The sequence below is a fragment of the Vulpes vulpes genome, chromosome 5 (genome assembly GCF_048418805.1).
Source record: "Vulpes vulpes isolate BD-2025 chromosome 5, VulVul3, whole genome shotgun sequence".
NCBI lineage: Eukaryota > Metazoa > Chordata > Mammalia > Carnivora > Canidae > Vulpes > Vulpes vulpes.
The window spans coordinates 64,220,794-64,485,287 of record NC_132784.1 but is presented as its reverse complement, the minus strand read 5'-3'; the positions used below and the strand labels follow the sequence as shown (position 1 = coordinate 64,485,287).

At 49.1% G+C, this 264,494-nt stretch overlaps 19 protein-coding genes, 2 long non-coding RNA genes and 1 pseudogene across 50 annotated transcripts; 11 read left to right on the top strand and 11 right to left on the bottom strand.

Annotated features, from left to right (window-relative positions):
- Window positions 1-5,490: 5,490 nt before the first annotated feature.
- Window positions 5,491-7,515, bottom strand: SPDYC (speedy/RINGO cell cycle regulator family member C). The gene is made up of 6 exons (XM_026003954.2): window positions 7,359-7,515; window positions 7,032-7,090; window positions 6,481-6,566; window positions 6,208-6,379; window positions 5,783-6,125; window positions 5,491-5,590 (listed from the first exon to the last, which is right to left on the bottom strand). Exons 1-6 carry the CDS (start codon window positions 7,498-7,500, stop codon window positions 5,556-5,558), a joined length of 837 nt encoding a protein of 278 aa, XP_025859739.2. The 5' UTR covers window positions 7,501-7,515; the 3' UTR covers window positions 5,491-5,555.
- An 18,044-nt stretch (window positions 7,516-25,559) lies between these two features.
- Window positions 25,560-29,068, bottom strand: LOC112924277 (uncharacterized). The gene is made up of 2 exons (XR_012001636.1): window positions 28,926-29,068; window positions 25,560-26,495 (listed from the first exon to the last, which is right to left on the bottom strand). It is a non-coding gene; the product is annotated as an uncharacterized lncRNA (long non-coding RNA).
- Window positions 29,069-34,388: 5,320 nt separating this feature from the next.
- Window positions 34,389-53,967, top strand: SYVN1 (synoviolin 1). 10 transcript variants are annotated; one of them, XM_072758395.1, is made up of 17 exons: window positions 34,389-34,701; window positions 46,748-46,973; window positions 47,801-47,949; window positions 48,181-48,273; window positions 48,357-48,509; window positions 48,651-48,699; window positions 49,135-49,238; window positions 49,862-49,988; window positions 50,078-50,177; window positions 50,266-50,331; window positions 50,427-50,543; window positions 50,638-50,801; window positions 51,086-51,214; window positions 51,298-51,453; window positions 51,531-51,717; window positions 52,506-52,657; window positions 52,741-53,967. In XM_072758395.1, the coding sequence occupies exons 2-17, from the start codon at window positions 46,826-46,828 to the stop codon at window positions 52,845-52,847; spliced, it is 2,001 nt and encodes a 666-aa protein (XP_072614496.1). In that variant the 5' UTR covers window positions 34,389-34,701; window positions 46,748-46,825; the 3' UTR covers window positions 52,848-53,967. The 10 variants fall into 10 exon arrangements, with proteins under 10 accessions (XP_072614496.1, XP_072614499.1, XP_072614497.1 ...); XM_072758398.1 differs by having other exon boundaries at window positions 34,397-34,701; window positions 51,301-51,453; XM_072758396.1 differs by lacking the exon at window positions 34,389-34,701 and adding an exon at window positions 45,936-46,119.
- MRPL49 (mitochondrial ribosomal protein L49) lies at window positions 53,880-58,156 on the bottom strand. Its single transcript, XM_026004466.2, has 4 exons — window positions 57,998-58,156; window positions 56,635-56,785; window positions 55,302-55,426; window positions 53,880-55,174 (listed from the first exon to the last, which is right to left on the bottom strand). Exons 1-4 carry the CDS (start codon window positions 58,073-58,075, stop codon window positions 55,028-55,030), a joined length of 501 nt encoding a protein of 166 aa, XP_025860251.1. The 5' UTR covers window positions 58,076-58,156; the 3' UTR covers window positions 53,880-55,027.
- Window positions 58,157-58,164: 8 nt separating this feature from the next.
- On the top strand, window positions 58,165-59,818 carry FAU (FAU ubiquitin like and ribosomal protein S30 fusion). Its single transcript, XM_026004468.2, has 5 exons — window positions 58,165-58,335; window positions 58,594-58,676; window positions 58,795-58,939; window positions 59,366-59,421; window positions 59,640-59,818. Exons 2-5 carry the CDS (start codon window positions 58,602-58,604, stop codon window positions 59,763-59,765), a joined length of 402 nt encoding a protein of 133 aa, XP_025860253.1. The 5' UTR covers window positions 58,165-58,335; window positions 58,594-58,601; the 3' UTR covers window positions 59,766-59,818.
- Window positions 59,819-62,273: 2,455 nt separating this feature from the next.
- Window positions 62,274-64,719, top strand: ZNHIT2 (zinc finger HIT-type containing 2). The gene has a single exon (XM_026004473.2). The coding sequence runs from the start codon at window positions 63,477-63,479 to the stop codon at window positions 64,668-64,670; it is 1,194 nt and encodes a 397-aa protein (XP_025860258.1). The 5' UTR covers window positions 62,274-63,476; the 3' UTR covers window positions 64,671-64,719.
- Window positions 64,720-64,863: 144 nt separating this feature from the next.
- TM7SF2 (transmembrane 7 superfamily member 2) lies at window positions 64,864-69,359 on the bottom strand. Of its 2 annotated transcripts, XM_026004471.2 has the most exons (10): window positions 69,062-69,359; window positions 68,480-68,676; window positions 68,319-68,373; window positions 67,765-67,959; window positions 67,582-67,685; window positions 66,268-66,387; window positions 66,012-66,180; window positions 65,699-65,779; window positions 65,492-65,614; window positions 64,864-65,218 (listed from the first exon to the last, which is right to left on the bottom strand). In XM_026004471.2, the coding sequence occupies exons 1-10, from the start codon at window positions 69,111-69,113 to the stop codon at window positions 65,058-65,060; spliced, it is 1,257 nt and encodes a 418-aa protein (XP_025860256.1). In that variant the 5' UTR covers window positions 69,114-69,359; the 3' UTR covers window positions 64,864-65,057. The 2 variants fall into 2 exon arrangements, with proteins under 2 accessions (XP_025860256.1, XP_025860257.1); XM_026004472.2 differs by lacking the exon at window positions 67,765-67,959 and having other exon boundaries at window positions 69,062-69,275.
- A 46-nt stretch (window positions 69,360-69,405) lies between these two features.
- VPS51 (VPS51 subunit of GARP complex) lies at window positions 69,406-91,868 on the bottom strand. Of its 6 annotated transcripts, XM_072758389.1 has the most exons (12): window positions 91,524-91,760; window positions 91,146-91,399; window positions 90,532-90,661; window positions 76,275-76,355; window positions 73,460-73,606; window positions 73,160-73,379; window positions 72,312-73,029; window positions 71,747-71,962; window positions 71,329-71,547; window positions 70,784-70,905; window positions 70,599-70,686; window positions 69,406-69,797 (listed from the first exon to the last, which is right to left on the bottom strand). In XM_072758389.1, exons 5-12 carry the CDS (start codon window positions 73,590-73,592, stop codon window positions 69,537-69,539), a joined length of 1,977 nt encoding a protein of 658 aa, XP_072614490.1. In that variant the 5' UTR covers window positions 73,593-73,606; window positions 76,275-76,355; window positions 90,532-90,661; window positions 91,146-91,399; window positions 91,524-91,760; the 3' UTR covers window positions 69,406-69,536. The 6 variants fall into 6 exon arrangements, with proteins under 6 accessions (XP_072614490.1, XP_025860254.1, XP_025860255.1 ...); XM_026004469.2 differs by lacking the exon at window positions 76,275-76,355 and having other exon boundaries at window positions 91,524-91,868; XM_026004470.2 differs by lacking the exon at window positions 91,524-91,760 and having other exon boundaries at window positions 91,146-91,460.
- Window positions 91,616-96,109, top strand: TMEM262 (transmembrane protein 262). Of its 2 annotated transcripts, XM_026004477.2 has the most exons (3): window positions 95,350-95,610; window positions 95,717-95,816; window positions 95,926-96,109. In XM_026004477.2, the coding sequence occupies exons 1-3, from the start codon at window positions 95,437-95,439 to the stop codon at window positions 96,000-96,002; spliced, it is 351 nt and encodes a 116-aa protein (XP_025860262.1). In that variant the 5' UTR covers window positions 95,350-95,436; the 3' UTR covers window positions 96,003-96,109. The 2 variants fall into 2 exon arrangements, 1 of the variants encoding a protein (XP_025860262.1); XR_003235848.2 differs by lacking the exons at window positions 95,350-95,610; window positions 95,717-95,816 and adding an exon at window positions 91,616-91,753 and having other exon boundaries at window positions 95,926-96,054.
- On the bottom strand, window positions 96,049-100,096 carry ZFPL1 (zinc finger protein like 1). Of its 2 annotated transcripts, none has more exons than XM_026004476.2 (8): window positions 99,907-100,096; window positions 99,451-99,560; window positions 99,058-99,169; window positions 97,786-97,979; window positions 97,604-97,676; window positions 97,386-97,532; window positions 97,013-97,136; window positions 96,049-96,500 (listed from the first exon to the last, which is right to left on the bottom strand). In XM_026004476.2, the coding sequence occupies exons 2-8, from the start codon at window positions 99,550-99,552 to the stop codon at window positions 96,314-96,316; spliced, it is 939 nt and encodes a 312-aa protein (XP_025860261.1). In that variant the 5' UTR covers window positions 99,553-99,560; window positions 99,907-100,096; the 3' UTR covers window positions 96,049-96,313. The 2 variants fall into 2 exon arrangements, with proteins under 2 accessions (XP_025860261.1, XP_025860259.1); XM_026004474.2 differs by having other exon boundaries at window positions 99,923-100,090.
- On the top strand, window positions 100,042-107,001 carry CDCA5 (cell division cycle associated 5). Its single transcript, XM_026004478.2, has 6 exons — window positions 100,042-100,319; window positions 100,531-100,625; window positions 100,705-100,770; window positions 100,850-100,885; window positions 104,672-105,103; window positions 105,268-107,001. Exons 1-6 carry the CDS (start codon window positions 100,274-100,276, stop codon window positions 105,346-105,348), a joined length of 756 nt encoding a protein of 251 aa, XP_025860263.1. The 5' UTR covers window positions 100,042-100,273; the 3' UTR covers window positions 105,349-107,001.
- A 13,944-nt stretch (window positions 107,002-120,945) lies between these two features.
- On the top strand, window positions 120,946-133,594 carry NAALADL1 (N-acetylated alpha-linked acidic dipeptidase like 1). The gene is made up of 18 exons (XM_026004479.2): window positions 120,946-121,139; window positions 121,231-121,403; window positions 121,485-121,606; window positions 121,937-122,059; window positions 123,920-124,203; window positions 124,289-124,393; window positions 126,017-126,102; window positions 126,244-126,363; window positions 130,690-130,775; window positions 130,858-130,921; window positions 131,004-131,071; window positions 131,317-131,408; window positions 131,495-131,585; window positions 132,118-132,199; window positions 132,283-132,456; window positions 132,532-132,619; window positions 132,730-132,822; window positions 133,395-133,594. The coding sequence occupies exons 1-18, from the start codon at window positions 120,946-120,948 to the stop codon at window positions 133,579-133,581; spliced, it is 2,232 nt and encodes a 743-aa protein (XP_025860264.1). The 3' UTR covers window positions 133,582-133,594.
- Window positions 133,595-133,813: 219 nt separating this feature from the next.
- Window positions 133,814-136,426, bottom strand: SAC3D1 (SAC3 domain containing 1). The gene is made up of 2 exons (XM_026004480.2): window positions 135,688-136,426; window positions 133,814-134,421 (listed from the first exon to the last, which is right to left on the bottom strand). Exons 1-2 carry the CDS (start codon window positions 136,259-136,261, stop codon window positions 133,919-133,921), a joined length of 1,077 nt encoding a protein of 358 aa, XP_025860265.1. The 5' UTR covers window positions 136,262-136,426; the 3' UTR covers window positions 133,814-133,918.
- A 799-nt stretch (window positions 136,427-137,225) lies between these two features.
- Window positions 137,226-146,996, bottom strand: SNX15 (sorting nexin 15). Of its 4 annotated transcripts, none has more exons than XM_026004483.2 (8): window positions 146,698-146,996; window positions 142,636-142,671; window positions 142,268-142,388; window positions 140,851-140,966; window positions 140,603-140,750; window positions 140,141-140,284; window positions 137,782-138,039; window positions 137,226-137,487 (listed from the first exon to the last, which is right to left on the bottom strand). In XM_026004483.2, exons 1-8 carry the CDS (start codon window positions 146,794-146,796, stop codon window positions 137,381-137,383), a joined length of 1,029 nt encoding a protein of 342 aa, XP_025860268.1. In that variant the 5' UTR covers window positions 146,797-146,996; the 3' UTR covers window positions 137,226-137,380. The 4 variants fall into 4 exon arrangements, with proteins under 4 accessions (XP_025860268.1, XP_072614483.1, XP_072614482.1 ...); XM_072758382.1 differs by lacking the exon at window positions 140,851-140,966 and adding an exon at window positions 144,002-144,024 and having other exon boundaries at window positions 146,698-146,915; XM_072758381.1 differs by lacking the exon at window positions 142,636-142,671 and having other exon boundaries at window positions 146,698-146,925.
- Window positions 146,997-151,055: 4,059 nt separating this feature from the next.
- On the bottom strand, window positions 151,056-157,605 carry ARL2 (ARF like GTPase 2). Of its 3 annotated transcripts, none has more exons than XM_026004488.2 (5): window positions 157,201-157,605; window positions 154,245-154,355; window positions 153,916-154,149; window positions 152,425-152,505; window positions 151,056-151,558 (listed from the first exon to the last, which is right to left on the bottom strand). In XM_026004488.2, exons 1-5 carry the CDS (start codon window positions 157,263-157,265, stop codon window positions 151,279-151,281), a joined length of 771 nt encoding a protein of 256 aa, XP_025860273.1. In that variant the 5' UTR covers window positions 157,266-157,605; the 3' UTR covers window positions 151,056-151,278. The 3 variants fall into 3 exon arrangements, with proteins under 3 accessions (XP_025860273.1, XP_072614486.1, XP_025860275.1); XM_072758385.1 differs by having other exon boundaries at window positions 153,932-154,149; XM_026004490.2 differs by having other exon boundaries at window positions 153,987-154,149.
- On the top strand, window positions 157,098-177,833 carry BATF2 (basic leucine zipper ATF-like transcription factor 2). Of its 4 annotated transcripts, none has more exons than XM_072758383.1 (4): window positions 157,098-158,521; window positions 171,272-171,552; window positions 172,821-172,922; window positions 176,198-177,833. In XM_072758383.1, exons 2-4 carry the CDS (start codon window positions 171,514-171,516, stop codon window positions 176,873-176,875), a joined length of 819 nt encoding a protein of 272 aa, XP_072614484.1. In that variant the 5' UTR covers window positions 157,098-158,521; window positions 171,272-171,513; the 3' UTR covers window positions 176,876-177,833. The 4 variants fall into 4 exon arrangements, with proteins under 4 accessions (XP_072614484.1, XP_025860279.1, XP_025860278.1 ...); XM_026004494.2 differs by lacking the exon at window positions 157,098-158,521 and adding an exon at window positions 164,721-164,843 and having other exon boundaries at window positions 176,201-177,833; XM_026004493.2 differs by lacking the exon at window positions 157,098-158,521 and adding an exon at window positions 164,721-164,843.
- Window positions 177,834-185,654: 7,821 nt separating this feature from the next.
- On the bottom strand, window positions 185,655-186,103 carry LOC112923980 (nucleoside diphosphate kinase A pseudogene; annotated as a pseudogene).
- Window positions 186,104-193,023: 6,920 nt separating this feature from the next.
- MAJIN (membrane anchored junction protein) lies at window positions 193,024-226,750 on the top strand. Of its 3 annotated transcripts, XM_072758377.1 has the most exons (12): window positions 193,024-193,107; window positions 196,642-196,814; window positions 202,130-202,247; window positions 211,724-211,769; window positions 214,419-214,494; window positions 214,665-214,790; window positions 215,625-215,656; window positions 215,975-216,060; window positions 217,238-217,301; window positions 221,039-221,111; window positions 222,050-222,167; window positions 222,767-223,108. In XM_072758377.1, exons 2-12 carry the CDS (start codon window positions 196,658-196,660, stop codon window positions 222,810-222,812), a joined length of 942 nt encoding a protein of 313 aa, XP_072614478.1. In that variant the 5' UTR covers window positions 193,024-193,107; window positions 196,642-196,657; the 3' UTR covers window positions 222,813-223,108. The 3 variants fall into 3 exon arrangements, with proteins under 3 accessions (XP_072614478.1, XP_072614480.1, XP_072614479.1); XM_072758379.1 differs by lacking the exons at window positions 221,039-221,111; window positions 222,767-223,108 and adding an exon at window positions 226,433-226,750; XM_072758378.1 differs by lacking the exon at window positions 221,039-221,111.
- Window positions 225,202-226,750, top strand: GPHA2 (glycoprotein hormone subunit alpha 2). Its single transcript, XM_072758380.1, has 4 exons — window positions 225,202-225,326; window positions 225,852-225,974; window positions 226,137-226,321; window positions 226,433-226,750. The coding sequence occupies exons 1-4, from the start codon at window positions 225,224-225,226 to the stop codon at window positions 226,532-226,534; spliced, it is 513 nt and encodes a 170-aa protein (XP_072614481.1). The 5' UTR covers window positions 225,202-225,223; the 3' UTR covers window positions 226,535-226,750.
- Window positions 226,747-239,542, bottom strand: PPP2R5B (protein phosphatase 2 regulatory subunit B'beta). 2 transcript variants are annotated; one of them, XM_026004496.2, is made up of 15 exons: window positions 239,313-239,542; window positions 234,771-238,437; window positions 233,843-234,299; window positions 232,896-233,092; window positions 232,200-232,301; window positions 231,969-232,061; window positions 231,709-231,839; window positions 230,593-230,652; window positions 230,384-230,492; window positions 229,785-229,838; window positions 229,662-229,712; window positions 229,422-229,541; window positions 228,441-228,568; window positions 228,118-228,219; window positions 226,747-227,536 (listed from the first exon to the last, which is right to left on the bottom strand). In XM_026004496.2, the coding sequence occupies exons 3-15, from the start codon at window positions 234,039-234,041 to the stop codon at window positions 227,389-227,391; spliced, it is 1,494 nt and encodes a 497-aa protein (XP_025860281.1). In that variant the 5' UTR covers window positions 234,042-234,299; window positions 234,771-238,437; window positions 239,313-239,542; the 3' UTR covers window positions 226,747-227,388. The 2 variants fall into 2 exon arrangements, with proteins under 2 accessions (XP_025860281.1, XP_072614477.1); XM_072758376.1 differs by lacking the exons at window positions 233,843-234,299; window positions 239,313-239,542 and having other exon boundaries at window positions 234,771-235,140.
- ATG2A (autophagy related 2A) lies at window positions 239,486-259,797 on the top strand. The gene is made up of 41 exons (XM_026004505.2): window positions 239,486-239,981; window positions 242,128-242,290; window positions 242,405-242,557; window positions 242,713-242,815; window positions 243,218-243,353; window positions 243,492-243,590; window positions 243,866-243,962; window positions 244,051-244,215; window positions 244,322-244,462; window positions 244,984-245,221; window positions 245,305-245,449; window positions 245,546-245,638; window positions 246,069-246,227; window positions 246,332-246,575; window positions 247,160-247,256; window positions 247,382-247,541; window positions 248,189-248,331; window positions 248,437-248,576; window positions 248,758-248,918; window positions 249,621-249,771; window positions 249,866-250,065; window positions 250,169-250,249; window positions 250,459-250,565; window positions 250,647-250,739; window positions 251,744-251,814; window positions 252,028-252,104; window positions 252,609-252,779; window positions 252,924-253,050; window positions 253,137-253,348; window positions 253,892-254,100; window positions 254,362-254,497; window positions 255,798-256,004; window positions 256,202-256,303; window positions 256,388-256,472; window positions 256,562-256,694; window positions 256,780-256,852; window positions 257,060-257,142; window positions 257,398-257,519; window positions 257,669-257,823; window positions 258,893-259,045; window positions 259,125-259,797. Exons 1-41 carry the CDS (start codon window positions 239,811-239,813, stop codon window positions 259,359-259,361), a joined length of 5,793 nt encoding a protein of 1,930 aa, XP_025860290.1. The 5' UTR covers window positions 239,486-239,810; the 3' UTR covers window positions 259,362-259,797.
- Window positions 259,798-261,046: 1,249 nt separating this feature from the next.
- On the top strand, window positions 261,047-263,972 carry LOC140598893 (uncharacterized). Of its 2 annotated transcripts, none has more exons than XR_012001438.1 (3): window positions 261,047-261,088; window positions 261,413-262,077; window positions 263,730-263,972. It is a non-coding gene; the product is annotated as an uncharacterized lncRNA (long non-coding RNA). The 2 variants fall into 2 exon arrangements; XR_012001439.1 differs by having other exon boundaries at window positions 263,292-263,972.
- The last annotated feature ends 522 nt before the right edge of the window (window positions 263,973-264,494 follow it).

The window sequence follows — 264,494 nt, the reverse complement described above, 5'->3', positions numbered from 1 at the left end:
CCCTTGTAATCACCAGTTGCTTTTAGCAATGTCATCTCCAGTCCTTTTGGGGGACAGACCCAAGGGACCAGTTTTAGGGGGCAGGGCCGACGTGGCACTGACCACCTGCCACTGTATCTCAGGTATATGATTTTGACCTCCTTGGGGGTCAAACTTAGGCAGCATGATGAAGGTGGCTGGTGCCAGATGAAGCCAGATTCAGGACTAGCAGAGAAGTTGCACTGGGGCCTCCTCAGAGCAGAGACCTGAAAGCTATTCATAGCAATTTTAGTTGTAGCAACCCAAACTGGAACCAATCAAATGTTCACGCACACATTATGAATGGATAAACAAATGGTGGTATACATATACAATAGAATACTACCTAGTAGTAAAAAGGAACAATAGATGAATATCAGAATAATTATAACAAATGTAAGAAGCCAAACAAGAGTATGTACTATATAATTCCACTTACATGAAAAGTCTGGAAAAAAAGATGCCAATTTAGTGATAGAAAGCAGATCATTGGTTACCTGGGGGTGGGGCGGGGAGCTGGCAAATGGTAAAGGGTGGGAGGGAAGGATCACCAAGGAGCTTAAGGAAACTTTTTGGGGTGATGGATATGTACATTTTCTTGATTATGGTAATGGTTTCATGGGTATATACATGTCAAAACAAAATGTACACTTTAAGTATATTTGGTTTATTGTATGTCAACTGGACCTCAATAAAGCTGTTAAAAACAGGGACACCTGGGTGGCTCAGTGGTTGAGGGTCTGCCTTTGGCTCAGGGGATGGTCCTGGGGTTCCGGGATCAAGTCCCACATCGGGCTCCCTGTGTGGGAGCCTGCTTCTCCCTCTGCCTGTGTCTCTGCCATTCTCTCTCTGTCTCTCATGAATGAATAAAATCTTAAAAAAAAAAAATTAAATAAAGCTATTAAAAACACGCAGAGAAAAAAAAAAAAACACCCAGAGGACTTCGAGTGCCTGGCTGGCTCAGTCAGTGGAGCATGTGACTCCTGATCTTGGGGTTGTAAGTTCAAGCCCCATATGGAGTGTAGAGATTACTTAAAAAATAAAAATCTTTTTTAAAAATCAGCCTAAAAAAACACCACCACCACCAATAGGACTTAATTACTGGTTAGATATGGCTCTTGGAACACAGGAGGGTGTCAAAAACAACTCTAAACCTTGATCTGGCTTGACCACCTGAGTGGATTAATGAAGCAGAAGGGACTCAGCAAGCTGGTGGGGGATAGTGGAAGACCTTTGGGAACACTTTCTCCAAGCCCAAGGAGGGAACAGTTCTCAGAACAGAGGTATAAATTTGGGAGTCACTGGCCATTGGTACCACCTGAAAGAAGCAGAAGTCAGGGACAGACACTATTCTGGATGCCAACATACTTCTTAAAGATGTCCATTCTCCTTAAAGCAATCTATAGATACAGCACAGTAATATTTTAACTGATTGGAGGGGTGGCTAGAAAAGCTGTTTTAAGGTTCATGTGGCAAATTAAACAAGCAAGAATACCCAGAAAACTTCTGAAAACAAAGAGAAGTCATTGGAGACTAAAAGACTCCAGATATTAAAACACAATAAATCCATAAAAACACAATAAATCCAAAATAATTCGATGTAATAATTAAGGAGGGGTACTGATGCATGTAAGATCATTGGAAGTTAGAAAAATCTAGAAGTAGGTGGTGCCTAAGTAGCTCAGTCAGGGAAGTGTCCAACTCTTGATCTCAGCTCAGGTCTTGATCTCAGGGTTGTGAGTTCAAGTCCCACATTGGGCTCCACACTGGGAGTGGAGCCTATTTAAAAAAAAGAAAAAAAGAAAAATCTAGAAGTAGATCCAAATGCACAGAGGGATTTAATATATAACAAAAGTAGTATTTCAAATCTGTTGAGAAAGAGCTTTTATTTTTTTTTAAAGGTTTTATTTATTTATGAGAGACACAAAGAGAGAGGGAAAAGTAGCGGGAGAAGCAGTCTCCATGCAGGGAGCCTGTCATGGGACTCGATCCCAGGACTCCAGGATCAGGCCCTGGGCTGGAGGTGGCACTAAACCACTGAGCCACCCAGGCTGCCCTGGAAAGAGCTTTTAAATAAAAGGCATTAGGACAATGGGAAGGAATTTTGCACATGATAAATTCCAGATGAACTCAAAATTTGAATGTAAAAAATGAAAATAAAAATGTAGCCAAAGCTAAGGAAGATTTAGTCATCTCAGTGTGGAAAGTTCTTTTTAACAATGACACAAAACCCAGAAGCCACAAAAAAAGCTTATTTTGCTGCATTAAAAAGTCTGCACAGAGAAGTAAGTCATAAGCTGAAGAAAATACTTATAATTGACATCTCGAAGGGCTTTTTTTCCTGCAAACCCTTATATGCCAATCAGAAACCAAAAATGAGAGAAATGGGCAAGGAATAGGGTTGTTCACAGAAAAGAAAACAAACAGTTCTCTTAAAAATATGAACTTGAATTCACTCAAAAGAAGAAGAAATGCAAATTAGAACTTCACTAAGAGATCATTTTCCACTTAGCAGTTTGGCAAAGATAAAAAATCTGGTATGTCACTGATTGGTGAATGTTCTGGAAAACAGTCTTCAGGGCATCCCCGGTGGTGCAGCGGTTTAGTGCCACCTGCAGCCCAGGGTGTGATCCTGGAGACCCAGGATCGAGTCCCACATCCGGCTCCTTGCATGGAGCCTGCTTCTCCCTCTGCCTGTATCTCTGCCTCTCTCTCAATCTGTGTCTCTCATGAATAAATAAATAAAATTAAAAAAAAGAAAGAAAGAAAGAAAACAGTCTTCACATATGCTGGAGGAGGGGCCAGTATGATCTTGGCCTCTGTAGAGGGACATTTGGCAAAAATTGTAGAAATGCCTATTTTGATGTGGCCTTGGGGCAATTCTTCTAGGAATTCATACTACAGATATCTTTTCACATTTGAATAATGATGTCTTTACAAAGTCTTAGTGACTCTCTGTAGTACTGTTAGGAAGAGCAGAACTCTGGAAGCAATTAAAATGCCAACAGATAAGAAACAAGTTACATTTTGGTACATCCATGAAGAGGAATACCATACAATTGTCAAAAGAAATGTATGGATAAGAAACCATCTTTAGCTCTGGGGTGCCCACAACCCCCTCCTCGGGTTGATAATTTGGTAGAAGACTCACAGAACTCAGGAATGTGCTTTACTTATGAGCTTTATTTTAAAGGATACAACTTGGGGCGCCTGGGTGGCTCAGCATTTGAGTGTCTGCCTTCCTCTTAGGGTGTGTGATCCCAGTCTGGAGATTGAGTCTCCTATCGGGCTCCCTGCATGGAGCCTGCTTCTCCTTCTGTCTGTGTCTCTGCCTCTCTCTCTCTCACTTTCTCTCTGTCTCTCATGAATAAATAAATAAAACCTTTTTAAAAATAATAAAATAAAGGATACAATCCTGGGCCACCTGGATGGCTCATTCAGTTGAGCATCTGCTTTTGGCTCAGGTCATGATCTCAGCATCTTGGAATCAAGCGCTGTGCTGGGCTCCCTGCTCAGTGGAAAGTCTACTCCTCCCTCCCCGCTGCTCTCTCTTTCCCTCTCAAATAAATATATACAATCTTAAAAAAATAATAATAAAGGATACAACTCTGAAACACCCAAAGAGAAGAAATGCATAAGACAAGGCATTGCAGGGAAGGGTGCAGAGCTCCAGTGCCCTCTCTAGGTGGGCCACCCTCCCAGCACATCTGTGTCCAGAAATACTCCAATCTCCAGGCCTCCTCTCCTCCCCAGAGGTGGTGGGGAAGCTGAAAGTCCCCACTCTTGACTGATCTTCCTAGTGACCAGACACCAACCACTCTGAAGCTAAGTAGGGGACCCACCCTGAGTCACCTCATTAGCATAAAGTCAGGTGTGGCTTGAAGGGGCTCATTGTGAATAACAAAATTCACCTCTATGACTCAGAAGGGTTTTAGTAACTCTGTGCCGGGAACCAGGGACAAAGACCAAACACACATTTTTTTTTTTATCATATCACATTTGGTTATGTATGCTTATATTCTTTCTCTGGAAGGACATAAACTATTAGTTTTATTGCTTCCAGGAAAGGTAGCCAGGGGTAGGAGGTGACTCTTGGTTCAAAACTTAAAATGTACACGTGAACATATCCCCTATTTGAAGAACAAATTAAAAATACTTTGTAGCCCTTGTCTTGGCTTCTAATGTCTGCTATCTCCCAGCTTTTTTACTTCCATGCTTCTTGGGAGCCACTCATAGAGCATGCAGGGGAATGGTGCCCAGATTCCCCTCTCTGACCCATGTGGACTTCACCAGCTTAAACTCCAGCCACTCCCCAAACACACCCTTCCCTCCAGACCATCCCTAGGCAGCCATTTCCTCTACCAGGAACACGCAGGCCTCACATCTGAGCTCTGTTCTTGAGATTGTTCTTTTCTTTTTTCTTTTTTTTTTAAGATTCTATTTATTTATTCATGAGAGAGAGAGAGAGGCAAAGACACAGGCAGAGGGAAAAGCAGGCTCCATGCAGGGAGCCTGATGTGGGACTTGATCCCGGGTCTCTAGGATCATGCCCTGGGCTGAAGGCAGGGCTAAACCCCTGACTCACCCAGGCTGCCCAAGACTGTGGTAAACACTTCTAGGATTAATGCATTCGAATCTCACAACACCCAATTTAAGTATAACATCCATTTTGTGGATGACGCTATGGCGATTAAGTAATATGACAAGGTCACATAGGAACCTAGAAGTTAGATAGAAGCTGTCTGGCATCAGAGACCAAGTCTTAATCTATTCTTCTGGAATAATCTTCTAGAATAGCCTACCTCATGACTTCTGCCCCTCCATGGGCAAACTTGACATTGGTCAAGGCCCAGCTCTAATGCCACCTCCTCTGGAAAGCCTTCTCTGCTCCCTCATTGACAAATTTCCTCTTGGGGACAGGGGACAGGTATTATAATAATTGCATTATATTTGATTGCAGCCCAGCGCAGGGACCAGGTCTTATTCCTAAGCAGACCTGGCCCTTGCAGGTATGTCTAGGCTAACTATAGGGGGCTTCACCATTTAAGCTTTTTTTGTCCTAGAGGTTCCAGGGCCTCTTGTAAGGGCTGCATATACTTTTTCTCATTCAACTTCATCCACACTGTGTAGATTCAATCATTTATGGGTGACATTATAGAGGGGAAACATATAGAGGCCCAGTGAAATAGCAGCTCAGGATGACCTGTCATCAATGGAAAGCGGAATCATTATTACAGAGCCCATGCTCACGAGTCTCAATCACTGGTACCTAAACCTGGCAGGATTCCCTCTCCAATTTCATCCCTACCCCGACCCTGGGTCAAGGAGCCAGGCCAGGGCCTAAGCACAGTCGGTGTCCTATAGACACGAGTTTATTAGAGGGGCCAGGGTCAGAGTGGGTACAGTTGGGAAGAGGTGACAGGGGACCTGGGCAGCACTGCCAGCCTGAAGCCAATAAGACAGAAGGCCAGGGGGCCACAGCCAGTGGGGCTTAGGTCAGCAGGCAAGCAGGTGGGCTGCTCTTCACCCTGCACATGTCAGTGCCCAGGGCATGGTGGAGGCTTCGGGAGGACTAGGGAGAAAGGACAAAGAGAGGCTCAGAGAGGACACTTAGCAAAAGCAAACAGGTAGGAATTGGCAAAGCTGGGACAGGTGCCCAGGCCTGCTGGACCCCAGGCCCTATGCCCCTCCTTCCCACTCTGTCAAGCCCCACACCCACCTCCCAGGCTCCTAAGCCCACCCCCAGCTGCTGTCCCCAACTCACTATAGAGAGTGTAGGTGCCTGGCTCTAGTTGCAGTTGGGGAGGCAGGATGATGAGGAAGCCCCTCCCCAAGGGGTCTCCAGCCACCGAAAGACAAGCTTGCGGGTCAGGGCAGTGTCGCTCAGGGTTTGGGGAAGGACACTTGAACAAGACAGGCAAGGGGTGGGGCTGGTGGCTGCAGTGGCTGTGGGAAGAGGGCAAACTACAGAGGGAACAGGCAGGTGGTGAGAGGCCGGGGCCCCCGGGGAGGGCAACTCGGGGTTTTGTGCAGCCCCTCTGAGCCCCACCGTGGTGGGGACGCCGCTCTCGAGTCCAGGCCCAGTGGGACGGCTCCTTGGCCATGACCTGGCATGAGTAGAGTGCACAGTAAGTGGGGGTGGGAAGTCCAACCTTGTTTCCCCAACCCGGGTTGATGGTAGGGCCTCACCTCCTCACAGCACTGGCGGCTCACCATGGCCCGGAAGCCCATCCGGGCCCACAGCTTATCCCTTTGATGTAGGAAGTCTGCTACCCGACAACGCCAATCTTTTCCCAGGGCCCACAGGAAAATCACACATTTAGGGTCCTCAAGATCCTCCTCCATGTCATTTGCAAGAAACCTAGTCATGGAGACAGCAGGCAGAGAGCAGAGGCCATAAGCACCTGCACTGCCCCATCCTACAACTCCTTATGAATGTCCCCACCACCCAGGGCCACTCACAGGGCCAAGAACAAGTTGCTATGGGTGTACTCGCTGAGCTTCAGGTTGGCACGCCGAAAGTAGACCAGCACCATGGCCAAGAGATACTGCAGACACAGAAACGGGGAGAGGTTACAGTGAGGCCTGCAGGAGAAGGGACTGTGCCAGGCCCATTTACACCCAAGGAAGCCGCGGTGTGGGTCAGAAAACCCAGGGGAAGTGGTCAGGTAAAAACAGACTTAAAAGAGAGATGCTCAGGACTTCTGGGTGGCTCAGTGGTTGAGCATCTGCCTTTGGCTCAGGTCGTGATCCCAGGGTCCTGGGATTAAATCCTGCATCAGGCTCCCCATAGGAAGCCTGCTTCTCCTTCTGCCTATGTCTCTGCCTCTCTCATTGACTCTCATGAATAAATATATAAAATCTTAAAAAAAAAAAAAAAAAAAAAAAAGAAAAAAGAAAAAGAAATGCTCCCAGTACCAGACCAGGAGGCCCAGTGAAATAGCAGCATTCAAGCTCCACTAATTCAGACCGCCCCAGGTGACTCCCAGCCTCTGTTCCCAGTGTCACCTCACCTTATCCGAAATCTGGAAACAGGGATCTCTGGAGAGGAATTCCTGGAGGAAACTGTGCTCTGGGGTAGAGAAGAGGAATGGTGGACTGGGGTTACCACCAGCCCCCATGAGACAAGAGTGGCATCAGAGTTCCAAAGCTCAAACCTCCACTGAACCCACATTCTGACAGGACCCCTCCCCTCCCCTCGCCAAACTGGGGTCACCTGAGAAGGGAAGGGACAGAGATTGCTGATGCTTGCATGGGGGGTGAAAGTCCCCCCCACCTTCACTTCAGTTTCACACTTGGTCTTCACAGATGCTTCCACGCCAGTTCCTGAGTGAACTCACCCAGAAGGTTGAGAAAAGCCTGGAGCTCCTGGTGCCGGCGTGGATGAACAGATCCACTACCCCCACCTTGATGGCTCCAGCCCCCCAGCTTCACCTGGGTGGCAACCACTGGGAAAGTGGCAAAGTCTTGAGTGTCACTCATCTCCTAGGGGATGGGGACAGGTGGGGTGGGGCAGGATGGCCTGTAGAGAAAGTAGCCTCAGGATTAGCACCTACCCCCTCGCTCCCCACAAATCAAGGGGGTTTTTGAGGCTGGCTTGACAAAAGACCTCCAGGAAGTGGTGAGATGAGCGTGGAGACTTGGGAGGGTGGGAGGGCAGTGCTCGGAGCGGACTAGAAACGGGCATACCCGTGGGGTGAGGAGGCCAGAGAAGCAGCAGAATTCCTGGAGGCTGCAGCTCCCCCCACCCCATCCTGGGGCCCCAGGCCAAGCTGGAGAGTAAGCATAGCAGCAACAGCCACCACTGAGGGCTTCCTAAGTGCCTGGAGCTGTGCTCAATTCTTTGAGGGCATTATCTCACTTCATCCGGGTAGGTGGGTATAGGCCAATACTCATTTTGCAAACCCCGAAGCTGAAGCGTGTCAGTCTCACGGCCACTTAAATGTTGGGCCTGCCTGACCCCCAAGAGCCAGAGTTTAATTGCTCCTCTTGCCCCCCAACTCCCAAATACCCCCTCACCCCACACCCAAGCGGCATACTTGGAAGGACCACCAACCCTTCTTCATGGAGAGGAAGCTGAGGCCCAGAGTGGGGATGTTATTAGACAAATGCCTGATTTAGAGTAAGGTTAGGTGGGGCCACCTTACCCTTTGCAAGCTACGGGAAGAGATGCCAACTACGGGGCTCAGAAGTTGCTGCTCAGCATCCTGCGGCCAACCTGGGGGCCTCCACCTACGCTCCCACAGGCGCCCACCCTCCTCCAAAGCGTCTTACCTGAGCTAGGGGACCACCTACAGCTCAACTCCGCCGCGCTGGAGGGACTGCACTTATATAGCCATGGCGCTGCCCCGCCCCCTTGTCCTTCACCAATCAGCGCCCTTTCCGGGAAGGGGGTGGGGCTTTGCGCCCTCCGCTCACCTCTACCTGGAGTGAACTCCACGTTCACCTCCCAGCCCACTCCCCCAGGTAAGAGCTTCTCCAAAGCTGCATCATCTACAAGAGGGATAAAGCAGGCTGGAGGGACCCCAGGGCCTGAATGATGACACCGCCCGGGCCCCTCCCCACTTCCTCATAAAGGTGGAGCCAAGGTTGCGGGCCGGAAACGAGCCCTGGGCCCGATTCACCGGATTCACGGGATTCACCACCAGTGCCTTGGTGGGGCAGGGTCATTGGCAGTGTCTGTGTTTAAGATCCAATACCCACCATTTGCTTCAACGTGGATGGAACTGGAGGGTATTATGCTGAGTGAAGTCAGTCAATCGGAGAAGGACAAACAGTGTATGTTCTCATTCATTTGGGGGATATAAATAATAGTGAAAGGGAATATAAAGGAAGGGAAAAGAAATGTTGGGAAATATCAGGAAGGGAGACAGAACATAAAGACTCCTAACTCGGGGAAACGAACTAGGGGTGGTGGAAGGGGAGGAGGGCGGGTGTTGGAGGGGAATGGGTGACGGGCACTGAGGTGGACACTTGACGGGATGAGCACTGGGTGTTTTTCTGTATGTTGGTAAATTGAACACCAATAAGAATTAATTAAAAAAAAGAAAAAAAGATCCAGGAACCTCAAAACCTAGGAGCCGGAGAGGAGAGTGTCTTGGCATGAGAAATCCCAGAGTCTGCATCCCCCTCCCAAGATCCTTTAGGGGTAGGGGGAGCCCAGTCAGGGGCTCCAAGGTGGGAGAGGGGGAGGTCTTTCCCAAAGACCACCAAGCCCCTTTCACTGCACCCCCCCACACACACACACACCCAACTCCCACCCTCAGCCCCAGCAGACCTTTCCGTCTTCACTGGCTCATTTACTCTCTCTACAATCCTATGGGACAGTCAGCACCTGCATTACTTTCCATATTTGACAGGTGACACTCTTCCCTCCTTTTTTTTTTTTTTTATCGTGGCAAAATACACATAATGTACAATTTACTACCTTAGCCATTTTTAAGTTGATTATTTTTAAGTACATTCATATTGTTGTGCAACCATCGCTACCGTTCATCTCTGAAACTCTTCATCTTGCAAAACTTGGTGTCTAGGGGCACCTGGGTGTCTCAGTGGTTGAGCATCTGCCTTTGGCTCAGGTTGTGATCCCGGAGTCCTAGAATCGAGTCTGGCATCTGGCTCCCTGTGGGGAGTCTGCTTCTCCCTCTGCCTATGTCTCTGCCTCTCAGGAATAAATAAATAAAATATTAAAAAAAAAACACCCTGGGTGTCTATAGCTATTAAACAGTCACTACCCGTTTCCCCTCTTCTGGTGCAAAGCAACCAGCATTCTGCTTTCTGTGTCTGTGAATTCAGCTACTCTCGGGACCTCCTACATGTGGAATCACACAGTAGTTGTCTTTTTTGTAATGGGCTTATTTCATTTAGTATGTCTTCAAGGTTTTTTTGTTTTAAAGATTTTATCTATTTATTCATGAGAGACACAGAGAGAGGCACAGAGACACAGGCAGAGGGAGAAGCAGGCTCTATACAGGGAGCCCAATGCAGGACTTGATCCCAGGACTCGATTCAGGGACTCCAGGGTCATGCCCTGGGTCGAAGGCTGGTGCTAAACCACTGAGCCACCCAGGGATCCCCATGTCTTCAAGGTTTATTCATCCCTAACATATGGCAGGATTTCCTTCCCTTTTTAAGGCCAAATAATATTCCATTCTGTGTAGAGACCACAGTTTGCTTATCCATTCATCCACTGATGAATCCATTGATGGACACCTAGGCTGTTTCCATATCTCGGCTATGGTGAATGAGGCAGCTATAAACAGGTATACAAATATCTCGAGATCTTGCTTTCACTTCTTTCAATTTCTTTTCTATACACCGAGAAGGGGAATTGCTGGGTCAGGGGGTAATTCTATGTTTAATTTTTTGGGGAAACACCAAAATGTTTTCTACAGTGATGGCCCCATTACATGGTCCTGTAAACAGTGGGGGAGGGTTCTAACTTCTTCACATTATTGTCAACACTTGTGATTTTCTGTTTTGTTGATAGTAGCCATCCTAATGAGTGTGCAGTAATGACGGGTGACTTTTATTTTTTTTATTTTTTTAAAGATTTATTTATTTATGATAGACATAGAGAGAGAGAGAGAGAGGCAGAGACACAGGAGGGAGAAGCAGGCTCTATGCCAAGAGCCCGACGTGGGACTCGATCCCGGGACTCTAGGATTGCGCCCTGGGCCAAAGGCAGGCGCCAAACCACTGAGCCACCCAGGGATCCCCTACGGGTGACTTTTAAAATACATTTTTGATAGAAATGGAGACCAGAAAGAAGTTGAATCACTTATGCTCCAAGTCCCACCACTGGTGAGACAGAAGTGGGCTCAAGTCACATGACCAACACATCTGCCCCACCCTCCCCACCCCCAGTAGGTAGGTTTTGTGGTTCTCATTGCCATTTTTCAGAGGGGACACTGAGGCTCAGGACCTCAACCTGCTGACACTTGAATGAAAGAAGAAGGAAATGTGGCTGAGCCAGGTGGGTGGTGAGCACGGGGCCAGGTTTGGAGACCAGGTCTGGGGAACCTCAGATGCAGACTCCTCCCTGTGGCTCAATTCATCTTCACTGGTTGGACACCCAGCAGCCGTGTCTGCTCCCAGTGTCAGGGCTTTGACTCTGGCTACCAGTGTAAATTTTCATTCCCTGGGACTGCCCCTCCTGCACTGTGTCCCCGCCACCCCCCCCATCCCTGTTGGTTTCTGAGTCCCTTAATCTCTTGATCTCTCTCTATTTCTCAATCTCCCCACATTTCTGGGTATCTGGGTATTTCTCAGAGTTTCTTGGTGTTTCTGGATCTTTCCAGGTCTCCAAGCCTCTAGACATATATCAAATCTCTTATATCTCTAGTCTTTTGACATCTCTGGGTCTGTGGGTCTTTTTGGTGCTCTAGGTCTTTTTGGCTCTCTCAGGCTGTCTTTTCCTCTCTGGATCTCTCTCAGTCTCCGGGTCTCCCTGAATCTTTGTATCTCCCTCAGTCTCTGGGTCTCTATATGAATCTCTGAATCTCTTGGTCACTCTGGGCCTCTGGACGTCTCTCTATTTCTTGGTGCCTTAGAATCTCTAGGTTTCTGAGTCTCTATGAATGTCTGAATCTCGTCGTTTCTTAGTCTCTCGGTTTCTCTGGGTTTCATGCTCTCTTTGGGGCACCTCTCATGCTCCCTGAGGCTGCTGAGCCTTTCCCTGACTACTAGGTCTTCATCAGGCCACCCTGCTTGTATATGTGTATGTGTGGGGAGGAGGGGTATATGTGTTTCCTTTTGTGTTTTTCTTGGCCTCCCCCAGAAAGGAAAGTGTGACCCCCATGGTCTCCACAGCAAACCCTCAAAACGTGTCACTAAAGAGCCTGTAATTGAATCAGCTCACATGTTCATGACTCCCCTACAAAGTGGATAGTTAGTAGCTTCATTTTACCAATGAGAACTACAACTAAACCACCAAGTTTGGGTGGTCTCTGAGAGGTTAAGTGATTCACAATCAGCCACGCAGCTAGTGAGTGAAGCGCCACATTTCAGCCTGGCTGTCTGGCCCAGGCCCCACATTGAAGCGTAAGACAGGGAGCCTGGCTATCTGCTCTACTGCTGTTTCTGGACAGATCCTGACACACAGAAGGTATTCAGAACAAATGAATGAATGAATCCTGCAGACCAACTGTGTTGTGGACCTTTCCCCCTCAGTAAGTGAGTACAAAAAAATCTGTTGGGGGCTTCAGGCCCATTCCATCCATGCCAGCCTCGGGCTGCTACACTATATTTAAGAGAATTTTTTCATTTTTTATTTTGAAAGAATTTAGACTCTCACTGATGTCGCTTTAAAAAGTATGAAGCCTGGGTGTCTCAGTCGGTTTGCATCCAACTCTTCATTCCAACCTGGGTCATGATCTCAGAGTCATGAGACTGAGCCCCGCATGGGGCTCCACACTCAGCATGGAGACTGCTTAGGATTCTCTCTCTGCCCTCTGTCTCTCCCCAACCCCTGGTGCCTCTCTGAAAAAAAAGGAAGTATGGAAAGTTTTTGTGTCCCTTTCGCCCAGCTTCCCCCAATGGTAACATCTTACATAATCAGAGAACAGTTAGAACCAGGAAATTGACATTGGTACAACATCACTATGATTTCATCAGTTTTCACAAGCACTTTTTTTTTTTTTTTGGTGTCTAGTTCTATAATGTCATTATACACGTGGATTGGCATATCTACCATTTCAAGCAGGATATACAACTATTCCATCACCCAAAGCAACTCCCTCATGACTCCTTTAGAATCACACCCTCCTTCCCACCCCACCCCCCGCCTCTGGCAACCATTCATCTATGCTCCGTCTCTATAATTTATCACATTAAGAACATTACATAATTGGAATTGTACTGTATGTTACCTTCTGAGGCTGGCTTTTTCACCCAACATAATGCCCTTGAGACCCATCCAGGTTGTTGCATGTATCAATGGTTCTTTCCTTTTTATCACCACGTATTTTTATTACCATGTAGTATTCCACGGTATGGAATAGGTTGTCTCCAATATGAGCTATTTCTAACAAAGCTACTACGAACATTTGTATACAGGTTTTTACATGGACATAATTTTTTTCTCTAGGATAAACACCTAGGAGGAATCAGATGGTAAATGTATAAGAGACTGCAAAACTGTTTTTCAGAGTGGCTATTTTTCAGAGACAATTTTAGTATTGTCAGTATTCTTTATTTTAGTCCTGTGGTTTATTTTCTTTTTTTTCACCCCTGCCTAGCTATTTCTACCTATAACTGAATATAGACCTTCTCTACCATTTTTTAAAATTATTCTGACATCATCTACACATAAACTTTTGATAATTGGATTTCTTTTTTTTTATGGTGAAAAAAATTGTATTTAGATTTATAGCCGACTAAACTCCGTTTAGATGATCCTAATTTTGTTGGCAACATCCAAAGGAGCCAGTCGAACATATGCTTTCTCCTCTCCATCAGGCCTGATTAAGGTGTTGACCTTGGCCACATCAATGCCATAGAGCTTCTTCACAGCCTGTTTGATCTGGTGCTTATTGGCCTTGACATCCACAATGAACACAAGTGTGTTGTTGTCTTCTATTTTCTTCATGGCTGACTCAGTAGTCAGGGGGACCTTGATGATGGCATAGTGATCAAGCTTGTTTCTCCTGGGGGCGCTCTTTCGAGGATATTTGGGCTGCCTCTGGAGATGCAGGGTCTTGGGTTGTTGGAATGTAGGTGATGTATGGATCTTTTTTGTGTGTGACTGTTCACGTCTTTTAGCACTGCTTTCTTAGCTTTCAAAGCCTTTGCTTTGGCTTCAGCTTTGGGAGGGGCAGGGGCTTCCTTCTTCGCCTTCGGCGGCACCATCTTTGTGAAAGGGATTCGATAATTGGATTTCTAAGCAACAAATTTTAATTAAACAATCTTTACTGGAATTCTTTGTGTAATGTGTTATATACTTCTGTGTCTAACTATATTTATTTTTTTGGTTTCCTTAGTCGTGTGGTTTTAATTTGCATTTCCCTAATGGCTAACAATATTGAACATGTCTTTACATGCTCATTTTCAGTTGTGGAGTGTATTATTGCCCCCCCCCCCACTCCTGCAAAAGATATGTTAGTCACCCCTCCCTCCACCATTTCCTGTGAATGTGAGGTTATTTGGAAATAGGGTCTCTGCAGATGTAATCAAGTAAAGATGAGGTCATACTTGATTAGGGTAAATCCTAGTCCAATATGACTGTTGTCCTTAGAAGGAAAGAGACACAGAGACAGACACATAGAGGAGAATACCCAGTGAAGACAAACATGCAGTGCCCCTGGGTGGCTCACTCAGTTAAACATCTGACTCCTGGCTTTAGTTCAGGTCATGATCTCAGGGTTGTGAGTTTGAGCCCCATGTCGTGCTTTCCACTCAGTGGGGAGTCTGCTGGGGATTCTCTCTCTCCCTCCCCCCTGCATCTCTGCATCGTGCGCATGCTCACATGCATGCACTCTTTCTTAAATAAATAAATAAATAAATAAATAAATAAATAAATAAATAAATAAATAAAAAGACACCCAGAGGGAAGATAGCTGTGTAACATCAGAGGCGGAGATTGGAGTGTTGTAGCTGCAAGCCAAGGAACATCAGGGATTGCCTGCACCCTTCAAAGAGGCAGAATGGCCGTGCTAACACCTTGATTTTGGACTCCCAGCCTCCAGCACCGAGAGAGAAAGAGGCTTTCTCTTTGAAGCCCTCCAGTTCGTGGTACTTTGTTACTTGGCAGCCCTAGGACATGCATACGTTTTGCATCCTTGGGTCTTCTCTGGAGAAAAGTCTGTTGCTTCTTTGTTAATTAGATCATTAGTTTTCTTACTGTTAGGTTTAGAGAGTTCTTTACATAGTCTAGATACAAGCTTTTGTCAGATATATGATTGGTAAATATTTTCTCCCAAGCTATAGCTCATCTTTTCACTCTCTTAACATTGTCTTTCACAGAGCAAGTCTTCCATTTGGATGATGTTCAATCATTGGTTTTTGTTAATAGATTGGGGGATTTCAAAGGTCAGGATTCTCCCATTCAAGGGCTTCAAGATGCCCCAGAGAGAGACAAAAGCCAGAGAGGAGAGAGGCAGCCAAAGGCTGACCGCTCTAGAAGAAGCCAGAAGCTGGCAGCTAAAAGCTGCCCTGGTTGGCTGTGTAGGAGGCAGCACATTATCTGCCCCCCACCCCCAATATGTTCCTTCCTCCGTTACCCCATCTACTTACCAGTAGTTGCTCTAAATTAACATAGCAATGACAGAAAAGTAGGAATCATTGTTTTTAAGTAAATTTGTTATTGCAGCGCAGCAGCCACATAGAGAAGTACAGAGAACAGAAATGAGTAATGTGATGAATTTTCAGAACACACCTGTGTGGTCAGGGGCCCCACGTGCCCTGCCCAGTCTCTAATCCACCCCCCCACCTCCCCCTACAGGCTAATCACTATTCTGGATTCTATCCTCATAGGTTAGTTTTGCCTGTTTTTAACTTTATGTAAATAGGAAGCACAGAGTAGGTTTGCTTTGGGATAAGATTCATCATCCTCCTTCTTCATTCCCCTTGCTGGACCCTGTTCTCTTGGGGAAGAATTTGGAAGTATTTTTACTTTCTTTCACACCCCCAATATCTTGGGGACTCTAACTTAAAAATCTCTCCCTAGTTCATGCTCCCCTCTCCCCCCCTGCCTCCCTGGCCATCCCTCCTGCCTGACTCCACCAGTGGTCTGCTGAATGGTCTCTGCCTTTCTGTGCTCTTGGCCCTCTCTAGAGCTGCTCCTTTTGGGGCACCTGGGTGGCTCAGTTTAGCTCAGGTTATGATCCTGGTGTCCTAGATCGAGTCCCACATCAGGCTCCCCACAGGGAGCCTGCTTCTCCCTCTGCCTGTGTCTCTGCCTCTCTACGGTCTCTTATGAACAAATAAATAAAATCTTTTAAAAAATAAAATAAAAATAGTTCTTTTAATAAAATACAAACTTTCCCTTAACTGTGGTACCTTTGTGATCACTGTCTGCAATCCTCTCCCTTCCTTGTTACTGCCCACTAGGTCAATACCTTCAGATCGGGAACCTTGTCTGTCCCCAGATTTCCAGCCGTAACTCAGAGCCTACTGTGTAAGCACTCTGCTCACATTTACTGGATTAATGGATGGTTCACCAGGCCCTACACCATCTGGTCTTGCTCCAATCTCCAGCCACACCCCTGGCCCTGCCCTTGGGCCATTCTCCAGCCAGACCAGCTTCTTTCTGTTCTTCTGTCAACTATGTCCTCCACTCCTTGCCCCAGGGCCTTTATACATGCTAGTCCCTCCCAAAAAGACAGGTGTCTTTCCTCTGGGACAACTCTACTCCCTACCCCATTTTATACTTTCCTGGGTGGCTTGCTTCAGTTAATGGAATCTGAGCATAAATGCTTTATATGCCACATCTAAGCAGAAGATGTAAGAGCCCCAAGGAGGGCTCTTGCTCTTTCTTTTCCATCTGCACTGGGTGCCCTCCCTACCCTGGAGTCTGGAATAAAGGAGACAGGAAACAGATCCAGAGCCAACCTGTAAATGGCAAATAATGTGAGCAAGAGATAAACTTTTGTTTTTGAAAGCCACTGAGATTTTGGAGTTGCTTATTATTGTATTGGATCTCTATTTGCTGCTGTGACAAGTTGCCACAAATGTAGTGGCTTCAAACAATACAAATCTATTATCTAAAAAAAAAATTAAAAAAAAAAAACAAATCTATTATCTTACAGTTCTGGAGGTCAGAAGTCACTCTGCTAAAGTCAAGGTGACAGTAAGGTTGCATCCCGTGTGGAAGCAGCCTGCATTCCTTGATTTATGGCCTCCCCCTTCTATCTTCACAGATAACAGCACAGTGTATTTAAATCTCTAACTCTGACCCCACTTCTACTTGTAAGGACCCTTATGATTACATTGGGCCCACCTGGATGATCCAGAGTAATCTCTCCATCTCAAGATCCTAGACTTAATCATATCTGCAAAGTACCTTTTGCCATGTGAAGTTCACAGTCTCCAGGAATTGGGATGTGAACATCTTTGAGAAGTCATTATTCTGCCCACTACATTTATCACAGCATAATTTATGCTATGCTAACAAATCTACTATTTATAAAACCATATATTAGCACTGCATGCTATTTATAAAAGATACACATAAAACAGAAGGATATAGGGGTGCCTGGGTGCCTTAGTCAGTTGGGCTGCCGACTCTTGATTTCTTTTTGGTTCAGGTCATGATCTCAGGGCCGTGAAATCAAGCCCCTCTGTCCCTTCCCCCATTGGTCCTGCGCTGTCTCTCTCTCTCTCAATCTCAAAAAAAAGGGGGGGGATATAAAAAATTTGGAAGTACAAGGATAGAGAAAAAATAAGGCAAATGCTAAAAGAAAGCTGAAATAGCTATATTAGTATCAGAAAAAAAAATCCATGTTAAAAGCATTACTAGACAGGGTCTTACGTAATGATTTCTAAAATATATAGCAATTTAAAATGTATTTATTATTAAAAATAAAGTCCATGGGGTGCCTGGGGCTCAGTTGGTGAAGCATCTACCTTGGGCTCAGGTCATGGTCCTGGGGTCCTGGGATCAAGCCCCGTGTCAGGCTCTGCTCAGTGGGGAGACTGCTTCTTCCTCTCCCTCTACCCCTCCTCTCACTGGCTCATTCTCTCTGTCTCAAATAAATAAATAAAAATATTTAGAAAAAAAATTTTTTTAAAGATTTTATTTATTTTTTTTACGATTTTATTTATTTATGAGAGAGAGAGAGAGAGAGAGGCAGAGACACAGGCAGAGGGAGAAGCAGGCTCCATGCAGGGAGCCCGATGTGGGATTCGATTCCAGGTCTCCAGGATCCCAGGCTGAAGGTGGCGCTAAACCGCTGAGCCACCGGGCTGCCCTTGAAAAAATCTTTGAAAAAAAAAAGCCCATAAGCAATAAAGATATGTAAATATATACATATACATAGGTAGGTAGAACCACAAGGAAAAATAAATAGCAATAAAGCAATAAAAATATGTCAATGGATATTACATATATGGATAGAACCACAAGGAAAAACAGACAAATCACAGTTGTAGATCTGATGGCACATGCAGGAAAAAAATTGCCAAAGGTATAAAAGACGTGAAGAATGTGGTTAATGAATTTGATCTAGTGGATAAATACAGAGCATTGGACCTAAATGCAGAAAAACGTGCACAGAACATTTTCCAATAAATGGATTAAATTCTCGACCATAATGCAACTCAACTAATTTCAGAATATTAAAATAATTGTATTTTTTTACCGCAATGCAATTAAGTTAAACATCACCAACAAATAGATAAATAGAAAGGGGGAGGGAGTATGTATTTGGAAACTAAGAAATATTTGATGAAATTTCTGGGCTAAGGGAAAAGAAAACACAACACAAGTTAGAAAATAAATAGATTTGTGTTGTTTTAGATTGCAAGTCATGGTCAAAATATCATCTATCCAAATTAGAGAACAAGTAATAATTCTGAGACAGAAATTTATGACCTCGAATGCAAATATTAGAAACTAAGAAAGGGTAAAACCTAATGAGGGGTGCCTGGGTGGATCAGTTGGTTAAGCAACCGTATCTACTTATTTATTTGAGAGAGAGAGCAAGCATGTGAAGGGAGAGGCAGAGGGAGAGGGAGAATCTCAAGCCCAGTCCGTGCTGCCCTGGAGTCCATCCCCCACCCATTCCGGCCTCCAACCCAGGACCCTGAAGATCAAGACCTGAGCCGAAATCAAAGGTGAGCTGCGTAACCAACTGAGCCACCCAGGTGCCCCAATAAATAAGCCTTAAAAAAATTTTTTTTAAAGCTAATGAACAAAACCCTGAGTTAGAAAGTTACAAAACAAGAGCCAGGAGTCTCTCCGTTAGCTGAGGACCAGAGCAGCTGCCTGGGACCCCATTTCTCAATGTTTCCTCTCAAAACAAATCAGAATAAGAAGAGTGGGACTGACACTGCTGAAACCACAGCCTCAATGTAACTTAAAAGTAGAGTGTCCAATCTTCAAAATAACTAAATAAAAACAAAGCACACCAAATCACAGTGTGGATCTCACCCCGCCCACTAGCAGGCTTTGTGCCCAGAAAAACAGGAGGGGGAGGGGGCTGGCAGCTGGGCTCAAAGTGGATTTAGAACCTCCGTGGGAAAGACTGTCCTTCCATAACCTGAAAATACTAGGAGAATGTCTGAGGAGTTCAGAGCTTGCACCACAGGCAAGGTAAGTTCCTTGTGAGTGGGATATGAGGCATCAGTCTTTAGAATGCATAGGTTCTGGGGTGCCTGGCTAGCTCAGTCCGTGGAACATGTGACTCTTGATCCTCAGGTCATGAATTCAAGCCCCTTCTTGAGCACAGAGCTTACTTAAATAAAATAAAATATAAAATAAAATGCATAGGTTCTGGAAGAAGAAAAAAGGCCAAAATTAGCAAGAGGTGTCCTTGAGCAATTGAGTAGTGGAGGGGGCAAAAAACAGAAGGAGAAAATTTAGGATCTTACAATACAAAAGAGAAAGAAACAAACTGGAAGCCTCCAACCCTTCCCCCACCAAACAAACAAATGAAAATCCACTAAACTGTGGACTTTGCTCTATTGGTATAAATGTGCTATTGAACTAGAAATCTTGTAAAACACCCAATACCACAAAAATGAAAAAAGATTATTAGCAGATCTGTATGGAGCTATTATTATTAAAACCAAATTATTGGTTTTAATAAACCAAACCAAATTATTGGTTTTAATAAACCAAACCAATTATTATTATTAAAACCAAAAGGTTGGGGGGCTCCTGCCTGACTCAGTTGGTAGATCATGCAACTATATATCTCAGGGTCATGAATTCAAGTCCCACGTTTTGCGTGGAGCCTACTAACTACAAAAATACATACATACATACATATCCGCCCTACCAAAAATCAGAAAATAAAACACATCAACTGAAGAAGTCTCCTACTGAAAAAACAACCATGAATCCAAAGAAAAGTATCATTAAAATGAAAGAATGGAAAGAAATGAATATAATTCCCAGCTCAAAACTAGAGAAAGAGACACAGGGTAAACCCAAAGAAAGCACAAATGGGGGCAGCCTGGGTGGCTCTAAGGTTTAGCGCCGCCTTCAGCCCAGGGCCTGATCCTGGAAACCTGGGATCCAGCCCCACATCAGGCTCCCCGTGGGGAGCCTGCTTCTCCCTCTGCCTGTGTCTCTGCCTCTCTCTCTCTGTGTCTCTCATAAATAAATAAAATCTTAAAAAAAAAAAAAACACAAATGGGAAAACAATTTTAAAAAATGAATAGACTAGAGAATAAAAATTAGACTTGGATTTTCGGAAAAATTAACAAACAAAAAGTATCAGCTCACTTATTTAAGAAAAGGGGGAGATAAAACAAGTATAACAAATAAGAAATGACAAGAGGAAAACCATAGACCAAGAAATATTTTTAAATCTTAAGGTTGATTTCCAAAATGTCAGAGTGAGGAGCTCAGTAGACTTCCCAGTGAAACAACCATTTCACTGGGAAAAAAATATTTTTGAAAACCCAACTATTTAATGTCTGGAAATTACCCTACAGGCATATCCAGCGAATGTAGAATTCATTCAAGGAAATCTTAGTAAGAACAGTGAGAGCTTGTAGCATTTGAGCCACAGCCCCTCCTTTCTCTTCCCACCTCGTCCCCCTTCTTTTTTTTTTTTTTTTAAGATTTATTTATTTATTTATTTATTTATTTATTTATTTATTTATTTATGATAGATAGAGGCAGAGACACAGGCAGAGGGAGAAGCAGGCTCCATGCCGGGAGCCCAACGCGGGACTCGATTCCGGGACTCCAGGATCGCACCCTGGGCCAAAGGCAGGCGCCAAACCGCTGAGCCATCCAGGGATCTCCCTCGTCCCCCTTCTGTCTTCTGGAAGCTTCACTCCAGGCTGTGCAGCCAAGAAAACAAGGGCCTCCTTCTCTCACTCTATTCCCCATTTCCCGGTATAGAGCTAACTAACGTCTCACTCCAGGAGGGGCAAGCCATTAATGTTTGTCATCCCCCTGTCAAGGAAGCTCTCTCTATTCCAGGAAGGTGCAGCAAAAAAAGAAACGGGCATCTTTTCCCCACACACAACCCGCACTTGTAGGGAAGAAGCTCTAGGCCGGGCATGACAGGCCTAAATTACTGGAACCCCATGACTCATACCCCAGCTCTCTCCCAGGACAGATATTCCATGCCAGGAGGGAAAATCAAGAAGACCACGGGCTACCATCCCCCACGCCCCCACCAGGTTATAGGGCAGAGACGTCACTCAATGATAATGGGCTGCTTTCCCCCTAGTTCCCACAGGGTGAGGCAGAAGTTCTGCCCAGGTGGAAAGACAGGCCATAAGGACGAAGAGCTCCATAGTTCTGCCTGGAGAAACTGATTTTATTTGGGACAATGCCAGCCTGTGGCTTGTCTTCTCATTCCCAGTTCCTAGGTTATAAAAACTGAGGTTTCAGGGATCCCTGGGTGGCGCAGCGGTTTGGCGCCTGCCTTTGGCCCAGGGCGCGGTCCTGGAGACTCGGGATCGAATCCCACGTCAGGCTCCCGGTGCATGGAGCCTGCTTCTCCCTCTGCCTATGTCTCTGCCTCTCTCTCTCTCACTGTGTGCCTATCATAAATAAATAAAAAAAAAAATATTAAAAAAAAAACAAAAAAAAAAAACTGAGGTTTCCATCTTGGGCCTTCCTCACCTTCCCTCTCTTGGATCAGTTATTCTGAGGAAAACCATGCAATGAGCAGTCCCACAGAGAGGCCATGCGGCAAGGAACTGAGGTCTCCAGCCAGGGAGGAGCTGAGGCCTGCCCACAACCATGTGAGTGAGCTTAGAAGGTGACTCTTTGGGCCTCGGCCTCTGTGGAGTCTTGAGTTGACTGCAGCCTTGCCTACAGCTAGATTAGCTCATGAGAGACAGCGAGCCAGAGTCCTCAACTAGGTTGCTCCCAGATTCCTGTTGCCCAAAAAAGCTAGAATATGGGAGATAACAAGCTAGACAGAGGACCAGTCCTAGCAGACATTAAAACAAGTATAAAGCTTCTGTAATTAACACAGCATGGTAGTGTTACAAGAATAGACAAACCAGCAGAATAGAAGAGAAAACCTAACCCGAGTACAGTGGAAACTTGGTATAGGGCAGGAGGCATCTCAACTCCACTAGGGAATAGGTGGCCTTTATAATATATGGTGTGGGACAACCCAGTAACCATTCGGATCAAGAAAAAAAAATAGGCCTATACACTTCAGGTGGACAAGAATCTAAATGTAAAATATAAAACCATAGAAGCACTGGAGGAAAATTTGAGTGAATTCCTCATTAACCTATGTAGAAAAGGTCTTTCCAACTCTGATTCAAAAATCCTGAGACGGGGCATCTGGCTGGCTCAGTGGTTGAGCATCTGCCTTCAGCTCAGGTCATGGTCCTGGGGTCCTGGGATCGAGTCCTGCATCGGGCTCCCCACAGGAATCCTGTTTCTCCCTCTGCCCATGTCTCTGCCTCTCTCTCTCTCTCTGCATCTCTCATGAATAAATTTTTTAAAAATTCCAGAGATAATAAAAGAGAAGATTAATAAATTTGACTACCTCACATGAAGAAAAGATTTTTTTTTTGCATGGCACAAACACCATAAACAAGCTGTGACAGTCATTTTAGGACCCTGAAAGGACAGGTGAGGAGACAAAAATCAACACACTGAAAATGTCTGAGAAGAAAGATAAGAAAATGCTAGACCTCTGATGACATCATCGAATCACTTAATTACTAGAAGAATTCACCACCTACTCAAACTTCTTGTTATATGAAATAATAAATGTCCTTTATTTTAAAGCCTTTAGAAGATGAACCATTTACTTGTTGAAATTATCACATGTTAATACTTGATCCTCATAAAAAATTCCAGCAATAGAAACATTGTGTAAAATAGAAAACAAAAGCTCCCCATAGCTTCTAAACTAAGACAACTGACAAATTAGAAAAATTTTCAACCTGTATCCTTAATATAGAAAGAACTATTACAATTGAGAGACAAAAGGCCAAAACATAGATTTTTAAAAATGGGGAAAAGATCTGAACAGAAAATTCATAGAATAAAAGACATAAAAATCTTTTTCAAACATACGAAAAAATGTTTAAACTTACTTAAATAAATCAACACCAAAACACCTATCAGATTGGCAAAAGTAAACAATGCAATGACATATTTTGTTGGTGAGGCTGTGGTGAAACAGACCTCATGTTGCCAATTGAAACAGGAACTGGTATAAACTTTTTTTTTTTTAAGATTTTATTTATTTATTCATGAGAGACACGGAGACACAGGCAGAGGGAGAAGCAGGCTCCATGCAGGGAGCCCGATGTGAGACTTCATCCCCAGACTCTGGGATCACGCCCTGGGCCAAAGGCAGAGGCTCAATCGTTGCGCCACCCAGGCATCCCAGTATAAACTTTCTGTAGGAAAATTTGTCAATATCTAACAAAGCTACATATGTACTTACTTTGTGACCCAGCAATGCCACTTCTAGGAATTTCCCCCGATGATACACCTCCAATGATATGAAAATATATACTCACAAGATTATTTATTGAAGCATTGTTTGTCATTGCAAATAACTGAAACAAGCTCTACATACTGCATCATACATGGGAGATGGATGAAGGGATTTAGTACATCCAGACAATAGAGTACTATGCAGCTGTTAAAGAGGAAAAGAAGGGGGCGCCTGGGTGGCTCAGTTGGTTGAGTAACCAATTCTTGATTTCAGCTCAGGTCATGATCTCAGGCTCATGAGATAGAATCCCGCATTGGGCTCTGCTCCCAACATGCAGTCTGAGATTCTCTCTTTCCCTCTTCCCCTATCCCGCCTCTCCCCACTTGCTCTCTCTCTCTCTCTCTCTCCCCCTCAAATAAATAAGTAAATTAAAAAAAAAAAAAGGAGGAAAATCTCTATGAACTACAAGGGAGTAATCTCCAGCAGCATATAGGATGCTATCGTTTATGTAAGAAGGAAGAGACTGTAAGAAAATATACCTGTATCTATTCATTGTGCAAAAAGAAACACAAGAAGGATAAACCAGAACTAATAACATTTATTATCTTTATGGAGTAGGTGGGAATAGGTGAGAAAGAACCCAAGAATGGAACTGGCCTAGAAGGGGTTAGGGAAGAGTGACACTTCTCTGCGTATAGTTTTTTGTGTAATGCTGACTCTTAGGCTCATATTAATGTTTTACCTACCCACCAAACAATAAATAAATAAATAAAAGTCAACTGGAATATGTGGGGGGTACCCCAAAAAGAAAATAAGCAGTGAGACGTGAACTTCACTGCATTAAAAATGAGTAACATAACCACACTAAAGGGAGTAGGGAAGATAAAAACTCACCTAAGTCACTTTGGATGCCAGTATTTTGACTACATACTTTAAGGTAAAAGACAGGTACTGAACAACACAGGTATTGCACTCAAATTACAGTATTTGTTTTTCAGAGGGTTATCGGTTAGAAATTCTGAAACTATCTGAGTATATAATTGTAGTAAGCATGTAAGTAATACACGATGGATTATGAGAACCAGATTTCTCACTGTTGAAATAAAGAGTTACAGATAAGGAAAAGGATAGTGTTGGATTGGAATCAAAAGCATTAGTATGGGATCCCTGGGTGGCGCAGCGGTTTGGCGCCTGCCTTTGGCCCAGGGCGCGATCCTGGAGACCCGGGATCGAATCCCACGTCAGGCTCCCGGTGCATGGAGCCTGCTTCTCCCTCTGCCTGTGTCTCTGCCTCTCTCTCTGTGACTATCATAAAAAAAAAAAAAAAAAAAGCATTAGTATAAACTTATCATCTGCCTATATGTTAAACACATATATGACGTGACACATATAACACATGCACACATGTGTTACACACAGAGGGATAGATCCTACTGTACACCTTGAGAGGGCCTAGAGACAATGACATCCCAGCAACAATGAACACAGCCAATACCCAGATCTTGGTTCTTAAATTCCATGCTCCAATAAAAGTAATCACGGCTCTTCAGAGAAATGGTTCATTTCCAGGCTAGCGCAGAGATGGAACAAGATGAGTCTAGAACATCATGCAGTGACAGAAAGTAATGGAGTGCTCAAAAAATGATGGGGGGCATTTCAGAAAAACAAGAGTCAACATGAAGGAGCTTCCAAGGGCCAAATCTGGGACAATTTGAGTAATTCAATGAATAATGATAGTGTATTAGTCAGAGTTCTCCAAAGAAATAGAACCAATAAGCACCTGGGTGGTTCAGTTGGTTTAGCGTATGCCTTCGGCTCAGGTAATGATTCCAAGATCCTGGGACTAAGCCTCACCTTGGGCTTCCTGCTCAGCAGGGAGTCCACTTCTCCCTCTGCCCCTCCACCCACTGGTGCTCTCTCTCTCTTAAACAAACAAACAAACAAACAAACGAATAAATAAATAAAACCTTTAAAAAAAAAGTAAGAAACAGAACCACCAGGATATCTATGTGAAGAGATTTATTAACAAGAATTGGCTTATGCAATTATGGAGACCATAAAGTCCCACAGTCTGCCATGTGCATGCTGGAGATCCAGGAGAGCCATGGTATAATTCCATCAGAGTCTGAAAACCTGAGAACCAGAAGCACTAAGAGCAGAAGATTGATGTCCACCTCAAGCAATCAGGCAGGAAGGGGCAAATTCTTCCCCCTCCCCTACAACTTTTTGTTCTCTTCAGACCCCCAATGGATTGGATGATGCCCACTCACATTTGGGACTACTAACCACTTCAAAGTCCACTGATTGATGAAATGTCCATTTCATCCAGGAACACCCCCACAGATACACCCCAAAATATCACTTAACCAAATATCAGCATTCCTTGATCTAGTCAAGTTGACACAAAAAAATTACACAACAGATACTAATAATTTCCTATAAATAAAATAAATGTTCATGAGTCTATTCTAATATAAATAAATAAATGGGAGAGAAGAGACATCTCTTCCTTACTGTAGGATTCTAATAAGTAAATATAGAACGAATGATAGAAATAGAAAATCATCATTAAGCAAATTGCATAGTAATAATTGTTGCAGGCATGACTCATTGATAGATGTTAAAATTAATAAGTAAGAGGAGCCTGGCTGACTCAGTCAGTAGAGCATGTGACTCTTGATCTTGGGGTTGTGAGTTTGAGCCATGTTGGGTATAGATATTACTTTAAAAAAGGGCCCCCCGGTGGCTTGGCGGTTTAGTGCCGCCTTTGGCCCAGGGCCTGATCCTGGAGACCCGGGATCGAGTCCCATGTCGGGCTCCAGTCCCACGTCGGGCTCCAGTCCCACGTCGGGCTCCCTGCATGGAGCCTGCTTCTCCTTCCGCCTGTGTCTCTGCCTCTCTCTCTCTCTCTGTGTCTCTCACGAATAAGTAAATAAAATCCTAAAAAAAAAAAAGACGTTACTTAAAAAAATAAAATCTTTAAAAAGAAAAATAAAAAAAAAAAAAAAGAAAAATCATATCTAAAAAAATTAGTAAGTAGGGGCAGCCCCGGTGGCGCAGCGGTTTAGTGCCGCCTGCAGCCTGGGGCGTGATCCTGGAGACCCTGGATCGAGTCCCACGTCAGGCTCTCTGCATGGAGCCTGCTTCTCCCTCTGCCTGTGTCTCTGCCTCTCATTCTCTCTCTGTGTCTCTATGAATAAAAAAAATTAAAAAATAAAATCTTTAAAAAAAATAAAAATAAAAAATAAAAAGATTAGTAAGTAAAAGTATGATGAGAAACAAGATATTTGCATAAATTCAAAGTCTCTCTTCATGAATGTTTACTAATTACAAAGAGAAAACGCATAACCTCACAGTGGAGAAACCTAGAACACACTACCTTACCCAAGTGATCGAAGTTTACATGACCATTTATTTATTTTTAAGATTTTTGTTTTACTTATCCATAAGAGAGAGGCAGAGACATAGGCAGAGGGAGAGGCAGGCTCCTTACAGAGAGCCTGATGCAGGATTCGATCCCTGGACCGGGATCACACCCTGAGCCAAAGACAGACACCCAACCACTAAGCCACCCAGGTGTCCCAACATGACCATTTATAAGACATACCAACATCATGTACCATCTAATATGAAGCACTTAGAAGAGCACTTCACTTCTGTAGTATTCTTACCCAAAGAATAGCCTCAAAGTAATCATTACAAAACATCAAAATATCCAAACTGAGGGATATCCTAGAAAATAACTGGCTAGTTACAACTCTAAAAAAAATGTCAGGTTCATGGAAGAAAAATTAATCTGAGAAATTGTCCCAGATTGGAGAAGACCAAGGAGACATGACAAGTATGGTAGCCAGCCTCCAAAATGGCCTCTGAGTGATGCTGCTATCACGGAAGAGGACTGACCCATGGGTATCAATAGGATATTGTGGAAATGACACAGGGTGATTTCTGGAGCTAGGTCAGAAGGACTTTGCAACGTCAGCCTTACTTTCTTTGGGTGAAGCCAGCTGACGTGTCATTAGGCCATTCAAGCAACACCATCGAGAGACCCACAAGGCAACGAACTGAAGCCTCCAGTATTTATGGGAATAGGCTATCTTGAAAACAGATCCTCAGTCCTAGTCAAGACATTATATAACCACAGTCCTGGCTGACATCCTGAGTGAAAAGTCAGCAGAGACCCTGAGCAAGAACTACCCACCTGGGACACCTGGGTGGCTCAGTGGTTGAACATTTGCCTTTGACTCAGGATGGAGGCCTGCATCTGGCTTCCCACAGGGAGCCTGTTTATCCCTCTGCCTCTGTCTCTGCCTCCCTCTCTCTGTTTCTCATGAATAAATAAATACAATCTTCAAAAAAACAAAAAACAAAAAACTACCCACCTAAAAGCAGCTCCCAAATTCCTGACCTATAGAAACTATGAAACAATAAGTGTTTGTTGTTTTAAGCTACTAACTTTTTTTTTTTTTAATTTTTACTTATTTATTTATGATAGTCACAGAGAGAGAGAGAGAGAGAGGCAGAGACACAGGCAGAGGGAGAAGCAGGCTCCATGCACTGGGAGCCCGATGTGGGATTCGATCCTGGGTCTCCAGGATCGTGCCCTGGGCCAAAGGCAGGCGCCAAACCACTGCGCCACCCAGGGATCCCTTAAGCTACTAACTTTTAGCATAATTGTTACATAACAATAAATAAGGGATTCCTGGGTGGCTCAGCAGTTTAGCGCCTGCCTTTGGCCCCGCATGATACTGGAGTCCCGTGTTGGGCTCCCGGCATGGAGCCTGCTTCTCCCTCCTCCTGTGTCTCTGCTTCTCTCTCTCTCTCTCATGAATAAATAAATAAATCTTTAAAAATAAATAAATAAATAACAGTGATATGCAATTTGGAAACATACATGTAAAAACCCTAAGCAAATTATTAGTAATAATAATTACTGAATCTAGAAGTATGTCGAAAAGGGGCACCTGGGTGGCTCACCAGTTGAGATTTTGACTCAGGTCGTGATCCCGGGGGTCCTGGGATCAAGCCCTGCATTGGGCTCCCCACAGGGACCCTGTTTCTCCCTCTGCCTATGTCTCTGCCTCTCTCTCTGTGTCTCTCATGAATAAATAAATAAAATATTTTTTAAAGTTATACAGAAAAGATAACACACTGTGCCTAAATTGTATTTATTCTTAAAAGGCCAGGTTAGGGCCACCTGGGAGGCTCAGTTGGTTAAGCATCTGACTCTTGATCTCAGCTCAGTTCTTGATCTCAAGGTCTCTTGAGTTCAGGCCCTGTGTTAAGCTCCGAGCTGCTCACGGGGCCTACTTAAAATCAATCACTCAATCAGCCAGGTTAGAGATGAGAAATTTAATGAATGCAACTTACCCCTTTAGTAGATTAGAGGAGAAAATTTGCACCATCTCAATGAATGCATAAAGTGCATCTTGCTGGGCCCAGTGAAGTATACCCCATAGGGCCCACTGCATCAGTAGGGGATGTGTGGCCAAGAGCAACAGGAGAGTCAATGTCTGGGCAGAAAGTTTGATCCAAATGTTAAATAGGATCTAGATATTCGGAGGTTTATTGGGCATGCAGTCTGTTTTATACTGAAAAAGCAAACCCTTTCAATTCTTAACTGGAACATTTTGGTAAGTGTATTTATAATAAAATAGTCACTCATGTTTATGAGAGGAATGAAAGCAAGGTAATGAGTTTTAAAATATTATAAATTAGGGTTGTGGGGGTCAGGGAGATGTGTTGGGAGGAAGAAATGGGGGAAACGGCAATGTTGCTAATGTTCTGTTTTTCAAGCTAGGTGTCTAATTTATTATTTCACTCCATTGCTTGTGTATATTTGACATCAATTATTTTGTACATATCCAACAGTTCATAATTTTAAAAGGTGAACTCATCAGGCTGCCTCTAAACCTGCGGTCTCCCATTATTCCCCATAGAGAATAATTCTATCTTTCATACAGAAGCCTGGGGCTACTTAGCTCTTCCCCCACATTCACTCAAATACTGCATCCTGGCCCCCTCTATCCCTTCAGGATGTCTGTCCACCCTGTACAAACCAGAGCAGGCTGTTTCTATCTCTGAGTGCTGCATCAGCTTGCTGACCACTCTTCCTGCTCCAGCTGGAGCCCCTCCCTCCTCCCTCTATGGTGGCCATGACGATATTTCCCAGTGCCAATCTGCTCTTCCATCTCCAGCTTAAACTCTGCAGCATCTTCCCACTGACTCTGGTATAAAGCTGGCTGTTTACAAGGCCGGATGTGCTCAGTCTCCACTCACCTCTACAGACTCATGTTCAGCCATTCTCAGCCTCACTCCTCGAGCTCATTACTCAGGGAGTCTCATTGTTTCCTAAAATACACCTGCACTTTCAGGCCAGGGGAGTCTTCCTACTGATGCTGTTTCTTTTTCCTGTCCTCCCGCCCTATGCTCTAATCATCTTCTGGTTCCATCCTAAATGGAACCCTCATCCCATTTTTCATTTTTTTTTTTTTTATTATTCATTACCAAGCATGACCTTTGAAAACCTCCCTAACAATCTCTCTCACTTTCTTTATCTGTGACTTCCAGCCCAATGCAGATCTCCAGGGAGCTCCAAGGGCTCCAGGGGATGGCCAAGTCGCAAGATAGAGGGAGCCCGGGTTCTTGCATAACTGGGTGGGAGCCTGTCCTCTGATTGCTCCTCACAATCAAAGATACCTGCTATATTAGTTATCTGTTGCTGTATAAAAATTACCCCAGAACTTTGGTTTAAATAAAAAAACAACTTACCACTTCACTGTTCCATGGGTTAGGAAATTTAGGAGCAACAGAGCTAGGAAGGACTCACCATTTCTCATGAGGTTTGCAGTTAAGATGTCAACCAGAGCTGCCATATCTGAAGGCTCGGTAGGGGCCAGAGGCTTTCAGGTCCCCCTCCCTGGGGACTCATTCACATGGCTGTGGGCTACAGGGCCTCCACCCGATACCATGTGGTCCTGTCCAGAGGGCTGCTCCAGAGTCTTCCTGCCATGGCATCTGGCTGCCCCCAGAGTCAGAGAGCCAGCAGGAAGCTAAAGTGCTGTTTGTGACCAAGTCTCACAAGTCACACCATTGCTTTTGTTTTAATCTGCTCTTTAGACACAAATTACTGAGACCAGTTTACACTCACAGAGAGGAGAACTAGGGGCACCTCTTGAAAAGAGGAGTATTGGGGCACCTGGGTGGCTGAGTGGTTGAGTGTCTGGCTTTGGCTCAGTTCATGATCCCTGGGTCTTGACCTGAGCCAGCCTCTGCCTGTGTCTCTGCCTCTCTGTGTCTCTCATGAATAAATAAAATCTTAAAAAAAAAAAAAGTATCAAGAGCACATGGATGCATCCTAGGAGCAGCCCACCCTGGCTGAACCCATTCATTCGCCTGTGTATTTCTGGCACCTGAGGGCTGCCTCACAGTGAACTTGGGCCGTGGGGTCCCTGGGCTCCCACCTTCTGGAATTCTCCTGTGTTTCTGTACTCAGATCCCTCTTTCTTTCTTTCTTTCTTTCTTTCTTTCTTTCTTTCTTTCTTTCTTTCAAGATTTTATTTATTTATTCATGAGAGAGGCAGAAACACAGGCAGAGGGAGAAGCAGGCTCCATGCAGGGAGCCCAACGTGGGACTCGACCCTGGGTCTCCAGGATCAGGCCCTGGGCTGAAGGCAGTGCTAAACCGCTGAGCCACTGGGCTGCCCCCAACTCCCCTTTCTGATGGGCGTGACATCTCATTGCTCCTCCCACTTCCCACACTCACTCCCTTGTCCCGGTCCTGTATCTACCTGAGCCCGCATCTGTGCATACCTCCCACAGAGAGAGGACTGTCCTCCCTTCACTCTGGGTCCTTCTCACCTGCTCCACCTCCCTTCCCTTCTTGATTTCCCAAAGTCAACACTTCTCTGTGTGTTCCCTTGTTTATTTGTTGTCTATTGACTGGAAGCTCCGGGAACAGGGAATTTTTTTTTTTAAGGATTTTTTTTTTTAATTTAAAAGATTTTATTTTTTATTTATCCCTGAGAGACACAGAGAGAAGCAGAGACATAGACAGAAGGAGAAGCAGGCTCCTCACAGGGAGCCCAATGTGGGACTCGATCCCCGGACCGGTATCACGGCCTGAGCCAAAGCAGACGCTAATCTGCTGAGCTACCCAGACATCCTAAGATGTTATCATTATTGGAAAGAGAGACAGCACAAGCTAGGGGAGCTGCAGGCAGAGGGAGAGGAAGAAGCAGGCTCCCTGCTGAGCAGGAAGCCCGGCCCAGGGCTCCATCCCAGGACCCTGAGATCATGACCTGTGCTGAAGTTAGACACTTCACTGACTGAGCCACCCAGCTGCCCCGGGACAGGGATTTTTATGTTTTGCTCACTAATGCATTCTTTACACTTAGCATAAGGGCTGGCTCATGGTGGGCATGCAGTAAATACTTGCTGGATAAAGAAATGACTGAATCAGGGGCACCTGGGGGGCTCAGTCAGTGAAGCATATGCCTTTGGCTCAGGTCATGATCCTGGGGTCTTAGGATCAAGCCCCACATCGGGCTCCCTGCTCAGTGGGGAGCCTGCTTCTGCGAGAACGTCTCTTGCTTGTGCTCTCTCTCTCTCAAAGAAATAGTGTTTTTAAAAAAATAACAATCAGTGGCAGGGGGGAAACTCCATCCATTCTAATGGGAAAGAGGCAGGAGGAAAAGTGTGCGTCTCGGGATCCCTGGGTGGCGCAGCGGTTTGGCGCCTGCCTTTGCCCCGGGGCGCGATCCTGGAGACCCGGGATCGAATCCCACATCGGGCTCCCGGTGCATGGAGCCTGCTTCTCCCTCTGCCTGTGTCTCTGCCTCTCTCTCTCTCTCTCTCTCTGTGACTATCGTAAGTAAGTAAATAAATAAATTAAAAAAAAAAAAAAAAAGTGTGCGTCCCACATTTCCTGCACCAAGCAAGAAGGCTCATGAGACCACAAAGTATCATTTTGGTCTCTACTGAGTCCCCACCACACAGCCCTGTGCCTGGCACATAACAGGCCCTATAAGCTAATGTGTTGATTGGCGAAGTGCTGATTATCCAAGCCAGTAACTTACTGCCCCCAACAGCTTTCTTTGTAATACACTTGGGTAACAGGTGCTGTCCCTGGACCCGTCCTCAGCCCACCCCTGTATTCTGTGTCCCTTTCATAGATGTCCTCAGGTTCCATGTTCAGAGTTATGACCTGGCCTCACTCCTGGCCACCTGCTCCTTGCAGCAGTCAGAGACTTGGGTTCCCTGTCCCTGCTTTGTCCCTCCAAAGACACACAGGTTGTCTAGCTCAGTGGTGATTCTTCCCTGGCTTTGCCCAGAGACTATGGGGAATGGCTGAGGCCCAGATACTCCTGGAGTTGAGAGTGGAACTCACCACAGGTCCTGGGGAGTTGGTGCACAAGAAGTGCTAGGGAATGTTGGGGAACCAGTGTCCTAGCTTGGCCACTCTCCAGCAGGGTGACTCCAGCTAAGTTCCCTAGCCTCTCTGAGCTTCAACTTTCTCATCAGTAAAATGGCAACTTGGGGCACCTGACTAGCTCAGTCAGTAGAGCATGCAACTCTTGAACTTTGGGTCATGGGTTCAAGCCCCACGTTGGGCTTAGAGCTTACTTTAGAAAAACTGGCAATTTGTCACAGGAATTGAGAAGATGGATGTGTTACAAAGTAAAGAGGGTGAGAGTGGGGCTGTGGGGCTATCCTGCCTGGGTTTCAGTCCTGAGTTTGTCTTTCCCTATTAGTTGTGCAAACCTCAGGCAAGTTATCTAATCTTTCTATACCTTAGTTTCCCCATTTATGAAAGAAGCATGATAATAGTACCTGGCTTATGGGATTGTTCTGATCCAGTCATACAATCAGAACTCAACACACACGGGCTGTGTGATCATCCTTACAGCTTACAACACACACATAGGAGTTATTATTATTATTCCGAACTTTGCCCTGACAGAGGTCACAGACACAGGAACAACTGCCTTACAGCATCAGATGAGACTGTGTTCACATCGGCTCAATGCCACCATCAACAAGGGAGGGAGAGATTCGTTTAGGTTTACAGCTGATGCCTGAGAGTGTCTTTGGATGTGCACTAAGCATTTTCCGGGCAAACAGGAGGAGGAAAGTGTCTTACACAAAGGAAAAGCAAAAGAGAAGAAAGTTATGCTGAAGAGATGAGCAGAGTTTGAGGGAGGAGGACAAGTGAAGTTTGGCCACAACACAAAGTGCATGAGGGATGGTGGGGAGGCAGCAGGTCACGTAAGGATCCAAATGCCCAGTGAGAGCAGTGAGTGGATGTGGGTGTAGCCATCTGGCTCACCTGGCATCTGTCCCAGCCTCCTCCCAGCTTCCTTCTTGGACTGCAGAGTTTGTATTGGGGGGGAAAAAAAAAAAAACATGTTCCAGCTGTTCAATTGCAATCATGTGAGACTTAACTCTGGAACTGAGTGAAATGAAGGGCCACCCCTGACCCCCAGGCATTCCTTCTGCTGGTGTGACTCCAGCACGCATGGTGTGGCTTTGGAACCACTGCACTGGGGAAGCTTCCAGGTCCCTGGATGGCAGTTATCACCTCACCAGGACAGCTGTCTTTGCACTGCCTGTGATATGTCACCTTCAGTGGCTCTGACTGAAACCTTGCCCAGGAAATGATTTAGAACAATTCCGAAAGAAACTGTCCCTTCAATCCTCCACGAAGCTGCTGTCTTGTGTCCCTGATTCTGCCAGAAACTACCACTCCAGGGCTGTCAGGCCTGAGTCAATGCCATTATCTACCCATCTATTCATCATCCAAATGTTTATTTATTCACTTTTTCAATATTCACTGAACTCTTGTTTTGTACCAGGCCCTGGAGCTGGGAACCATGAGATAAACCAGACATTATGCCCACTGTTTGAGTTATCTATTGCTATGAAACAAACCACCCTAAAATGTAAAGTTTTACAACAATAGCCACCATTTATTTCTTTACAACTTTGCAACTGGGGCAAGGGCTCAAGTGGAGAGCTCTTTTCTCCTCCATACGGCATCATCTGGAGCAGCTGGTTGTTTTACCAGCAAAAGCTAAAGATGGGTTTATTCGGGAACTGCTGAGAATTACAACCTGGAAGCTACAAGGAAGTTCCAGCAAAACCACAGGTAAGTAACTCCCTGAACAAAGAGAGGACCACTCTTTAATAAAGGAAAGGGGGACTTGGGAGTTATAAATTAAAAATCTATTGGAGTAAACTGGGAACTTGAAGTAGAGTGGCTTATAAATTAAAAATCTGGGGATAGTGGCTCAGTTTAGTGCCTGCCTTTGGCTCAGGGCGTGATCCTGGAGTCCCGGGATTGAGTCCCACATCGGGCTCCCTGCATGGAGTCTGCTTCTCCCTCTGCCTGTGTCTCTGCCTCTGTGTGTGTGTGTCTCTCATGAGTAAATAAATAAATTAAAAAAAATAAAAATAAAAATAAAAATAATAAAAATCTATTGGAGTAAACTGGGAGCTTGAAGTATAGTGGCTTCTCAATGGCTGAACTGTGACTGTCTGTCTTTGACTGACTGTTGCTGGGGCAAGAAGAAATTTTCCTTCCTCCCACTGGGATAGCACAGAAGTATCTACTTGCAGGGTCCCACTCTTCCCTTTGGGTCTGCGGTAGACCCCTAGTGCTGGGCTTGAGAGCTCCCCCTGCTGGCCTCCTAGCTCCATCCTAAATGAGATTTCCTTTTATTGATTTTCACACCAGCATGAGCTTTGTCTAGAGAAGAAACAGAATGTAAAAAGTGTGTGTCAGATAAATGATGGGACAAATTCCTGGTGTGTGCCCCTGGAGCCAATACCCAGCTGAATTAGGAGTGGGCATGGCTGCTCAAGGAGTGCCAAGAATGTCTCCATTTCAATGTGTGCCCCATGTAACAAAGCTTATGTCCACAGAACTGGGACAGGTAACGAGCAGGAGTGACCTTGGCTGCTGGGAACTGGAAAGCACTGGCCCCATCTAAGCAGCTCTAATCAGAAAGTTGGACTCAGTGGGGCCACACAGCCAAGTTTCCTGGAGAAGCCAGGCATCCTTACCTCTTATGTGAAATCATACATTTTAAGCAATGACAATTAATTGATAAAAATTATCAGTGCTGTGCAGGTCTAACAAAACTCAATCATCTAGCTGGATGTGCCTATGGGCAGACAGCTGAGGTCTCTGATCTGAAGACTATTTGTCCTCCAGAATACCAACGGTGCCCTCCTCCATGAAGCCTCAGGCTTACTCTGCCACGCAGCTCCCAACAACCCAGAATTACTGCTGTCTTTATTTTTTTATCCTTACTTTTCTGTTTATGAAAGGAATCCTCTTTCTTGGTGAAAAATTCAAACCTTACAGAAATTTCTAATATAACCTATGAACACGGACTAGTCCTACCTCTACCTTTCCACCTGAGAGCCAACAGTAATAGTTGGTGAATATTCCTTCAGACATTCTAAGAATCTTTTTTCCAGCTCACAAAATTGAAATCTTACTGAATAACCACTTTATAAACTTTTTTTATAATAACATAGGATGAACAACTTTTCATGGCAGTGGCATTGATCTAAATTCAATCTTCTTGGGATGCCTGGGTGGCTCAACGGTTGAGCATCTGCCTTTGCTCAGGGCATGATCCCAGTTTAGGGATCGAGTCCCACATCAGGATCCCTGTGAGGAGCCTGCTTCTCCTTCTGCCTATGTCTTTGTCTCTCTCTGTGTCTCCCATGAATAAATAAATAAAATCTTTTAAAAAATAAATAAAAATAAATAAATTCATCTTTCTCAATGCCTGTGTTTAGGAGACACAGTGGTCAAGGTGAATGATTGTGAAATCAGATAGACCCAAGTTCAAAGCCTATGTCTAAATAACTGATCAAATGGCTCAACCTCTCTGAGACTTCATTTCCTCATCTATAAAATGAGAGAAAAAATGGTGTCTACCTTGCAAGGATTAAGTGAAAACATGAATGTAGGGTCTTGCACATATTATGCATTTGATGAACTTTAGCTACTACTATAACATTCTGCTGCATGGTTATATAAATTTCACCATTTGCCTATTGATGGTCATGTAGGTTGTTTCTAAATTTTCTCTATTACAAATTGTGCTTCAGTGAATTCTTTGTCAAGATGGATTCCGAGATTGAAATTGCTGGGTCATGGGTATCTGCATTTTTTCTGACTTACTGAAATTCTCAAAATCATTTTATAAACGATCACACAAGTAATAGATGAATACATTCCCTTTCATATGGTTTTAAGCTGCTCATAGGTATGCAGGGTAAAACACAGCCATCTCTCTTCACAACACTCCTCTCTCCATCCCACCTCCTCTTCTTTTTCCTAGAGATGTCCCCTTTATTTTTTTTAAGTAGGCTAACATGAGGCTTGAACTCACAACCCTGAGATCAAAACCTGAGCCGAGATCAGACACTTAACCAACTGAGTAACTCAGGTGCCACTAGTAATACATAGTATGTATATAAATACACACAGCTTTTTTCTTTGCATCAATGAAATCATACTTCTAACATTATTCTGTAAATTACTTTTTTAACCTAATAAAATATCTTAGAAATTTCTCTACATTGTAGACTTACCTCATGCTTATTATTTAAGGAAATATTCCAGAACACAAAAAGAGAAAACTATAGGGTGCCTGGCTGACTCAGTGGAGCATGAGAGTCTTGATCTTAGGGTTGTGGGTTCGAGCCCCATATTGGGTGTAGAGATTGCTTTAAAATAAAGTCTTTTGAAAAAATCTAAATGTCTTATACATCATATACTATATATATATATATATATATATACACACACATATATATATATATGTGTGTGTGTGGTGTGTTTATATCACTTTAAAAAAACACTTGGTATTGGGGCACCCTGATGGCTCAGTCGGTGAAGCATGGAACTCTTGATCTTGGGGTTGTGAGTTTGAGCCCTTCATTGGGTGTGAAGATCGCCTTAAAATAAAATCTTAAAAAAAAAAAAAGTAGACACACCTATGTACCCTCCACCAGTTTAGGAAAGGAAGCATTTATTTTTGTTTTTGTTTTGTTTTTTTAAGATTTTATTTATTTAGAGAGAGTGGGAGAGAGGGGTAGAGAGAGCAGGAGAGAAAGAATCTCAAGCAGACTCCTTGCTGAGCTGGGAGCCCAATGCTGGGTTTGATCCCATGACCCTGAGATCATGACCTGAGCCAAAACCAGAGTAGAATGCTCAAAGGACTGAGCCAGGTTCCCCACATTTTTATAAAGTTTTATTTATTTAAGTAGTTTCTACATTCAGCATGAGGCTCAAACTCACAACCCCGAGATCAAGAGTTGCATGCTCTTCCAACTGAGCCAGCCAAGCACCCCCACATATAGCTACATTTGAAAATAAACTCTGTTCCATGAAAAACTGTTTTTTTTTTTTTCTGATTGAAATGTTAGGTCAATTTGGAGGAGAACTGACATTTCCTGCCAGAAATACATGAAGGTACCAATACCTCTACATCCTTGCTAACATTTGCTATTGTTGGTCTTTTTGTGTACGTCTTTTTTTATTATAACCATCCTAGTGGATGTGAAGTGATCTCAGTGTGGTTTGGATTTGCATTATTTTCATGGGACTATTGGCCATTTAAAGAAATTTCTGTTCAAACCCTTTGCTATTTTTGAATTGGGTTGTCTTTTTATTTCTGAGTTGTAAGAGTTCTTTTTATATTCTAGATACAAGTCTTTTTATCAAATATATGATTTGCAAATGTTTTCTCTTCTTCTGTGAGTTGTCTCTTCAATTTTTGGATGATGTCTTTTGAAACACAAAAGTTTTAAATTTTAACGATGTCTGATTTTTTAAAAGTATTTATTTATTTATTCATTCATTCATTCATTCATTCGAGACACACAGAGAGAGAGGCAGAGACACAGGCAGGGGGAGAAGCAGGCTCCTCACAGGGAGCCCAATGCGGGACTCAGTCCCCCAACCAGGGATCACGCCCTGAGCCCAAGGCAGACACTCAACTGCTGAGCCACCCAGGCATCCCAATGATGTCTGATTTATCTAGTTTTTCTGACATTACTGTGCTTTTGGTGTCATAGCCAAGAAATCATCATCTAACCGAAGGTCATGAAAATTTATGACTGGTTTATTTCTAAGATTTTCATAGTTTTAGGTCTTACATTTAGGTCTTTGATCCACTTTGAACTAATTTTTTGTGTATGGTGTGAGGTGGGGTTCCTAGCACCATTTGTTGACAAGACTATTTTCCCCCCACTGCATTATGTTGGCACTCTTGATGATAATCAATTGACTATAGGATGCCTGGGTGGCTCAGTGGTTGAGCATCTGCCTTGGGCTCAGGGTGTGATCCCGGTTGGGGGACTGAGTCCTGCATCGGGCTCCCTGTGAGGAGCCTGCTTCTCTGTGCTAATGTCTCTGCCTCTCTGTTTCTCATAAATAAATAAATAAAATCTTAAAAAAAAAAAAAAAAAAAGGAAATAACCAATTGACCATAAATGTGCTTATTTCTGGACTTTTTTTTTTTTTTTTAAGATTTTTATTTATTGGGCAGCCCAGGTGGCTTAGCGGTTTAGCGCCGCCTTCAGCCCAGGGCCCAATCCTGGAGAGCCAGGATCAAGTCCCACGTTGGGCTCCCTGCATGGAGCCTGCTTCTCCCTCTGCCTGTGTCTCTGCCTCTCTCTGTGTGTCTCTCATGAATAAATAAAATCTTTTAAAAATAATTTTAAAAAATAAATATAAAATCAGGAAGTATGAGTACTCCAACTTTCTTCTACCTTTTCAAGAATGTTTTCTCTCTTTTGGGTTTCATGCATTTCCACATGAATTTGAAGGTAATCACCTCGTCAATTTTTGCAATGAAGGCAGCAGGGATTTTGACAGGGATTGTTGAATTTTTAGATCAATTTTGGGGACTATGCCACCTAACAATATTAAGTCCTATAATCCATAGATATGAGATATTTTCCCATTAATTTAGATGTTTAATTTCTATCAACAATGTTTTATAATATTCAGTGTACCAGTCTTATACTTCTTTTGTTTAATATATTCATAAGCATTTTATTCTTTTCATTGCATTGTAAATGGAATTTTCTTGATCTTATTTGTGGGTTGTTCATTGCTAGTGAATAAAAATACAATTGAGTTGTTTTTTTTTTTAACTTTATTTATTTATGATAGGCACACAGTGAGAGAGAGAGAGAAGCAGAGGCAGAGGGAGAGGGAGAAGCAGGCTCCATGCACCGGGAGCCCGATGCGGGATTCGATCCCGGGTCTCCAGGATCACGCCCCGGGCCAAAGGCAGGTGCCAAACCGCTGCGCCACCCAGGGATCCCTACAATTGAGTTTTGAATACTGATCTTCTATCCTGCAACCTTGCTGAACTCATTTACTAACTCTAGTATTTTTTGATGGATTCCTTAGGATTTTCTGTAGAAGATCCTACCATTTGCAAACAGAGATACTTTGATTTCTTCCTTTCTAACTAGATGTCTTTTATTTCTTTTCTTACTTAATTACCCTCGCTAAAACTTTCAGTATAATACTGATTAGAAGTGATAAGGGTGGACATTCTTTTCTTGAATCTGATCTTAGAGGGAAAGCATTCAGTCTTGTACTGTTATGTAAAATGTTAGCTGTGCTAACACATGGCTGCGTGATAAATACCATTTATCAGGTCCAGGAAGTTTCAGTAGATTCCTACTTTGGGTTATTTTTTTAAAGATTTTATTTATTTGAGAGAGAGAAAGAGAGAGCACAAGCAGGGGGAGGGGCAGAGGGAGAGAGAGAAGCAGACTCTCCACTGAGTTTGGTGCTCGACAGCAGGCTCCACTCTAGGACCCTGAGATCATGACCTGAGCTGAAATCAGACACTTAACTGACTGAGCCACCCAGGTGCCCCTAGTTTTGGTTATTTTATTTTTTAAATACTAACCTCCTTTTCCATCTAAGGAAACTGAGATTTATTTTTTATTTTTTTTATTTATTTATGACAGTCACACAGAGAGAGAGAGAGAGGCAGAGACACAGGCAGAGGGAGAAGCAGGCTCGATGCACCGGGAGCCCGACGTGGGATTCGATCCCAGGTCTCCAGGATAGCGCCCTGGGCCGAAGGCAGGCACTAAACCACTGCGCCACCCAGGGATCACAGTTTTGGTTATTTTAAAAATTATTTTTATTTATTTTTATTAAGTTTTAACTTTCAATTACAATATAGTTAACTTACGGTGTTCTGTTTCATGTGTACAATATAGTGATTCAACAATACATTACTCATGCTTATCATGATAAGTGTACTCTAAATCCCCTTCATCTATTTCACCCATCCCCCTGCTCACCTCCCCTCTGGTAACCCTGTTCTCTATAGTTAAAAATCTGTTTGTCTCCTTTTTTTCCCCCTTTGTTCGTTTGTTTTGCTTCTTGAATTCCAAATATGAGTGCAATCATGTGGTATTTGTCTTTCTCTGACTTATTTCACTTAGCATTATACTCTCTAGCTCCATCCATGTTGTTGCAAATGGCAATATTTCATTCTTTTTATGGCTAATACTCCATTGTGTATATATACCACATCTTCTTTATCCATTCATCTATCAAGGGACATTTGGGCTGCTTCCATGATTTGGCTATTGTAAATATGCTGCAGTAAACATAGGGACACATGTGTCCTTTTGAATCAATGTTTTCATATTCTTTGGATAAATACCCAGTAGTGTGATTACTGGATCATAGGGTAGTTCTATTTCTTTTTTGAAGATTTTATTTATTTGACAGAGGGAGAGAGAGAGAGAGCAAGCGAGCACAAGCCCGGGGAGCCACAGGCAGAGGAAAAGGGAAAAGCTCAGCGGGGAGCCCAATGTGGGGCTCAATCCCAAGACCCTGGGATCATGACCTGAGCCAAAGTCAGATGTTTAACTGACCGAGCCACTCAGGTGCCCCTATTTTTTTATGGACCTCCATACTGTTTTCCACAGTGGCTGCAGTTCGCATTCCCGCCAGTAGTGCATTGTGGGTTCCTTTTTTCTACATCCTGGCCAACACTTGCTGTTTCTTATGTTTTGTTTTGTTTTTTTATTTTAGCCATTCTGACAGGTGTGATGTGATATCTCATGATGGTGATTTTGAATTGCATTTCTCTGATGATGAGTGATGATAGCTCCCTGTGCTCTCTTCTAGGATTTTAACGGTTTCAGGATTCACATTTAGGTCTTTAATCCATTTCAAGTTTTTGTGTGTGTGTGTGTGGTGTAAGAAAGTGGTCCAGTTTTCCCAAAACCATTTATTGAAGAGACTTTTTCAATTGTATACTCTTGTCTCTTGTCAAAAATTAATTGATCATATAACTAATTGATCATATAAAGGATGTTCACTCTCACCACTGGGTTTGTTTCCAGACTTTCTATCCTGTTCTATTGATCGATGTGTCTGGTTTTAAAATAAGATTTTATTTATTTGAGAGCACCAGCGGGGGGAGGGGCAGAGGGAAAGGGAGAAGCAGACTTCCCACTAAGCAGGGAGCCTGATGTGGGGCTCAATCTCCGAATCCTGGGATCATGACCTAAGCCGAAGGTAGGCACTTTAACCAACTAAGCCACCCAGGTGCCTCTCATGTGTGTATTTTTGTGCCAGTACCATACTATTTTGATTACTACAGCTTTGTAGTATAACTTAAAACCTGGACTTGTGATACCTCCAGCTTTGGTTTTTTTTTTTTTTTTTCTTTTTCAAGATTATTTTGGATATTTGGGGTGTTTTGTCATTCCATACAAATTTTAGGATTGTTTGTTCTAATTCTGTGATAGGAATTACATTATGTTTGTAGATTGCTTTGGGTAGTATGGACATTTTAACAATATATATTCTTTACAACCCCTGAGCATGAAATATCTTTCCATTTGAATCATTTTCAATGTCTTTTTTAAAAGATTTATTTATTTATTTATTTATTTATTTATTTATTTATTCATGAGAGAGACAGAGAGAGAGAGAGAGAGAGAGAGAGAGATAGGTAAGGGAGAAGCAGGCTCCCTGCAGAGAGCCTGATGTGGGACTCCATCCCAGATCCCAGGATCAGGCCCTGAGCTGAAGGCAGATGCTCAACTGCTGAGCCACCCAGGCATCCCTAAATCATCTTCAATGTCTTTCATCAATGTCTCATAGTTTTCAGAGTACATGTCTTTCACTTCTTTACTTAAGTTTATTCCTATGTATTTTATTATTTTTGGCACAATTGTAAATAAGATTGCTTTCCTAATTTCTCTTTGTGCTTAATTTCTCATTATTGGTGTATAGGAATGCAGTGGGTTTCTGTACATTGATTTTATATGCTTTGACCTTAGTAAATTCATTTATCAGAGACTTCCTCCTAAGATGAGGAACAAGACAAGGATGTCCACTCTCACCACTTTTATTCAACATAGTTCTGGAAGTCCTGGCCACAGCAATCAGATAAGAAAAGGGAATAAAAGGCATCCAAATTGGTAAAGAATAAATAAAACTTTCACTATTTGAAGATGACATTATGGGGATCCCTGGGTGGCTCAGTGGTTTAGCGCCTGCCTTTGGCCCAGGGCATGATCCTGGAGTCCCAGGATCGAGTCCCGCATTGGGCTCCCTGCATGGAGCCTGCTTCTCCCTCTGCCTGTGTCTCTGTCTCTGTCTCTCTCTCTGTGTGTCTCTCATGAATAAATAAAACCTTTAAAAAAAAAAGATGACATTATACTATATATAGAAAACCCTATAGTTATTTTTAATCATGCAAGTGTTTGATATTCTTTTAAATCTGCCTTTCTTTTTTTATTTTTAAGATTTTATTTATTTATTCATGAGAGAGAGAGAGAGAGAGAGAAGCAGAGACACAGGCAGAGGGAGAAGCAGGCTCCATGCAGGGAGCTGGGAGTAGGATTCGATCCTGGGACTCCAGGATCACGCCCTGGGCATAAAGGCAGGCACTAAACTGCTAAGCCACCCAGGGATCCCCTAAATCTGCCTTTCTAATGGATTAGATGTTATTGCAATAGATGGATCTAACCATTCTCTTCCTAATGGACATGTGGGGATTTTTTTTCTTTCCTATCATATCTTCTTCCCATTTTACATGTTATTGTATAGAGTATTTTAATTTTTTTATCCTCACTTATTAAAAATCTAATTTGTGGGGCATCTGGGTGGCGCCATCAGTTAAGTGTCTGACTCTTGGTTTCAGCTGAGGTCATGATCTCAGGGTCAGGTGATCAAGCCTCATGATAGGCTCTGCACTGCATATAGAATCCGCTTGAGTCTCTCTCTCCCTCTCCTGTCCACTCCCCGCCAAAATCTAATTTGTGATGAATTTATTTAGTTTTGAAAGAAATATGATTTGGTAAAGATACGTTTTTACCTTTTTTTGTATGTATAATACATCTGGGGTCCCCACATACAGAGCATATGCCTGATTGTAGGGAGCAGAGGCAAGGTGTGAGCTGAGGTGTCAGAGGATCTTTCTGGCCACTGTGGGGACAATAAGCAGACAGTAGAGGATAGGAAAAGAGACCAGTTGGGTGGCTGTTAAACTGGCCCACGCAGGGGCACCTGCATGACTCAGTTAAGCATCTGCCTTTGGCTCAGGTCACGACATGGAGTCCTGGGATTGAGACCCGTGCCAGGCATCCTGATCAAGAGAGTCTGCTCCTCCCTATCTCTGTGCCCCCTCCCTCCTGCTTGTGCACTCACGTGCATGCTGTCACACACACTCTCTCTCAAATAAATAAAATATTTAAAATAAAATGGCCCAAGCATGAAATGATGATGATGGAATGAAGATGGAAAAGAAAGAATGAATTCTGGAGATACTTTGGATATAGAATCAACAGGACTTCATCTCTTGTGTAATATATTGTAAGAGCCTCCTAACTGGTTTCCCTGCACCCCAGACTACTACATTCAGTAACATAGGTGCTAGGGTGACCCTTTTAGACCTAAGTAGAGCATGTTCACCTCTACTCAGCATCCTCCAGTGCCTCCTCATATCACTCAGAGTAAAAGCTAAAGCCCTTGTAATGGCTAAGGCCATCTGGTTTTACCACCTCCTCCTCCTTACCCTTTTGCTATTTCCACTCCAGCCACACTCACCACCTCCCAACAAACCAGGACAGGTCGACTCTTACCTATCTCCAGCTCTTTACCCAGACATCCCTTTGACTCACGCCCCTACCTCCTTCTAATCTTTGTTCAGCTTCTCACTGATACTACAACCTGCTTCAAGCACCCAACCAACACTCCTGATCCTTTTTTGTTCTGCCCTTTTTGCCTATAGCACTTATTACCTACTTATTATCTGCCAACATAGTAGATAATTCACTTACATTATGTATGTTGTTTATCACCCATCACATCCACTAGGATAAAACTTCACAGAGATTGTTATTTGTTCACTGACATCCTAATTTCCTAGAACAGGCTCCATCTGACACATATTTGTAGACAACTGGATAAATGATTTAATTAACAGTTTTATGTGGGGACAGATGGAGGGAGAGGGTGAACAAGATGCCCAGGTTTCTGAAGCTAGGGTAGGGCTGGAGGACTAGGAACACTGAAATATTTTCCAAACAGGAGATATTCCAGCTGAAGACCTCTTGGGGGGCAGCCCGGTGGCTTAGCGGTTTGGCGCTGCCTGCAGCCCAGGGTGTGATCCTGGAGACCCGGGATCGAGTCCCATGTCAGGCTCCCTGTGTGGAACCTGCTTCTCCCTCTGCCTGTGTCTCTGCCTCTCTCTGTGTGTCTCTATGAATAAATAAATAAATAAAATCTTTAAAAAAAAATGAAGACCTCTTGGGTTAGGGGTGTGGAACCCACGGGAGCAAAGAAAGAAAAGGAGAGGCCTGTGGGATTACAGAAGCCCAGGGAGGAGACTTATTAGAAGAGGAGAGAGGTCAGGTCAGGCAAGAACTGAAGCTGACGACTGGATGGAGTCACTAGAAAGTAATACCTGGCCCGGGGGAGCCAACTCTGTGACAGGTTACAAGCTAAATTGGTCAGGCCAATTCAGGAGGAAGTGAAGGTGGCTGAAGCCAACAGGACGAGAATTTAGAGTCGCACAGACCATATGCCAATCCTAAAACAGGTCCTGTTAAATCTCTGAACCTCAGCTGTCCCAGGTACGAAATAAGCAGAGCACCTCCTCGCCCATAAACCTTGATGCTTGATTGCCAAATGAGATGCAAGATGCAATTTGGCATATTGTCTTCATTCTGTCAATGCGCAGACTGGCTTGGCTGCGACTGCGACATCAACTGAAATACTGGGCAGCCAAGGCCAGTGGGAGCTTGATTGCCAAATGAGATGCAAGATGCAATTTGGCATATTGTCTTCATTCTGTCAATGCGCAGACTGGCTTGGCTGCGACTGCGACATCAACTGAAATACTGGGCAGCCCAAGGCCAGTGGGAGCTGCGCTTACCGCGGGGGACTGGACAACACGAAGAGAGCAGAGCTGTAGGCCCAGGGAAGCTGAAGTCAATCCCTTTGCACAGAACACTATCCCAAGATTAGCCGGAATTAAAGGTCTGCCTTCCTAGTCTACACACACCAGCCTGCCCTCCCTCTCGTGGCGCAGCAAACGCTCGGGCGCAGGCACACATCACCCGCCCACGGCCTGCGGGCCCCCTCCCTCCTTCCCTCTCTCTCCGCCAGCTGTCCGCCCACCGGGCTTGGGCCTAGACCTAGGCAACGCCGCCTTTCGTCCCTAGCAACCACTCACCTGCTTCTCCCTTTCCGTTGGCCGGCAAATTTCCTTTTTTTATTGGTCCGCGTAACTCTATTCGGCCAATTAGTAGCAGCCACGGGGACCCAACACACTCCCACACAATTTGGGGGTGATCGTGGAGGAGCAAATTTTTCTTTTCCGAATTTATTTGTTAATTCGTTGTGAAATCTTCTGGAATGAGACTCTAAAACATCTAATTTCTGTTAAGCCTGTGGCGTCTGGCCCTTGCACGCGCCCCCCTCCAAGTGGTACGGTCCGCACCGGTCCCACCTTCCTCCCCGCGGGGGAGCCGGAGTCCTTCGCTAGGTTGAGTCGCCTCGGAGACCGAGACGATACCATCCGGGACGAATACACGGGGGGACCCCAGCTACCTCCCTCGCTGCCCTATTCCACTCTGACCACCTCTCGCATCTCCTGCTCCGGCAGTGGGCACGACGTCTGGATACGGTGGTGGGACTACTGCTCCCGGCGCCACGGAGGGTGCGTGGTGCGGCCGAAGGAAGGATGCACTTGGTACGGTCCACACGGCGCCCCGCCGGAAGTGAGGTGTCTCGCCCCCGAAGTTCCGGCTCGCAGGGGGTGGGGAGTGTCGTTAACCGAAGTCGCCTCCGCAGTCTCGGGGATCGAGCTGGCTCGCTGCGGTGGGCTCCTGGTGAGTCGGCCGGGGTCGGGGTCGGGCCCGGGTAGTGGTTGGAGTCGGGACCTGGGTCCTCCCCTTGAGGGCTCCGGGGTCGGCGCGCCCCCTCAGCCCGGCTTGTCAGTTGTCCGTCGACCTCGGGTGCCCGCGCGGCTGCTCTCCAGAGGCTGGGCCCCGCCTGCGACAGTCGCAGCTCCCGGTCATCACAGGTGCGGGGACGACCCGGGTCCCTCTCCTTGCCGCCGCTGCATCGCGGCGATCGTCCGTTTCTCCGCTGCCCCCGAGTGGACCCTGCCCCGGGGGTTGGGGGACGCCAGGGTTCCAGACTGACGTACCCGCCCGCTCCCGCGGGGCGCGTGTCGCAGCTGCCCACCCTGGCCGAGCTGTCATCGTCGCTGTCGCCTGCCCGGCTGCGCCCCCCAGCGCCTAGCTTCTCCTAGTCCAGGCGGCACGTTCCTGCTTCCGGAGGTTTTTGCGTGTGCATCCTCCGCATCACCTTTTAAGAGGCTGTGGTAGCGGTTCCCCTTCCTCCAGCACGGTTGCCTCTCCTCGTACCTCCCTAGAGGCGGCGGCATGGAAAGCCCTAGATTTGAAACAAGACTGATCCGGGCTCCAGGCTTTGCGTCATTGCGATCGCTTAACCCCTTTGAGTCTCCATTTTCTTATTTGTAAAATGGGGGAGCGTATGCTATTCTTGACGTCTTGCTATTCTTGATTATGAGGGTGAGGTGAGGCGAGTCTTTTTTTCCCCCTCCTGTTTAATGACACTGCGTTTCGGGCGCTGTGCTCGGTCTGCACGGTGGACGCATCACCCGGGTTATTCCTTCCCTCTCCCCAAGCAGGTCTCCAGGCCGGGGCGATGTTCCGCACTGCAGTGATGATGGCGGCCAGCCTGGCTCTGACCGGGGCCGTAGTGGCTCATGCCTACTACCTCAAGCACCAGTTCTACCCCACTGTGGTGTACTTGACCAAGTCCAGCCCCAGCATGGCAGTGAGTACAGACAGGGCTCAGGGTGGGAGGAACTCCCCGGGAGGGGAGGAGGCGTTTGCTTGAGGCAGGGGCGGAGCTAGAGGTCAGGTAAGCAGACTAGAAGTGAAGAAGCTGCTAGCTGTCGTATTTTGAACTAATTGTGATGGGGACATAGGGAGGTTCCCGGGTGATGAACCCCAGACATAGCAGAGCAGAAAGTGACCTCAAACCATAGTCTCTTCTCACTCCTAGGTCCTCTACATCCAGGCCTTTGTACTTGTCTTTCTCTTGGGCAAAGTGATGGGCAAGGTGTTCTTTGGACAGCTGAGGGCAGCAGAGATGGAGGTAAGATGTTCATGACTCCAAAAGTGAGGGGCTGGGCAAGCAGAATGTCTTGTGTTCCTCATCATTCCTTGTTCACTCCCCAGCACCTTCTGGAACGTTCCTGGTATGCTGTCACTGAGACTTGTCTGGCCTTCACTGTCTTTCGGGACGACTTCAGCCCCCGCTTCGTTGCACTCTTCACTCTCCTTCTCTTCCTCAAGTGTTTCCACTGGCTGGCTGAGGACCGTGTGGACTTTGTGAGTTGGGTCAGAGGGTTCTCTGAAGCAGATGGGAGCCAAGGAGTGGCTTGGTGGGTAGGCTTGTGCAGTGAAGGCTGGGTTGGGGATGTGGGGTCAGCCCCAGCCTTCCTGATGGGCCCCCTTTCTGCTCTGCCTCAGATGGAACGCAGCCCCAATATCTCCTGGCTCTTTCACTGCCGCATTGTCTGTGAGTGAGATCCATGGGAGGGGATGGAGGGAGCTGGAGGGAGAAGAGACACCGTGGAGGATTGGAACACGGAACATGGGAAGTCACTAACCGTGGACCTGTACACTAGAGCATAGGCATCCCCCTCAACCCACAGCTGTACAGGAAAGATAAATTGGGAAGTTAATTTGCATCATCTCTGCCCGGTTCCACTCCAGGGCTTCTCAACTGCCCAGCCCCTTAGCTCTTGGCCTCCTCACCTGGAGCTTGGGCCGCTCTGATACCCTCCTAGGCAAAATTGGGAGTTCCCAGGGGGCTGGGTTCAATGGAGTGTGCCACCTGACTAGATGGCTAGGGCCACGATGGGCTGGAGGGTAGCAGGGAGGGCTCTTAAACCAGGAAGTGGCTGTCAGACCCTAGGCTGACCCGACCAACCCATTTGGGGGGTCCCCACAGCCCTCATGTTCCTCCTGGGCATCCTGGACTTCCTCTTCGTCAGCCATGCCTATCACAGCATCCTGACCCGTGGGGCCTCTGTGCAGCTGGTGTTTGGCTTTGAGGTAAAACTGGCTTGGGAGGTTGGGAGGGCAAGTCTGAGGTGGCAGTGAACATGCCTTGAATAACACGATAAACCCTTCCTGAGCACCTGTTCTGGGGTCAGGCCTGTGCAGGCCACCAGGGAGCAGCGATCAGCCAGTCTCGGCTCCTGCCTTCTACATGCTCACACCTGGGAGAGTGGGGGGAGCACAGAAAGAGGCATGTGTGGAGGAGGAGCCCTGACCTGGCACTCAGGGAAAACGTCCTCAAAGTTGACACCAGAGGAGCTGGCTATTGATGGATGAAGGAATTAGCTGACAGATAGCCAGGGAGGTGTGTTGGGTGATAACAGCTCACATTTGTTGAGTGCTAGCTGTATGCTAGACCCTGTGCTGAGCACTTGACTTGTATCTTTTCATTGGCAAAACAGTGTCATTACAAAGGGACAGTTAATTCTGTCACTTAACACGCCGACAGGGTTGGAGGGGTCTGGTGAGTTGCCAGAAGTTGCAGGAGCTCGTGAGTGGAGGAGCTAGGAGGACGCCATTGTGTCTGAGCCCATGCTGGTATCACTGCACTGGCAGAGGGTGACTGCAGCAAGGGGGTACTGTGTCTTACGGCCCCCCACCCCCTCGTCCTCCTCTAGTATGCGATCCTGATGACTATGGTGCTCACCATCTTCATCAAGTATGTCCTGCACTCCGTGGACCTCCAGAGTGAGAACCCCTGGGATAACAAGGCTGTGTACATGCTCTACACAGAGCTGTTTACAGGTGAGAAGAGCCCAGGCCTCCCCTGACCTGGATCGACATCCCCAGCCTTGCCTCCCAGGCCCTGTGACTGCACCTCCCCTTGCCCCCAGGCTTCATCAAGGTTTTGCTGTATATGGCTTTCATGACCATCATGATCAAGGTGCACACCTTCCCTCTCTTTGCTATCCGGCCTATGTACCTGGCCATGAGGTAAGCCCAGCTCAGCCCAGCCCAGCCTGCCTGACCCATACCTAATCCTCCCCCCATCACCCAACTTTCACTGAAACTGTCCTTTCAGACAGTTCAAGAAGGCTGTGACAGATGCCATCATGTCTCGCCGAGCTATCCGCAACATGAACACACTGTAAGTGGGCCGCTCTAGTGGTTCTTCCAAGCTCTGCCCCAGGTTCTCCCATCTCTGCCTCTGGTCTTGACATATCCTTGGACCATCCTAATTAGGTATCCAGATGCCACCCCAGAGGAACTCCAGGCAATGGACAATGTCTGCATCATCTGCCGAGAAGAGATGGTGACTGGTGCCAAGAGACTGCCCTGCAACCACATTTTCCACACCAGGTAGGAGGGGGCCTGGGGAGCCTGACACCAAGGAATACGGTGTGGAAGGCAGGCCCCCAGGGACCGCTGACCATTGCCTGGTCTTGACCTCCAGCTGCCTGCGTTCCTGGTTCCAACGGCAGCAGACCTGCCCTACCTGCCGTATGGACGTCCTTCGGGCATCACTGCCAACCCAATCACCACCGCCTCCTGAACCTGCGGATCAGGGGCCACCACCGGCTGCTCACCCCGCACCACTCCTGCCCCAGCCCCCCAATTGTGAGTGGCCCCCTCATTTGGCCATTCAACACACTCCGTTGAGTACTTGCCCTGAGCTGGGTATGGGAAATGCTGACGTGAATCAGACTCCCTGTTCTTCAGCTCAGTCTAGGTGGGGGAGAGGGTCATAGAGAGGAACATCAGTGGCTTGTAATCACGTGCTGAGCTCAGAGAGGCCTGTGAGAGCAGGGATAGAGTTCCTAAAGTTCCTAACAGCCAGCCCCTTGCATATATTTGCATCTATCTCACTTTGGACCTCTTCTCACTGCCCCGTTCTCTCGCAGTCCCACAGGGCCTCCTGCCTCCCTTTCCTCCAGGCATGTTCCCGCTGTGGCCCCCCATGGGCCCCTTCCCACCTGTCCCACCTCCCCCCAGCTCAGGAGAGCCTGTGGCCCCACCATCTACCAGTGCAGGTGAGTCCTTTGGGTACTGAGACAGCCAAGGGGTGGGAGGAATGGAAGCAGAGGTCTCTTAACTTCCTATTCTTACTCTTCAGCAGCCCTTTCTCGGCCCAATGGAGCAGCCACAACCACAGCTGCTTCTGCTGCCTCTGCCTCGGCCCCTGGCTCTGCCCCCACCCCTGAGGCTGGCCCCACCCCAGGCTTCCCCTTCCCTCCACCCTGGATGGGCATGCCGCTGCCTCCACCCTTTGGTGAGCTGAGCCACTCTCAGGGTTAATCTGGAGGGTACGGGGTGTTAGGCCCAGGCTGAGCCTCTGCCTCTCTCCAGCCTTCCCCCCAATGCCCGTGCCCCCTGCGGGCTTTGCTGGGCTGACCCCCGAGGAGCTGCGGGCTCTGGAAGGCCATGAGCGGCAGCACCTGGAGGCTCGGCTGCAGAGCCTGCGCAACATCCACACACTGCTGGACGCCGCCATGCTGCAGATCAATCAGTACCTCACTGTGCTCGCCTCCTTGGGGTATGTCTGTTCCAGGTACGGGGGGCGGGAGGGAGGGGGGCGACGGCAGTGTAGAGCTGCCAACAGAAGGCCCCTGGCCAGGGTTCTTGGTCTTTTTCTTTTCTGCCACTCCGTGTCACCTATGGATTCAGGCCAACCTATCTGTAGACAGACTAGGATCCCCAGGTTCTTGAGGCCTCTGTCACAGGACTGATGTTCATTAGAGAGCTAATTTTGAGTTTTGCTCCTTTATATTTTTCTAAAGTCAAATTACTCCTAATTCTCAGTGCTTTAGTTCATCACGTGTACGCTTCTCACATACGGTGACCCTGTGCCTGGGAACAAATGCCCCTGATCTGAAACAGTATATAAAAAAGTTGCCCAGAGCCAGCCTGGCCAAAGTTCAAATCGTGGTCCCACCACTCACTTGTTTGGTGACCACTATCACCTTATTTGAATAGATGGGTTCTAAGTCCTATGCACAGGTCACATGCACAGAGTGCCTGGCACACAGCAGTGACAGCACAGCCTGGGAGGGGAGCTTGAGTCTGAGATTTGAGTGTGTACAGAGCCCGGCACCCCATCAGAAATGGCAGTTTAATAGTGAACAAGGCCTGCAAGTGGTCTACGGTCCATCTGTAGTATGGAATCACGAGAACTCACACATATCGTTGTGTCTGCTGCTAAGTCAGGCTGCAGAGGTACATCAGTGCTGACTCTACCCTACAATGCTCACAAGGGACCAAAAAGTATGCCCAGTTGTGCCTGGATATCAAGGCCTCACCTGCCTCTACCTCTTCTCTTCCTAGTCCACCCCGGCTGGCCACCTCAGTCAGCCCCACTGAGGAGCCTGCCCCTGTGGTTGTCACTGCTGCCTCCCCCACCAGCAGCCCCAGCTCGGAGGCCACCACACCATCCCCAGGAGCTTCCTCACCAACCCCTGAGCCTGAAAAGCCTCCAGGTAGCCTGAGTCAGCCTCGGAAGCGGGGGGTAGGGAGTGGGGAAGGAACTTCTGTAGGTTCTACTTCTGAACTCTGTCACCAGCTCCTGAGTCAATGGGCACAGAGGAGCTGCCCGAGGATGGGGAGCCTGATGCAGCAGAGCTCCGCCGCCGCCGCCTGCAAAAGTTGGAGTCCCCTATTGCCCACTGACACTACCCCGGTCCCACCCCTGCCTCCACTCTCCTGAGCAGCCCTTGCTGTAACATGTCCTGCCACCAAGTGCCCACTCCCTCTATCTGCACCAGGGAGTAAGAACCCCAAGCTCTGAGACAAAGGAGGCAGCATCCCCTAGGCCAAATGGAAAGAAGCCTGAGGCCCCAGTTGACTCCAGCCCTTCCAGTCCCGGGCAGCCATGGGGACCTCGGGTTAGTCCCAGCCTTTCTCTCCCACCCTTCAGCCTGTCCTGCTGGGGCCGTGAAGGCAGAGAGGCATAGTCTCTGAGAAGCCCCCTACACCCTCACTCCTCTCTGGGAGAAGGGGTTGCTCCTCCAAGCCTCACTTTTGTGTGTGCGTGTGTGTGTGAAGTCGCTTCAGTGCTAAAACAGTATTAGCTCCCCAATCCCATGTGTGAACTTAAAGGAGCTGGAGGCAGACCAGGAACTTGCTCCCTGGGCCACCCACCAAGACTGGTACTGATGTCCCTTTTGACTCTAAACTCCCTATGAGCCCTTTGTGATGGTGGCTGTGTCACTTCCGCCCTGTGGTGTTTCCGTGTCTTACAACTGCACAGCTCAGGGAAAGGAGTACTGGGGGTGGAGGAGCAGGTGGGCAGCCTTGAGGCACCCTGCCCTTGCCCCAGGTCCCTCTCTCCCTGCAGTTTATAAAGTGAGACTGTTCCTAGTCTCACCCAGCAACCACTGCCCGGCCTCACTCCAGGCTGAGGGCTCATGTCTGCTCCTGAACCACTGCAAGCCTGAGAATCTGTGGAAGGTCACTTCTCAACTTACAGAACTTTTGAGTTTTGAAGAATTGGAATTACTTCCTTGCTGTTGTTTTTTGGCTTAAATTTTTGTCTTTGAACTTGAAATCTTGACCCTAAGAAAGAGGAGCAGGAGTGTCAGGCTCCTGGTCTTTCCAGTTTAGAAAAGGCACTGGGCCAGGTAGGGACCACAGGAGCCGAGGCCTGCCTGCCCCTGTCTTTTTTTATCCTCGGTTCTGTGTTACAAGAGTTGCTGGAGACAGTTTCAGATGATTATTTAATTTGTAAATATTGTACAAATTTTAATAGCTTAAATTGTATATACAGCCTAATAAAGACTCGCATTAACAACTGGTGGAGCTGGTGTCATGGGATCAGTGTGCCAGGCTGCTTTTTCTTGCTCAGGCTGCAGACTTGAGAATCCTCAGGAACGTGGATTTAGACAAGCCATTAAACAATTGTGAAGATGTCCCCATTTTCCATATGAAGAAACTGAGCCCCAGGACATAGAACAAGTAGGGGAGCCATGCTTTGAACCTTGTTCCTAACTAGTTTGAGGGTGGGCACTCAGGCCTCTGACCTTTGTAACTCCCAAGGATGAGGCAAGTGTGAAGGATCATTGGCTGGGGTGGGATGGGATGGCAGGGGCAAAAGGCCAGCATCTTTCTTCCTGCAAAGCCCCTGTCCAGCCTTGATAAGAGGCCAGCAAGCTGGAAAGGCAGGCTGGGAGCTCCCAGGCACCCCCTTGTGGACACAACAGCTAAAGCTAATCACAGCTTCCAGGAGCTAGAAATACTGTCAGGCCCAAATCCTGCCTAGAATGGCAGAGGTGACTGGGCCTTCTACTCCACGGGTAAAAAGAATGAGCCCAGGGGCTGCCATGGGCGTTCTATGTCTGTACCAGCATTGCACTTGGAACTGAAGATCCCTGGGACCCAGGCCTGAGTCCTCTGTGTTCTCCATAGCCTCTACCAAACCAGGTCTGGCCTGGAGCCTCAGGAATGTCTGCAGCAGTGAGGGTCTGAGGGACAAAGAAGGAATGTGCTCAGTGGGTTTACCCTGTGATACCCTCCCCTAAACAGGGTTGGGCTATTACTTCCACTAGAGGGGCAGTCGTCAACCTCCAGAATTTGAACAGCAGAACCCAATGAGCTCTGATGAAGGCAGGGTCACCAATGTCACACAGCCCTCTCCCACTGCTGGCACCTGTGAAGAGGGTCCCATTACCCCTTAATATGAGCAAGGCCTGCTCTGAAGCCCTTTAGCCTAACTTCCTCTGCCCTGCCCAAGCTCTTAGGCCTGGCATTTATACCTCCTGACCTAATTGCTCCAACAGCCATCCCCCTCCTTCCATGACCCCCTAAACTCTAGTCTGTGGGGGATGCTATTATTCAGGCTGCTCAGCTGAGCCTCAGAAGCCCTTCTCCAGGAGCCAGGCTTTGAGCTGCTGGTCAAAGTAGCCTTTGACCCGTAAGGTACCTGTCACCTCATTGATCTGGGTGACAGGTGTCTTCCCCAGCAGTAGACTCAGAAAATCTTCCACATCCTTCTGCAGGGCCTGGAGAGGGAGAGTGGAGGAAGGGGAGATGACAAATCAAACCTGGTCAGTTCATCCCCTCTAGTAGACTCCCATTCCTTCAGCCCTGAAAAGGTCAGAATCAGACCTGACCCATGCCCTCACTTACCCAGATGTCTCCCTCCACCTTTCGGATCACAGTCATCTGGCGGTTGCCATGTGTGATGTCCTTGTAGACAGGGATGTTGTGCATTCGAGAGCGCCGCACAAAGTAGGGCAGGTTGGGTGGGGGGTCTGTTATATGGAAGAATGACAAGTCAAATCTTCCCAGGCCCACCTTAGCCAACACCCTTCCCCTCAGTCTACAGAGAATCAGCGCACCCAATGGTAAAGCCACCTCTAGATCTCATGAAGACCTGCTCTTTCGGGGAATCCCTGGGTGGCTCAGCGGTTTAGCACCTGCCCTTGGCCCAGGGTGTGATCCTGGAGATCCAGGATTGAGTCTCACGTCGGGCTCCCTGCATGGAGCCTGCTTCTCCCTCTGCCTGTCTCTGCCTCTCTCTCCCTATGTCTATCATGAATTAAAAAAAAAAAAAAGGGGGATCCCTGGGTGGCGCAGCGGTTTGGCGCCTGCCTTTGGCCCAGGGCGCGATCCTGGAGACCGGGGATCGAATCCCACGTCGGGCTCCCGGTGCATGGAGCCTGCTTCTCCCTCTGCCTGTGTCTCTGCCTCTCTCTCTATCTCTCTGTGACTATCATAAATAAATAAAAATTAAAAAAAAAAAAAAAAAAAGACCTACTCTTTCCCTAAATTTAGAGCCAGGACCAGCTGGTTCACCCCGGTAACCTCACAGGCCCAGTGCCAGATGTGACAGCAGAAGGTGCTCAAGAAAAAATGAAGTTAGGGCCATGCCTCCGTGGATCTTTAGGTCCTTCATCTGGGACCAATCCTTGTACTTCTCCCCTGGGTCATGGAGGCTAATACCAATCTCCAGCACAAAGAAATGGGGATTTACAGCACTGAACACCTACTACCACATACAGGGCTCTGTGCTAAGTGCTTTATGTACTGTGCAGATTATCTCCATTTTGCTGAAACTGAGGTTGGGAGAAGCTAAATGACTAACTCATGATCACACTGACAATGAACAGCAGAGCCAAATTCGAACCCAGAATTGCCCAACTCCCAAGCTCTGTTCCCAATTATGCTATAAGGCCTACTGGGGTAGGGTTGGGGTCCAACCTCTTAGGTGTTCTCTCTATGCTTCACTTTTCCTGAATGGGAAGACCTCATCCTGACAGTGTGAATGGACCAGTACTAGTGAAACAGGGCTGCATTCCCAGGCCCGCCCTTGAACATGAGACAGATGCTAAGCCCTTAGAGACCTCAACACAAATCCTGAACCCACTGTGGAATCCCAGAGCCTCAGCTGGTGAGGTAGACCACTAGGGAGGGGGAGGTTTTCCTGTAAACTTCACGCCATCACCATTGCCCAGCTCACCTCTGGGTGGCTGCCAACCACTAGGAGTGGGATAATGTTCATGCTTCGGGGGCTCTGGGATGCTGGTAGGGGGTAACAGGCGTTCCACAAACTGGTATTCATCCACAGACTCCACAAAGCTGGGGTAATCAGGAGGCCCCTGGGTCTGGCTCTGAGGCCAAAAACAAGAATAAGCAACCATTGCTCCCATCAGCCCATCCACCACACACCCACCCCACACAGAAGAGGGAGAACTTTAGTAAAAAAAAGAAACACCACAGGGATCCCTGGGTGGCGCAGCGGTTTGGCGCCTGCCTTTGGCTCAGGGCTCGATCCTGGAGACCCGGGATCGAATCCCATATCAGGCTCCCGGTGCATGGAGCCTGCTTCTCCCTCCGCCTGTGTCTCTGCCTCTCTCTCTCTCTCTCTGTGACTATCATAAATAAAAAAAAAAAAAAAAAGAAACACCACAGGTGCAAAGAATGGCATAAATAAAAGCCTGGGCGTAGGAAAGCATCAGACTTAAGTTTGCATCAGACTTAAGGGGGGTAGGAAAGCATCAGACTTAAGTTTGCATCAGACTTAAGTACAGGCGAGACTGGAAAAGTTCAAGCACTCGGAAGAGCCCTCCTCTCTTGGGATTTCTCTGGGACTCAAAAGCCAAAGTCAATTTACTGTAAGTCTGACCATATACTATTTTTCAGTATCTTAAAGTCTCCTCTAAACATCCTACACAAATATTATTGTTCTGGATTGGGCACTTCAGCAACCGTGGTAACTTCAGCAAGTCACAATCATCCGATGTGACCCTCGCTTTTCTGAAACATTTTGGCCTCGTATAAACACCACTAAGCACTGGACTACAAGTATTAAGGGTACTGTTTTGACTTGATTTTTACAATGAATACAAGTTAGGTATTTTATTACTCCCTTTTTCCATCTAAAATAAAATAAGACATTAATAATCTACGTAGGGTAACTCTCCGCAATCCGTCCTCCCATCCTCCAGCCTGAAGATCCTTCTTGGACATTTCTCCCAAAAGATACCCTGGAGTCCTGACAGGCCCCGGAGTTACGAGAAGAGGGAAGCGGGATGAAGTAGCCTGTACATCATGAACTCTAGGTTCCCATTAGTGTCGCCAATGATCTGGGGTCGACCCCTACCTAACCTGTGGAACAGTACCCCTTTTAAAAAATTAGCAGGAGTTAATGCTGCCCCTCCCAGTTCTGACTAACCTACGTTGTCCACCAATCAGGTTCTACGCCCCACACACCGAAACGCGCTGCAGGCTTTGCCTCTATCTTGTATCAGAGCTCCAGAGTTACAGGAATAACAAGACTGAAAGCAGCCCTCTTCCTCCACCTCCCGGCTGAGCGTTCTCACCAGCCGCCGTAGCCTGCAGCCCGGCGGGACGCCGGTTCTCCACCCTCTCAGCGTAGCCCGGAACACGGCAGCGGCCATCTTGAACTACTCCCGTACACTGGCCGCCTGCGCGCGCAACCAGCTACGTCCCGCCCCTTCCTGGGCGCCCCGCCTGGGACCGAAAGAGCGCCTGCGCAAGGCGTGAAGAGGCGGAGCTAAGCCTGCACAAAAACCTAAGGCCCTAGCGGTCGCTCCGCAGTGACGTAGCACGCAGCAGACGGTGAGGACGTACGCGCCCTTGCCCCTTCCTCTTTCTCGACTCCATCTTCGCGGTAGCTGTTGCGGTGTCCGCGGTTCAGGTAATATTTCGGCTATTGGTGGATTTGTAGGGTTTAATAACAGGTCGGCCGCGAGGTCAGAGAGCGCGGTGAAAATAGAGAGGATCTGCTTTGAGAGTCAGCTTCCGGTCCTCAGCCGACCTCACTGGGAGGCCCGGCCTTATCCACGTGAGATCCCGCGACCACCTACATCCCAGCGCGATCGGTCCCTGCTTGCCACCTTCCCCCAACTCCTTCTCTGCCAGAGCATTCGTCTCTTACAACCCTTTCCTTCTTCAGTCGCCGACATGCAGCTCTTTGTCCGCGCCCAGGAGCTACACACCCTCGAGGTGACCGGCCAGGAGACGGTCGCCCAAATCAAGGTAAGGCTGCGTGGTGCTTCCTGGGCATCGTCCTCTGAGGGGACGATGAAGAACCCTTCCTGAGTTCTTCAGTCTCGTCCCCCGCGGGATCGCCGATGAGTCCTATTTTTCCCCGTAGGCTCATGTAGCCTCGCTGGAAGGCATCGCCCCGGAAGATCAAGTCCTGCTCCTGGCAGGCTCGCCTCTAGAGGATGAGGCTACCCTAGGTCAGTGTGGAGTGGAGGCTCTGACCACCCTGGAGGTAGCCGGCCGCATGCTTGGAGGTGAGTTGGGGAGCATAGTCCTTTGAAATGTTTGTAAGCCCATAATGGGTGTGGAGTGTGGAGTTCAGTATCCTGAACTCAGGGTGGTTCTTCCCGTTTAGCTCCCTCATTGAGAGGTCCTTGGGAGACTGAGCCAGAATGTAGTTTTATTTCAGTTACTTACCCTGTTTTCTCACAAAAATCAAGTCAGACTAGATTCCTGGAAGTGTTTTTCACTTGTGTTTAAAGTCAGGGGCTTGAAGATCCTGAAATGAAACCATGGAATGTACCATAGAAAACACTCTCAGTCAGAGGTTATATCTCTACAACTTTGTTCTCATTCCTTGTTGGTCTGGTTTCTTTAAAGACTTGAGTTGAGAAAGAAAGGATTCTGCTGGGCGGGTCCTTCTTGCTCTCCTAACTGTCTTTTGACTGTTCCCACCCCAGGTAAAGTCCATGGTTCCCTGGCCCGTGCTGGGAAAGTAAGAGGGCAGACTCCCAAGGTAGGTGAAAGTATTAGTGGGGTGTTTAGACTTTGGGTTTTGTTGTTGTTGTTGTGTTTTGTTTATTTGTGAGGGTTTTTTATGCGTTTTGTTATAAATCAAAGCTAAGCCAAGCAAGACCTCTGGTCTTTCCTCTGTCTGCCTTCTCCCTCTAGAATTAAGACTGAGGGAATGCATAAAAGGTCAGCCAAGGTTTGATCATCCCTCCCTTTTCCCAGGTGGCCAAACAGGAGAAAAAGAAGAAGAAGACAGGCCGAGCCAAGCGACGAATGCAGTACAACCGACGCTTTGTCAATGTTGTGCCCACCTTTGGCAAGAAGAAGGGCCCCAATGCCAACTCTTAAGTCCATTGTAATCCTGGCTCTCCCCAATAAAGCCACTTGGTTCAGTCATCTCATTGTTTGATCTTCACACGCAGAGCCTCAGCACAGATACACGGTTTCTAGGGCTGGTGTGTTCATTAGAACATTGAGGCCTGAGTCTTAATTTCTTGCCACTGTCAAGTTGGAAGATGCAGGGGCCCTTGGCTAGGATGGAGAAGAAATGATAAACTCTAAGAAAAGGCTTACCATGAAAATTGGTAATCCAAAGATAGCAACTTAAAGATTTATTTACTTGAGGGAGGGGCAGAGGAAGAAAATCTATAAGCAGACCCCCATCTGAGCATGGGGTTGGACACAGCTCCATCTCAAGATCTGAGCTGAAACCCAGAGTAAGATGTTTAAACAACTGAGCTGCCCAGGCGCCCTGTTCTTGTTCTTTAAACAGACAATAACAATTCTCAGGAGGATTATGAAGACATCAGTAGAGGAGTTTGAGTAAAAAGACCTCTATCAGGGAAGGCTAATCTGACCTTTCCTGAACTTGAGACCAGCTATGACTTTAATGGAGTCCAGGGCAGGGGTCTAGTCTGTACCTATTTGGGAAAGTGTGGGCCAACCCTATTGGGTAGAGGCCAGTGCCAGCCCTAAAAGAGTTCACCTAGGGCAGAACAAAAGAGAGAGGGATCCCTGGGTGGCGCAGCAGTTTAGCGCCTGCCTTTGGCCCAGGGCGCGATCCTGGAGATCCGGGATCGAATCCCACGTCGGGCTCCCGGTGCGTGGAGCCTGCTTCTCCCTCTGCCTGTGTCTCTGCCTCTCTCTCACTGTGTGCCTATCATAAATAAATAAGAATTTTTAAAAAATCATTTTAAAAAAATTAAAAACATCATTTCAAAAAGAAAAGAGAGATACACAGGTTGAATACTCTGGAGGGGGATCCCTGGGTGGTGGCATCAGAGGAGAGACTTTCTGCCAGGAGGCAGTGGGGATGGCCTGTAGTTAAGGGAGAGGGGTGGAGTTAGGGGAATGTGTGGAACTTTTAGTAGCTATCCTTTGTAAGCAGCTCATTGGTCAGCTAGGGCTATGGTGATGTGGATTGCTGATGGGCCTATTTTGGCCTGGTGGTCACTATGGGCCCTTCTACCTTATCCGGGCTTCCATTGCTCAAGCCTGTTGCCTAAAAGTAGTCTCTAGAACACTGCCTGATTACGTTGGCACTGTGGTAAGTTTGTACCTCCACCTGGCTAGCTAGCTTCCTTAACCTAATCACAGCTTAGGATGGTGGGTTGGTTGCTTGAGTGTTCTGGGAATGGAATTCTCTGGGACTCCTGTGAGGTTCCCCTAGTAACATGGGTCTCCTCTCATTTTGCTAAATTTTTTATGTTGCTGATTCTTGAAATACAGTATAACATAAGTAAAGACCTTAGATCCGGGCTTGGACTGCCTTGAATTTGAATCCTTCCTTCTGATTTTCTGACCTTAAACGACTTAACTTGATTTCTGCCATCACAGCTTGAGAGTTGCTGTGAAGAATAAAAGATATGAAGGGCTTAGATTCAGAATCCTCCAGCTAGCAAATGTGCAAACATATAGCCTATTTTTATCTCTAGTAATCTTTTTAGAAAGAGACTTGGGGGATCCCTGGGTGGCGCAGCGGGTTTGGCGCCTGCCTTTGGCCCAGGGCGCGATCCTGGAGACCCGGGATCGAATCCCACGTTGGGCTCCCGGTGCATGGAGCCTGCTTCTCCCTCTGCCTGTGTCTCTGCCTTTCTCTCTCTCTCTCTCTCACTGTGTGCCTATCATAAATAAATAAAAATTAAAAAAAAAAAAAAACTATTTAGAAAGAGACTTGGTGGGCAGCCCCGGTGGCCCAGCAGTTTAGCGCTGCCTTCAGCCTGGGGTTTGATCCTGGAGACCCGGGATCAAGTCCCACATCGGGTTCCCTGCATGGAGCCTGCTTCTCCCTCTGCCTGTCTCTCTGCCTCTCTATGTTGTGAATAAAAAAAATAAATAAAAAAGGATTGAAATATTAATGGTGGTACAATGAAAGGAACAGTGGAGTTGGACAGACATCCTAGGGAAGGCCTCTGAATCTGGGGGGTATGAGGCCTGAAATCTATCAGATAATGGAAGAGGTCCAGCCCAGGGGACTGTGTGCAGAGCTGTGTGGTTTCATGAGACATGGACAGGAGTTCAGGTCTGAGTCCAAGTGCAATGAAGAGTTAACAAGTACAGGGAAGGGTTTAAGCCAGGGCCTGATGTGATCTGACTGGTGATCCAATTTGTGGCTGATTTTTCTGAACAGCTGGCAAGAAAGGGAGCCAGTTAAGGGACTAGTAGCTGAGACTAGTAATGGGGATGTAGAAAATGAAGGGACTTGAAGGTCATCGAATCCATCCAGATCTTGATAAATAGATGATCCATGTAGAAATAACAACAAGGTATTATGAAGGTCGAACTTACTGGGATGGGACTGTTGTGCCCAAGATTGTGAATCCGAGAAAACCACCAAGGAGCTGACATGGATGCAAGTACATAAAGGTTTATTAACAAGCTTGAGCTTGGGTCCAAGTATACCCGACACAGTGAAGCAGGGACTTGGACCCTGAGGTGGGTTACAGCTGGGTTTCTATGGGCTGGTCTGGGGGTAAGGTGGGGTTTTTCAGTAAGGGTGGGAGTGTGAGAATCTCCAGTAAAGAGGTCTCACAAGCTCTTGCTTCCTTATTCTGATAAGGGCATGCTTTGTCGTTTTTTTCTGTAGCTGGGGTAAAGTAGAGTTCAGTACCTGGTCACAGTGGCCTGAGATGGCTGCCAAAGGTACAATGGCTGTACTTGTGCCAATGTTAAACTTGAATGGCCCTAATTTTCTCGGGCTCCACAGGACTAGATGTGAGGGACTAAAGAACCAGAGCTCACTTCCCCGGGTGCCATGGATCAAGGCCTCAAACGAAGTTCTATCGGGGGGGATCCCATCTCTGCTCCTCGTGTTTTGGCACATAGTATGGATTCGGTACTAAAAGTCTGATGAACCGGGGCACGTCCCACGTCGGGCTCCCTGCATGGAGCCTGCTTCTCCCCCGCCCCCCCGTATCTGTCTCTCATAAATAAATAAATAAACAAACAAATAAATAAATAACATCTTTAAAAAAAATAAAGGTCGGATGAACCATAGATTTGGGGTGGAAACCAAACAGGAGCTCAGTTATCTGTTCTTTCCTCTCAAGAGGGGAAACACCTCCAAAAACAGTGTCTCGGCCAAGTAGTCCATGTTCACCCTATTTCTACATCTCCCTTTATTTGTCTATGTCCCGTAGGTTCTCAGCTCTCGGCTGCCCCTCAGCTCAGGAACACACCTCCTTCCCCAGGGGCCTTGCGCAGTTAGTGGCCCGAGTAGGTGCTTCCCGATCGACTTCCACAGGGCGTTTTACAGTGCTAAAAAAGAAGCCACTGGGGGGCGAGCGGGCACCGGCGGGGCACCGGCTGCGCACTAGCCAGCCCTCTCACCGCGCAGGGCGGATCCTGTGCGTCCCGACCCACGCCGGCGCCTGCTCGAGCGCTACTCGATAGAGGGGTGGGGCTTGGCTACCGAGCATGGGCGGAAGTTGCCGAGAGTCCTCGGGGGCTTTGACCACGCTCCGTCGGCCTTGGCAGGAGGCGGAAGTAACCGATTAGCGCCGGAAGTTGCCCCGCGCGGCCAGTGAGTGTTCTCGTAAGTGGCGCGGGGCGCCAGTTGCCATGGAGCCGGCCGGGCCCTGCGGTTTTTGCCCGGCCGGGGAGGCCAAGCCCGCGCGCTACACCTGCCCTCGCTGTAATGTGCCCTACTGCTCCCTGCGCTGCTACCGGGCGCATGGCACCTGCGCCGAAGACTTCTACCGGGACCAGGTGCTGGGAGAGCTTCGCGGCCGCAGCGCCTCGCCCAGCCGTCTGGCCAGCGCCCTACGCCGGCTGCGTCAGCAACGCGAGACCGAGGACGACCCCGAGGACGCAGGCCTCAGGCCTGGCCCGGCGCCAGGCGGGCCCTCCAGACTCTGGGAGCTACTGGCCCCGGCAGAGAAGGTGGCCTTCGAGCGGCTGCTGAATCGTGGCGAGGCCGGGCGGCTGCTGCCCCCATGGAGGCCGTGGTGGTGGGGCCGTGGGGCTGGGCCGCGGCTTCTGGAGGAGGTGGATGATGCTGCGGACCGTGACCCTGCGGAGCTGGAGCCCACCCCCGCGAGGACGCCCCCGGAACCCGTGAAGGAGGCCGCCGCTGAGCCGTTTCTCGAAGACCTTCCCGAGGCCTGCGCGCCCACCGTGCCCACCCGGATCCCCGCGCTGGCCAGTCTGAGCCGCGGCCGGGCCTCGCCACTCGTGCGCTTCCAGCTGCCCAATGTGCTGTTCGCCTATGCGCACACTCTCGTCTTGTATCACGGCGGCGACGAAGCACTGCTCTCTGACTTCTGTGCCACACTGCTCGGCGTTTCCGGAGCCCTGGGTGCGCAGCAGGTCTTCGCCTCTGCTGAGGAAGCCCTGCAGGCCGCAGCCCAGGTGCTGGAAGCAGGCGAGCATCCGCCCGGGCCCCTGGGCACACGGGGTGCCATGCGCGAAGCCGCCCGCATCCTGATGGGTGAAAGCCCCGCCAACCGGAAAGGCTACACGCTGGCAGCCCTGGGGCACCTGGCACAGACCCTGAGCCAGGCCCGGAAGCAAGCTGTGGCTACGGAAGAGCGAGATCGCCTCTATCGGGCGCGGAAGAAGTGCCAGTTCCTGTTGGCCTGGAGCAATGAAAATGAGGTGGCCCTCACATCCCTGGCTCTAGATTGTGCAAGGGCCCATCGAGCCCATGCTGTGGCGGCGGAGGAGGTGGTAGCCCTCACCGAGGAGTTGGAGCAGCTTTGGGGAGGACCCCTGCCACCTGCTCCAAGAATTCTCATTGAGGAGCTCCCTGGCTGAACTGGGATCTCTTTGTCATTAATAAAGCTGCGACTGGTCTTCCCTGTCAGCAGTGCCTGTTTCTGAGGAACAGCTCTTGCCCACCCCACCCCCAGACTCTTGGGCCCATAGACCGCTTCAGCTTTTCCTGGATCAGAGCTTACCTAGAAAGTTTTAAACACCCTGGCCCCAGAAAGGGAGGGAAGTGGTACCATGGTTTCTAGATGTTTATCCAAGGAGAAAGAACAGCCCCTCCACTCCATTTTTGGGCACTGGCTTCATTTCTCCTTGCTCCAGAGCACCTCTCTCGGGCTGTTCATCCCTGCTTGTTGGAGCTTGGAGCAGGGTAGGAGTCCAGGCTCCTGGTGCTGAGTGCACATGCCCCAGTCTGGGGTGAGTGGAGCTGCTTCAGTAGATGTAGGGCAGGATTCGGTAAGGCACACGCCGACAGTATTCATGCCAGGCCAGGCCATACTTCTGCAGGCACTGCTGCTCATCCCGGGCCTCACGGTGTACCAGTAGTGCCGTGAAGTAGAGGAGGTAGAAGTAGGGTAGCAGGTGAGACACTCCTGTGGGGAAGTAGAGGCTGTGATCGCTCAGCAGCCCCTCCAGTTCACAAAGACTTCCACATCTAATGGCTCATAGGACATTGGGGCTGTGGTGAAAGGTCCAGGTCTGCAGCAAGGGGCTGGCACAGCTACGCAGTCCATTCCCAGCCTCCTGACTGCTCCCTCTACTAGGGTACATCCCTGTTCTCCATTCCACACCCAGACTGAGCATCCTGTGATCACCACCTCTGTCCCTCACGTGGTCCCTGTTCTGTGCCCACCCATGCCACTCACCACAAGGCAAGGACCAGGCCAGAGCCATGATGAGGTCTCCAAGGTAGTTGGGATGGCGGACCATACCCCACCACCCAGACACCAGCAGCTGTCGCCCGGTGGCTGTGGGGATGGTCTCAAGGTCTGAGGAAAGACAGGTAATGGGATGAGGGAACCTGTAGGAAGCCCTGCTGCACCACCTCGTAGCACCCTAGAAACCCAGCTCACCAGCCACTCTGGGGTCAGAAGGATTCTTTCGGAAGGTGTTCTTCTGGGAATTAGCTCCTCGGAAGATGTAGTAACCAACAGCTAAGGGAAAGCGTGAACAAGTGGTCAGGGTTAAGGTTTTTAGCCTACTACCTGACTGACCATCCACCCACAGCCCAGATCCAGTTGGCCTGGAGAACGAGGACTCAGTCTTCCCCCCCACACACACACACACCTCCCCCCCTTCTTAAGGAAATGCCTGAGGCTTAGTACCTACTGGGTACTGAATAAACAACATGAATGAATGAGGGGTAGGAGCCCCTTCATGACTGACCATTGATGAGGCAGATGACTGAGGCCACGGGCAACCCCAGGGGCTGTGGGTGGTGCAGCAGGAATTGGGCCTGCAGGCTGTAAGTGAAGGGTACCCAGGCTAGGTCCCCAAAGGCCAGCATGAAGCCAAACCCATCATGTGTGATGTCCATGGTGGTGAGAACAGCTTCCTGCAGGGATGAGACCCAGAAACACTAGCTTAGTCCCCATGAGGTCCTCAAACACCCTCCCTGCCTCTTCACCCCATCCAGCCTCACCTCATGCCAGAGAGCATCACCCACATAGAGTAGCTGGAAGCCATTGACCAGCCACATGGCCAGTGAGGGACTCCCCCGAAGTTCTGCTTCCTGCATCAGCATAGCCAGGTTGATGAGGACCTGGGGTTGTAGGAGAGGGAGGACAGGGCAGTCTGTCCCCAGCCTGTCTCCACAGAGGTGGCAGCACCTAGATGGGGCAGTGGCTTATCTGTCTTGGTTCTCAGTCACCAAGTCCTGGGCCCTTTATTGAATGGATCCAGCCCCTGTACAAAGACCAACAGATGCTTCCAGAGGTGCAACCTCCTGTTGGCCCTTGCCTTGTCCAGTAATGTTCCTTTGGGGAGAGCAACATAGAAAGCCACTGGACATTTCAGGCTTGAGGATAAATCTCAGCTCTGCCACTTCGGCAAGTTGCTTAACCTCTCCAAAGACACCGTTTCCCCCATCCCATGTGGGAAATGAAAATGATCATGGATCTGCATCACAGAGCTGAGGACTCATTGACATAATACATGGGCAGCATGAAGCATGATGTGTCCAGCACATACTCATGATTAGCCAGCGGCCGCCTCCATTCTGATATCAGTGGGTTTGGGGCTGCCATTAATATGACCACTTCTGATCCTCACAAGAACCTTCACAGAAAGGTCTGATCCTATTTCACACATGGGGAAATCACCTCAGAGGCCAGGATGCAGATCCATGGTGGACACTTGGCCTCCTCTCACCTCTAGTTTCTAGGGTGATATGAGGACCTTGCCCAAGAGACCCTTGGGGAATCTTGACCACAGTCCAGCCTGGGTGGTGTTAACCCAAAACCACAGTTGGCATGACATCAAGGCCACTAGTGATGGACAGCTTGCTATGCCCAGTGATCTGTCTCAAGTTCTGCACTGCTAGAACCAGCGGGCAGCATAGCATCAGCTCTCCTGTCCTCAAAATAGATTTTGAGCTGATTTATTTAAAGTTGCACCTGTTCACCTAACTCCCTCCATACTTTTTCTTCCTAGCACTTAGCATCCCCTGCCATGCTATATATATTTTATTTTTGTCTATCTTTCCCAATAGAAAGTAGGTTCCTTGACAACAGATTTTTTTTTTTTTACTATGCTTTCCTGTAACTTTTTTTCTCTTTTGTCTCCTTGTACCTAGAGTAGTGCCCAGGGCACAGAGTGGACTCAACAAATATTTGTCGGATGAATGAATGATTAATGGTTTACATCTGTGCAATAGTGCCCTGCCCTGCCCTGCCCAAGCACTACTTACTCATCCCACCCCCCTCCTTCTGGCCCATGTAAGCCATGCCCAGCATACCCAGCCGATGAGGCCAGGCCGCAGTTCACAGAAATATTTGAAGTCAAAGGACCAGACGCGCGGGTTGAGCTCCCGTCCCAGGAAGAAGTCGTAAATGGGATTGCCTGGAGAATAATGGAGGCTGAAGATTCAAGCGAGCACCCCCATCTACTCCTGTCTGCACCCTCCTGGAACCCCTCTCACCTGAGTTCCCCCCAGGTGCCAGGGCCGAGGCAGGGGCCACCAGGGCCTTCAGATAGAGCAAGACGCTGAAAATGAAGGTGGTGAAGGTGGCCGCAAATGCCAAGGGCAGGAGCATTTCGGGGAGCGCCCCCAGAGGCAGCCCTGCCGACACTGCCAAGCCCACCAACAGGGCTGTCAGCATCAGGGCCTGGAAGCCTGAATTGCAGTACACAATGAGTCCTGGGGGCTGCGTCCCTACACCTCTGCCCTTCCACTCCACTGCACCCCCCTCCATAACACACACAGTCCAAAGCCCAGGGAGGTCAAGGATCTTGCCCTTGGCTTTCAGTGGGTCACCACTGTTCTGGTGCATAGAGTAGTAGTAAATGCTGTGGGTAGGGATGTAGAAACAAAAGATGTGGAGAGGGAAAGTGAGATCCCCCAAGGCTACCCTGGGCACATAGCGTAAATAAGATAGGCATCTAACGGACTTGGGGTTGGAGGCTAATCTCCACTGGGCCTAGACCTCCACCCCCAGCCACGACTCCAGCGCAAGGATCCATCCCCCCAAGCACCGTTAATGGGGTAGAGCAGGCGACTCTTGTCCTTCAGTTCCTGTCCCTCGGCAACCTGCAGGCACAAAGGGGGTCTGATAAGGGGTGAAAGTGTCTTCGTCTGGCGGAGCCGCCTCCCTTGGCCTGCTACCCCCCGCGAGCCCCGCGAGTCGAGTGTGCACCTTGCGCGCAGGCAATAGGTAGAGAGCCGCTTGCAGGCCGAGCCAGGTGAGCCACAGCAGTAGCATCCTCGGGCTCCACAGCACTTGGAGTCCCGGCAGGTAGGGGGGTGGACCCAGGAGGCGCGCGGGGCCCGAGCGGGCCACCAAGAGCAGGTGGAACATGGTGGCAGGGAGCAGCAGCATCAGCGCCGCCGCGCCTGGGGGCCGGGGACGATCGCATCAGGCGTCCGCTCCGCAACTGCCCTCCGAACCCCCCACCAGGCGCCCCGTGGTCTCCAGGGCCCCTTCGGCATTCCCCCTGCCCTCCATATCCCGTTCTCCGCCCTCAGTCCCTGCCCGGACTTCCATCCTGGCCCCCGCCTCCACGCTCCCCCAAAGACCTTCCTGCTGCTCTCGGTACAATCCTCCACTCAGCGCCTCCTGCCTCTCCCCCACCTCCCCCCTCCATCTCCCGGCCTCGGGATACCATTCACAGGCTTCCATTCTCAGATCTTGCTCCTCAGTATCCCTCCCCACCCCCGCCGCCTGCGGTTCACCCGCCCTCGCTGAGCCTGACCCCAGATTCCACCCTCTCCCCATTACCCAGGGGTCCCCCGAATTCCAGCGGAGCCCGGGATCCCTGAGGAGAGGCCATGGTTTCCGCTCCACCGGGGGTGGGGGTACACAACAGTCGGTCAAAGAAACACAGTCCACCTCATCCCCCGGGACACGAGCTTGGTGATGCGGATAAGGCCAGCACTGGAACCTGCTCGGTCTGAGCTCAGACTACTACCACTCGATCCGGAGATCTCTAAGTGGACCCACCCCCGGCCCATCATGGGCCCAGCAATCCAGCCAATCGGCTCTGGGGGGTGGGCCTGACGCAGGCACCTCGGGAGCCTCCTCACAACCTCACCCCCAGCAAGCCCCGCCCCTGGGAGCCAGAGGAAGAGAACAACACGTCTTTATTGGCGGGTCTGGAGGCGGGAGGGGAAAGGCCAGCGGGCGGGAGACCAGGGGATGGGGAGGTTGGGGCGAACAATGGCGCAAGCGGGTGCGTGCATGGCAGCGGCCTGGCCTAGCCACGCTCGCAGATGACCTCGACAACACTGGGTTCCATGGGCACTGGGTCTGGGCAGCGCAGGGCAGCTGAGGCCACCACTTCATCCAACAGCAGGTGCACAAGCTCCTCGTCCGCCACGAAGCGCCACAGGTAGAGCTGCAGGAAGTGACAGTCCACCTGCACCTGCTGCAAGCCGAAGCGACCAAAGGTGCGCAACCGCACACACTCCAGCAGCGTCTTCAGGCTGATCTTGATGATGCCAGTCAGCACCGAGACCTGTGGGCAAGGACACAGGAACATAGCTCTGGGCCAGCAGGTGCTGGGAGGGGGCACTGGGTCCCTGAAGGCATCCAGTTCTGGGCAGGGGCTACACAGAGAGTAAGAGGCCAGGAGCTGCAATGGGGTGTACAAGTCCCAGAACTCCCATAGATACAATGTTGGCACCATTATCTGGAGAACAGAGGGAGAAGGCCCAACAATCAGAAGCAGAGATGGGAGTCAGCACTGACACAGGGGAGCAGAGAGGCTTGCTGAGTCAGAGACAAATGAACACCAGGTCCCAATCGCTTGGGTGGCTAAGTAGTTGAGCTTCTACCTTGGCTCAAGTTGTGATCCTGGGATCGAGTCCCACATCTGCATTGGGCTCCCTACAGGGAGCCTGCTTCTCCCTTTGCCTATGTCTCTACCTCTCTGTGTGTCTCTCATGAATAAATAAGTAACAACTTAAAAAAAAAAAAAAAAAAAAAAGACCACCAAGTCCTGGAGTATGGGCTGGGTTGGGGCAGAGACTATGGTATGGACAGGAATCCTTGGGGAGGACCCAGGACTACTGTGATGAGGACAAGAGCAAAAGAGGCATTCTAGATCTACATCCAGACCCAGGCTGAGAACACACCAAGGTCAGGGCAGAGGGCCATGGCATACGGTGATAGTGGGGTTCCAGCTGACCATTTACTCCTAGAAACAGCTCACAGAGGCAGAGCCTGGGTGAGGACAGAGGCTCCCTGACTCTGTGGGACTGCTTCAGCCAACCTCCTCAAGGGCCCCTGGAAGTTGGGGTCACGGGGGACTTCAGACCTTGTTGAACTCCACGGGGCTGAACACATCAATACGTTCAGAGAACAGTTTCTGGATGTTGCTCAAGAGATTAGTGTCCATTGGGGCACTGGATGGGGGGGGGGGGGAGACAAACAATCAGAACCCACCCTGGACCTCCATCCTCCTTTGTCCATTCCCCCTGGGGTTCCCCTGGCCAGCCAGACCTGGGTGTATAGCTGGGTGCATAGCGGCCCTGCTGGCGAGAGCTGCTATACACAGAGAAGGTCCTTTTGCTGGAGTCACTGCTCTGGGCCTTGCGGACACCCTCTTCATACAGAAGACCCACCTGGTAGTGGAAGAAAGCACTGCAAGGAGGCCAGAGCAAGGGGAGCCTCCAAGCCCATCAGGTGCCCAGGGTGAGGCCCAAGGACATGCTAAATTACAAACCCATTTGTGACAAGAATCACAGGATAGTGGAGACCTGGTAATGGGGACTTGGTATCTGGTCATTATTTATAGGTCTGGTGGAATGGGCAAAGGCGGGACATGAAACTTGGCACTGAGGCCCAAACTTCAGTGCTAGCCCGGCCCTGATTCCCTGGTTGACTCTAGACCTCAGCCTCATTGTAAGTAAAATGGGGGCAACAATGCCTTGAGCCAGGGCTAAGGAGGAACAAGCCACAGGCACTGGTGTCTTGATCCTCTGAGGACTGCTCCCCTCACACCCACAGCCTGCATCAGGACCCCCTGGCCAGCCCGAGGGTAGCACCTGCACGTCAATAGCCGTTGTGTCCTCCACCACCCGCTTCATGACAGCACGCACATTCCGGGGCTCCAGGGTACTGAGCCAGTCCCGTGTCTCGACACTCTTGCGCAGCATCTGTGATATGACCAGGCCCTGCACCTTCACATAGTGGGTCAATAACCGCCGTGCTGTCTCCCTGGCCTCTGCACACAGTGTGCTTACAGGTGTCACTGGAGACTGGTCCTGAGCCAGGGGTGCAGAGGACAGAGAGACACTGAGTGCTGGAAGGGCCACTGCCAAGCAGGAGCTGGGCACAGGCTGGGCAAGGCGGAGGCTGGGCTGGGCATAAGCAGCTGGCCTGGGTCTGACCATGACAGCTCAGCCCAGCCTCCGGGATTCCCAGTACCACCATCCCCTACCCTGCTATGAGCTAGTGGTTCACCTGCACGAGAAACTGTTCATCGGTGAGGGTGAGGATGTAGGAGATGGTGGCTGTCTCATAGTCCAAGCAAAGGCGGGAGAGTAGCAGGAGCAGAGCAGGCGGTGTGGCACCCCCCTTCTCCCCAGGGCTGTCACAGAAGCTCTGAGCTGTCTGGCACATGGAGCGGATGAAGCCCACGATGAGGCCCTCACGAACACCTTGGCTGCAGAACTCGCCCTGTGAGGAGGAGGGTCACAGATACATAGCAGGTCCCCTCTTCCAGGCATGAGCTGCTAGCCACCCTCTATTCCTAAATGCCCTAGACCCTCTCCAAGGGACAGCTTTATCCTGCATTCCAGGACCCAAGAGCAGCTCCCTTGCTTGGAGGAGGGAGTGCAAAGGAACAAAGCCAGCACTGGGGATCCCACTTTCAGATGCCCTCACAGCCTTCCTCATGACAGCCTGAAACCACATCCAGAGTGCCTGGGCAAGGACTGTGTGCTCTGATAGCTGCCAAACTGTGGGATGAATAAAAGAATACCCAGGATTAAGGGGGGGGGATGGGAGGCCCAAAGATAGGTCATACCCGGAAGTAAGGCTTGTTGGAGAAAGACACCTCCTTGGCGGTGAAGAGGTGCACAGCTGCCAGGGAGGCTTTGATGTGGCTCAGGATGGAACTGGCCACATTGGCCAGCAACTCCGCCAGGCCTGGGCCTTCCTTTCCAGCCAGACGAGGTGCAGCCAATGCCTGCCTCACATCGGTCAGGCAACCCAGGAAGGCAGCCCGCAGGCCCTGCAGGTGGTGGCCTAGGCGCTCCCGGGCCACTCGCTCCACAATCTCCGTGGCAGCCTCAGCCAGCCCCGCAGCGGCCAGCAGAGCCCCAGGAGCCCGCAGGCGCCGATGGAAGCGGTCCAGTGCCCGCACCAGCAGCGAGTTGTCACCGCTACCCTGCTCCTGAGCCAGCCGCCGCTCTACTAGCGCAAAGTAGCGGCCACCCAGCTCCTGGGCGAAGGCTGTGAGCTTCTCGGCACCCGCCGGGCCCTGGGCTGCAAACAGCTCCTGGTAGGCAGAGGCCACTTGGCAGAGGCCACCCACGAAGCCACTTCCCCCATGATCAGTGAACTCTAAGACATCGGGAGCGGGAGGGGAGGGCCCCAGCTCTGCCTCCAGGCTCTGTAGCTCAGCCTCCAGCCGCCCTCTGGCGTTGGCCAGGAACTCGTCACACAACTCCTCCGCAGGCTCGCCTAGGGCCAGCAGCAGCTCCACGCACTCTGCCTGCTCGGGGGCTCCAGAGCCGCCCTCCCTGAAAGGTGGGAGGTGGCGGTGAAGGGAAGGCCCACAGATTTCTGGGTGGGGGTGGGGAGTGGGGGAGACAGCCGGAGACTGGCAGGCCCAGGACCCCGGTGGGGTGGGTGAGGGCCCCGGGGCCACACCTGAAGCGCTGCCGCAGCTGCTGAGCCAGACGAGCCGTGATCACTTGACAGTCGTCCTGGATGGCGCGGAAGGAGGGCAGGTGCTGGTACTGCTGCAGCACGGCCCGCGCGCGGCCCTGGTAGCGCACCGCCTGCCCGTAGGCGCCCAACTCCACACACTTGGTGAGGCAGGAGGGCAGCTCGAAGAGGAACTGCAGCTTCCGCAGCAGCGCGTGGACCCCTGGGGGACGGAGACAGGTGGTGAGGGCGCCAGGGCCCGGGGCGGCCAGCACCAGCACCTGCTCCCGGGGCCGGGCCCACCTGCTAGCTTGGTGATGCGCTCGTGGCGGTCCTGCAGGGTGGCGCTGATGCGCGCGCTGAAGTCCGTGATCACCGCCATGTTGGTGGCCAGACGGTCCATTTCGTCTTCCATCTTCCGAAAGTCGTTCTTCATCTTCCGGATGGTGTCTGGGAGGGCAAGGGCACGGGAGAAGGCAAAGGAGATGACTTGGCACAGGCGCAGCACTCAGCCGGAGGCAGGACCCAAATGCTTCCCCGCCGCCCACACACCGCGCACACCCCTCCTTCCCAAATGCTCCTGAGCCAGCTCCTCAGGTCACATTGATGCTTCAGTGCAAAAGAGGCTGCAATGGTGCTTCGTCACAGAAATCGGGAGGGAAGGCCACATTTTCTGAGCACACCCTGTGTGTACCGGTGCAGTAGGGAGACGGCCTATGGAGCCACAGTTCTATGCTGAGAAGATGCCTAAGGAGGGCACAGAGCACTTGGCAGGAACCTGTCTCCTCCTTCAGAGGAGACATCCTCCATGCCCAGAACCCTGCCCGACAGGGAGGAGATACCCTGAAGTCCTTCCCAGACCTTCCAAACCCTTTCACTCCACCTTCTGGAACACAGCTGACCTCTAATGGGCCCTTTCCCTTTTATCTTAAGGGAAATCTGCCTGAGACAGTTTTCACACCCATGCCCCAGGGCCTGGCCCCTTGATACTTCTAGATAGTTTCTACTCTTCTTCCCTTTAAAACCCCAGCTTCTCTGAAGACCACGCCATCAAACTACACCCCTTTTGTTGCCATCTCTACTGTCCTCTTTGCCACACCTCTCAGTTGCTGATCACTGTCACTTCCTTGTGGACAAGAACATCCATATGAAGGAAGCTTCAGACATTCCTGACTCTCCATTCACAACCTCCCCAAATCCACCCACCCTTGCCTCTGTCTCAACTGTGCCACCCTCTCCTTGCCCTCAGAAAGAACTGCTTCCTCTCAATCTCAGCTTTAAGCGTCGCCACCTTCTGTAACTCTGATTATTCACCCTGTCTATTCACTGGCCTCTTCAGGAACTCCAGACCCACTGACCTTAGCACCATGTCACTACTCATGACACCCTTATGGCTGGAATTCCCTACATTTCCTTCATTTCCCGGGATCTCTGACCCACCACTAGGGGATCATGGCATACTTACAAGCACCCTTGCCTCTTTTGCCCCCTCCCTCCAATACTTGCTAGTGAAACCGTCCCAACAAGCCACCTACCCGCAACTGAACAGCTAAAACTGAGCCACAAAATCATGCCAACTGGCTTCCTTTTAAATTTATGGCTTCAAGTTCAAAAGTGGCACTCCACATCGTTCACACCTCTATCCTTCTAAACCCTTTGCCTTTCCATTTATTTAAAGATTGTATTTATTTATTCACGAGAGACACAGACATAGGCAGAGGGAGAAGCAGGCTCCCTGCAAGGAGCCTAATGTGGGACTTGATCTTGGGATCACACCCTGAGCCAAAGGCAGATGCTCAACCACTGAGCTACTTAGGTGCCCCTGCTTTTCCATTTTCTAAAGTAGTATCTTCTCCTGATATCTTAAAACTCCAATACATGCCCCCAGCTCTCAACTGGTAACTCTACTTCACACTTCACAAAGAAAATACAAGCAAACACCAACACCCTCCAAATCTGCAGAGTACAGGGACAGATCCATGCCTTCTGCTCTCCCTCTTCTTTGGGGGTCTGTCTCATCCAGTCCCATGGCTGTGGTGACTTGGACATTATTGTCTCCAGTCCTGACCACAGTCCAGCCTAACAACCCATTTAACACCTTGATGCGGATGACAAACAGGCTATTCAAGTATGACATGTCCAAAACAGAATTCTTGACTTTCCTAAAAACTGTTCTTCCACTAAAATTTTCCATCTTGCTTCTGGCCATTTTCAGAGTCATTTTTTATTCTTATCTTTCCTTCACTTTACATTCGTCTATCAACAAGTCCTGTAAGTTTTACCTCCAACATTTTGTTTCCAAGTCACCATCATCTCTTGTCCAACTATGGCCAATATTTCCCAAATAATTTCCCTAAATCTACTCCTGAACTTATCATCAATATTCATAAAGGAAGGCTGCCTGGCTGGCTCAGTCAGAAGAGCATGTGACTCTTGATCTCAGGGTTGTGAGTCTTTGAGCCCCATGCTGGGTGTAGCGATTACTTTAAATATATATTCATGAAGGAAAGCAAGTATGAAGCTGAAACATATTTGTCACAGGAGACTTTAATTTACTTCTATCGATCCACAACAGATCAAGTGTCAAGAGCCAAGGGAAGCTACAGAAGATCTAAAGAACTAATATGGGTGACCTATTTGATTGAAATTGGATTCTTTTCAGATTCCACAGAATACACTACAACTTTACCACATATTAGGTCTTCAAGAAAATCTCAATAAATTTACAAAGACAAGAAACTGAAGTTGTACAGACAGCATTTTCTGATTACAATGCAATTAAACTGGAAATTAATAACAAAACCACAAAGCAAAAAGACCCCATCATTTAGAGGGAAAAAAACAAACCTTCATTTTTAATCAGTTATTGGGTCAAAAGGGAAATCAAAACAAAGTGCAGTATATAACAACAATGAAAACACTACAGATCAGAACCTATAGGACACAGCTGGAGCAATGCTCAGAGGAAATCAGTTTTTAATCTTTATATAAATAAGTTAGAATAAATTTTCAACTCAAGAAGTTAGTAAACATACTACAAATAAAAAAAACAGAAAAAAAAACAGAATTAAGGAATTAGTAATGCTAAAAGCAGAGATTTTTTAAAGATTTTACTTACCTATTTATTTATTTTTAGAGAGAGTGAAAGTGAGCGCAGAACCCATCGCGGGAGTCAGTCTTACAACCCTGAGATCATGACCTGAGCCAAAACCAAGAGTTGGATGCTTAACCAACTGAACCACACAGGCACCCCAAGATCAATACATTTATTACATGGGTGAACTAACGAAGATCAGGATCATTAAAAAAAAAAAAAGGATAAAAATAAAATTTATAAAATGTTAGGTAAAGGGCACCTAGGTGGCTCAGTGGTTGAGTGTCTGTCTACCTTTGGCTCAGGGCATGATCCTGGGGTCCTGGGATCGAGTCCCTCTGCCTATGTTTCTGCCTTCCTCTCTGTGTCTCTCTTGAATAAATAAATAAAACCTTTAAAATTTTAAAATAAAATGTTAGCTAAATTAATTTTTTAAAGGGGGGAAATAAATACAAATACATAATTAGAATAATCACAAAATAAAACTTTGCTCAATTTTATGTAAAGAAATTGAAAACCTGAATGAAATGAATAATTTGCTATGAAAACAGAATTTACCTATATGTGGGTACCTAGGGGGTTCTGTTCTGTTGGTTAAACATCTGTCTTGGGATCCCTGGGTGGTGCAGTGGTTTAGCGCCTGCCTTTGGCCCAGGGCGCGATCCTGGAGACCCGGGATCGAATCCCACATCGGGCTCCCGGTAGATGGAGCCTGCTTCTCCATCTGCCTATGTCTCTGCCTCTCTCTCTCTCTCTCTCTCTCTCTGTGACTATCATAAATAAATAAAAATTAAAAAAATAAAAATAAAATAAACATCTGTCTTCTGAGCCACTCTTCTGAGCTATGGCAATACCCCTAGGACATTGGCCAGGCCTGGTGCCTATGTGTAGACGGGAAGGAGAATCTTTTGTTGACAATGTTCTCTTCTCGCTGTTTATGTTTTCTGTTGTTCTGGAATCCATATGGTTAATTTTTTTAAAAAAAGGTTGTATTTACTTAATTGAGAGAGAGAATGAGCACGGTAGGGGGGAGCAGAGGAAGAGGGAAAAACAGGCTCCCTGCTAAGCATCCAACTCTTGGTTAGCAGGAAGCCCAATGAAGGGCATGATCTCAGGACTCTGGGATCTTGACCTGAGCCAAAGACAGATGATTAACCAACAGAACCACCTAGCACCCCATATAGGTTAATGACAACATTAACAAAAAGAGCTCAAAAATTAAAATGATACATTCATCTCTCTTATGAATAGAGATGCACAGATAGATAAATGGAGATGCAGAGGCAACTTAGCAAACAGAATTCAGCAATGTATTAAAAGAATAATTGGGGGATTGCTGGGTGGCTCAGCAGTTTAGTGCCTGCCTTCGGCCCAGGGCATGATGCTGGAGTCCCAGGATCGAATCCCACCTTATTAATAGATGAAAATTAAGTGCCTGGCTGGTTTAGTCAGTTGAGCATCCAATTCTTGGTTTCAGCTCAGATCATAATCTCAGGGTCATAAGATGGAGCCCTGTGTGGGGCTCCTCGCTCTGTGCTGAGTCAGCCTGAGATACTCTCTCTCCCCCTCCCTGCTCTCTCTCTCTAAAAATAAATAAATAAAAATAGATGAACAAGAAATAATTCAACACCAATTCCTGAATTTGAAAAAAAAAAAAAACCTCAATAAAATATGAATAGCCGAATATTTCTCTAACCTCCAAAAACCAACATGAACTTTAATGAAGCAATGCTGGAAAAAAAAAAAAAAAAAAAAAAGAAGCAATGCTGGAAGCATTCTCATTAAAACCAGAAAGATGACAGGAATGACCATGATCACCACTGCTATGTAACGCTGTTCCTTTTTTTTTTTTTTTTTGTAACGCTGTTCTGAAGATACTAGCCAACCCAGTTAGACTCAAGAAATACATTATAGAGAGACACAAATTGGAAAGGAGGTAAAATTATCACTATTTGCAGATGATATAATTATACAAATTGAAAACCCAGGGCAGTCCAGGTGGCTCAGTGGTTTAGCGCCGCCTTTGGCCCAGGGCATGATCCTGGAGACCCAGGATCGAGTCCCACGTCGGGCTCCCTGCATGGAGCCTGGTTCTCCCTCTGCCTGTGTCTCTGTGTCTCTGCCTCTCTCTCTCTCTCTCTCTCATGAATTAATAAATAAAATCTTTAAAAAGAAAAAATAGGGGATCCGTGGGTGGCTCAATGGTTGAGGGCCTGCCTTTGGCCCAGGGCATGATCCTAGAGTCCCGGGATCAAGTCCCACGTCGGACTCCCTGCATGGAGCCTGCTTCTGCCTCTCTCTCTCTCTCTCTCTCTCTCTCTCTCTTCCTCCCTCTCTGTGCCCCTCATGAATAAATAAATAAAATCTTTTAAAAAATAATAATTAAAAAAAATAAAAATAAAAAATAGAAAACCCAAAAGAATCACTGAAAATATCAGCACAAACAAGAAGAGAATTTTGTAAGGTGACAGTATGGAATTCATACAAAGAAATCAATGGTATTAAGTAGCAGCACTCACACTTACTAGTTAGAAGATACAATGAAAGAAAAGGATCTGTTTTATTTTTATTTTTTTAAAATAATTTTTTTTTTTAATTTATGATAGTCATACAGAGAGAGAGAGAGGCAGAGACACAGGCAGAGGGAGAAGCAGGCTCCATGCACCGGGAGCCCGACGTGGGATTCGATCCCGGGTCTCCAGGATCACGCCCTGGGCCAAAGGCAGGCGCCAAACCGCTGCACCACCCAGGGATCCCCAAGGATCTGTTTTAATACAATTTAAAAAATAAAAATATCTAGAAATAAGTTTCAGAAATGTTCAACATTTATATGAATAAACCTGTATAAATTAGAGAGGAAGATACTAAAAGGCCTGAAGAAGTAGAAAAGCTTATCTTGGATAGGAAACCCAATACTCTGTCAATTCTCTCTAGAAATTTAATTTAATTCAGTAACATTTTAAGATATCACTTCTTGAAAGTATAACTTAATGTTCAGATGGAAGAATAAGCACACACAGGAAATTTTGGAGGTGAAAAATAGTGAGGGAGAACTAGCTTTCCCACAATGTAGAGCATTTGTAACTTTATAGCTACAATAATTTAAAGTGTGTGGCACTGGTATGTGGACAATTAGAGATCAGTTACATCAAACAGAAGATTTTTTATTTTATTTTGAGAGAGAGAATGTGTGCATGAGGGGAGGGAGCGGAGAGGAAAGAGAATCTCAAGCAGAGTCCACACTCAGTGAAGAGCCCAGATGGGGCTCAATCTCATGAGCCTGAGATCATGACCTGAGCCAAAAATCAATCCAGAGTCAGACACTTAACTGACTGAGCCACCCAGGAGCCCCAAAACAGAAAGTTTTTGAAAAATCCAGAAACAGAAATTATGATAAGAGTACCATTCCAAGTCCATGGGAAAAAGATTAATTATTCAACAAATAGTGTTGGGACAAGTGGAGAACCACTTGAAACAAAAATATAGTTGGATTCAGACCTCACACCTAACACGCACATGAACAAACACACACACACACACACACACACACAGTAGATGAATCCAAGTTTGAATGTGATTTTAAAATGTAATCACAAAGTATATGAAGACAATCAGGAAGAATTTTTAAATAATATTACAGATGGAAAGGTCTTTCTACAACACCTTAAACTCAGAAGCCATCGAAGAGGAGATCAATAAAATTATTTGATCAACAAAACCACCAGGAGCTAAATCAAAAGATGAACTTTTAAAAAATATTTTATTTATTTATTTGAGAGAGAGGGAGAGGGAGAAGCATATTCCCTGCTGAGCAGGGAGCCAGACATGGGGCTCGATCCCAGGACCCTGAGATCATGACCTGAGTTTAAGGCAGATACTTAATCTACTGATCCACCCAGGTGCCCTGAAAAGATGAACTTAAAAAAAAAAAAAAAATTCATGTCATTTCATCTAGGGCTAATTTTCCTTAGTATGTGAAGAAGAATTCTAAATCATTATGAAAAAGAACAACAACTCTATAGAAAAACAGGAAAAAGACATGAATAGGCAGTTCATGGACAAGGATAACAAACAGCTCTTCAACAGGCAAAAGATGTTCCACCGCACTCACAAGAGAAATTGAAATTACAGAGGTTTCCAATTTTCACCCATGGGAGTATCAAAGATGAAAAATTTTGGTAAGTGTTGACTGGGGTGTTTAGAAAGAGCTATTCTCTTAGTTGCTGGTGGTTGTGCAAACTGATGAATATTTATGGAAAGGAACCTGGCGTCATCTGTGAGCCTCTGCACACCCATACCTGGCTTGGGTGTGGCTCCTGGACCATGGGAATATTTTCTGAGCAGACCTGGGGCAGCAGCCCAACTTGGGGAGACAGCAAGAAAGGCAAGGTGAGGAGAAAAACATCAAAGACATGACAGGGAAAATAAAAGGGAACAGACACAAAGTTGCAGGAAACAAACAGAGAAGGTAAAAAAAATGCACAAGAACCCACAGAACTAAAATCTGTGGAGCAACTGAGAGATTTAAAAAATGTACAGGAGGAAGTAGACCATGAATTAGCAAAATAACCTTTTCATGTTAGCAACAATCTATAGCACAAAACCACTCACCTTTATTCTTTTTTTTTTTTTTTAAGATTTTTATTTATTTATTCATGAGAGACAGAGAGAGAGAGAGAGGCAGAGACACAAGCAGAGAGAGAAGCAGGCTCCATGCAGGGGAGCCCGATGTGGGACTTGATCCCAGGACTCCAGGATCACACCCTGGGCCAAAGGCAGACGCTCAACCATTGAGCCTCCCAGGGATCCCACTCACCTTTATTCTCACTTTATTCTTAGATGTTACCCTAGAAAGTTACTAAAAAATAAAATAATATAAAATGAATGGACTATACTTACTATTCTTTGGAGCCCCACTCTGGAGGTGCTTGCATTTTGTTGGAAAAGGATGATTCCATTGCCAATCCATGGACAATGTATTAAAGAACACAGCACACAGAGTACCATGTAGTTAAAAAAATGAATAAAAGCAGAGCAAAGGCAAAAGATGGAAGCTGAGGTATCAGAAGGATCATGGGCTAATGATCACGGAGGAGCTTGGAAAAGAGGCATTTCATCCTCCCCTAATTTCTGTCTTCGCTTAGGAACAGTTTAACCAGGGGATCCCTGGGTGGCTCAGCAGTTCAGTGCCTGCCTTTGGCCCAGGGCGCGATCCTGGAGTGCCGGGATCGAGCCCTATGTCAGGCTCCCAGCATGGAGCCTGCTTCTCCCTCCACCTGTGTCTCTGCCTCTCTCTCTCTCTCTCTATCATGAATAAATAAATAAATCTTAAAAAAAAAAAAAAAAAAGGAACAGTTTAACCTGTTGACATAATCTCCATCCAGGTCTGTCAAATGATACCATCAAAAGAGCAAATTCCTTTTTGGGGTGAGTGTTTGGGCCCATGACACTTAGGTACTACCTCAAAAAGGAAACTTGAATCTGACTTCCAAAGGAAAAAAATCCAAAAACTAAGTTGTCACTCAAACGGAGTAAAAGAAAACCTACTGCTGGTGTCATTGTCGCTGAATGCACAGGCACAGAGCTATTAAAATGGAAATAAAAGTTGTACAATGTTAAAAAAACAAAAAACAAAAAAACACCACTGAGTAATAGACTATACTGAATATCCTTGAACTATTTGAAGCTTGTTAAGAAAAGCAGCTTGCACTAGGGCAAATGGTAACTAGACACCAAGATACTAGCTTGGGAGAGGAATGGGAGGTAAGTGGTAGGAGACTGGGGGTGGGTTGGGGGTGGGGGGCTCGCCAACCTGCAGCCTATTGGCCTCAGTGCTGACTTCCCAGTCCTGTTCCATTAGTGAAATTCACAGAGCTCTGCACTTGTAACCTGTGTACTTTTCTGTATGTCTGTGAATCTTCAATAAAGTTTACTGTTAAAGATTGCTTTATCATTGCTTGGGGAAAGGAATGGGAAGAGGCTTTTCATTGTGCAACCTTTGAGACCTTTTCAATTTTGAAACAGATAAATGTATTATTACATAAACTAACTGTCAAGGCCAGAGGTTGGCAAAGTACAGCCTGGAGACCAAATCTGACTTGATCCCTGTTTAGCTTTCTGGGTTTTAACTGGGATGTAATCAGCATACCCTGAAATTCAGTGGTTTTAGTATTTTTAGTATATTCACAAGATTGTACAACCCATATCACTATCAAACTAGAATATTCATCATCCCAAAGAGAAGCTCAAAACCCTTGGCAGTGACTCCTATTTCTCTCATGCCTCAGTCCCTGCCAATCACTAATTTGTTTTGTTTCTACGCATTTGCCTGTTCTGTACATTTAACATAAATGGAATTATACAAAATATAGCCTTTTGTGCCTGGCTTCACTTAGCACATGTTCAAGGTTCTCTACATTATAGAATGAATCAGTAGGTCACACTTTCTTATGGCTAATATTCCATTGTGTGGCTTCACATTTGTTTCCCAATCTACCACCTGGTGGCCATTTGCATTGCATTGTTGGCTACTATTAATGCTGCTATGAACATTCATGTACGTGTTTTTATGTGAACACGTTTTCCGTTCTCTTCAGTATTGTCCCACGAGTGCAATTTATGGGGCATATGCTAACTCTATGCTTAGCTGTTCATGGAATGGCCCAAGTATTTTCAGGTGCACCATTTTGTATCCTACTAGTAATGTCTGAGAGTTCCAAATCTTCCACATCTTCACCAACATTTGTCATATTCCACTTTCTGGAAATCCCAGCGGGTATATAGTGGTATCTCACTGTGATTTTGATTACATTTCCCCAATAACTAATGATATTGAGCATCTTTACATGTGCTCATTGGTTATTTGTATATCTTCTTTGAAGAAATGTCGATTCAAACCCTTTGCCCATTTTTCTTTAAAGATTTTTCATTTATGTATTCATGAGACACACACAGAGAGAGAGGAAGAGACATAGACAGTGGGAGAAGCAGGCTCCCTATGAGGAGCCCGATGCGGGACTCAATCCCAGGACCCCACGATCATGACCTGAGCCAAAGGCAGACGCTCAACGACTAAGCCACCCAGGTGCCGCCTTTGCCCATTTTTAAATAGGGTTATTTGTCTTTTTAGTGCTGAGTTGTAAAAGTTCTTTATATATTCTGGACATTAGACCCCTTATTAGATATAGGACTTACAAATACTTTCTCCATTCTGCGAGTCATCCTTTACTTTCTCAATATTGTCCTTTATTATTTTTTAAAGATTTTATTTATTTATTCATGAGAGACACACAGAGAGAGAGGGAGAGAGGCAGAAATATAGGCAGAGGGAGAAGCAGGCTCCATGCAGGGAGCCCAAAGCAGGGCTTGATCCCAGGACTCCAGGAAAATGCTCTGGACCGAAGGCAGGTGCTAAACTGCTGAGCCACCCAGGGATCCCCAATATTGTCCTTTAAAACATAAAACTTTATTTTTCTAAAAAGATTTTACTTATTTACTTTTGAGAGGGTGCAAGCAAGCCAGGCGAGGCACAGGGAATTTCAAGCGGACTCCACACTAAGCACAGTGCCTGACATGGGGCTCAATCTCATAACCCCAAGATCATTACCTGAGCCAAAATCAAGTGATGGACGCTCAACCAACTGAGCCACCCAGTTGCCCTCACGAAACTTTTATTCTGATGAAGTCCAATTTACCTATTTTTTTTTCCTTTGGTTACTTGTGCTTTTGGTGTCTGTAGAGAGAAAAGACACTCCTGTGTGTTTCCTCCACTCTCAATACTCCAACACTACTTCACATCTGACACCAGATTATGTGTGTTTACCACACATCAAGTAATTCTGCAACACCAGCTGAATATCCCACAATTTACCTTAATTGTGTGACTATTTACCTAGAGTTAGTGTCAGATCTTTTTTTAAAAATATTTTATTTATTTATTCATGAGACACAGAGAGAGAGAGAGAGGCAGAGACACAGGCAGAGGGAGAAGCAGGCCCTACTCAGGGAGCCCAACAGGAACTCAATCCCAGATCTCCAGGATCATGCCCTGGACTGAAGGTGACGCTAAACCCCTAAGCCACCCGGGCTGCCCTAGTGTCAGATCTTATAGGCTAAGGGCTGATTCACACAAGACTACACTACCCCAGGGCATGTGGGTCGATCAGTTGGTTGAGCACCTGACTCTTGATTTCATCTCAGGTCATGATCTTGAGGTCATGGGATCAAGATCCAAGTCTGGCTCCATGCTAGGTTGCAGAGGCCTGCTTGAGATTCAATCTCTCCCTCTGCCCCTCCCCCTCACTTTGTGCACATACATGCAAGCTCTCTCTCTTTCTCTCAAATAACTAAATAAAATCTTTATAAAATACAGCAGATTTAAATCTTTCTTTTTAAAATTTTTTTTCTTTTTTTCTTTAATTTTTTATTTATTTATGATAGTCACAGAGAGAGAGAGAGAGAGAGGTAGAGACACAGGCAGAGGGAGAAGCAGGCTCCATGCACCAGGAGCCCGACGTGGGATTCGATCCCGGGTCTCCAGGATCGCGCCCTGGGCCAAAGGCAGGCGCCAAACCGCTGCGCCACCCAGGGATCCCCTCTTTTTAAAATTTTTTTAAAGATATTATTTATTTATTCATGAGAGAGAGAGAGAGGCAGAGACACAGGCAGAGTGAGAAGCAGGCTCCATGCATGGGACTTGATCCCGGGTCTCCAGGATCACACCTTGGGCCAAAGGTGGCCCTAAACTGCTGAGCCACCCGGGCTGCCCAGATTTAAATCTTTCTTTAGTAAATTCAATACCTGGGCTTCTGCAGAGACAGTTTCTTTTTTTTTTTTTTTTTTTTAAGATTTTATTTATTCATGAGAAAGAGAGAGAGAGAGAGAGAGAGGCAGAAGCAGGCTCCATGCAGGGAGCCCGACATGGGACTCGAACCCGGGTCTCCAGGATCATACCCTGGGCTGAAGGCGGCGCTAAACCGCTGAGCCACCTGGGCTGCCCCAGAGACAGTTTCTATTGATTTTTTTTTTTCTGTGTATGGGCCAGATTTTCTGCTTTATTTGCCAGTCTCATAAAGATTTGTTGAACAACAGACATATTAAATAATATAACATGGTAACTCTAGAAATCACCTTCTTTCTCCTCCCCAGGGTCTGTTGTTGCTGCTGCTTGATGCTATTGTTTAATTATTTTTCTGAGTTACAAAATATCTACTAATTAGTCTCTGAACCAATTCTGTAAAGTTTGATCCTTTGTTGTGTATAGCCATTGGAATCTTTACTTGGTTAGCTTAGTGACCACTAAGGTCAGCTAATGATTGGACACATATTTCTTTTTTTTTTTTTTTAAGATTTTATTTATTTATTCATCAGACACACACAGAGAGAGAGAGAGAGAGAGAGAGGCAGAGACACAGGCAGAGGGAGAAGCAGGCTCCATGCAGGGAGCCCAATGTGGGACTTGATCCTGGGCTCCAGGATCATGCCCTGGGCTGAAGGCAGGCGCTAAACTGCTGAGCCACCCAGGGATCCCTGGACACATATTTTTTAAATACCTGGAACCAATACATCTCTTTAGTTTTTGCTGAGGGACTGTGTGAGTGTGTGTGCTGGGGCAGATCTTAAACACTCAACTAGGCAGTTTACAGCTCTGCCTTAGCCTTTACTTACTGTTTGTGCAGAGCCTGAAGGTGAGCCAGAGAAGAAAGCTTAGAGCATTCTCAGGTCTTTCTTAAATGCATGTGTACCACCTTACATATATGTGACCTTCAAATTTCAATATGAATGTCTCATTTCCTGTTAAGCATTTGAGTTAGTCTTTGCCCCATGTATTATCTATCACACAGTAATTGCCTGAAATTTTCTGACAAAACTCCCTGGTGAGAGGCTTTTAGACCCAGGGTGACTTCCAGGGTCAGGTCAAGTAAAAACAAATCTATGGAGTGGAGTCTTTCAGGAAACCACCAGACAGGTTACATAAAGACAGTTCTTGGAATGCCTGGGTGGCTCAGCAGTTGAGTGCCTTCTTCAGCTCAGGTCGTGATCCCGGGTTCCAGGGATGGAGTCCCATGTCGGGCTACCCAGAGGGAGCCTGCTTCTCCCTCTGCCTGCGTTTCTGCCTCTCTCTCTGTGTGTGTCTCTCATGAATAAAAAAGTAAAATACTTAAAAAAAAATTCTTTCAGCATGAGGCTTTGAAAGAGCTCCACTTCTGTTCTGCTCACTTCAGTACCAGAAATAAATGGGCTACTACTGAGCTGGCTGAGATGGAGAGGAAATTGTGGGGTAAGCTAAAATATCACAGGGTGCTTGGGTGGCTCAGTCAGTTAAGCATCTGCTTTCAGCTCAGGTCATGATCCCAGGGTCCTGGGATCAAGTCTACTTCTCCCTGTGCCCCTCCTCCCTGCTTGTGCTCAAATAAATAAATAAATAAATAAATAAATAAATATTTTTTAAAAATTTATTTATTTGACAGAGGGAGATAGAGTACAGGCAGAAGGAGCAGCAGGCAAACGGACAGGAAGAAGCAGTCTGAGCTTCTCCCGATGAGGAACCCAATGAGGGGTTAGATCACAGAACCTGAGCTGAAGGCAGATGCTTAACTGCCTGAGCCACCCAGGTATCCCTCCCCCCAAAAAATCTTTAAAATATATAAATTAAATACCACAGGCAGGGTGCCTGGGTGGCGCAGTTGGTTAGGTGTCAGACTCTTGGTTTTGGCTCAAGTCATGATCTCAGGATCCTGAGATCAAGCCCCAAGTCAGGCTCAGAAGAGTCTGCTTGAGATTCTCTCTCCTTCTCGCTCTGCCCCTCCTGTTCATGTACTCCCTCTTTCTCTCTCTCTCAAACAAATACATACATCTTTAGGGGGAAAAAAAACCCACCACCGGATTCACTACTTTAACCAAGATTCAGTTGTTTTTCTTGAATAAAGGGTCTTCAGATTGCTGCAAACTTTTGGTTAATTTTTAGAATTCCAAAAAAGTTAATTCTGACAATTTTGACCAGTTTTTTGGTTGCATTTATGGAAGGGAGATTTTTTTTATTTTTATTTTTTAAAGATTATTTATTTATTTATTTATTTATTTATTTATTTATTCATGAGAGACAGAGACAGAGAGAGAGAGAGAGAGAGGCAGAGACACAAGCAGAGAGAGAAGCAGGCTCCATGCCAGGAGCTCGACGCAGGACTTGATCCCGGACTCCAGGATCGCACCCTGGGCCAAAGGCAGGCACCAAACCACTGAGCCACCCAGGGATCCCCAGATTTTTTAAAAATATTTTATTTATTTATTCACGAGAAACACAGAGAGAGAGAAAGAGAGAGAGAGAGGCAGAGGCACAGGCAGAGGGAAAAGGAGGCTCCACGCAGGGAGCCCGACATGGGACTCAATCCCAGGTCCCCAGGATCAGGCTCTGGACCGAAGCCGATGCCAAACCACTGAGCCACATGGGCTGCCCTGGAAAGAATATTTTCAAATACACTTGCTCCACTATTTCTGCTGACATCATTTTGGATGTCACACCTGTTTATGTAAATGAACTTCACTGGAGCACAGCCATCTGCATTCATTCACCTACTGCCCATAGTGGCTTTCAGGTTATCACAGCAGAGACAAGTACAGAAACCAAGGGGCCTGCAAAGCCTAAAATATGTACTTTACTCAGAAAAGCTTGCGACCCTTCGTGTATATCCTATGCAGTCAGGTCCTGCTCCCTTCATCACGTCACTCTTGCTCTTGTCACAGCATTTTCAGGGTCTTTGCACAGGATGTTTCCTCAGCCTGAGCTGCTTTGCCTCCAAATCCTCACATGGTCAGCCCTTTATCATTTACCTTCACAGTCACTGCCTCACAAACCCCTTTCTCTGCCACCCTTTTTAAACTACCCCTAACCACCCACTTTCTCTATATTATCCTGTTTCATTTTCTCTGGAGCTCTTGTTGAGTGAAATGATCTATATTTATCATCCGTCTCTTTCTCTAGAACATATGCTCTGTGATGGCTAAGAAACTTTCTTAATCCATGCTGCTGGCATCTTGCCTGGACTGCTGCAACAGCCACCTAATGGCTGTCCTGGCCACCCTTGCCTCCCTATAGTCCATTCCCCACAGAGTGGACTGAAAGGTCCTTTTAAAACAAGTCAGGTCACTCCATTCTCATTTCCACTCACTCAGAGTAGAGAACAGGATCCTTGTAACCACTTATAAGTCCCTACAAAATCTGGTATCCACTAGCCCTCTATCCTATCACCTACCACTCTCCTCCTTCCTCCTTCGCTCCCCCTAAACTCCATGCTGCACTCTGAATATGCCCGACATGCCCTCTCTTCAGAGCCTCTGCCCCTGCTGTTTGCTCCCCTACCCATGGCTAGTTCTTTCTCATAAAAGCCCCGCTCAAATGTCACCACGTCAGAGGGGCCTTCTCATACTTACCCTAGCTAAAGGCAGACCCACACGCACATTACTCTTTTATCCTTATTCTATTTTCTTTTTTTGGCACTTACTACCACCTTTATTTGTGTGTTCATTTATTGTCTGTCTCCTCAAATAGAATGCAGGCTGCAGGAAGGAGCTTGATCTAGCTGGTTTATTACTATATCCCCAAAATGCAGAACAGCTCTTGGCAAAAAAAAAAAAAAAAAAAAAAAAGGCATTCAATGAATACTTCTTGAATGGATGTAAGACTTTACCATGTTATAGATTTAGAACCCTGATTCCAACACTCATTTTATAATTTTCTCCCTTTCTTAGAAAAAAGATAAGTCATCCTTTATTAAATAACAGTTAAATGTCAAAATTATACAAATTCTAACAAATGGAAAATGTAATGTTTGCAAAGTTCTTGTAAGAAATTTTGTAGCTCAGAAATTATCATGATTTCTTTTTTTTTTAAAGATTTATTAATTTACTTTAGGGAAAGAGCATGAGGGTATGGGCAGAGGGAGAGAGAGGCAGAGAGAAGCAAACTCCCCCTGAGCATGGAGCCCCAACACCCGGCTCAATCTCCATCTCATGACCCTGAGATCATGACCTGAACCGAAATCAAGAGTTGGACTCTTAACTGAATGAGCCACCCAGGCGCCCCTAGGAATTATGATTTCTTGCTGGTTGATGCTGGTATTAGCAAATAAAGAGGTGCCTACTCACTGAAACCTGTTTCAAATCAGATAAAAGGACAATGGCTACACCCAACCTTGTGATACTAGTAGAGTAAGAGATGTCAGAATGAGCCTCACAAAGGTTCACCCAACATTCTCATGGACCACCAGGAGACATTCGAGATCTGCCTCTAGAACTATGTACACACGAGTCCAAAATTATCACAAAAAAGTCTGAGTAGTGCATTTCACCAACATAAGACAGTAGTTAGTGTGAATGATAGCTGAACCCTGTCTAGCACTGTCCTGGACAGAGAATAAAGGAGGCAGGAGGAGAAGGAAAAAAAAAAACCCTTTTCATGATCTCTGTGTTCCTTAATGTCATATATTGTGTCTCTTTGCTTAATTTTTTTAAAAATTTTATTTATTTATTCATGATAGACATAGAGGCAGAGAGAGAGAGAGAGACAGAGACACAGGCAGAGGGAGAAGCAGGCTCCATGCCAGGAGCCTGACGCGGGACTCGATCCCAGGACTCCCGGATGATGCCTTAGGCCAAAGGCAGGCGCTAAACCACTGAGCCACCCAAGGATCCCCCTCTTTGCTTAATTTAAAAGGGGGAAAGGGATAGAGGAAGGAAGGGAGCGAGAGAGAGAAAGAGACAGAGACAAGCCCACCCTCAAGATAGACCTGGGCAAGAGAAGAAAGCTACCACTAATCAGAGAAACTAACCCTTACTGAGACATCGATAGTGTCAGGGATTCTAAGTGGTTCAGATAAACCCATTTCAGTTTAAGATTTCATTTTGTTGGGATGCCTGGGTGGCTCAGTGGTTGAGTGTCTGCCTTCAGCTCAGGTTGTGATCCTGGGGTCCTGGGATCGAGTTCCACATAGGGCTCCGCCAGGGAACTTGCTTTTCCCTCTGCCTATGTCTCTGCCTCTCTCTGTGTGTCTCTCATGCATAAACAAATAAAACCTTTAAATTTTTTTCATTTTGTTTTTTCTCCCCTTTGACCCTCAGAATAACCCTCTGAGAGCAGCTACCATCATTTGACCACAACAGCTCTGAGAGGTGGGAGTGGATAAATGCCAGGGAGGGACTAGAATCTGGGTCTCCTCCCCCGACTCCCCAACACAAGACCAACAGGCAGGCGGGACTGTGACGGGTGTGTCCCAGCGGGAATCACCTGTGGCTGAGATGAACTTGTTGTAGTTCTCATAGACCAGGGTCTGCATGTCGCTGTCCAGAGCCCGGATCTGTCGCACCATGTCTGTCTCACTGTCCATCAGCTGGGCCAGGGGGCATTCCCGACGCAGCTGGAGGAAATCCAAGTGGTAGTGCTCAGGGCAGGGGCATTCATGTCCCTCAGGCCTGCCCCTACCTGGTAGGCTTTGGGTGCAAGAAAGCTCTCATCCCACTCCTGGCAGAGATACTAGACAAAGAGCCTATCAGTGCCATAGGTCAGGAGTTACTAGATTCGACTCTATTTGGGGTTTGTCAGCCTTTGAAACGCTCAGATTCAGCCACCGCCCACCCCTAAGCCTGTCAACGCCTGGGCCACGCCCCACGCCCCGGCCTATCAGAACATCAGCCCAGGACATCACGCACCCCGCACCTGCTCCTGCCTGTCCAAATCTGCCCACGCCCCCTTAGACTCCAGCTCGGCCCCTGCTTCCTGCCCTAGGGTCATCTGGTTTTTAGGAACCCCTGCGTCCCTCACCCCCGCAGCAAACTCGAAGGCATGATCTGGGGGGTGCGATGTGTCCGGGGCCTGGTTCTCCCCAACACACAAACACACACCTTGTCCAGGTACACTTCCGGGTCGAAGTGTGCCCCGTTGAGATCCGTCGGGTCCAGGGGGTCCGACCCTGCGGGGCGCCCCGCGCTCTCCCCCTCCGAGAGACCGTAGTAAAGCTTCAGCATCCCGTGCGCCTTCCGCCGACGCTCCGGGGCCTCCGCCTCGGGCCCCTCCGGAGAGTCCCCAGGTCCAGACCCCGAGCCAGGCCCAGCGGCTGCAGCCGCCATCGCTCCAACTGCAGCCCACGGGTGTGAGCCTGGGAAAAGAATTGGGAGGAGGCACTTCCGGGAGCCATAAAGTTCTTGTTGAAACGTGGCAGTCCTTCAGCTGAAAGGTCCCCCTGCAACCCTGGGTCCTTGGGAACTAGCGTTCCCCCGTACCTTTCCTCCCAGAGCGGAAGAGGTTCCGGGAGAGCCCTGGGTTCCCGCAGCCTCCCGAGCAGATTGAGAAGAACTCGTCTCGTGCTTCCCTCCCAGAAGGAAGGCGGGTCCTGGCTCCTAACCCCGCACCCCCGCAGGCAGAGGCCCCCGGAATATGTCTCTGGAGGCAGTGTCCCCCATTCCTACTACACGGGTGCAGACTTCACAAGAGGCTGCGGGGGAGCTACGAGGTTAGATGCACGCACAGTGCGGGCGGGGCCTCTAGCAGTTTCCCCGCCCGTCCTCTGACACCGGTCAGAACTGCCTTCAGACCCTGGGCTCCCCCAGTCCTAGCCTCTTTAAGGAAAAAAAAAAGGTCCCCAAGCACTTTAAGATACTTGCTTAGAAGACCGACTTGGCAGATCTTCAGCAACCCGTGGGATGTGCTGGGGGGCGGGGGCTGGGTGGAGATGATGAGGGTTGTTCTCAGGTTTCCGATTTCAACAAAATGCAATTAATTGTTCACCACGGTGCAGTGCTTAAGAGGACAGATAATGACGTTCAAGTATAGATACGATGAGTTTTAATAGAGAAAACGACTTTATCGACATGGTCCTTGAAACATTACTTGTGATGGGCTGGCGGCTGGGCGGGGCGGGGTGGGGGGTGTTGGAATGGAAACCACCGTGTTTAAAGATTCTTTGGCTGGGGTGCGGCAGGCCAAACACATCCCACCACGTGTTTTCATTTGGCCTGTGAGCTAAGACTGGTGTGTTTGTTTTTTTTTGTTGTTGTTGTTTGTTTTCATTTTAAAATGGTTAAAAAATAAGAATGGCATTTCATGATGTGAAAATTATGTAAAATTCATATAATCAGAGTAGATCTTAAAAGTGCTCATCAGGAGAAAAAATAATTTGTAACATTAATAATTTGTATAGTGACAGATGTTAGACTTCCTTGTGATCATTTTGAAATATATACAAATACCAAATCATTACCTTGTACCCTTAAAAACATTGGAATATGTCTATCTCAATTTAAAAGATGATTTTCATAAAATCAAATGAGAATTATATGAAATATTCCAGTGTCTATAGTTTTATTTGAACACAGCCATGCACATTTGTTTACATCTTATCTGTGCCTGCTTTTGCACTACAACAGAAGTGTTGAGTAGTTGCAACAGAGACCTTATGGCTGACACCTAAAACATTTACCATGAAGAATAGTTGGCTGACTGCTGAAATCTGTGTTGAAAGATCTCATCTATGTTAAGAAGGATGTTTAGAGGCTGTTTAAAAAATAGTGTCAGCTGATGATGCTATAATCTCAAAAAAAAATGAGTATAAAGATTTAGATCTACTCCAAGTCTATACACTTAAAAAAAAAGTTGCAGAATAATGGTTAAGAAAAATTATTCAAAATTTGGAAATAAGACCAAGAGTGTAGGCCACTTGGGTGGCTCAGCGGTTGAACATCTGCCTTGGGCTCAGGTTGTGATCCTGGCCTCTGCCTATGTCTCTGCCTCTTTCTGTGTTTCTCATGAATAAATAAAATCTTTAAGAAAAAAACAAACAAAAAAACCCGAGTGTAGCATGTTCTGCTAATGCCACACTGAGGCTTGTTTTACAAGCCTATCCAAGGATTATTTAATTACCCACAGGAATGAACATTTGATATTGCTATTTACCATTATGTGTTCAGATGCTGATATTACAAGTAGATATTGTCCAGGAGATATACAAAACATTTATATCCAGCAGAAAAAGTAACTTCAAAAGTTCTATTTATCGTCCTGTAGGATATCAAGCAGTTTTGTGTCTAACCTAGAATCATATTTTGACATTGCCCTTTATTTTTCTTTAAAGATTTTATTTACTTGAAAGTGAGAGACCATGAAAGGGAGAGTGAGAGCACAGGAGAGGGAGAAGCAGACTCCCCGAACAAAGAGCCAATGCAGGGCTCAATCCCAGGAACCTGGGATCATGACCTGAGCCAAAGGTAGCCGCCTGACTGAGCCACATAGGCACACCAACATTCCTCTCTAAAGGAATGCTTATCAATATCCAAGTCCCCAAGATACCTTATCACCTTACTGAGGGGGAACTCCTCACTGATAGGTTAATACATCTTAGGTACATGTTCATTCCAGACCTAGCATCATATTAACTTTTTGAAAGTTACACTTTGACAACACATATGGTGTGGTTCTCCATGATGCTTTTTAAAATTATACATGTATATGTACAGGTAGGTATATGAGGTTTCAGTAAGAAGGGATCCAAAAGATGCCCACTCACTAAACTGTTGAGGGGTACCTCTGTGAGGTAGGTAGGAGGCGGGCAGGTCATTGTCTTTTCCTCTGTATGCTTGTGTATTATGCAAATCTTTTACAAGAACATAGTCATGCACTACTTGGGTAATTTTTAACTGGTTTTGAGCCAGAAGCCCTAATGTATAAAATTTCATTTGTATTCACATGAGAATGGAGATGGAAACAATGGTTTTAACATTTGGCCAACAAGTGGGCATTGGGGGTCACTACTGTAATGTGTCAGGATGGGGGTCTGAGGGACTGTTGTGATTAATGACACTGGGCAGCAAGCATGGATGTGGCAGGAGACTTTGGGTCTTGGCTGGACCCTGAACCTAACTTCCGAGGCAGGCAGATAGGAAGGAGGTCTTGGAGGTGGCTAAGTTCAAGCTGTCCTTCTTTTTACTCTAGTTCCTGGGAGTTTCCATGTCCCTCCATTACCATTTCTGCCCATTTTTCTGGATGATACTGCTGAGGATCCTAGTTTTCACCTCTTCCACGTACAGAGGAAATGTTTTCTTGTTGCTTATGAGTGTCCCTGCCCAATCACAGCCTCGGGTAGAACTGGATCTTTGTCTCAATACTCACTCCCTCAGGGGGATCCCTGGGTGGCTCAGCAGTTTAGAGCCTGCCTTTGGCCCAGGGTGTGATCCTGGAGACCCGGGATCGAGTCCCATATCGGGCTCCCTGCATGGAGCCTGCTTCTCCCTCTGCCTGTGTCTCTGCCTCTCTCATGAATAAAAAAAATCTTAAAAAAAAAAAAAAAATCTTAAAAAAAAAAAAAAAAACCCTCACTCCCTCATTCAATGGCTTAGTGCCTGGGCTGACGCTCCTTCTCTGTACCTCAAACTTGTGTGCAATATAGGACTCATGCCACCAGCTTAGCCTGGGAACTCTTGGAAAGGACAGAGGTGATGGATGTGAAAGTCCTGAGTGCTTGAAGGTGATAGAGAGGGGAAAGCTGGCCAGCATCACGTCTTAGAACATGTGAGGGAGGATGGAAAAGCCAGTTGCTCTCTGGGCCGTGCCTAGAGAGGGCATGGGGAAGGTCCCAGGACAGCTGTGGCCATGCTCTTATCTCCCTCTTAGGGAATGGAGCAAATATTTAGAGCTTACAATTCAGCACAGGCCTCCCTTGTACTGGGAATGCCCTCCAGCTACACATCCGGGCCTAGTCTCTTGCTGGCCTAAGATTTGCTGTGGATCTAGGATGTGCTCTACCACTTTTCTGAGCCCCAGCTCTGTAGAAGAAATATGTCCACAGTGCCTCCTCTGTGGAATTGTCAAGAGGACTCAGTGAGAAGATAATGCACAAGACCACAAAGTGTGCAGGCAGGATAAGGGACACTATCCCTTCATCGACACTCCTGCTGGTCTGTACCTTTAGCCCTCCAACCTTTGATAATTTGGAACTCCCCCAGCCACCCATGAACCACTCCTGTATTGGCTGGAACCAGACTGTATTCTAGAATCTTGTCCCCTCCAATGTCCTCATGGTTCTAGCATCCCACCACTATTCTAGACTGTACGCTCTAGAAGTAGAGGGGTCAGTTGCTTCTCCTAAATAGTCTTGGCTTGGTCAAGTTCCACTGGCTCACTTGAGTCTATGCTCTTGCCAGGATGCGGTGGCGGGACAGACTGGCTGTGCTCTTCTTCCCCCAAGGCATGGTTCTCAGTGCTGCCGCACTGATGCTCTTCTTTATACACCTTGGCGTCTTTGCCAGTGATGTGCACAACTTCTGCGTCACCCACCACTATGATCGCATGAGTTTCCACTACACTGTTGTCCTGATGGTAGACTGGGGCCAGGACTCAAGGGCTGGTTGGGGGAGGCCCAGGGGTTGATGGAAACCCCGCTGTTGTCTCAGGGGGCCACTCTCCCCCTGGATGGGGCCTACAGTTCTCCCAGGTGATCAGCATCTGCTGGGCTGCCATGGGGTCACTCTATGCTGAGATGACAGATGACAAGTTTTTTCGGTGCTTTGCCCTGACCATCCTAAGTGAGTAGGGGAGGGGGATGTATTAAGGGCGGAGGAGGGAACTTTGGATCCGTGAGACATAGCAAAGAACAAACCGGGAATGCTGATGGGGGCTCTCTCCTTTGCCCAGTGCTAAATGGAGCCATGTTCTTCAACCGCCTGTCCCTTGAGTTTCTGGCCATCCAGTACCGGGAGGAGAACCACTGAAGTCTGAGGACCAGGCTGACAAGGGGGAAGGAAAAGGAGGCTTCGGTGTTTTAATAAAGTCTGTCGTTTATTTCCACCTGTCATCTCCTTCATGGGGAGGAGGGTGGGAGGCTGGAGACCCATAGTAAGCAGGTCAAGACAAATGTTTGACCTGCAGGGGCCCCAGGCCCAGCCAGCAGTCATTCTAGTGGACTTGACTGGGCCTGGGATCTTAGTGTCTTAGGCTTGAAGAAGAGGAGCAGGAAAAAAGCCTCCAGACCTCCCTACCTCAGGTCCCCAGGTCCTAGGCTGGCCTAGCTACAAGCAAAGGCTCAGGAGGGACCCACACGGATGTGCGGGTTCATAAGCGGGTCCAGGTTAGGATCGCTGTCAGCGGCAGCTCGGCCCAGGCGAGACATGAGTGCAAGGAGAGCCAGGAAGCCCAGAAGCCCCAGGAGCAGCAGCAGCCCTGCCCGCTGGAGCAGGGTCAGCGGCCGCTTACGAGACCCAGCCCGGCTCCTGGGGGGATGAGGGGAAAGTCAGGTCAGGTTCCCAATCCCTGATGACTCCTTGTCCTGGAGAGGAACCCCAGATATTAACACTCGTCTCATCTTCTGGCCCAGGGGCCACCATTACTGAGTCTTGTTCCTTCAAGTGTGCAGGGTCACCCCTGCACCTGCTTGTTACACAGGGGACCATGCAGCTCAAACCAGCTGAGCCAAAACTGCTCTGGAAACTAGAATGTGTCAGGCTTGGTAGCCACTAGGGTCAGGTGGTGTCAGAGCAGGAAGGGACCTCAAAAAGCCCAAACTCAAGCCTCAGATACCCAGTAGGTGAGGAAATAGCTCCACAGTGGAGCAGACCTGGGACTTCTAAAGCTGAGCTGAGGCCTCTCTGCACAGCCCAACACCAGATACTACCATTACCCAGAGAAGCCCCTCTTATCATGCAATCACCATGCCCAGGGCCTCTGGCTCTCACTTCCTCTCCTCCCTCCTTCCTGGCATTTGGCCCCACCTGACCCTGTGTACCTGAGCAGCTGGGCCAGCCACCCCAGGGCAGGCCGGCGACGGTACTTGTCTTCATCACAGTCCCCATGCAGGCCTGGTGAACGGTCATCGTCCCGCGTGTCATACACCTTCCTGGGGGCCGAGGCTGCAGGGGCAGAGCCACCAGTATCCACAGGCTCAGAGAAACTGGCCTGTAGCAGGGTGGGGAGTGGGGAGGGCAGGAGGTCCTTGCCCTCTTAACCTGACAAAACATCTCAGGATCATGGGGAAGGTAATGACTATGTTAGTGAAGAGGGCAGCCACCCAGTGGGCCTCTGGAACCCCAAGCCCCCTCCATATAAGTCACTCCACTCCCTTTCCATCCTCTTCCAGACTGGAAAACTCCTTGGCTCACCATGAGTCAAGGGCTCAGGATTGCCCATGTGGATCACTGTGTGCTGCTCAGGCCGGCTCGGGGAAGCAGGGGGCCGGGGGGCTTGGCTGTAGAAGGATGGGACAGCAGAGGCGCTGGCTACCTCCTCCTGTTCAGGGCTACCATTAGCTGTGGCAAGAAGAGAGCTGTCAGCAGAGCAGGGAAGCAAGGCCCCAAGGGCAGTGCAGACCACTACCTACCATTAAAGCTAGACCAGTCAGAGAAGTCAGAGGTGTTGAGGGGCTCAGGTTCCGGGCTCACCACTTCATCGATCTGGAGGAAGGAACCTGTGTCACCAGCCTGCTCAATGCTGTCCCTACCCACCCATCTGGCCCAAGTGGGACCCAGGGCAGACGGTCAGTCAAGACACACAGATTCTCACCAGAGGAAGGCCCAGTCCTGCCCGGGCCCAGTTGACCATGGCCAGCTTCTCTCTCAGTGTGGAAGCAACAGGGCCAGCCAGGTTGGTTGGGGGGAAGATGGGGCCACTGCAGATGGGGCACTGGTAGCCAGCAGGAGCTGTGTTACGGGGTAGCTGGGCGGCACGTTCATTGAGGCAGGCCCAGTGGAAGAGATCTTAGGGCCAATGAAATAGGGGAGGAGAGGCATGAGGAATAAGATATGTAGGATCTCTAGCCTGGCAACAACCCCCAGTCTGCTATGTGGATGTATGTATATGCACACATGTGAGCTCATAGCCTTCTCCTTCCTGTCCTCACTCAGGTCCATTTTATCAGTGTTCCCTAAGATTTCAGCCTTCTTGGCCACCACTACCCGACTCAGTCAAGGGAGATGCTACCAAGATCCCTACTTCTCCCTGGGGTAGTAGGGATGGGAAGAAATGCCAGTGACCCTTAAAGTGAGTCTTCTCTGAACATCCACTTATCACAAGCTCCTCAGGCTAACAGCTAATCAGGAGCAGTTTCATAAGTTCCTAGACACACACAAGTACACGTATGCATGTACACACCCACACCCATGGACACAAATGTATACACACAATAAAACACAAGTACCATCCCTGTATCTACACTTGTAGGCACACTAACTCCCACACAGAAGCTTTTATACAATCACATTTGCTAAAACTCAAGCACCATAACCCAAGCGTTGTCCTATAACCCCACAACACACCTGTGTTCATACTTCACACGTTTACCCATTCACTCATGTGCAGATACTAAGGAACACATTAACACACATAAAGTAAAAAAAAAAGCTGAGCCTAAGCCTCTTACTTCAGTCAGGTCAAGGTCATGATACATATGACTAACTTCTTTTAGCTAGTTACTGTGGGAAACTCCCTTCCTCTCTGTTTAGTTGGAATGAATAATAGATCCCAGATGTCTGAAAGCCTCATGCCTTCAGCTCCCTGCTGGTCCAGCCAGCTACTGCTCACAGGCCAAATGATACAAGTTTGATTGGCTCTCACTCAACCCTGTAAATGGGCAGGTAAGAAAGTAGGAGTTTTAATTTTTAGGGAAAAACACTGAGGCCTAGAAAGGGAAAATGACTTGCCTCAGCTCACACATCAGGTAAATAACACAGCAGGACTAGAATTTGGGGTTCCAGCCTCCCAAGCCTGGGGAGGTCTCCATTGCCCTGCTGCTTAGAGAGGATGTGGAAACTGGTCACGAAGCTGGGCAGGCCTCACCGTAACAGACAAGGCGGGTGGTCTCCCGGTTGGCCAGGGGTGTGCTGCAGAGGCGGCAATTCGGGTTGTAGTCGCTATCTTGAAGCCACTGCAGATAGGACTGGACGATGCACTGGAGTGGGAGACAGAGGTCACAACGGGGGCCCAGCTGCTTCTTTTTCTCTCATCACAAACAAGAATCATACTTTCGTTTGTTCAATCAATAAACATTTATTGAGCACGCAGTGTGCCAGAGTCTGTCTTAAGTGCTGGGGATAGAGCCGAGAACAAAAGAAACCAAGTTCCCGCCCTCCTGGAGCTTCCATTCCAACCCCAGGGCCTTCTCGGAGTTGGAGAAAACCGATACTGCCGGCCCACCCACTGCCCTGCTTCGCCCCTCCCCTGAAGCCCCACCTTGGCGTGATTGGCTACCAGGCAGTGCTCGCAGACGTTGACCCGGTGTTCGAAGCAAAAGAGATTGGTCACCTTCCTCTTGGGGCACTTGCAAAGTCCCATATTCGACCCTGAAGAAGGGGTCTGAGTTGAGAGAGCCAGCTTCCGGTGTCCGCCACTATGAACTCACAAGCCCAGATCGTCTCCACTCCTAAATCCCCTAAACACCTCTCATAATCGCCCCAACCCCTAATTCCTGCCCACCGCCCTTCGACATTCCGGGCCACGCCTCCTGAACGAATTCCGCCTCCAGTGACCCCCCATTTCTCCTGGATCCCGCCCCCGGCCAGGTCCCTCCACCAGCGAGTCTCCGATACCACCGGCCCCGCCCCCAGGGGCTCCACCTGAGCCCCACCCCCTCCAAGCCCCGCCCCCTGCTTCAACACAGACCCCCCCCCGCCCCCCCCCCCGTGTTACCGATCGACCGCCTCACCGGTCCCGACGGGCGCGAGCGCTGGTCCGAGGCGCGGAAGGACAGACACTGCGCTTAGCCGTGCTCCCGCTCTGCGCGCTCTACCTCGGGCCGCTCCGATTATCCCTCCGCTGCCACGTCTCTTCCGGGTGCGGCGCCCACTGATGACGTAAGTGGACCGCTGACCCCGCCCCTGCAGACGCTACGCGCGAGACGGATGGTAAACGGAGCACGGCGTCCCTCCCGCCTTGCGTCATTTCCGCTTCCTCCAGGCAGGGCGGGTAATTCGAACGTTTCAGTCTCTGTGATCCCTCTGGGTTGGCGCGAGTCCCGGCGGCGGAGGCGGCGGCGGAGGTCGAGATCAAGGCTAGCATGTCCGAAAGGCGAACACGGTCCGGAGGGGCCACACGGCACTCCGGTGAGCCGAAGGCGCGCGGGAGCCTGGGGCCGAGCCGTTTGAGGGATGGAGTCCCACGAGGAGGCCCTCCCCCCCACCCACGGCTCTAAGAGGCTCATTCCGCCGTTAAGGAGCTTGTTTGGGAACCTTCTCTCGCTCTCTCCTGAATCTCTTCTCTAGACTCTGAGGCCTAGAGTCTTACCCTTACCTCCTAACTTTTTTCTCTGCCCAGGGTCCAGGACTTCATCTCCTACTCAGTCTCTGCGGAGGTCCCAGCGGAAATCAGGCCCTAATCTCCCGAGCACCCTCCCTGAAATCTGGCCCAAGGTGAGTCCTGCTTTTTCAGCTTCTGTCCCGGGGGCCGCTGGGGACTAATGTGGAGCTCATATTCACTGTTCTTTTCCAGGCTCCCCATGCGGCTCCAGTCAGAAAGCCCATCGTGTTGAAGAAGATCGTAGCCCATTCTGTAGAGGTGAGGACTGAGAGAGGGGTTGTGGGTTGGGAGCCAAAATTGCGGATGAGTCTTTGATCAGTTATTATTGTCTCCACAGATCCCATCTATCCACACGCCTCGAAGGAGCCCAAGGGTGAGTTCATTTTCTTTCGTCGGCTCAGTGGAGTGGAATCCAGGGCACTCTCGAGATGGGGCAGGATATACTGGCTGCTCACATCTGCCCAGGGAGCTGTTTTGAGGTACAAATCTTCCTGCACTTAGGACAGGGTTACTTTCTGATAAAACTGTCATGAATTGAACACGTAGTATGTCAAAAATGCAATTAATGCGCCGAATCTATCAAACGTCGTACTTTAGATTATCATGCCTTAAACGTGTTCGGCACAGTTGTATGAGCGTATAGTTAAATTATCTGATTCAAAGCCTATCCATAATGAGAAATTGAATACCACTTAATTTATCAAATACTGTACTGAAAACGAACGACAGAATGGTTGTAAATTTGTCAGTTGTTTCCCCACGTGATGGCATGACTGACTGGGAGCTGCAGCTTGCTGCCCCTGCCAGCATCATAAGAGAGGATCTTATCACATTTCACTAGCCTGGGAAAAGATCAAAATTCGAAGTGCGATTTCTATGGAGTGCATATCAATTTTGCACCGTCATAACAGAAAAATCTTAAGTCAGACCCTCTAAGTTGGGAAGCATCTGTATTTTGAAACAGTTTGCCTTTGGACAGCTATGTGCATGGCCAGTTTTGCTCACTCCCTGTGGATTTCATACGTTTAGGTCTTGATGTCCTGATATTCTCTGCTTTTTTTTTTGCTTTTTTTTTTTTTTTTTAAGATTGTATTTATTCCTGAGACCCACACAGAGACAGAGGCATAGGCAGAGGGAGAAGCAGGCTCCCTGCAGTGAGTCTGATGCGGGACTTGATCCCAGGATCCCCGGGATCACAACCTGAGCCAAAGGCAGACATTCAACCACTGAGCCACCCAGCCATCTCTCTACCATTTTCCTAAGAGCTGAGCCGGGTCCAAAGTATTCCTTCTTTCTAGCCTATCTCCTCAATTTGTAAGCACAGGTTGTTGTAAGAGGAGTATGGCATTTTTACTATCTTAGCAGAAGTTACTGAGGATGTTTTACGATCAGGAAACCTCGGCCTGAAGATACAAGTGAGAAATGCTAGCTGCCTGTTAGGAGCACATGGCGCTTATGATCAAATGGGGAGAAAGACAGATGAGCAAGTGATAATAGCACACCGTGCTGAGGACTGCGGTAAGAAAAGTACTAGGTGATGGGGCACCTGGGTTGCTTGATTAAGTGTCTGCCTTCAGCTCAGATCATGGTCCCAGAGTCCTGGGATCCAGCCCTACCTCTTGGCTCTGCTCGGTGGAGAGTCTACTCCTTTTCCTTCTTCCTCTATCTGCCATTTCCCCTTGTGTACTCACTCATTCTTTCTCAAATCTTAAAAAAAGAAAGCACTAGAGATTATGAAGGCACCTAACCCAAACCAAGTGGCCCTAGAGCTGTTTCACAGAAAAAGAAATGTTTCAACTGAGTCTTTCTAAAGACAAGTAGTAATGTTTGGGCAAAGGAAGCTGTGTTTTCAGAGACCTTGAATTCACAAAGAAAATCTCAAGGTTTGGAGAATGTCAGTTTGTTCGGTGTGTCCGTGGCAGATCTTGCTAGGTGATGGAGCATGCTAAGCCAGAGCCATTCCTGATGAGGCATGAAAGCCTTGGCACTGTGGGAGCCTTTGAGGAGTCTCCAGCAAGGTAGTCACTAAGGTGTGCTTGAGTGCTTCAGAAACAGCACTCTGGGGTCTGCGTGGAGACAGGGATGGGAAAAGCCTGCTGGGGACTCCTAGACCAGGTAGGAAGACTTAACAGGAGTCCTGTAGTGAGATGGTGGAGGCCTAAAGTAAGGTGAGGGCAGAGTGATGCTCTGCCCCTCATCTCACCACATGACCTTCCCATCACACAGTTCTCAGCTGAAAAGACGCCTCCTAGAAGCCTTCCCTGACCACTGTACCCTGTCACTATCCTGTTTCTCTTTGTAGTTCTCTTTAGGCCTTCTCAATACTCTGAATATTTGCTTGTTGTCTTGAGGGCAGGGACTTCTGCCTCCCCGTGGCAATCATTCTTGTTGGTTAAATGGTAGATTGATGACATTGAACAAAAAGAGCTGCAAGGACTTGCATGACTGCTTGCCATGGGGGATGGGGAAGCTGTAGTCAGAGCTAACCTCCATTTTGTTCAGCGTCTCTTTTACTAGGAATTGTTACCAAGACTCAGATTTCCAGTGCTTGTAGCCAGGAAGGGTCTCTCTTGATAACAAACAACTCCTTACAACTCCTTCTCTCAGACCACAGGAGTGACTGAATTTGTCCCATTTCCTACCCTTGCTTGGCTGCCAGAAAGCCCAGTGCCAAGTTTTGTTACAAGAATTCAGTGAGCATCAAACACCAGCTGCATGCAGGGCTCTGAAGGCTCAGGCTGTAGGCAGGGGCAGCCAGACAGATGAAGACCCCTGCTTTCAAGAAGCTCCTGTTTAGTTGGGTGACCACTGAGCAAGTCAGAATCAGACAGCGATGGTAGCTGTACGAGGGAGGTGGTTGTGGCAGAAGCAAAGAGCAGCACCAGAGGGGCTGCTCTATTCTGCAGTGAGAATGGTTTCTCTGAGGAAGCAGCATTTGAGCTGAGAGTGTAATTTTAAGGAGCCAACACGTGAACGGCTTCATATACATCCCAGATTAGGCCTTTCCCCATTCACAACCTTGCCATGGCTCCCTGGGTCTCCGCAAGGGTCTACTTGGGCTTCCACTTACAGTGTCCTACAAAAGGCCCTATTGCAGCTCCCACTATGTCTCGAACCCCATCTTCATTTCCTCTCCTCCCTGTCTCTCACCTGGCCACACTGGCTTTGTTTCTTTACCTTTCCAGGCATACCTTCATCTCAGGACTTTTGCCCCTTCTGTCCCCTCTGCCTACAACACTTGGCCTCTGTGATGCTCCTTCCCTCACCTCCTTCAAGTTCTAGTTCAAGATGTCCCCTCAGACCTATGTTGACCTTCACATACTTAAAATCCCAATCCACACACACACAAAAAAAATCCCAGTTCACACCCAGTACTCTCTTGTTCTGTTGTTTTTTTTCCCCCAAAGTGTTTAATACTTGTAACATGCTACATGATTTTTTCATGTTTTACCCCGTGAGAATGGAAGGTCCCATGAAGACGGGGGGCTTTCTCTGTTTTATTGCCTGCTGCCTATTGTTTTCTGAGCGCTTGTAAAGTACCTGGAACAGGTGGCCAGGAAGTACTGACTGAGTGGACGGGCATGTTAGGAACAGCGTTGTCAGCTGTGTGGCATTTGGACCACGGAGGACACACATGGTAGCAGGAAGAGCAGTCAGGAGCTTGACCTGGTCCAGATGACCTGTGATTGTGGCTCAGGTCAGTCAGCAGGGGCGGCTAGATCCTCACTTTGTTGGAGACAGAGCTGACTACAAGGGGTGAGATGCCTTCTTGACCTTACAAAAGTAGACTCAGAAACAATGGCAGATTCTTCTTTTCTTCCCCACCTTAAATCTTTCCCAGGATCTGATTTATTTGATCTCTTTTCCTTTTAAAAGTATCCTACAGGGGACGCCTGGGTGGCACAGTGGTTGAGCATCTGCCTTTGGCTCAGGGTGTGATCCCAGGGTCCTGGGATCGAGTACTGTATCGGGCTCCCCGCAGGTAACCTGCTACTCCCTCTGCCTGTGTCTCTGCCTCTCATGAATAAATAAATAAAAAAAAAATTTTTTTTTTTAAGTGTCCTATGGGTCTTTCCACCCTGTATCTCCTCAGACCTCTCTGGAAGTAAATAAGACGGCTAACTAACAAGGAGGCCTTCTCTCTTCTGTCCTTGTACAGATTGCTTTTTTCTTGGAGAAGGAAAACAACCCTCCCACCAAGGAGCCTGCTAGGGAGAATCTCTTCAAGTCATGTAGCATCCCTGTCACCCCCACCACCACTCCTGTGCTGTACCCCGTGAATGTTGAGTCTAATTCCAGGGAAGAAGACCTGGATGCCAGAGACTTGGAAATGTCTAAGAAAGTCAGGAGATCCTATAGCCGACTGGAGACCTTCAGCTCTGCCTCCACCTCCACCCCAGGCCGCCGGTCTTGCTTTGGTTTCGAAGGGCTGTTGGGGTCAGAAGACTTGGCCAGAGTCTCACCTGTGGTGTATTCCAAGCTAACCGAAGTCCCCAAGGTGAAGCCGTGGGCCCCAGATACAACTCTCCCTGGAATCTCCCCACCAGTTGTGAAGGAGAAGCGAAAGAAGAGAAAGGTGCCAGAGATCCTGGTGAGTGAGGGGCAGGGCTTGGGTCTGCTGTTGCACCAGGTGTGCTGGGAGACCACCAGGCCTTAGGCCAGCCTGGGGCTCAGTGCCCGCAGGGTCAGGGTACACGTGCCCTGGGCAGCATGCTCCCTTCCTCCCTCACCTGCCCCCCATTCTTCTCCCCCTAGAAATCGGAGCTGGATGAGTGGGCTGCAGCCATGAATGCGGAGTTTGAAGCTGCTGAGCAGTTTGATCTCTTGGTTGAATGAGATGTCAATGTCAGGGGGTATCCCTGACCATCCTCTCCTCTCTCCTGTACATAGCTCCTCCTACTCATGGAGAAGACACTTGGGGTCCTCTCTCCTGGCCTTATTACCTGTATCTATGCTGCTGCTGCATGAGGCCTATATTCCTCTGAGGGTTGTGTGGTGGTAGCAGCCGTCTCAGGATGTGGGGCTCTCCAGGCCTGGCCATGCCCTGAAGTCCTATGTTTGGTCCTGTGACCCACCAGCCTCTCCCTGCCTCCCAGAGGAACCTCTTCATTTTCCAGCTGGGCTGCCCACTAGGGAGTAGGATTGCTTGCAAAGCTGCAGGAAAGAGCTTGGGATTGCTGGTGAGAAGGGGCCTGGGCCGTTTTTGGGAAATGTAGCTGCTCTGTACCAACTCCAGAAACGAGCACCGAGGCAAGGCATCCACAGGCATTCCCTGCTGAGTTTTCTTCCACTGGAGGCCTAGTTCCCAGCCATGGAGCCCATCTGTGTAAAGAGGCTTGGGTTCCCTGTTAGATTCTGTAGATGGTCCAGGAGAGAATTTGTGGGTTGGGTAGAGTTCTATTTGCAGGAAGATGCTGGACACTATAATACAGAATTTTATGTTTTGAAGAAAAAAAGAGAAGCCGTGCTTAGGTCAGACCAGAAGCATTTACTCCGAGAAGGTGGGTTTTATTTCTCTGCTCTGCTGTTGAGATGTTCAGTTAGATGCCAGGCTGGTGTAGCACTGGCTGTTTGGGGCCAAAAGGGTGCCAGAAACTGAGGCCCGGGGCTCTGGACAAGACACCTGCACAGGGCTGAGTAGGGGGCTATGGCAAGAGGTGCCCTTCATCCTTTGCACCTATATTTTATCTTACAAAATAAAGTACACAGAGTCTTCTCCACTCTAGAGGGAAAACAGGGTTGAAAGGTCCTACTCCTGGAGTCCTGCTAGTTTTGCAGCTACACTCATGAAGTTCTGGAAGATGCTCTTCACTTGCCAAGAAGGGGCAAGAGTTTTAGCTTTCTTAGTGTCTTCTCACATGAGAACACTGAGAAGATGTGAGGAGCAGATGGGGGGGGTGTTGTTTAATTGTTTCTGGGGAACCCTACCCCCTTGTTTTTCTTTTTGTCAATACTAGTAAAAATCATGCTCTCAAAGGCTGCCCTAGCACCACTTTGGCCATATCTCATGCAGGTGCATCTTTTGACGTTTACGGGGTCAGCGCAGTAGAGGCTAAGGAGTGTGGTGGGGCAAGTGGGTGGCAAAATGTCTGGGAAGATGCACTCATGCTTGGGTAGGGGACTGGATGCACCAGTGCAGGCCTGGTGGGCACTAATGAAGCCCTTACAAGGCCCGGGGGTCCCGGGGCTCCTGGTCAATGCTTCGTGCTTGGTCAGGCTCTGTGAGCAAGCCCCTTGCCAGGGCAGGCCCAGGTGTTCCAGAGCTGGACAGCAGAAGAATTCTTGTCCTCACTGGCTAGTGGGGCAGAACGCCCGGGAAGGGTCCCAGTCGGGCAGTCGGAGAGTAGCCAGGTGGTGTGGAGTTGATGGCATTATTGCAAATCCTCTCTTTCCCTGAAAAATTAAGACTGTGGAGGAAAATTAAGACTGTTTAAGGAAAAATTGTTGCTTGAATTAAAAAAAAAAATCTGAATAAAAAGTTTTTGCTTATTTGAGACTGTTTTATTGAGGCAGAGGTGAAGGTGGGGGCCCCAGGAAGCTGACCCTTCTTTGGGCTGTTACCAGGGGACAGCCAGCCTTCCCTCCAGCAGCCTAGTGATCACTACTCTGCCCTCACCTCTGCCGCCTCAAGGTGGGGCTGCCTGCAGAGGAGGCCTCCAGGCAGCCCCACCCCCCAGTGCCTAGAGACCCAGTCCCCACAGGGTCCATCCCTCAGTCCCTTGAATGCTCCTGTGGAGGAGCTGACTCCTCCCACTGGCCCAACCTGCTGCGGAGCTGTGCAGAGCCCTCTGGGCCTCAAAGGTACAGATTCCTGGAAATTCTCCCACTCAGCTCAAGGAAGCATGCACCTTGGTACAGGTGACACAAACTGGCCTGCCTCCCAACGTCTTTCACTTGTCCTTGCCTCCTACTTTTTAGAACAAATTAAGTTTATTTTTTTAAGATGTATTTATTTATTTATTCATGAGACACACAGAGAGAGAGGCAGAAACATAGAGGGAGAAGCAGGCTCCATGCTGGGAGCCGGACGTGGGACTTGATCCTGGATCTCCAAGATCATGCCCTGGGCTTAAGGTGGCGCTAAACTGCTGAGCCTCCTTGGCTACCCACAAATTAAGTTTAAATCCTCCAATTCCCACAGCTTTCCCAACCCCCATTTCTAAACACATACACACACACACCCCACCTCACCACCCTGGCTGAGGAGAGCAGTCCTCTCATTTCAAGGCCAGCTTTCCACTTTGGCTTTAGGTTCAGTTCTCATCTCTGAGACCTTGGTCTTTTTTCAACAGTCCTGAACAGTCTTCTGTTCTCTATCGTCAAAACAACCACCAAGAAAAGTTGACCAGCATCTGTTTTTGACTACCATTATTCCTTTTAGGGTTAAGCTTTTTGAAAGAATGTTCAAAAGCGTCTGTTTCTGTCCATTTACCAAGTGTTACCGCTACCCCATTTACTTCTCAGGCAGAAGCAGCCAGTGACCCCTGCCCCTAATGACCAGTGTGACAGGCTCAGCTCTGCTACATCCTCAGACTGACTGGGAACTGCTGGCACCTCTTTCCTGACTTCCCCTGAGATATCTGGACACCCAGGTTCAGTCCTGGGCCCTTTTTTCCAACCTGCTTGTTCCTGCCAGTTGAAGACAGGCTCTCTGGGTCACCACCTTGCTCATTCATGGCCAGTCTTTATCTCCATCCCATTCCTCCTTCCCGAGCTCCAAACCAGAATCTAATTTTTTTTTTTATTTTTTTATTTATGATAGTCAGAGAGAGAGAGAGGCAGAGACACAGGCAGAGGGAGAAGCAGGCTCCATGCACCGGGAGCCCGATGTGGGATTCGATCCCGGGTCTCCAGGATCGCGCCCTGGGCCAAAGGCAGGCGCCAAACCGCTGCGCCACCCAGGGATCCCTCCAAACCAGAATCTAGAGCTGTCTTCTAAAACTACATCTCAATTCAGAATCTGTCATCTCAGACTCAGCTCATCCATCAGCTTGCCTCTTCCTGTGCTCCCTATGCTGGCAGTATCACCCTGGGTGACCTAGCTCCTACACAAGCCAGGAGCCCAGGGGTTGTCCGCAGCTCTACCTTCTTCCTCACCCCTTCCCATCAGTCCTAACTTCAACACCTCTCTGCCCCACAGCTATTGGGCAACACTAGCCTAGCAGTCTCCTTTTAACCTCTCCCTTCTCCAAACTACACTGCAGCCAGACAAATAGTTTCCTAGACAAAATATCCCGTTTCTCCCTTGCTTAAAACTCGATACAGGGAAAAAAAAAAAAAAAAAAACACGATACGATTCCACTTCTGGTTTAACACCCAAAAGAATGGAAAGCAAAGTCTCAAAAAGAGGCTTCCTTTTGTGGTATAACAGCATCTCTGGCATGTGTTCCCTGGTATTCACAGTGTAGACACATCACATGGAGCAATTGCACTTGCCTGTCTCCATTCCCAAGGCCTTTGACTTCCTGCCCCCAGTGTCTCCTTGTCCCACCCATCCTCCCAGTTACAACTCAACCTGCACAGAAACACAGAGGTCTCCTGTGCCTTCTTGTCACCCAGTGGCCATAGCCCGGGCCCACTCAACTATGTCCCATTGAGAATGCCCTTTGGCACTGGCCTGCCCAAACTGCTCCCTCTTGGATTGCTCTCCTCTTGCCAAATCCCCCACTTCTTGATGCTCAAATAGCACCTTTGTGGTAGAGTCTCTGGAGCTCTAAGCCAAATGCGTGGCTCCCTTCTTTCATGGCCGGGGCTGTCTGTATAGGCTTCTTTAAAGGCACATCTCCCTGCGCTGTGGGCACCTGGGAACTTGGGGCCTCCCCAGCCCCAGGAGCTTCTGGGCAGAACCAGGTCATGATCACCTGTCTGTATATTCTCAGGACCCCACTGAGACCCGTCCCACAGACAGCAGTTGGTCAACCAATGTTTACTGGGAACCATTAACGGCAGAGTGAAGTGTGTTCTAGCATGTTCCTGCCATTATTTACTGACTTTTTCTTATATTTGGGCCCTTTAGCTGCTTCCAGTTTTTCTTCTTGGTATAAATTAGCTACTGTGGACCTCTGTGTAAATTATTTTATTTCCTTTGGAGTCATGTTTTTAGGCCTAGTTACCAAAGTGATATTACAGGGCCAAAGGTCTTGGCTAGTTTCATAAATCTTGTTTATAAGCTGCCAGCTTGGGCAGCCCCGGTGGCGCAGCGGTTTAGCGCCACCTGCAGCCCAGGGCATGATCCTGGAGTCCTGGGGTGGAGTCCCACATCAGGCTCTCTGCATGGAGCCTGCTTCTCCCTCTGCCTGTGTCTCTGCCTCTCTCTCTCTCTCTCTCTCTCTCTCTGCATCTCTATGAATAAATAAATAAAATCTTAAAAAAATATATAAGCTGCCAGCTTCTCCCTGGGACGAGTCAGACCCAGTGATGGAGCTGCCTGCTTGTGAGCATTGGTATCACTGTGGAGCTCAGTGAGTCCCCAGAGTTAGCCGCCCCCTGCCCCCTGCCCTGCAGGGTATTGCTGGCCACCAAAATTCTGTTTCCATCATGTGGATAGGAATTACAATATTTTAGGCTATCTGGAAAGGCTTGATGCACTGCAGAGAGCACACTATGTAGGACCCCTGCTACAACCCATGGACCTATCAAAAGCCCAGAGGGAGCTCAGTGTAAAGGACAAATCTGAGGTCACTATTTGTCTTCCGGTTGGATTGTCCTCCATCGCTGAGCCAGCAGGTGTGCAAGATTCTGAAAAATCTGAGACCAAAAGAACTAGTGATGATTCCATCTGTTGACTTAAGTAAGACATTGTCACTTGGAGAGAAGCTGCTATTTCAAGCCTGCTCAGTGGGACATCTAACCCTGCCGTAAGACAACTGCATCCTCAGGCTGAGCCCAGCTCTGGCTCCACTGTGAGCTAGTCCAAGGGGGCCTCGGGGTAGGGGGTAGGGGGGCGAAATGCTCAGCAGAGGAAAGAGTGAGTCCAGTTCAGATTGCAGAGCAGGGAGGGCAGGACAACATGGGCCAGAGTGTGGCAGTGGGGACAGTTCAGGCTGGTGTTGGAAAGTGAGGCTCCTGGTTGGTCTGAGCAGACACTCGTTTGGGGTCAGTGGGATATTAACAGGGTTACAAACGAGGGTGTTCATAACAGGGGGTCTTGAATGCCACACTATTTGCTTCTCTGTGTCTGATCAATAGATGATTGTAACACCAAAAAGGGAGGGATTCTCTGCTTTCTTAGAAGCTTCTATAGGATTCCTTTCAGTAGGGCGCCCCTGATGCCTGGATACCCAATAACTTGCATTTGCAGGAATTCCGTTTATGAAATATTGTCAGCATGTAGCATGTCACCAGATAAAATATAGACCACCTAGAGAAATTTGAATTTCAATAAATAATGAATCATTTTGTAGTATAAATATTTCCCAAACATTGCATGGGATATACTTATACTTTTTTTTTTTTAAGATTTATTTATTTATTTATTTATTTATTCATGAGAGAGAGAGAGACAAAGACACAGGCAGAGGGAGAAGCAGGCTCCATGCCAGGAGCCTGATGCGGGACTCCAGGATCACGCCCTGGGCCGAAGGCAGGCGCTAAACCGCTGAGCCACCCAGGGGTCCCCCAAGGATATACTTTTAAAAAGGATATACTTTTATTTTTTTTTATTTTATTTTTATTTTATTTTATTTATTTATGATAGTCATACAGAGAGAAAGAGAGGCAGAGACACAGGCAGAGGGAGAAGCAGGCTCCATGCACCGGGAGCCTGATGTGGGATTCGATCCCGGGTCTCCAGGATCGCGCCCTGGGCCAAAGGCAGGCGCCAAACCGCTGCGCCACCCAGGGATCCCAAAAAAAGGATATACTTTTAAAAGCACTTGGTTTTCAGCTGAAATTCAGATTACATTATGTGTCCGTGTATTTTATTTGCTAAATGTGGTCACCCTAATTTTGAGGGATCTCATTAGCTGGGCAGAAGTGGTAGAGGCTCTCCAGACTGGAGGCTGCTCCCAAAAAGACCAGATAAGGCTAGAAAGGGGAAATCATCAGGATGGTGAATGTGGCTCTCCAACTGGGCTTCTGTCTCCTTCAGTCTCCCAGGGGCAGTAGAAGAGCTTACTGTAAGCCCATGGTGAAGCCAGAAGCACAGCCTGTTGAGAAGCAGAAGCCAGAAGACCCTCAGGTCTCCAAGGAGCCAGTCTTAGAGGTGACAGGAAGGCCCAGGGCCTCCCAAGGCAGAGAGCAGGGGTGGCAGGTAGGGTGGCAGGTGGCCAGAGAAATTCTTCCTCTTGGGGACTAGACCTCTGAACTGCCAGCCATCATCCCTGCTGTCTTACTGTCTGGTGTGCGAGGACCCAGTCTCCTGGGCTGTCCCATTATGCTGTTCAGTCACTGTGGCACCTTCTCTGCCAAAGCCATCTTCTTCAGAGCAAAAGCTGGACTCACAACCAGAACCTACTGTCACGTTCCTGTTTACACTCCTGAGCACAGCGGAGCCCACTGAGTCCAAAGACCCTGAAAAGTAAGGCTGTGTGAGTGTGTGTGCGGCGGAGGGAGGCAGAGGGTGCTTCTCTCTGTTAACATGCAGACCTGTGCCCGGACTCAGCCCTGGAATGGGCAGAGGGGAGACCCGTACAGGATGTGGGCCTTGGGCTCCCCCCTTCCTCCATGCTCCTCACCCTACCCTCCCCCAACCTCTAGGCCCTCTGGTCCAACCCTTGTCCCAGGGCCTCAGATATCCAGGAGTGCCAGTTCCTGGACAAGGAAGACTGGGGGCCCCGGCGCACCTCAAGGGAAATCAGCCATTTGCAGAATGATTGCAGGAGGTGAGCTGGGCTGTGGCCGGTGGGGGCAGATAGGGTGCCAGGGCTTTCCTCCCACTGAGGTCAGGGCCTGGGGCTCCATGGCTATGGGTTTGCACCTTCCCTTGGCCCTCCTCATTCCCTCCTTCCCTTGCCTCCTCACTGTTCTGCTCTGGATGACCTCCTCACTAGCCAGTAGATCCCTTCTCTCCCAAGTACCAGTGTCCTCCTGTGTGAGGGGGACCTGCCCCAAAGGCAGAGGAGCCATAGCTCCTTCCCATCAGTCAACTTCATGCCTACACACCTGGTCAGTAAGCAGTCTCTAAGGCTGCCTGTCAGGAACCCCCACTTTTAATGGTCCAAGAACCTGAGGGAGTAGTTTGGTCTGAGGAGTAGCAGGGGTAGGGGTCTGTTCTTTGGACGCCAGGCTCTAGACTTTGGATCTGTGTCATTCCACGGCCACCTGCCCCTCTGCGGTGATGCCAGGGTCAGATCTCTACCTGGAGACAGAGGTTTGGGGGTGAGGCAGTGTGACCTGGTCCCTCGGGGCTGCAGGTGGGCTCCTGTAGCATCGATCTGAGTGGTCAGCACTTCTGTTCATGCACAGAGCCCTCAGGCAGGATGAGTTCCAGGGTTGCCCCTCTTGCCAGCCTGGAACCACACAGAATTCTGTCACGGTCCCCACTGCAGCCCAACAGGGTGGGATGGCTAGCCTGCACAATGGAGTCACCCACCCTTCTCTTCCAAAGAAGAGAAGAAACACGCTTCGTCTCTGGCTGGAGTCTCCCACCTTTCTTTTGCTAAAGAAGAGAAGAAACACGTTTCATCTTTGGCTGGGTCTCCTGCTGCCAATCACTTGGGAAGAACAACTCCCTCCCCATGTGGCTTTGCCAGGACAATAAGACTAGGCTCTGGTGAAACCCTGTCCCCCGGAGGGCTGGTCCAGGTCACACAGCTCGTGCAGGAGATGCATGTTGGGGCTGGAGGAAGCTGCTTAGGACAACAACCCGGGGTCTCTTACAATTCTAGACTTCGGGAGTCCCTGAGCACTATCCAAGCAGACAACCGAGCCCTGAGGGAGAAGCTGCAAAACCTGGTAAGACCCTGAGACCAGGACCCTCTTTCTTTGTTGTGCTACCTCCTCCCTGCCTCCCAGCCCAGCTAGGGGGGGCTTGGAACAGCCTTGCCTGGGGTTGGTACCCACCTCTGGGCCCTGTAACCTTTGTTCCAGCTGACCGTGTCATATGATAGCCTGAAGAGGGAAGCAAAGGCCTTCTTGGAGGAGGTGAAGGCCGCTCCAGAGGATGCCCGGGCTTTCCCCGAGGATGCCCAGGCTATCCCAGGGATGGCATTGTCCCAGGTGCACTGGCAGCACCCCCATGGCACGAGGGGAGAAAGGACATGCCTTCCCCAGCCGGTCACTCAGCTCCCCTTGCCTGTAGCAACTCAGCTCCCAGAAGGCGGCTCTGTTCATCCTGCAGCCTGGTGCTCCCATGACCCACAGATACCAATATCAGCCCTGGCCGGGCCCAAGGCTGGAGACTAGACACTTCTTGGGGAAGCCATTCCAGCAGCTCCTCTCCAGGTCACAGTAGTAAACTAGTCCAAAGCTGAGATGCTACTTGCCGCATGTTTGTGGGCCCTGGAATCGGGCAGAGTGGGAGGTCACCAGCTCCAAAAGGAGCTTGGCCCCTGGGCTCCCCTCTGACATGCCCCCTACCGCTGGTTCTCTGGTCCTGAGCCCCCACCACCCCAGGAGAGGTTCCAGGTCTGGTTGGTATCTGCCTCAAGGGCAATGTTCCAGTGATAAGACTGGCAAGAGGCCACACCCCTCCCCCCCAAAGATGGAGGCCCCTGGTCTAATTCCAAAGGGCAAAAAGAGACTAGGAGAGGCAGAAAGAGCCACTGCCTACCTGGAGGCCTAGGATAAATCTCTTCCCCTTTGTAAGTCAAGTTGAGGGCAGGGATGGGACCGGTAGTGGGAGCTCCACGAGGGTCCCACACCCAACACCTGTCACTCGCGCCCTGCACTGATGGAACTCTTCCCGCCCTGGCCTGCAGATGGCTGCCTGAGGTCTTAGCTGAAGCAGAGAGAAAGGGAGACAGGGAGAGAATTCCCACACAACTAGACAGGGAGCGTGCTTCAGGTTTGTTTTATGAGGAAGACAATGGAGCCAGCAAGATGATAAAACCAGTGTAAGGGAGGATATAAGAAATAGGCATATATGACAATATATATGTAGTCAAGGGAAAAAACAAAAGAAGTCCTGAAATAAGATTGATAAATTAGATAAAAATTGGTCAATATCCTATGGGACAATTTTTTTGTTTTTTTAAAGATTTTATTTATCTATTCATGAGAGACACACAGAGGCAGAGACACAGGCAGAGGGAGAAGCAGACTCCCCAAGGGGACTCTGGTGCAGGACTCGATCCCAGGACCCCAGGACTACTACTTGAGCCGAAGGCAGATGCTCAACCACTGAGCCACCCAGGTATTTCCTGGAATGGGTTTTTTCAAAGCCTCATAACCCGAAGGGTGATAATATATGCTGGGCACAAATCCTCTCAGAGGACATGGGAAGGACAGTGGCTATCTTTCTGCCCTTGCACCCGGTGCAGGGGACACGATGAGAGGTTGGAATTTTTTTTTTAATTTATTTTTATTTTTATTTATTTATGATAGTCACACACACACAGAGAGAGAGAGAGAGGCAGAGACATAGGCAGAGGGAGAAGCAGCAGGCTCCATGCACTGGGAGCCCAACGTGGGATTTGATCCTGGATCTCCAGGATTGCGCCCTGGGCCAAAGGCAGGCACCAAACCGCTGCGCCACCCAGGGATCCCGAGAGGTTGGAAATTCAGCCTTGTGGACCCCCTCAGACCTACTGGGACTTCCACTACACCTGGTGCGATCCTACCAGGACCACTAACTACTAACAGATTTTATTGGTGAAGGTTTGATTTGGTCACAGCTGAAGGCTGAGCAGAGCTGAGTCTGACTCAGCAGCCACATGTGGCAGTTCTCTGTGTGCCTGTGTGCTCTGGGAGTCCCCACCACTGGCTTCCTGACCAGCTCTCCACCAGGGCAATCTTGCCATTTCCCTAAAGGGGATCATCTGATCCTCAGACCCAGCGGGGATCTTGGGACAGATGGCTAAAGGGTTAAATCAATGGGGACCACTTAAGGACTTCTACCAACAAGGCTGAGTCCTGAGCATGTTTCTGATTGAACCTGCTTCCTCTAAAAGCCTCCAGGATTGGGGCACCTGGGTGGCTCAGTGGTTAAGCCTCTGCCTTCGGCTCAGGTGGTGATCACGGAGACCCAGGATCTAGTCCCCCATCAAGCTCCCTGCAGGGAACCTGCTTCTCCCTCTGCCTGTGTCTCTGTATCTCTCATGAATAAATAAATAAAATCTGGGGATCCCTGGGTGGCTCAGCGGTTTGGCGCGTGCCTTCAGCTCAGGGCATGATCCTGGAGACCTGGGATCAAGTCCCACGTCGGGCTCCTTGCATAGAGCCTGCTTCGCCCTCTGCCTGTGTCTCTGCCTCTCTCTGTGTGTCTCTCATGAATGAATAAAATCTTTAAAAATAAAAATAAATAAATAAAATCTTTAAAATAAATAAAAGCCTCCAGGATCTCGGCCTGGGGCAGCAGGCGTATGTAGCTACATGAATACAGGAAATGGAGTCTGTTCCGGAGCCTTCTCCCCAGTTGACTCTAACCACAGAAGTGCTGATGCCCCAAAGGCCCTGGCATTGTACTGACTACCAGAGCTCAGTCCCTACAGCCATTCCTGTGGACACAGCATCCCTCCAGTCCTGCTGCCCCATCAGGAAGGCCCTTTCAAGGGAAGGTCCCACATCAAAGCTACCAACAGAGGCATGTGCGAGTGCACACACACACACACACACACACACACTTCCCCCAGAGCTGCTAGTCACAGCAGGCTGCTGTGTCAATCACAAGCTATGCCCAGATCTTCCAGTCCTCTCTGTCATCAAGGCATGGAAGTGGGGTTAGCAAATCACCCTCCCCTGTCCCCATGATTCTGTTTCTTGTGAGGGGCAAGCATGATGCTCACCCTGCCCTGAGGCAGAGAGCTGGTGCAGCTTTGTGGACAAGAGGCCCCCCTCCTGGGCACTCATCTCGGCTCCGCTGCCCTGTGCAGCCTGTGTGACCTTGACTGAGTGACCGCGTGTTCTTTTTTGTCTGTAACATGGGGTAAATTGCAGTGCCCACCTCAGAGGCCCTTCAGAGGACTAGTGACCTAATGCGGGCTTGGTGAATGGTTAGCATTCCAGTGAGTTTGGGCAATTTGCCGACACTCCCTGGAATCCCGCTAGTGGATCTACCCAGGCCTCCACCCTGGCTTCAGAGGCCCCTGGAAGCAGGGGTGAGGTGGGGTGGGGTGGGGTGGGCAAGGACCCCAGCAGTCTCCCAACTCTTGCCCAGCCTAAAGGGGCTGCTCTCCCTGCCTGAGAAGGTGACCTGATCCTGCAGCCTGGCAGCAGCATCCTCTAGAAACAACCTGCTCCAGATTCCGCATCACCATCTTGTGAAGGCACTCGTGTTATGCAGTCCCCTCCCCGCCCATGGCTGGCTCAGCAATCCCACTGGGGCTCATTCAGATGGAATCTGTTTCCCAGGTGTTCTGAGGCCACCTTTTGAATCCCTTGAGGGGGGACACACCTTAAATCCGAGACAGAGACAGCTGGAGCATGAGTGCTTGGTGTTGAGGAGCTGAGCTGAGAAATCAGCTTCTCATCCATTTGACAGGCATTTGCTGCATGCCTCCTGTGTGCTCTGTTCTGGGCTCTGGGGATTCAGCGATGAATAAAGTAAAGACCCCTACCCCAGTAGGACTTCCGTTCTAGAAGGGGAGACAAGAAATAATGGGTAAGTCAGATGGTGACAGATGTGATGAAGGAAAATAAATGGAAGGAAAGAGGGAAGGGGGCAGCCCAGGTGGCTCAGTGGTTTAGCGCCGCCTCCAGCCCAGGGTGTGATCCTGGAGACCCAGGATCAAATCCCACGTCGGGCTCCCTGCGTGGAGCCTGCTTCTCCCTCTGCCTGTGTCTCTGCCTCTCTCTCTCTCTCTGTGTTCTCATGAGTAAATAAATAAAATCTTAAAAAAAAAAAAAAGGACGGAGGAGGAAGCCTGAGGGAGGTGAAGGAACACAGTTTAGGTAGAGCAGCAGCAGCAGCAGGGAGGATCTCTTGGAGAAGTGACAATGGAGCAAAGATGTGGAGGGCCTGAGGGAGGAGCCCCGAGGATGACTGGGGGAACAGTGTTCCAGGAAGCTGGAGCAGCAGAGTGAGAGTAGAATTGCTCTCTAGAGACAGGGAAGAGTGAGCAGGCCAGGACCAGGGAATACAGCGGGATTGCTGGGCAGTGCTGAGGGCCTGTTTGAGGTTTGAGATCATAAATTTATTTATTCATTCATTCATTCATCCATTCATGAGAGACACAAAGAGAGAGGCAGAGACACAGGTAGGGGGAGGGCAGGCTCCCTGCAGGGAACACGATGCAGGGCTCCATCCCAGGACTCCAAGATCATGATCTGAGCTAAGGGCAGAGAGTCTCAACAACCACTAGCCACCCAGGCATCCCAGGGTCATAAAATAAAGCAAGACCAGTGAGATCTTGTGACTCTGCAGGCACATTCAGAGTCAAGGGGTACAGGTGCAGAGTGGGCAGAGTCAGGTTTCTTCCCCCAGTGAAGGGGGCTAAAGCAGAGAGGACTGGGGGGTGGAGAGGCTTTGCAAGGAGCTGGGCCAGAGGGAGAAGAGGGAAAGCGGGAAGAGCTGGCACCGATGGATTAGGGGCCCTGTAGGGACCCCAGAACTCTTTCAATCACTAGGATCCATGAGCGAAGTAGGAAAAGAAAAGGAAATGCCTTTGCTACCTTCAGTGGTTTCATCAACACCACAATCCAGAATGTCCAGGGAGGGGCCACACCCACCCACCTAGCCAAGGTGGGGAAAGGAAAATTGACCAGGTTTGTGTCTGGCAGCACAAACACCAGCAGTGTAGACACCAGCTGACTCCAATAACCTGAGCCGGAGTTCTCAGATGTCACACACAGATGTTACACACTCTTCTCCACGTCTTGTGTCCAGAACTTCCCGTGTCCCAGGGGCTAAATCCTTCCAGGAGGGGGCGGCGTGGGACCTCAGGATGGCATTACCTTGTCTACTCAACTTATCAACTGATCTGGATGTTCCTCCCACTGATGGCCTCCTGTGTCCTCAGGAATGTATGTGCCTCAGCCACACACACACACACACACACACACAGAGATAGGCTTCTGATAAGATCCAAGGTCATATCCAGAACGTTGATCATCACCTGGCCCAAAACTGTGGTGTGCCTCCCTCAGGTCACTGATCACACTAAACCCCATCCATAGTCCTCCCATGCTAGCACACTAATCCTCCTGACCAGCAGCACAAGGGGAGATGGACATGGGAGGGGGAGGGGCAGATGGCACCCACAAAACAGGGTTGTGAGCAGGAGTGGGGCTGCTCTGAGCATGGGCTGTGAAATCCCTCTCTCACACACACAGAGACACACACACACACAACGTGTACTTTGGCCTAACTCCCCCAGCTCTCCAGGCATCTTTGGGAAAACCAATGGGCTGCAGCCTGGCTGGGCAGAGGCCCAAGGCAGGATAGACTATGGAGGGTAGGAGAACTCACAGCTTGAGCCCCAGGGACCTCCCCAACCCTGCCTGGCTCTATGGGGCCTGGAAAAAGCTCAGTAGTTGTACTGAGTACTTGGTGTTTTCCTCTCCCTCTCCCAGTGCACCTGCTGGGTGATTTGCATGGATGGTCTCCGCCTCGACTTCTCAGCCTGCTGAATGCCTTCTCAACCTTGGAAGATCCACTCAAATGTTCCCTCTTAGAATTTCTCATTCTCCCCACTGGGAACACACTGGTGGTCCTCCTTTTATAGGGGCACTTACCACATGGTTGAGTCCAAGGCCCGCCTGTCTCCCTGCTGGACTTGAATCCTTGCATCTCCCAGTGCCTGAATCTAGGCACCTTTTCCTCCTCAGGACCTAGCATGGGTCTTGCACAGAGATAAATGAATCGATGAAGCTTGCAGGTATTAGTGAAGGAGTGAATAATGGACAGATGGGAGGGTGGGTTGATAGATGGATAGAAAGGGGGATGGATAAATGGGTGGGTGAGTAAATGGCTGGATGGGTGGATAGCTGGGTGGTTGGACAGGTGAATACATGGATTGATAAATGGATGAATCGATGGATGGAAGAGTAGGTAGTTGAGTGAATGGCAGAGTGGGTGGATAAATAGGTGGATGGATGGATGAACAGATGAATGGACTCCAGACAGGGTCAGGGGATGGAGGAGGAAATCAACTTACCAAGAGAAAGTGGGCTTTACTGGCTCTGACCTCTAGAACAGCCTCCCTCTCTAAGAGTTCCATATCCTCCCATAAGCTGGGCCCCTGCAGGATACACACAGAGAATTCTCCTGGAAGCCCTTTCTTCCTTTAACTCCAGGTTTTGCCATTTTAGGGAGTCAGATGAGGCAGGAGTGGCTAAAATTTACTGAGCTCCCACTATGTGCCAGACACTGGGCTATATATTTCTATAGATGTGGTCTTGTTGAATGAAAACAGCACCAGTTTTGTGAAATAGATCTGTTATTCCCATTTTACAGCTAAGAAAACAGGTTCAGGGAAGCTAAATCATGGCCTATGTCTAGCAAGGTGATGGCATTTGAGCTCAAAACCTGCTCAAGCAGCCAGGGCTGGGGATGCTGGAAATCAAATGACACCTGTTGTGCCCAAGATTGTGAATCCGAGAAACCACCAAGGAGCCGACACCAATGCAAACACACGAGGGTTTATTTACAAGCTCGAGCTTGGGTCCAAGTGCACCCGACACAGCAGAGCAGGGACTTGGACCCCGAGGTGGGTTTCAGCTTAGTTTTAAGGACTGGTCTCGGGCACCTCCAAAAGGGCTGGAGCAATTCCTCAAGTTCTGTTTACATTTTGATATGGGGCCTTCAAGGGCATTGAGCTCTGTTCTTATTCTAATAGAGGCTTCTGGCCCTTGGCTTGAGCTCTGTTTTTATTATAATATGGGGCTTTCTAGGACGTTAAGCTGTAAGCTGTTTTCTTCCTGTAACTTAAGTAAGGTAAAGTTCAGCTCTTATTCACAGGGGCCTGGGATGGCTGTACTTGCGATAACGCTTAACTTAAAGTGGAATGGTCTTAATTTTCTTGGCCTCCACAACACCGAGGAGACAGAGGTGGGGATAGTAGGGAGCAGGCCCAGTCTTGCTCTGAACAGGGGTCTGAGTTCCCATTCTGGCTCGGCCTGTTTTACTGGGAGATCTGGCTGAGACCTTGTCCTTCTCAGGGAGATCTCAGTGTGTCTGTGTGCACTTGACTCCCCGGGGAGTCCCTTCCAGGTAACTGACAGCAAAAATCGAGGTAGATGTAACTGCTCCTGGCCCTCCCTGCGGGATGCTCCCTGACGCTCCCTGACTCTCCCTGACAGCTGGAGGCCAAAGGGCAGGGCCACCCACAGGGTAATGGTTAACTAGACCAACACTCATCTATAAGGAGTGACTCCAGCTTGCTAAGACTCCATAGGATGCAGTGGGTGAATGTGCTTGGGGGGGTAGTGGGGGGCGCTGCCCTCGTAGGGCTGGGGATCATCCTGGGCCACTTTGCCATCCCCAAAGGGGCCGATGTACCAACTCCCAGCATCTTCCAGGACCTGGATCTGGAGATCCTTGAGAGCATCATGCAACAGCTGGATGCCCGCAGGATCCGAGAGAACCTTAGGTGAGATGGTTGTCTCCCCTCCCCTCTGGTGGGCCAGAGAGGCCTCCCTAACCCTGGTCCTGGCCGTCCTGTCCTTCCTTCCACCCTACAGAGAACTCTCCAGGGAGCCTCACCTGGCCTCTAGCCCCCAAGATGAGGCACTGGTGCAGCTGCTGCTGCAGCGCTGGCGGGACCCGGAGTCAGGCCTGGACTCAGCTGAGGCCTCCACCTATGAAGTGTTGCTGTCCTTCCCCAGCCGGGAGCAGCCTAACCGTGTGGCTGTCGGTGAGCTGCTGCTCAGGATTGGGGATGCCTGTGGGGTGGGCAGCTGCCAGGCCCAGCCCTGACACTACTCCTCCTCCACAGTGAGTCCCACTGGGAATGTCCTCTTCTCCTGCCGCCAGAGCGAACAGAACCTGACTGGGGAGCAGGGGGGTCCCGATGTAGTACCCCCATACGCAGCCTATGCTCCCCCAGGAACCCCACAGGTGGGCCTGGAACATCCTGCCCTCCACCCCAACTCCTCCCTTCCTGGCCTAGGAGCTTGCCCTGCCCCCCATTTCTCCATTGCTACTCCTGTTGCCCATCACCTAGTCATTCTACAAATACTAATGGCCCCTACTCAAGGCCAGGCCTGCTTCAGGGTATCTGGACATGGAGAAAGCCACGGGTGACTCTCTTCTTGGGGAGCTTAAAAGGTCTGGGTGAAGTGGGAAAATAGAATCCAAATCCATCATCCCACCATTCAGCCTCCCCCTCCTTTCCTCACTCCCTCTTTGCTGGGCCTGGCTCTAAGGACCACCTCCTCTTGGGACTAGGGCCTCCTGGTCTATGCCAACCAGGGAACAGAAGAAGATTTCATGAAGCTACAGGCTCAGGGCATAAAATTAGAAGGCACCATCGCGCTGACCCGATATGGGGGCACAGGACGTGGGGCCAAGGTGAGCGGTAGTCCCCAGTGCAAGCAGCCAGGTGGGGTGGGGGAGGGGCGGAGCAGCATTGGGTGGGGTGTGGAGCCCTGGGCTAGGCCTGAACAGAGAGCTGGATTTGTGCTGTTACCATTGGATGCCTCCCCTGACCCCACGGAGCCTGAGGAAATAAATGCATCAGGCAAAATTTTCAGCTTTTTTTTTTTTTTAAGATTTTATTTATTTATTCATGAGAGAGAGAGAGAGAGGCAGAGACAAGGCAGAGGGAGATGCAGGCTCCTTGCAGGGAACCCAGACTGCATCCCAGGACTCCTGGATCACGCCCTGCCCTGTGCTGAAGGCGGCACCAAACCGCTGAGCCACCCAGGATGCCCACATTTTCAGCTTTGATATGCTGAGAGTCTAAGTTCTCCTGCAAAGTAGTTCTTCTGAATATTCAACTTAAATCCCTTCTCTTGCCCTCCTTCCCAGTCTGCATCTTTTCAACTAAAACTTTTGACTAAGTATTTCACATCTGTAGTTTTTTAAAAAGTGTGTGTGTGTGTGTGTGTGTTTTCTTTTAATTTAAGAAGGTAGAGACTGAGAAAAGGGAATAGAGAGTTAGTGTTAAGTGAAACTACAGAGTTTCGGGTTTGCAAGTAGAAGATGTCAGTGGGTGGTGGTGACAGCAGTGCAATAATGTGGATGTCTTTAATTCCTCTGAACTTTGTGCTATAAAATGGATAGGGCAGTAAATTTTATGTTATCTGTATTCAATGAAGTACCCATAATAAGAGCTGAAAAAAAAAGAAAAGAAAAGAGAGAGAGAAGAGGTGTGGTGGAATTATACAGATTATAGACTTCCCAGTTTAAAAAAAAGTCTAGAGTTGAAAAGTTTTCCTGCAATGCCATCCTCCGAAGAGGTAACTACTTTTTTCTTTTTTCTTTCTTTTTTTTTTTTAAGTTTATGGGCGATCTACCCACAGTTACTTTTGGAAGAAGCACATAAAAATATATATTTTTATTTCCCCTTTTTCTATAGAAGCAGCATACTATACCCACTGTTTCAAGCTGTGCTTTTTTTCACCGTAATACATTCTAGAGATTATTCTTGATTGGTACATAAATTGTGTCCTTGTTCTTCCTTTTTTGATGTACTCTTATTTTTATTGTGCTAAAATATACCGGCATAAAATTAAGACCAATCTAATCATAAAATAAATCTAAATATATAATGTAAGGGTGTTATGTACCCTCACAATGTTGTGCAACCATTACCACCATCCATTCCCAGAACTCCTGATCATTTCAAATGAAACTCGGTGCCCATTAAATACTCACATGCCCATTAAATACTCACATTCTGCCTCGCAGGCTCCCAGTAACCTTTGCCCTCTTTCTGAAGGCCGTATGAATGTGTCTGTTCTAGGAATGTCACGTAAGATGAAGCACACACTGTCTTTTTGTGTCTGGCTTCTTCACTGAACATAATGTTTTCAAGGGCCATCGATGCTGTGTCAGAGCTTCCTTGCTTTGGAACACTGAGTAATAGTCTCTTGCACGTTGGGTACCACATTTGCTTGTCCACTCCTGTCAGTGGACACTTGAGCTGCTTCCACCTGTTGGTTCCTGTGAAGGTGCTGCTGTAACCACGGGTGCAGGAGCACACCCTGCCTCCATTTCCCTGCCTCCCGTTTCTGTACCAGCCACACTGATAAGCATCGCCAGCCTATGCCCCAGGGTCTTTTGCAAGCAGTGCTGCAGTGAAGGATTGGTATGAATATCATCTTGCCTGTAGGAAGACAGATCTTTTACAGCGAGGAAGGAGGCAGGGAACAGGACCTGAGCCCACCTCCCCCTTCCCCTAAACACAGCCTCATCCACCTCCTGCAGGCTGTCAACGCTGCCAAACATGGGGTCGCTGGGGTGTTGGTGTACACGGACCCCGCAGACATCAATGATGGGCAGAGCTCCACCAATGAGACCTTCCCAAACTCCTGGCGCCTGCCTCCATCAGGGGTGGAGCGAGGCTCCTACTATGAGTATTTTGGGGATCCCCTGACTCCGTACCTTCCCGCCAATCCCTCTTCCTTCCGCCTGGATCCAGATACTGCCTCTGGATTTCCTCCAATTCCCACTCAACCTATTGGCTTCGAAGATGCAAAAATCCTTCTCTGGTAAGCTCTGGTGCTCTGGGGGTCCCCTGCCCACCCTCCAGTGGCCCTCAACTGTCAATCCCCACATCCTTCACCTCCTCCCCAGCAACCTCCAGGGAGCCTCGGCCCCAGCTGCCTGGCAGGGAGCACTGGGTTGTGACTACAAGCTGGGACCTGGCTTCCAGCCAAATGGTGACTTCCCAGGAGACAGGTGAGGTGGGGCTCCTCCTCCTCAAGGCTCCTTTCCTCTTCCCTTGGTAGGCTTCCCTGCCCATCTCAAGGCCTAGCCTTTCCATTTCTTCTGTCTTCCAACTTTCTCGGGATACCTGTCCTGTCTTTGGGGAAGCCAGTGAAACAATTGCATGGCCCACAAGGCCCTGTGGAGTTTCACCCCCACTTCACCTATGACCTCCACTCTCCAGCCACCTCCTGTCTTGAACATGCCAAGTGCAAACCAAGACCTCTGCACTTGCTGTTCCCTTTGCCTGGAACACCCTTCCCTACACTCCTGCCTAGCTGAGACCAACATCCTCAACCTGCCACCAGGTATCATCTCACAGGTGGACTTGTTAGTGTCCTTCTCATGCCACTTCATCGCCTGCAGTGGCTTACTTCCTCGGGGTTTGCCTCTTTCAGGGGAGGGAGGTCCCACAAGAGCAGGGCTGTGTCTGTCCAGTCACTGCCCAGAGCCTACTATGATGCTGGCATACACTAGGTATCCAAAAAATACCTAACTGAGTCCATGAGAACTGGAATCAGAAGAACAGGACTTGCTCCATTTTTTTTTCCTGGTGAATAGAGTAGATTTAATATTTCTGTGCTGGTCAAGCAGAACACAGGTGGGCAGTACACGGGGGAGAGGGGCAGAGGGCCCCCTCCTCTCAGGAGGGGCGACTTGTGAAAGGGTGTATGTGGAGGGTTCTTGGGAAATAGTCCAAGAAGTCTTCTCAGCAAAGAGGCCTGGCCGAGGGGGTCCCTGAGTGGCTCAGTGGTTTAGCGCCTGCCTTCGACCCAGGGCATGATCCTGGAGTCTCGGGATCGAGTCCCACATCAGGCTCCCTGCATGGAGTCCTCTTCACCCTCTGCCTGTGTATGTGCCTCTCTCTCTCTCTGTCTCTCATGAATAAATAATAAAATAAAATAAATAAATAAAATAAAATAAATAAAGAGGCCTGGCAGGGGTACCATGAGCATCCAACACACCCAATCCTCAGCCTAAGTTGGGGTCCCCCACAAGGGGTCTGTGGAGTCATAGCATTTTTCTGGCTCCTTTGCTGGAATCCACACACCCAGCGTGATGGGGGACCTGGTCCTAGCCTGGGGTCTGGAGAGGTTCCAGGATGCAGGCAGGGTTGGGACTAGGGCTCAGAGCTCACAGCCCAAGGAAATGAGAACCCCTCAGGCTGTGCATCTTCTTTCCTCTGCCCTCATTCCATCCTCCAGGCTGGCCAAGAGCAGAGTCGGGTGAGCAGAGCCCCCAGAAGCTCTTCTGACTCCCCCAGCTTCTCCTGACTCCTCAGGGTGGGGTGGAGGAAGCGTGGAGACAGGGTCTGGGCAGCTAACTGACACTGTAAACTTTGCTTTAAAACAGTAACTTCAGTGGAGGAAGGGCTTCCACCCTGAGGCCAGTGTGGGGAGCAAGGGGGAGCAGGGGGTGTGGGAGGCAGCACAGGAAAAAGCCAACAAAACAAAAAGTTTTGGGGTTTGCTTGCGGCCTAAGAAAGGTCTTTGATCATTGGATTAATTTTCTCGCCGCCCTGGGCCTCAGTTTCCCCCGCATGGGGGGAGGGAGTGGGCAGGGCCAAGACTCTGGTCGCCCCCTTGGCTCCCCAAGCCAGGTGAACGTGAGTGTCTACAACCGCCTGGAGCTGCGGAACTCCTCCAACGTCCTGGGGATCATCCGTGGGGCGGTGGAGCCAGGTGAGCGCCCCCTCGGGGCTCCCAGACCCCGGCCCGCCCGGCCCCCAGGGCCCTCTGGCCGTGACCCCACCCAGCGCCCCGCCCGGCTGGCCCCACCCATCCCCCCCTAACCCGGTCTCTGCGTCTCTGCTGCCCTGGCAGACCGCTATGTGCTGTACGGGAACCACCGGGACAGCTGGGTACACGGGGCCGTGGACCCCAGCAATGGCACGGCTGTCCTCCTCGAGCTCTCCCGGGTCCTGGGGACCCTGCTGAAGAAAGGTGAGGCAGCCCGGTCCGCGGTCTAGGGGCTCTCGGCGCAGGCGGTCACCCACACCTCCGCGCAGGACTCCTGCCCCACCTGCTCCGGCCCAGCGCCCAGGCCCACTGTGCCCGGCCTGAGGGCCCTGGGGAACCTGGGAGGACGCCAGCCCTGGCCTCGCTCAAGTGGCCCCCTGGGGGATATGGAGAGTTCGTGCAGTGGCTTCTGAGAGGCCGTGTGCCCCTCCAGTGGAGTGAGGCCAGGTGCCGTTGTGAGAAGGGGGGTGCCCAGGTTCTGCCTTCGGGGAGCTTCAGCCCAGTTGAGGCAGGGATTTAACTCAACATACATGCCTTGTGCCTACCATGTGCCAAGCCAGTTCTAGGTGCAGCAGACACCACCCCCCCCCCCCCCCCCCCCCCCCCCCCCCCCCCCGTGAACATCTGAGTTGCTGCGTGTAAAGACAACTGTGGTCCCCGCTGTTATAAGGAAAAATGTCCAAGGGGCTGTCCTGGTACAAGGCCCAGCTCAGGAAGGCCTCCCTCTGGAGCTGGCAGTTTGGGGTGAGGTGGTGATCCACGTGGAGGGCATAGCATGTGGAGAGGAGGGCCTGGACCAGGTGGCAGCCCAGCTGGGGAGTTGGGAGTTCAGTATGAGGTTGGTGGGAAGACGGTGTGGGATTCTAATCACAAGAGTGACATGATGGAGTCCTGATTGTAAACACTTTCTCCTGTTCCAGTTGGGGAGGTTGTGAGGAGGCTGGCCCTGTGGCAGCGGTGGCAGATGCAGGATGGGGTGGGGGTGGAGGGATGGGGGGGATGGAGTGGGGGCTTGTCATCCAGTCAGAGGCCTCGTCATCCTCAGGGCCAGGAGGGATAGTGTGTTTTGTACCAAGGAGGGAGCAGTGGGAAGGAGGTCTTTGGTGACAGAGGTAAGGGAGATGACAAGTGGAGGACTCCTGGATCCTTGATTTCTGGTTTGAGCGACCTAGTGTATGGCAGTAATATTTGTGAAAACCAAATTAGGGGCAGCCTAGGTGGCTCAGCGATTTGGTACCTGCCTTTGGCCCAGGGCCTGATCCTGGAGACCCGGGATTGAACCCATGTTGGGCTGAGCCTGCTTCTCCCTCTGCCTGTGTCTCTGCCTGTGTCTCTGCCTCTCTCTCTCTCTCTCTCATGAATAAATAAATAAAATCTTAAAAAAAAAAAAAAAAGGAAAACCAAATCAAGGTCAGAGAGCAGATCTAGGGGGAAGAATATGAATTCAGTTCTTCACATGTTATTTTTTTTTTAGCTTTTTAAAAATTGTTGTAAAATATGCATACCATAAAATTTACCTTTCTTTTTCTCTTTAAAAAACAATTTTTTAAAAAGATTTTATTTATGCATGCATGAGAGACATAGAGAGAGAGGCAGAGACACAGGCAGAGGGAGAAGCAGGCTCCATGCAGGGAGCTCGACGCGGGACTCGATCCCAGGTCTCCAGGATCAAGCCCTGGGCTGAAGGCGGCACTAAACCGCTGAGCCACCAGGGCTGCCCAAAATTTTATTTTTAATTTAATTTTTTTTTTAGAGAGGGAGAGAGAGAGGCAGAGAGAGAATCCCAAGCAGGCTCCACTCCCAGCACACAGCCCAACATGGGGTTCGATCCCATAACCCCTAGTTCATGACCCAAGCTGAAATTAAGCGTCCGACGCTCAACTGACTGAGCCACCCAGGCGCCTCTAAGGTTTACCTTCCTAACCATTTTTAAGTGTACAGTTAAGTGGCATTAAGTATATTCAGTGTTGTGCACCCATCACCACCATCCATGTGTAGAACTTTTTCATCTTCCAGTACATGTAACATCTTAAAGTTACAACTATATAATTTGAATTGATACCCACTTAATCTCATACAAAAGTTCTACTTCTATAAAGCTCTGTCCTTCTCGTTTATGGTACTGATGTCACAAATTACATCTTTATACATGCATGCCCCTTCACATGGTGCTTTTGAGGTGCCTAAGAGACATTTCTCAGGGAGACGGCAAGCAGGCAGTTGCAAGTGCTGGTCTCCAAGGTCAGGAAAGAGGCTCTAGAGATAAACTGGGGAGTTGGTGGCATAAATGACATGTGAAACCACAGGTGTGGTTAAGATCAACTGATAATGGACTAGCTTGCGGAGAGAAGCTGGGCTTGTGGCTTTACCCCCTCTGGTAGTGTAGGAATTTCTGCCTCTATTGTTGTTAAAGTGTTTTATTTTGAAGTAATTTCAGACTTACAAGAGACTTGCCAAAAGAGTACAAAGAAGCCAGATATTCCTGATATTAAGATTTTACCACCTTGGCTCTTTTTACATGGTTTTCTGGAGTGTTTGAGAGTTGCAGAGATGCTGCACCTTTACCCATAAACATATCACTGCGTATTTCCTAAAAATAAGGACGTTTTCTTTTTTTTTTTTTTTAATTTTTTTTTTTTTTTATTTATTTATGATAGTCACAGAGAGAGATAGAGAGGCAGAGACATAGGCAGAGGGAGAAGCAGGCTCCATGCACCGGGAGCCCGACGTGGGATTCGATCCCGAGTCTCCAGGATCGCGCCCCGGGCCAAAGGCAGGCGCTAAACCGCTGTGCCACCCAGGGATCCCGGACGTTTTCTTTCATGGCCGCCGTATAATCATCAGAATCAGGAAATTAACAATGTTGCTGATTGTTTTTTTTTTATTTTTATTTATTTTTATTTTTATTTTTTGCTGATTGTTCTTATAATGACCTTTAGAACAAAAGGAAATTTCAGATCCGAGGGCCAATCCAGGATCACACATTGCATGTATGGTAGTGGCATGTGTCATCTGTAATAGTTCCTTAGTTCTTGTCTTTTATGATCCTGATATTATTTTGTTGAGTGTCCCTCCCTCAATTTGGATTCATCTGATTAGATACAGGTTATGCATTTGGGGCAGGAAAGAGTGTGAAAATTTGTTATTGCAAGCGTATAATCCTTACATACTTTTACAATTTTCATTTAAAACAAAAAAATTAAGGGGTGCCTGGGTGATTCAATTGGTTAAGCATCTGCCTTTAGGTTGGGTCATGGTCCTGAGGTTCTGGGATCAAGCCCCGCCTCTGGCTCCCTGCTCAGCAGGGAGTCTGCTGCTCCCTCTCCCTCTGCTGCTCCCCCTGCTGGTGCTGTCTCTCTCTCTCTCTCTCTCTCTCTCTCTCTCAAATAGAATCTTCAAAAATCAATCAATCAATCAGTCAATCAATCAAAAGGCTGAGAGGGGGATCCCTGGGTGGCGCAGCGGTTTAGCGCCTGCCTTTGGCCCAGGGCGCGATCCTGGAGACCCGGGATCGAGTCCCATGTCGGGCTCCCGGTGCATGGAGCCTGCTTCTCCCTCTGCCTGTATCTCTGCTTCTCTCTCTCACTGTGTGCCTATCATAAATAAATAAAATTAAAAAAAAAAAATTAAAAAAAAAAAAAAAAGGCTGAGAGGGGTGTCTGGGTGGCTCAACCAGTTAAGCTCAGGTCTTGATCTCAGGGTCATGAGTTTAAGCCCCATGCTGGGCTCTATGCATGAAGCCTATTTTAAAAAATAAAATGAAAATGAAAATGAAAATGAAAAGCTGATAAATGGTCAAAGGGTACTGAGTTGGAGCTCAAGTTGGAAGCACAACTGGGAACATATAGTGCTGTGGAAGCTGAGGGGTCTGGAGGACGTAAGGGGCAAGGGAGCCGGGGCTGCCCAGAGGTGGCTGGAGACCAGGGCAAGAGCGATGTGGGCAGAGACTAGAGATGAAAAGGAGGCTGCCAGAGGCTGTGAGAGGAAGGACCATTCGTTAGGGCCCTGGACCCCGGAGCCAGACCCTAGATTTGACCCTGGCTCTGCGGCCCACCAGCTGTGTAACTCTGGGTGAGTCATTTACCTTTTGGGCGGCTCAGTTTCAACTATGAAATGGAGATAAGGCTCTGTCCCTCAAGGTGTTGTTATAAGGATTGGATGGATAATGTATTATCACCGAGTGGAGAAGGTTGCGGGAGAATTCGGCTTGGGATTCTCGAAGGAGACAATTGGAGATGGAGGGTCCGGAGGTCTACTCAAAGCACACCTATAAGGACGGGGAGGCAGGGCGCTGGGGCAGAAGGGAGCAGCTGAGATTGGTATTGTGGGCAGTGTTGGAGCAGGGTCCCAGCACAGGCGGGAGGCTGGAAGGAGGATGGCACCTGGAGAAGGCTGGGCTGGAGAGGCAGCAGGACCTACCTCCTGTCGCTAGCTGCCCTGCCCAGGGTCCCTTCCTCCTCTCCGAGTCCCCAGAATTTCCTCCAAGCCACTCCTGGATCCTGACCTCCAGGCCTTTATCCCTCTCCCCAGGCACCTGGCGTCCCCGCAGATCAATAGTGTTTGCAAGCTGGGGGGCCGAGGAGTTTGGGCTCATTGGCTCCACAGAATTCACCGAGGTGAGCTGCCAGACAAGGTGGGCTGTGAAGAGGATCCCGGTGCTGGGCCTGGCCGGGCTCACGTCGGGCCTCCCTCCCGCAGGAATTCTTCAGCAAGCTGCAGGAGCGTGCGGTGGCCTACATCAATGTGGACATCTCGGTGTTTGGTACCTGGGGTGGATGGGCTGACTGGGAGAGAGGGGAAATGAGGGGGCGGCGGCCCGAATAGTCTTTCTGATCTTCCCACAGCCAATGCGACTTTGAGGGCTCAGGGGACACCCCCAGTCCAGAGCGTCATCTTTGCGGCCTCCAAACAGGTGAAGGGGGGTGGGGTGGAGAGGATGGTCCCTGCGGGGGGTGAGGCGGGGCTGGGTGGCTCAAGGGGTAATGGAGGGGAGGCACGGGTCTGAAGCTGGTACTTATTAGAGGGGCTGAGGCTGGGGGCAGGCCTTATAGGACCCGCAGGCCTGTGCATAGGATGGAGACTTGGGTGGGCCTGGTGGCAGATGCCTCTTGGGTCTGGGGAGCGGTCAGCCTCAGACTGAACTCCCCTCCGGGTCAGATCCCTGCACCAAGCCTGGGTGGCCTCAGCATCTATGACAACTGGATCCGGTATTTCAACCGTAGCAGCCCAGTCTATGGCCTGGTCCCCAGGTGAGCCCATGGCCAGGGCTGGGGCCCTGAGAGAGGAGGGCAGGCTGGCCCAGCACCCTCAGCCTGACCATCTTTCCATTTTGCAGCCTTGGCTCTCTGGGTGCTGGTAGTGACTATGCACCATTCATTCACTTCCTGGGCATCTCCTCCATGGACATCGCCTACACTTATGACCGGGTGAGTGGCCACCCTTCTGTTCCCCAGTCCCTTCCTCTCTTAAATCCTCTCTAGTGCAGACTGAGTCCAGCTCCACCACTCATTAGCTATGCTCCCTGGGCTGTTTCTCAACCTGAGGATCTCTTTATGCTCGCCAATGTTATTTTATTAAATTTAAGATAGTACTGAATTTAAAATACAACACTGTGATATGCATTATGAGGGGTGTGTGTGACACACTGCCAGTTAGTTGGAGGATGACATTGACTTAAAAAGCATCCTGGGGCACCTAGCTAGTTCAATCAGTGGAGCATGCAACTGTTGACCTTGGGGTCAGGAGTTCAAACCCTATGTTGGGTATAGAGATAATTTTAAAAAAGAAAATCTTAAAAGAGGCATTCTGATTCCAGAGATCTTAGTTTCCTCCTCTGTAAAGTATGAATTCTAGAACCTATCTCATGGATGTAGCATTCCCATGTTGTAGAGTTCACTGTTGGTACAACTCCTCCGACTTCTCATCCCAAGCCCGTCATCTTGGCCTTAATTCCCCTAGAGCAAGACCTCAGCCAGGATCTACCCCACCTACCACACAGCCTTCGACACCTTTGGCTATGTGGACAAATTTGTGGACCCTGGTGAGGAGTGGGGAAAGGGGAATCCTGAGGCTGGGGGAGGATGGGCTGAAGACTGAGCCCTGGCCTAGTCACCCTCCCTGCAGGCTTCAGCAGCCACCAGGCTGTGGCCCGGACAGCAGGGAGTGTGCTTCTCAGGCTCAGCGACAGCCTCTTCCTTCCTCTTAACGTCAGTGACTATGGAGAGACACTCCGAAGTTTTCTGCAGGCTGCCCAGCAGAACCTTGGGGTTCTATTGGAGCAGCACAGCATCAGCCTGGGTATGGAGCCCCCTTGACATGGAGGTACGGGGAGCCCTGCACCTCCAGGGCTAAGATGCTGGCTGTTCCCGACAGTACCTCTGGTGACCGCAGTGGAGAAGTTTGAGGGGGCAGCTGGGGCCTTGGATCAACGCATATCAGCGCTTCAGAAGGCCACCCCTGAGTGAGCAAGGGCACCAAACAGATGTCTGGGAGGGTGGCATCCAGGGCAGGATGCCGGCTGGCAGCTGGGCTGCTAGTTCCAGGGTGATGAGATGGTCCTGCCATTTCCAGCCCCCTGCAGGTCCGGATGCTCAACGACCAGCTTATGCTCTTGGAACGGACCTTCCTAAACCCACGAGCCTTCCCAGAAGAACGCTACTACAGGTGAGCCTGCTCCAAAGTTCTTGGGAAGTGCCATGGGGAGAGGCTGGGCAATGGGCACCCATCTCAGGGAGGAGAATCTTTTTTTATTTAAAGATTTTATTTATTTATTCATGAGACACACACACACATACACACACACACACACACACACACACAGAGGCAGAGACACAGGCAGAGGGAGTAGCAGGCTCCATGCAGGGAGCCCAATGTGGGACTCGATCCTGGGACTCCAGGATCATGCCCTGGGCCGAATGCAGGTGCTAAACCACTGGGCTACCCAGGGATCCCCTGAGGGAGGAGAATCTAAGAGTTTTGCTGGCCTTTGAGTTTTGCTGGCCTTTGCTGTTAGCTGGGGAATCACGCTCAAAGGATGGGAGGCAAATCAGTCAAGGTCATCTTGGGACCATAACCTAGATCTCTCAGGGCCATTGCTGTAAGGTCCCCAGCTTTCAGAGACGGTGGGGAGGCACTTTGTGCCTAGCTGTATACGGGACAAGAGCCTGTTCCAGGCTGAAGCTCCTCTCTTCCCCGTTTCCCAAATGACTTTGCTTCTCCCCCATATCTCCTATCAGCCATGTGCTCTGGGCACCCCGCACCGGCTCTGTGGCCACATTTCCAGGCCTGGCTAATGCCTGCTCCAGGGCCATGAACACAAGCCTTGGATCTCCCGCCTGGGCTGAAGTGCAAAGGCAGCTCAGCATCTTGGTGGTGGCCCTGGAGGGCGCAGCAGCCACCCTAAGGCCTGTGGCTGACTTCTGACCCCAGCTCCCCACCATCCTTCATCTTAACCTTCTCCCACTCGTTGTTGTTTTTTTTCTTGGGGGGGGGGGGTTATTTCCCAGTCTCCCTTGATGCCAATTTGAGGACAATCACAGAACCCTATTTCTGAGGCAACAGCTTAGTCCCAGTACGGCTACTCTGAGCTCTTTTCCCCCATATGGCTATCATGTCTCAACTCCTCCCTGCCCTCTCCCAAATAAATCAAGCATAGTTATTGTCCCTACAAAACAAGTTCCTTTTATTGTGTAGGAATTATGAAAAAAGAAACCTGAGTGCTTGGATCCAGTCCTGGGCTGGGAGAGTGCACAGCTCCTCCTCATGCTGGGGACTTGGGTCTGTCCACACCCTCATCTTCCTCCTCTGCCATGACCACCTCCTCCAGGGTGCGCCCTGCAAGTTTGCTCCCTACCAACACTTTGCAGGTCCCAGCAGGTGGCAGCCCTTCCTCTGTGTAATGACCCCTGAGAAACACAACTCTTTCCTGTCCATCTAAGGGCAGTCCGTGGGCCTGGCACAGGTCCCGTGCCTCTTCAGGCCCATCCAGGGCCAGCAGGTGGACTATGAAGCCCAGGGGCAAGGTCTGGCCTTTGGGGGTGCTCAGGGCACGAGCAAGGCGGGCCAGGGCTCCTCGGCGGGCACGGCCGATGTGGCACCACACAGCACAGCTCTGCAGGTAAGGCAGGATCCGCAGCAGGCGGAATAGGCGGGCGGTGTTGCCTTCGCGAAAGGCCGAGTCCACAGCCAGGGCCCTGCGCAGGGCCGGGCAGGAACGCAGGGCATCAGGTAGCTGTAGAACCTCGTGAAGGGCCTCCACGGAGCCTGTAAGGGAGGTGCCCCGGTGAGAATTCCAGAGTCTCTCCAGGGCCCCGCCCGCCTGGCACCCCATCTGCTTAGGCCAACCCCCATCTCCCCTCCCACCAGCCGGGGTCCTCCGCCCCGCCCACCTCGCCCACCTCGCCTGGCCTACCACCAAGCTCATCTCCAGCCCACCTACCTTCCACTCTGGCCACCCCCCCCGGGGGGGGGGGCAAGTTCCCCTTAGGTCCCCTTTTCTCTATCAGCTGCTTCCTGAACCTATTCTAAGCCCTTTCAAACAGTCTGAATCCTCCTAATAAAGGGAGTCATTGTTTTTAGATAAGGGAGACAGACCCAGATAATTTCATGACTTGTCAGAGACTTAGAGTTCGAATGTAGTAGAATTCAATACAACAAAATTCAGGTTTTCTGACTTCAAACCCAGCCCTTTCCGCACTGCCCCAGGGGCTGCACAGATTAAGAAGGTGGCTCTACCACATCTTCCCTATCTATCTACCTGGTAAGGCCTTTGCTTTGAGGAAATTCTGCCCCTGCTTCCCTTTCAGGAGAATCACAGACACGGGAACCTTGGGCCACTTTTGTAAACTGAGGCTTCTGGCCCATTAGTAAGTTTTGAAATCAAGATCATTTTATTATAAATAAAATAAAATAAATAAAATAAAAAAATAAAACTTATTAGAATGCACCATCCATTCATAGGAAGGATCTAATGTCTGAGACATTCATGGGCATATGTTCTTAGCTGCTTTGCAACACTGATGAAAGTCTCAAAAAGTTTGAAAATCACCAGGCCAATTTTATCGTTCCAACTCCGTCCTCTCCACTTTTATTAGGAAAAAAAAAAATTGAGACCCAAATAGGGGAAGGGACAGGCCAGAAGGCCCACGTCGGGGATTGGTGGGTGTTGCTCATTAACTCAATACCCATTTAGAAGTTAGGGGGACACCTGGGTGGCTCAGCGGTAGAGCATCTGCCTTTGGCCCAGGGTGTGATCCCAGGATGCTGGAATCGAGTCCCACATCGGGCTCTTTGTGGGGAGCCTGCTTCTCCATATGCCTGTGTCTTTGCCTCTCTCTGTGTGTGTCACTCAGGAATAAATAAAATCTTAAAAAAAAAAAAAAAAAAGTTAGGGATGAGGAGGGAGCTAACGGTGAGACTCTAAAGCTTCTCTTTCCTTCCTCGGCCTCCACTGTCCCCGTGGAGGCACCCTCCCCTACCCTAACTAACCCCCCGCACCCCCGCCGTCCTGCCGCCCAGACTCCGACTCACCCAGGTTATAGAGCAGAAAGAGACCCTGGAAGGCGGCCTGGCGGGGACGCGACCCGGCGCCCTGCGCGTAGCAGCGCCGCAGAGAACCGAAGCCCTCCTGCACCTGGGCCTGCAGCAGCACCGGGTCCGCTGGCCCGCGCGTCCCGTCGGGTCCCAGCCGCGCCACCACTGCCAGCAGCACGGCCAGCGCCGCCTCCAGCACCGCCGCCGCCTCGACGCCGTCCGCGCCCTGCAGGGCGAGGTCCAGCCGCACCGCACGCAACCTATCCGCCACGAAGCCGGCCACCTCGGCGCGGGATGCATCGGCGCGCTCGGCCACCTCGCCCGCCAGGTAGCGCACGGTGGCCAGCAGCACCCTCGGCGGACGCAGCTGGCTCGGCAGGGGCCGCGCCTTGCCGGCAGCCGGCCGTTGGTACTCCTTCACGGCGCGCTGTGGGTCCGCGCGGGGCGGGTCGCTGCGGCACCCGGGCGCCACCTCGAAGCGGTGCAAGCGGCGCTCCTTTTCGCGCTCGGCGCGCTCGGCGGCCGGGCACATGTCTGGGCAGGTGCCCACGGGCAACTCGCAGCCGGGCATGGGGGCGCTGAAGGGAAAGGACAGGCTCTCAGCATCCCGGAGCCGGGCGCAGCCACTCGCCCCATTCTATCCGAGAGCGGGCCGAGGCTGGCCGGGGCTCCCGCGACCCGGCGGGGTGATCCCAGCCGGGCCCCGCCCATCCGCCCTACCCCGCCACCGCAGTCCTCTCCCCGGGCCTTGTCCCCTCCCACAAGGCCTGGAGCGGGCCTCCCGAGACACCCCGCGTTGTACTTCAGCGCCGCCACTTCCGACTCAGGCGCCTACTAAAGGCTCCAGGATGCACCGCGCGCAGTCCACTGAGAGTCCCCCTCCCATGATGCACCAGCACGTAGTCCCTCCCGCGACCAATCACTTTGCCGGAGGGGCGGGGCCACGCCCTCCCGGGCTTCAGCCCGCGTTACTCTCGCTCAGCCTCTGGGTACCGCCCCAAATGGGTAAGCCTAACACGGGTTCTACTTCCTCCTCTCCGTCACCGGATAGCCTGGTTCAATTGGCCTTACTGTCACTCTCTACTCCTTTCCCTGGAGACTATTCTCCCCATTTTCTAGATCAGGTGTCAGCAAACACTTTCTGCAAAGGAATTTGCAGGTCGCAACTGCTGGCGTGGTGGGAAAGCAGCCACAGACAAGATGAAGTCAATGAGTGTGACTGTGTTCCACACATTGTGGAACTTAAGTTCCACAGACACTTAAGTTTTATGTGATTTTCATCTGTCACAGAATACTATTCTTTTGATTTTTCTCCCAACTATTAAAAAAATGTAAAAACCATTCTAGTTTATGGGCCTTAACAAAAAAAAAAAAAAAAAAAAGCCATGGGAGAGAGGTGGATGCAGGCCATAGTTTGCAGACCCCTGTTCTAGATGGGTAAACAGCTAGTTTACAGCAAGAGATGCTGCCCACACAAGAGGCAGGATCAGAAATGTTTTCTCCTGATTCCAAAGAGGCAGGTGTGGTCAAGGAGCTTTGAGTTCATTATTTGTTTCATTCTTGGTCCAGTTACATACAGAAATGACCCCCAGAGTTACACGACCAGGATATAGGGCCAGGCCCCAGGGAGAGTAAAAGGGAGTAGCTGGCAGTGCTGGAGCTAGAGTCCTGGGTAGGGGCTCACTCCCTCTCAAGATGGGAGTTGGGGCAGGTGCAGGTGCAAGATTTCTTCTGCTCTCTTCAGGTACTCAGCCGCCTTCTTCTTCACACCCTCCCGGCGGGCAGGTAACGGGTCACCTGTGGAAAGAAAATGGCTCAGCAGAGGTCTCTGGGTTCAAAACCCCTGGTCTAGCCCCTTACAGTTCACAGAGCACCAACACATGTCTTTTTCTACCTCCCTGGGAATCAGATCTATTCTCCCCATTTTACAAATAAGAAAATTGAGGCCCCAAGAGGTAAAGAAACTGCCCAAGGTTACACAGTTGGTCAGTGAAGAGAAATTCTGATCCTCTGAGTCTTTCATTTTCCCTTCCTTTCACTCCACCATCTGAAACCTTAGGCCTGACCCTCCACCTTCCCATCCATACTCACCAGGAACTCCCTGCAGCAGGATATGCACACCATCCCGATAGCCCTGCAGAGCTGCAGGGTAGGCACCTGCCTTCTCATCCCGAAGAGCCTGGGTGATAAGCTCTGTGGCTTGGCTCAGATAGGCAGGGACGGGCCGTCCTTCCTCGTCCTCTTCCTCCTCCTGCCCTCCAGGCTCCCAGGGTTCCTGGTCCAGCCTTTCAGGCTCTGCCTCCATCGCTGCCAGCTCACGCATGTGGGTTGGACTGGGGCCTGAACTTTCTATGATCAGATATGGAGGGCTCAGGCCACACTGTCCTCCATTTCTCAGGGCCTGCCATCCATCCCCAGACTTCTCTTGCTCAGCAAGGTACCAACCTGCCCCAGGTGGACAGAAGCAGAGCCTGAGCAGTTCAAAATCCATTTGTACCAAACAGACTAGCCATGATCTATTTAACTGGTGGAGTTCCTGTGCTTTTGTAAAAAACAATTTTACCTTCCTAATTCTTTCAGTAATTCTTTTGTATTAACATTATTTTGTGAGGTCTGGGTCACTGGGCCTACCTCCCTCCTGACTATCTATAAATTCAAGAATTCCATCTGAAGGATGCTAGACCAACTAAGCCAGGCCAAGGGTAGAAATGCTCCAAACCTTGGAATGTTAAAATAATAGATTCAGAGAATCTCAGGTGTTACAACTTCAGCTGAGGACACAAATGTGAAGATAGTGGGTGGTGAATATCCTCACCAGATACCCAGAGAGAAGGTCTCATTATGTACCCCGGGACTGGGTGGCCAAACATCCCCTCTGCAGCTTACACAAAAGAAGGCTAGAGATTTGGCCCATCTTTGGTGAAAAGGCCTTTGAGGGGAAGGAGCTGGAACAGAAAGCACCATGGCACACCACTGGCCTGGAGAGGGACGGGTGGCATTTCTCCAACCTCACCCAAGTGACCCCATGAAGAGACTGGGGCCTCCTGCAAGTGGGAAAGATGACCTCTCACTTCCCAGCTGGACACAGAGCCCTCCCTGTGTTGCTCACGGAGCCAAAGGCAGAAGTGTTCTTGGGATGCCGTAAAACATTGATTACAAGCGTTCAATATATGTGCTGAAGAGAGAGACAAGTGCCAGCTCCTTGCCTGGAGGATTCTGATGGTGAGGGACTTGCTGGAGGTGCCCAAACAATGGGGCAGGGAGATGAGGCAGCATCTGAGCAAACTGTACTTCCAGGCTCTGGCGGGACAAGAGTTTGGGAGCTTTCTTATGGGCTGAAGGAATGTGTCATGGGAGCTACATTCTAGGAGCCATGACAGGCTCCTATCCAAGCATCTGACCACCAGACACCCCTGGGGCTTCAGCTAGAGCTAGGCAGGCAGGCGTGGTGACACCACCCCCACCTTCTCTCTCTAATCTCTTCTTCCCCCAACCCAGCTGGGGAAAGGCCGAAGGAGCAGGGACAGGAGGAAGAACCAGAAGAGTAAAAGGATACTCCTCCCAGGAGAGCAGGGTGGTGGTGTGGAGCTGAACATTGGATGGAAGATTGAGGTTCCGATTTGGAACCGATCTGGGGTGAATAAACTCAAATGCCTGTCACTGATCACAAAGCTGAGAGGCTGCCCCAGGAGGTCCCCGAAGGGCAAAGAGGAAAAGCCAATAAAATGGGCTTAAAAATATTGGAGGATTCCAAACTGAAACCCTTTCGTGATGATCCTGAAGCAGAGGAGCCACTTCAACACCCCAGCTGGAATAAGCACAAAGCCAGAGACTTGAAGAATTTAAAGGTCCAGTGTCTCAGAGCCTGGGACTCTAAGCTCCCCTGGATCTTAACAAGGAGGTCGGGACCCAGACGTCCTTGTGGGGTGGGGGGATGTTGGGGGGGGGTGGGGGAGGGCGGTTTCGGCTTCCATGCTAGGTCTGGGGTGCCCCCATGTGCTAGCAGCTGCTGCAGGGCGTCCTGTGCTGCCCTCTGGGTCCAAGCCTCACCCACCCCCTGACCATCAGGCCTCTCCTGCCTTCAGGATCTGCATCTCCACCCTGAGCTGGCCAGGATGCCCCTCCCTTGGGCTTCCAACTGAAGGAACTCCGACCCTCCCCCAAGACAGTGTGATCCCTGCTTGTTCCAAAGCTTTCTCAGGGAGAAGATCTACCTGTCCCTGAGATCTCCCTTTCCTTCCTCCAGGCTTGCACTGTCCAGGGGCAGCCAGCTCATGGGTCCTGGCACCAGGGTGTCTGCTTCCAATTCTCACCAAGGCTGTCAACTGCCTGTCATGGGGCACCTTTCTAGGACTTACCCAAGCACTACACAAGCTAGGTGGTGGCTCTGCCCATCCTCCATGCCCCTGCCTCAGCCCCCCTCTGCCCTCTGCTAGCCCCAGCTCGTTACCTTCCCTGGAGAAGGGGTCGAAGAGGGCAAGCTCGGCCTCTGTGAGGGGGCCTCGGGCTGGGGAAGTGGATGCTTCCTCGGTGCTCCCGCAGTTAAAGAGGAGATCCAGGGCCTCCTGGGCAGGGCTGGATGGTGGGGGATCCACTGTGGAACACATCATCGGGAACATTCATGCCTGCCCTTATCATTTCCTAGCTTTCAAAATTGAATCACCTTCTCACTAATTCCTTGTGGCACCCAAGGGCATGGACAAGCCTACTCTTAGGGTTGGCACCCCTCTTACAGATTAAGACACTAAAGCCTAGAGAAGGAAAGTGGCCTGGCTAGAGCTTCTCAGCACCTTAGTGGTAGAAGGGCTGGGACATAGCCCAGAATTTTTCCTAAGCTCAGTGAGCAGCAAGTGCATGCCCTCCATCACCCCCAGACCTGCCAGTCCTGGCTCCCTCCCCAACCTCAACATACCTGGCACTTCCAGTTCCTCAAGGCCTCTCCTTTCTGCAGGGAGTGGCTGTGGCAACCAGGGCTCCTCTGGAGGTGGTGTGGGGATCAGAGGGGGTGGCAGGATGTGCAGGTCTCTGGATATGCCAGAGGGCCGGGTCACCTCCCCACCCTGCAGGAGAGAAAGACAGAAGTGGGGGGTGTCTTGGGGTGCAGCCTAGTGGGCAGGCAGGCTTCCCAGGTGCTGGGGAGGGACAAGCAGGGACACATACCCGGAAGAACTCCTTGAGTTGGGGGCTGTTGTTGAGTGCAGGGATGTGAACAGTGAAGCGAAGCAAGTCCTCAGCCCCCTTCCGCCGCTCTTCAATCACTGAGGCCTCAAACCGGCCTGCAGCCCCCCAGAACAAGGGGTGGGAAGAGAAGCAGTGATCCACAGGGGTCACTTCCCTGCTTCCGCAGGAAAGGATCCCAGCAGCCAGCTGCTGTTCTCCCAGCAATCTTCCCTGGCTCCTCCTGGAGGGCGGGGGCGGGGTCCTTGTAAGCAGGGACCAAACTCCCTAGTCCTCGTTTACCAGATTTATCAAGCACCTACTAATGTGCTAGGCTCAGAAGGTGAATGGGAGGAAAGCCAGGTCTCTGGTCCCATGGGTTCACATCCTAGACAGTAGAGGCAGATGGGCAACCACCAAGAAATGAAATAATTTCAGATTGTTCTGATGGAAGGGGGAGGAAAGTAAGACTGAGAGAGAGAAAGTGACTTGCCCAAGGTCACACAGCAAGATGCGCCTTTGTCATAGTTTCTGGGTATGCTGCATACCTGCATAACCTGCCAGCAGCAACCCTTGACCTTGCTGTGAAAAAGTATCTCACGTGAGTCTAGAGATTCAGATAACAGATCAGTCCGGTCCCCCAGCAATACATCACGCATGGCATGTGAAATTTCTAATTTTCTAGTAGCCAAGTTAAAAAGAAACAGGTTATTTTTATGTATTTATTTTGAAGATTTTATTTATTTGAGAGAGAGAGAGAGAGAGAAAGCATGCCCAAGCAGGTGGGAGGGGCAGGGGGGAGAGGGAGAAGCAGACTCCCCACTGAGTGGGGTTCTGGAGGCACAGCTGGATCCCAGGACCTTGAGATCACCGCTAGAGGCAAAGGCAGATGCTCAACCAACTGAGCCACCCAGGTGCTCCCAGGTTAACTCCATTTTAATAAGATGTTCCACTTAACTCAGTGTACCCGAAATAGTCTCATTTGAACATGTGACCAATACAAAAATTACTGTAATAGTTTCAGTGTGCATTCAACCCATCTGGCCACCTCAGCTCAGACTCACCGCATCTGGCTCACAGATGCTGTTTTTGGATAGCGTAGGTCTTGAGGTGACACCAGCTCCTAGGGAGGAATTCTGGTTCTGCCTCTTACAGGCCAAGCCCCTTTATCACCCTGAGCCTAGCTCCCTTGTCCTGAAAATGGGGCTAAGGAAGACGGGATGCTAAAGGGCCCCACACACACCAAGGGCTGCTCTGAGCCTCAGTTTCCCCATGTGGGAAGTGAGGCTCTCTCTAAGGGCCCTCCCCAGATGTGTTTTTGCTAGGGGTTGTGGCCCCTCCATCCAGCTCCCACCAGCAGGGGTCCCCTCTGCCCACCTCTCCCTCCATACTGGGCCTGCCTGCCTAGATCAACACTCACCAAACACCTGGCCACGAGGAAAGGCCGGGAACTCCTCCAGGCGGCGGAAGAGGTTGCGATGGGTGTAAGCCAGGTCCCCATGCAGCTTGCGGAAGTCGCTGTACCGCTTCCAGACCACCACCTAAGAGGGATAGGACACTTGTCCCAGGCCAGTAAGGGTGGTAGTAGAAAGAGGCTTTCCCCACCCCCAGCCTGGCCCCAGCACACAAGTGTGCACACATGCATGTGTGTCTGTGTGTGTGTGTGTGTGTGTGGATTGGGATGTAGCACCTCCTCCTCCTCCCAGGATCAAGGAGTTACCAGCTGTTCCTTCACTGTTACTGCATCTGGAATTGGGGAAAAGTCCCCCTTCCTCCCAGAAGCCTCACCTCTTTGACATCCTCTGGGTCCCTCTTTGAGATGAACTGAGGAAGAAAGGCAAGAACCAGGTGAGACCTGAACTGACATCCAATGCCCCATCACCCAGTAAAATCCAGGGATACCCCAGGTACCTCCCGGCCCTCCTCAAAGGGGCAGTGGACTTTGGCTGCCCACTGAGAGAGAGAAAAAAGACATTTCTCTCTGTCTTTCTTATGAATGAATAAACTTTAAAAAAATAAATAAAATAAAAAATATTTTTTTAATTTCTTTTTTAAAAGATTTTATTTATTTATTCATGACAGAGAGAGAGAGAGAGGCAGAGACACAGGCAGAGGGAGAAGCAGGCTCCATGCAGGGAGCCTGACGTGGGACTCAATCCTGGGTCTCCAGGATCATACCCTGGGCTGAAGGCGGCACTAAACCGCTGAGCTACCCAGGCTGCCCAAAAAATATATTTTATTTATTTATTCATGAGAGACACACCGAGAGAGGCAGAGACATAGACAGAGGGAGAAGCAGGCTTCATGTAGGGACCTCAATGCAGAACTCGATCCTGGGACTCCAGGATCATGCCCTGGGCTGAAGGCAGCCACTCAACTGCTGAGCCACCCAGGCATCTCAAGAAACTAGGTTTTAAAACTATTGAGGATTATATATACTTGACAAAGAAATCATAACCAGAATATATAAAGAACTCCTACAGATCAATATGAAAAAGAAAACTCATCTTCTAAAATTGAGCAAAATATTTGAGTAGGCACATCCCACAAAAGAAGGTGTTTGAATGGCCAATAAGGTTATAAGCATATGCTCAACATCATTAGTCATTAGAGAAATGTAAATTACACTCCAGTAAGATATTACACGCCCACCTGCCCAGCATACCCAAATTTGAAGATGCCGATGATATCAAGTACTGGTGAGAATGGGAGTATAAAACAGTACTTTGGAAACTACTGGTAATTTTTTTTTCAGATTTTATTTTTAAGTAATCTCACCCAACATGAGATCAGAACTCAAAACCTCAAGATCAAGACTCGCATGCTCCACCAATGGAGCCAGCCAGGCAGCCGTGATGTTGGTATTTTATTTTATTTTTTATTTTTTTTAATTTTTATTTATTTATGATAGTCACACACACACACACAGAGAGAGAGAGGGAGAGAGAGAGAGAGGCAGAGACACAGGCAGAGGGAGAAGCAGGCTCCATGCACCGGGAGCCCGACGTGGGATTTGATCCCGGGTCTCCAGGATCGTGCCCTGGGCCAAAGGCAGGCGCTAAACCGCTGCGCCACCCAGGGATCCCCTGATGTTGGTATTTTAAAGAGATGACCCAGGTAAAATTTCCTGGAGAAGACCAGGCAGCACACTTACCTCTCAGAGGCACAAGGACAAGCCTTTGGAGAGAAATAGGGGAGGTTTAGGGATTGGTAAAAAAAAAAAAAAAAAAAAAAGATCAACAGACTTTGAATTGTTTCTGGAGCCACATCTGTGGTCCTGTGAAGATTTGGTTGTAAAACAAGGACAGCTGTTTTTAATTCCTCATGGAATTGGATTGCCATCTAAAAGATATCAAAAGACTGACATAGCCATCTATCCATGTTGGAAAGTTTTTCTGTCCCGTTGGGTACATTTAGCTTGGTAAAAGCCAAAAAAAAAGTTATCAGGCTCTGAATATCAGCCACCAACTTGGCCAATTTCCAACCACAGAGCTACTTAAAAAAAAAAAAAAAATTCTTTTAAATATTTTGTCAGTTTTGGCTAGGACAAACAGCAAACAGCATCCCCAAAACTGGTAATTTCTAGGACAACTACACTTGTAGCTATCAAATGACCCAGCAAGCCCACTCCTAGGTACATACTAAGAAAATATGGGTGTACATGTCCATAAAAAGAATTGCACATGAATGTTCATACAACTCATAACAACTAAACATTAAAAAAAAATAAAACAAAACATTTTTTTAGACATAACCCAGAAGTCTAGTAACAAGAAAATAAATAAAGAAATGGTGGTATATTTATACAAGGGGCTACCATCACATGGCAATAAAAAAGAACAAACTACTTAAACATGCAACAACATGGATAAACTCCAAAAACATTATATAGAGAAGGAAAAAGGCCGACATAAGCGAGTACTTGCTGTGTATATGATTTCATTTATATGAGGCTCAAGAACAGACAAAAGTAATCTAGGGGAACAGAAGTCAGGACAATGGTTACCTCTCTGGGAGGAGGACTATAGATGAGAAACGTACAAAGAAACTCTCTGGGGGAGGGAAATGTCTATGTCCTGATTTGAGCACTGCCAGTGCAGATGTATCCATATATAAAAATTATTGAGCTACACACTTAGGATCTACATGTATTACTTACATAAATTATGTTGTGGAATTTTATTTTATTTTTTTATTTTTTTATTTTTTTATGTTGTGGAATTTTAAAAAATATTTTATTTATTTATTCATGAGAGACACACACAGAGAGAGGCAGAGGCATAGGCAGAGGGAGAAGCAGACTCCATGCAGTGAGCCCAATGTGGGACTCGATCCTGGGACTCCAAGATCATGCTCTGGGCGTGAGGGTAGGCGCTCAACCTCTGAGCCACCCAGGCATCCCTGTTTTGGTTTAGAAAATTTACAAGGGGAAACAACAAAAAACTGAGGAATATCAGCAAGTGACCTGTGAGACTGTGTGTAAATAATAAACTAGATACACATAACTGCTTTTAAATATAAGGTTTATATGCAAGGATAAAGAAGACCTAGTGGCATTAATTCTCACCAAGATGGCAGATGAATGGGGATGGTAAAAGAGGGAAAATTACTTATCTTTAAAAGTTATAATAAAAACATATCAAAGTAATGAATGTTTAAAAACCAACAGAAAGATTTATCAGAAAAGAGTACAGTCCCTGGCCACCCTCCAGTCTAGTCTTCCTAGGGACTATCTTTCTGCATGTGTGTCTTGTTTTTATTTGACAAGGAAAAGATATAAAAGCTACAGGGAAAGTTCCTTTTAAACATCTAGGATTCTGCACCTAAATCACTTTGCAACTTCCCCTTAATAGTTATTAATGTACCATTTAATAGTCGCCTAATTTAAAATTCTTTTTTTTTTTTAAGATTTTATTTATTTATTCATGAGAGCCAGATTTTATTTATTTATTCATGAGAGCCACACAGAGAGAGGCAGAGACATAGGCAGACGGAGAAGCAGGCTCCCTGCGGGGGAACCTGATGGGGGATCCGATGTGGGGCCTATCCCAGGACCCCTGGCATCACTGGCATCACAACCTGAGCCAAACCACTGTGCCACCCAGGTGCCTCTAGTTTAAAATTCTAAAAGTAATAAACAATTTACAGTGAAAAGTCTCCCCCAACCAGTTCTCCTATATCATTCTGCAGATACTCTTTTACACTGTTTTTTAAATCCTTCTCGTGGTTTCTAAATCCTTCTCGTGGTTCCCCCTATGTATCTGTAAAATGTGCCTATAACGTTGTTACTGCTTCATAATCAATTCACTCTTTCTGTCTTCCAGCTGTGACTGTGAAGATTCAGACCGACTTACTCTTTTTTTTTTTTTTTCTGACTTACTCTTTAAAATTCTCTTGAGCTGTAAGGATTTTTAAAGTCATAGAGTTTTTTTGAAAGAAAATTAAAACTTAAACTCTAAAAAAAGGGCTTTTATGTTAATATCAAACCAAGCGGTTCACACAAACCTAATCCCAGAAACTGGAGAACTAACATTTGAACCGAGCCAGAGTTTCCGTGCTAATTTGAAGAAATTCACAGCCCGCAGTGCTGACGCCACACGGTGGGCGTGGGAACCCACCCCTCCCACTCCAAGAACTACCGTCCAAGCCCTTTTAAAAGGACAGCGCCCTCCCGGGACCGCACCACTGGGCCGCTCAGGATAAGCCTGGGCTCTACCGCAGTCTCCCCTTAAAGGGGAAATCCATTTCTGTCGTCTAAAAAGGGAGCGACCAGCGGCGCCTTGCCTTAAGGTAAAACACTGCCCCACCTCTTGTTAAAAGGGTAAAGGTCCCCACTCGGGCCCACCTCACCTGCGCGGTCACTTTATATTCGGTGTAGCCCTTGGGGTGGGTCCGGGGGTCGGAGACTGTGTAGTGTCGCAGGAAGTCGTCCTTCGCCTGGCGGGACATGGCAACCGAGCTGGAGTGGAGCTGACCGCCGGCCTCTGCCTCCTCAACGCCGCCCCCGCCCCTCCAGGTCAGTCTCCGCCAGCCACCGCCTCTCCCAGGCCTGCGCCCTTCTTCCCCGAGCCTAGGGAGCGGGTCGCAAGTGACGGCGCAGTCCTTGGCCTTGGCGTGCGGCCAGGGAGCGTCTAAAAAGTTCTCGGTGGCGGGTAAGGCGTGAACTAGGTAGTTTAAGAGTTAAGAACCGGGGAGGTGAAAAAAAAAAAAAAAAAAAAAAAAAAGAACCGGGGAGGTGGGATCACTTAGCTGACAGGTGCTCGAGCCTTCCCCATCAAACGTGTCCAAACGACTTCTCCTCTGCTTTCTGGTTCCCTTCGTTCATCCACTCACCCAACTTTTATTGTGCCTAGTGTGTGGCAGATGTAGCCAAATCATTTCCCTGTTTCCTTCCGTGGGATTCGCTAATTCATGTTTTCTGCAAGGGTAGGGGAAGCAAAAAAGAACTCCAGAGAAGAGGATGGCCTCACAGGTTCTGTAGTCACACTTCTTACCAGTGGTATGAGTTTCCCTTAACTACCTGAGCTTAAGTTTCTCCTCTCTAGAACGTTTATAATGTTTCTAATAGGATCTACTGCAGTGGATGTTTCTTTCTTTCCCCTCTTGGTCTGTCCAGCATTCACCCCCACCTCTCTGTTAGCACCATATCTTTGTTTGGAGGTAGTTCTCTAATAGGTATAGCCCATCAGCCTCCTACCCCTGGAATCCAAAGGTGCCAGCTCCTTTCCTTGCCCCAGGTCCTGGGTAGAGGAGGAGGACTCTCCCCAGAAGCCTAATTCTTGAGTTTCTTGAGGGAGAAACAGAGTGCACAGTGCCTAGCAAGGGGACTGATTTGTTCCTGATGTGCAATGTTGGCTGTGGGCTCAGCTGCCCAGCCTCTGGGCACCCTGTTTGTCAAACCTGATGTCTGGCACCCTGACAGCTCCATCAGATTCTGTCCCAAGACAGCATTAGTATCTTAGTATCTTCCCAAGACCATCCTTTCTGCTGAAGGCAGTTGTGATTATTTCTGGGACAAGCTGTTGAGGACTCTGATGGATACCACCAAAGCCAGGTTGTGAGGTTTTTTTTTTTTTTTTTTAAGATTTTATTTATTTATTCATGATAGAGAGAGAGAGAGAGAGAGGCAGAGACACAGGCAGAGGGAGAAGCAGGCTCCATGCACCGGGAGCCCAACGTGGGATTTGATCCCCGGTCTCCAGGATCGCGCGGTGGGCCAAAGGCAGGCGCCAAACCGCTGCGCCACCCAGGGATCCCCAGGTTGTGAAGTTTAAAAGTGATAGCGTGGGTGAAGCGCTCAAGTGCTCACGGCCACTCTTATGGTGGGCACCGTACTGCCAGTTTCCAGAAAGAGACAAAGGAAACTCCCAAATGAGACGGGTGGAAGCTCAGACATAGGGTAGATTATCCAGGAGGTGTTTGGGAGGAGACTTAGATGGGGTGGTGTCCCCTTGAACAACACACACCTCTAGAGATCCCTTTTATTTTTATTTTTTTAATTTTTTAAAAAAGATTTTATTTATTCATGAGAGACAGAGAGAGAGAGGCAGAGACACAGGCAGAGGGAGAAGCAGGCTCCACCCAGGGAGCCTGATGGCGGAACTTGATCTCGGGTCTCCAGGATCACACCCTGGGCTGAGGGCGGTGCTAAACCGTGGCCGTAGAGGCCACTTATAGGCATTATTTTTGCTCTCTCAAGCTCTCCCCAGCAGGACTGGCTCCAAGTCTTCTTGCCCATCATTCCCTCCCCTCCCTGGCCCTGCAGCTCCCAATTCTCTCCTTTCTGTCTTCTTTCACCCTGTCCCCTCCAAGCCCATTCCCATCTAGATCAGCTTGTCCCCCAGCTTTCAGATGGCAACTCCATTTCCATCACCAGCAGAAGCAAACAGAAAAGTCCTCATAGCCAGCAGGAGAGAGGAAAGCTGCAAATACACAGCTGCCAGCCTGGCTCCCCACATTCCCACTGGGTTGACCACAGGATGCAGACTTTCTGCCGCAGCTCAGACTCCTCATCTACAGGCCTTGCTAATGAGTACAACCTTGTTATTTTCTTGTCTCTAACCATGCATAATTCACACTTTAAATCAAGGATGCGGGCAGCCTGGGTGGCTCAGAGGTTTAGCGCCGCCTTCCACCCAGGGTGTGATCCTGGAGACTTTAGGCTCCTTGCATGGAGCCTGCTTCTCCCTCTACCTGTGTCTCTGCTCTCTGCCTCTCTCTCTCTCTCTGTGTGTGTGTGTGTGTGTCTCTCATGAATAAATAAATTAAAAATCTTTAAAAAATAAAATAAATCAAGGATGCTGTGTACTATGGGCCCCAGGAGGACTTGAACCCTGGGGTGACTCATCCGGATCAGTGGGTGGCTGAGTTCCCATTGGTTGGATCTGCTTGAGATTCTACCAGTCCAGCGGCGCCTGGGTGGCTTATCGGTTGAGCATCTGCCTTTGGTTCAGGACGTAGTCCCGGGATCTGGGATGGAGTCCCACATCGGGCTCCCCGCAGGGAGCCTGCTTCTCCCTCTCCCAATGTCTTTGCCTCTCTCTGTGTCTCTCATAGGTAAATGGATAAAATCTTAAAATAAAAAAAAGATCCTACTGGTTCAAATAATGAACATTATAGCTAACATTATACGATGCTTGTGACCAACAAGAGACCCACCCATTTGGTCCTTGTCCTAACCTTAGCAGGTGGGGGCCTTATCTTTCTGCAGATGGGGACATTGAGGCACAAACATGTGAGTTGCTTGCTCAGCATCATCCAGTGAGTGGCAGGGCTGAGATTTGGTTCTGGGCCTGGGCGTGTTCACTCACCACAAGGTTTGGGTAGCATGGGGACCACGGTGTCTGTCCAGCATAGAGGACAGAACAGGCAGTTTTAATTTTTGACACAAAAGGACAGTTTATATTTTAAGATTGTCTATCCAACATCAATTTCCCTTCTTCTACCCTAACAGAGCCCACATTTTGCACATGTCTGTACTCTCCAGAAGGGATTCTAGTGCCAGTTTAGGAGCAAATCTCGGTGTCTCTTCCTCGCCTTTTCCTTGGGAAAACCACTCTTTCCTCATTAGACCAATTAGGCCTCCTCTCCCTGGCATCTGAGCTTTGAGCAGAGACACAAAAGCCTCGTATAGTGTGGCGTAGTGGCTCGATGTGCTGGGTCTAAATCCCAGTTTCCCTACTTCATAGCCGAGTGGCTTTGAACAAGTTGCCTAACCTCCCTCCTGGAGGTTCAGTTCCCTTGTAGACGGGATACTGAGAGTCTGTCCTGCTTAGGGCTGTTCTTCAATGCAATGATACTGGAGAATGCTTTGAACAGAATCCAACAGAGTAGGCAGCCACTGGTAGGACCAGAGCAGGGAGAAGGGGGTGCTGTGAAAACACCTGTTGGGCCACCTGCGGGACAACCCTGCTTCAGAGAGCACCTTAGTCTTCAGAGGACTCTTCCCTGCTCTGCCCGGTTAGCAAGCTCTGCTTGATGCTCACATGCTCTCACACCTGCATCCTCTCCCCTCCCCACTTCCCAAGAGCCCTTGAGCATTGTTTCTTGGCCACGTGGGTCCCTCTGCTAGAGCCAAATCTGCCTATACGGCATCGGTGTAGATAGTCCACTGCAAGAGGGTTCCTGGCTATGGTGGGGAACTGGGAGCTCAAGTTCAGCCTGTATTCCATTCAGCAAGCCATGAGCCCCGATGTGGAGCTGTGTCCCTTTTCCTTTTTTTTTTTTGTTTTTTAAGTTTTTATTTATTTATTCATGAGAGACACAGAGAGAGGCAGAGACATGGGCAGAGGGAGAAGCAGGCTCCCCATGGGGAGCTTGATACGGGACTCGATACCAGGACCCCAGGATCATGACCTGAGCCAAAAGCAGACACTCAACCACTGAGCTACCCAGGAGTCCCTGTGTCCCTTTTTCTTATCCACTCCTCTGAGGACAGCTGTTGCTCTGGTAAACTGTCCACCTCCTTCCTCTATGCAAAGAACTTTTACTTATCCTTCACGCCTAACTTTAACGTCACTTCCTCTGGGAAGTCTGCCTGGACTCTTCCAGATGGAATTAGTTACAGCCCTGTCCTGAGCTTCTGTAATTCTTTGTGTGTCTCTTACACAGAAGTTAACCCTCTGACCGAAATGATCAGTGCCCTGCTACGCCATGCACTCCGGGTGGCCTCGTGATGCTGTAGAATCAACAAATGACTCTACAAGGAGTTGAGGGCAAGAAAGGATTTATTCTCACAGCTGAGCAAAGGATGAGGCCCACAGCCTTGGTAGCAGCAGAGGCAGCTCCACCCCCCCCCCCCCCCCCCAGGCCCAGCCCTATCCTCTTGGCATGGCAGCTGCAGGTGGGCTGGGTCAGGAGCCAGGGTGACAGCCAGGGCAGCAGCCCTCCAGCCATGGGAGCCAGCTGGCCACAGAGCAGCAGTGGGCAGCACTAGCAGCAGCAGCAGCAGGTTACAGAGTGGGGTGGGGGGGTGTTTGTCAGGCTGGCTGACTCCCGTTCCCCCATGGATGGTGCTTGATGAGGGCGGGCGTAGGGGGCTGGACTGCAAGGTGGGGTGGGGGGCATCCGGAGTGGTTCAGTCGGCCGTGAAGATGCGGCTGGAAATGTCATCCAGGAGCCAGTCAATGCCAGGCAGGAGGTTCTCCCCAGTGACGGCACTACAGCCCTGGATACACCAATGGTGGCTGTGGATGGAGTCCAGCTCCAGGGCCTGGGAAGGTGGGAGAGGGTGGTGGGGCCCCGGTGACCATGGACCCTGCCACTAACAGCCCCCTTCCCTCTCCTGGTCCAGGGGAAATCCGTGCCTCCTTCAAGGGCCTGCTTTCAGAAGTCTCCCCTGGCCCCTGGTGAAGATTTGTCAGTTCCTCAGGGCACTGGGGCTCTCTGTGCAACACCACACCAATACTACCCCTTAGTAACTAAACAGCAACACAGAATCCAGCATCTGCTAGGATCCAGGCATTGTGCTATAAGCCCCACAAATATCCTCTTCTCATCCATTCCTCCTAGGGCCCAAAGAGCCAGGGATTGTTGGCCATTTTTCTGAGAATGCCTCAGAGAGGTTAAGCAACCTGCCTAAGTTCACACAGCTAGTAAGTGACAGAATGAAGATTCTAACCCCATTCTTTCTCATTCTGGTGCTCATGCTCTAGAGCAAGAGGCAGGATACAATTTGGGGTCACACAGGCCTGCACTGAAATCCCGTTTGTCTGCTTACTGTGTGACCCTGACCACGTTAGCTCACTTCTCTAAACCTGCTTCGCCATCTGCAGAATGGCAGTAATGGTTCCTACTGCAGGAGGCTGGGGTGGGAACTGAATGAGTTAATCCACGCAGAGCCTGGCACAGAAAAAGTACTCACTACTGGTTGGCTGCTGTTATCCTGTAGGATAATGTTTGCATGTCTGCCATGTGCCCCAGGCTGTGGGGCACAACTAGCTCTTATAAATTACTGAATCTCCAGTGTCCTGCATAGGTCCTGCCACACAAGAAAAGCTAATAAATGCTTTTTAAATACGTTAACAGAGAAACGTGTGCCCCTTTTGTCCACAGACCTATGCAAAGGCTTGGACTCACCTCACGGATGGCATTAGAGGACAGTGCTCCAGGCAGGTCTTGTTTGTTGGCAAAGATGAGGAGGGTTGCTCCAGCCAGGCGCTGGGGGAGAGAAACAGGGGGTGGGGAGTGGGGGCTCAGAGGGCACCCCGGCCCCTCCTCTAAATACCCAGAGCAGGTGGGATCAGAGATCAACCTGGAAAATCAGGGCAAGGCCCCAGGGTGGTAGGAGAGGCCCTACCAAGTAGGGCAGACAACATGGACACGGCCTGTGAGTCCAGCCACACATGGTGGGGGAGAGCCCTAGGTAAGGGCCCAGTGGGCACCTCCCTCCTTTATGCCTCAGTTCCTACCACCATAAATGGAGAGGGGAAGATGGACAAGAAGATCCCTGAGCTCTCTGGTTCTAGACTGCTCCCATTTGATGACCTGAGCTGCATAAAGAATGCAACCATCCTGGGGTTATGGGGTCTGGTGGAAGTGACCTTTCCTTCTTCCAAGTTCCTGTAGCACTTTAACTGTTCACCACCCTGCAGGCCTAACTCTCTGCCTCTGCTTCCAGTTACTTCCTGTGTTACCGATTGGGACTCCCTCCATGTAGGTAGGTGGATCTAGGCCTGAAATAGGGCCTCGAGGTGACAGGCCAGGGCCAAAGATGGACAGCCATGATCTCACTAGACCTGCTTGACATGCTCTGGAGGTGGCTAGGACTATATCAGGTGGCCGTATCCCTGTGTACCCCAAACAGTCCTGTTTATGGCTATTGTCCCTGCATAATTTTTCACAAATCCCTCTTTCATTCTTAAAAGTGTCCTGCTTTTCAACTAAATGCAAGTGTAGTAACCCAGATCAAATCCTGGAACAGAAAAAGGGTATTAATGAAAAAAACTAGTGAAATCCAAAGAAAATCTGTAGTTAAGAATAATTTACCCATGCTAATTTCTTAGTGTTGACAAATGTATGGTGGTTACGTGTGCTGTTAACATGAGGGAAACAGGGTGAAAGGCATATGGGATATCTCTTCACTATCTTTGCAACTTAGCTGTAAATCTCAAATTTTACTTCAAGGAAAGTGTTTTGGGCCAGATAATAAGTTATAAGATCACCCTAATTATAAAGCCCATCCTAAAAATGAGGAAATGGAGATTCACAGAGTTAAGTGTCTCGCCTGAGGTTACACAATGAAGAGTCCAACTCCTAAGCCAGGCTCCACTGCCTCCCAGAGCTTCATAAATGGGCCTCAAGTCATCCTCCCTCAAGCCCATTCAAGGTACAGAAACTGAAGCTGAGGGTGGTGAAGCAGTGACATCAAAGGGACATGAACCCAGGTCTCAGTTCACAGCATGTCCTGTTCACAGCATGGTGGGTCTCCCCTGGACCAAGTGTACAGGTTGCCTCTGCCCCCAAGGGTGCTGGGCACATGGTGAGGGCTCAGGGAAGAAACAGACCCCACCCTAGGTGTCCCTTTGGGGTCACAGGCTCCTTAGGGACTCCACTGAGGAGAGTGTTTACCCATCCATGTATGTACACCAGGATGCTGATGGAGGCCTGGCCTGGCCTGCTTGGCCAGGCACCCTGCCCACCTCCTCCACCAACAAGCTCTGGAGCTCCCGCTGGCAGTCCTGCATGCGCTGGCGGTCGGCGCTGTCCACCACCCAGATGAGGCCATCGGTGCTCTCAAAGTAGTTCCGCCAGTAGGACCGCAAGGACTTCTGGCCTCCCACATCCCAGATGTTCAGCTTGAATCTGGACAGGAACGGAGTGGCTCAAGGGTCAGCCTGGCCCCTCACCCACCCTCTCTGCCTACTCCTGGGCCAGCCCACTGAGGGGTCCCCGCTCACCCTCGATGTTCCAGGGTCTTAATGTTGAAGCCTAGTGTCGGGGAGATGGTGTCAATGTCTTCCCCGTTGAACTTCTTGAGGATGGTTGTTTTGCCAGCATTGTCTAGGCCGCTGGGGCACACTAGGTTAAGGAGAAGTCCCTGAACTCTGCAGGGTGGTGACATCACAGTGCCCCTCTTTTAGGGGACAAGTTATTTTCCACCCTGTATCGACTCAGTTGAACAACTGTATTGACTCAGTTGAGCCTGACCCACAATTTATTGGCTCATGATAAATGGCAAAGAATCAAGAAATAAAGATTTTTTTATCATCTCTTCCTAACTAAAGTTTCCTTAATTTACTCTACAATATTTATTGAATACCTACTTTGTGCCGGGCCCTCTTCTGGTGCTGGGGATACCCCAGAATCAAAGTCCCCACCCTTGTGCAGCTTCTACTGTAGTGCGGAGACAGTCAATAGAGTGCAAACAAATGAGAAACAAGGTACCATCAGCTCCTGGTGAGTGTAAGAAATACAACTAAGAGGCTATGGGCGGGGGTCATTGCAGGAGCTTCCTTTAGCTTGGGCACCTCTCTCAGGGTCTCGAGCTGAGGACCAAACTACAAGGAGCCAGCTTTCCAAAGGACTAAGGGAAGAGCATTCTAGACAGAGCAAACAGCAAGAGCAAGGACCTGGAGGTGGCCACCCTCACCTGTTTCTGGAAGGTTCCAAACCCTTTGCTGTTCAGTGAGTATGCAAACAAATGGGTGAGTTCAGCAGCTGGAGAGAATACCCCCAGGGTCCCTCCAACCCTTAAGGGTGCTTGCAGCTGGGAGGGGGCCCCAGGTGACTCAAACCAGTAGAATGAGTGTGACCAGAGCTCTCCTGAGACCCAGCCTTCGATTACCTCCTTCACACCCCAACTCCATCATCCACTGGATCATTCCCATCAGCTAACAAGCTGGTGTCTCCCCCACCTTAAAAGCAAACAATACCCTCTCTTGATCCCTCTCCCCTCTACTCACTCCTTTTTTTCTTTCCCTTTATAGCAAATCTCCTCAAAACCGTTGTCCCTACTCACCCTCTCTGATTTCTGTCCTCCTGCTTTTGCTTGGACCCATGAGATTTTGCTCCCCCTGCTTCCCTGAAACTGCTCTTGCCAAGATCCCTAAAGACTTCACATTGTTCTCTGGCAGGTGGAGGGTAGTACTCAGCCCTCATCTTCCTGCTCCATCATCAGCACCTGACCCCTCCTCTACTCCTCTGCCGGGTTCTCATTGCCCTGACCTCTTATCCAGATCTGTCTCAGTTCTCCTTCACCCATGCTCATCTCTTAGTGCTCCCACCCAGGATCACAGCTTCAAATACCATCTTTATGCTGGTGACGCCCAAATGTACACATCCCACCCAGCTGCTCCCCTGGACTCCCGGCCCTCTATCATCCGGCTGCCAACTGGATACTTATTAGATGTCTCAGGATATCTTGCTTGGCCAAACCTGAGCTCTCATCTTTCTGAACCTGCTCCCTGCCCCCTCCTCAGCAAGTGGTTCCTCCTTCTTTGGAAGGGCTCAGGCCAGAAACCCGAAGTCAGGCTTGACTTCACTCCCTCTCACACTCGAGTCTAATCCAGCAGCAATGCCTGCTGGGCCTCGGATCAACTGTCCTCCAACTTTCATCACCTCACTGTTTCCGTCCTGGTCCAAGCTACCATCCTATCTCGCCTGTGGTGAAGCAACCAGATCATGCTTCTCCTGGGCACTTCTCCTTTTAAGGAAAAGCCAAGAACCAAAAGCCACATGAGGTGACGGTTGTCCTGTCATGATCTAGTGCTCTTCTCCTTGCTTATGCTCTCCAGGGACACGGCCCTCCTCGACATTCCTTTGAACACACCAGTTGAGTTCCTTCCAAACCTTGCATTTGCCCTTCCTTTTGCATAAACAAATTTTGCGATGACATCTACATGGTTCATCCCTCACCTCCTGGTCTTTACTCAACTGTCACTTTTTCATGGTGGCCTTCTTTGACCTTGTTTAAACTGCATTCTTCTCCATGCATCCTATACATTTTACCTATTTGCTTTGTTAACATCTTTCTCCCCATGGCATTATAGACCGTCCACGACGGTAAGGATTTCTTTTGCTGTTCTACCCCAGCCCCTAGGACAGTGCCTAGCACATAGAAGGCACTCAGTAAATGTTTAACTGGATGAGTGAATGCTCTGTGCCTCTTCCTCAGTATTATAAGGTTATCCGCGCACTTTAAGGTCTTCTCTCCGCTGCTCGGGGAGCTCAGGCTGAGACCCGCCCAGCCCCGGGATCGCGGAGTCCCCCCGCTGCACACAGAAGGGAGAACGAGTGCAGGCACCCGCTACCGGGACGCAGAAGGTCGGCGGGGCCCTCGGGCCTACAAGCCATCAGCCTGGGGGGGGGGGCGGGAATACCGATGCGGCGTGCGGCCAAGGACACCGGCGTGAGACCCACGGGAGAAACAAGCCAAGCCGGGGCGTCTACCTCCCCTAGGATCGCAGGGCGGGGCGGGGCCGCACGCCCCGGGGATCCGGGCCTTAAGGGCGGGGCCGGGGCCTGGCACCCTCGGAGGCGGGGCGGGGGGGGGGTCAGAGCCAGGGAGGACAGCGGCCTCACGCTCTAGCCCGACCGCCGGGTGGTGGCCTCCGAGTCGCCTCCGGGTCCCCCTCCCCCTACATAGGGACATCTGGTCCAGCCTCTGCGCTTTTAGACCCTCACCTTTGGCCTTGGGAACGGAGTCCTCCCCGCCCCGAGCCGGTGGTACGGTCTCCTCCCAACCCCCCCCCCCGCTGGGGCGATTGGTAGGGCCCACGTGCGTGACGCACAAAGGGCAGTTGGTACGCGCCGGCCGCGCACCTCGCGCCCAGCAGGGGGCGCCTGGCACCGCCCACCCGGCGTGCTCCCTTTCGCCCCCCGCTACCCTCGCGGCTCCGGCGTCCGGGAGGATACAGCATGAGCAGTCGCAGCTCCCGCTCTTTCTGCTTCATCTTCTTCAGAATGGTCAGAAGCCCCATGGTCCCTGTAGCCCCCTCCCGGCCGCCGTTTCTTCCTAGTCCCGGGACCCCTCTCCCTGCTCCTATTGGCTATCACGCCCACCGACAGCGCGGCCTATTGGCCGGCCTCTCGCTTGGTCCCGCCCTCGCCCCCACGTGACCGCGAAGCCCCGGGCGGTGCCACCGAGATAGTCCCTCTAGCGGTGCTGGGGGCATCTGTGGGCCACCTGCCTTAACCCTTCTCTTCCCGAGACCTTGGGGGCCGAGGGTACCGCCATTCCTTCCTCTCCGGGACCCCAGGCTCTGCTGGGAACGGAAACCTGGGTTGTGTTCTGACTCAGGCGTCGGAATCCCCAAGAATATGGACAAGCTAGTTCCGGGGCCGCTGTAAGGCCCGATTTCCCGGAAACGGAGTGCAGATCCTGCTCTTCTTGGACCTTGGCATCATCCTAAACCTGCCACCTACAGGGCAGACCCTTTCCCTGTCTTCTGGAATCCTAGAGTGTGGGCCGGGGTTTCTCCATTGGGGCGAAAATGCCTCCTAGGGGCCATTTCGAAATGTGCGGGATGGGGCGGGGGAATTTTTGGGTTGTCCCAATTACCAGGTACAGTCGCCCTCGTTTAGAGGGTAGGGGGGAGCCCTACACAAAGAATATCCCGCCCAGGATGCCCGTCGTTTGTCTCTTGAGAAGCACTGTTTTTCATTTTGCCAGTGAGACTATTGAGCTGTTCGTGATGGTTAGTTATCAGTGACTGGCATATGTTAGGTGCTCAATAAATACCTATTTTTTTATTTTTATTTTTTAAAAGATTTTATTTATGAGACAGAGAGAGAGGCAGAAACACAGGCAGAGGGAGAAGCAGTCCTCCCCCAAGGACCCCGACGTGGGACTGATCCCGGATCATGCGCCAAGCCGAAGGCAGACGCCCAACTGCTGAGCCACCCAGGCGTCCCCCTATTTTTTTTTTTAAGATTTTATTTATTTATTCATGAGAGACACACAGAGAGAGGCAGAGACACAGGCGGAAGGAGAAGCAGGCTCCATGCAGGGAGTCTGATGTGGGACTCCAAAACTGGGACTCAATCGCGGATTTGAGGATTGCACCTTGGGCCGAAGGCAGGCACCAAAACGCTGGCCCACCGAGGGATCCCCAACAAATACCTGTTGTTAAATGAATGACTTTGTCTAAGAGTTTGATTCTTTACCTTAGCGCTCAAGTCCTGAAGAAGTGAAGAAAATGAGGGCAGAGACTAGGCGAACTGTAAACTCTGAAGGGTGAGCTGAGCTTATTGCTCTCCATTGAACCCTTCCCAGCCCTCTGCAGGGTAAATGTGAGTAGGCAACACAGAGTAGGCTCTGTCTACTATATGGGAAAGAACAGTCTGTCCTGAGCTGAAGATAATGGCTGATTTCTGTGAATTGTTTTATAAAGCACCCCATGTTTTCTATTTCATCCTCCTGGCAACCCTAAGAGGTTTGTTGAAGTAAGATGTACTGTTTCTCAGGGTCTCTCCTTAGTGTTTGTCTAGAGAGGGAGAAGTCCGGGGCAAGCCTGAGCTTCCACTCCTGCAGAAGAAGGTTGTGAACAGGGGCCTGGACAGAACAGGGTCCCTGGCTGAGCACCCTCATTCAGTACTATTCACCCTCCACCAAGCACACACAAGGGAAGAAAGTGAGCCTAACTCCTATTCAAAGGCTTTGAGATAGCAAGTAAGAGATCAAGATGCCTGCCATCTTGCCCTCATGAGTCTGTACTACAAAAATTCCAGCACCAGCACGTGAACGTTTATGACAAGGAAGTTCACTGTGGCATGGTTTGGAACAACAAGAAATTGAAAAAAAAAATCTAAGTGCCTTCGTGGGGGTCAGTTACCTAAGCTGGGGTAACTGTGCTGGTGGATTCCGTGAAGCTTTTGGAAGGGTGAGATGGATCATAACGTACCTGTGTGGAAAGATGTCTTGCCAAGTGAAAAACAAACAAACATTTCAATCCCATTTTAGTTTTGAAAATAATAATAATAATAACCCACTAGACAGTATTTTCCTACAGGATCACAACACACTAAATAGAATGTGAAACTACTTCAGTGTCACAAATTAGTTGAGCCATTGAAATCTCCCATATTTAATCATTTTGACGACAAAGTTGTCAGTTTCATATGGTTAAACCTAGCAGCATTAGCAAAAAAATTATGTGGAATGAACAGAACAGACACTGCCTTTGCCCATGAAGTAAAGGTAAGTAATGTTCGCTGAAAAATCCAGATATTTATATGTACATGGGTACTTCTTACTGAGAGTCCTAGTCATGAAGTTTGAAAATCACTGCATTTTGAGGCACCTGGGTGGCCCAGCAATTGAGTGTCTACCTTTGGCTCAGGTCATGATCCTGGGATTGAGTCCCCCATCAAGCTTCCAGTCGGAAGCCTGTTTCTCCCTCTGCCTATGTCTCTGCCTCTTTCTGTGTGTCTCGCTTGAATAAATAAATAAATAAAATCTTGAAAAGAAAAAATCACTGCAATTCATTTTTTTAAATTTATTTATTTACTTAATTTTTATTTATTTATGATAGTCACAGAGAGAGAGAGAGAGGCAGAGACACAGGCAGAGGGAGAAGCAGGCTCCATGCACCGGGAGCCCGACGTGGGATTCGATCCCGGGTCTCCAGGATCGCGCCCTGGGCCAAAGGCAGGTGCCAAACTGCTGCACCACCCAGGGATCCCAATCACTGTAATTCAATTGTTAACTCTGGAGTAGGTTGAGGGAAACTTAAAATTATTACGTTAGGCAGATCTGGATCAATTCTCTTTACTACCATCACTAGTATAGAAATCCTTGTTTAAATGTCAGGATGAAAGCCCTGCCCTGTGCAAGCTGTTGTAGCTTCCCAGGACCCCCAGGGTAGGATTATAATGAATAGCGATAAAAACAAACAAATAGCGTGCAAGCTCTGTGCACATTTAACTTTTGAATAGCAAATGCCTGGGAGCACCTGGGTGGCTCAGTTGATTGATTAGGTATCAAACTCTTGGTTGGGGCTCCTGTGAGATAATGTCGGCATGGAGTCTGCTTAAGATTCTTTCCCTCTCTTTCTCCCCCTCTGCCCCCCACCTCACACATGGATGCTCTCTCTCTTTCTCTAAGATAAATAGTAAATAAAATCTTTAAAAAGATAATAATTGCCTATAGCTAGAAATCTAGTCTGGAAGGTGAAGAGGAGGGGTGAAGGGGCTTTTAAAGACAAGTGCAGGGGTCTCGTGAGTGACAGGCAATGTTTTCATTTGCCCCATTTAAAGGAGGAAAGGGTGCTCTTTTTTTTTTTTTTTTTGGAAAGGGTGCTCTTAAGTAAAATCTTTAGGGAATACCTTTGGAAGAAAACTGGGAAAGATCTATAGAGCTGTAGCTATATATAACTGTGAATATATATATATATATATATATATATATATATATATTTTTTTTTTTTTTTTTTTTTTTTTTTTTCACAAGAGAGCTTTGGGAAATTGAAATACCAAAGCCTGACAGCTGTGAAACCTGCTTTCGAAGGGAGAGTTTCTTGAGGCTAAGTAAGAGGATTGTAACTTGAGGATACAGTTCTAGATGCCTTTTTAAAAGGCATATGTGTTTACCCAGTCTGGAGAGGAAATTCTGACATAATTTTAATTTTAAGAGGAACAGCCTTTCTGATTCAGCTATACATTTTGTGTATTACCTTTATAATTGTCAAAGAAAAGTAACAGAACTCTTCATCCTGGAACAACAGCAAGCAGGGGAAAAAACCTTGCTTTTTTTTTTTTTTTTTTTTTTTAAGACCTTGCTTTAATTAAATTGCTGTTCATTAAGCAACAAAATACTAAGTATTTTATTTATTTGCATATATAAATATCTGTTTTTAAGATACCTAGAGGACTTTTCTATTTGATTCTTCTAAAGTACAGTGTTAGTTGAGATTGTTTAAAGTTACTGTTTTGATAAGAGAAGTCTTGTTTTTCTCCCTGGTGAGATACATCTTGTCATGCATATGACAAGAGCATCAACTAGCACTTGGTGGCAGCATACCCAAGTGTAGGCTTTGTCCTACTAATTCGTAAACAAAGAACTGGAAGGTTGAGGGTGCCACCCAATCACTGGAATGGCCACGGCCTGCAGACCACAGTTCTGCGCTGGCCTGTTCTAAGACTCTCACCCCTTATCTTCCTGTAAACCTTACGTATCCAGGAAAGGCCTCGTCCTCAGTGGGTGTGTTCAAGGTACTGGCCACAGCCAGATGCCGCACATGTACAAGCATCCTCGTTCCAGGCCTCAAGTGGGAGGCAGAGGAGGTATCTTCTCTGACAGATGACAAAACAAGCTGTTTACACACGCCTTTGTCATCCATCCAAGGGCACATGGCATCATCAGCCTTGTCCAGAATCTTAGGGGTGCAGGGAAGGCTTTGAAAACCTGAGCATTTCCAACAAACATGTCCACGCCCACCTCACCTGTGCCTGTGGTGTCCTCAAGAGCCAGGCTGTGCCTAGGCTTCTTGTTTCCTGGCAGGGTGAATGGGGTGGTGGGAGCATAGTGGCTGTTCCTTTACTTGGCAACCTGAGAGGCAGGTCCACTCTTTTCACTTCATTAACAATAAACAATAAACCATTAACAATAAACCAATAAACAATAACTCCACCTGCCCAATCACTACAGCAGCCTCTCCACCCCCCATTTTCCTATTCCTTCTCCCCAAGGCAGAGGGACTTTTTTTATCCTATGCTCAGATTTTGTCCCTCCTCTGCTCAAATCCTTCCCCTGCCTGCTGGATGCTCCCTGTATCTTCCAGAGTTAGAGCCAGAGATCTCCAGGGGCTTATAAGCTCTGCATGAGTGGCCCACGAGACTCTCTGCCCCCATCACCTACTCCTCCCCTGCCCCTATCAATCCCCCAGCACACCAGCATATTCCCACTACCCCTAACCCATTCTTTGTTGTCACCTTCCTCTCTTTGATTCTTTGTTCAAATTCCCAATGTCTCAAAAAAATTTTTTTGTTGCTGTTCAAATGCCTTATTAAGGCCCACCCTGACCACACTTTTTAAAATTGAAACTCCTTGGGATGCCTGGGTGGCTCAGTGGTTAAGCGTCTGCCTTTCGCCCAGGGCGTGATCCTAGAGTCCCGGGATTGAGTCCCATGTGGGGCTCCCTGCATGGAGCCTGCTTCTCTCTCTGCCTTTATCCCTGCCCCTCTCTCTGTGTGTCTCTCACGAATAAATGAGTAAAATCTTAAAAGAAAAAATTTGAAACCCCTTAATCCCCACTCACATTCCCCAAATAATTTACTTAGCTCTGCATACCCCAAGACAGTTAAGGCCTTCTGCCAGCCCGTGTGTGTGTGTGTGTGTGTGTGTGTGTGTGTATTTTTTTTTTAAAGATTTTATTTATTTATTCATGAGATACAGAGAGAGAGAGGCAGAGACACAGGCAGAGGGAGAAGCAGACTCCATGAAGGGAGCCTGATGTGGGACTCAATCCCAGGACCCCAGGAACATGCCCCAAACCAAAGGCAGATGCTCAACCACTGAACCACCCAGGCGTCCCTGCCGGCCTATATAATTTCCTTAAGTTGTTACATTTATTCTCCCCTACCCTTCCTTCCATCCTAGGATGGAAGCTTCACAAGGACAAGGATATGGATTTTTTTCCAGTTTTATTGCAAAAAATTGACTGTATATATAATAATTCACAGTGTAAGTTTCTGGTATATAGCATGAGGGTTTGATTTATGTATCTTCCAGAGTTAATAATATCCATCTAATGTCCGTCTTCTCATTTAAATACAATTAAAAAAAAAGAAAAGGGAAAAGGAAAAAAATTCTTCCTATGATGAGAACTCTTAGGATTTATTCTCTTAACTTGCCTATATCTCATGCAGCACTGTTAGCTATAGGTCTGGGGTCACACATTACATCCCTAGTACTTAGTTATCTTGCAACTGGAAGTTGGTATCTTTGGACCACATTCCTCCATTTCCCCCTCCCCTGATCATCCACATCTGGTATTGGATCTGGATTTTTTTAAAATGATTTTTTAAAAAATATTTTATTTAGGGGGTGCCTGGGTGGCTCAGTCGGTTGGGCATCTGCCTTTGGCTCAGGTCCTGATCTCAGGAGTCCCACATCAGAGCTCTCTGCTCATCAGGGAGTCTGCCTCCTCTGCCTCTCACCCCTGTACCCCCTCATGCTCTCTCTCTCTCAAAGAGAGACGAGCAGACTCCCTGCTGAGCAGGGAGCCTGATGAGGGGCTCAATATCAGAGCCCCAAGATCAGGACCTGAATCCAAGGCAGATGCTTAACCATCTGAGCCACCCAGGTGCCCATATTTTTTTTTCTTTTTCTTTTTTTTTTAAATTTTTATTTATTTATGATAGTCACAGAGAGAGAGAGAGAGGCAGAGACACAGGCAGAGGGAGAAGCAGGCTCCATGCACCGGGAGCCCGATGTGGGATTCGATCCCGGGTCTCCAGGATCGCGCCCTGGGCCAAAGGCAGGCGCCAAACCACTGTGCACCCAGGGATCCCTTTTTTTTTTTTTAAATTTTTTAAATTATTATTATTATTTTTTCTTTAAACAAATGTCTCCCAGAACCTAGAGCAGGGCTGCCACATAGTAGATACTCAGTAAATATCTGCTGAGTCAAAGAGACAGAGGTGGAGGTCCATTAAGTGCTTCCTAGCTGTTATTAGCCTTGTTCTTAACTATCAGGCTTCTTGACCTCCAGACCAAGGCAGGCTTGGCCCCCACCTCTGCTGCTGAGATCTGACAGATACCAACTCCCAGACCAAGCCAACACTGAAAAGGGCATCTCCTGTGTACCTCCCTACCCCCAGTTGTGCAGCGGGGGAGCTGAGGCCTACAATGGGAGCCGGGCAGATGGCAGGGTCAGAAGAGGGCCAAGGCCTCCCGTGCCTGGATACCCACCCTCAGTTCGAAGTCCCCTTGCCTGATAGAAAGCCTCCTCTGTTGTCTCAAATGGCAGTCTCTGGCTACAAGGTGATCATCTCCCGGAAGGCCTCAGGCTGGCCCCAGCCTCCAGCCACAGCAAGAGGGGCCCAGGAAGATGGGTTATCACAGTCTTTCACTGGCTATATGGGAAAACTGGGCCCCAGGGCCTGAGTGGCTTAGATGTTGAGTGCCTGCCTTAGGCCCAGGGTGTGATCCTGGAGTCCTGGGGTCAAGTCCCACGTTGGGCTCCCTGCATGGAGCCTGCTTCTTCCTCAGCCTGTGTCTCTCTCTCTCTGTGTGTGTCTCGTGAGTGAATAGATAAAATCTTAAAAAAACTGGGCCCCAGAGAGGGCACCTGGCTGCCCAAGGCCTCGTGCCTGTGGCACATGAGCTGCGGATGGATCCGGTTTTCTTGGGAGCCTTTCCTGACCATTGTTCTGCATGGGGAGGACCTGTGGGAGGCCCCATCTTCATAGGTGCCTCATTTTTCCCCCCTCAGACCCATAGCAGGTTTCCTCCACAGGAAGGGGGAACGTGCCTTGTCCTCCCGAGGGTACTCTGTGCCCTCATTATTTCTGCTCCGGAGCCAGGAGCCGTGAGTTGGATCCAGAGGAGTGTGAAGGTAAGAGAACCTCTCAGCCTGATTCTGCCATGTCCTTGCCCCGGGCCAAGTCCCTTCCTCTCTCCGAACCTTAATTTCCCCACAGATAAAGCAAAGAGACTGGATGGCCAGTCTAGAATCTTCTGACCATGACTTGTCAAAGATCTTGGTGCCCTTGGTGTAGCACCTGGAATGGGTCAGCTAGGCAAGCACTCTCTCGTCTTCTGTTTGGGAGACACCGGCCACACTGAAGTGGGCTTTTGTGTCCTACCCCTCTCCAGCCCTCCGGGCTCTTGCTCGTGACCCTGGCTGGCTGTTTCCCTCCACCAGCCTCCAGGTAAGGCCTTCTTGCCTCTTTGAGCCTTTGTAGGAAACCACACCAAAGCCAAAATGAGGGAGAGCCATTTGAGGAGTGAAAAGCCTCCCTCAAAGGTCAAGGTGACAGTCCTTCCTCTCCAGTATCTAGGATCTTAGCAGGGTACCCAGCCTGGGCTTCTCTGCCATCTGCAGTGGACAGTGGAGTGGTGACATCACAAGGGAGAGCCAGCCAGGGACACTGGGCCAAGAGGGAACTTGCTGATGGCTGCTTTCTCTCTTTCTTTTTAAAAAATATTTTATTTTTATTTATTTTGAGAGAGAGAAAGAGTGTGTGTGTGTGGGGGGGGGGGGGGTTGGGGGAAGGGCAGAGAGAGGCAGAGAGAGAGAGAGAGAATTTCCAGCAGACTCCTCTCTGAGCACAGAGCCTGATGCGGGGCTTGATCCCATGATCCCAAGATCATCACCTGAGCCGAAACCATGAGTTGGACACTCAACCCACTGAGCCACCCAGTGGGTGACTGCTTTCCATATGTGGTTTCATCGAGACTGCTCTGGCAAAAGAGGGTATTATCCTCATTTTACAGACAAGGAAACTGAGACCCAAAGAAACCATGGGCCATGTCTAAGGTCGCACAGCTGGAAGTGGCAGTGCAGGGATTTGAACCTTAGACTGCCTGGGACTAGGACCACCTGGAAAACCCAGGAGCTGTGGTCACCAGGGTCACATCCTGCAGAACCCTGGGCAGCTTGCTGACTCTAGACTCTAGCACTCAGTTGTTTATTATTTATACTCCCTGACGACTTCCAAAAGTTTGAATCAGTTTCCTGGAAAGATGTGTATGTGAAAGGAATAGCCGAGAATCAGCAGCACAAGGCTTTGGGGGCAGCCGAGGGCCCGGCAGGAAGAAGGATGGACACATATAGCAGCTCCTACTAACAACCGATCCGTGACAGCGTCACAGAACCCTGGGGAAGTCACCTGGTTCCTGGGAAGCCTGGATATTTGCAGATTGCAGCTTGTGGAGCACTCACAGGGTACTGTGCTGAAGTGAAAGTCAGTCCTTTCCTCCCCCTGCCCTGGGGAGTCCCCACAATGTCACGGCCCTAATCCCTGCACAGCATTCATTTCATCTGGAGTCTTCCCCTTGCCCAGCCTCTGCTTTCTCACCCATGGGTCCCTGTGAAACAATGGAAAGAGGGTGTAGGGTCGGTGTCAGAGACACATGGGGGCATTGAGTCCATCCCACCTGGGGATGCAACTCTGCGAAGGGATATACTATAGTAGCAGCTTCCTCATATCCGAATTTGAGCCAAGGTGGTGGCATCAGCCCAGTATCCGTTCCCTCTTCTCCTGCCAACAGCCTTTGGGGGTTGCCCTTCCCTCACCCCTAGTCCCTAGGGCTGACCCTTCCTCCTAGGCTCCAGGATGGGCCGGGGACCCTAGCCTTGCCTATCTTACTTTATCTCCTGGCCACAGTAACTGATCAGGAATAGCTACATGATTTAAACCAAACCAAGTTCTGGCTCTTTGTTGGGAAAGTGGCAGAGGTGGAGGGATGCACTCTCCTCATGGTCATCTTACTAGAACAGTGAGGATGAGACACTGGCTCTTGAGGAAATTGTTTGGGCATTGTGATCCAGCTGTACATGAAGCTGGTACACTCTAGACTTGTCTGTCAGTAACTTAAGCTTGAGTTTAGATCATTTAGAAAAAAAAGAATTCTCCTATTGATGATACTCCTTTATAAGCATGAGAAATTTTGAGCAATTTTCATCAAATATTAAGTGCTTCTGCTTACACATGGGCACCAACACTTTTTTCCCACAAAAAATATATTATATTGGAAAAAAAAAAAGTCATCCATCATGTACTCCACCATTTTTTTTTTCTTAAATAATAATGAAATAAAATACAAGCCTTTGGTTGGGTGAACAAAAATTTATCAAATATTTATTGAGTGCCTTTGTTAGAAGTTTAACAGATGTTTATGTGACTCTCTGTTGCCGGGCACTGTTCTAGCCCTTTGCAACTACTACTTCATCAAATCCTTATATTATTATGCCCATTTGACAGAGGGGCATGAAGAGTTAAATGACTTGCCCAAGATCAAGTTCCAGGTCCCAGGATGGAGCCTGTCCACCCTCTGATGTCCTTGCTAAAGAGTTTCTTCATTGGAAAGATCTCCCCAGTAGGAAGTGCCCTCTGGGGCCATAGACTCCCTGTCCCACCCTGCCAGCTGACCTGCTGGGTGTGTGTCTTACACCCCGGTGGATTGTGGGCTTGTACCAGCTGAGGTTTAGCTCTTAAGTTGCAAGTGGGAAGTCGATAGCCTCAGTCCCACCAGCAGCCTCTTGGCCTCTTTCTCTGCTATCCACCAGCTGAAGCTCCCCCGAGAACACCAGGCCTCAAATAAGGGGTACACAGGGTGGGGAGACCTAGAAAGAGAATCCTCATTCCTGGACATCTGGAGATCCCCAGCATCTCTCCAAACCTGGAAGGTGTGGAAAGGAACTGGAATGGGGCTTCTCCCAACCAGCTGTGTGACTGCATCCTCACTGTGCCTCAGTTTCCTCACCAGTAAAATAAGGAGGTTGGTCAAGGAGAGATCCCCCCCACCCCAGGAAGCCAGGGCAGGCCCTGTAGGAATGAGTAATTCAGAAATTTCTTTACTCATCAAGAAGGCTTTTGGGGTTTCTGGCAAGCTGTCTGCAGGACTTGTATTCATTTATTCATTAGCTGAACACCTATTATGCGGAGGCAGTGTTTGAAACCCTGGGGATACTTCAGAGGGTGAGAAGGGTAATGACTTTATTGCCCAAGAGCTCACTCTGTAACTCTGGTTTAGGGAGGCCTCCCAGCCTTCACCCTTGGGGGCTGCTGGCTTTAAACTGGATGATCAGGAGCACCTGGGTGGCTCAGTGATTGAACATCTGCCTTTGGCTCAGGTCATGATCCCTGGGTCCTGGGATCGAGTTCTGCATTGGGCTCCCCGCAGGAAGCCTGCTTCTCCCTTTGCCTATGGCTTTGCCTCTCTCTGTAGGTTTCTCATGAATAAATAAAATCTTAAAAAATAAAAATAATAAAAAAAATAAACTGGAGGATCAGGCCCTTCCGCACTGCCTGTGGACAAGAGAGGTGTGTCCTCCCTCTAGCCCTGCCGCCTCCCTCCAGGCCACCTGGCATTAGTCTCTCCAGGCATTAGTCTCATCACCTTCTAAGTAAGAGGTTGGACCGCATGACCCCGAAGCCTGCCCTGCCAGCATGGGAGGCTGTCCACCCCTTGGGGAAGCCATGCACAGCCATTCATGGTTAAACATTACCCATCCCGTGTCCCTCATCCCTGCCACTCCTCAGGGAGAGCAAGCCATAAACGCTGCCTCCTCCAGACTTCCTCCAGGGCTGTAGCCTCCTGAGAGGGGCCACAGGCACACTTGCTGACTGTGTCCTTTCCACCCAAAGCTAGAGTCTGCAGAGGAAAAGACGGGAGGTCCAAGCTTGGGGCTGGGGGCTGAGGTGGAGAATAATTGGGCCCTAGCCACTGGCCCCCTGCCACACAGATTCTTTTTTTCTTGGTTGTATCGTGTGTGGCTTCTCCAGATCCTTCCCTGTGGAGCTCATGGACTGGTTTAATGAGTCCCTTAGGTACCTGCCTCAGGCAAGATGACCTGGCCCTCTTGGTTTCCGAGAAACAAAAATAATCCAGAGAAATCAAGGCAGCCCACTGAATGGGGGTGCTCCACTGTAGTCTCTGCTCCCAGGCTCCTTTCAAGCAAGGAGGGCCAGGCCCAATTGTTATGCCAAATCCACCCACCTGGGCATTTAAAATGATGAGCCTTCGTTAATCCTGTGTTCCCACAAATCTCACTACTGGGAACAGATTCTAGGGGGAAGCACTTTACAATATACAAAGTGCTTCTTCTCAGCTCATTTTTTTTTAAAGATTTTATTTATTTATTCATGAGAGACACAGAAAGAGACAGAGGCAGAGACACGGGCAGAGGGAGAAGCAGGCTCCATGCAGGGAACCCGACATGGGACTCGTTCCTGAGTCTCCAGGATCACGCCCCTGGCTGAAGGTGGTGCTAAACCGCTGAGCCACCGGGGCTGCCCGGCTCATTCTTTTCCATCTTCAAAACAACTTTGTAAAATGGGTACGGTCTCTTTGTCATCTACAGTGTACATGTGACAACGTTGAGGCTCCTGGTCATCGACCTTTAAGTGCCAAGTATCAGAGTCAAGTCTGACTCTAAAGCCCAGAGCAGTTGCCTGCCCAATTCTAGGCAGAACAAGCCAGTGGTCACTCTCCATGCCCTGCTCAGGACAGACATCACTAATCAATCATGGCATGGCAGATGCTGCCACTCACCTGCAGGGCTCTTTCCTAAGAAGCTCCAACGCAGCAGCTGTGAACTCCTCCACACAACATTGCAGGACACCATTACCTATCGGAAGATCACATCTACACTATTTGCCATCCCTGTGATCTCACAGCATCAGCCATGAGCCCTGAGGATTCAGGCACTATCCCCAGGTGCTCTAGTCACCAGACCACGGAACCCTGGGCACTGCACATCTAGTTACTATGTTCCAACTGGGGTTACTGGCTCCTCTGTCTCCCAAACAGATGTCCCGTCCAAGCATGGTCTCTGTTAGAGAAAACACCATGCAGGTTTGCCGGAGGTTTCAGGCCTTGCTGGGTCGTTAATAGAGGTTTTTTTTTTTTTTTTTTTTTTAATAATTTTTTTAAGTTTTTATTTATTTATGATAGTCAGAGAGAGAGAGAGAGAGAGAGAGAGGCAGAGACACAGGCAGAGGGAGAAGCAGGCTCCATGCACCGGGAGCCCGATATGGGATTCGATCCTGGGTCTCCAGGATCGCGCCCTGGGCCAAAGGCAGGCGCTAAACCGCTGCACCACCCAGGGATCCCAATAGAGGTTTTTATTAGGAAACAGTTCAGGTATACCCCAACATGTGGATAATAATATTACCATAGAGTTTAAGCTACAAAACACCACAGACATAACTGAAATCCCTGTGTGTCCCCCTTGGTGCACCCTGCCCCACACCACCACATTTTGAATTTTGTATTTCTCATTCACATGCATATTTTTTAGACTTTTATTACATATATACATATCCATATTATTAAACCCTACAGAAATGATGTTGTTCAGATCTCGTTGCAGCTTGTGATTTTCAAACAACTGGACATGACAGACTCTCAGGCATGATGCTAAGTGCACCTTTGAATTGCCCACCAGATCAAAATTGCAAATATTTGTTGAATTCTTTTTTTTTTTTAATTTATTCATTCGAGAGAGAGAGAGAGAGAGAGAACATAAGCAGGGTGAGCAGCAGAGGGAAAGGTAGAAACAGACTCTTTGCTGGGCAGGGAAGCCAATGCAGGGCTCCACCTCAGAACACTGGGATTGTGACCTGAGCCCTTTGCAGGTCTAGACTGCAGCCACCCAGGCGCCCCTGTTTGTTGAACTTTTATTTTGCACCAGGCATAGTTGCAAGTGCCTTGCCTGCCTCAACTCACTTCATGTTCACGACGGAATTATTTTCATCCCCACTTTATAGATTTGAAAACAAAGGCATAGAAAGGTGAAATTATGTACCCAAGTCACATAGCTTGGAAGCTGTTCTCCTAACTGCTAGACATCACTCTCTCTACTGCTGCGTGGTCTGTTGAATGAAAACACAGTAATTTATCCATCTGTTCTCCTATTTAAGGGGCATTGCTTATTTTTGCACACTCGCCTCAACATGGGCTCAGAGGGTTTGGAGGTGGTTGTATTATCTTGCTTGGTTCCTACATGAAGCTGTGAGTAGATATTTGTGCCATCCCCCTACATCCTTCAGAGATGAGGAAACTAAGACTCAGGTTGAATCACATTCTCAAAACAGCACAGCTCCAACGGGCCAGAGATGGGCTGTGAACCTGGATTCCTATAATTCCAGAGCCCAGAGGCTCTCCCATGTCCCACATGAGCCCTCGGTTCCCCATCAACATTGCCTCTTGGCTCTGCACCTGGCAGCCTGCCCTCCCTCCCCCAGAACACCCTCCTGGTAACAGGATTTTGGTGTCCCCTCCCCTGGCCATTCTCCCTTGTTGTTCTCCTTTCAGAGAAGGGGCCCAACCGGAAGGCCAGTTCGTGTTAGGAAATTCCAGCCACGTGAGCCAACCCGAGCCAGGGATTCTGAGCAGCCAGTGGCTTTAGAAGAAACTGAAACTGGGTTTGCTGGGGGCGGAGTGGTCACCAGGGATTTAAAAGAGCTGCCACTTCCTTGGGCCCCCAGAGGGCACTGGGAGGTCACAGTGACAGAAGGATACCTGAATCGAGCCTCTGCGCACCCCCTGCCTGAGCCATGCACCTCTGCAGGGACAATGAGCTTCTGCCCAGGACGGTGAGTACAGGGAACCAGGGACAGGGGATGAGAAGGGGCCAAATATCCCCAGTTCCCAGGCAGGGAGGGATGTGGTCAGAGCTTCTAGTCCCTGCTCTGTACATAGAGGCGGTGTGACCGTGGGCTCCACATACCCCCTTTCTGGGCTTCAGTTTCTCCAGGTGATTGAAATGAGGGCTTTCTGGCTCTCAAATTGCATAGCCAGCCTCCAGTGTAGAATGCAGCCTCCTGAATAATGTGTCTCCTAACCCTAACCCTTCCCTCATTGCCCTTATGGGAGCATTCTCTCCCCTCCCCAAATTCTCCATCTTGGCTCCCCTTGGAGGCCCTGCTCCTCATCTAGGACCCAAAGACCAGAAGCCCACCCCTTGCTATCCACTGCAAGTCTTTCCCCCAGACTCTAGTGTCTTGGCACTTCCAGCACCTGGAATGGGCCTGTTGTGACCATGAGCAGCATAGGGTTTTCAGCCAGGGAGGTCAAGGTCTTGCCTGAGCTCCCTACAGTCAGAATACAGCCCCAGAGTGACATAGAGGAGGGTGATTTGGACTGTGAGGTCTCCAACATTCTCTCTTGCCTGACCTTCCAAAACTTTGGGCATTTAGGTTAAATATTTTGTGTAAGTTTCATGGATCTCCTAATGTGGGGTCCTGGGAATCGGGAGGGCACCGCTGGGAAGCTCTGAGTCCACTCATGCATTTTTGCCTGTTTTATTTGCTCTTCTGTCCCCCTAGCTCAGCACCTGGCACATAGTAGTTGCTGAATAAATATTCATTGAGTAACTGAATATCAGCTTTGGGTCAGAGCTGAGCACGGGCTCATGGAGCTGAACCAGACCATGGCCCTACCCTTAATGATAAGCTCGTGGCTGCTTTATGGCCCGTGAGGAAGGCACCAGTGCCTCTCAGTACAGATGAGGCAGCTGGGCTCAGAGAAGGGAGTGATTTTCCCAGAGCCAGATGGCTGCTAAGGAGAGTGTGGGTGTCAAGTCAGTTCTGTCTGCGTTCCCACTGAGGCTTTGGGCTTCTCCGTTTGTCCTTCCCCATCATGAGCTGTAAGCAGGACGTGTGGGTGAGGCAGGTGTTTCCACAAAGGTGTGCCACGCGAGCGATGCTGCATGTGGGTGCCCAGGGAGCCGCCAGAGGAGACCTCTAGGAGAAAGGAGACCTTCAGGGAATTGAACTGGGAAGGGTGTAGCTTTACAGATGGCTTGGAAATACGGTGCAAGCACCTGCCAGGACCCCTGAGCCCTCTGCCTCACACCCTGCAGGACCCTGAGGAGCATCAGAGGCTGAAGAAGAAACAGAAGAACCGCGCAGCCGCCCAACGCAGCCGGCAGAAGCACACAGACAAGGCAGATGCCCTGCACCAGGTGGGGTCCTTTCCCTACCCTGTCTCCCCTTACCTGGCCTGGTCCCCTCTTCTCCATCCCTAACTCCATGTGAGCAGCTCCCCCTCCATTGCTGTATGTTTCCAGGTCACCTGAGTTTGAGAGAGGTGCTGACATGCACTGGGCTCTGGGGACACAGAGGTGTGTCTGCGGCCCAGCCCTGTACTTGAGGCGCCCCAGATCTAGGGAGAGGAGACAAGCATGCACCTTATGAGAAACTGGTTTAGGTTAAGATGGGCTGGCTTTAGAGTCCCAGCCGTGGCACTTGTAGCTACAAGTCACTTCCTTCGCTGAGCTTCACTGTCCTCATCCAAAAAACCAGAACAATAATCCTTGCCCACTGGCAGGACCCTCATGGAGGCTAAAGGAGGTAAAGAGCCCAGTGGGGGCGCAGGAGGGCTCCACTATACTTTCCTCTTAACCTTGGATGGTAACTTGACCTTGGATGGTAACCTGACCCTTGGAGCTTTTCTTCTTCCTCTGGGCAGAGAGAAAGGACATCACTGGTTCCATCCCAGGGAAAGGATTAAGAGCTGGGCTTAGGACCTGGCCCTTGGGAAGGCTGCATACGCCTTAGCGCCTTAGCTTAAGTGAAATTCCCAGCCCTCCATGCCTAAGGCTCTGCGCTGTCTGCGAGGCCCCCCATCCACCCTCCTCCCCTAACGGCCCACATCCTCTTCTCCCTGTTCTTTCACTGAGCAAGCACATCCAGCCCAGGGCCTCTGCAGAGACTCTTCCCTCTATCCTCAGACCACAGTCTGGCTAGATCCTCCCTTCTTTCCAGCTGTTTGGTTTAAACATTACCTCTGCAGAAGTGCCTTTCTAAGCCACGTGATCTAAAGAGCTGGGTACTTATTACTCTGCTCTACTTTTCTTCTTAGGCCTGAACTTTGATTACATGTGTAGAGGTCCATTGCTTGTCTTCCTCACCAGACTGGAAGTGCCATGAAGTCAGGGAACTATCTGCTCCTGCTCTTTCCTTTTCCCCATTACCTGAAACAGTGCCCAACAAAGAGAAGGAACTCAGTCATGCCCTGTGGAGCAGATGCTGGTGTCAAAAGAAAGTGCTCTAGGAGCACATAGGTGGGGCAACACACAGGTAGTGGCATCAGAGTGATGACAGAGAGGGAGTCTGAGCTGGTCTTGAAGGTTGCATAGGAGTTTTCCAAAGGATTGAAGGTAAGAAAAAGCATTGCCAGCAAATGAAGTAGGGTTGGCCTGGACACAAGGAAGCAGCACCTGGTACACTGTATGAGTGAGGACCAGGATAATGCCTGCCTGGCAGGGGTAGAGACTTCATGCATTCATGTGATCATTCCTTCTGGAAAGGCCTATTGAGTGTCTCCTGTGTGACAGGTACAGTTCTAAGCATCCGTGATACATCTGTGAACGCAGCAGACAAAAGCCTACCCCACACTCTCTAGGGCTTGTATTTTCATTGGGGAGCCAGACAGACAAATAAATTATCCATGAGGGATTGGGGAATGTCAGCTGGTGATAAGTGGTGTGGGGCCAAAATGCAGCAGGGACGAGGCAAGGGAGGGAGGAGTGATGGAAACCTAACTGGGGAGGCCTTTCCTGAGGAGGTGACCTGTGAGCAGCCTGGAGGTGGCAAATGAATGAAGGAGGGAACCATCAAGTGATTCCATTTCTGCAGGTAAATTGAAGCCTTTGAAAAATTTAGGTGATTGGTGACCTAGTGATAATGTTTTAAAAACATCATTCCCCTTGCAGAGACCAGCCTGGAGGTCGGGCTGCTAATGGCTTTGAGGCCTGTTAGAACTTGGAGTTAAAAAAAAAAAAAGAACTTTGAGTTCATGCCCTAAGCAACATTTTTATGTAAAATACCCTTGTGGGTTCTCTGTTTAAAAACTGTCCTGGAGGGATCCCTGGGTGGAGCAGCGGTTTAGCGCCTGCCTTTGGCCCAGGGCACGATCCTGGAGACCCGCGATCGAATCCCACGTCAGGCTCCCGGTGCATGGAGCCTGTTTCTCCCTCTGCCTATGTCTCTGCCTCTCTCTCTCTCTCTCTCTCTCTCTCTCTCATAAATAAATAAAAATTAAAAAAAAAAAAAAAACTGTCCTGGAAGGGCTCAGTCAGATAAGCATCTGGCTCTTGGTTTCGGCTCAGGCCATGATCTCATGGCTTGTGAGGCAGAGCCCCGCATGAAGCCTGGAGTCTAGGGCCCTGTGCTAGACAAGGAGTCAGCTTGAGATTGCGTTTCTGCCCCCCCCCCCTCCACGCACGCACACACGCAGTCTCTCTCTCTTTCTCAAATACATGAAAAAAAGAAAAAAATAAATAACAATTGTCCACAAAAGGGATGGGGTTGGGAAGGGAACCAGAGGAAGTCATTCAGCCTTAGTTGCTGTGGAAAAAAAGTTCTTTCATTGCTGTCAGTATAAATGGTTGTTTTGAGCTGCATGCTAACTCTCAGTGGGTTCTCAGAACCTGGAGTCCAGAAGAACAGAGCTTACCAGATGCTGATTCAGGGGTGCCAAATAGAACATACCAGTGCTGCCACCCTGTGAAATACTACTCTGGGCTCCTCCCACAGTGCCTCAGTGAATAAGTTCTGGGCACTGGGGAGGTCTGATAGTGGCATGAAGCAGCCTAGAGGTGTGCAAGACAGAATGACCTCTAAGTTATGACAAGGTCAGGATTAGGCCAGGGGAGAAGGTGCTGGCAGAGTGTCCAGGCAGAGGAGATGGGAAATGTGGTGAGGAAGCAGAGTTCATTTGAGGGACAGAAAGTTAAGGGGAGCTGGAAAAGTCAGAGAGATCAAGCTGGTGGTGTGAGCTGGGGCAGCTGTGCCCAGGGAGGCGGGGAAGCCTTTAAAGGACTTTAATGTTCAGTTGATGATATAATTGCCAAATGGTTCCTCTGGGCCAAGAAAACAGAGTGGTTTCAGAGGCGCCCCAGTTAGGAGGCTGGTGGGGTTCTCAGGTGAGTGGAGTTGGCTGGCTTGGTAGAGACCAGCTGGCTTAGGGAACTGGTGGCAAGGATGCACAGCAGGCCAATCTGAGCCCTGGTAGAATGGCCTGGTAGAATGGCCTCAGGGGTAGAATGGACAGGGTGGGCTGGGTAGTTGTGCAGAGTTGGCCAGAGAGGAGTCAAGGGGCCCTAGTTCAGACATTTGGATGGCAGCAGTATCTTTCCCCCTAGGTTAAGGACTCTGGAGACAGGGGACAGGACTCATGCTGGGCTCTGGATGCTGGCTGACATCCCCTTCCCCACCCATCTGCTTCTGCCCCCAGCAGCACGAGACACTGGAGAAACACAACCATGTGCTGCGGAAGGAGATCCAGGCCCTGCAGACGGAGCTGCTGTGGTGGAGCCGGACCCTGCATGCCCATGAGTGCCGGTGCCGGATGGACTGTGCCACCTGGTTGGCTCCAGTGACCCCTGGCCGCTGGGCCCAGACCCAACAGCCCCCGGACCCTGTGCCCCATGGACAACATGGCTGCCAGGAGCAGCTGGGCCTGTTTCAGACCCCAGTCTCTTCTCCCTTGGCTCACCGGCTCTCTCCAGATCCACAGCCTCATAGTTCACCTAGCCTCCCCCTGTCCCCTTTGCCCTCTCTGTCACTTGGCTCCACTGAGCTCACCGCACCTCCTGCTCAACTGTCCCCTAGCCCCATCCAGTCAGCCTCACCCACTGGCTCCAGCCTGCTGAGGCCTTCCTGCAATCTCGATACTCTACTGCCCAGCCCCTCAGCCCAACCCGCCCCTCTACAGCCCCCTGTGATGGAGCACCCCACCAGAGGGAAGCTGGGCCCTGACAGCCTCTCAGCTGCCCTGGGGCTGGCCTGCCTGGAGGGTGGGGAGCACAAACCAGCGTTATTGGCAGCAGACCAACAAGGGCTGGGTGTGGATCCCAGCCCCCACCTACTCTTGGCCTTCCCCCTGCTCTCCTCTGCTCAAGTCTACTTCTAAGGCATCCCTGGGAGCTGAGCTAGCCCCTTCCTTGGGCTGAAGTGGCAGCCTCAGCACACAGGCATCTCCTCCCTTACCATTGGCAGTTGCCTTTCTTGGCTGACCAGCTGACCTGGCATTTCACCAGGAAAAGAAAGTCCTCGCTGCTGCCCAGCACTATACCAGGCCCTGTCACAGCCATTATCTTATTTTGACTTCATGGTCATTCAAAATCCGATTATCACTCCACTTTTTAGATAAAGGAGACAGCGGCCAGAGAAGCCATGTGACGTGCCCAAGGTCACACAGCCTTTTTTTGGACCTGAAATACTACCATCTCCTCCTCCTCCTGGTGGGATACCCTAGGAGTATCTCCTGGTCTAGGCACCCTAGGAGTTGAAGTCCTAGAAATTGGGGGCTGGTGTGAGAAGGTTTAAGTGCTGGGAGTGGGGAGGAGCTTTATCTTCTGGTTTGTGATTCCCAGGGCCACAGAGCCCTGTCGTTCCTGAAACCTCGCCCTAGCTGGGGCTAGTCCAGAGTTCAAGCCTGGATGGGGAGAGGCCAATCAGGAGCCCAGAAGTGGACTCTTTCTTCCCTAGCAGTGCTTTCAGTGCCAAGGAACTGAACCTGTGGGTTGGATTTGCTTAGAAGCCTGGAACAGTCTCCCCAGGGATTTCTGCAGGAGGGGCACCCATAGCCATACCAAGACCTCTGGGAGATTCTCCAGGGTCAGCTCTGAGGGCTATTCCCAAAGAGCCCCCTCCTTCTCCCAGGCTAGAGGTCAGCAGCAGTATCTGGTGGGGTGGGGGCATGGGGGACTGAGTTCTTTATAAGGGACCAGAGATGAGAAACCCCAATTCATCACCCAGATTTTCATACACCTGTAAACAAACACTATGCTAGTATTTGATACACTCCAGGATGCTGAGGACAAGTCTCAGCACACATGTTATAGCAAATAAAGTGTTTTCCAATTCTTTTTGCTTTGGTCAGTTCTTTAAAGCTCTGGTTGTACTCTGCACGGTTGAAACTGAAGAGCCTTTGAAAAAAGAGGGAATAGTCTAGAGTTTAGAGGTGGGCAATCCTTCGTGGGCCTCCCAATCTAGGCCTCTCCTCATATTGCAAATGAGGAAGCTGAGGCCCAGAGACGGGATGGACGTGCCCAGGGCCACACAGCTAGAGCAGGTGTGATGGTTGCAGGATTGTGGAGGAAGCCAGAGCCAGGGTCACCACAGGTTCATGGAGAGCGGACTGATGGGAGGAAAGCCAAGGTGCTTTTGATTGGAAGTCAGCTGGAATCTGGGACAAGAGTTGATATAATGTACCATGGACCAGGACCCAACGAGGAGCAGGGTGTGTGTGTGAGGATATTGTGGTCTGGCTTGTGTCCACATACCCTAAAATTTATCAGATACTGTACTGTTTTACTTGGATTAACTCCAGGTTATGCCTCTACTCTGTGAGGTAGGTGTGGTTACTATTCCCACTGTTCAGGAGGGGAAACTGAGGCCTAGGAGTGTTAAGCAACAAGCCTAAGGACACATACCTAGGAAGTGGTACTGACATCAGGAGACTTAGACACAGATGATCCTGCCTTCTACCTACCTCATACTCCTACTGTAAGCCCAGCTTGATGGGGTCAGGAAGTGCTAATAGACATGACCCAAGGAGTTAAAACCCTCCCTTAAGCTCAAAACATAAGAGAGAGGGGTGACTAAATTAACGTGAGTACACTCCTATCACGGGCTGCTGAAGAGGTGCTAGGAATAAGGAATGCTTTGAAGAATAGTTAATGAGATTGGAAATGCTCACAACACAGGAGGCAGAATAAAATAGAAAGTGTAACTGTCACTATAGTTTGATATTATGTTTCCTTAAAATATAAAAGGAAAAGGAGTGGGAGGAGATGTTGTAGGTTCTTGAGAAAGGATATGAGCTAATATCTGCGAATCCTCAAATTTGTAAATAGCATGAGGCTTCCACATGGTTGAATATATCCTAGGAATTTATATCTGAGTGTATCACTGCAAAACAAATTGCTCCAAAACTTAGTGGCTTAACTGACAAATGTTTTACTATTTCACAGTTTTTGTTGGGGAAAATCTGGGTGCAGCTTAGATGGGGGCATCTGGTTCAGGATCTTCTTCCACAGGCTCCAAAATGTTGGCCAGGAAAAATGACAGCAAAAACAATAAAACAAAGTGGTGGCCAGAGCTGCGTCATAAGAAAGCTCAACTAGGGCAGGGAGGTCAGCTTCCAAGCTCACACATATGGCTGTTTGTGGGCCTTAGAAGGTCCACTTCCAAGTTCACACACAAGGTTGTTGGCAGGCTTCAGTTCCTTGAGGACTGCTGGACCAAGGACCTCAGGTTCTTGTAGGCTATTGGCTGGAAAGATTAGTTCCTTGCCACATGGGCCTCCCCACAGGGCAGGTTGACATAGGAGGTGGCTTCCCTCAGAGCAAGAAATCTAGAGAGTGAGAAAAGATGAACAATACAGAAGCCATAGACATTTCAGAAATAACACCTTGACACTTTTACTGTATTGTATCCCTAGCCCATGCCTGAGGGAAGGGGATGATACAATGGCATAATAACCAGAAGAGGGGGATCATTGGGGAACATACATTGTAAAGGCTGCTTACCATCCTTGGTAAGAACCAGCACTTTCTTGGATCCCTTCTTTTTCCTTTTGTCACCAGCAGAGCAAATAGCTAGCTAGCTAGCTCTCTTTGGGGAGGTCATTTTTCAGAAGGAAACTATTTGACCCCTTAGTAGCAGTGGCAATACCTCTATCAATGATCTGGTGGGTTTGAGGTTGCAGCAAGGTCGCTGGCTAAACTCACAGCCCCAAGTTAGCCTAGCAGCAAGCACAATGCAGACACTCCCTCCTCCGAATGACCTTTGAAGTGACGCATGGACAGTCAGTGCTGAGATAGCAAGTATGTGTGGGCTAAGAGTCTTCTATGCTTTGAAAAGTAATCACTCACTGGAGGACTAAAGTTAAAACTCAATTTAAACTCTTTTAGCTTCTGAGATTCACCTCTGTACCCAGTTGAATGATGATTCCATAAAAGATATGTCCACCCAGGACCTATGAATGTGACCTTATTTGGAGAAAGGATCTTTGCAAATGTAATTAAGTTAAGGATCTTAAGATGAGATCATTGTGGATTATCCAGGTGGATCCTAAATTTAATGACCAATAAAAGGAGGTCATCAATAATGGGAAGAAAAGGTGTAAGAGGAGGCCTTGTGGAGACAGAGGTAGAGATTGGGGTTAGGAAGCCCTAAGCCAAGGAACATCTGGAACCACCAGAAGCTAGAAGAGGCAAAGAAGGCTTCTCCCTGTGGCCTTCCAAAGTAGCGGGGAAGCAGGGAGAACAGCAAGGAGGCTGTTGCAGCTGTCCATGTGAGTGATGGTGGTAGTCATGACCAAGGTGGTAGTGGGGAGGTGCTAAGGAGAGTATGCTTTGTAAATATAGCTGGTGGGACATGTTCATGGATTGGATTAGGGAAAAGGGAGTGAGGAAGGATGATGCTGTGGTTGGGGGCCTGAGTAGTTGGTGGCTGCTAGTTCCAAAAAGCAAGAAATATTGGAAGAGGAGCAGTTTGGAGAGTGTAGGGATAAGATCAGTATCCCTGTCTTGGCAATGTTAAATTTGAGATGCCTATTTGTCATCCAACTAGATAGAAAAGAGTTTAGAGATCAGGGTAATGGTTGAGACTGGGTATATAAATTTGGAAGCCAGCAATGTAAAAATGGGTGAGTGGACAATGGAGACTCAACAAGGTGACCTCTGAGGATCCTTGCAGCTGTGACTCTATGAGGACTTCTTCTTATGCCCCCAGACTCTCTCACCCTGGCATACCTTCCCTCATCACTCTGGCATGCCCAGAATCTGCCACCCATCTTTTTACTTTAGATGCTTTTTCCTCTAGGAAGCCTCCTGTGATCTTCCAAAGTAAAAATGACCCCCTTTTACTCAGGTTCTTTATCACACCCATCTATCATTTTCTTTCTTGCATGACTGAGCCTTCCTATCTTTTATCTCCCTCGATGGCAGCAACCAGTCTGGCACATCATGAATTCTTTTTCTTTCTTTCTTTCTTTCTTCCTTTCTTTCTTTCTTTCTTTCTTTCTTTCTTTCTTTCTTTCTTTCCTTCTTTCTTTCTTCTTCTTTGATTTTATCTATTTATTCATGACAGACACACAGAGAGAGGCAGAGACACAGGCAGAGGGAGAAACAGGCTCCCAGCAAGGAGCCCAATGTGGGACTCTATCCCAGGACCCCAGGATCATGATCTGAGCCAAAGGCAGACACTCAACCACTGAGCCACCCAGATGCCCCTACTTTTTTCTTTTTAAAAGATTTTATTTTTAAGTAATCTTTACACCTCACATGGGGTTAAAGCTCATAACCCCAAGATCAAAAGTTGCATGCTGAGCCAGCCAGGCACCCCAACATCATGAGTATTTTAAATGGCCCATGCATTGGGAGGCAGTAAAGCATGATAGTTATTGAAGCTTGAGCTCCAACACCACACAGGATGGAATTCATGTCCCAGCTCCACTACTTCCTGGCTTAACTTCTTCAGGCCTCAGTTTCTCAACTGAAAAATGTACCACATTCCACCCAGTGTATATATGTATGTGTGTATACATATCCATATATACATGCATATGTAATATATATAATGGAAAGGCATATGTTCATCTAAAGCTATGAGCAAGAATGTTTCTATCAGCAATATGCATAGTGGCAGAAAACTGGAAACAACTCAAATACCCTTCAGCAGTAGAATGAATAAATTGCAGAATGTTTTACACAGGGTAATGCTATATCGCAACAAGGGTAAATAAACTACAGCTATCTAGAAGGATACGAAAAAACTTCACAAACACAATATTGGCCTATAGAAGACAGACACAAAAGAGAAGGCAATTTGTATGATCCACTTATATAAATTTCAAAAGTAGGAAAAAAGTAATCTATGCTGTTAAAAGTCAAGGCAGTTGGGGCCACCGAGGTGGCTCAGTGGTTGAGCGTCTGCCTTTGGCTTAGGTCATGATCCTGAGGTCCTGGGATCGAGTTCCGAATCAGGCTCCTTGCAGGGAGCCTGCTACTCCTTCTGCCTGTGTCTCTGCCTCTCCTGTGTGTCTCTTATGAATAAATAAATAAAATCTAAAAAAAAAAAAAAAAAAGTCGAGGCAGTGGTTACAATGGGAGGATAGCACCTAGAAGGAGAGATAAAGGGCCTTCTTGGGTGCTAATAATGTTCTATTTCTTGATCTTCATTTTGGTTCACTGTATGAAATACATTCACTGTATGTATCATTAAGCTGTATGTTTATGATCTGTGCTCTTCTTCATCATGTCTGGAAGACTTCAGTAAAAAGAAGCTGAATATAAGGGATCCCTGGGTGGCGCAGTGGTTTGGAGCCTGCCTTTGGCCCGGGGTGCGATCCTGGAGACCCGGGATCGAGTCCCACGTCGGGCTCCTGGTGCATGGAGCCTGCTTCTCCCTCTGCCTGTGTCTCTGCCTCTCTCTCTCTCTTTGTGTGACTATCAAAAATAAATAAAAATTTAAAAAAGAAGCTGAATATAGGGAGCATATCACAGTCTCTGGCACTTATTAAGTGCTCAATAAATGCTAGTTATCACAAACGAATGAATGAAATAACCCATGCCTTGCCTTCCAGTGAAATCTATTAACAATCAGAACCATGGACAGATCAGAGTCTGCTCTTAAGGAAAGCTGAAGGGAAAGAAAATTTATCTTAGGTCGACTACAAAGGACTGGAAGCAGGAGAAAATCTGAGACCTTTCCTCTTGGATTAGTGCATCAGTGCCTTCTGGGTGGGGGGCATCTTACAATGCAGAAAGGAGACTATTCTTAGGGGACTGTGGGTATCTGTGTGTGTGCTCATGCAGAATTTTGTTCCATTTTTAAAGGTCTGCAGCCTCCTGCTTTTCTAAGCCAGTGAATACTGAAATCTCCCTAGAAAAGACATTCCTGGATCTAGCATATCCAATGGCTTGCTCAGACTCTGCAGGCTTTGCTCACTGTCATGGGCTTGTGTTTACCTGGTTAGGGGAGACAGGGAAGAGACCCCAGGCAGGGTAAAAATAACTTGTGACAGAAGATCTTCTCTCAGTCATGCGTAGGCTCTAGGAAGAAAGGCACATTTTGTTATCAATTTAATGAGCTGCTTTATTTGATAGTGAGTTCTCTGTCACTAGGAATATCCACACAAAGGCTGCACAACTACCTATCAGGATATTGCAAGGAGGACACCTGCAAAATGAAAAACTTACATAGGTGACTGCCAAACCTAAAATTCTGTTATTTAATTCAACACAATATTTCCTTGAAGGCATGAATTGCTACTCTATTCATTGCACTCCCCGCCCCCTGTCAATACTTTTCTTTTTTCTTAAGAATTAAAATATTTCATGTTTAGTAGGAACTTTGAAAATTGTGTGTGTGTGTGGGGGGGGGGGATTATCCATACTGTTGAATACTACTCAGCAATAAAAAGGAATGACTACAGATATACCTGATAACTTTGATGGGTCTCGAGATCATGATGCAGAGTGAAAAAAGCCAATCTCAAAAAGCCACATACTGCATGATTCCACTTATGTAACATTCTCAAAATGATGAAATTATAGAGATGGAGCACAGATTAGTGATTGCAAAGGGTTAGAGATGGTGGTGGAGATGAATGTGGCTATAAAGGGTTGCATCTTTGAGGATGGAACAATTCTGTACCTTGCATGAGATAATTACATGAATTTACACACCTGATAAAATTATTCTGAATCACACACACAATTTATAGCAATGACGTTTTTCTAGTTTTAATATGGTACTAGGTCATGTAAGATGTAATCATTGAGGACAAACGGATGAAATGTATAGGACTTCTTTATACTACCTTTGCAACTTCTTGTGAATCTATAATTATTTGTAAAAATAAATAATATAAAACTAATTAATAAAAACAAGGTTTTAGAGCATAGCAAAGCCCACTTTAACATTTTAGCATATTTACTACAAATTATTTTTTTCACACAGTTAGGATCATATTGCATATAAATTTTCTATCATGAAATGTTTTCTTAATAGAATAGCGTAGGCATTTCTTATGTCATTAGCTACTCCACAATGCAATTGGTGTAATAGTTATGGCTATCAATTGGAAAAATGCACAAATGAACTGTAGTGTATTCATACAATAGCATATCATTTAGGGATTAAAAGGAACAAACTGCACTGATATGAATAAAGCTCAAAAATATGCTGAGTGGAAGAAGCTTTATGCAAAATAGTATACACTATATGCTTTCATTTATATAAAGTTCTAAAATAAGCAAACAATTTATGATAGATAAAAATTAGGATAGTGGTAACTTCCAGGGGTGGTGGTGGTGGTGGAAGTGAGGGCAGGGATTGACTGGGAAGGGGCATGAGGGAGTTTTCTGGTGTGTTGGTAGTATTCCATATCTTGATAGGGATTTGGATTACATAGGTGTATGCATTTGTTAAAATGTAGCAAATGTACACTTAAGATTTAGACATTTCAGTTTATGTAAATTTTATCTCAAAAGAAAAAACTCATAAATCAATATGATTCTTATTTAATGAAGTACATGATAAAGTATTTATGGGAAGTATACCAATAACTGTAGCTTCTTTGAAATTCTGAAAAAATAATGGCTTGATAGATGGCCAAAGGATGGGTAGATGAAAGGGTATGAGATGAAGCAAGTAGAGTTAAATAAGAATGATAGTCCAGGAAGGTAGGTGTACAACTTTTCTATATGTTTGAAGATTGTCATAATAAGTATATATTTTAATTTAGACAAAACCCACTTAGAATCCTTGGTACAGGAGCATCTGGGTGGCTCAGTGGTTGATTGTTTGCCTTTGGCTCAGGTCATGATTCTGGGGTCCTGGGATTGAGTCTCTTATCAGGCTCCCTGCAGGGACCCTGCTTCTCCTTTTACCTATATCTCTGCCTCTGTCTCTCTGTGTCTCTCATGAATAAATAAATAAAATCTAAAAAAAAAAAAAAAAAAAGAATTCTTGGTACAAATACAGAGTGCTGCCCAGCCCCCAGCAATGTGACGCCCTGGACTGGGCCTGGGACCTAGTGTCTAGATTAGGTTCTCTGGAGAAATCTTGGCACACTTGAGCATCTAAGGGCTCAGTCACCCAGCTAGGTCCAAACACAAAGCCTTTCCAAGGATAAGTCTTCTAAAGGGGTCTCTCCAGAGTCTCTCTCACCTCCTTTTTTTAAAAAATATTTTATTTATTTATTCATGAGAGATACAGAGAGAGAGGCAGAGACATAGGGAGAAGCAGGCTCCATGCAGGAAGCCTGATGTGGGACTCGATCCAGGGACTCCAGGATCACATCCTGGGCTGAAGCCAGCAGTGCTTAACCGCTGAGCTACCCAGGGGTCCCTCTCTCTCACCTCCTTGCTGGAGTTCTCTGTTTCTGTCTTGTGGCAGCCACAACTGGCAGAAATGAACTCTCTTTACTAAATCCACAAAGGCCTCCAAGGTCTAAGCTGAACCTAGAAAGATTCTCTTATTTTGGGGTGAGGGGCTGAGGGGGATGAAACATTTTAATCTGATGGTAGCACATAATACTGAACAGGGAGCACTCCCAGTTACCCTCCTGTTTATAAGGAAGTTCTCAAAAATAACTGGATTTGTTAGAGCCTGGCCCCCTGCCCATAAGAGGGAAAAGGAACAGAGTGGGCAAAGCACTAAGGTCTGATCTCTTGTCACTCATAGAACCAGTTCTGTGCACATTTCTTCTAATCCACCAACTCTTCAGGCCAAAACCATAAGCCTTTTTTCTGTACTCTACATGGAATTGTTGCCGTGGGTAATGTTCTTGACAACTTGGATGCAGAAGTCCCCAGGGATGGTCCCAGGCTTGGAGTACGAAGGGGTGGTCTCCCTGAGCATCACTTGGCCTGTCTTCAACACATTCAGCCCTTCCCAGGCCATGGCAACCACAGACTCTGACTGCAAGTACTTTACCAGGACGGCAGAGAATGAATGGTCCTTCAAGTCGGTGTTCTTTGAGAAGGTCTTTCGAAGCCTGAATTAATTTCATAGTAATGAGGAATAATCCCTTTTGCTTAAAATGCTTGATAATCTCTCCAAAGAGGCTGCACTGGACTCTATCAGTCCTGATGGCAATGAAGGTGCATTCACTGTTGGCCATGGACCTTGAGATAGACAGCCCACCAGCTGCTTGGGTTGCAATTCCATCTAGGGCTACTGGCACTGGAGGAGCCAGGAAGGATTCTGAGGCCTCTTTGAGCAGACCTAGCCCAACGCATTGCATCCCTGAGCTCTACAAGGCTCACACTTGAGCAGTCTCAGGGTTTTACAGCCTTGCAGAGAACCTAGACAACCAAAACGCAAAGCAGAGAAAACCAGCCGATCAAATGAGTTTCCCTTAGGAAACCTCCCTGCTCCTACCCCTAGGACTGCCTCTCTGCACTAGTCAGTTTTCCTGTGGCCCTGCCAGGCCAGTCTCTGGCCTCCAGCCTTCCCCAGCTGAGGGTTGAAGACGTCACCTGGCTCTGGTAATTGACTTGGGAAGCCCAAAGAGCCCAAAGGGAGGTGGCAGGAGCTCAGGGGAGGGGAAGCCCCAGGTGCTGCAGGAAGTGGAGCTGTTAATTAAGCAGCTTCTTCCCACCCAGGAAGAGGGAGATGGGGAGCTGCCAGAAGCCCAGGAAGCAGGGCTCTTAAAGCGGACAAGACCCCTTTCTGAACCTATTAGGAAGAGCCATGATATATCCCAGGCTTCTTCACAGGTCACACTCGGGATTTGTCCTGTCCTCTGGAGCTCACTGGTGAACTACTCAGTGGGAGAGAAGACTGTTAAGGAACCCATGTGACGCCCTGGGAGAAAAGGAACAGGAAAGGGCACTGTAATGCCCAGCTCCAGCTCTAAGGGATGGAACAGAGTCAAGACTAAGGAAATCCTGTGAAGGGATCCTCTGAAAGGTCAGGTGGTCAGACAACTGTGATAAACAGCAGCGATGAGGGCCCCATGACAATGCCTGGCTTAGGGCTTGGCTATGAGAAGCACGTGAATTGTAACCACAACCGCATCAAAGATTCTCTGAGTGTGGTCTTCTCCAGCAGCATCATGATCACCTGGGAACTTACTTTGCTTATTCAACATGCAAATTTTTAGGCCCCTGAAACTTAGAGACTAAGCTTAGCAATCCACAAGCCCACTAGGTGATTCTGACACATGCTCAAATTTGAGAAGCACTAGTATAATCTGACAGATTCTGGAGCTGGGCTGCCCAGAAAACTTCCTCCATTCACAAATTCATTCACATTCATCAGATATTTATTAGCACCTTCTATGTGTTGCCCCGTGTCAAGTGTCATGAGGAGCCCGAAGTGGGACAAATTATAGTCCCACCCTCCAGGCAGACTGATTAGTAAGTACAAAGTGGGCAAAGAGTCCTAGGAAGGAGCCAATCTTTCTGGTTAGGGGGATTGGAGAGGACTTCCCAGAGGAAGTGGACTTTGAGATGTGCCTTGAAGGATGAGTTAGCAAAATAGAAAAGGAAGGCACTTCTAAAACCAAAATCTAAATTTTATTTTAATTATTATTATTGGTGGCTCAGCGGTTGAGCATCTGCCTTTGGCTCATGGCCTGATCCCGGATTCCCTGGATTGAGTTCCACATCGGGCTCCTTGCATGAAGCCTGCTTCTCCTCCCTCTGCCTGTGTCTGCCTCTCCCACTCTGTGTCTCTCATAAATAAATAAAGTCTTTAAAAATAATAGTAATAATAATTATTATTTTTGAGAGAGAGAGAGAGAGAGCGCATAAGTGGGTGGAGTGGAGGCTGAGGGGGAGGGAAAGAGAGAATCATAAGCAGGCTCCACATGTGGAGCCCAATACGAGGCTTGATCTCAAGACCCTGAGATCATGACCTGAATCGAAATCAAGAGCCAGACGCTTAACTGACTGAGTCACCCAGGCACCCCACGCCAAATCTAACTTTCAAAAGTACCTTACAGCTTTGGGGATAAATTAAAGATTGTCAGCACAAGCTTCTCCATGCTCTAGCCCCTATCTCCTTCATTGTCCCCATCTCCTGCCATGCCACACCTCCACACAGAGATCTGAGGAAAGCTGAACTTCTCACAAAAGTGCACACACAGCTTGCTATTTCTTATTGCTAGGCCTTTGCGCAGCCTGTCTTTCCGCCTAGAATGTCCTCTTTGTGTCTCCTAGCCCAAGAGCCACCCATCCTTCAGGACTCCTTGCAGCTGTTTTCTCTTCCAGGAAGCCCTCTCAACTCCTGGCTGGTTAAGAATCATCCTCTAGGTCCCCAAAGGCCTGGAACACTGATGTATCAGTGCCCTTACTGCACTGCATTTACAAATCTGCTTTATGTCAATCCCCCCATTAGAATGAGAACCTACTGTGAGTTGGCATCTTCTTCAACTTTGTGATCCTAGAGCCTAGCACAGTGCCTGGCATGCAGTGAGCTTCCAATAAATAGTTATTTAGCAAAGGAAAGAAGAAAGGGAAAATGTTAAATAGGAGGCCCAAGCAAAAAAAAAAAAAAAAACCCACAAAACATTGCAGTGATGATGTAGAGTCTGACAAGGAGCACATCCCAAAGGCAAAGGCAAAAAATAACTTCCTCTACTTAAAACCTGGAACAGAGGAGACAGTGCTAGCAGCCAGGAGCCTCTTGCCGCCTGCTTGTTGGCTTGACAGATCTGGCATGTGTGCTTTCAAGCCAATTGTCATCTGCTAAGCAGTGCTGCTAAAATGTTCCAGTATGCCAGGCCAAATATGAATCCATATAAGTCTCTGGTCAGCCTGGGTGGCTCAGCGGTTTAGCGCTACCTTCAGCCCCGGGCATGATCCTGGAGACCTGGGATCGAGTCCCATGTCAGGCTCCCTGCATGGAACCTGCTTCTCCCTCTGCCTGTGTCTCTGCATCTCTCTCTCTCTTTCTGTCTCTCATGAATAAATAAATAAAATCTTAAAAAAAAAACAAATATGAATCCATATATGTCTCTTTAGCACTGTAGGTTGGTTTGTGAGTTGGGGCACAGGTTTATCAATTCTCAAGAATCCCAAGAACACATGAAAAGATGCTCAACGTTAGTCATTAGGGAAATATGAATTAGATCTACACTAGATACCATTAACATCTATTATAGTGGGCAAAAATAAAATTAACATACCAAGTGCTGACAAGGATGCACAGCAGTGAAAACTCTCATACTCTGCTGGTAAGAATGCACAACAATACAGCCAATCTGGAAAACAGTTTGGTAGTTTCTTATAAATCCAAACACACGCTTGCCATACAACCCAGAGATCCCCATCCTAAGTATTTACTTGAGAAATATGAAGACTTAAGCTTAAACAACTGGTATGTCAATCCTTATAGAAGCTTTATTCAAGATTGCCAAAAATTTAAAACAACCCAAATGTCAAGAGGCAAATAATAAAAAAGTGGTGGAATATCTTGCAATAGAATACTTCTCGGCAGGGGTGCCTGGGGGGCTCAGTGCTTGAGTGTCTGTCTTTGGCTTAGGTCGTGATCCTGGGGTCCTGGGACGGTCCTGCATCGGGCTCCCCACAGCAAGTCTGCCTCTCCCTCTACCTGTGTCTCTGTCTCTGCCTCTCTGGGTGTCTATCATGAATAAACAAATAAAATATTTAAAATTAAAAATAATAAAAAAGAATACTTCTCGGCAATAAAAAGGAATGAGCTATGGATATATACAACAGCATGGATAAATTTAAATGTGTCGCCCAGAGAAAGAACCCAATTCCAAAAGGTTACATCCTGTATGAATCCATTTACGTGACATGCTGGAAAACTAGGAATGGGGGAACAGGTTGCCAGTGATTGGGGTAGGAGGAGGGTTTGACTACAAAGTGGTAACCTAAGGTAATTTTTTGAAGTAACAAAACTATTCTTTCTCTCTCCTGATCTACCCTTGAATTTATGCATATGTTAAAATAACAGACTTAATACACCAAAAACAGTGAACGCTACTACAGGGAATTTTTTTTTAAGATTTTATTTATGGGGATCCCTGGGTGGCTCAGTGGTTTGGTGCCTGCCTTTGGCCCGGGGCGCAGTCCTGCGGTCCCGGGATCCGGTCCGCGTCAGGGTCCCAGCGTGGAGTCTGCTTCTCCCTCATCCTGTCTCTGCCTCTCTCTCTCTCTGTGTGTGTCTCTCATGAATAAATAAATAAATAAATCTAAAAAAAAATATTTCATTTATATATTCATGAGAGACACACACACACACACAGAGGCAGAGACTCAGACAGAGTGAGAATCAGGCTCCATGCAGGGAGCCGATGTGGGATTTGACCCAAGGCCTCCAGGATCACGCCCTGGGCTGAACGCAGGCTCTAAACCACTGAGCCACCCAGGGATCCCGAATTTTTCTTTTTAACGTAATGCCAGTTTGGGGCACCTGGGTGGCTCAATCAGTTAAGTGTCTCCCTTCAGCTTAAGTCATCATCCCCAGAGTTTTGGGATCAAGCCCCACGTTGGGCTCCCTGCTCAGCAGGAATCCTGCTTCTCCCTCTCCCTCTGTTTACCTCTCCCCCTACTTGTGCTCTCTCTCTCTAATAAATAAATAAAATCTTTAAAAAAATAAATGCAATACCAGTTTAAAGTAAAAAAGAATATCAAGGTACAAGGCAGCCCTCAAGCCCACAAGCGTTGCCCCTTCCACTGTCTTGTCTATGGTGGCCAGTGAATGGGCCACCTGTAGCTCTTTAAGCAAGGTCAGTCATACAGCCCTCCTGGGTAGCTCACGAAAGCAAGCTACGATCCTCCCATCCAGTTTAATCTCAGGGTTATCTCCATAATGACAGTTAATTTTGTCTTCTTCACCAAGGTATCCCCAAAGGGCTAGAATAGTGCTTGCTAATAGTTACTCAAATAAATATTTGTTGATTAAATATTTGTTATCCCTTTATCTGACTGGCTCCAAATTCCGGAATCCACTCTCTTAATGGAAATACTGCAACCTCCCTTCTCTAATAATATTACTTGCTCTAAGTTCCTCCTGAAATTCTGGGCACTTAACATTCCTGCTCAGGTGTCAGCTCTGCCCCTTCTCTGGCCCTTCTCTGCCCCTTCTCTTCTTAATTCAGGTAAGAATTCCTCCCTCTAGCTGCATCCCATTAAGGGCCCTCAGCCCCAGCCCCAGTGGAAGCAGCCTTGGCCTCATCATAAAAGAAAGTGTCCAACATGTAGTTGCTACCCTGTGCAAACAGGAAGGAAATAACAGTGGACCACGTAGGCTGGGAAGCCACCTCTGGCTTACCAGGTGCTGCTCCCAAGCCTCAACAGCAGTGTGTGGGTCTGCCAGGAGACACTTCAGTTCCATCTTACTCAAAGTGTCAGTGTGTTCCTTTTATTTCATTTGGCACCTCATAATTGTAGATGGCAAGAAGTGGGATGTTTGGTCATTTGGGGTTGTATTAAGTAAGGCTTTTGGTTAGAATCCCCTGGGTTTCTGCCTATTTCCCTTCCGGCTGGTTGTAAATAAAGAGTATTTGTGTCCGGCGATTATTTCCTCTGTCCTTCACCCTTGACCAGGGTCATCCTCCATAGGAAATCATGTACATCACAAGTGGCCATTTAAGACTCACAACCTTGTTTACCACAATCTTAGGTACAAGTAATATCCAGGTCGGTGGATTATAAGTAAACAGCACAGGTACAGAATAGTTTTCTCCAGCCTCACCAGAATCCTGATTCCTTTACCCTGCATGGACCCCATCCCCACTCTGCCCAAAGAAGGGTCTTTCTCTTGGTTCCCCAGCATGGATTGTGCAAGGGATGTGTTCACAACAGCTGTCAGAAGGCTGCCCTGCTCTGGGGCTCACCTCCAACTAACTTGGTCAAATTCTACTCTTTGCCAAACAAGGTCAGAGTCACAAATGGGTGGCTTAAGACCTGTGCACACAAATGTGTTAGTTTCAGTCCACAAATCAGCTGCCAACATTTTTAAATTGGGAGATTTCCCATGAAAATCAGATCTGGCATTACCAGTCCACACTTCTCAAAAGGCCTCCCTTCAGTGGGACACTGGGTAACAGATGCCTTATTTAGGTGGGGCAAGTGCTTACCTGAGATCTATTTTCCTCTTCCCCCTGCCTTCCATCCACTTCTTTCTTTTCCTGCCTTGCTTTTCCAGGTCTTTGCATGTACTACCCAATAAATAGTAGAGGCTTAATTTCTTGTGTATAAAAAGATGGACAAGACTCAGCCTTCAAAGAGTTGGGCATGTGAAAGAGTTTTTAAGTGGGGTGAAGGAGGCATTCCAAGCATGGGAACAGCAAGAGCAGTGAAGAGGACCATTCCCGGGACTCTTTAAAATTAGGAGATACATATATATTATTTATTTATTCATGAGACAGAGAGAGAGAGAGGCAGAGACACAGAGGGAGAAGCAGGCTCCACGCAGGGAGCCCGACGTGGGACTCCGTTCGGGTCTCCAGGATCACGCCCTGGGCTGAAGGCTGCGCTAAACCGCTGAGCCACCCAGGCTGCCCTAAAATTAGGATACTGATGACTGCTTTACAACATGGCGGTCAGGGTAGAAGGAGAGCGAGTATGGAAGTGCCTGCACGACGTTTGACACGTGGTAGGTGCCCCGCAGGAAGCAGCTCCCGACCGGACCACCCAAGGGACAGAGCGTGCGCTAATCCAACAATTGGTGGACAGGCTGCGTAAAAATAACAATCGGCAGACAGGCTGCGTAGCGACCAAAGAAAGCGCCCGGGGCCGGTGCTCCGACGGGTGGGCCAGAAGGCCTCTCCCAACCCCGGCTTCGCGCAACCCAAGGGCGGTGTCGCCACGCAGCGCACGCGCACATCGTGGCCAAGCCTGCGCGCGCGCGCGCGCTCCCGCTACGCGAGGCGAGGAAGCGCGTTTGCGCATGTGCAGAACGCCCGGCTGGCGGGGAGGAGGAGCGTAGCTACGCGTGCGCAGAAGGCCTGGCGGGCGCGCGGCAAAAGCCAAAGCGCCCGCGGGTGTCTGAGAGAGTCCCGGAGTCGCGCTCCTCGGGCCGTGGACGCCCGCCGCTTTTGGGGGCGCTCTCTAGTGGCAGCTTCGGCTGAGGCCACTTTTACGAGGCGCGAAGAACTCTAAGCCTGTGTAGGAGCCTGGCCGGGCCTGGGAAGTTCTTGGGTCTGAGGTAATGGCCCACAGCGGCCTGGTGCTCCCCTGAGGTTGGCGCTTTCTTGCCTTTATTTTCCGAGGGAGAGTTTGAGGCCCGGCGCCACCGTCCCGCAGATACCCCCAAGGGCTAGGCGGGGTGGCCGCTTGCGGGCCGCGGGAGTGCGAGAGAGTCCGGGGTCGGTGGGGTGGGGGGCGCCTCATACAGACCCGCTTCCCGGGCTGAGCGCCCCGGGGGCCCCAGCAGTCCTAGGCCAGACCCTGGCCGCTCGGTGCCTTAGAACGCCTCCGCCTCCCCATCCCTCCCCCCCTCCCATTTCCCCTCCCTCCACCTCTGTCCCCTTCTCCCCTCCCTGCCCTCCCTCTCTGTCCCCCTTCTCTTTCCCCCACCAAGGAATACACTTGCTCTGGTCTGCAGCCTTCCCTGGACCCAGGCATAGCGGTTGCCATGAAAGCAAGGCTAGTCCCTTTGAGACCTTTCTTGTCACATCATGTTTTAGTAATCTGTGAGTTTCTGCTTTTGAATGCCTGACTGAACCTCGGAGGTGAAGAGTTGAGTCCTGGTCCTTGATGAGGCTTCTCCGGGTTTTGAACCTCGGCGTCTGAGAAAGCGGGAAGATGCACACGGGCATCTTGTAGATGCACATCTACACATCTACATCCTTGGTTTTTCTGAACGTTAGTTCCTTCATTTGCACCTGTGCTGGTAGTAAATCTACCACAGTATCCCAACAGTCTACCCAAAATCTTTCTCTGGGTATCTCATGGGGCACCTTGAAATTGAGCATGTCCCAGTAAGGACTTCATATCGTCCCCTCAAAAATTTACTAAGGCTACCTTTTCCAGGAAGTCGCACTTTTAAAAGTTTTATTTAAATTCCATTTACCAGGCAGCCTGGGTGGCTCAGCGGTTTAGCACCACCTTCAGCCTAGGGTGTGATCCTGGAGACATGGGATCAAGTCCCATGTTGGCCTCCCTGCATGGAGCCTGCTTCTTCTTTCTTTTTTTAAATAAATTTATTTTTTATTGGTGTTCAATTTGCCAACATATAGAATAACACCCAGTGCTCATCCCATCAAGTGCCCCCCTCAGTGCCCATCACCAGTCACCCCTATCCCCCGCCCAGCTCCCCTTCCACCACCCCTAGTTCCTTTCCCAGAGTTAGGAGTCTCTCATGTTCTGTCTCCCTTTCTGATATTTCCCACTCATTTTTTCTCCTTACCCCTTTATTCCCTTTCACTATTTTTTGTATATTCCTCAAATGAATGGAGTCTGCTTCTTTGTCTCTGCCTCTCTCTCTCTCTCTGTCTCTCATGAATAAATAAATGGGATCTTTTAAAAAAATAAGTAAAAATAACTTCCATTTGCCAACATGTAGTGTAACACCCAGTGCTCATCATATTACCTGCCCTTCTCAATGCCCATCACCAGGTTACCCCATCCCCCCACCCGTCTCCCTTTATGCAACCCTTTGTTTCCCAGAGTTAGGAGTCTATGGTAGTTTGTCTTCCTCTCTGATTTTTACCCACTCTGTTTCCCCCATTTCCCTTAAGGTCCCTTTCACTATTGGTTCTATTACACATAGGAGTGTCACCAAAGGATAGTTGTCTTTCTCTGATTGACTAATTTCATGCAGCATAATACCCTCCAGTTCCATCCACATTGATGTAAATGGTAGGTATTTGTCCTTTCTGATGGCTGAGTAATATTCCATTGTCTTTATCCATTCATCTGTCAAAGGACGTCGTGGCTCCTTCAACAATTTGGCTATTGTGAACATTGCTGCTATGAATATTGGACTACTATGTCATTGCACTACATGTGTATCTTTGAGGTAAATGCCCAGTAGCGCAACTGATGCATCTTTGGAAAGCTCTATTTTTAACTTCTTGAGGAGCCTCCACACTATTTTCCAGAGAGGCTGCAAAGTGGCACTTTTTTCTCTTCAGTAACTTGCTCAAGCCACTAGGAATCATCTTTGTTCTTTCTCCCAACCCCCCATCAAGTCACCAAATCATAACTAGACAGCCTCATAGGCATCTTCCAAACCAGTCGACTACTTATTAACTTCTGCTTCATACCACGGGCTGGTCCTGGTCCTTTTTTTATCTGCTCTTGTTCCGGATTATTTCCCACATTACAACAAGAAGTATAAATAGTATACTTTAACTCACAACTATGTGGTCATTTACCCTTCAGTACCTTCCCATTGCTCTTAGGATAGACTCCACAAATCATAACCTGGACTAGAAATAAGGCCTTCATCCCTTCTCTGGTTATACCTTCTTAGATGATCTCATCTGTTCACTAGCCTTAAATACTGTCTAAACACTGATGACTTAAATTTGTATTTCTGGGACCCCTGGGTGGCTCATGGTTGAACATCATCTGCCTTTTGCTCAGGGCATCATTCTTGGATCCAGGATCGGGTCCCACATTGGGCTCCCCGCAGAAAGCCTGCTTCTCCCTCTGCCTGTGTCTCTGCCTCTCTCTGTGTCTCTCTTAGGAATAAATAAAATCTTTAAAGAAAACAATTTTATATTTCCATCCTGATTTCCATCCCTTGCATACTAGGTGACCATCCTCTTGGTATATCCACTGAGATGTCTAATGGACTTCTTGGACTTAACCAAAACAAAATGACTGAGTTTCTCCACAAATCTTTCTCTAGAATCCTTCCTCATCTTAGTAAAGGGTATGTACCATTATCCACCTAATATGATAGCAAAGGCTAAAAACATAAGAGTCATCCTTGAATCCCACACTTAGTCCATCAGTCTCAAATATATCCCAGATTCAACTATTTACTAACCACTGAGACGTTCCAGTCAAAATCAGCAGCATCTTTCTCTTGGACTACTACAAAAGCTTCCTGAGTGGTTCCCTGCTTCTACTCTTACCTTTATACAGTTCATCTTTCTTTTTTATTTCTTTCTTTTGTTTTTAAGACTTTATTTATTTGAGAGGGGGAGAGAGAAGCAGACTCCCCACTGAGCAGAGAGCCTGATATGGGGCTCACTCCAGGATGCTAGGATCATGACCTGAGAGCCAAAGGCAGACGCTCAGCCAACTGAATCTGCCCTCCCAACTTCAATAGAAGTTTTTTGATCTTGTGAGATAGGGATAGGAAAGCATTATATACACTGAATGTGCTTTTAAATATGAGGTTTTTGTTAAGGCTTGTTCACCATTAGATCCCAGTGGTTTTGATGGTTTTTCAAAGTACAAAGCTTTATGTTTCTTAGCAGTTATAATTTATTTCATTATTTTAGAGCTAGGCTTAGGTGGTAAAATATAAATAATTGAAGCTAATATGGAGTCTAGGCCAGTTCATAGTCAGCTGGACTATCTTGCTTTAGCAATACATATGAGTTTTAATCTTATCCTGATGTATGACCTTTGCCAAGATGATGATCTCAAGTCAGGTATATCTTTTTGTAAATACAGTTCTTATCTTCCCTGTATCTCAACAGAATTGATTAAAGTTAGTAAAATATTTCAAATTTCCTCTGTGAAATTTTCTCTCTTTACATAAAATGTAATTTTTTTTAAGATTTATTTATTCATTCATGAGAGACAGAGAGAAAGGGGCAGAGACAGAGTCAGAGGGAGAAGCAGGCTCCTCACAGGGAGCACAACGTGGGACTCGATTCCAGATCCCAAGACCACGACCTGAGCCAAAGGCAAATGCTCAACCGCTGAGCCACCCAGGCATCTCCATAAAAAGTAATTTGGTTTTCTTATTAACTTGATTTCTTCGGAATCTGCCATTGTTTCATGGCAAGAACACAGCTGTATATTTTAGAAGCTTTCTTTTCACACTTGCCTGTATCAGTCTAATGTCACTAAGACCCATGACATATGTACATCATGGACTCAGAGTTTTTAGCTCAAAATTGTGAAAGTCATTCCTTTCTCTCTACCTAAGGATACTCTCTCCATAATTTGCCCTTCTGAAACTACTGATGCTTTTTACGCTGATTTAACTTTTTCTTCCTTACATGTACTGCTTCAGGGCAACTCACCCAGTGGTATAACCAAAAAATAAAACGTCCTTTATTGCCTGCAGTTTTACATCCAAATGCTTTTTGGGGGATCCCTGGGTGGCGCAGCGGTTTGGCGCCTGCCTTTGGCCCAGGGCGCGATCCTGGAGACCCGGGATCGAATCCCACGTTGGGCTCCCGGTGCATGGAGCCTGCTTCTCCCTCTGCCTATGTCTCTGCCTCTCTCTCTCTCTCTCTCTCTCTCTCTCTCTGTGACTATCATAAATTAAAAAAAAATTTTTTTAAATGCTTTTTGGGTTCTTGGGAGTGGTAGGATGTTTAGAGTGCTGCAAAACGATGTGAATTCTAATAGGTTGGTTGTCATTAAACAAGCCCTACTACTGGGAAGGATGGTGAGATGAGATACCATTCTATTGCTTTTCTAGAATAAGGTGCACAGTTCTGGACCTATTGACCAATGGTAGTTTTTCCGATAGCTTTTAGGATGGTTAAGATGTAGGTGGAAGAGGTACTTAGGTGCAAAGGGTAGCTTAAGAGATTAATTTAGTCTCCTTTCTGGTCTGTTAAGTTGTCCAGTAGGCCTTTTGGGTTGATTTTAGTGCATCTTCTTACCTCTCTGTTAGGTTTAGTTACTCTTCTCTCAAACAAAACAAAACAAACTCTGATACAGTTCCAAAGGCAAATCTATTCCTGAACAAATGCCAAGAGCATTTTAAAGATTGTATCTAAAGAGTAGGAAGAAACCTAATGAGAAAGAATGACATCAATAAGCATGAAAGTATCCTGGGTAGTCTTAGATTAGTCTCTTCTTGTCCCATATCGTAACTCTTTGTTTTGTTTTTAAATAAAGAATAACCTATGTGTAGAGCACTACAATAAGCAATTATACCTGCATTATTTCATTAGCCATACTAGTCACCCTGAAAGGTGAAGAAACTGAGAATAGTTCCTTTTGAAAAATAGAGCTTGAAGACAAACAAATGTGAACGTAACCCTTTAACCCCAAGAAGTAATTCTAAAGCTTACGTTTTGGTTTTGTTTTGTTTTTTGTTTTTTATTTTTTATTATTTTTTATTTTTATTTTTTTTAAATTTTTTTATTTATTTATGATAGTCACAGAGAGAGAGAGAGGCAGAGTCATAGGCAGAGGGAGAAGCAGGCTCCATGCACCGGGAGCCCGATGTGGGATTCGATCCCGGGTCTCCAGGATCGCGCCCTGGGCCAAAGGCAGGCGCCAAACCTCTGTGCCACCCAGGGATCCCTGTTTTTTTTTTAAAGATTGTATTTATTCATGAGAGACACACGGAGAGAGAGAGAAAGGCGGAGACACAGGCAGAGAGAGAAGCAGGCTTCATGCAGGGAGCCCGATGTAGGACTCAATCCCAGGACTCCAGGATCACACCATGAGCCAAAGGCAGACATTTAAACTGCTGAGCCACCCAGGCATCCCTTACATTTTGGTTTGATGCCTTTGTACCCAGGTTGAGTTTGTCTTGAATTATCCACAATTACAAGAGTGACCAGGGTTACAATTTAATAAAGTGACTGACAGGGTGCTGTGTTGTAATGGAAAATATGTGGGCCAAAGGAATCAACAGTCTTGAGGAGTGTTAAGCCTGGTTCCATACTGAGTTCCACATGACCTTGTGGAAGTTATTTCCTCTTTGGTGAAATCAGTTTCTTCTCGTATGAGAAGAGCGAACTTAAACTTCTTCTCGTACCCTAAAACAAAGGGCACTTCAGGCTATAGGCAACCATGAATCTCTAATTGGAAATACTCTCTAGTATAGAATCTCTAGTCTAAATATACTTCAGTAGACCCAGGCAGACCTCTGAGACCAAAGATTTGTGAAGGTGGAAGGAAAAGCTAGTCATTTGTCTTCAATCTCAGTTCTGAAACTTGGGTAGTAAATATCAGTGAGATTTCTCTATGTTGTTGCCCATACTCTATGGCCATACTCTATGTTGCCCATACTCTATGCCCATACTCTATACTCTATGTTGTTGCCCATACTCAGTGGTCACAAAGCCTGTCATATTAGATCTGCCCAGTAAATGTAATTTGAATAAATGCTTATGAAAGTCTTTTATTCTTTAACTGTGGAGGATTTTTGCATCAAATGTCACCAGATATATTTAGTGACAGTACTTCCTCATCATATCCTTCCATCTCAGTAGTCAATATCATTATCCTCATATAACAATCAGCCCTGGTTTAGATTCTATGCACTGACCCAGATATTTCTTTATGTGAAAAAAAATTACTAAAAAACTTTAAAAATTTAACATCATTGCCTACATGTCATTTAAATCTAATTATTGGGAATTTTCAAAGAAAGGTTCTTGATTGGGATTTGCAGACTTTTTGCACTGAGATTAAATATAGTTTTCTTCTTAAATTTGCTTTTTTTAGTGAAGCATTAAGAGAGAAACGTCAAATCTATCAAAACAGCTAATGTTTATACAATACTCTAGAATTTATGAAGTGCTATTTACAATGTAATCTTATTTAATCCCACAGTAACTCCAGGGGTAGATGGGATCCCCATTTGTTAGTGAAGAAACTGAGAAATGATGAAGCTAAGTGACATGCTCAGGGTCTAATGACGAATAAGAGGCAGAGCTAGGACTCACACCTTGATCCTCCAATTCCAAATCTTATGTCTTTCCAACTGTTGCGTACTGCCTCTACACTTTTCTTTTTTGTTTTAAACCCATCTTGTTTTTTGATCATCTAAAAATGATCATCTTCATCTGTTAAGATTTCATAGTGTCATCATGACTACAGTACTCAAGTTGGAAAATAACCTTGTGAAACCTCTGAACCACTACTACTATGTGGTTCTTTTGGATTATGCTGTCTAATCTTTATTTTCAAATGAGGGAATTAGTGTGTGGTGTTTGTTTCTGAAGCAGGCAGCCAGCAATTAACAGGCAGGTCCCAGCCAGAGAGGGCTGTTTTTACCTCTTTCAGACAGCCAGCTGTGGCCCAGTACATGAAGTTTCCTTGCTGGATTGTCATTTCCAGCAAATGTTCTTCATTTCCTTTGCTCTGATCCCCCAGACTTCAGTCTGTGGTCAGAGGTGACTGCATTTTAGGAGAACCCTCTGAATAACTGAAAGCTAAATTTTTGTGGCAGCAACCTAAGTCTCACCAGGTGGGCTCCTTTCCTGCTACAAAAGTCACCTTGGCAGCAAAAACAATCAAATCTAGCTGGGTTCTTGCCATGCTTTGGGCATGGGAAACAGCAAGCTTTTTTTTTTTTTTTTCTTTCAGGATATGAACAATATTTCCCCTCTGGTAACTTTGCAATTGGCACCAACTATTCCTTTTCATTTTTGACTGCAATTCTAGTCTAAATAGTCTCATGGGTTCTGGCTCCAACCTCCTGTCATTCTAATCCCAAGTAGCCGAGATCAGACACTGGGATATCTCTTTACTGGCAGCCCCAGACATGAACTTTGGAAATTATGGGAAATTCCATTCTTTGGGCACATAGATCTCCTGACTCCACCATACAAGAGATTTCCCTCCTGAGTAGAAATGGGACTAGGGTAATATGAAGGAAAGAATAATGAAAATAGTCCTTTATTTGTATATAATATTTTAGTACTTACAAAATGATTTTATATTCATTGTATTATTTTTTTGTACTAACCCCCCCACCCCCGCCCATAAAAGCAGAGTGGAAAAGTGGATAAGAGCATCAAGTCTGGCCTTATATTACCTCATTTTGAAACCTGATTCCAGCATTCATATAGCTATGGAGAGGTTACTTCATCTCTCAGTACCTCAGTTTCCTTATCTATGAAATTTAGACTATTGATTTCAGGCTTATTCTGAGGATTGAGTGAGATAATATATATAAAGCACTTTGAATAGGGCAAAACAAACAGTTGTTAGTGTTGTTATTATTGTATAAGTAAGAAAACCAAGGTTCAGAGAAACTAAGGGATATTTGAGCTTAAGTTCAAACCTAAATTATTCTTTGTGTCTGTTCTGTCTGCCCCATCTTAGCTGTCTCAGAAACCAATACTTTGTGTTTGTGTGTAGGTAGTTTTTATCCTTGGGAACTCTGGATCTCTAATCTCATTATTTATTACTCAAACTTTCATATGAAGAGACAGAACATATGGGGCTTATTATCTCTTCAAGTAAAAAGGCACAGAAAAGTCCTAGTGACTTAGAAAATCACGAATCACTGTGCTTGATTCTTCTGAGTGTACCAAATGCCCTCTTGGAGGAGAAGAGACATGCCATTCTTCTTTTTTCGTCTTTCCCCTTTCCTGAGTTTCCCTTAGAACCTTAAGTGAGCAGAGATTCTAGAATAGGAAAAGTAAAACTAGTAAGCTCTAGGAGGATGGTAGGCACTCTTATGGCACAGGGCAGTCTCAAGTGGTGAAGAGGAAGAGTGGTTGAGAGGTAGGAAAGAGTGTTCCTCAGCAGAACTGGGAAACATTAGTGTACATCCTTATTTGCTGTATTAGCTGTGGTAAGAAATTGTGTTTATCCCTTAACTTTATCTAAAATTAACAGCAGAGGTCTTCCTAATTGTGCCACCTATTGGTGCATTTGGATTGTTTCAGTATTTGACCTGAGATCTCTTCACATTGGCCTAGGTTCCAGGGAAAGTGGGGACAAGGGAGGAGAATAGATTCAAGAGATATTTGAGAGATAGATTTAATTCTAACAAAAACCTTGTGAGTCGTCAGATGTTAGTATCAGTAGTCTTATGAGAGAAGTGATTTGCCCAAGGTTGTAAGGTAAACTACAAACTTGAACTCAGGTCTTTTGATTTCAAGTAGAGAGATTACCCACCATCTATCATCCCCAAGTAGGTAGGACAATGGCCCAGGTGATTAATATAGATGATTAGTATAAAAACAGCCTAGGACATAGGCAATGGTGCTGAGTGTTGGACATTTTACTCATGAAGAGAAGCTACAGATTGGGCAGGCTGTCTTTCCCATACCATAAAGTTGGTAAGGAACCATCTTAACTTTTTAATAATTCTCTAATATTTCTCTTTTATTTAGGCTATCATTTGGGAGCAATGAGTTTAAAACCCTTCACCTACCCGTTTCCAGAGACAAGATTTCTTCATGCAGGACCCAATGTGTATAAATTCAAAATTAGATATGGCAACAACATCAGGTAATTTTAAGGCTAGGAGAGTAGTCTTTTCAAATACAGGTTAGTACATTTCCACAGGTCATCCCTTCTCTGCCTTCACTCAGTCCATGAGACTGGCTAAAAATAGCATCTTGTAGGACTCTCTTTCCCAGGTATTTTATATTCCATATGTTATTATTCATGTAAGTTTCTAAATTAGTGACGGCATACCTCTGGAGCAGTGGTTCTCAAGATTTTTTATCTCAGGATCCCATTTTACTCTTAAGATTATTGAGGATCCCAAAGAGGTTTTGATTATGTGGGTTATACCTGTCAATATGTATCATATAAAGATTTTAAAAAATCAAAATAATATACTTATTAATCTAAAATAACATTAAATGTTAACAAATAACTCTTTATTAAAAATAACTATATTTCTAGGGGCACCTGAGTGGCTCAGTTGGTTAAGTGTCTGACTCTTGATTTGGGCTCAGGTCATAATCTCAGGGTCATGAGATGGAACCCCACATCAGGTTCTGTATTCAGTAGGGAGTCTGCTGGAGATTCTTTCTTTTCCTCTCCCTCTGCCCCTCCCCTTGTTTGTTCTCTCTCTCTCTCAAATAAAAAATCTTTAAAAAAAGAACTGTATTTCTAAAAAAATTAATTGGCATTAAAACAATTGGCATTGTTTACATGCCTGGGATTTACCCCAGGAATGCAATGATGGTTCAACATACAGAAATCAACCAATAAAAAATAAAAAAAAACCACAATATAATACACTGCATTAATAGAATGAAGGGGGAAAAAACACATGATCATCCCAATTGATAAAGAAAAGGCATTTAAGGTAGATGGCTTCTCCTTTGCTGTCCTGCCTGCTGCTCCCTTTTTATGTATTCAGTAAACTTCTACCTACTTAAAAAAAAGAAAAAAGAAAAAAAAAAGCATTTGACCAAATCTAGAACCCTTTCATGATAAAAACACTCAGTTAACTAGGCATAGAGGGGAACTTCTTCAATATGATAAAGGCCATATATGAAAATCCCACAGCTAACATCACTCATTTATGAAAAACTTCAAAAGTTTTTCCCTTAAGATCAAGAACAAAACAAGGATGCCCCCTTTTACCACTTCTCTTCATCATAGTACTGGTTTCTAGCCAGAGCAATTAGGAAAAAGAAATTAAATCATACAAATTGGAAAGGAAGAAGTGCAGCTATATCTGTGGAAGACATGATCTTACACGTAGAAAACCCTAAAGAATCCATATATGCACAGAAAAAAACCTGTTAGACCTGATCAATGAATTCAGCAGTTTCAGGATAAAAAATCAATGCACAAAATCAGTTGTATTTGTATGCAAAACAATCTGAAAAAAAATTGAGAAAATTCTGATTACAATAGTATCAATAAGAAAAAAAAAATAATTAGCAATGAATTTAACCACAATGCAAAACTTGCACACTAAAATCTGTGAAAAGTTGCCAAAAGAAATAAAAGACTTAATAGATTTATGTTTGTGTATTGGAAGACTTAATATTATTAAGGTGACAAAGCAATCTACAGATTCAGTGAACTCTATCAAAATCCCAATGGCATATTTTTCAAAAATGGACAAGTGCCCTCTGAGGAAGATGTGGTTGCACCTACAGTGGAGCCTTGGACACCCCACTCCTGCTCCTAACTCACCACTGTTCACTCTGGCCAAGGAACAAGTCAGTCAGGAACCACGCCACAGCCATGGCTTTTAAAAACACCAGGGAGAGGGATCCCTGGGTGGCACAGCAGTTTAGCGCCTGCCTTTGGCTCGGGGTGCGATCCTGGAGACCCGGGATCGAATCCCACGTCGGGCTCCCGGTGCATGGAGCCTGCTTCTCCCTCTGCCTATGTCTCTGCCTCTCTCTCTCTCTCTGTGACTATCATAAATAAATAAAAATTAAAAAAAAAAAACACCAGGGAGACACTTGTGGAACCAGAGATGGCAATTCATTGAATTAGAATTACACTCACCAGGGGAACCTGAGTGGTTCAGTGGTTGAGTATCTGCCTTTGCCTCAGGTCGTGATCCGAGGGTCCTGGGACCAAGCCCTACATCGGGCTCCCCTTGGGGAGCCTGCTTCTCCCTCTGCCTGTGTCTCTGTATCTCTGTGTCTCTCACGAATAAATAAATAAAATCTTTTAAAAATGCCAGAATTATGGACGCCTGGGTGGCTCAGCGGTTGAGCATCTGCCTTCTGTTCAGGATGTGATCCCACAGGGATTGAGTCCCACATCAGGCTCCTTGGGGGAAACCTGCTCCCTCTGCCTATGTCTCTGCCTCTCTCTGTGTCTCTCATGAATAAATAAAATCTTTTAAAAAAATTACTTTCACCAGCTACAACAAAAAATCTCTGGAAAAGGTATATGCTGACTTGATCAGAGGTGCAAAGGAAAAGAACCTCAAAGTAGAAGGACCAGTTCAGATGACTACCAAGACTCTGAGAATCACTACAAGAAAAACTTGTGAAGGTTCTGAGATTTGGGATCATTTTCTGATGAGGATCAGCCCTTCTGAGATTGTTAAACAGATTACTTACATCAGTATTGAGCCAAGAGTTAAGGTTGAAGTCACCACTGCAGATGCTCAAGTCAAACTTTTTAATAAATTGTTTATAAGTTACTTAAGAAAATGGATAAGCTCATCTAAAAAATTGATAGGGAATTTCAAGAGACCCTTAATAGCCACAATAATCTTGAAAAAGAACAAAATTGGAAGACTAATACTTCCCAATTTAAAAACTTACTACAAAGCTGCAGGTAATCAAAAAATATGGTAATGGCATTAGGACAACTTTATAGACTGTAGAATAGAATTGAGAGCCCAGAAATAAACCTTCACATCTATGGTCAGTTGGTTTTTTACTAGAATGCCAAGACCATTCAATAGAGGAGGAACAGTGTCTTTAATAAATGGTTCTGAGAAGAGTGGATATTCACATTCAGAAAAATGAAGTTAGACCCTTAACTATACTGTATACAAAACTTAACTAAAAATAGATCAGAGATGTAGGGGTACCTGGGTGGCAGAGTTGGTTTGGGGACCAACTCTTGGTTTCAGCTCAGGTCATGATCTCAGGGTCGTGAGACTGAGTCCTGTGTTGGGGTCTGTTTTTCAGCAGGGAATCTGCTTAAGACTCTCTCTCCCTCTGCTCCTCCCTCCTCTAAGTAGATAATAAATCCACCCCCCCTTTTTTAGCTAACCTTTTGGCCTATTTATTGATCTTGGGTCATTTACTTGACTTGGAAACAATGTACAACAAATAGTTCCAATTAAGATGCCACAAACTAAATTTTTCTTCCAGATTTCTTTTTTCTTTTTTTTTTTAATTTATTTATTTATGATAGTCACAGAGAGAGAGAGAGGCAGAGACACAGGCGGAGGGAGAAGCAGGCTCCATGCACCGGGAGCCTGATGTGGGACTCGATCCCGGGTCTCCAGGATCGCGCCCTGGGCCAAAGGCAGGCGCCAAACCGCTGCGCCACCCAGGGATCCCTCTTCCAGATTTCTAATTGCTCATGGAGAACCAACTTCCATGGTACATGGCATACAGCATAGATTTGAGAGTCAATCCCACAGAAAATATTCATGTAAGCCAAACAAGAAAAATGCTATTTGTTTCTCAGTACATAAACATCACCTGAATTTATCTAACCAACAGACTTATTTAAAAAAATTTTTTTAAAGATTTTATTTATTTATTCATGAGATACACAGAGAGAGGGAGAGGCAGAGACACAGGCAGAGAGAGAAGCAGGCTCCACGCAGGGAGCCTGATGCGGGACTTGATCCCAGGACCCTAGGATCACGCCCTGGGCCGAAGGCAGGCGCCAAACCACTAAGCCACCCAGGGATCCCCTAAAATTTTTTTAATTTGAAAAGAATAACAGGAATTACAGGATTCTTCTTGTTTTCTTTTTTTTTTTTTTTTTACTTTTTTAAAAATTTTTATTTATTTATTTATGATAGTCACAGAGAGAGAGAGAGAGAAGCAGAGACACAGGCAGAGGGAGAAGCAGGCTCCAAGCACTGGGAGCCTGACATGGGATTCGATCCCAGGTCTCCAGGATCGTGCCCTGGGCCAAAGGCAGGTGCCAAACCACTGTGCCACCCAGGGATTCCCTCTTCTTGTTTTCAAGAGAACTTCCCAGAAGGAGGTGGAGGACCAAGAAACCACCTGCCTGCTTGGTGGCAGCTCATGAAGGGGCAGGACCAAGAATCTTCTGGATGTTCTGTCGAATTGACATGGTACAGAAAATATACAGAAAGATGAAGGAACAGTCTGTGGTGTCATCCCCCAGCAGGTTTTGATAAGGTAGATCTTGGATATAGGAGAGGGAGGTGAAAAGTAGTTTTGCTGCCACTCTACCATCAAATATGGAATTGAACATTCCCATTAGGGCAGTAAAACAAAAGCCAATTGCAAACATGGATTTCATTCGGATAGGTCCCTGTTGTTATTTTTCAGTTTTGTGTTGTCTACCAAATGACTGTCATTGTTTCCTTCTTATTTCCATTTTTAAAAATATTTTATTTATTTATTCATGAGAAACGGAGAGAGAGAGGCAGAGACACAGACAGAGTGAGAAGCAGGCTCCATGCAGTGAGCCCAATGTGGGACTAAGACTCGATCCCGGGTCTCCAGGATCACGCCCTGGACTGAAGGTGACGCTAAACCATTAAGCCACCCAGACTGGCCCCGATTTCTTTCTTTCTTTCTTTCTTTCTTTCTTTCTTTCTTTCTTTCTTTCTTTCTTTCTTTCTTTCTTCCTTCCTTCCTTCCTTCCTTCCTTCCTTCCTTCCTTCCTTCCTTCCTTCCTCTCTTCCTCTCTTTCTTTCTCTTTCTCTTTTTCTTTCTCTCTTTCTCTCTTTCTCTTTCTCTTTTCTTTCTTTTCTTTTCTTTTCTTTTTCTTTTCTTTTCTTTTCTTTTCTTTTCTTTTCTTTTCTTTTCTTTTTTCTTCTTTCTTTTTAATTCATGAGAGACAGACAGCAAGAGAGGCAGAGACATAGGCAGAGGGACAAGCATGCTCCCCGCAGGGAGCCCGATGCGGGACTTGATTCCAGGACTCTGGGATCACCACCTGAGCCAAAGGCAGATGCTCAACCACTGAGCCATCCAGGTGCCCTTCTTTTCCAAGTTTTTACTCTGTTTTTCCACCTCCGCTTTCAGTCTCTTGTACTTGTCTGTCCTGTAAACCAGGACCCAAGTGATACCCTCGGCGAGAAGAGCCATACACACAGAGATAAAAACGATGAGCACTGTGTCTGCAAACATGATGTTCATCTTGGACTTTCCTTTCTGCAGTCTCACCTGTTGGGGGGGAAATGCTTGAGAGCTCCCAAAAATGAAATGACAACAACTTCTCTGGATTTCTGGACCACCAAAGAACATGCTAGCAGACTGGGCAATAATAAAATCATTTAAAAAATAGATCAAAGAGGGATGCCTGGGTGGCACAGGGGTTGAGTGTCTGCCTTTGGCTCAGGGCATGATCCTGGGATCTGGGATGGAGTCCTGCATCCAACTCTTTGTGGGGGACCTGCTTCTCCCTCTGCCTATGTCTCTGCGTCTCTCTCTTTCTGTCTCTCATGAATAAATAAATGAAATCTTAAAAAAAAATAGATCAAAGAGCTAAAACTATAAAACTGTTAGGAGGAAACAAATCTTCATGACTGAATTTGGCAGTGGTTTCTTAAAATACAATACCAAAGGCATAGGCAACAAAAGAAATTAGATACATTTGAACTTCACTAAAAACTGTGCATCAAAGGACACTATCAATAGAGTGAAAGGGAACCCACAGATGGGAGAAAATACTTGTAAATCATATATATGATAAGAGTTTAATATATAGACTACAGAAAGAAGTATAACTCAACAGCAAAAAATAAAATCAATTTAAAAATGGACGCAAGACTTGAATAGATGTTCTTCAAAGGAGATATTTGAATGGCAAACAAGCACATGAAAAGATGCTCAATATCATTAGTAACTAGGGAAATGCAAATCCAAATCACAATGAGATGCCACTTCACACCTACTAGGATAGCTATATTAAAAAAAAAAAGCAAGCAAAATAGCAGTTGGCAAGGATGTGGAGAAATTGGAAGCCTTGTATAGTGCTGATAGGAATATAAAATAGTGCACCTGCCATGGAAAACAATTTGGCAGTTCCTCAAAAAGTTAAACATAGAATTACCATATGATCCAGCAATTTCATTCCTAGGTATATGCCCAAAAGAATTGAAAATGGGGACTCAAGCAGATGCTTGTACAAACAATGTTCAGGCCTGTATTATTCACAGTAGCCAGAAGGTGGAAACAACAGTGTCCATCAAATTGGTGAATGGATAAACAAAATGCAGTTCGTATGTGTGGTATATACATATATACAATAAAATAGTATTTAGCCATAAAAAGAATTGCAAAAGCAATGAAGTTCTGATACAGGTACATAGATGAACTTTGAAAACATTATGCTAAGTGAAGTAACCCAATAACAAAAGAAAAAATGTATGACTCTGCTATGAAATATTTTTTTGCTTCTATGAAATATTAAATAGGAAAATTCATAGACACAGGAGACTAGGAGTCACCAGGGGGAAGGTGGAAGGCAAAATGGGGAATTATTAACTAATAATTACAGTGTTTCTGTTTGGGAAGATAAACTTTGGAAATAATGGTGATGGTTGCACACCATAGTTATGAGTGTAATTAATACTATTGAATTGTATACTTAAAAATGGTTACAATGACAAATTTTAAGTTATATGTATTTTACCACAATTTAAAAATAATAATACATCCATTAAATGTTAACACATTTTTATTTTTTATTTATTTTTTTAATTTTTATTAATTTATGATAGTCACAGAGAGAGAGAGAGAGGCAGAGACATAGGCAGAGGAAGAAGCAGGCTCCATGCACCAGGAGCCCGATGAGGGACTCGATCCCGGGTCTCCAGGATCGCGCCCTGGGCCAAAGGCAGACGCCAAACCGCTGCGCCACCCAGGGATCCCTTAACACATTTTTATTAACAATAATCATATTTTCTAAGAGAAAATATTAATGAGAAGATTGGCATTGTTTTAAATTTTTGCAAATTTCATTAGTGTCTGGTTTAAAAGAAGGCTGCTAGATTATATCTGCTTCTGCATTCAATCTGTTGTGAATTTTTTTTGGTGGGGGGTTGAGTTATATGAAAAAAATCCAGCCCCACATAGATTTGTAGTTGGGAAGCATAGAGATTTGGTAATAGATTTCACAAATCATTGTGAATATTCTTTTGACCCTGCATCAAAACTTAGCAAATGGTAGTTGTTTTGTTTTAACATAGGTGTTTTTTTTTTTTTTTTTAATTTTATTTGAGAGAGAGAGCAGGTGGAGAGGCGGAAGGAGAGTCTTTAAAATTTTTTTTTATTTATTTATTTTAGAGAAAGAGAGAATGCATGCCCATGCATGAGCAGGGGGAGGGGCAGAGGGAGAGAGAGAGGAGGCAAAGAATCCCAAGCAGACAGCACAGAGTCTGGCTGGGGGGCTCTATCTTATGTCCCATGATATCATGACCTGAGCCAAAAACCAGGAGTTGGACACTAAACCACCTGAGCCAACCAGGCTTCCCTAATGCAGTAGGTGTTTGTTTGTTTAAAGACTAGAGAGAGAGAGAATGGGCGATCAAGGTGGGGAGGCACAGAGGGAGAGGGAAAGAGAGAATCTCAAGCCAACTCCATGCTGAGCAAGGAACACAAAGTCAGGAACCCAAGGTGGAGATTTATCCCAGGACCCTGAGATCATGACCTAAACTGAAATCAAGAGTCAGTTGCTCATCCAACTGAGCCACCCAGGTGCCCCGTTAATGTGGTAATTTTTTAAAGGTTTAGTTGCAATATGGAATCTGAATTATATCAGTGAACTTTTTGAACTCTGCTACATTAAAAGCCATCGATCTGTCTTGTTCTGTGAATGAATCTTTACCTAGAATGATTTTGTAACATAATGTGATTTGTGGTCATTTGAAAAATACTGGTTTACTGACATATAGATCATTTAAATGTCAACATATTTCATTATACAATATCAAAAAATCATATTTGCTAATATCACTACCAATCTTAGAAAAACATTAAAATATTTGAAAGTTGTCAACCTCAGTGTGGTGGATAGAAATTTTTCAAAGTTGGGATCCCTGGGTGGCGCAGCGGTTTGGCGCCTGCCTTTGGCCCAGGGCGTGATCCTGGAGACCTGGGATCGAATCCCATGTCGGGCTCCCGGTGCATGGAGCCTGCTTCTCCCTCTGCCTTTATCTCTGCCTTGTCTCTGCCTCTCTCTATATATATGACTATCATAAATAAAAATAAAAAATAAAAAATAAATTAAAAAAAAAAAGAAATTTTTCAAAGTTTAAATTTTTGCTTGAAATTTCAAAAGTAGGGATGCCTGGGTGGCTCAGTGGTTGAGCATCTGCCTTTGGCTCAGGGTGTGATCCTGGAGTCCCAAGATCGAGTACCACATTGGGCTCCCTGCATGGAGCCTCTCTCTCTCTCTCTCTCTCTCTCTCTCTTTCTGTCATAAAATCCCAAAAAGTTATCATTGACACAAACACTTTCAGTTGCTTTTCTTGAATTAATAAGGTCACTGTTCATTTTTGAGAAAATGTCACATTCCTAAATCCAAATAACAACTATAGTTTGTCTGTTAGCTGGCCATTGAAGTAAAATAACATTCCATGAAAAGACCAGCTAGTTCAGTTTGCAATTTAAACAGTTGCACAAGTGCTTTTCCTCAAGACAATCATCATATTTCAGTATGCAGCAGAAGTGCTTTATGAGTACTTTCCACTTTATCATGTAATGTATTAAAAAGGTACGTAAGGGTTGAGATTTTATAAAATTATTAATATATTTGATTTATTTTTATATTTATATTTAATATTTTTCCCCGTGTGGCAATAAGGATTACAACTGCTAGTACAGTTTAGTGCAACTGGCTAGATTTGCACAAAGGCACCAGCAATTTTGCCCCCCATTGCTTTTGCAGTAATGATTGAAATGTTAAAACAAGGAAAAAAAGGGCAAATAACATCTACTATAAAATCTACTATAAATTACTATAAAAATAGTTTTACCCTTCGAGATCCCTTGAAAGGGTCTTGAGGATACCTGGTGGCCCACAGACTACACTTGAGTACGACTAGTCTAACAAATTATTAATTCTCACAATGGGAATTTCAGGTCTTGGCTGGTTAAAGAAGATACTTTGGTACAGCCTTCTACCAAGTCTCAGACCACACCACCTAGGTGATCTCTTTTTCCCGTGAGCCCTGTGTCAACACACACAACTGTTACTTAGTCATGTTTCTGTAGCTCACTGGAAGTGTCATTTTTGCTCTGCTGTCTTCTCTACTGACAATAAAGTCTACTGTCTTCAGAGCTTTCCTTCTTGGTTTACTTATGTCTTGTCTTTTTACCTTCTAGAGGGGAAGAAATAGAGGATAAGGAAGTCATCGTCCAGGAGCTTGAGGTAGGGAAAGAAGCAGATGACTTCTGGGAAAGTTATTCTTTAAGCCAAGGATATGTCCATATTCAGATTTTAATTATTTCCTGTGAACTGAGTCACAACCTCCATTTGATCACTTGGCTTCTCCCTGCCATGTTTTCTCTGCAAAGAAACTTCACTGTTTTTCCAGGGAAATTAAAGCCTGTATCCTTTCTCAGTTCTCCTAGTTGAAGTGTCAGCATCTTTGAGGCTGAGTTCTATTGTTTCCACCAGAGTTCCCAGCCCTCTACAGCTCTCTTTTGTGGCAGCTGGCGTAGAGAAAGCTTCTGGAGGACTGCCGCCTTCCAGGGCCCTGGGAAACCTCACCCTCCCAACCACTGCCTGGTGGCTTGACGTTCAGGAAACTCAACTGTAAATAGACAAGACTGCTGTGTCTTCACTTTAATTGGAAACATTTGCAATTTGCTTTATTCCCACTTCATTTTCATTCCTTTTCTACCCAGCTTTAGGTTCTCCCACAGGAAGAAGACTGAGCAAATGAACAGCTTTGTAAATTGATAAAAGCATTGCCCAAGGAGTTAGAGCTCTGAGTGCTGGCCCTGGATTCCATCTGTGTTGAGCCACTGATTAGCCATGCGACCCCTTGCAAATAATTCTCTCTCGTGGTCTTAATTGCTTCATTAGTAAAATGAGAGTGCTAAACTAGTTTATTTCTTTTCTAACTTCACAACTCAGTGATTTATGACTGTTCTAATTTATGAAGACATATACTGCTGTATTTCAAAGAATTTGAACACAATGACATATACAAACAAAACTCCGTGAAACTAAAATTTTGAGTCATAGCCTTAATTGTATTTATGTATAGCTCTTTGGTTAAGTGTTGAAAGATGCACTAGGTTCTTACAGGAGCTCACAGACATTGCTATAAATAATAATTATTTTAATATAAGACCCTAACAGTTTTCTGCTTATTTTAATTGTGAGTAGAGCAGAGTTTATTTCACTTTGCTTCCATTAATTTGGGCAGAGAAAAGCTCAAGGCACCATAGTAAAGTGGAAAGAGTGTAAACTTAGAGCCAGTCACACCTGGATTTAAGTTCTGCCTTCACACTGGGATTTTGGGCAAGTCACCTACTTTCTCTGAGCCTGTTTGCCTACCTGTCAATGCGGTTGATAAATAATACCTATTTCCAAGATTCTGGTGAAGATTAGAAATAGATGTGTGCAATGCCTACCACACAGTAAGTAGCTCAATAAATAGTAGCATCTGTATACATTTATAATCCTACCAGATTTTTCAAAGAGCTTTTTATACATTCTTACTCTCAGTTTTGAGTCAGATGTTATCATCCTCTTTTATTTTTTCAGAAAAGGTTTGTTGATAGGCAGTGAGCCTAATGGTTAAAAGAGTAAGCTCTGGAACCCCATTGGGCCTGGGTTCATATCTTGGTTCTACCGTTACTAGCTGTGTAGCCCTCAAAAAATTATTTCACCTCTCGTTGTCTCAGTTTCATTGTCTGTAAAATGGAGATAGTAGAAGTGCCTATTTCATGAGGTCTCTGTGACTGTTAATGTAAAAACAATAACACTTGCTATTGTGATTATCAATAAATATTAGCTATTAAAATTATAAGCCAGGGGCAGCCCTGGTGGCACAGCGGTTTAGCGCCGCCTGCAGCCCAGGGTGTGATCCTGTAGACCTGGGATCGAGTCCCATGTCGGACTTCCTGCATGGAGCCTGCTTCTTCCTCTGCTTGTGTCTCTGCCCCCCCCACTCTTTCTATGAATGAATGAATGAATGAATGAATGAATGAATGAATGAATCTTTAAAAAAAATTATAAGCCAGGGGCTCCTGGCTGGATCAGTCAGTGGAGCATACAACTCTTAATCTAAGGGTCATGAGTTGAAGCCCCATGCTGGGCATAGAGATTATAAATAAATAAAATTTAAAATTATAAGCCAGGTACTATGATAGTACAGAGAATACAAAGATAAATAAGGCACCTTCTGTGAGCCCTAATACAAGGAAATTGAGGCTTAGAGAGATGAAATGACAAAGCTAAGACTGAAATTCAGATGTTTTCCCCATAGAAATCCAGTAGTCTTTTTATGATACCAAATTGTTTAATTGATATATACTAATAAGCATGGATTAATTAGAGACTAATCAATTAAGATTTTAAGAGAGTGGAAGAAAAGATTGGGCTTAAGCTAAAGTAAAATTATATATCAATAAATACCAGTATTATTCATTCATTCAGTATACATTTACTGAGGATGCTAAAATAGAAAGGATGCTAAAATAAATCAGGTATATATTCTAGCTCAAGGAGATTTCTTCATAAAAAATAAACATAAAGTATGGATAGAATGTAGTAAAGACTCAAGACTAACTACTGTGAAGTTTGAAACTTTGAAACTAGCTTTTGAACTGGACCCTAAAGGATAGGTAGGATTTGGACATAGGCTGATTAGTAGAAAGGGCATTTCAGGCAGAGGGAACAGACTATGCAAGAACACAGAAATGAAGAAGCAGAAGACATGTTCAGGAAACAGTAAACAGTTCAGCTTTAATAGAATATAGAGCATGTGAAAAGCAGTGACAGGTATAAATGGAAATATTGGCTGGGACCAAACAATATTAAAGTTATTTCACATTTTTTTTTCAGGATTCTATTCGTGTAGTCTTGGGAAACCTGGACAATTTGCAGCCATTTGCTACAGAGCACTTCATTATATTTCCCTGTATCCTTTCATTTCTGGATAGAAATGAGTGGCAAGTCACATTGTAGATTCAAATGGAAGAAGCAAACCCACAGGGCAAACCAGGGAAAGGAGATGGCCTTATCCCTAAAATAGTACTGAGGGATTCACATGACTAACTTCTTTCCTCATTCCTTAGCACCATTTCCCAGATAAAAGCAAATGGGAGAGCATATCCCACCTGAAATTCAAACATGGGGAAATTGTCTTGGTACCCTATCCATTTGTTTTCACTCTGTATGTGGAGATGAAATGGTTTCATGAAAGTCTGTCACCAGGTAAGTAGAATGATGGAAGTGTTAGTGGAGAGAAGAAATAGGGAAGGTTGAATGTCCATGGGTTAGCAATGCAAGCTCAATATGGCAAAATGGTCAGCCAGACTGGGCCCCAATACCACACAGTGCAGAGTTTAGGAGCAAAATGCTCCAAGCCAGACTGCCTGGTTTAAATCCTGGTGGATTTTCCACTTAATAGTTGTATAATCTTAGATGAATTAGTTCATCTTTCTGTGTCTCTTGTGAAATGGTGAAGAAGAATAATAGCACCTATCTTGTTGGGTTCTTAAAAGGATTAAGTATATATAAATACTGGTAGATGGAAAGTAGTAAAAAGTCTGACAGTAATCACTCAATTAAAGTGATCTATTATATAAAAATACTTCCATTTTAGAGTGTGCAGTGACTTTCACCTTATGGGTATCTTAAAGGTGTCTCCCAGTTTTTAATCTCTGAAGGCTATGGCTATTTTTATTCATAGAGGGACAAATAGATGCCTGCCAGTTTGATTTGAAAAAGTGCAAATGCCTTGCCTCAAAATATCTCCCCAATTCATTTGTCACTGATATCTGAAGTTCCATTCCCTTTTAAGTGGCATATCATTAGAATACAGTATGACTGTAATACTTCTGAGCTTGTAGATGACAATAGTTCTAAAATAGGGGAGGAAGAGAATTTGAAGACACTGTATCTCTAGCAAAAGTGGTACCAGACAGAAAGGAGAAGGACAGACACAGAGGTTTTTGTCTAGAACCAGTTCTGAGAAATAAATGATAGCCAGAAATCCAGGTGAAACAGCATCTTGATTCATTATGACATTCAAATTTCCTGTTGTAGGGAAACCAATAAAAGACAGTCCTCTTGGATTGGTAAGTTTCCCTTTTCTGTACAAGATGAAGATTGCCTTTATTGCCTTGTATTGATCAAAAGGTCCTGCTCTTATCTTTTCCTCTTACTTTGCTCTTTGGCCGCTGCTCAGATGCAGTCAGAATTGTATATATGAGACCATCTTTTTCTTCATGGCCAGAGTTCTGAGCTGGTCTCTAACAGAATATCTATTCTTACTTGAAAAGCGGGTGTTAAATGTTGCTCTTGGCAATTTAAAGATGGGGAGTTGTCCTCACTGCCCTCATGAACTGTGAGCAACTCTGGAAAAGGAGTCACAAGAGTGTGGTTCTTCTCTGAAGGTCCTCGCAGAGAGGAAAGCAGCAGGAGCCAGGAAACGAAAACGAGTGGAAGTGCTCAGCTCCCCCAGCAGGCCAGGGCTCGACAGGTCAGTGGTGTTGAGAGTCTAAATCCTGCACTCTCGTTAGGCTTTGCCAGCTATTGCTGCCAGTTGATTTTATCCTTTAGTGAGTCACTTTTTGTCTTGGGGCTTCATTGGTACCTGCCTGTTTCTCTGGGGTGGACTACAATTTGAACACAAATCTTTCCTCAGCAAAGGAGGATTCTTCTGTTCATCAGACAATGGCTGGGAGGAAATGCAATCATATCTATACAATTGAATCCAATCCATATTCAGTGAGTATTAATATGGTCATACTACCAGAAGGCATATGACTTAAGGAATCCCAGTATATTATACAAGAATATAGAGAAACCCTCAATAGAGTGGGTAAAAAATAAAGTATAATCCTACTTTAACTAGTAAGCTAACTTTTGGAACTCTACCTTAAGAGATAGAATAGGCTAAATGTAAATGTCTGCAAAATTATTGCATGGAATGCTGCAATATTAGGGGCAATGTTGAACACATCCCTAACATGTTGAAGTTGCTATTGTGGAGGCTACTTATTTTCTTCTTTTGAATCTCTGTCAGGGACAGAGTGAGTCAGTAAGGTAATTCAGTCGTTCTCATTAGCCCCAGAGAAGGCAGCTGGAATAATCCAAGATGTGGTTTGCTCCCTAGCCCAACATGCTTTTAGCCCATGTTCACAGAGCAACTGCTCCTTTCCGAGGACCATGTGGGCACACAAGAGCAGTGAGTGTGAACCATGAGGGAGCTGACCCCTCTACCCTCCAAATGCACATGTCAGGGAAGAGTTAGGAAATTTCTTTCCCAGCCAGGTGGAATGTGAAGGTACTTGGAGGTGTGAAGCTTTGCTCAGTTCTATTTGATTGAATTTTCCATGGGGATGAGGCCTCACAGCTTTTCTTTCTCTGGGTTTTGATGTAGTCAGATATTTCAAAATCTGATTACCTGATGTCCATCACATTTTCCCTTTCTCAACCCCTAGATCGCTAAATGTCTCAAATTGGGATTCTGCTGTGAATTAAAGCAGCACCCAAAGAGAATTTGGCCACACAATTTATTCTGCAGGCCAGGAGTGGTATAAAAATAGCTAACCTGCTGAAATATTCATTTGGGCCATATTTGCTTGAAAGTGGTGATGTTGCTGCTGCCAGTAACATTTCCTGGGCTTTCCGCCCCCCCCCCCCCCCCACTTCAGGGCCAAGATCGGGATTTCCAGCCAAAGCCCCAGCAAAAAGAAGCCCCTTATGGAAACCAGGAGGGTAAGCACCAAAATGGAGGCTTCAAGGCTTCTGGCTGTTCCTGCTGTGTTCCAGTCAGGATTTCCATTACCAGCACATCTTCATCCTATGTACAGCCTGAACTGACTGAATTCATTCTCAAGTTTCACCATCTGCAGAACATCCAACCATTCCATCCTTGCCACAACCTGTCCCAAAAGTGGCCACGTACTATACACATCAATGAATCCTTTTGTCGAAAGGTCTTTTCTTCTCAACTTAAAAAGCTGCTTCTTATACTCTGCAGTAAGATAAGAAAACAGGTCTGTTGAATTGTGGTGTGATCCAGTAGAGAATTCCTTCATTTTAGAAACCTTTTTGCCATCATCTACACTGGGGTCTGAGCCTGGGAACATGTAGTTTGTGTGTGTGTGTGTGTGTTTGGAACATGTAGTTTTTATAGATGAGGTAGGCATGTATCAGCATGGGATACTGGTAAGAGAAAACTTCATTTAGGGCAGTGATGGGCTGGCCCCAATAGTATTTGATTTCATTTGTGATATTTATTCCCCTTTTAGATATTCCTGTATCTGCTGGTCCTCCATTTCAGAGCTGCTTTTCCAAAGTAGGCTCTAAAAGAACACTTTTTAAATTTTATTTTCCTCTTGAAATAGCTGTTATTTGTGCCTTTTTCGTACTTATTACTTACCTCTCTAAAGTATCTCTGACCTTAAGTATTTAAACATTCCCAGTTAGCCTCCCTCACCTTCCCAAGACCCATAACATGATCAGTTACAGAGCAAGCATCTATGTGTGCATTTATTTATTTATTTATTTTATGATAGTCACACACACACAGAGAGAGAGAGAGAGAGAGGCAGAGACACAGGCAGAGGGAGAAGCAGGCTCCATGCACCGGGAGCCTGACGTAGGATTCGATCCCAGGTCTCCAGGATCGCGCCCTCGGCCAAAGGCAGGCGCTGAACCGCTGCGCTACCCAGGGATCCCCCTATGTGTGCATTTATTCAACAGACTTACTGCGTGCCAAGTATTAGCAATACCATGCTCTCCTCCAGGATGCCGACTGTATGAAACTAGGCAGACAGTTATTGATAGATGTGCTCTATGTGGGAATAAAAGAAGCACCAGGAATGAAGGGACCACAACGGAGAGTCTCACCTAATTTAGGTGGTTGTGAGGGAGAGTTCCCAGAGCAGTTCAGACAACTAAGGCCAAGAGGAAAGAGTACATACAGTGAGTGCATTTGGTGCCTGCAAGCCAGAGCACCTGGAGCTTAGTTAGAGTCCAGTGCTCAGACATGTTACTGAGGAGGTCAGCACAGGCTGGATCATGAAGGACTTAAGGCCACCTTCAAGTTCACAGGATTTCCCCAAAACATTTTTTACATAGAAATACGAAGCAATTTTCATTTCTAAGTGATTATTCTGCCTCCTGTTTGCAAGGTATCATGTTAGCTGCTGAGATACATGCTAACACATAGTTGGGGGAAGAGGGAACCCTCAGGGACTCACACTTCTGCTCCTGTGGGTAGAGGCAGGTTAGAGGACCCATTGTACCAAGGCCAGCTGGCCCACTGAGTGGTTATAGGCTGATGATTGCCCTCTACTATACTCCCATCCTTTCAAGAAGGAAGATAAAGAAATGAGAAAGTACAGGAGTACATGAAGATCTGAAGAACAAAGACACTTTATACAACCAAGATAATTACTATTAAAAGAACATTTCCCTCACTCTCTATCCTTCATACCTTCCTATTCTTAGTTTGACACATCATCTCCCTGAAGAACAGTACCCACGGTTTCTTACTCAACATAATTACCTTTCAACCTGATACTGGGTTTAGAAAAAAAAAACAGAAAAAAAAAAGGAACATGTTTATTGATTTTGACTCAAAGCCCAGTGATGGTCTCCACCGTAGACCCTATTCCCAGAGAGAGGATTTCTCCTGAATTAAGTAAGTGATCACAGTGACTCTCAGTGTAAGTCACTTGAGCTGGAAAAATTGAATTTCCTCCTATGGTCCAGTGGTTAATATTTTCTGTCCCCTTTGGGGAACTCCCAGTATAGGTTCACAGTCAGTGTGGACTGTCATGTCTGAACATGACACCACTGGGAGCTGGTACAAGGAAAGCTTAGAAGAACACAGCACATGTTTGAATAAGGTCTCTGTTTCATAAGAGGTGTTTTGGGGAGAATGGAAAGGAAAGGCAGACCCATTCCTTTTTTTTTTTTTTTTATAAATTTTTTTTTATTATTTATTTATGATAGTCATACAGAGAGAGAGAGAGGCAGAGACATAGGCAGAGGGAGAAGCAGGCTCCATGCACCAGGAGCCTGACGTGGGATTCGATCCCGGGTCTCCAGGATCGCGCCCTGGGCCAAAGGCAGGCGCCAAACCGCTGCGCCACCCAGGGATCCCGACCCATTCCTTTTATTACTTCAGGCTTCAGACTAGAGATCTGGACTTTGTAAGGATAAAAAAGTGGAGGAGGGCAGATGAATGGTTCAGAAGTAAAACAGACTGTCATGTGTGTAGTTTTTTTGTTTTTGCTTTTTTGCCACCTCTCCCTGAACTGTACTTCCAAGCAGATCTGGCTCTGAACATACAGAGAACAACCTTGTGTTGGGTTGTAAGTTTATAATGTCTTATTGGATGTCCCAGATGATACTCTCGGTCTTATTTCAGGCTGTTTTTCCTTTCTTATGACACTTGTCTGAAAAGACACCTGTCAAGATTTCATAAGAACACAAACGCTAGACTATTTTGTGAGGGGAATCTCCCCTGGTTGGGAAATCTTTGCCTCTGCTCTGGGGGGCCTCTGCCCTTCTGTTTCCCTCTGCCGACCTAAGTAGAAGCTTTCATTAGGGCCAATGCAGCAAAATTTAAGCTCTAAATCATAGTTTCATTAAATTTGTAAGAATCATTTCTTCAAACCACAAATCAGAGCTGTACCCCTGTAAGCCAGTACACCTGGAGACTTAGAAGAGGTAAGAGATGGTTTCCTTCCTCCCCAGAGTTCACTTTCTCTTTCACAGGAATCTGGCTTAGGTAGCAGCCTATGTGTTCTGAAATTTGAGGGTTTGTGGAAAATCTTCTCTTAGAAATACAGCTTTTGCTTTGGATGGGGGCTATATCCTAACTTTCCTAGAGGCTCATCATGCCTCTGCCTGCTGACCTACCTTGACAGTCTGTAATCCTTTGCTATAGAATTCTTCACCAGCACAATGGCTCAAGGAACTTCCCAGCACTGCTGGGTAGTCAGGCCCTCAGGTTGTTTCTAGGGGAGGGTAGTGGCCAGTTGGCAGAGAATACTAAATATATGAACCATGATTCTGAATATCAGGGTGTCAACTGAAAATGTTGTGGGCTTGGAACCAGATTATAGGATGTCCCCTTCACAGTACAAAAGAAGCTCTATAAAGGAGTAGCACAGGGAGAAGATTGAGTTGTACTGTGCTGGTTGCTTAGGCCATAGTCATGTTTCCACCACCCCAGCTCTAGCCATGCTCATCACATTTACTTGTTAATGGTACTTTGCCTTTGTACATTATATCCCTATCAAGAATGCCCTGTTCTCTCTGACCATCTCCCTGCCTGGAAATTATGACAAAATCTCACTCATCCATCAAGGCCCCATTCAAATACTACTTCCCCTGTGAAGTCTTCATTGACTAACCACCAACCATCAAATAGCATTCAGACCACCAAGCTATATAGGAGTAAAGTTTAAAACTTTTCTTGATCTTCTTTTGATCAGAACAGGGAAGGAAAAACCCATCAGGAATGGCAAGAGACCCCAGCATTTAATATCACTGATGTCCAGGAACAGGGTAGGTTCTGAGAAATTTATTCTCTTTTAATAATTGTCCTGTCCTCTTTAGTTCTCTGATGAGCAGAGCAGCATAGAGCTCTGAGTCTGGGCACACTTGCTGGGTGATGTGCCTTGCTCCCGTGGAGATGCCTGTTGGCCATCCTCTGGTCTTGGGGCCTGCCTTTGAATAGTAAAAGCTGACCCAGCACCCAAGAGAAGTGAAGGGAAATAATGCATGTCCTTCCCATGCTTCTAATGGTGAAAATGATGCTCCTGCTATTTGAAACATTTCCATGTGGGATAATAAGTTTAACACAAAGGTTGGGAGGGATGTATTTCACTTATCTTGTTGGAGAATAATCTTCCTACAGGGCATTAATGTTAATATTGAAGGTGCAGTGGATATTTGGCAAGGGCTAGGAATGCATGTTAAGGTGTTGTCTAGCATAAGGCTTCAGTATGGACTGTAGATATCAGATTCAGGGATTTAAGCACATGACTTCTTCAACAAGTCATCATTCCATGATAAGACACCATCCGTGGCAGGTGGCTAGGACTTGAGCAGTGTAAAAATCTCAGGGGCCCAACTAAAAATACTCCAAGGTCAGAATAGCATCTCAGAACTGAGCTGAGGGATCCCTGGATGGCGCAGCGGTTTAGCGCCTGCCTTTGGCCCAGGGCGCGATCCTGGAGACCCGGGATCGAATCCTATGTCAGGCTCCCGGTGCATGGAGCCTGCTTCTCTCTCTGCCTCTCTCTCTCTCTCTCTCTGTGACTATCATAAATAAATTAAAAAATTAAAAAAAAAAGAACTGAGCTGAGATGAAACTGGGAAGGTCAGAACAAACAATTCACCTGGCTTCAAACCAATCTTGGTATGAGGCTGCCCTTGGCTCATACTGGATGTCACATGAAAGTAGCCCACAGACTAATACTTTTCCCCTGTTTTCCTTGCAGATTCTAAGTCAGAGGACAGCCCATCAGGGCAGATCATCCCCCCACTGCAGCAAAACAATCCACTTCCACCTAAAGGACCCACAGAGCTGGCAACTGGTGGCTTCTTTGGGTTTCTAAGGTAGGACAGATGTCTCTCCTACCATCAGTCTGAGACTCTGGCTCCAGAGTCTGCCTCATTGAGTCTCCCAGGGAAATTAGAAAAGAAAGCAGATTACCTGCATAATCTCTATTTTCCCCAAGACACATGACGGAAATGAGACTCAGCACAAGGGCCCTAACTGAATTTAATAAAGACTCTGTATGTCTTGTTCATTTTTATCCAGCCCACCCCAGTGTGCCTAGCAATTGGACCTCGTTCCATAAATACTGCTTGGGCAGAGACTATTCTTATTGTTGGGTCATTCAGATGCTTTGGTTATCAAATGCTTCCATTCTCCCCTCTGAATCTTGGCTGTGTTTTTAGAGTCCTTTTTGCAAAAGACAGTTAGCAAATCCCTTTATCTCTCTAGAGCTCAGCTCCCCCATTGCAGTTCTCCTTCTTCATGCCCCACTCCTAAGTATAAGCTAATTTGGGTACCTTTTCAAATGCTGCTCCAGACTTGAATCCATTCAGTGGTTTCCCCAAAGCAAAAATGCCCGAGGTAATGGAGCCCTAATGGGACTGGGAGAAGGGAGGGACCTTTAGAAACTTAACCCATTCTGCTCTCCTTCCCACAGCTCTCTCTTCCCCTTTCGCTACTTCTTCAGAAAGAGCAGCCAGTGAGCTTTCCAGATGCAGCAGTGGGAGAGTGTGCTCTTGCAGTGACTCTTCCCATTCCATCCTGTGTATGACATTTCAGTCTTGGGCAATGTGGGCCCCAAGCTCCCAGAGTCCTCTTGCTGATTTGCCCTGTTCTTTGCCCCTTTACAATGGATTTTTTTTTTTAATTTAAAACACTAAGAAAAGAATAGAACTTCCTAAAATGTTCTAGTCTGAGAACTGTACTGCTCTGAAGGCCAGTTTAGGTCTTTCATCTCCAGCACTTAGGATCTCAATGAAAATAAATTATTTATGAAGAATTATTGACTGAATTTCATGAAGTAGAGAGAAAGCAAACTCTTTCCTGAAGATACAGGGAAGCAATGCCTGAAACCTCCCTTGGGTCTACCTGGTTATTGTTGGCAGGATGCTTTGGGAGAGTGGGATCTGTACTTGACCTCAAACCTTAGTCTTAGCCTCCTTGCCAGGGCTTAGGGAATGGGGTCTTATAATGGGGTCTTTCCTGAGCCCTGCTGACCCTCAAGATATCATCTATTCCCAATTCACCCAGTTTGGCCCCAAAGCACACTCTCAGTAGGTAAATGCTTTCCACTCACCTATCCCTCTGGCTTTTAATAGTAACTTAGTTTAGTTTCTCATATTAACTGCAAGTCAGCCCAGGTTAGGGTCCCTAGGGAGAAGACCAGGGCACCTGAGCTCTGACTTCATGTAACCCAAGGGCTGACCTGGGACAGACAGGTTAAACTTCTGTTGTGTGGCCACAGAAGATCAAATAGGTGGGAATTTAGGGAAACTCAATTAGCTCAGAACAAAGGAATCTGTTATAAATGTCCAGTATTAGAATGGGCCACCTCGTAAGATAGTCCTTGTCACTTCTAGTCTTTAAACAGAGCTGATGGTCTGTCACATGCTGGAAGGTTCCCATGATGAATGGCAGAATTGGGGCTGGGATGTTGAGGTCCTTGGAGTCCCCTTGTTTTTTTTTTTAATTTTTTATTTATTTATGATAGTCACAGAGAGAGAGAGAGAGGCAGAGACACAGGCGGAGGGAGAAGCAGGCTCCATGCACCGGGAGCCTGATGTGGGATTCGATCCCGGGTCTCCAGGATCGTGCCCTGGGCCAAAGGCAGGCGCCAAACCGCTGCGCCACCCAGGGATCCCTGGAGTCCCCTTGTTTTGGTTGCCTTACCCTGAATAGGGAGATGTGGCTGCTGTAGGCAGGCCCAGGTCCTGAGAGGAATTGGGCTGAAGGGGAACTGGAGGAATAAGGACAAGTTGCGTTCATTGCCTTTGTCCTACTGTCCCGAACAAGGCCTGCTTTACAAAGCCACTGAAAGGTTCAACTCCGGAATCTAGAGATCTGCATGCCATTTTTACTCTGACTAGCTTACAGTGAAGCCTTGACAAAGTCACTTTCCTCTCTGGTTCTGATTTTCTATTCTGAAAAATGAAGGGGTAGGATTCAATGAGCTCTTAGGCACCTTCAAGCTATAGTGGTGTATGTGGCCGGCTCTGCCTCTCTGAGCAAATCAGTGATGCAGTGGCCCTGGTGTGTGTGTGTAGCAACTACCATAGACTTCTTTCTGATCTGATCTCTGGCCTGCCCTAGCCCATGCAGCTAGTACTGACAAGGGGAATCTTTTCCAACTTGCCACATTCTTGCCCCAAGTGTAATTTAGCACCATGTATGGAGAACAGATTTGGCCTGACATTAACTCTTTTACCTTTAGTAGCTTTCCTTCTCTAAGCCTTAGATGCTTTACCTGTAAAACCAGAGCCAGAGCTAGATGAAATAATGGGATTTACTGGGGTTGACAGCTTCAGACAGTTCTAGGAGTCAGGTCCCTGTTATTCCAGGGACTAGGAGGAGCCCCACTCTGTGCCTGACCCCCAGGATGAGTCATCTGCCTAACAGTGAAAATGAAGCTCTGAAATGGACTTAGAACCCTCCATTCTCCCCAACTCCGCCACTAAGCTTATCTCAGGAGGCTCTTACTGGTGTCATTTCCCTTGTCTAAAAAAATATCCTCCCCACACTTTTCCTATATAGTGGATAAAGGACAAGCAGGAATGAGTTTAGTAGCTTCAAGGTTGGGTAGCAAGGCCCTGAACAGGGGAGTGTCTTGGCCCAAGGTCACACAGCAAAGAAGGGAAGAGCCCTGGTGGCCAAAACGCAGCCCAACTGGTGCAGTCTCTTTCCCCAGTCACACATATGCTTACCAGCTGCACCAACTCCCGGTTTTTTTTCCACATCTCACTTCCCCCAACCCTGGACCTCAGGCAGCAAAAAGCAGAAGCCTCTCTCTGAGGACCACACCTCAGAAAAGAGCTGGATCTCCCAGGTGGGATTGCTCTGAGGCCTCTGGCAGGGAGGCAGGCCTGTAAGCTGATCTCCAAGAGGGCGTGGCTCCAGAATGCTGGCAAATAAAAATCCAGAGAACCAGCACTGTCAGGAGACCAGCAGAAGACCTGAGGAACCCATTCAGCAAACCATTCAGTTCCTGGGCCTTGGAAGTGGTAAGCCCCCTGAGGAGGGAGAAGCTCTGGGAGGCCCTGGGGCCTACAAATGGGGGAGATGGAGGTAGATGTTTGTGCTTCAGATAGTAGAAGAAATTCCAGGGAAGAATCACTGCAGTGGGCTGACAGCTGCTCACACTCACACCCATCATGAGAGATACACAGGCAAACACAACATGCACCCAAAGGCAGACACAGGGAAAAGACATCCCCACTCACAGGCTTGCCTCACCCCAGTCAGAAAGACCAGCCTAGGGGCACCTGGGTGGCTCAGCGGTTGAGTGTTTGCCTTTGGCTTGGGTCGTGATCCCAAGGTCCTGGGATTGGGTCCTACATCCGGCTCCCTGCAGGGAGCCTCCTTCTCCCTCTGCCTGTGTCTCTGTTTCTGCCTCTCTGTGTCTCTCATAAATGAATAAATAAAATCTTAAAAAAAAAAAAAAAAAGATAAGCCTAACCCTGGCTCATTCACCTGGAGGCACACAGTAAGGAACTCCCCCTCCCACCTGCACACTTATCTAGAGATAGGTATCCACCCACTGTTTCAGATACCCATGGCATCTCCCCAAACGCTGTTCCTCTGCCTGCTGGTCCTGGCGGTCACTGAAGGTTGGGGTCGGCAGGCGGCCATCCCAGGCTGCCACTTGCACCGTGAGTAACCCTGAGAGCAGACAGCTGGGTGGGAGCAGAGAGTTAATGGACAGGTCCAGAAGGGCAGGCAGCACCCTCAATGGACCCACACTGAGATTCCAGTGACAGAACTAGGTGAGGCTTCGCAGAGGCACGGTCTCCCACTCGCCTGTCTCCTTCTAGCCTTCAATGTGACAGTGCGAAGTGATCGCCAAGGCACCTGCCAGGGCTCCCATGTGGCACAGGCCTGTGTGGGCCACTGTGAGTCTAGTGCCTTCCCTTCCCGGTACTCTGTGCTGGTGGCCAGTGGATATCGACATAACATGACCTCCGTCTCTCAGTGCTGTACCATCAGTGGCCTGAAGAAGGTGAGAGGGCCCAGCCCGGCAGTGGCTCTTTGGCGGTGGGGAGACAGAAGAAATGGGAATCTAAGATAGCCCAAGGAAGGTGAGTGAAACACAGATATTTCTCTCCCACAGGTGAAGGTGCAGCTGCAGTGTGGGGGGGACCAGAAGGAGGAGCTGGAGATCTTCACAGCCAGGGCCTGCCAGTGTGACATGTGTCGCCTTTCGCGCTACTAGCTCATCCTTTCCCTTCCTCCTTTGCTTTGGTCAGAGGGTTTGAGTTGGAGTATATCTTGTATATCCCAAGCCTCATTCAGGACAATTCCAGCTTCCTTAAGATTCTGTGATTGTCGCCAGTTTCTGCCTCCTACCTCTGCCTGGCCTCCTAACCAGACTGTCATCATTTCACTCCCCTCTTTGTACCTACCCCTGAATAAAGCAAGCAGTTCTCAAGTTTCTCTCTTTATTAAGTCTACCCCCAGCCAGGGGAAGGGGGAAAGACCATGGTAACTGTGACACCCCCCCACCCCAGGACACGGGGAATCTCTTCTGCCTGTGCCCTCACCCTCCCCCTGCCCAATAAATAAAAAGGGGACAAGGAAGTACAGGGTGAGGGAGAGGAGGGAAAGAGGATGCCCCAGGCCCAGGACAGTGTCTGTGTTGGGGGTGAGCTGGGGAGAATAAATAGACCATGGATCCCATGGTAGGGTGAGGAAGGACCTCATGCTGGCACGAGGCGGGGCTGGCAAAGGGTTGAGTCCCCTTGTTCTAGGCAGGAGCATGGTGGGAACCTGCCTGCAGTCTGGAGCCCAGCTTCTCAGGGCAGGTACAGTACCCAGTGGCAGCTTCCTGGTCAAGCCTGCCCTGGTCAAGTCCTGCCACATAGGCCTGAGAGTTCTGTTGCCAGGACCACCATCTCCTCTCCTCCTCTCCCCACAGTGAAAGCTGCCCACAGTGGGCCATACAGGGTGCCCTCCAAGCCCACTCTGGCAAGGCCAGGGGTAGGTGTGTGTCTCTCTGGGCCCCTGGGTAGGAGAGGGGATGGAGGGGCTGATAGCTCTGGATTTAGCTCCTCCCCTTCTAGGGGATCTCTAGCTCTGACCCCCACTGGTGGCCACCTGGGGTGTAAGCCGTTGGAGAGGTGCCTCTTTGGCCCCTTGGGTCCCCTGTAACCGGCGTAGCCGTAGCTCCTCCAGGCCTTGCCATAGTTCCTGACGCTCCCGGGCCTTCTGCTGCTCCCTGGGGAGAGAGAGTGAGGCAGTTCCCCTGCCCGGGCCCACCCACAGTCCAGCCTCCCTCACCACCACCCGAGTATAAACAGACTCTAGGGCAGCCCTGGTGGCCCAGTGGTTTAGCGCCGCCTTCAGCCCGGGGCGTGATCTTGGAGACCTGGATTGAGTCCCACATCAGGCTCCCTGCATGGAGCCTGTTTCTCCCTCTGCCTTTGCCTCTGCCCCCCTCTCTCTCTCTCTTTCTGTCTCTCATGAATAAATAAATAAAATCCTTAAAAAAATAAAATAAAATAAAATAAACGGACTCTATGGGATCCTCCACTTAGGGAAGAGAGCACAGGGAAACTGTCCCCTGACCGCAGTCATGAAGCTGAAGGGGAGAAAGTTCCATGCCTGTAAGAAGACTTGGGAGCATGACTGGAGGGTGCAGTGGGGAGCCGGGCATGGATGGCCCAGCAGGAACACAGGGAGAGACTAAACTTCTGATCACACAGGACATGGGCCATCCTCCTAGGCTCCTTCCAACCCCAAGGAGCCAGCTCCTCCCTGCCTTTTCCCCTCTCCCCCCATGCCCAGCCCAACACTCACTGCTGCTTTTCAAGCTTGTAGGAGGCTGTGAGCTCATCAAACAGCTTTCCATTCATCTCCATGAACGTCTTGAGCACATTGTAGATCAGAGACACGATGGTTCTTGGCAAGGTCCAGGGAAGGGTGAGGAAATGGGAACCACTTCAGTTTGGTGCTGCCTCCCTACCTTGCACTCTGCCTACCCCTGTTCCCCAAAAACACATGCTCTGAACACCACAGGCACTGCTCTCTCCCTGCTCCTTTCCCCTCCCTGATCCTCGCAGGTCTGAACTGCCTGGCCTGGACCCAGCTTCTGTGGGTTAGGTCAAGGCCTAGGCACTCACTGATTCCAGTGCTCCTTAGAGACTTGGTAGAGGGTCCCAAACACAGCAGGCAGCACAGTGTGGCAGTTGTCCTCGATGAGGCTCAGGATATACTCATTGTTCCAGAAATACAGAGCCCGCTCTGCAACCTGAGGCAGCAAGATGGCAAAGGGAGTGCCTCGTAGGGGCTTCCCTGAATGTGCAAGGCCTGGTATCCACGCCCACCCCTAAACCCAGGGTGCCCTGCCCCCAATCCTCAGGGCTCATCTGACCCACCACAGGAGGCAATGTAGTGAAGAGAAAAGAGCTGGATTTGGAGTCCAATGCTCAGGGTTGAATCCTAGTTCCACTACACACTGGACATATGACCTAGGGTGAGGCATTTTAACTTCCCAGCCTCAGTGTTCTCAGCTATAAAATGGGGCTAATAGTAGCTATCTCCCTAGGGCTATTGTAAGAATCAAACAAAGTGTTTAATAAATGTAAATGCCAGAGTCACCATGAGGAAGACCTGACTTCCACCACATTAAGGCCCATAAGAATGGGCAAAAGTCTGCACACATGTATAGGAATATAGCAATTACAGCCAGCCTGAGGAAGTGGAACCAAAGGCTGGGCACTGGAGGGGGACTAATGAAATCAAAAGCCACTAAGAAGAGGGGAGCAGAGATAACAGCTCCTCTGGAGCACACTTCAGTTTACCAAACAGGCTAGCACTACACTCATCACCACCTTGTGAAGAGGTCACTGTGGTCCACTTTACAGACAAGGAAGCTTCTATCAGATTGAAGTGGCAAAGTGATTGCCCAGGGCCCCTCAGCCCATGGGGAGCATGTCTGAGGCCTGACCCTAGGTCTCCTGATCTTAAATACAGCATCTCCCCCATCAGACCCTGGTGAGTCCAGAGGAGAAACTGAAGGTGAAGAGAGCTGTGTTAGGTGGACTGGTCAGCCCTCCTAGTCCATACCCCAGCTCCCACCCTTCCTTCTTCCCACCCCATACCTGGAAATGGGGGCTGGAAACACACCGGGCCACCTGCTTAAAGAGGGGCTCCTGGATCTTCACAAACTGGGAGGGCTCAATGACATCAAGAATCTCTTCCATCTCCCCCAGAAACATCACCTGGCGGTAGGGACACAGGAAACATCTGTTCCCATTTCCCCCCACACACATTTGACTCCTCTCCAGAAACGGAGCCCTCCTGACCCCCCCTCTGGAGGACATCAGAGCCTTTCCTCATACCTCTTTCTGGGTACAGGTTTTTGGCCAGTATTTGAGCAGCCCTCGGATCACCTGTGGGAGTTGAAGTAGAAAAGAGTCAGACCTGAAGGGATGGGGACTACCTTCCCCCCCAGAGGTACTCACATGCTCTGTCAAGGTGGCATCCTTCTCCAGGAACTGCACCACACAGTATGCCAGCTGAGGGGGGGGGGGGGGGGGGGTAGGGGGAGAGGAAGACCAAGGTCAGGAGGGGACCATGACAGGACAGATGTTTGCTCACTTACTGTGTCTCCTCTCTCATTCACTGAACATTTACTGACTGACTACCTAGGATGTACCAGGCACATGCTCTGTGTGCAGGGACACAACCATGTTCTCCCAAGGGGAATATTCAGCAAACTAGACCTTGTAAATTTTACAGAAGTTTCCATAATTGAAATCTACATCACAATCTGTGGGAATATGGAAAGAGAAGAGTTTAATCTTGCCTAGGGCAGGTCAGGAGGGAAAAGGCTGGGAAGGCTTCACAAAGCTGATGTCCAAGATCAGCCTTAAAACATCATGGAAATTCTCTAATGTAGATGACGTATATGGAACAGAATTAGCAAAGAAAAAGAAGGTGAGGGAGGATCCTATGAATTCATGACTTAGTGTGGCTTGGAGCAGAGTGTTGGACTGACTGAATGGATGCCCTAACTCTCTCAGGATCTCTTTGCTGTGGCAGGGCCAGGCCTGGGCCTTACCTGGGCATGAAAAACAGACAGTGACTTGACAGAGTGTAGGGGAATCAGGACCCGGACCAGGAACTGCTTGTGCTCAGTCTTCAGGGGCAGTGCAAAGCCATTGATGATGCTGAGAAGGGGACAGAAAAGAGGAGGAGGGCTCAGATGACTGGGCCTCAGTCTTTTCTCCCAGAATCCTGATGCTCCAGCAGAGGCCCAGAGACAGTCACCTTCCTAAGATCTCCAGCAGTTCAGCCACACCATTGAAGTGCTCGAATTCATAGATGAATCTGTGAGAGGAACAGGAGGATGTGGAAAGGCTCAGAACAATGATAGCAGGCCCAGGCTCCTCTCAGCCATCCTGCCTGCCACCCCACCCTGCACAGTAATCCAACTCTCTCCCCACCCAGAGACTGAGCTCCCTTCCCAAGCCAGGCCCCACTGAGATCCACACCCACCTCTGAATCACCCTCCTCAGCCTAGGCACTGGTGCTCAAACCTCTCTTCTATGAGGCATTCCAACCTCTTTCTCCCCTAGACCCTAACTCTCATTTTCTGGCCCCCATCCAGTCAGCAGACACCTAGCCCGCAACCTTTGTTCATGCCTCTCAACCAAAAGAAGGACAAACATAGTATCTACTCTGCATTACGAACTTCCCAAAATTATCCTGAAAGATATGGCTTATTAGATCCATTATACAGATGAAGAAATCGAGGCTCAGCAGTTCAATGACACCCGCCCCAAAGTTAATAAGCAGAGGATCTAATGGACTCTGAGATCCTGGAGGACAGGGATCATGTATCACCTATTTTGTAGCTAACAACCACAAGAGCTAATGTTTCGGAGTCCCAGCCTTGGTCAAGAAGCTACATACTGTATGCTTTGGAGGCACTGTCTCATTTCACCCTGATGACTGTCCCTGGGTGAATACAGCTATCATTCCCATTCTAGAGATGAGAGAAAATTTGCCCACATTCCCCTAAACATTTGAACCAAACTCAAAAAGGCCAGTGAGCTCCAAAGCCAATCTCAACTATAAGGCCATATGAGCCCCTATGCCCATGGGGCACTGCTGCTCAATACACACCTGCAGGAAGAATCTCTTTATTTGGGTTTTTACGGCCTGGCACATCAAGGGTCAGAAGATTCGATCCCAGGCCCCCAGGACTGACCTAGTTAGTCCCTGCAAACCAGTTCATCTCCCTCAGTCTATATTTCCTCATCTAGAAAATGGAAATAAATACCCTTCCCCTGCTGACCTCATGGGAGCCTCTGGCTCCATCTTCTCCCCTCCAGCTCTCCCCTCCCTCCCCAGGCCTCAGCTGGGCAGGCAGCAGGCACCCACCGGAGAAAGATGTGGCTGCACTGTTTGCGGATGTAGGCCCGGAGCCCCAGGAACTTGCCATAGACCCGGTGCAGGATGGTCTTGAGGTACTCACGCTCCCGGGGGTCCTCACTATCAAATAGCTCCAGGAGCTAGGGGACCCAGGGTCAGGAGGTCAGGGGAGAGAAGCCAAGCCCAGGTTACTTCCATCCTAGCCCAACAACCCTCAGAGAGCTTGCCCCTGTCCCATGGCACCCCCCAGCCTGGGCTCCCCACTTCACCATCAGGACAAACTTTTGATCCACATATCTCTTGGCCACGGAGGGTTGGAAATCTGGACTTTCCAAGAAACGCAGGAAAAACTCATATACCAGCTGGGAGTGGGGACAGACAAAAAGGTGAGTTCAAGAACAGCCTCCTTCTTCCCCTTGCCCTACTGCCCCCCTCCTCCAGTCTAGAGACTCTCTCCCATCTCCTGAAATCCAGCTCCCTGCCTTCCCCAGTCCCCATACCTGCAGATGTGGCCAGGAAGGCTCAAGGTTGGGTTCATCCTCTTCAGGATCAAATTCAGGGTTCTCACTGGGTGGTAGGGTCCGGAAGATATTCACTGAGATCTGAAGAGCAGGAGCAGGGCTCGTTTAGGAAAAGTCCTCAAAGGCAGAAGCCAGGAGGTCCCTTATCCAAAGTTCTAATGAGCCTCAGCACCTGCCCCAGCAAGCAATTCACTCGTCAACAATCACTACCTGAACACATGGAAGCCCTGGGCTGGGGGCTGGGGACCCAGGAGTAAACAGGATACATCCTTGCCCTCTACTGGGCACAGTCCAGCAGGGAAGACAAGATGTTAAGTGGTAAGGTCTATCGACATTCTAGTCAGCAAAAAGGAGAGTTCTAGCTTGAACACAGAGAAACTTCATGGAAGAGGCAGCACCTGAGCCAGACCATTGAACTAAGGGATGTGGGGTAGTACACGCCAGGCCTTGGGAGAGCATAAACCAAAGTGCAAGGTGGGACAGGCCCAACAGGCACGGAGGTGCCTACTTGGGCCAGATGCAGTGGGGCTGGGGGCAGGAGGAAGAAAGATGCAGGCCTTGAGGCTAAGCCAAAGAGTGTGGGGTTAGTCTTCATGGAAGAAGGGAGCCCTGAGCAGGTCAGTGGGGTTCCATGTCCCCCAATCCTCCCCCAGAGGTCAGGGGCCAGGTGCTTACCATGCGAATGATGTCTGGGTAGACAGGTTCAATGAGGACTCCCCGGGTGCTCCCCACACACTCCACCAGCTCATTGAGTGCTGCCCGCTTCACCTCCTTCCCCTTCAGGTCAGCCACACAGTCCAAAAAGTCAAACATCACCCCACATTGGGCCAGCTTCCGGCTCAACAGCTCATGCAGCTCAGAGGCTGGCACATCTGGGGAGAGGGAAGGGGGCTGAGCCTGTGCCCCGGTGCCAGACCTCTGGGCATGGACGTACCCTCCTAATCCATAAAGCAGCCTCCCCTGCCTCCAGGCCCACTGCCCTTGTGTCATCCCCCTCTCTCTGCAGAGACCAAATCCTCCATTCCTGCAGGGTAAAGGAGCTGCATCTCTTCTTCCTAACCCAGGCTCAGAGAGCATGATGGCCTGATTGAAAGCAAGGTAAGAGACCCCAGATGCCCGGGCTTTCCACAGGTGCCTGAAACAGCCGTGCCTCCCTCTCAGAGCTGGCACGCTATTCTAAGAGCCAGAAATGGGAAGGAGGTTGGGGGCTGAGGATCTCTTGGGTGCTCTTTGACTCAGCCGGTCGGGGGCCCTGTGGCCCAGAGATGGGGAGACTACATAGGGATCCACAGGGAGCCATGCTGAGTACCTGCTCCAGGACCCAGGCAGTGGCCTCCTGGAACCCAGGCTGTGAGCCCCACCCTTGGCCCTAGTCTGCCCCCCAGGGTGGCGCCACTTCCACATGCCCCACCTCCAAGGATGACAGGCCAGTCAGGCCATGCGTCAGCAGAGAGGGCTGGAGGGCTGGGGGGTGGGGGTCATCTCCAGTGCCGGAGTCCCTCATCTGGATGGGGCCATCTAAACCTTCTAATTGCAACTGCCAGCTGCTGGTCACCACTCACTGCAGCTTTGCTTGCCTTCCCTGGGACACAGGTACCCTGGTAGCCAGCAGCAGGGCTCACCTTTGAGCAGGGGCAGTGGAGTGAGCTCTTGCTGGTTGCTCTGATAGCGGAACTGAGAGGAGCTATGGGAGCGCCGGGGCCGGGCTCTGCGAAGGGAACGGCGGGAGAAGCCATCCACCTTGTCGGGTGGGGGCACAGGCGATAGCCCTGGGGAAGAAGGGCTGGTGGGGGTGCTTGCAGGGGGCAGTTTTGTCTCCATGGTGGCCAGGTGGTGGGTCAAGCCTTCAGAGCCCCAGGGGTTCCCTCTGGGCCTGGAGGATGCCAAATGAGGTGAGGCTGACTAACTTGGGCCCATCCTGGAGGGGGGGGTGCACACAACCACAGTCCGCCCCCCCCCCCCAGGGCCTTTGGCAACTGCCCAGGCCTGGGGGGCAGGCAGAGTAGAGAGAAGGATGGCTCAGGTCTCAGGTCCTTCCTGGGGGTCCCGAAGAGTCCAGTTAGGGTTCTCACCCTGGACCTTTTGAAAATGAAGTCAGGGCAGAGAGACCAGCAAAAGAAACAGAGAGAGCCTATCAGTTCTTCCAGGAGAGACTGTGTAGGGCTGCTCAAGTCTAAGTGCTTAAGTCTTCTTTTTCCTCCTACCCGCACCCAGACCCTAAATACAGGCACAGCCCCTTCCCACAGAAGCATGTTCCACCCTTCTCCCAGACTGAAAAGCCCCAGGTTCCAAAACAATCCCTCTTGGAATGGGGCCTATTCCCCAAACCAGCCCCTACCTAGAATGGGGAACCTGGTCCTCATCCCTGGCCCCTAACAGAACGGCCCCCTTCGGCTCCACTAATCCGAGCTAACAGCGACTTCCCCAAGAATGGGGGGCTCTATCTCCAAGCACCCCTCCCTCCTAAAATCTAGCAACCTCCCCCCACCTCAGCTCCTCCTCCTTGGCTCCCCAAATCTTATCTGCCTCCCGGTGGGGGGGGACACTCACTTCTCAGAAGCCCAGACTTCCGTCCCCAACCACCGGGGGCTGCGGGTGGGGAAGGGTTCAGGGCTCTTTCGCAGCGGTTCCGCTCCGGGCGCTGGCGCTGGGTGGCGGCGCTCCTGGGTTCTCTCTCCGGCTCCGCGGGCCCCGGAGCATGCCCCCAGGTCAGTCCCAGGTCGGGGTGCGGGTGTCCGGGGCGCTCTAGGCTGCCCGGGCAGCGTGCGGACCTCTCCTCAAGTCTTGGGGCCAGACCGAGCGCGGCGCTGCGCCGCGGGAGCTCCGGCTCTGTGCGCACCGGCACCCGCCGCCCAGCAGCTCAGGATGACATCAAGTCACCTACCCCCCGCCCCCCTCGGCCCGCACCTCCCCGAGGGCTGGGAGGCGGAGGCGCTGCGTCAGGAAGTTCCTGGGGCCGCTGGGAGATGTAGTCCCTTCGCCACTTAAAGGGGGCTGTCAAACCAAAGAGGTAACCCCTGCAGGGGCCTGGGGTCAAAGCTTAAGCAGAGTGGGATGGGGTCCACTGGGGCTAGGCCCCCGCGATCTAGAAGGGAGACTGCTTGGAAGAGAGGACTCAGGACTCTGCACCAGGAAGATGGGGGTGATGCCAGGGCCCTGGCAGGAAAGAAGCTCAATCCTATACCAGGCCAAAGATGTGGTCGGCTTCATCTGTGCCCCAGACATTCACCCGCAGGGGAATCCCACCCTTACCCCAGAACTGTGGACACTTCAGAACCCATTTGGATACTGGCACGGAATTAGTTAATAGTCTGCAGTGAGCCAGTGCTTGCTGGGAGAGGTGTGGTGCACCCAAGACTGCTGGGAAATGCAGTCCGCCCTCAGGCCTGCAGTCCCCCTCCCATCCTTCGCTGTCTATGGTGACATCATGGTCTGGGGTTTAAAGAGCCAGCCTTGGAATGGCAAAGCATCAGAGCAGGAGGTGCTCCCTGGTGGTGCTGCCATTCCACCCCAGGCAAGCTGGCCTCTCTGGACCTCTTTAGCCCCTCTGGGCCCTCAGATGTGATAGTGGGGTCTCTTGTTCAAAACCTTACTGCAGGGTATCCAAGGAACAGGTGGAATTCCAGGAGTTTGGCATTCTGGACAAAAAGTTCCTGGCCTCCAGTCGTGGGTCTCCTTTATAGGACCCTAGACCTCAACAACGGTTATTTCTCTTAACTCCATCCCCTACACTACACTGTGAAATCTCCACCCAGGACATTGAGGTCAGGGAGGGGTCTAGGGCCATTTTCAGAATCTTCTCACTCTGCCTTACACCTTCGTGACCACTCAGCTATCTTCCCTGCTACAGAGGGAACCTGGGTGCCTCAGTGATGCCCACCTGCTGTAGCAACAGAAAGCAAAGACCACAGTTTAGCCAGGCTGGTGTACAGGGCTATACGATTAAAGAGCTGGCCAGCAGCCTCCCTGCTCAGAAATCTTCAACATGCCTTGTCCACCTGACCCTTGATGTCCTCATCTGTCAAAGGAAAACCCATAATTTTCTCCTTGCCTACATCCCAGGCTCAGAAAGTGAAGCCCATCCGGCATCCCTGCAGAAAAAGCTGGGGTAAAGCAGGCCCACAGAGCCTTCTACACCCAAGGTGAGGACCCCCAGGCCCAGAGAAAAGAAGTGCTTTGCCCACAGTCACAAAGCTGGGACCATAGGCCTTCCAGCCTAAGTTAGGAGGGCACCAGCTCCCACCTCTACCCTACGCTCCCTAGGGGCTAGTGCCCTGAACTCTGAGTCTGAGGGTCTCAAGGCCAGAATGACTGTAGAGAGTTCATGTTTTACAGAAAGGGTGTGTTCTGTTTGAGGATTTGGGGGCCTGAATGGTGGAAGACATAAAACTTCCTATAAGTGGTACTGGAACTGGGTCTCAAAATAGATACAATGTCACCTGGGGGGTACAGGGTAAAAATTCTTTTTAAAAATCATCATTATTGAGATGTCATTCACTTACTATACAGTTCACCCATTCTGGCATTGTTGTTTGATGAGTACAGAGTTTCGGTTTTGCAAGATGAAAGAAAAAAATTCTCGAAATTGGTTGCCCAACAATGTGAATATCCTTAACACTACTGAATTGTACACTTAGAAATGCTTAAGATGGGCAGCCCAGTGGCTCAGCGGTTTAGCACCGCCTTCAGCCCAGGGTGTAATCCTGGAGACCTGGGATCGAGTCCCACGTCAGGCTTCCATATTCCAGGCAGGAGCCTGCTTCTCCCTCTGCCTGTGTCTCTGCCTCTTTCTCTCTCTCTCTCTGTGTCTCGCACGAATAAATAAATAAAATCTTAAAAAAAAAAAAAAAAGAATTGCATAAGATGGTAAAATTTGTTATTTGTATTTTGCCACAATTTAGACAAAATGCAAAACCCAGGCCCTCCACCATGGACCAAGTAAAAAACCACAGCCCCCAGGCTATCTTCCATGATCCCTTCCACACCTATCCAGATGCCACTGAAGGAATTCCCAGAGGAGCTTCTGGGAGGGCTGTCTCTGGGAAAGGGACAGCCCCTGCCCCCTCAGGACCCTTGAGGCCTACAGCACCTGGTTTGCCTGATGAGTTTCTACCTAATCTAATAAGGAGAGGCCCCCAAGGAGCCCCACAAAGCCTGACCCTCCCCCTTTTCTCTCTTTGGAATGGAACTATAGCCTGAGCCTTCATACCAGAAATACCCCTGTGGGGCCCCCACACCACCTTCCCTCCCAAGAGTATACCGTCTTCTTTCCTCTGTATTTTTATTCTTCCATTCAGCTCCTGCTCCAAGGCCCCGGGCCAGGTTGTGGAGTGACTATGTCTTTGGAATTGGTCTTTGGTGGATCTCATGGAGCATTGAGGGACGCAGTGAGAAGACTTTTGTGCTCCCCTGAGTCCTATTTATTCCTCTACTATGATGCACACACAGTGGTATGTCACAGATATGAGTACAGCCTCACTGGAGGGAAGCTGACCCAAGAAGCAGCTACCCCAGATTGGGGGCTTGGATATTGGGAATGGCTCTGTGTTCCCAACTTTTATACATAATGCACCCTGTTTTCACAGCAGGGGAATGACTGCGTCTCTTAGTCTAGACATCAGGACAACTTTTCCTAGACTCCAGAATACACTCTTCCATTCCTACTCCCTTTGGGAGAAGTGATGCTTGTTCGTTCACAACAAGCTCTTGGACACACAGCCTCAGTTTTCCTGTCCTGTAAAATGGGGATGTTAGTAGTACCTCCCTCCAAAGGTGTGGTGAGGAGCAGATGAAGTAATGCCTATAAAGTGACAAGCCTATGGCCCAGGACATCACACAGGCTCAATTCATGGTGTCTATCACTTTAATAAACATGTGATGAACACAACACTGCCCCTGGCCTGTCATGGGGAGAAGCTGATCTCTCAGTTCATTCCAAGGGCATTTTCCTATTAGCCTGCCTCCTTTTAGGGAAACTTCCTTCCCAGTGCTTCATGAAATTCTTTGAGGCTGTTCCTTAGCACCCTCCAGGTAAAGAAGTGCACCACCTACTAACCCAACCCTAGGTTACAGGGGATGGCTCCCAGAGGAACAGTGACTTGCCTGAGGCCACAGAAGACTGGAATCCAGGTTCCTGCCCCTCAGGCCAGGATGGTTGCCCTTGCTTCAGACTGACTTTTGGCAGTAGATTGCAGTAGAGGCCACCTCCCTAGTAAGGCTAAAATAGGATTATAATTACCTGTGGGTATCCTTTAAGTCACCCATGATGCAAGAGGGCTTGGGTGACCAACCCTGTTGAGCAGGAGTTGGCAAACTTTCTGTAAATAGCCAGAAAATAATAATTATTATTATTATTTTTATTTATGATAGTCACAGAGAGAGAGAGAGAGGCAGAGACATAGGCAGAAGGAGAAGCAGGCTCCATGCACTGGAAGCCTCCTGTGGGATTCGATCCTGGGTCTCCAGGATCACGCCTTGGGCCAAAGGCAGGCGCCAAACCGCTGCGCCACCCAGGGATCCCCAGAAAATAATTATTTGAAGCTCTGCAGTCTCTCTCTTCCTCTGCCAAGTGCTTGATTCTGCTACTGTAACAAGAAAGCAGCCCAAGACAGTACTCAATTGAGTGTGGCTGTGTTCCACCAAAACTTTATGGATACTCACATGTGAATTTCATAACATTTTCATGTGTCAGGAAGTCTTATTCTTTTGATTTTTTTAAAAAACTACTTAAAAATGTAAAAAAAAGTTGAAAAAAATAACAGACCCCTGTATAAGGGATTTGGAATCCATTCGTTATTAACTTTAGGTTAGAGATGAGAAAAACTTTTTTTTTTTCCAGAGAGAAGCTGGAGGGCTGACCAAATGCAGAGAAAGGGTGGGGGGTGGGGTGGGTAAATCTCCTGATCAGCACTTCCAGGTGAGGGGTGGTGAAAAAGACTTCCCTGGTGATGGACTTACAGCAACCTTTATAAATTTGTTTTCTTACTTGTAAGATGTTTTTCTTGACTGTAAAATCGCCACCTTAGAGGGCTACGAGAATTGAATGAGATAAAAGATGGTAAAGTGTTTCGCAAAATGCAAATGCTTACTCACTTAATTGTTTCTACGACGCGCCGGAGCTCTCGGACTCTCTTCCTCTGGGAAGCTTCCTATTAAGTTTGATGGGACACTGTCCCTTTAAATCTCGCCAAGCCCCTCAAGTAGTCGGACGCGCCGGCACCTGCGCGTTCCTCTGCGGGGCAGGCACCTCCAGTCCCAGCCTTCCCAGAGCCCCTCCGCTGGGAGGCTAAAGGTCCTCCCACACAGAATTTTTACGCAGGCGTAAATCAACCTTGGGAGCACTATGTCATGCACCGAGCCCAGTCCCTTTTTCATGCTCGAAGACTCCGCCCCCCGCGGCCAATCAGTAGGCCTCGCCCTTTACAATGGCGAATGGCAGTGAGCGTGGGGGGCGTGGCTGAGGGTCCGGGGGCGCGGCCTGGCGCTGAGAGAAGCGGCGGGGACAGCCGGGGGCTCTGTTGAACAGCGAAGCCGGACGGGGATCGCCGGCGGGCGGCGAGCGGAGGCGGTCTGGGCCCGGCGGTCTCCGAGATGTCACGATGGCTGTGGCCATGGTCGAACTGTGTCAAAGAGCGGGTATGCCGCTACCTGCTGCACCATTACTTGGGGCACTTCTTCCAGGAGCACCTCAGCCTGGACCAGCTCAGCCTCGATTTGTACAAGGGCAGCGTTGCCCTGCGGGATATCCACCTGGAGATCTGGGTGAGGAACCAGGCCTGACATCGGGGAGGGGGCCGTGTAGCGCGCAGAGACCTGAGGATCCTGGCCAAAGGGTCGGGCTGGGGAGACTAGGCGGAGGGTGTGGAGAGGCCGTGGGAGTCAGGCCCTTTCCAGGCGACTGATTGGCTTCAGAGCCAGAGCTGGGTGGGAAGGGGGTCCTTGCCTCCACTTCACGGTAGGAGAAACTGAGGCCGAGGAGGGGGTTGTCACTTGTGTGGAGAATGCCAGAACAAGCACATCGAGTTTGGGGCCTGAGTTGAGAAGTGTGGTCCTCAGGGGCTAAGGAGAAGGTGAAGAGGAAGTGGAGGAATTTGGGGGCTCTGATAGGACCAGGCCAGGGCAGTGACAGAGTTGGGGCCTTGCAGCTAGCCAGTCAGGCAAGGCTGGTAGGGGGTCCGGAGTCCTGCTGAGAGCACCTGTGGGAAAGGTGCCCTGACCTCCTGACCCTCCGATCCTGGGCCAAGTGGGTGGGGTTCACCTCCGGACGTGGATGTCAACAACCGGCGTCAGCAGCACCCGTGTTGATCAACACCTCGTGTGACTGCTGCAGCTGCCTACTTCCTGCTTTTGGGAAAGTGGGATGGACCCAGTGGTGTTTGGGGAGGGGCTTGGGAATCCTGTCTCTACCTGCTTGGAAGACTCTGAGGAAAGTTGGAGAGGTTTAGCTTCAGGCAGGGAGGAGGCCACGGGAGATGCTGGGGAAGCTGGGAGGAATAAGGTCTGGATCAGAAGCCTGAGGCTGGCGGCAGTGAGGGGCAGTGACTCACAACTCAGCCAAACTGGGAAGTTGCAAAGGAGTCACCAGTTAGAGGCACCAGCCCCGAGCTGGCACTGGGTCAGCCCCCCACTCCAGAGCAGCAGGGGTGGGCATGGGGTCAGGGGCTTCTCAGTTTTCTGGCTGGGCAGACAGGGTGCTTGGCCTAAATGCAATCTGGGGCGGGAAGAGCTAAGCTTTAGGGGTAGGCCAGGACTTCCTGAGGACTACCCCAAACATAGGGGTATAGGGGGAGACATCCAAGCCCAGAGGTGGGGACACTTGCTGAGAGCCTCTTGTCTAGGAATCCTAGTAGAGGCCTTTTCTGATCTCTGACTTTGAGGCTGGCCTGAAAGAAATGGCCAAGACCTCTAGGCTGCCTCTTTCTACTTCTAGTCCCAGGAAACATTCCCTGCCCTACCCTGCCCTGCCCTGCACTGCCCTCTTGGTGGGGATTGAAATGGCTCCTAGCTAGGCTGCGTTCGGGCTGGCCTCCAGGGAGGAGTTATCCCTGGTGGAAAGCAGGTACTTTCCCCATAGCCAGCCCCTCCCCCAGCTGCTCACCCTGCAGGTCTTGTCTAGAAGACCCCAGAAGAAGCCGAGTGCCTGGGGATCCTGGGATGGGGTAAGAAGAGAGGTCTGTCTCACAGTTACACTGAACCATTAAACTGGTTTCTTCTGTCTAGGCCTCAGTTCCCATCTAGTGACCTCTTGGTAAGGAGTTTCAACTTGCTCTCTGCAAGCCTTCTGGTTCTGCCATGTGTCTGTTTATTCTTGGTTCTAACAAGAATTTACTGGGAACTATTCTGGGTGATACCACACAGCACCTGGGATCACACAGAGCAGGCAGGTGGGCTCCTGCCTTCAAGGAGCTTCCTGGATGGTGCTGGTGCTCTTTCCCCATTTGTAACCTGCGGCTCTCAGCCTTGTTCCTCAGAGAGGCACAGCTATATCAAGTGTTTGGAGTTGGTGGGAGGGGGTCCCCCCTCTCAGCTGAGCCCTCTGCCAGCCTCTCCTGTACACTCCCCTTGAACTCCATATTTGCCCAGAGAGAACATGGGTGCTGCCATACTCTGCTGGGCCTTGCCACGTGCTGTTCCCATGCCTGGGTCATGCCACCTTCCATCCTCTCCGCTTGGCTCCTTCTTTTTCATCCTTCAGCTCCCCCCTTCTCTGGCATTAAGGATGGAACACGTTTGGGTAGACCAAGAGTAGGAATCAATTGGAGCAATGGTAGCACTCAGGTAGCACGGGGAGGGGCAGGGAGAACGAGGGAGCTCTCCAAGGTCAGAGCAGACCAAAAAGTGCGGCCGCCAAGGAGACAGCCACATTTGGAGTTTCCCTAAGCCGGATCTGTCCCTTCCCTGCTCCCAGTCTGTGAACGAAGTTCTGGAGTCCATAGAATCACCCTTAGAACTGGTGGAAGGCTTCGTGGGCTCTATCGAGGTGGCCGTGCCCTGGGCTGCGCTGCTCACCGACCACTGCACCGTGCACGTGTCAGGCCTCCAGCTCACCCTGCAACCTCGCCAAGGCCCGGGTGAGGGCAGGGCAAGGCTGGGGTTGGGGGTTGGGGAGCAAGTGGTAGGAGTAGGCCTGGGGACTCAGTTGCTGACTAGACCTGCCTCTCCTGAGACCCTCTTCCTACTCATAGGGCCAGGGGCTGCCGACTCGCAGACCTGGGCCTCATGCATGACCACCAGCCTACAGCTGGCTCAGGAGTGCCTTCGGGACGGGCTGCCTGAGCCCTCTGAGCCACCACAGCCCCTGGAGGGACTGGAAATGTTTGCCCAGACCATTGAGACAGGTAAGTGGGCCTCTAATGGCTACCCTGCTCTCTATACCTCCGTCGCTCACAAGACGGGCCCCAGACAACAGGATGGCCACACTGCTGCCCCAATGGGGAAACTCTGCCTGCCCCTTGCTGTTCCACCTGGCCTGAGACCCCTTTCTACCACTTAGTGCTGCGAAGGATCAAGGTGACCTTCCTGGACACTGTCGTGAGGGTAGAGCACTCGTCGGGTGATGGGGAGCATGGCGTGGCAGTAGAAATCCATGTACAGAGGTAGGGGCATGCCAGGCGGGGTGGGCTAGTATGAAGAGGAAGGGGAATGAGGGACTGCTGAATGGTGTTGACCTTGCCCCTGCCCCTTACCCCTGCTCAGGCTCCTGGGAAGTAACAGGGCAAATCTTGGGTGGGCCTGGGTGATAGTGGCTATGGTGGTAGAGAGACCATATTGTGGGAATGGAGTCCAGGGGCCGAATTGTTGCGGCCCCAAGGTTCAGGTTACACACTGAGGGTCTGAAGAGCAAGGGCTGGCCATGGGGGTCCATGATGGCCTGGCTATGCTGGGGCAGCTCTGCTGGCCAGACCCTCTGACCCCAGACCCCTAGAACACAATGCTGCATAGGGAGAGGGTCTCCAGCCTGGGGTGGCTGGGGTAAGGGCTGATCCTACACTCCCCAGACTGGAGTACTGTGATGAGGCAGTGCGGGACCCAAGCCAGGCACCTCCAGTGGACGTGCACCAGCCTCCTGCCTTTCTGCACAAGCTGCTGCAGCTGGCAGGAGTCCGCCTGCACTTTGAGGAGCTCCCCCCACAGGTGGGCTGACTCTGATCCCTAGTTTCTTTCTCCTAATCCCTGTCTTCTCTCCTGTCTGCCCCACTGCACCCCATCCCTTCTGACCATCTGTGACCTCATCTTCTCAACTCTTTCCCTCCTGTATCCTCTTGCCTTCAGGAAGAGCCCCCGAAGCCCCCCTTGCAGATCGGCAGCTGCTCAGGGTATATGGAGTTGACAGTGAAATTGAAGCAGAATGAAGCCTTCCCAGGCCCAAAGGTGGGTCCCCAGCTCCTGTGGAGGAGGCAGTATGCCCCGTTTCAGAAAGTCCTCAGCAGTGGTGATCCCCACTACAAAGCAGGGTCATTGTGTGGAGGAGATTACTGACTTCTTGGCAATAGAGAACCAAGCTCAGTGAACAAGTTTTGGCCAGGGTCACACAACTAGTTAGTGACAGAGCTTAGCCTGGGAACTGGCATCCCGAGGAGGTGAGGGCAGGTGGGTGGTGGCTCTCAGAAGGCCGCATTGTTGCCCCCGGTCCCTTTTATCTCCAGCTGGAGGTGGCTGGACAGCTGGGCTCCCTGCATCTGCTCCTGACCCCTCGGCAGCTCCAGCAGCTTCAAGAACTGCTCAGTGCCATGAGCCTTGCAGGTGAAGCCTCTGGGTGCTGCAGGGGATGGGATGGCTAGGGAGGGGCCACCCAAGCTGGTCTGACACAAAGAAGTGTCCTCCTCCATAGACCCAGAGGGCCTGGTTGGCAAGCTGAACAAGAGCCGCCCACTAGGTGCTGAAGACCTGTGGCTGATTGAGCAGGACCTGAACCAGCAGCTGCAGGCAGGGGCTGTGGCTGAGCCCCTCAGCTCAGAACCCCTTACCAATCCTCTTGTCAACCCGGACAACACTGGTGGGTGTGGGGCCAGACCTGGCAGTTGACTGGGCAGCTAGCCTGGGTGCAGGAGTCATGGGGGCCAAGTACAGCTTTCCCTGACCTCCCTTGCCCTGGCCCACAGACCTCTTCTTCTCCATGGTGGGTCTCACGAGCAGTGTGGCCTCAGCCCTCTCTGAGCTCTCGCTCTCGGATGTAGACCTAGGATCCTCTGTGCACAGCGACATGGCCCCCCGCCGGCTGTCTGCTCATGCCCACCCAACTGGTGAGTGCTCCCAGGGCAAGAAGAGCTGGAAGAGGCCTCAGTGCCCACGTGATGGCATGCACATGCAGGAGGCCTCCATCGATGCTTTGAGGATCACTGTGGTGACTTGGTTCCCTTTGGACGCTTGGGGAACCTGATGGATAGAGGCTAGGTTTCAAAGTCAGTGATCCTGGGCCATGCACTTAAATTCTTAGAGACTCAGTTTCTCCTTCCATAAAAAGGGCATAAGATCTGACCTTGCCAGGCTATATGTTTCTGGCCGATGTTTATCGCGAGATTATGTATGTCAAGTGCTGGCCTGAGTGCTTTATCACCCCTAATTCTTCCAGCTCCTTGAGAGAGTGGAATTGAGCCTAGGCTCAGTATCTGGCATAACGAGGCTCTGCATCACGCCTGACCAGCCACGCCCCATGCCAGAGTCACATAGTCCATCTGGGCCAGGGCTTCTCCCAGCCCCCAGCCCAATATCTGGGGTACTCATGAGCTCTGGGAAGTCCCTGGTGAAACCTCTGTCCTCTCAGGCAAGATGGCCCCCACGCCCCTCCCGGACACCCTGCGCCCTGACTCGCTGGTGAAGATGACCTTGGGGGGCATGACCCTGACTTTGCTTCAGACGACTGCCCCATCTTCTGGACCACCTGACCTCACCACCCACTTTTTTTCGGAGTTTGATGCCACCAAGGATGGGCCCTTCGGCTCCCGTGACTTCCACCATCTCCGACCGCGCTTCCAGAGGGCCTGTCCCTGTAGCCATGTCCGGTACAAGCCCAAGGCAGGGGCCCAAGGAGAGACTCCCTTAGCCCCACAAGCCCAACCTCTGATGCCCAGCTTCTTCCTTGCAGACTAACGGGCACAGCTGTGCAGCTGTCCTGGGAGCTGCGGACAGGCAGGGGCCGGAGGACTACCAGCACACAAGTGCACTTTGGTCAGCTCGAGGTGCTGGAGTGCCTGTGGCCCAGGGGTACCTCAGAGCCTGAGTACACAGAGGTGAGGGCTGAGAGCGAGTGTGTATGTGGCAAGGCCTGCAGGTACAAGTGGGTGTGGAGGCTCAACCTGACTTTTGCCTCCTGTATCCCATCCCAGATCCTGAGCTTCCCCAGCAGCCTAGGTTCCCAGGCCTCAGCTCGGCCCTGTGCCCACCTGTGTCATACACAGACTCTACGCAGGATGTCCAGGGTAATCCACCCCCTCCTATGCCTGACCTTTGGCTATTTCCCGTGGTACATTTACCCCTCCCCACGTCTCAGCCTCTGCTGGTACCTCCCTGTTCCTACCTCCTTCCCCCTTTGCCTATGCTCCAGGTAGAGCATACCTCCCAGTCTGGGCCCTACATAAGGCATCCTCTTGGCCTGGTGGTCTCTTCCCTGGCTCATCTTGGCAAATCCTTGCCAGTTTCCAAATATTAGGTGGCTTTTATTAAATAAACATGGTCATCTTTCTCAGACAGTGTGGTGAAGATTTCCCGGTCCCCTGTTCAAATTTCCCTTCCCACTGCCACGGAGGACTATGTGTTCTGTTTTTGCTCAAAGGGAGGAGTCCCTTCCCATCCTACCCTCATTGACCACCCCACCACAGCCCTCACTGACCTGAACACCTTCGCCCCCAGAGCCGAGCCCGGCGCCCAGCTGCCTGCCATTGCCACTCAGAACTGGCCCTAGACCTAGCTGACTTCCAGGCAGACGTGGAGCTGGGGGCCCTGGACCGGCTTGCTGCCCTGCTGCGTCTGGCTACCATATCCCCTCCTGAGCCACCTGCCGGCCTCCTGGTAAGATACCCAGCTGGGACAGGGATCTGGCATGGCCCCTCTGGCTCACAGCCACAGTGGTGAGGCCCCTGGCAGCGGCTCTGATGACCACCATCCTCTCACAGACAGAAGCCGCACCAGCTGCTGAGCAGCAGACAGTGGTGCGGCTGTCAGCACCCCGGGCCACACTGCAGCTGCGCTTCCCCATTGCTGATCTGCGGCCGGAGCGGGACCCCTGGGCAGGCCGGGCTGTGCGGACCGAGCAGCTACGGTTGGAGCTGAGTGAGCCCCAGTTCCGGTCAGAGTTGAACAGTGGTCCTGGTCCCCCGGTCCCCACCCGCCTGGAACTTTCCTGCTCCGACCTACATGGTGAGAGCTCCCCAGGGGACAATACCCAGGACAGGGCCCCAGGCCTCTGGGAGAGGTGGGCTCAGGGTTACAGAAGAGGGATCCCTGAGTGGCGCAGCGGTTTGGCGCCTGCCTTTAGCCCAGGGCGCGATCCTGGAGACCCAGGATCGAATCCCACATCGGGCTCCCGGTGCATGGAGCCTGCTTCTCCCTCTGCCTGTGTCTCTGCCTCTCTCTCTCTCTGTGACTATCATAAATAAATAAAAAAAAAAAAAAAAAAAGAAGGGACTGAGTCGCAGTTAGGACAGACTTTGGCCCAACCCTCACCAGCTCTGTGAGGAGCCAGCATTGCCTGTCTCCAGGCTTGTCTGAGAATGATCAGAGTGGACCCTTTTTCGCTGGACTGCTACAGATTGTGAGTGTGAGCGAGGGCACGGGCCTGTAAGCAATAAGGACAGTCACCACAAAAAAAAAAAAAAAAAAAAAAAAAAAAAAGGACAGTCACCACAAGGGAAGTTCCAGGCCCCTACTAACCCCATCTGACACTGAGGAAGAAATGGGGAAAAGCAGCAGTGACAACACCCCATTCCTCCTTATCCTCCCAGGTACCTATGAAGATGGAGAGAAGCCACCCATCCCCTGCCTGCGGGTCTCCAAAGCCCTGGATCCCAAGAGCCCTGGGCGCAAATACTTCCTGCCCCAGTAAGTGGGGGGGCTCTAGAAGGGACAGACAGGAGAGGAGCACTTTGCTACTGAGAGTGGCTACTGAGGTGGGATCAGGGGCTAAGGGGGCCTTGCAGGCCAGTGACAGGCCTGTGCCCTGGCAGGGTAGTGGTGACCCTGAACCCCCAGCTTAGCAGCGCACAGTGGGAAGTGGCCCCTGAGAAGGGAGAGGAGCTGGAGCTGTCGGCTGAGAGTCCATGTGAGCTGCGGGAGCCTGAGCCCTCACCCTTCTCCTCCAAGAGGACAATGTACGAGACGGAGGAGGTGAGGCCCTGAACCAGGGGAGCCACTTGGTAGCTGTGGGACAGGAGGACAGGACCACCTGGGGCACCAGCAAGAGTTTCATCTCTTCCATCATCTTAGACCAATGGAGAATCAAAAGTACCCCAGCTCAGGGGGCTTGGGGGTGAGGACACTGGTGAGGGTCAGCCCCAGGAGGCACAGGTCCCTGGTTGGGAAGATCAGGACCCCATCTATTGGCTGTGTACATTTGAACATCACCTTCTCTGAAGGTGAGGAGGTTTGAGTGAGAGACAGTTAAGGGCCTGGCCTCTGGGGCAAATGGTCTGGGTTTGAATCCAGGCTGTTCTATTCAGTGGTTTCATCCTCTTAGAAGTGGTCTAATCTCAGAGAATTAGACACAAATGAGTTTCCTTGTCTTGAAAGTGGATACAATGACCTGCATCATAGGCTTATCATGAGGATAAAGGAGTTAAAATATGTGAGACTCTCATAGCAGGTTTGGCATGTGATCAGCGCTTCACATGAGCTGGCTGTCATATATCCCAGCAGAGAGAGGTTCCTATGAATGAATAAATGATAGGAAGTCAGGATGTAGACCAGGGTCTGATTCCTGAGCCAGCAGCAGACCCTGACATCTCTCAGATGCCTTTCCCTGCTCCCCTGTCTAGATGGTGATTCCTGGAGACCCTGAGGAGATGAGGACCTTCCAGAGCCGGGCTCTGGCCCTGTCCCGCTGCAGCCTGGAAGTGGTCCTGCCCAGCACCCACATCTTCCTGCCCAGCAAGGAGGTCTATGAGAGCCTCTATAACAGGTGGTGCCTCGGGCGGGTAGGGGGAAGGCAGGCCTCCTCACTGTTGCTGTCCATCTGCCTGTGCTGGGCCAGGCCACCCTCACTGCTGCTGTCTATCTGTCCCAGGATCAACAACGACCTGCTCATGTGGGAGCCTGCGGACCTGCTTCCCACCCCTGACCCCGCTGCTCACCCCCCTGGCTTCCCAGGCCCCTCAGGCTTCTGGCACGACAACTTCAAGATGTGCAAGTCAGCCTTCAAGCTGGGTAGGAAGGCTGCCCCAGCAGGGGTCCCAAGCACCCCCCCCCCCCCCCCCCCCCCCCCGCAGAGCTGGGCAGGGCTGGGGCAGCAGGGAGCAGGGTTGGGCAGCGCCCCCTAGTGCTGGGCAGGGCTGGGGCAGCCCTCTCAGGTCTCCTTCCCACTTCCACTCCTTCCATCTCACCCCAGACTCAGACTCGGATGAGGAGGATGCCCACTTCTTCTCAGTAGGGGCGTCAGGCGCTCCCCAGCCCCCTGCCCCTGAGTCCCCAAGTCCTCGCTCCCAGAGTACCGTCTCTACATTGGTAACAGTGCTGAAGGGTCGGATCACAGCCTTCTGTGAGACCAAGGTGAGGGCAGCCTGGGGAGGTGAGCCCCACTGACTGCAGTGCCCCCCACCCACCACTACAGGAGAGCAAGACCAGTATGAACAGCTCCAATTTGGGAAACTGGGAAAAGAAGCCCCAATGTGACTGAGAGTGGTCTGTTTGGCCGGCAGCACCCACCCACCACCCACGGACCCAACATGCCACTCCAACGATCCCATCACACCCCATTAGTACCTGTTGTGTGTAAGGCGCAATGCTAGGGATCCAGATGGGCACTGTCTCATGCTGGATGGCAGATAAGGCAGGGATGACTTCCCTTCTGGCAAAAGAGACAAGTGATGGGGCGCCTGGGTGGCTCAGCCATTTAAGGGTCTGTCTGACTCTTGATTTCAGCTCCGGTCATCTCAGGGTCGTGAGATCAAGCCCCACATCAGCCTCCACACTGCATATGGAGCCTGCTTAAGATTCTCTCTCTCCCCCCAAAAAAAGATTCTCTCTCTATCTCTCCTTCTGTCCCTCACCCTCACCCTCTCCCTCTCTAAAAAAAAAAAAAAAAAAAAAAAAAGAGAGAGAGAGAGACAAGTGCTGTCCTAGGCCTTCAGTGGAGTTCTGATAGAGCTAGAGCTGGTGCTAGTCAGGCCAGGGCTCCAGGAGACAACCCCTCTGAGGGAGTGGGGGCTGCTGAGTGCTCTGGTGAGGCCACGCCACATCCTCTTTCCACAGGATGAGCTTGGGAGGCGGCTAGAGACTTCACACGGGGAACTAGTGTTGGATGTGGAGCAAGGCACCATCTTCAGCGTCTCCCAGTACCGAGGCCAGCCGGGACTTGGCTACTTCTGCCTAGAAGCGGAGAAGGCAAAGCTCTACCACCGAGGTGTGAGGGGAGGGGGCTTGAAAGAGGGATATGGGCCCTGGGTGGAGGGGACAATAAGCCAGCTCAGCAGGGGGCTCACCAGCTGCCTCCCCAGCGGCTGTGGATGACTACCTGCTGCCCAGTCACCTGGAGCTGCCCAGCTTTGCTCCTCCGGCCCAGCTGGCTCCAACCATCTACCCATCAGAGGAAGGGGTGACTGAACGGGGAGCCTCAGGCCACAAGGGCCAGGGCCGGGGTCCCCACATGCTATCCACTGCTGTGCGCATCCATCTGGACCCCCACAAGAATGTCAAGGTACAGCAGTGTCTGCTTCTGATCTACCCGCTTGGCTGGGGCAACTGCCTCCCTGGTGCTTGGTAGGCTGGGCCCCACTATGCTGACTATGCCCCACCTCCAGGAGTTCCTCGTGACGCTAAGGCTCCACAGAGCCACCCTGCGCCACTTCATGGCTCTGCCAGAACAGAGTTGGCACTCCCAGGTGAGCATAAGTGGTGTGGGCAGGCGGGTCTCTGAGCTGGGGGGAGGCCAGTGTGAGGGACCTGGGCTGGGCCAGAGCTGACTTCCAAGTGAAGCCCCTGAGCAAGGGGTGCATAGCAGTTGGGGGGGGGCATGCTGTGGTGGGGGCAGGGGTTAGAGGAAAGAGGAGGCCCCTGATCCTCACTGCCCCTCCTGTCGTGGCCCCCAAAGCTGTTGGAGTTCTTAGATGTGCTCGATGACCCAGTGCTGGGCTACCTGCCCCCAACCGTCATTACCGTCCTACACACTCACCTGTTCTCCTGCGCCGTGGACTACAGGTACCCAGGCTAGGTGGGCTAAGAGCGAGGGGCAGGCTCTCATGTGTAAGGAGCCTGCCCTAGTGCATGTGTACCCCTCAGGCCCCTCTACCTCCCTGTGCGTGTCCTTGTCACCACTGAGACCTTCACCCTCTCCAGCAACATCATCATGGACACCTCCACCTTCCTACTCAGGTATGTACCACCCTCACCCGTCACAATTTCCATTCCCCCTCAAGCTGAGCTGCAGCTGCTACTCCCCCAGGGTCCCACCTACATGCTGTGTGTCCTCAGGCTGGTCTCTGAGCCCTCTGTACACTTGGGTGATGATCCCTCTCTCAGGAATGGGAATTGCTTTCACCTTCCTGGATGACAGTTGTGCCTCTGCATCAGAGCCTTCAAAGCACTGGTGCTCTCTAACCTGATGTCTCACGGAGGTACTTGTTCTAAGGATACAAGGAAAACAGGTGGAATGCGATGCCTTTGTAGTATAATTTAAAATTTATAAACAGTCTAAATGCCCCCAAATGTCAACCTGAGTCAGTAAACATGGCTTACCCAATGATTAAAGTCAAGTCAAAGAGTGACATTGAAAAATATAGGAAATGCAGTAATGCAACACATCCTGAAGAATCTAAGATACAAAGTTCTATGGAGCGTTGTTTTCTTAAAGATTTATAAGGGTTTATTTGTATATATGTCTGTGGCTTCACAGAAAAGTTGAAGAAAATATATATGATGCTTTTCTCAGAATTTGAGATTAGAGAATATGATAAGAGATTATTTCTTTTTTATTTTAAAATGTCTTAAAGGAGCTTGTGTTGTGTTGCCATTAGAATAAGGACCTAATTTGAAAGAACAATGAATGCTGTAGCAGGGAAGCAGGACACTTGCCTCCTGGGGCCACTGTGAGGCCTGGATGAGGTAGAGAAGCGGGAAGTACTTGGAGAGCACTACCTGCCTTCTGACCTAAGCGAGCATGCACTGTTTTGGGCCTGCAGCACAGGAGATAGGACCAGTCTCCCCAGTGTACAAACAAGAACACTAAGGCCAGAGAGGACCCAGCGCTAGTTTCCTGTGGGCTCGGGACCTCTTGTGGCTTCCCCTCTGCCTGTCTCTAGGAGCCCCACCCTTCTGGCTCCCATGGAGCTGCAGCCTGCAGCGGCTCCTGGGCCCTTCTCAGCCCTGTTCCCCACCAGGTTCATCCTCGACGACTCAGCCTTATACCTGTCCGACAAGTGTGAGGTGGAGACCCCGGATCTGCAGCGAGGTGGGCAGGGCCTGGACTGGGCTCCCTCCCCTCTGAGGGAACACAGCCCCCGGCCACACTCAGAGCAGCCAGGTGTCCTCACCTAGCTGCACCCACACATTTGTGCACGCACACAAGGGCTATACTCAGATAAAGCCCAGATTCTCCCCTCTGGTGGTGGGCCAGGGGCTGGGTGTGAAGAAGCAGTTGGAACTTCTCTTGCTTCCTGCTCAGATTACGTCTGTGTCTTGGATGTTGACCTGCTGGAGCTTGTGATTAAAACCTGGAAGGGGAGCACTGAGGGCAAATTGGTGAGTGTTGCCCAGAATCCCCTGGAGCCAGAGCAGAGCCAAGGGCCGAGGGAGCCTTTCCCCTTGCACTCTCCTCCCTTCTGCTCCCTGGGCCTGGGCTTAGGTTACAGTCACTAGCTGCCCTTTGTGCTGGGCTCTGGTTAGTGGCCCTCCTGGAAAGGGCCCGGCCTACCCTGGGTGTCCCATAATATGAACCCCACCACTAGAGGGCGAAAGCAGGGCCTAGGGAGTCAGATAGCCTTTGTGGGACCAGGCTCCACCTGGCCAGGCTGAGGTGAGCAATAAAGGACTGGGCACTTGAACACATTCACACGGGGAGTGCACTCCTGCTTCCTTGAGTGACTCTGGACAAAGTCCCTTTCACCCTCTGGACTCAGTTTGCTCCATAATTCAGTGGGTTTGTTGGGCAGCAGGCTGAGCAGCCTGGGGAAGACCTGGCCAGGTCCTACGTGTGTGTGGCGTGGATAGAGCCTGAGCTGATGGCGCCCCACCCCTGCCACTCAGAGCCAGCCGCTGTTCGAGCTGCGTTGCTCCAACAACGTGGTACACGTGCACAGCTGTGCAGACTCCTGCGCCCTGCTGGTCAACCTGCTCCAGTACATAATGAGTGAGGGCGATCTACACCCCCCTCCCCGGCCCCCCAGCCCCACAGAGATCGCCGGCCAGAAAGTACAGGTGAGGCCTAGCCCTACAGGCTGCTAGAACTCTGCCAGGCCCACTCCTCTGCCTCAGCCCCCAGGGGCCTGGCTTTGGGGGAGAGGTGCCCCTTCCTCCTGTGCTCCTGTGACTCATTCATCACTCCTCCTCTGCCTGGCCCAGCTCTCCGAGAGCCCTGCCTCCCTGCCCTCCTGCCCCCCAGTGGAGACAGCCCTCATCAACCAGCGGGACCTGGCCGACGCCCTCTTGGACACTGAGCGCAGCTTGCGGGAACTGACCCAGCCTTCAGGTGGGGTGGGGCGTACTTTGGGGCCAGGGAATACAATCAGGCAGCCAAATCAGACATCCCATCAAAACTGACATCTCTCTCCACAGGTGATCCTCTCACTCAGGCCTCGCCCGTGTCAGTCTATCTATTCCCAGGGGAACGGACTGGGGTCCAGCCCCACTTGGCCCCTGCTGTGACCCCTGCTGGCAGCTTGGGGTCCTGCTCAGAGGCCAAGGAAGGTGAAAAGGAAGAGGGAGATGGAGACACTCTGGACAGTGACGAGTTCTGCATCCTTGATGCTCCTGGCCTGGGCATCCCGGTGTGTGGGGGGCAGGCTGGGCAGGGCCACAGAGTGGTGGGAGAGGGTGGCTCCTTTCTATGCCCCTTCTAGAGCTTCTGCTGTTAGAGGAGCAGGTGCACCTGGGTCTGTGGCAGAGTTTGGGGGTGGGGTGGGTCTCTCTGACTCTGGGCTTTGAAGGAGCAAGTTGATTTTCAGAGGAAGAGAGAAAGAATGGCATCTAGGACAAAGGGAAGGACATCAAGGGGAAGGAGAGGGAGGAGCAGGGTGGTTAGCAGGAGCGGGAGGAGAACTATTTGACTGCAGGGGTGATGACCTGCTGGCCTCCAGGAGCCAATGGAATGTCACATGCAAGCGAGACCCAGGAAGATAGGGCTGGCGAGAGCAAGGGGCACTTTGGTCCCCCCTGGACAGAGCACTGTGATATAAGTTCGGAGGAGGGAGTGGGCAGGAGACTCATCTTTTGTAAGAAACAGGAAGGGAAGTGTGAGGATGGGGAAGAAATTGGGCCTAGACTGGGAAAAGTATCTGTGCACATGTGTTCACTTGGCCTCCTGCCTACAGCCCCGAGATGGAGAGCCCGTGGTGACACAGCTGCATCCAGGCCCCATCATCGTGCAGGATGGGTACTTCTCACGGCCCCTGGGCAGCACAGACCTGCTACGGGCACCTGCCCACTTCCCCGTGCCTAGCAGCCGTGTGGTGCTACGTGAAGTCTCCCTTGTCTGGCACCTGTATGGGGGCCGAGACTTTGGGCCCCACCCTGGCCACAGGTGAGTAGGACGGGTGCAGGTGGCAGCTGTGGCAAGGGGGCCCACCCACCTGGGAGATGGGATGCAGCCCAAGGTCCAGCTCTGACTTCAGCCACTGATAACCTTGAGCAGGATCCTTGCCTCAGTGGCCTCCATTCTTTCTCTTCCCCACCCACCTCCCACGGCTGAGGCTGGAGAGGATTTCCTGCCTCAGGTAGAAGGGTCTACTCTGAGGTGAAGGGGGTTCCCCAGAGTCACCTTGTCCCCTGTCCCTCTTTCCAGAGCAAGAGGCAGCTTCATGGGCCCTAAGGGCTCTCCTTCTCGTTGCTCTGGCCCCAACCGGCCCCAGAACTCTTGGCGTACACAGGGGGGCAGTGGGAGGCAACACCAAGTCCTCATGGAGATCCAGCTCAGCAAGGTGAGCTGGGGGCTCAGAGTGCAGAAAGCCACCTGGGTGGGGGACAGGGCAGGCTATCCCATCCCTGGCACCCAGCCAGCACTTCACCATGACAACTTACCTCATGGTCCCTAGTCATGCACCAAGTTACAAGTAGTGTTTGCAGAGTGGCTGCTGTGCTGCACACTAGGTGCTGTTGTAGATGTTAGACATAGCAATGAGCAAAGCGGACAGAAGCCCTGCCTTCCTGTCACTTGTGCGGTAGTGAAGGGAGCCACAGATCTATGCTGTGTGGAATGCAATAAATGCTTGGGGAAGGTGAGCTGGGGAGGATCAGGAAAGTCTTGAAAAGATGTCGTTGGTACAAAGATCTGAGGAAGGGGGGCAGGAGGAGGGCAGTCGAGGCCACTGGGAACTAGGCCGCATACAGCCCTGCAGACCACAGGACAGTTGGATTTTCCTGGAGTGAGATGCAGTCAGCAGGCTGGTAGCTGCAGAGCCAGTGACAGCAGTCAGATTCTGGAGAATGTGGATAGGGAAGAACCACAGGTTGGGTGGGCTGCCGGGCTGACCTGAGATGGTGCAGGCAGAGGTGCTGCTGCAGGCAGAGGTGCTGCTGACTGGGAGTGAGTCCATGTGGGTCGTCTCCTCAAGCACACAGGGCTGTTGTGCCAAGAAAACTGGGGCTCTCTGCAGCCCACTGGGCAGGGGAGCCAGCACTGGGTGTGGGAGAGAGGGGAGGCCATGGCAAAGTTCTGAAGATGAGAAAGGCCTTGGCCTGTTTAAGGAGCAGAAGACAGGCCAGTGGGGCTGGCAGGTCAGAAGCAAGGTGGAGGATGGGCTTTGGAGGGAGAGGCTGGGCCTCACCAGGCCAGGGGGAGGTGTTTGCAAGGTGCAAGGTGGGTGGGCATGTGCTTTATGAAGATCCCTCTGGGTGTGTGGAAAAGGGCCTGAGGGGCCCAAGCAGGGAGGCCATCCAGGGGAAGAGGGGACAGCAGCCCTCAGACCAGGTGGCAGCAGTGGAGATGACACAAGTGTAGAGGGATTGGAGAAATGTGCCGAGGAACCAAGCCAGATGGCCTTGGTGATGGAGAGGCTAGAGGGTGGTGTTGGTGCTTGGTAACAGGCAGATGGTGCCTCTTAAGTGACAGGAAGGGAATGGGAGCAAGTAGATGCAAGGGAGGTCAAGAGTTCAGTATGCCAAGTAGAGTTTGAAATGCATATGGGACAACCATGGGGAGGCAACCAGGTGGGGGGCTGAGGTGTGGCTGGGAGAGACAGGGCCCTGCCTATCTGGCTTTGGCCTCCATCCAACCTGCAGGTGAGCTTCCAGCATGAGGTGTACCCAGTGGAGCCAGCCACAGGCCCCGCAGCCCCTGGCCAGGAATTGGAGGAGCGGCCGCTGTCCCGTCAGGTGTTCATCGTGCAAGAGCTTGAGGTCCGAGACCGGCTCGCCTCCTCCCAAATCAACAAGTTCCTGTACCTACACACGAGCGAGCGGATGCCACGTCGCGCGCACTCCAACATGGTACCAGCTGCCCCCACTGCCCACCCTGGGCAGGGCCATGTGTGCACATAGCAGGTGGTTTGGGGATGCTGGGAGAATGCTGGGGCTCAGGCAGGCCCAGCTGGGGGAACAGTGTATGCAGATGCAACACCAGCTGGGCACAGGGTGGGGCAGGGCTGAGGCCCAGCAGCTACCCAGAGCTTGACCTCTGCCCCCAGCTCACCATCAAAGCACTGCACGTGGCCCCCACAACCAACCTGGGTGGGCCCGAGTGCTGTCTCCGTGTCTCTCTGATGCCCCTGCGGCTCAACGTGGACCAGGTGAGTAGGCCAGGTGGAAGCAGAGCCTACAGTGAGCCCCACTGCCTCTGGGCCTCTGAACCTGACCTGCACCTTCTCCTGTAGGACGCCCTTTTCTTCCTCAAGGACTTCTTCACCAGCTTGGTGGCTGGCATCAATCCTATGGTCTCAGCAGAGACGTCCGCTGAGGGTGAGGGGCTGAGCTGGGAAGGGAGGGCCCAGGCCTCCCGCCTCCCAGCCATCCCTGGACCCATCCTCCATCTATGTCCCCCACCCTAGCTCGCCCTGAGACCCAGGTCCAGCCCAGAAGCCTCCAGGAAGGCCAGCTTGAGGACACAGAGATGACTGGCTCCCGGGAAGCCGCAGGCAGTAGACACAGCTCCTCTGCTGAGCAGCAGCCTATCTACTTCAGGTAGGGCTGAAGACTGGGGTCTTTGCCCAGGCTGCAGGGGGCTGGGTCAGTGACCAAAAGCCCCCTCTTCCAATTCCCCCTCCAGGGAGTTCCGCTTCACGTCTGAAGTACCTATCTGGTTGGATTACCATGGCAAGCATGTCACCATGGACCAGGTGGTAAGTGGCGCTATCAAACAGAGTTGCTGCATGTGCCATCCCTCTTGGGGGGCCCCATTCTGCCCAGGTGTGGCTTAGTCTTTTGGAGGCTAGGGCTTGCGGCCAGGCAATAGTGGCTGCTAGTCAGCCTCCAATGGCTCCTGGGTGCTGGGGCTGGGCCAGTCCCTGTCCCGAATTGTGAACCCCAAATACCTTCTCCTTCCCCAGGGCACTTTCGCTGGCCTCCTCATCGGCCTAGCCCAGCTCAACTGCTCCGAGCTGAAGCTGAAGCGGCTTTGTTGCCGACACGGGTAAGCCCTCCATGCCCTCCAGCATTCCTAGCCTCTCTTCAGGGTTCCCTATCTTCCCTTTACTGCATTCCTGACCAGTTGTGTGGCCTTGGCCACACTCCTCTGGTGCCTCAGTTTTCCACTCCATAAAGTGGGCACAAACATCCTTCACACTGGGCTGGGGGGCTACTGTGGACAGTGTTGGGGTGCCTCCGGTCCTGGCCCTGTGACCCCTCAATGTGTGGCTCTGCCCCTGTACCCTCCTCTCCTTCCCAGACTCCTGGGTGTGGACAAGGTGCTGGGCTATGCTCTCAACGAGTGGCTGCAGGATATCCGCAAGAACCAGCTGCCTGGCCTGCTGGGGGGCGTGGGCCCCATGCACTCAGTTGTCCAGCTCTGTGAGTGGCTGGCTGGCTCTGGGGGCTCTGGAAATTGCTCTTACTCTTGGGAAGCCTAGAGGCTGCCCTGGAAATAGGGAGAAGGTCCTAAGTCAGGGTAGGTGTGGGCAGCACAGCCTTGGGCTTCTCTGAACTCCCTGTTCCTGCAGTCCAAGGGTTCCGGGACCTGCTTTGGCTGCCAATCGAGCAGTACAGAAAGGATGGGCGCCTCATGCGGGGGCTGCAGCGAGGGGCTGCCTCCTTTGGCTCATCCACGGCTTCAGCTGCCCTGGAACTCAGCAACCGGCTGGTACAGGCTATCCAGGTGAGTGGGCATCTGGTTCCAGGCCTAGTAGGGCAAGGAGAGTCTGCTCCACAGCACCTGATCTGTTCTCAAAGCTCTACTAAGGATGGACAGTCTGGGTACGCGGTCTCACTTTTATGAGACACAGTCATGGACAGGAGAGGCCCAGTGACTGGCCTGGGGCCCACAGCAACTCCTTGGAGGGTAAGTGCTCTCCAGGCTCTACAGCCCACTGGGTGACTGCTCATGGCCACCTCTTAAAGAGGAGAGAAGGGGGGCTATGGCTCTGTTTACAGACAAAAAAACTGACACACAGACTGGCCCTCACTCATTTAAGCCCCATACTTTGCTAGGCCCAGACAGATCCCCAAGGAGGCCAGGGAGTTGTCCTGTAAGCAGCTGTGGTTCATGAACTCTAGTAGAAGGGCTAGGATGGGCAGGCCCTTGTGGGGCAGGCATGACAGAGGAGGGTGAGCGTGCAGATGCAAGGGGAGCTCACTGCTTTCTGGGATCTGCAAGCCCACCCCCTTGCAGGCTGGAGGCAAGATCTTTAGAGAGGAGGCTAAGGATAAGCAGGCCCCAGAGAGTCCCCCAAAGACACAGCTAGGTGAGGCAGCTGGGTGAGAAGTGAGGGGGCAAAAGGAACAGAGACGTCAGAGTCATAAAGTAGATCAGACTCAGAGGGGGTAGCCAGGGGAACCCAGCACTCTGCCCGGGCTTCCTCTGGAGCTGGCAAGGCCAGACCAGGTGCAGGGTGGGGAGATGGCACAGTCTCAAGAACGCTGCACGTGGGGCACCCCACAAATGGGACAAGGGTGTACATGTGGTCCACACAAGGAGGGCTTGGGGTCCAGAGGACATTAGGAGAATCCCCTCAGGAGGCATGCACTCCACCTGACCTGGGTGCTGGAAGCCTCCCCAGGACCCCAGGAGTAGCACCATAATATACAGCTGTGGGGGAGGCAGAAGCGTGATGCCCCCTGCCCCCCGCCACCCAGGCTGGCTGTCTAGGGCTGGCTTGGGGGCCATGGGGCTGGGTGTGTGTGCCCAGACTGGCTGTCCTCATTTGGTGTCCTCTGTGTCCCCTCAGGCCACAGCGGAGACAGTGTATGACATCCTGTCCCCAGCAGCGCCCATCCCCCGCTCCCTGCAGGACAAGCGCTCTGTGCGAAGGCTACGAAAGGGCCACCAGCCTGCTGACCTCCGGGAGGGTGTGGTGAAGGCCTACGACACGGTTCGAGAGGTGATGAGGCCCTGCCCTCCTTCCAGTCCCACACCCACCTCCCCACCCAAACCCCTGCACTGACCTCTGACTTCCACAGGGCATCCTGGACACTGCTCAGACCATCTGTGATGTGGCATCTCGGGGCCATGAGCAGAAGGGGCTTACAGGCGCCGTGGGGGGCGTGATCCGCCAGCTGCCCCCAACCGTGGTGAAGCCCCTCATTCTGGCCACGGAGGCCACGTCCAGTCTACTTGGGGGGATGCGAAACCAGATTCTTCCTGATGCACACAAGGACCACACTCTCAAGTGGCGTTCGGATGAAGGCCAGGACTGAGCACCAGACGCCCAGGACCCAAGGCACTGCTGCCCGCCTCGCCCAGCCAGCCCCAGTGGCATCATGGCTCATGCGCCTCCCCAGAGCTTCGGCCTACAGCCGGGTGGGCCCTCAGGGGAAGGACCTGGAAGGACCCCGCCTGGCCTACCCTGCCAATTGCTGTGAGAATGAGGCCTCCCCGCCTAGGGCCTCGGCCCCATCTCTGCACTTTTCTTCTGGGGAGAAAGGACACTGCCTTCACTGCTACCTGGGCCCACACTGCCGCCTTGTCCCAGGCGGAGGCTTTTGGACCCTCAGACCCCAACCCCACTCAGCTGAGTGTCTCTGTGTCTGCGGGAGGTGGGGGGCAGACACTGTGGTTCAATGTATTTCTAAGCTCCTTGAGCGTGTGGGTCAGTGTCTGCATGGAGTGTAGAATAAACTGTGCCCACCGCCAGCCCCCTTGTCCTGTGTACCTGTGCTGCCCCGGCCTCCACCTTAACCACATCCCACCTCTGTGCCCAGCACCTCTGGTGTTACCACCAGTGGTCACTGCACCCACCAGCAGGTTCAAGCTGGCCTCCAGCTACCTGCCCACCCTGTACTCCTTCCCCTGGCTGCCCTGTCTCTGCTCTGTGCTCCTGGCCCTAGTCTACCTAGCTGAGTGAACTGGGAGAGGAGGAGGCCTGGAGCTGACTTCACCCCCACCATGTTTCTTGGCTCTGTCCCTGCAAAGCCCAGGATCCAGCCTTACCTGGGGCCAGATGTGAGGGGACAGCTATGAGGACACTGGACCAGAGCAGAGGGTTGGGCTGTGGAGTGCCCCAAGAAGGTTCAGACCCTGACCATGTGGTCTGAGGCTGTGCCCTTGGTTTCTGAGCTTTGGGTCCCTCCTGGTAATTCCTACCTGGGATCTGGAGGGTCAGTCCAGGCCATTCCTGGAAGGCTGCCTGCCACCTGCCCCCCACCAGAGGCTGCTCCTGCCACCTGTAGCAGAAGGCTTTTCAAGTGACTAGAGCCTCTGCCCTGGGGTCCCAGCTCCAAGGTACTAGATGGGGAGGGCGCTGGGGGTAGCACTCGCTAGCAGGGGTCAGGCATTTGCACATAGACTGACATGGGGGTAGGGAAATGCCCATTGTAAAGCCCCCCCCCCCCCCCAACACACAGACACACACATAACCTGTTCCTTCAGAACAAGGGACTAATCTGTTCATCCCCCACCCCATCTTGTTCCTCAGCACTGCACTGAAACAGGTAGGCCTGTGGGGAAACAGGCTCAGGTTAAGAGGCAAGACTTAGAGAACCCTCACCTGCTGGGGTGATCTGCAGACCTCTTCCCCCTCCCCCAATCCCCTCTGTGTCCTTGCTGTCCCCTTTGGGCACCGAATAAACAGCAAAAGTTTTTCCGGGTGGATCCTGGGGTCCCCAGCTGCCCAGGGTTGGTCACCTGGGGCAATAAGCCAAACAGAGAGAGGGGGAGTGGAAGAAGACAGACTGCAGGTGGCTGGGGTCTGATGCTACCAGAAGGAAACATATGGAGGCCCAGCCTTATGCTTCCTAGAAGTGCCCCACCCTGCCTGGGCACAGTCCAGGGTTTCATGCCCTTCGAACCACACTTGTGATCGGTATTGACAAGCAGCAGGATAATCATTAACCACCACCAGGGGCTGGGCCAACGGCTCAAAAGGCACTGGGCCCAGGGCGTCCCTGCTTCCTCCTTGTGCCCAGAGGGCCAGCCAGGCGCCCAGGTAAGAACCTGCCCAGACAGTCAGACCCCTGCAGCCCCCCTGCCTCAGGGCTCTCCTGAGCCTGGCCACCTGCAACAGGGACCCCAGCCCTTCTGACAGGGAAAGGAAAGGGCCGAGGCAGCCGCTGGGTAACCCAAGCAAGTCCCTTCCAGCCCGGGGCCTCCATTTCCACCTGTGAAATGAAGGAGCTGGGACTCCTGCTTGGGGGGCCACCACCGCTGCCTCCACCAAGTTTGGTGCTTGGCCTTGCCTGCTGTCTTTGGGAGGGCCTTCTGGGCTTTGGAAGGGGGGAGGTGTCACCTGCTCTGGTGTCTTCATTCACAGGCCTGTCCTCCCGGGCAAAGGACTCCTGCCCAGGGACCTCCCATCCCGCCTTGACTGCATCCCAAGAGGAAGGAGGCCACTTCAGAGAAGCTGCCAGACAGAAACAGACCTCATGGCCCTGCTCTGTGACCTTGGGCAGCCTCCTTTGCCTCTCTGGGCATTTCCACTGCCAGGAGAGGAAGGCATGGCCCAAGTCTACTCTCGAAGCTCAGAATCCTAGGTCCCCTTCCTTTCCAGAAGCGTGGGTTCTCTAAAGTGTCCCCTTGGTGGGTAGGACTGGCATTGGAGCCTGTCCCTGAAGCCTCTTGAGCCAGATCCTATCTGTGGGATGGGAGGGTAGGTGAGAACACACTTTGCAGGAGAAAAGTCTGCTCCCTCGGGGGTCCTGAGCCAGCTCAGGGACCAGAAGCAGAAGTCCCTTCCACTCCCCACAGCAGGAAGGGAACCAAAGGTTGAAGGGAGGGTGGCTTCCCACCAGTCAAGGCCAGAGTGCAGGACAGGCCCATATTTGCATGTGAGGAAGCAGCAGCCACTCAGAGAGGTTAAGCCAAGTGCTCAAGGTCACTCAGCTCTCAGACCCCTGCTGGCTCTCAGGCCACAGAGGTGCTAAGTGTTCCTCCAGATGGCGGTTGCTGACAGCCCTGTTCTTAACACTCTGCCAGCAGGTTTGTGTATCAGCATCTTTTCATGGTTCCTGTTCTCCCTCCCCCCATGGCTTTTTCTGTCCCTCTTTGCTCTATTCCTTTCCAATCCTCTCTTGTTCCACATCTGCTGCTCTCCTGGCCTCTCTGCCTCACTCTCCTACTTTCTGTGTACCCCCTCCACAGCCTCTGTCATGTCTCCAGCTCCTCATCTGGGGCCATCCTCGGGAATCTGAGTAGTGGAGTGGGGGGTGGGGGTCCCTGCCCTGGAGGCCGACCAATGCCCTGCCATCCCTTGCTGTCCCTCTGTCCTGTGTCTGCGGCAGGAAGGGTGGGCAAAGGGCAGAGGGTGGAGGCTGTGGTGGCCCAACCTGGGGCCCAGCTCTGGTTGGGAAAGAAAGGAGGAAAGAAAGAACTTGGGGACTGAGGGTGTGGGGGTGTCAGTGGGCAAAGGCTGCCCAGGAGCTGTAAATTGGAGCCACTCCCGGCTTTATGAGCAGAGCTGGGGCTGAGCCCGGACTTCACCCATAGAAGGAGGGCTGGTGTGGGACTCTGGGTGTGGGCCCTGGATGATAAGGAGCTTCAATAAAAAGACCATGGACCTCGAGGTGTTAGGATCCAGGAAGCCCAGATGGATGGGCATGAGGTCCTCCCAGACTTCTGCCCAAGGGGAGATACCAGGCAGGCAGGGCCAGGCCTCCAGTTGGTTCCTACCCCCTGTAACAGCAACTCCATGTGGAAGTGCCCACTGGTTCCAGTGGGGCTGCTGTTATCGGGGATGGGGACCTGTACCCACGGAGGAGGAGAGGTAGCTGCCACCCAGCAGGCCAGCAGGGACCTCCATGGCCACGCTGCCGGGCCCAGGATGGCAAAGGGTGGCGGGCTGTCAGCAGGCTGCTGAGATCGAGTGCACAGGGCTCTGACCTATGAATTGACAGCCAGTGCTCTCATCTCTCCTCTGGCTGCCAATTCCATAGGTCACAGGTATGTTCGCCTCAATGCCAGCCACCAGGATCTGCGGGGGAAGGGACGGGGCTGGGGTATCCAGAGGGCAGTGAAGACTTGCTACCCCAGTGCAGCGCTCAGGCCCAACTCCCTCCTGTTTCATTCCTACCTTTCCTCCTGTGAGCCTGCACTGCTTTAGGTCCCCACCTAGACGGACTGTGTGTGACATGCCTCTGTGCTTTACCCATCCTGTTCCCTCTGCTTGGAACACCCTTCTAGCTTTTTTTTGCCAGGTTCACCCTTACTAACTGTTCCAAGATCTGCCCAAGCATTTGCTGCCTCCAGGAAGCCTTCCTGAAGCCCACTTGATCCCTACTGCCCACCTGGGCACCCCCAGCACCCGGGGCTTCCCCAGAGGACTGAACTCCCCCGGTGTTTCCACCCTCCCCACCACCTGTGAGGTTAGCTTCCAGCCCAGGCCGAGCCCAGGTGCGTGCTCAATAAATGTCTGAACAGATCCTAAGCCTTAATCTTGTACCCCAAGGAAGCACCACCAATGTCCTGTGTGGCCAAGAGGGGGCCAAGGGCCCTGGGCCCCAGTCTGTGTCCTCCCCCCACCCCCGGACAGGGACCCAGAGCTGCCTCCCGTCCACTCATCCCCTTTCTCTTCCTTCTCTCCTCCCACTCTCTTGTCTCTCTCTCTCTCTCTCTCTCTCTTTCTCTCTCGCCAGTCCCCAACCCTGCAGGCTTCCCCAGCCCAGCTAGCAGTTGTGGTGGTAGCAGAGAAGGCACCTTAGGGGGCAGGACTCCGACCTAGCCCCCGCTCCAGCTTCCCACACAGCCTTACCCCTGCCTGGCTTTAATATGATGCAGCTCTGGAGACATCCTCATTGGAATAAGAAGGCTTCTGCTGCTAAAAGATAAACTTTTCAAACCTGGAAACACAGACCTAAGAATAAAGTTCGAATTGCTTAATAACAGGATCCAGTTCTTGTGTCCTCTCTGTGCACTGGGCACTTGCACACATTGGTCACGTGGAATTAACTTGACAACCTTGCAAAGCAACTGTCATGAGCCTGTGCAGGAGATGAAGACAGACTCAGGGGGTGAGCATCTTGCTAAAGTCACAAAGTCATTGAACCTTCCCTCTCCATGGGCTATGCTGCTGACAAGCCTCTGGCCACCCTCTCTGGCTCTTGGTGACGCTGTCACTTAACCCAGTGTGGCTGCTTTGCTCACGCTGCCCCATCGGCTCCGGATCCCTGGGCCCCCGTCCCTATGGAGGCCCAGCTCAGATGTCCCTCTCATAACTGCTGGAGCCCACACCTTGGGCTCTGTGAGCCTCTCCCACCACCCCCTTATCTTATTTCTGCGGGGTTGAGAGCTCTGTTGCACTTATCTTATCCTTGTGCTGGTCTGAGACTCCTTGAGGGCAAAAGTCCACTATTCACTCATCCTGCCTGAGCCCCCCCCACCCCTGCCACCGCCCCTGCATG

Bases quoted from the DNA above. Each gene is read 5' to 3' on its own strand.
- SPDYC (XM_026003954.2), bottom strand. From the start codon at position 7,500: ATGAGTGACACTCAAGACTTTGCCACTTTCCCAGTGGTTGCCACCCAG. The intron at 6,380-6,480 runs GTGAGTGGCCCT...CTCCATGACTAG, and splicing joins AGCAACTTGTTCTTGGCCCT to GTTTCTTGCAAATGACATGG. The intron at 5,591-5,782 runs GTGAGTTGGGGA...CTTTCTCCCTAG, and splicing joins AGGCACCTACACTCTCTATA to TCCTCCCGAAGCCTCCACCA.
- SYVN1 (XM_026004462.2), top strand. From the start codon at position 46,826: ATGCACTTGGTACGGTCCACACGGCGCCCCGCCGGAAGTGAGGTGTCT. The intron at 50,544-50,637 runs GTAGGAGGGGGC...CTTGACCTCCAG, and splicing joins AACCACATTTTCCACACCAG to CTGCCTGCGTTCCTGGTTCC. The intron at 51,454-51,530 runs GTGAGCTGAGCC...GCCTCTCTCCAG, and splicing joins GCCGCTGCCTCCACCCTTTG to CCTTCCCCCCAATGCCCGTG.
- MRPL49 (XM_026004466.2), bottom strand. From the start codon at position 58,075: ATGGCCGCTGCCGTGTTCCGGGCTACGCTGAGAGGGTGGAGAACCGGC. The intron at 56,786-57,997 runs GTGAGAACGCTC...TTTTGGCCTCAG, and splicing joins GCTGCAGGCTACGGCGGCTG to AGCCAGACCCAGGGGCCTCC. The intron at 55,175-55,301 runs GTAAGTGAGGGC...CTCCCTCTCCAG, and splicing joins AGGTGGAGGGAGACATCTGG to GCCCTGCAGAAGGATGTGGA.
- FAU (XM_026004468.2), top strand. From the start codon at position 58,602: ATGCAGCTCTTTGTCCGCGCCCAGGAGCTACACACCCTCGAGGTGACC. The intron at 58,677-58,794 runs GTAAGGCTGCGT...TTTTCCCCGTAG, and splicing joins AGACGGTCGCCCAAATCAAG to GCTCATGTAGCCTCGCTGGA. The intron at 59,422-59,639 runs GTAGGTGAAAGT...CCCTTTTCCCAG, and splicing joins TAAGAGGGCAGACTCCCAAG to GTGGCCAAACAGGAGAAAAA.
- ZNHIT2 (XM_026004473.2), top strand. From the start codon at position 63,477: ATGGAGCCGGCCGGGCCCTGCGGTTTTTGCCCGGCCGGGGAGGCCAAG.
- TM7SF2 (XM_026004471.2), bottom strand. From the start codon at position 69,113: ATGGCCTCTCCTCAGGGATCCCGGGCTCCGCTGGAATTCGGGGGACCC. The intron at 68,374-68,479 runs GTGCACACTCGA...TTGTGCCTGCAG, and splicing joins ACCTATTGCCTGCGCGCAAG to GTTGCCGAGGGACAGGAACT. The intron at 66,388-67,581 runs GTATGCTGGGCA...CTACAACCCCAG, and splicing joins GGCCTGGCCTCATCGGCTGG to GTCCTCATCAACCTGGCTAT.
- VPS51 (XM_026004469.2), bottom strand. From the start codon at position 91,370: ATGGCGGCTGCAGCCGCTGGGCCTGGCTCGGGGTCTGGACCTGGGGAC. The intron at 73,380-73,459 runs GTGGGCCCGGCC...TCCGTCCCCCAG, and splicing joins GCGCATCACCAAGCTAGCAG to GGGTCCACGCGCTGCTGCGG. The intron at 70,687-70,783 runs GTCTGGCTGGCC...CCCCCCATCCAG, and splicing joins GCACCCAGCTATACACCCAG to TGCCCCAATGGACACTAATC.
- TMEM262 (XM_026004477.2), top strand. From the start codon at position 95,437: ATGCGGTGGCGGGACAGACTGGCTGTGCTCTTCTTCCCCCAAGGCATG. The intron at 95,611-95,716 runs GTAGACTGGGGC...TGGGGCCTACAG, and splicing joins ACTACACTGTTGTCCTGATG to TTCTCCCAGGTGATCAGCAT. The intron at 95,817-95,925 runs GTGAGTAGGGGA...TCCTTTGCCCAG, and splicing joins CTTTGCCCTGACCATCCTAA to TGCTAAATGGAGCCATGTTC.
- ZFPL1 (XM_026004476.2), bottom strand. From the start codon at position 99,552: ATGGGACTTTGCAAGTGCCCCAAGAGGAAGGTGACCAATCTCTTTTGC. The intron at 97,980-99,057 runs GTGAGGCCTGCC...ATTGGCCCTAAG, and splicing joins CACCCGCCTTGTCTGTTACG to ATCTCTTCCACTGGGCCTGC. The intron at 97,533-97,603 runs GTAGGTAGTGGT...TTCTTGCCACAG, and splicing joins TGACTGGTCTAGCTTTAATG to CTAATGGTAGCCCTGAACAG.
- CDCA5 (XM_026004478.2), top strand. From the start codon at position 100,274: ATGTCCGAAAGGCGAACACGGTCCGGAGGGGCCACACGGCACTCCG. The intron at 100,771-100,849 runs GTGAGGACTGAG...TTGTCTCCACAG, and splicing joins TCGTAGCCCATTCTGTAGAG to ATCCCATCTATCCACACGCC. The intron at 105,104-105,267 runs GTGAGTGAGGGG...TTCTCCCCCTAG, and splicing joins GAAAGGTGCCAGAGATCCTG to AAATCGGAGCTGGATGAGTG.
- NAALADL1 (XM_026004479.2), top strand. From the start codon at position 120,946: ATGCAGTGGGTGAATGTGCTTGGGGGGGTAGTGGGGGGCGCTGCCCTC. The intron at 131,409-131,494 runs GTGAGCCCATGG...TCCATTTTGCAG, and splicing joins GTCTATGGCCTGGTCCCCAG to CCTTGGCTCTCTGGGTGCTG. The intron at 132,457-132,531 runs GTATGGAGCCCC...TGTTCCCGACAG, and splicing joins GCAGCACAGCATCAGCCTGG to TACCTCTGGTGACCGCAGTG.
- SAC3D1 (XM_026004480.2), bottom strand. From the start codon at position 136,261: ATGCCCGGCTGCGAGTTGCCCGTGGGCACCTGCCCAGACATGTGCCCG. The intron at 134,422-135,687 runs GTGAGTCGGAGT...CCTCCCTTACAG, and splicing joins CTTTCTGCTCTATAACCTGG to GCTCCGTGGAGGCCCTTCAC.
- SNX15 (XM_026004483.2), bottom strand. From the start codon at position 146,796: ATGTCCCGCCAGGCGAAGGACGACTTCCTGCGACACTACACAGTCTCC. The intron at 140,967-142,267 runs GTGAGTGTTGAT...GGGGGGCTGCAG, and splicing joins TCCTCGTGGCCAGGTGTTTG to GCCGGTTTGAGGCCTCAGTG. The intron at 137,488-137,781 runs GTGAGTATGGAT...TTCTTTCCACAG, and splicing joins CCTGCTGCAGGGAGTTCCTG to GTGACCCGTTACCTGCCCGC.
- ARL2 (XM_026004488.2), bottom strand. From the start codon at position 157,265: ATGGGGCTTCTGACCATTCTGAAGAAGATGAAGCAGAAAGAGCGGGAG. The intron at 154,150-154,244 runs GTGAGCGGGGAC...GTTCCTGTCCAG, and splicing joins AAGACCCTGGAACATCGAGG to ATTCAAGCTGAACATCTGGG. The intron at 151,559-152,424 runs GTGAGTCCAAGC...CCACCTTCCCAG, and splicing joins CCTCTAATGCCATCCGTGAG to GCCCTGGAGCTGGACTCCAT.
- BATF2 (XM_072758383.1), top strand. From the start codon at position 171,514: ATGCACCTCTGCAGGGACAATGAGCTTCTGCCCAGGACG. The intron at 171,553-172,820 runs GTGAGTACAGGG...CACACCCTGCAG, and splicing joins ATGAGCTTCTGCCCAGGACG to GACCCTGAGGAGCATCAGAG. The intron at 172,923-176,197 runs GTGGGGTCCTTT...TTCTGCCCCCAG, and splicing joins AGGCAGATGCCCTGCACCAG to CAGCACGAGACACTGGAGAA.
- MAJIN (XM_072758377.1), top strand. From the start codon at position 196,658: ATGAGAGACAGAGAGAAAGGGGCAGAGACAGAGTCAGAGGGAGAAGCA. The intron at 196,815-202,129 runs GTAATTTGGTTT...TCTTTTATTTAG, and splicing joins CCCAGGCATCTCCATAAAAA to GCTATCATTTGGGAGCAATG. The intron at 221,112-222,049 runs GTAGGTTCTGAG...TTTTCCTTGCAG, and splicing joins CACTGATGTCCAGGAACAGG to ATTCTAAGTCAGAGGACAGC.
- GPHA2 (XM_072758380.1), top strand. From the start codon at position 225,224: ATGCTGGCAAATAAAAATCCAGAGAACCAGCACTGTCAGGAGACCAGC. The intron at 225,975-226,136 runs GTGAGTAACCCT...GTCTCCTTCTAG, and splicing joins CCCAGGCTGCCACTTGCACC to CCTTCAATGTGACAGTGCGA. The intron at 226,322-226,432 runs GTGAGAGGGCCC...TCTCTCCCACAG, and splicing joins CCATCAGTGGCCTGAAGAAG to GTGAAGGTGCAGCTGCAGTG.
- PPP2R5B (XM_026004496.2), bottom strand. From the start codon at position 234,041: ATGGAGACAAAACTGCCCCCTGCAAGCACCCCCACCAGCCCTTCTTCC. The intron at 230,493-230,592 runs GTGACTGTCTCT...TCCCCTTCTCAG, and splicing joins CTGCTGGAGATCTTAGGAAG to CATCATCAATGGCTTTGCAC. The intron at 229,542-229,661 runs GTATGAGGAAAG...CCCTACCGCCAG, and splicing joins AAACCTGTACCCAGAAAGAG to GTGATGTTTCTGGGGGAGAT.
- ATG2A (XM_026004505.2), top strand. From the start codon at position 239,811: ATGTCACGATGGCTGTGGCCATGGTCGAACTGTGTCAAAGAGCGGGTA. The intron at 242,558-242,712 runs GTAAGTGGGCCT...TCTACCACTTAG, and splicing joins TGCCCAGACCATTGAGACAG to TGCTGCGAAGGATCAAGGTG. The intron at 242,816-243,217 runs GTAGGGGCATGC...TACACTCCCCAG, and splicing joins GTAGAAATCCATGTACAGAG to ACTGGAGTACTGTGATGAGG.